Source organism: Xenopus tropicalis, chromosome 2 (assembly GCF_000004195.4).
Source record: "Xenopus tropicalis strain Nigerian chromosome 2, UCB_Xtro_10.0, whole genome shotgun sequence".
Lineage (NCBI taxonomy): Eukaryota > Metazoa > Chordata > Amphibia > Anura > Pipidae > Xenopus > Xenopus tropicalis.
The window spans coordinates 15,664,573-15,952,930 of record NC_030678.2 but is presented as its reverse complement, the minus strand read 5'-3'; the positions used below and the strand labels follow the sequence as shown (position 1 = coordinate 15,952,930).

The 288,358-nt window shown below is 43.6% G+C and overlaps 1 protein-coding gene across 9 annotated transcripts; it reads right to left on the bottom strand.

The window, feature by feature from the left end:
- Nucleotides 1-74,668: 74,668 nt before the first annotated feature.
- Nucleotides 74,669-253,762, bottom strand: tiam1 (T cell lymphoma invasion and metastasis). 9 transcript variants are annotated; one of them, XM_002938441.5, is made up of 29 exons: nt 253,356-253,762; nt 207,535-207,573; nt 170,713-170,750; nt 128,143-128,229; nt 125,564-126,532; nt 119,538-119,988; nt 117,409-117,581; nt 112,969-113,193; nt 112,686-112,871; nt 109,162-109,308; nt 108,819-108,893; nt 108,394-108,564; nt 107,699-107,803; nt 107,113-107,194; nt 106,464-106,550; nt 104,824-105,027; nt 98,535-98,626; nt 88,315-88,494; nt 86,825-86,893; nt 86,295-86,420; nt 85,533-85,641; nt 84,799-84,978; nt 83,352-83,470; nt 82,646-82,754; nt 80,833-80,891; nt 80,650-80,752; nt 80,010-80,097; nt 79,395-79,567; nt 74,669-77,852 (listed from the first exon to the last, which is right to left on the bottom strand). In XM_002938441.5, the coding sequence occupies exons 5-29, from the start codon at nt 126,518-126,520 to the stop codon at nt 77,350-77,352; spliced, it is 4,773 nt and encodes a 1,590-aa protein (XP_002938487.1). In that variant the 5' UTR covers nt 126,521-126,532; nt 128,143-128,229; nt 170,713-170,750; nt 207,535-207,573; nt 253,356-253,762; the 3' UTR covers nt 74,669-77,349. The 9 variants fall into 9 exon arrangements, with proteins under 9 accessions (XP_002938487.1, XP_031752433.1, XP_004912209.1 ...); XM_031896573.1 differs by having other exon boundaries at nt 79,422-79,567; XM_004912152.4 differs by having other exon boundaries at nt 125,564-126,529; nt 253,356-253,749.
- Nucleotides 253,763-288,358: the final 34,596 nt, after the last annotated feature.

The window sequence follows — 288,358 nt, the reverse complement described above, 5'->3', positions numbered from 1 at the left end:
TGCAACATGGCTCAGTAACACCTTCCCAGGGGACAAGAAACAAGGACAATAATCACACTTTTAATATTTCCATTAGTCAAAAATAAATGGGAAAATAAAAACTAAAGGCATAGTTGGGCAAAACCTGAACGAGTAAGTGAGGACACTTTGGATTACTATAATGTAAAGGCAAAGTTAATTACAGAGTGCACAAAGTTTTGCTTTGTTATAGTGGTCTAGGCCTCAGGGTGACTGTACTGGCTCCCCATTAATTCAGCCCTATACTCACCCTCAACCCAACTCTTCCCTTTGTGCTCCTGGGGCAACAACCTGCAGCTCTTACTTTAACTTGGTACTCAGGCCTTTTCTTTGATTCCAAGGCTGCCTCGCAGCTATCTAATTAATCCTTTTCTGCTGACATTTTAATAGAAGATATGCTTTTGATGGCAGCCTTAAACACATCCTATAAAGCTTATGGCACCCCACAATCTGTGAGCAACATGGTTCCTATAAGACCCACATAGGCAGTGATACCTGCCTGTATCAGAGGTGTCCTACAGTAAGCAAACTTCTTATTTAAATGGTAGGGCATTTTGATTGGCTCTGAGAACCATATGAATGCCCAGTGTCTCTCTTTTCCCTAGTTATTTCTTTAGTGAGAATATATCCAGAATAAACACATATTATTCAGGCCAGAAAACCCCAAGTGTAAGTGGTAACATTCAAGCAGATTTAAGTGGTAATGATAAAGTGCGCGCCTAAATTCCCAGAGCTTTAAAAGCTTTTGCTGTGATTAGATCCTTAATTCTTTGAAAATAAATCCAGGCAATATAGTGCATTTTATTAGTCATTTTTCTTAAAAGATATTTTTCGTAACTGTTCATGGCACGCAATATAAATACTCAGCGGCAGCAGTGTCTCTTTTCCTACCATTTGGCTCCAGTGTGAAACCTGATTGCACATTCGCTGATATTAACCACTGACTGGAAAATTCATGTTCATAACTATGAATCAGATGCCAGCAGCTTATTTGGCAGCAAATGTGGCTGAAAACAGGATAGACTTTATGTTTCTTGTGTGTGTTAAAGGAAAACTATACCCCCAAAACCATGTAGGTCTTACTAACGACCACCACCTGGGATTATAGGATTCCCAGTGTACACAAACACATACATGCACACATACATGCTAGGCCCCATCAGCCAATGAATGGGCAGAGTTATGTCTTTTACGCCCACACCACTTCCTGTTAGAGCTGCATTATTTCCTGTCAGGTGATCCCTGAAGAAGCTCAAAGACCATCTCAAAATGGCTGCTCAAGGGAAAAGATGTAAATCAATATTTACTGATATATATATATATTCCCATTTGGCCAGATTTTTTATTAGACAAATGAATATGATGTTGGTTAAGTATTCATCCTAGGGAGGAGTCCCAAGCCGGACTTGGATTTCTTACTATTGAGTGCTATTCTGATACCTACTGGGAGCTGCTATCTTGCTCCCTTCCCATTGTTCTGCTGATCGGCTGCTGGGGGGGGGGGGATATCACTCCAACTTGCAGCGCAGCAGTAAAGTGTGACTGAGTCTGAGCTTTCAGAAGGAGCCAGCACAGAACTGCTTTCAGCTAACCTATTGTTTCTCCTACTCCCATGTAACTGGAGGAGTCCCAAGCCGGACTTGGATTTCTTACTATTGAGTGCTATTCTGATACCTACTGGGAGCTGCTATCTTGCTCCCTTCCCATTGTTCTGCTGATCGGCTGCTGGGGGGGGGGGGGATATCACTCCAACTTGCAGCGCAGCAGTAAAGTGTGACTGAGTCTGAGCTTTCAGAAGGAGCCAGCGCAGAACTGCTTTCAGCTAACCTATTGTTTCTCCTACTCCCATGTAACTGGAGGAGTCCCAAGCCGGACTTGGATTTCTTACTATTGAGTGCTATTCTGATACCTACTGGGAGCTGCTATCTTACTCCCTTCCCATTGTTCTGCTGATCGGCTGCTGGAAGGGTGGGGGGGATATCACTCCAACTTGCAGCGCAGCAGTAAAGTGTGACTGAAGTTTATCAGAGCACAGGTCACATGGCTGTGGCACCCTGGGAAATGAAGAATATGGCTAGCCCCATGGGAAAAACAGATTACAATGCAGGATTCTGCTGGAGAAGCTCTATTAACTGATGAGTTTTGAAAAAAAATGTTTTCCCATGACAGCATTCCTTTAACTTTATGTGTTGGGATTAAAGATTTAGCGGTTGCTGCTTTGTGTCCCATAAATTCAAATAATAGCATTTAGCAGCACAAATTAAAGGCTTTGTCTTGCAGAAAGTTTTATATGACACTGTTTTCTATTGCAAAGAGCTAGTTAACATTTAAACTCCCTAAATTATAAAACACCAGTTACATTGCCATGCCCTAAGTGTTATAAATACAGAGTACATTATTAAACAGATCTGCCCTTCCTAGATCTTTCTTTGTCGTCATTTTATTGAGCGGCGCTATTGCTTCTTGAGAGATAGGAACATTCCAGTGAATATATGCATATAATGATCTATATTTGTTTTATGTATTTGCTCTGGTTGGTTGGTTTGATAGCTGCCAGTCTTGCACCTTTCTCTTTTAGGTTACTCGGACTGGGTGATGGGCAGCACTGCCATAGACCAGCACAGTTGATGGCATGTAGTCTTTCCAGGGTACCTGCTTTGGCATCTGAGGGGCATCTCAACATGTTCTGTTCATGTAAAGTGCCGTTTACATTTAGTAGCTTGTTTCTCAACAAGGTTAACATCACACTTTTCTCTGGAAAAGAGGCGCTTGCGATGGGACATTAGAGGGGATTATAGGCAGATGGGAGGGGGTTCTTTTTTCCCATAAAAACGATCAAGTCACCAGAGGCCCCCCTTTTAGATTAGAGGAACAGAGCTTCCATTTGAAGCGTAGGGGGTTCCTCACGGTGAGAGCAGTGAGGTTGGGGAATGCCCTTCCTAGTGATGGGGTAATGGCAGATTCTGTTAATGCCTATAAGAGGGGCCTGGGTGAGTTTTTGAACAAGCATTGTATCCAAGGCTATTGTGACACTAATATCTACAGTTAGTATTAGTGGTTGTATATATAGTTTATGTATGTGAGTGTATAGATTGGTAAGTATAGGTTGGCCAAAGCTACTACACAAGTTGCCCCACCAACTTATGAATCTAAGAACAAGTCTGGGTCCAACCAGCCCAAAACATTTCTGCCTGTTCCATGGGCTCCTCTATACTGTGACCTTGCTCTAAAGAGAAATATCTCCTAGCCGTCAATACCTGCAACATTTGCACCAGGTTACACAATCATAACACAATGTTTGCCAAGTATTCTTGGCAGGTTACGAAAGGAGAAAGAAGCATCTTATCATTACAGATGTTACTGTTATTACCATATGGAGTTATATAAATAGTCTGTGGATTGGCTCAGTGTTTGAGGATGAAATATCAAGTTATATTATCTCTAATTTAGAGCATAATGTTCACCACTGTTACAAATTATAAATGGGACAATGTGCCCTCACACTTATTACATTCCCCCCATTAGGGCTCTGGTACACGGGGAGATTAGTCGCCCGCGGCAAAACTCCCTGCTCGCGGGCGACTAATCTCCCCGAGTTGCCTTCCCCCTGCCATCCCACCGGCGAACATGTAAGTCGCCGGCGAGATGGCAGACGCGGCGGGGCGATTTCGGGAAATCGCCGAAAAAGCCTCGCGAGTCTTTTTCGGCAATTTGCGCGAAATCGTGCCGCCGCGTCTGCCTTCCCGCCGGCGACTTACATGTTCGCCGGTGGGATGGCAGGGGGAAGGCAACTCGGGGAGATTAGTCGCCCGCGAGCAGGGAGTTTTGCCGCGGGTGACTAATCTCCCCGTGTACCAGAGCCCTTAGGGCCATTTTTATTATAGTGTGTTTACTAACATTACTGATTATGTTGCCCTTAGTAACCAATCAGATCTTTGCTTTTGTTTTCTAAATTGTAGGTGACTGTTCAATTCTAATTGCTTTGGGCAACGTCACCGTTGATGCTGACTTGCACACTATAATAAATATGCCCCATACTGTGCAGGCATACTGCTGGACAGACACAAGGCTGGAGAAAGGTGCTGTTGATCTTTGAGGTGGCTACTAGGCTTAAAGCCTTAGAATGAAGCATGTAGTGATGTACAGAGATTAAGGAAAGGGGCTGAAGAGAAAGAGAACTGATGAAGAGCTGGGGATGGGTGGGAGAGCAGGTATTATCTATCCTTTCCTTGTTTTTTTCTCAGAAATGAATGATGGCCATGGTAAAGTCATACAGGGCAAATGGTTGGGTGAGCAGGAGGGTCCACTAAAAACCTGGGCCCACCGGAAGTTTTCCTGGTATCCCAGTGGGCCAGTCCAGCACTGATTGTGCACCCTATGAGCAGCCCAGTTACAGCTTTAGGCTAAGGATCCATGGAGCGGTTCAGTCACCCGTGATACATCTCTGCTATTGCAGGCAACTAACCACTCCAAAATGGCTTTCCTCCTGTAGGTAACGTTGTGCAACTTCGGAAAATGAAGTGATGTTAAGGGCTTTCCACTGGCGACTCCTATTGTTGCCGGTGGAAAGCCATTTCGGAGTGGTTAGTCGCCTGAGATAGCAGAGATCTCTCGAGGGCAACCCTTATGCAGGGGACATTTGTGATTATCTATTGGATTGATTGTGTATTGGTTGTGTACACTGATGCTATTGTTTTAATAAATTCTTATCATGTTACTGTGTTGGATAGCAGTGAAGACAGGCCATTCTGAGTAGTAGGTGACCTTGCTATTTGGGGTTTAACTTGCCAACACCACACTTTAATTTCCCTGGCCACTCAAATGATGCACAAAACTCTTGTTTCAGTAGTGTGGGCCTAATTGTTGTGATCATCTCCCCTTCCCCATGTGGCCCTGGCCTCAGGCACAGGAAGAGGTTCAGAGAGTTACTTTTGGTTCTTTTCATTGAACAGCATGGAGGTTTTGATGTTACTACTGAGAAATACTCTGCGACGTTTAGAGCCAAGAAGCAATCACTGTTTGTGGTATCACTTCTGCTTGTTATGAACTCAGGCACACGATTCCTTTGTTCCTACACAACATCGGAATTCAGGATCCCTTCCAGAGTTATCAGCCTCAACACCGCATAATTAATGTTTAAAAAAAAAACAGCAACAGTAGCAAAGATTCCTTTCATCTTTCTATTCCTGCCTTTTAATTTAGTTCATCTCACCACCTGGGAATATAGAATATTAAATTCTTACTTTCATTGCAATGTTTCACGAGGCAGAACAATCAGATCAATACGTGCAAATAAAACATATCTTTGGAGTATTCAGCTCGAGGGCTGACTTCTGAGAATGGGAAATGTCCATAATTTAATTGCTGATAATGTTTTCTGATGCTCCTTATGTGCACTCCAGACTGTATTTTATTGAGCCTTTTCTTTTATCATTGTTAAATACCCCAGCTGCGAAAACTCAGTAGCTTTAGACGTATTTATACTCGACACTGTATATCATGACCTGGATAATTGAGAATCTTCACAGACACTGTTATTCATAGTTTTGTGCACAGGAATATATTCAGACCAAAGCTCTCAGCAGATATACTTTACAGTCCTTCCCTTTGGCATGAAATAGACAGCAGATATGACACAGTAGAAGTCATTTATAAACACAATACAGAGCAGTGCTGCTCAGAGTTTTGGGGTTCACTGTATGGTTAAGACCCCCTGAAGATTACAGATGTCTAAAAACATTTTCATATCATTCTGACATAGTTTCAAGAATATCCAAGACAATTAAGAAGCGTTGGGGCAAAGATCCCCTTAGCTGGCATTAAAACCTCCATGATGTACTGCAGAAGAAGCAACTCAATTCAATGTTTACCTTACCTGATCTTCAGTCCCAAAGTCCTAATGGGCCAGTTCAAACGTTTAGGAATCAATTGTAAAGAAATCCAGGAAAACAGAAAGCTGCTGACTACCTCTGAAGCCCACCAACCAGAGAAATATCTCATGGCTCTTCTCTGCTCACTAACTTCATTCTTTGAAATGAGCGTCACACGACTTTCTTCTGCTGACTAACTTAAAGGAATACTGTCATGGGAAAACATTTCTTTTCCAAAACCCATCAGTTAATAGAGCTTCTCCAGCAGAATCCTGCATTGTAATCTGATTTTTTTTATACTTAATTTTGACATTAGCCATATTCTTCATTTCCCAGGGTACCACAGCCATGTGATAAACTTTAGTCACACTTTATTGCTGTGCTGCAAGTTGGGGTGATATCTAGTGAGCAAATGTTTTGGCAGGCATGGAATCGCAGCGAATTTCCGCATTTTGCCATTGGCTAATTGTTTTCCGAAACTTCAGCAAAAATTTGCCACCGGAAAATCTGTCGTGCAAGTCTGGTGTGCTTATTGATGTAACTGGCTTTGGTACCCTGGAACTACTGTGGGAACCCTGGAACTACCTACTGTGGGAACCCTGAAACTACTCTGGGACCCCTGAAACTACTGTGGTAACCCTGGAACTACTGTGGGAACCCTGAAACTACTGTGGGACCCCTGGAACTACTGTGGGACCCTGAAACTACTGTGTGAACCCTGGAGCTACTGTGGAAACCATGGAACTACTGTGAAAATCTTGGAGCTACTGTGGGAGCCTTGAAACTACTTTGGGAACCCCGCAACAACTGTGGGAACCCAGAGCTACTGTGGGAACCCTAGAACTACTGTGGGAACTCTGGAGCTACTTTGGAAACCATGTAACTACTGTGGAAATCTTGGAGCTACTGTGGAAATCCTGGAGCTACTGTGGGAACCCTGGAACTACTGGGGGAACCCTGGAACTACTGGGGGAATGCTGGAGCTACTGTGGGACCCCTAGAACTACTGTGGAAACCCTGGAGTTACTGTGGGAATCCCAGAGCTACTGTGGGAATTCCGAAGCTACTGTGGGAACCCTGGAACTACTGTGGGAATCCTAGAACTACTGTGAGAACCCTGGAGCTACTGTGGGAACCCTGGAACTACTGTGCCTTACATTTACTAAAAAGTCTGAACTGAAAAGGTCCAGGTTGCAGAATCCATTGTTTTTCCAAACCATATTATTATTTAAAAATCATGACAAGGCTGCATATTTATTAACTGATATATATATTGCACAGTTGCTTGAAATTATGTTTACTTAAGTTGTGTTTGGGTGGAGTTCTCCTTTAAAGTTTAAACTGAAAAAGGATCAACTTAGGAACTTTAAAAAAAATTCTTGATGGATTCTTACAGAATCTTAAATATTTTCTGCTATTATAAGTAATGTGGCTGTGAGAGTTTGTGGAACATTATTCACAGTACGTCACAATCTGCCGAGACAGTGAGCTGTTAACTAATCTCTTGGCACTGCAGATAAAGTGGAACGATTTTACCGGGGACACTGTCACAAAGAATACATTTCCATTCTTTTTCTTTGACTACATGCATAGACAGCTCCGTATCTGTATTTAGAAGCCCCGCTGGCTGCTTTGATACCCGCCACAAGTCTTGTGGAGATAATGCAAAACTCCAGATGGATTTGTAGTTAAAAAAAGGCCAGAGAACGAGAGATAAAAAGAATGTGCTAATTCCAACACGGCTAAGGAGCCTGCCTTAAGTATAGTCTTAATCACAAAGTAAAGAACACATTGACAGAACTGATGGCTTACTGCCACACAGCAAAAGGGATTGTTCAAACTCAGCACAATGTGGATTTATATGGAAAATATCCTATTTTTAAGCAAAGTTTAAGTACAGGTATGGGACCCATTATCCAGAATGCTCGAGACCAAGGGTATTCCGGATAAGGGGTCTTTCCGTAATTTGGATCTCAGTACCTTAAGTCTACTAAAAAATCAATAAAACATTAATTAAACCCAATAGGATTGTTTTGCATCCAATAAGGATTAATTATATCTTAGTTGGGATCAATTAAAAGGTTCTGTTTTATTTCTACATAGAAAAAGGAAATCAGTTTGAAAATTTTGAATTATTTGATTAAAATGGAGTCTATGGGAGACGGGCATTCCGTAATTCGGAGCTTTCTGGATAACGGGTTTCCGGATAAGGGGTCCGATACCTGTACTGCATTAAGACTAAAGGTGCCTATACATGTTAAGGTCCGCTGGCTTGGCGAGGTCGCCAAGCGAGCGGATCTTCTCCCGATATCGCCCACCCGGCGGCAATGGCACAGTTGGTTCGGGGACCTCATCAACAAGCCGATGCGGCCCCCGATCCGACTGAGTCTTTTAACCTGCCCATATGGCTGTCGTTTCTGCCCCTAAATAGCCTGATAAGCTGCCAAATTGGTCCAAGGGACCGATATCGGCAGCTACAATCGGCCTGTGTATGGCCACCTTTACTACTTGTCTTTCCCAAAGTGGACTTTAGAAGTAGTAGTCAGCACAACACCTTGTATTTAATTTGTAGCAGTGCAGGTTCCCCAATGGCCACTTTCCATCGGCATATCCATGTACAAAACGATCCAGAACAGCACCTCTTGTCTTTTAAATAATTTTAATTTAAAAGACAAGAGGTGCTGTTCTGGATCGTTTTTTTCCCAAAGTGGACACCAAATGTGGCCTTACAGACCGTGGTCAATTCAGCATCTCCTAGTGACTGTGGGCCATGGACATACAGTTGCACACATATAATACAGCGTAATCATTGAAGAATAACATTACGATGGTTCAGCTCTAAACTTAGCAGCATGAATCCACTTAACCAAGTATTCTTTGGTTGGATTATAGCACAATAATGAAATCATACAAAGAAGTCAAATGAGCCCTTTAGCAGCTTAGGGGCCAGTAGTTCTACAGCTCAACAGCACTATTATATGGAATTATTTAATAAAATCTGATTATTAATCTTCAGTATGCAAAACAAGGCTACATTTTCCAGATACAATGTACAACTGGAGGATCTAAATATCCCAGTATACAGTTGGTTGAAACAAAGCTATATCTATCAGTCACAATATATGCCACTGGAGGAAGGAAGGACATAATATGTGGAGGAAACCAGGCTACATCCACCAAACACATTATGGCTCTAGAGAAAACTAGGCTAGATACACCATAGTCAATATGATGTATCCACCAATCACAATGTGATACTGAAGGAAGCAAGGCCACACCCACTACACACAATATAATTCTGGATGAAACAAGGTTAAATACACCAGACTCAATATGAAGGAAAAGGAAATAAGACTATATCGACCAATCACAATATGACACTGAAGGAAACAAAGCTAGATCCACCAGACACATCATGGCTCCAGAGAAAACTAGCCTAGATACAGCAAAGTCATTATGATGTTGGAGCAAGCAAGACTATATCCACCAATCACAATATGATACTGAAGGAAGCAAGGCTAGATCCACCAAACACATCATGGCTCTAGAGATTGGTTCTTTACTATGTTGCTGTGTTTGTAATGTAAAATAACCTGGTACTGTACCTTATAGGCAAGTCCCTGGGCACATCTACTGTGGGTTTAATATAAGAAAGAGAAACTGCTTTCATTAATGATGAATATTAAATAAATCAAATTAGCAAGTAATTGAGTTATAAAATACAATTGGTAAATATAATAAATTAACTTAAATGTACAATTAAACATACAATAAGTAAAAATGATATTTATTTAGATCAATAGCTATTAAAGTACAAAATAACTGCATATTACCAAATGTTTTTTTATTTTATCTCACTACATGTATTAGTATGTGTGTTTATGTGTGTAAGTGTGGAAATGTGGTAGCACTATGTAAACACTAGTTAATTAAAATCAAATAATTAAATGGTGCCATTAGAGAACATTAGTGACATTAGTGAAAAAACAGCTGGAATCCTTTACTAATGACATTACACCAGATGCATCACATGGTAGATTTACTAAGCCTTTGACTTTTCTAATTTTTTTTATTTTAAAAAAAACTCCTTTCCTCGAATCTCTGACATTTGTCAAAAAATCTGAAATGAAAAATCACGTGCGAGAAAAGTCGCAGAAAAGTCGACTTGAAAACTGCAGCTTTTTCGAATTGTCACACAAAAACCAGTGTCAAAAATGCGAAAACCTCTAAAGTTTCAAAGCAAAGAAAGATCTTCTAGCGAAGAGACATCTGCCATTGACTTCTACATGATCTCGACAAGTTGTTTTTTTGGCGAATTGTCAGATTCAGAATTGTCACAGTATTGTCACATAGTAAATCTCGGAAAAGTCGCAACTTTCTTTCGGGCAAAAAAATCTGACCATTAGTAAATGGCCTCCATATTGATGAAACCACCGCTCTTATTAACCCCCTATAGATAATAAACAATACTAGAATGCCTTGATCTTATTGCCTCCATAGACTTGTCATGATCACACCTGGCAATCCCACCTTTTTTAGGAAAAACTACAGATATTTCTACCTCTTTCCTCTACCCATACTGTAAAGTTGGCCATACACGCTATGATCCGCTTGCTTGGCGAGGTCACCAAGCGAGTGGATCTTCTCCCGATATCCCCACCTACGGGTGGGCGATATCGGGCCAAACGTTCAAATTAGAACGATGGGTATAGGCGTCCGTCGGTTCAGACACTGCATCAATGAGCCGATGCAGTCCGATCCAACTAAAAATCAAACCTGCCCGATCGAGATCTGCTCAATTTCAGGCCAGATTTTGGTCGGGCAGGCCCGTCGTTAGTGCCCATACACGGCCCGATAAGAATTGGCCCGTGTATGGACACCTTTATTGTTAACACCATTGGCACCAAGTGCCTTCATTTATACTGATTACGCCAATTAAATACTGGACAAGATGGCAGCCTTAATGTGACCAGAAGAAGTCTTTAGCAGGAGAATGCAGAAAAGGGAAGACTTTCTAAAGACTAGGCAAGCACCAACTCCATCAAATAAGACAAATGCAGCTTTAAAGAATAACAAAAAGGTATAATCACTTGGGGGGTGCCGAAATGCCAAGCCCTGATGGTGATAATGATTGCTTACATGAGGCCGGTGCTCCTGTTTACTGAAAACTGCACTGACTTGGGGTACTTCTATAGGAGCACTGTCTTCTTTTTTCTGGATTCATTACAGTCCAGCCGGGGTGCACATGTGCCATGGATCCAAGAAATGGAACAAAATTGCAACATGGCGCTTCTATAGGTAAGCTACTATAATCACTGGGGAGCCAATCAATTTGAATTATACCTTTTCTTCTCTTTTAAAAATGAAAGTTTTTTCTATATATAGAAAAAATAATTTTCTGATTTATATTCAGTTTCTACTACCATTAAAAAAATAAAGTCTCCATTTAAAAGAAATGGAGTACATGGGTCACTCCTTCATTGCAGTATACTCCAGCTATACTCCAAAGCAGGTTATGGTAAGACATAAGATTATTTACTGTTGTCTCCACAAGTTGTTGCACTAAAACTCCCATCACTTTCCGGCCGCCTTTGGCTGTTAATGGGGGTTCCAGGAAGACTAATGTTAACAAGATCTGAACAGCTGCAGGTTTACTGGGTTAAAGCAAGCTGCCTCTGGAGCCACGCAAACAGCGGACACGCATTCTCCCCTTAGTATTCTCCCAACTGCCATCCTCCACGTCCTCCTTTTATCTCTCTTTAATAAGTCAAAACTTACATCAATAAAACCGCGACGATTACAAGCAAATATCAACTGACACGTTATCACTTCTTTTGTGCCTGTGTTCAGAACACATCCAGCAACACTGTAATAAAATGCCTTTCAAAAAACGCAGTTGTCAGAAACAAATCTTAAAAAAACACAATAATGCCACTGACCAGAGTAGCATTTGCTGAAGACAAGTCTTGACTTCAAAAGGCCACACTGATACAGGAACAGGCACAGAATGAAAAAGAAAGAGGTGGCATTTCATATAAAGGCTTCTCCCTGCCAATGGCGAATGCAATACCGCCTATGAAAGGGCATACATCTTTGGTGGAAATAATCTACTAACATGAAACGGCTATCAGCTCTCTGATGTGCACGGCTACAGAGACACCATAGATGCTAGGGAATTTTTAAAGTACTTATTATTCATATTATGGATATGTTGTTGTAGCCTGGCCTAAAAAGGATGCAGATACAGAGGACCCATGTTGCTTTCTTAGATTTATTTAGGGTTTGCACCAAAATCTGAAGGCAAAAGAGTTTGGATTTAAATGGAGTCTTGTTAGATTAATATAAAACAAATGTTATGGTTCATTGTTGTAATTATTGTTAAAGAAAACTGGTCGTAAAGATCAGGCTGTTGAACCAGACAAATATAAGAACAGAATGTGCCCACAAAATGTATGGTCTCCTTGTAATGTGTCCGTCCATTAGTCCCACGGCACAGTTGGTGGGACACCATAGAGCAGGGATTCCGAACCTTTTTTCGGAATGTAAAAAGTGTAGGTGAGCCACACAAGCATAAAAGTTCTCTGGGGGTGCCAAATAAGGGCTGTGATTGGCTATTTGGTAGCCCCATGGGGACTGCTGGCCTGCAGGAGGCTCTGCTTGGAGTAAAACTGTGTCTCTGGGCTTCCAAAACTTGTCTCCAAGCCAGAAATGTTAAAATGGCAGCAACTGTGAGGCCACTGGGAGCAACATCAAAGGGGGTGGTGAGCAGCATGTTGCCCCCGAGTCACTGGTTGGAATTCACAGCCATAGAGTATCAGCCAATGTATGTCCTACTTTTTCTGGATAAGTTTCTTTCTTAACCTCACACACCCAGATCTCACACCCAGATTCATTTATTTTTATTTAAGATGTTATATAAGACTGTTATTATCAAGGCAAGCAGAATGCACACAATAAGCTACAATTCAATTGGTCATACGCGTCAAATAAATAGAAGATACATTTATAGTTTATTCTTTAGAAATCTGAATCTATTGTAGAACTTACATCTGTGGTTGTTTTTGGTACTTTTTGACTTCATATCCCTGCATGGAGATCCCTTCTTTGGTCAGCCACCCCCCTGCTTGTAACAGGGTAACAGTTGTACAAAAACATTGATGTATCAGCCATTCAACCACAGCTCCAAGAATATCTTGGATACTGGATTTGTTATTATACCAAATCTCACCCTAATTTCCCCAACCAGTGGCCCAGGGGCAACATGTTGCTCCCCAACCCCTTGGATGTTGCTCTCAGTGCCCCCAAACCAGGGAGTTATTTTTGAATTCCTGACTTGGGGGCAAGTTTTGGTTGAATAAAAACAAGATTTCCTACCAAATAAAGCCCCTGTAAGCTGATAGGGTGCATAGAGGCCCCTAATAGCCAATCTTAGCCCTTATTGGCTCCTCCATGAACTTTTATGGTGCTTGTGTTGCTCTCCAAGTCTTTTTATATTTGACTGTGGCTCACGAGTAAGAAAGGTTGGGGACCCCTTATCTAGATCAAATAGTTTTTCTCCCCCAATCTCACCTAATTTACCTTAAACTGGGCTTTGAGGTTCATAAGGGATCAAATAGGGGCACATCTACTAAAATTCTAACTTTCCTAATTATATTTATTTTTAAAAATTCAAATAAACTCCGCGAATGTCAGACATTTATAGAAAAAACTGAAATGAAAAAGTATGCGCAGGAGAAGTCACAGAAAATAGCACATTTTTTGATCTGTTGCATAAAAATTGCAACTTTTTATAATTGTTGCACATGGAACCAGTGCCAAAAATCAGGAAATATTGTGGGAGTAAACGACAGAACTCTGCCTGTTCATTGGCTGATGGGGCCTAGCAGTATGTGTGCCTTGGCTTGTTTGTGTGCACTGTGAATCCTATGATCCCAGGGGGCGGCCCTTAATTCTTAAAAATGGCAATTTTCTATTTAGGATTACCCAATGGCACATGCTAATAAAAAAGTATATTTTTATGAAAATGGTTTATTTAGATGAAGCAGGGTTTTCCATATGTTTATATTTTTATAGAGACCTACATTGTTTGGGGGTATAGTTTTCCTTTAACTTCATACAAGGTGGCCATAAATAAAACACGTCATTGTGTTTTTCAGCCCTATTTCCTTCTCATTTATATTCCAGAAATGAATAGGGCACTTGGAAAGAAATATTCGGAACCTTTGCTTCTAGGTCTGAAGGCAAATAATGAAAGGCAGCGGTCTGAAACTGCACTAAATGCATATCTGTAATCCTATTTCTGCCTTCTTAAAGCAATTTCCACAACATAAAAACCACCCGCCGAGACCTTGTGAACCACAGTATCAAGCTATTCACCAAGTGATCTCAATCCATTATTAAAAAAGATGTGAATTACTGGGGTATAGAAAACACGCTGGTCAACCAATAAACGTAAGCGCCTCAGCGTGACAGCCGGGCTCCTCGTAGCGCAGTTAATCCATCACGAGATATATATATAGGCAAAGTGCTGAATATTAGTTTTATAGCCTTACACCTCTGAAGGTGCATAAAGTTACTCAGTCTCAGTGAAATAAAGTTGTTTCCTTTATTTTTACTCATCATTGTTTCTAGGTATAATATATATTACACAGAGAACAACTAACCCTTTCCCTGCCAAATGACACAGCATCTGCATTGCTGGCAAGGACTTCATTATCAATGGGTGATTTGCAAACGCAGTAACAAGTGCGGTCGCCATTCAGTAAGGGTAATGGGATCAAACCAGGGTTGTTGCACTTCCATATGGTTGTGCTAATTGTGGCTATTGATGCTGAGCTGGCTATGACCCCGGCAACATCAGACTACAGTTCCTTTAGCTTCTTTCATGAGGATTATAACAAAATAGGAGGACTATGGTAGGCCACCCAGCTGGATACAATGAAAACAATTCAATACGAGGGCACAGCCAATCCTGTGTGCAGAACATTCTGCTAGATATATATATATTTTAGATATGGGTACAGTTGCCAAATTGTTTAATTGATAACTTGTGACATAATAATTTAGAGCAGGGCTGTCCAATCGGAGGCCCGCAGGTGGATATGGCCCTCCAAAGGATTTTTATGGCCCCCCAGTCTGCTCATAGGTGACATAAAAAAACTAAGTAGGCTAAGTAATCTTTATCAGAAAGGTCTATGTAAATACAGCCATAAGCACTCACAGAAATGCTGCACTGAGTTCTCTGTCAAAAGATTAGTTGTGTCTGTTTTCCTGTGCCACACTGAGACACACAGCTCTCTGCTCTCTCCTGCTCCCCCCTCCCTCAAGAATGCTGAGAACTCACCCCCCTTCTGGATCTGAGCCAATCAGCAGGAAGCTGACTCATAGTCTAGCTAACTGAGCATGAACACCGGTCTTGGTCTTGGTGCAGGAGCGAGGCATTATGGGAACTTTCTTTACAGAGCTCAGTGTTTTTTTCCAATGACGCTTCTGATCATCTGAATGGGAGAAATATGGGGAGACTTAGGGGCACTATTGAGAGAACTGAAGGTATGCCTGCAGCTTGGGATTAACTCTTTATTAGCCTTTCCTTCTCCTTTAATTAAATCCGGCCCTCAAACATGTTATATAAGAAAAACTCAGCCCATTACATTTAATAAGTTGGAGAGCACTGATATAGAGGATAAGGTGAAATGGACATTCGTTCCCAAACACTCTGCATTCTCTAAAGTCTAAACATACCATAAAGAATAACTAAATGTTTTCCCCAAAAAGCTTATGTATGAGTTGCGCCCCTAACATTTAGGTTGTAAGCTCTTGTTAGCTGGACCCTTTCATTTACCTAAAGGGGTTGTTCACCTTAAAATTAATGTTTAGTATCATGTAGACATTGATATTCTAAGATCATTTGCAATTGGTCTTCATGTTTAGGATGGTATTTCACCAGCAATCTTGTTGCTTATTTACCCTAGCAACCAGGCAGTGGTATGATCAAGAAATGGGAATATGAGTAGGGGAGAGACTGAATGATAAATAATAAAGAGTAACAATAAAATTGTAGCCTCACGGAGTGTTTCTTGGCTGCTGGGGTCAGTGACCCACATTTGAAAGCTGGAAAGAGGCAGAAGAGAAAGGCAAATAATTAAAAAAAACTAAATAAATGTAGGGACCCATAGGGTTAACATGTCCCTATGCAACTTCCTTAGTTTGTGCTGTTACTGGGCAAAGACCCATGTATCAGTTTATAGTTTTGCACATGTGCCTTATTGGTTTACAGGGAGACCACTCCCTTTGCACTCCAATATAGTGCTTAGCAGGGGGTGGGTCTGCCTCTTTGGCTGCATCTGCTGACCCAGGTGGAAGTTCCACTGAGCCTGGGATCAACAGGGCCCCAGTAAAGTGAGTAACATAGAGGCAACATCTAACTCTAGTGAAGTCGGGGAACATGGAACAAGCTAATGAGGAATAGTAAGTGTCAGGATACTTTATAAAAGCACTTTCTAGGAAAGTGAGATAGTGAGATTAGCTAGAAAGAGCAGTTTCGGCTCCAACCAGGAGAGATTAGCTGGGAGTACTCTTCCCTACAGGCACTGTTGCCTTAGAGCAGGACATGGTTAAGACGCAGGTATCAGGTCAGTTCCTATCCCTGATCCATAGTCAGCTGTGAGGGATCCTTGGCTGCTAAGGGACACCCTGAGGATACAAATACTTGCCTGGGCTACTCTCCACAGGGAGGCTGTGCTGGTTGGTGGTCCTTACTTTCCCCACCCTCGGCTGAGATGGGCTACACTGGTGAACACCATATTTTTCTACCTTCTGTGCAATTGCCAGACATCTCCTCTGTGTGAGTGGATCTTTGTCTTGGACAATAAACAAGTTACGTTCTGGTTTACCACAAAGAACCTTCTGGCCCCCATTATTGTTACATTGCGCTGCACACAGCTACAGTGAGTTGTAGTTGCACTACACCCTAGCTCCGTTGGTCACTTCCACATAGCGAAGGCCCATCCTGAAGGATTGAGTCACATGTGTCACATGCTCTAAAACCTACACTAGCCATGAATTGACTGATTTACAGCCAAATAGGGGTTACATAAACTACAGTATATATAATAATGAAAACCAATTGCAAAGTTGCTAAGAATAGACTATTTTATAACATGCTTTAAAGGGAAACCAATCAAGACTGAAACTGAAGCAATGCCATCCCCAAGCTATAGTCCCTCAATCTCCTGGCCATAGTCTGTATAGCATAGAGCAAGTCAGATTGCTGCCTGCTTTTTTCTATAGAAGCATGACAGAGGCCATCTTTCTAATTCAATACTTAGTAATCAGACTATGCATTTGGGGCAAAAGTCTGGCAAGTCTGCAAAATATTGTAACCATATTCCATTTATTTATTCTTAGCACCTTGCCTTGATGCCTCTATCTATATTATGTTGCATTAGACCTACATGATGTTTAGTGCCCAGCAACTCAATAATCTCTGTATTATGTCAATGATCCATAAGTTCCATGGAGTTTCTTACATCCTATTTTTCTGTTGAGCAAAGTGAAAAGTGATTGGCCCCTTGGAAAGGAATTATGACCAAATGAGCAGCCGACATGATGCGGAACGCTTGAGCAAATTGCGAGACTGCACTTGTGTTACTATCATACAGTAAATTATAGTGGTAATGAGCAGCGAGAGGCAGGCAGCATTTGCATGTTTAGTGCGCTCTAATTGCCCTGAACAGCAAACGAGAGATTCACTTACTGTGGAACTGATTTGGAGACTATTACCCAAGCAGCCCGTGTTGTGTTTCTCTGGTTGAAAATGAGTTTCCAATGCTCAGGAGGGTAAGAAGAGGATTAGGGAAAGACTTTGCTTTCTGAAATTTGCAATTATATCACTTAATGAAATCAAGGAATCTTTATAAACATCGGTAAATAAAATACCTGATGCTGTTTTGTTAGAAGCGCCAAATGTAAGTAGATAAACCTGTTACATGATATGTGCATTGGCCTGTATAGAAGCCTGGGACCTCCTTGCCATGCAGGGGAAGAATAACCCATTAATAACCCGCTAATTCCAAATGCATGAGCTGTGTCACTTTACTTTGTTACTTTTAACAATGTAAATGGTTAAAAGCCGGAGATAGCACAGTTTGTTACTGTACCAGTCAGGATATTCCTTTACACAAAGTTACCATTGTACTGAATGAAGAAAGGGCCACTACATGACAAGAGGTGTTGATCTGTCTCTCGGCAGAATCTTAAAATTGAAACCTGTTGACATGTACATGTTGGCAAGGAGCAGCTGGATCACATGACCCAGTAGCAAACACAAGCTACGGCCTAGGAATGGGCATTTGTTCTGTATTGTGGCCTTTTGCGGATCCAAGCAATGCTCTGCCCACATTCTGTAGCAATTTAAAGCCAATAGCAGCTTTGAATTGTGCACAGGGATTCTAGCCACACTTCCATACAAGGTAGCCCATTCAAGAAAAAAAGAGTTGTGTAAAGTACACAATGGGGCTTGATCAGTTTTAAGGTTGAGCCCCTAGAGGGATCCATTACCAAGATACATAAGACAGCTAGAATGGGCAAGAAGGGTCCTAACTTTCATAAGGGGAATGTAGGGGGAAAATAGATGCACTCGCCCTACTAGTATATTGAGTTTGCTGTTGTGTAACTGAATGCTGAGTCTACAGTAGCCTCTTTTGATTCTGAAGAAATGAGTAAAGGTGCCCATACACCTTAAGATCCGCTCGCTTGGCGACATGTCGCCAAGCGAGCGGATCTTCTCCCGATATCCCCACCTACGAGTGGGCGATATCAGGAGAATCCAGGGTAATTCGGTCATTTGGCCTCAGGGCCAAACGATCTAATTATAATGACGGGCATAGGCAAAGTCAGTCCGGGGACCACATCAACAAGCTGATGCGGTCCCCGATCCGACTAGATTTTCTAACCTGCCCGATCGAGATCTGGACGATTTCAGGCCAGATATCGGTCGGGCAGGCCCATCGGTAGTCCCCATACACGGGCCGCTTAGCTGCCAGATCGGTCTAAGGCAGGGGTAGGGAACCTTGGCTCTCCAGCTGTTATGGAACTACCAGTCCCACAATGCATTGCAGGAGTCTGACAGCCACAGTCATGGTTAATTAAGGAAAATGCTTGCTGGGATTTGTAGTTTTATCACAGCTGGAGAGCCAAGGTTCCCTACCCCTGGTCTAAGGGACTGATATCGGCAACTAGAATCGGGCCGTGTATGGGGACCGTAAGGTCTTAGAGACTTGATAGAGCTTTAATTGATAGGAGTACTCTATAATAGGTGGTTTACACCTTTCATTGGTCTTTTGGCACAGAGATCAGAGATTATATTGGTTGGCTGGCCACTGTGTATAAATATTTCCCTGAATACATAGCGCCTTCTGAATGCAGTGTGTGAAGGCAGGTAATCAGGTATAAATGAATAAAATGAGCCAATTGTGCTACAAAGCCACCGCCTGGCCCTGCTTACTCTATAGATGTGACAAATTTAGCATTTTCCATCCGTTCAATAATTTAAGAAGCCATAAACCTGCCTGATATTTTATGGAGATTGATGGAGACTCCCCATCCCCATATATCACTCACGTTGCTTACATTAATGCCACACACAGGGAACACATAATAGTGGGGTGACTATTTCATCTATAGATAAAAAAGATATTTAATGTGACGTTTATTCTTCAGACTGGACATAGATCATACCCTAACCTCTTGGAAAATGTCTTGTCGTAAGATTATCATTTAATCCCTTAAAGATCCAGCTGTAACTTCTCAGCCTAAATCTGGTTTAGTCGGCAATAGAAACACATACTGCTACTTCTGTGATTTATGGTCAAATTATCAGTAGCACTGAACACAAAGATCCTGTATTGCATTACATATTATTAGTGTTTTAGTAGCTTAGACTCCCGCAGCAGTTTACAGAGCAGGGGGATACAAGTACAAGACCTAACAGTTTGGACATATAAATAATGGCATCTTTGTATAGTGCTAAAAGACTGTAGGGTAAGGGCCAAACACAAAAGAACTGAGTGAAGTGGAATGAGTTGTAAGGTGGAGATGATTTGGGCAGTTATAGAGGTCCTTCCAATTTAGATATAGGTAGTAAAGGTGGTCATACACGGGCCGATTGTAGCTGCCGATATTGGTCCCTTGGACTGATTTGGCAGCTTATCGGCCTGGGTAGGGGGCAGGAACGATACACACGTGTATGGGCACCTTAAGTGTGTAGTAAAAATCAGGAAAGCAGTAATTAGTGTTGGAGTAAAGCCAATTATACACATGCCAACTAGTAAGCTCTCCAACCTTGAGGGCAGGCCACCATACATGAAACTTTGTTTGTGTTATAAAAGGCAGGCAGATTGTTAAAGGCTTAGATTGGAAGCTTGAATGTAGAAGTGGGATTTAAGTTACTCTTTAAAGGCCTGAGAATTCAAGAATGGATATGCTTAATGGAACAGAGAAGGGTATTCCAAAGGATATGTGCAGCCATGAATAGTGTGTAGAGCAGTGATCCCCAACCAGTGGCTCAGGGGCAACATGTTGCTCCCCAACCCCTTGGGTGTTGCTCCCAGTGGCCTCAAAGCAGGTGCTTATTTTTGAATTCCTGGCTTTTGGGCAAGTTTTGGTTGCATAAAAAAACAGGTGTACTGCTAAACAGAGCCTCATGTAGGCTGTCAGTCCATATAGGGGATACCAAATAGCCAATAACAGTTATCATTGGTACCCCCAGGAACATGTTTTATGGTTGTGTTGCTCTCCAAATCTTTTTACATATGAATGTTGCTCACGGGTAAAAAAGGTTGGGGATCCCTGGTGTAGAGGAAACAACGAGGAGGAGCCCATGTTACATCTAGGGGTATATTTTGTAATTGATACGTTAATGTAGATTTTAGGAGGTCTAAGTTGCCTCTTTCATAGCAATCCCACCTGGTGCACAGACTCGGGGAGACGGCATTCCCCCAGCGAGGCAGAAGGAACTGGCACACAAAGTAATGCAAGTGGGGGATAATCCCCTTGTGTTTATTACGTCACACAAAGTAACCACAACATTTTGGTGGTGTGCCCCTTCGTCAGGTGTTCAGGGGGGCTGTGTTGGTTCTGTTATAATATCATTCATGGGACACATTAGAAATCCAAGGGAAATATCACATACAAAGCCACCCACACACTGTTGTGACTAGAGGGCTCTTACTGAGCATAATGTTCCATTTGTCTTATATAAACAACAAACACCGGGAATGAGTTAACCCCTGAGATTGTCTCTTTAAATCAAGATGAAATATTTTGCTGGGAATCTATAAATACTCATCGGTCTGGGGACACTAACACGCCTCTGGCGCAGCACTGACTGTTTACTAACAGCAGGTAAACAACAATATTTGAATTATGTCATTCCCTTCCAGCTCGTCAATCTCCCCGGAAAGGACTGAGAATAAATCGTGATCATGGGGGAGGACTTGTCGTCTTTCTCCCTGCAATGTTGATGGAAAAATAAAAGGTTTGTCAGGCAAAAGGCAACACAATGAAATGCTGTCAGGCCGCAAGGAAATGTAGGATTAATGGAAGAGAACATCCAAACCTAGAGTCTAACTTCCAAACTTGTACAAAGCACATGCAAGAATACATATTTCTGTGTGTCCTGCAGTGTCGGAGTGGGATGACTGGGCTCCCCCAAAAACCTTAGACCATAGCCCCACTCTCCAAAGCAATTTTTTCTCCTTTCCTCAATAACAGTAATAAATGGCACTAAATTTGCCCAGGAGCAGTAACCCATAGCTACCAATCAGGAGGTAGAATTTTCTGGTCACCTGTTTAAACAAGAGCCTCCTCTTGGTTGCTTTGGATTACTGCTCCAAGGAAAACTTAGGGTCTTTTTTTTATTTATGGGGGAAAATCTCTTTATTCTCCTAACTGTTTGTCTTTGCATACAATAATGTATTCTCACCTCTCTTTGGCTCCTTTTTTCCCATACAGAAATAGAGAATGACCATAAAAAAGGACCATACCATTAGAAGCAGGAGGGCCCACTGTCACCTGGGGCCACCGGGAGTTTACCAGTGGTTGGACACTGTTGTCCTGTATTAATGGGGGTATAAACAGAAGCACAAACACAAAGCCCCACATGTCGGCTTCTAGACTGTCAAACAAGAGGTGCCATTTTGAGTTCACAGACACAGAGGGCATTGTGGATATTGACAGAGCCCAGAGGAATATGGGGTGGGGGTTGTTGGAGCACTCCAAGGCTGGTTACATAATAGTGGAAGGGCTACTGATCTGGACAAGATTGCTACAACCACACACAAAAAATTTCAATCAATAAACATTCTCCAATGATCATAAAAGCCAAAACCTATCAAGGTAAACTCAACACTATTTGCCCCCCAGCCATTTTATAGGCTGCTATAAACCCTACCGAGGTTTGCAACCAATTTCTGTGACTAATACTGGACTTCAGGTTAGGGGGGTAGAGTGTGATGTCATGTGGGGGCAGAGCTATGATGTAAGGGGTGGGGAAATTGGCAGGCTGGGCGGGGTTATATAGGCGAAACAGAGTTGGGCCCATAGTTACAAACGGTGACGAGTAGTGGAGAAGGTCAGGAATGGATATATAGGCCATTGCAAATGTACCTGCAAGTACATTGCCTCTTAATTTGTAATACCAGTGTCGGCCATAGCTGGTGACATACCAGACATGCTGGCCAAACACCGACCAGGTGGCAAACCTAACCCTACCTGGCTGCATTTTATTTTTGGTATTTTGACAGCTGGATTTTAGAAATGTATGTCTTTTTAGTCTTTCTTAAGCCTCCAGCTTCCCCATACTTCCTGGCTGCCCTCCTGCAGTATTATAATCCTGACAAGGATATAATAGGGGTGTGGCCTAATGGCAGTGGGTTGGTCTTATGTAATGGAATGCATATTCAGCAATATCTTCTTCTCTATATAACTCCGTGCTCATGTCTTTCTTCTGAATCTGATAACAACGAAGCACAAAGCCCTTATATTTAAACATCATGCCCCTTTCTTTATCCCTGTTGGAATGGGTATAATAAGGGGAAGCTATCTCAACTCTTTTAGTCTTATTAAATAAATTAAGCACTAAACAATAATTGATTCCCTCTTACCATGTCCCAGCTTGCAGTTTCAGCCTTGCTTAAACCTCCATTATTCCCAATTATACAGGTCAAAGACATTCATATTACATCCATAACCTTCCTTTAGTGTTATAAGTATTATTATTCTGTGTAGAGTCTACACAAGTTTTAAGGTTAAACTATTCACATAAGTCCCTGCCACAGTGGAGCTTATAATCCAATTTCCCTACCAAAATAACAGACACTCACCAGCTAGGGTTGGTTTTCCTAGAACTTATGAGGCCGTCAAGGGACATTGCACAATAGTGCACAGGTATAAGGTTCATTCAGCTGTTCACATTACTAATCAACCATGCAACATTGGGTTTAACAACTTAATCTTGGGACCCACAGATTTTATATGACTAATGGCTCACCCAAGGCAAACAATATGGCTGCTGGCCCTAACTGATATACGCAGAGCAGGAGTGTTCCATGCACAGTAAGCTATGCCCTCACACTTTATTCCCTGTTTATGAGGAGATTATTGGAAGCTAAACCTTTCTTATAGGATAAATTTTCCATTTAACCTTGCTGCTGCCTCTTACACCTCTCTGACACAGGAGCACCCATAAGCAATCTTTAGCTAGGGAATGGGTGCCAAGTAATTGCGGCAATCGGATGAATCTGTTAGAGGCAGCTGGCACAGACCTTCATCAGCTTTCAAAGTGACGTATTGACACAGATAAAAATGAAGGAGGCCAGGAGTGATTGCAGAGATTTGGGTTTGTGACGTGCCAGGAAATTAGATACTGCCGCCGTATTTTCTTCCATTCTCAATGCAAACTATTCTTCTTGAGCCTCTGACACCCTACTGATATAAATGTTTAGTTGCCAAGAAGAAGGCGTTATTAGTCAGTGCCAGAAATGGACAGAAATGCACAATGGGATTAGATCTTTCTATGAATGAAATATAGGATGCAAATCATAGAGAGAACTCCCTATACCCACAAGCAATGGGAATGGGACCGTATTTCATTAAACAGGGCACAATATCCTTAATCATATTGGTTGCTATTTACAGCAGTTTCCTACAATATCTACATTAGTCACAATTATTATCCCCAGTATACCACTGGGCAAACTTATATCATTGGGTAGGGGTTATTTTCAGTGCACACGCATATTAAAGGGGCATTTGGTATGTATGTTTGTATGTATGTATAACGTTATGTATAATGCGCCACAAGGGTACACAGCGCTGTACAATCTTACAATATACACAATTACACACAGGGAGGACAAGTGTCATAATAAATAAATACAGGTATGGGACCCATTATCCAAAATGCTCGGGACCAAGGGTATTCCGGATAAGGGGTCTTTCTGTAATTTGGATCTCCATACCTTAAGTCTGCTAAATAATCAATAAAACATTAATTAAACCCAATAGGATTGTTTTACATCCAATAAGGGGTAATTATATCTTAGTTGGGATCAAGTACAGGTACTGTTTTATTATTACAGAGAAAAGGGAATCATTTAACCATTAAATAAACCCAATAGGGTTGTTCTGCCCCCAATAAGGGGTAATTATATCTTAGTTGGGATCAAGTACAGGTACTGTTTTATTATTACAGAGAAAGGGGAATCATTTAACCATAAAATAAACCCAATAGGGCTGTTCTGCCCCCAATAAGGGGTAATTATATCTTAGTTGGGATCAAGTACAGGTACTGTTTTATTATTACAGAGAAAGGGGAATCATTTAACCATAAAATAAACCCAATAGGGCTGTTCTGCCCCCAATAAGGGGTAATTATATCTTAGTTGGGATCAAGTACAGGTACTGTTTTATTATTACAGAGAAAGGGGAATCATTTAACCATGAAATAAACCCAATAGGGCTGTTCTGCCCCCAATAAGGGGTAATTATATCTTAGTTGGGATCAAGTACAGGTACTGTTTTATTATTACAGAGAAAAGGGAATCATTTAACTATTAAATAAACCCAATAGGGCTGTTCTGCCCCCAATAAGGGGTAATTATATCTTAGTTGGGATCAAGTACAGGTACTGTTTTATTATTACAGAGAAAAGGGAATCATTTAACCATTAAATAAACCCAATAGGGCTGTTCTGCCCCCAATAAGGGTTATTTATATTTTATTTGGGATCAAGTACAAGGTACTGTTTTGTTACTACAGAGAAAAAGAAAATCAGTTTTAAAATTCTGAATTATTAGATTAAAATGGAGTCTATGGGAGACAGGCTTTCCGTAATTTGGAGCTTTCTGGATAACTGGTTTCTGGATAAGGGATCCCATACCTGTACAATAAATATATATAAATACACAGGGAGTAAGTGCCATGTGGTATGAGACAGTAGGAAGGAGGTCCCTGCCCCATAGAGCTTACAATCTGAGCGTATGTGTTTCATGTAGGGCTTGTATTGAAAACAGTAGAGCAGATTTATCAAAATGTGAGTTTAGAGCTTAATACATTAAAAACTCACCCACATTCTATTGATCTGCCCCATAGTCTTCTTCTTAAAATTACTTTCAGTGTAGACATCAGCCAACCTTCTTGATTCTTCAAAACTACTGGCAGAGGAGAGGGTAGTTAATCAAATTAAGCTTTCCAATTAAACTACCTGCATAATTGTCCCCTCCTTAATTAAAAAGCTGTAGCACAGACAGCAAGGAAGGGGTTTGTTTATACATATGGTGGCTGAATGTGAGGTTTAGCTCATTTGGCAAGTCGGGGAAGAGCCCAGGACATGGCCACACAGGCCATCTTTTTTCATTGGGGCCCTACTTGGGGTTTGTAGGACATTACAAATTTACCAGTAAGAACATTGCTGGTATATTTGTAATACCAGTGCTGACCCTAGCTGGTTACTGGCTAGGTGGTGAAATACCAGCAAGGTAGCAATACAAGGGGTCTAAGTGACTATTGGCCAAATTAATGGATGCCCCTGGGGAGGTAATTTCTGCCCACAGACTTTAGCATCTTCAAAGAGAGTCAGTGCCTTGTTTACTAACAGTGTTTAGTGCAAAAAAAATGGCACAATTTTCCTGGTTTTTCCATGGTTCTTTTCCCCAGAATACCATTGTCTCCCAATGTCCCTGCAAAAGTGTGCAACGCTATATACATACATGAGCACCTAATATTGACTCAAGGTCCATCCAGGCAGGGCATGGGATTTGTAGGAGCAAAAAATAAAATAATAGGCAGGCACAATATTGCTATTGTGCCGTGGTGAGCTCTGTCTTGAACCTCATTTTCATTAAAAAAAAGCACCACATCTGCATTAGCCATAAAAAACATAGATATAATGCACGGGGTTTGCAAAAGCTTTTGTGCCCAGCACCTCATTGACTAAAATCTATTTAGGTATCCAAAACATAATCAGTACCTGAAGAGTTCCATATATACAAATTCATTTACTACACATCATAAAGAGCCTTCTGATAGTAAATAGTACCAATAGTAAAGCACAAGAGTAATGATGTCTCGCTGGGCTTTATCCAGGTTATGAGCAACCCTGTGCACCAGTAAATCTCTTCTGTAATACAGGACCTGTAATTCACTGGTACAAAATAAATTCTCTTTGACAAAGATAAAAGTCGATAAACATCTCTCCCTAAACCTCTGACACAAAATATATTTAGTGCTTGCGCTTTGTTCCGGAGGTCGATGGATCAGAGGGGGCTTTGCTGCTTTCCTCCCTAAGCTGATTCTGCTCAAGCTTAATGAACATATGGCCTGTTAATATTGCACTGCTATAGTTTAATGCTGTTTTCTCCAAGTAAATCCCACCACATAATACAGGATAAGACTTAATATAGTGGAGCACCCAGGAGAATATAAAAGCACAGGCCAGATAGAGTTAAGATGTTCAAAAGAAAACATATATGTGTATGTAGGTATCATCAATAAAGATCAAAGGACACACTGCATGTCAATGGCAAGTTCAGCTCGGATAAATGGCTGCACACTGAGGGTCAGTCTAAGGCAGTGATCCCCAACCAGTGGCTCGGGGGCAACATGTTGCTCCCCAACCCCTTGGATGTTGCTCTCAGTGCCCCCAAACCAGGTAGTTATTTTTGAATTCCTGACTTGGGGGCAAGTTTTGGTTGAATAAAAACAAGATTTCCTACCAAATAAAGCCCCTGTACGCTGATAGTGTGCATAGAGGCCCCTAATAGCCAATCTTAGGCCTTATTTGGCACCTCCATGAACTTTTATGGTGCTTGTGCTTCTCCCTGTTTCTTTTTTAGGTTTGACTGTGATTCACAAGTAAGAAAGTTTGGGGACCCCTGCTACTTGTACAGGGTGAGGTAGGGTTGAGTTGTATGGCTGGGTTGTATCTAAAGAAGAGTGTTCTCTTGCTTTCCATGAAGCTGAATGGGTCGGGGTGAAGGTTTAAGTTGCACCAAGGAGCTGAATGGAAGCAGGTGGGACCCATACCCAGATCTGATGAGAAAAGTTCTATTAGCAACCCTGCAGGATTGTTGTAGGATAGCTTAGGCTAGACCGGGTTCTGCCAAATGCCAGAGGGGCTGCCGTAAGATGCCATGGACAGTCACTATTTATTGGGCTGGGGGGGGGCAGTTTGGGCCTCTGTGTACTTGAAATGCCAGGGCCTATTTTGAATCCGAGTCCAGGCCTGGGATAGATGGTATCCAAAAGAAACCTTAACAGTTTAATACTGTATTAATGGTAGGAGTTTCAATATGAATTCAGTCCCATAGCTTAATAGACTAAAACATCAGTTCCATGTGTTCTTTATCAGCTAAAAAAACTGGATTTATGTGTTATACTTTTGGCCGAGTTATTTAATCTGGGAAGCCTTCCAAATAAATAGGTGTCTTCTTTGGCTGATATTCCATGTGATTATGCAATGACTCCGTATTAAGAAGTTCTATTTTAGCATTTGTTTTGTAACAGGTCTGGAGAGTTGTGAAATATGTCCCTGTTCCACAAATAGCAAACCCCATATTTATTATTAATTGCAGCTACTATAATAATAACATATATATATATACATATGCCAGTGTATGGCAAACTCTGAATATATGAGACCAAGGGCTGCACTTATGGCATGTAAGATGGCAGCCTGCCAAAAATTCCGAACTTATGCAATGCTAACATTTTTACTTTGGCCTCAGGATGAATACAATTAGAATGTTTACATTTAAACAACCTGCCCAACTGTCTCTATTGGAGTGAGAAACTTCTGAGATAATGGAAGAGCACCACAGTGATGCCTGTGCAATAGGTACAGATCACAGTTTAGTCCAGCCATCGAAAAAAATGGTGTTTATAGGATTAGATAGATTAACAAGAACCAGTTGTTAAGCCATGGGCAAATGCACTTTAGATAAGTAGGGCAGTGTAAAGGTGAGATTTACACGGCAAGATTTGCTCATTTGGTGAGGTCGGCAAACAAGCAAATCTTTCCCCTGATATGCCCAACTTGGGTTGGTGATATCATGCCTAGGGCCAAAGGATCCCATTGCAATGAATGGCATAGGAAAAGTTGGAGTAAGGACCACATCAATGAGCAATTTTTGGCCAGATACCAGTCAGGGAGTCTTAAGGACCTGACTTGGCAGCTGAAATCTGCCTGTGTATGGCCACCATTACTCTAAGGGGTAGAGGAAGCAACTAACACCAAGTCCCAGGGCCTGATGTGGCATCATGAGCTCAAGACCTTCACCACCTTTCACCATAGAAGACAAAAAGTGAAAACAAAGGTGAAGAAGATAATGGACACTGTGTCATGGAAAAGTTATATATGTATATGAATGGTAAGGGGTGTCTATAAACTCTGTATGTGCATTTTTGCGTGCTAAAACATGTTCCCAAGACCAGCTTCCAGTTATACCAGTGGCTGGTCAAAGATCTAAGCCTCTCCTGGAATGTTATATTCTCATCAGCTCTCCCACCTTCAGTCTGATTTGAAGAGCTCCATGGAGCATATGAGGGCCATTACTCAATGAAAAGCTGAAAATCATATGTAAATCTACAGAACCTTAGAATGTTCTATGATGCTTTTACCAATATTTTGCTATACTGCACCAGTTGGTCAAACTCAAGGTGCATTCACTGACGAATTATATAGTTAAACAAAAAAAGTTGTACAAAGTCTGTCCCAGGGTGTCTCATGAAAATGTCCGTGTACTTGTTGAGTTCAGCTTAGGGAGGAGCTCAATAGGAGGGCAAACTATTCAAATAGCGAAAGAATAATGCTGTTTATAATAGCTTGCCTTTCAATGAAAAAAAACCCCAAAAGGTCCTCCTTTAGGAATGATAAAGTTCAAAGCATTCAGATGTCCGTGGACAGGCTTGGTGATTATACGGTCACTGTTCTGAGGGAAGAGCACATAAAGCCTAAAGCACTTATTAGCGAAGGCGTTTCTGTACCGCCATTGCTCAGATGTCACCGCTCGCTATTCTTACTGATAAACAGCTTGATAAGTGCAGTCAAGGGCTCTCAGTTTCATGTCACTCCATCTGTCCTTCTCTGGGCTTCTCTCAAGTCTCTCACTTTGAATATATCAATTACTCCACGGGCTCATTTCCCTCCAGATATTTCAAATAAAATCTCAATTATAATATTCTATGGACTTGCAAAGCCATCTTTCTCAGCCCGCCATGCGTCTCCCCCAACAGTGTCGCATCCCCCGTAAATGAATTAAGGAGAAATAATTGCAGCACACCGCAATTAACTTGTTGCCTGACTTCATTTTAAATTGACTTTAAAAATGGGATAGAAGAATAAAGGCAAATAAAATATGCACTGTCGGTTTAACAAATGCCTAACGAGATATTTATGTTACTGAGGAATACAGGAATATCTCAAGAGCACATTTATAACTATGTATAATGAGGCGGGTCTGGGTATATTATTTGCACATGGAGAAGAAGTACAGTGCAGAGATGAGAAATACTTACGGTTCCCTATACTTTAGAACAGGGATCCCCAACCTTTATTACTCGTGAGCCACAGTCAAATGTAAAAAGACTTGGGGAGCAACACAAGCACCATAAAAGTTAATGGAGGAGCCAAATAAGGGCTGTGATTGGCTATTAGGCAGCCTCTATGCACACTAGGGGGCTTTATTTGGTAGGAAATCTTGTTTTTATTAGACCAAAATTTGCCTCCAAGTCAGGAATTCAAAAATAACTCCCTGGTTTGGGGGCACTGAGAGCAACACCCAAGGGGTTGGGGAGCAACGTGTTGCTCACGAGCCACTGGTTGGGGATCACTGCTTTAGAAAGTCCTGTAAAGTGTAAATGCCACCTCCGGGCTGGATAATTTTACCAAGTCGGGGGAAACATTTTCCCTTTCTGGGTTCAAGTTCCCTGGTAGTTTCGCTGTTGGCCAAGGATGCCCCTAGTTTTTAAACGGGGATTAACCATGTGGTTCTGTTCTTTTAGACCACACTTACTGGAGGAGGTGGGTGGTTTTGAAGTGCTTGAGATAGAGAGGCACATTAGCTCTACCTCTACTGGCTGTAAATAATGTCCTGCTGGGCTAAATACTGACCAATTAGAATATATCATCTGGGGGGACAGGGGGCCTGGGCCATGGGGTCTGCTTCTTTTATTGTCACATATAAATCCCCACTCCCGGCTGGTTCTTAGGTTTATACACAAGTGGACGAGGTGAAGATTTCACTGCGGGGGACTGGTCCAATTGCCATCTTTGAGTCAGGAAGGAATTTTTCCCCTTCTGTGGCAAATTAGAGAGGCTTTAGAAGGGGTTTTTTGCATTACTCTGGATCAATAAGCAGTTAGGCAGGTTATATATAGGCTTAAGGTTGAACTTGAAGTGTCTTTTTTCAAAATAACTTACTATGTTACTATGACCCGGCACAGAGCAGTTACGCCACTGGACTGGCGCCCAATTATTATTGAGAGCAATGGGGTGGCAGAAGTTACCTCCTGCTATAATAAGATGAGTCTCAATGTAGCAAGGAGGGCCGGGGCCAGGCAGCTAGTTAGTAGTCGTGGGGACTATGAAATCCTGGACTGAGCAGTCAGTTTAGAAGTCAGGCAAGGACAGTCCCACAGACACAGCAGAATGTCATTGTCATGCAGAGTGCCATTGCTTCATTATCTTCCTGGCTCGCGCAAGACATATTGATCCCCTGACAGCTCTGTGACAGATGAACAATAAATGCACAAACAATGCCCACAGGTCCTTTCCCTTCTGCAGGAATCTTGGGAGAAAGACTCACACCATTGAAACCTTGGGGAAGTCCCAATCCCGGGGGATCCCTGGGGCGTATGGGGGAGCTGTGATCCATTTGGGTGGGAATCCGAGTGAGCCTGTGTCCTGCTCTGCTTCTGCTGCCTCTAATAGAATCTGTTCCTTATGCTCCGTATATTTCCATATTTCACAAGTGCCGGTTATATCATTTGTTCAGCTCTGTAATTCTGAGTAATGATTTATGAAACTGTATTTACCCAGATGAAAGCAGCATTTATCTTTGTTTTTCCTGTTATTGTTCACCTACATTAACTAATGTGATTGTTTCCGAAGGTTCAGAGAAGGACACGGCTGCAACCGGAATAAATACAGAACAGATTGTACCCCAAAACAGCCGCTGGCCCTGTGGCCACTTCCATCACAGGGGGGCAACTGCCCAGTCACATGTAGAGAATATACTAGGAGAAACCCTGTGTATGAATAAAAAAAATGGATTTATGGCCCTTACACACTGTACATCTACCTATATGTATGCATATATTGCATTTATGTACATTCTTACTGCTATTTAATGCATATGTGAGTTTAACATGCATTTCTCCATTTATTATATCAGCACAAAATGACAGAATAGAATGGAATCAGTAAACTCTTGTGCTTAAAATCAAATTCACATCTCAAATGCATATTAAAAAAGAAAAAAAGCAATCGAGAATTATTAACAATTATTTTCTGTCATGTGGGTACTATTTATATATTTATATATTGATAAGACCATGCACATACTAGAAGGTCGGGGGGTCTGTGATTATTCCAGGGCCCAAAACTAGGGGTAGGCACAAGAGGCCCATTTCTAGGGTGCAATGGGAGGGATGAGGGCATAGTTTCCCCTTTAAAAAGAGGAATGTTCCTGCTGCGCTGAATGCATTGTTGCTTTGCTCCAAGTTCCTGGGAGATCAGAAGTGGAGCAGGTCCATGGGGAACCAGTGGCAAAACTGGGGCCTTTGTGGTGAGTGATGGGTTTGGGGTAATTGTGCTGTTTGGGGTCAGTAGTGGGAGGGTGGGCAAGTAAAGGGGGTGGCAGTACCTCATGTCCCAGCTCTGTATTAAGTTCAATGTGGAATCCAGGGGTGCTTCTGCCATAAGGGGTGTTCAGAAACTCACCTCAGGCAGCAGCGTCCCTCAGGCTACCAAAGGGGTGGCACTAGGTGCCAAAAAACCCTTGGTGGAATCCAATCCCAGGCAGTGGATGTTTTTAATCAATAAACATAAGGGGAGTCAAATTATCAATACAGGGCAGATTTGCCTGTAGGCATTAACCCATGACCCATGGCAACCAATCAAATTGTTGTATTCATTGTTCTACCTGCAGCTGGCTGAAAAAAGCCAATCAGTGATTGGTTGCTATGGTTTACTACCCAGGGGCAAATTTGCCCAGTACTGATAAATGAGCCCCAAGGGGTTATCTAGTGCCGGGTAGGGTGCAAAGTACAAGAAAGTTGGCACAATTGCCTTGTTACATAGTTACATAGTTACATAGGGTTGAAAAAAGACCAGTGTCCATCAAGTTTAACCCATCCAAGTAAACCCAGCACACCTAACCCACACCTACCAATCTATACACTCACATACATAAACTATAAATACAACCAGTAATACTAACTGTAGATATTAGTATCACAATAGCCTTGGATATTCTGCTTGTTCAAGAACTCACCCAGGCCCCTCTTATAGGCATTAACAGAATCTGCCATTACCACATCACTAGGAAGGGCATTCCCCAACCTCACTGCCCTCACCGTGAGGAACCCCCTACACTGCTTCAAATGGAAGCTCCGTTCCTCTAATCTATAGGGGGGACCTCTGGTGCGCTGATTGTTTTTATGGGAAAAAAGAACATCCCCCAACTGCCTATAATCCCCTCTAATGTACTTGTACAGAGTAATCATGTCCCCTCGCAAGCGCCTCTTTTCCAGAGAAAACAACCCCAACCTCGACAGTCTCACCTCATAGTTTAACCCTTCCATCCCCTTAACCAGTGAGAAATAGCCGCTCAAATCAGAGAGCAGAGATCTGCAATCCCTCCTATAAATATAGCGCTGCCTGGGATATGTCTTATGTGATGCAGGTACAGACTCCTGCGGTGTGTGCAAAGTGCACTTAGAGAATGTCTGATGCTGAATAACATGTTTACGAGATAGAGGACTCAGTGCAGTGTTTCTGTGAGTGCTTATGGCTGTATTTACATAGACCTTTCTGATAAAGCTTACTTAGTTTTTACCTTTCCTTCCCCTTTAAGCATTTGGCCACAATTCAAGCACAAAATCACAAAAATATATATAACTTTTGAAATGATTTATTCTTATTTCTGGCCTTTGCTCTTCTGATAACTCTCAGTCCATAATCACAAAGGAGAGTGAATAGAGCTGCAGGGCCGGGTGGCCGATCCAAATCCCACATTTCACCAGGAAACCCAACATGACAGATGTCAGTACCATTAAAGGTTCCCGCTCATTGGCTGGCACTAGCGCGCTTCTCTTCCATGTCATTCCCTATGAATTAGTTATGTGCAGGGAATGATTAAAGAATAAGCGTGCGCATTTCAGCCTAATCTAATCTCCTCTCCTAATGAAAGCCTCAGACTTAATCCACTTTGAAGGGACACGAAGTGTTGGATTTATACGCAGATAGATTTCACTAATTCACTCGCCTCATTTCATCCCGAGTCCAACGCTGTCTGCGGATTCTCATGACAGTATCCCAAGGGGCCCTGTTATTTACTCATAGGTTTAATAAAACTAAGGGGTTTTTTTGCCACAGGGCACAAGTCACGCCACAAGAGCTCGGCCATTGGAATGTACCTAACCATCTGGAAATGTCCAATAGGACTTAAAGAAGAAGGAAACTGCCCCCAGTGCCTAGTTGCTGAGCTGCTACACAGGACTGGTGCTCCTCTTCTTAAAAACCATACCAGGCCAGGGTAGCACCCCTGGATATCTATAGTAGTAGTATAAAGCTGAGGTTTATATCATATATAAGCTATTTTTAGGAGTAACACAGGGGCTAGCCCATGTATATTGTGCAGTAATACCCAGTGGGGCAAAAGCAGTAGTAGGTACACAGGTAATGTCCCAAAGTGTTGAATATGCCCATTTTTTGCACTTTGCACACTGTGTTCCGCTGGTGTCTGCACTAGTTCTGGAGCACAGAGACCAGCCACTTCCCATCGTGTTGGTGAGGGGTGGGGCATGTAGGCATTCTTGGGCCCCTTATTGCTCTAGCACAGGGATCCCCAACCTTTTTTGCTTGTGAATCACACTTGTGAGTAAAAAGTGTTGGTGAGCCACACAAGCATGAATAAAGTACTTTGGGGATGCCAAATAAGGGCTGTGATTGGCTATTTGGTAGCCCCATGTGACTGCTGGCCTGCAGGAGGCTCTGATTGGAGTAAAACTGTGTCTCTGGGCTTCCAAAACTTGTCTCCAAGCCAGAAATGTAAAAATGGCACCTACTGTGAGGCCACTGGGAGCAACATCAAAGGGGTTAGTGAGGAACACGTTGCCCGCGAGCCACTGGTTGGGATCACTGCTCTAGAACCTGCATCGGGCATAAGTAAATGACCCCTTTGCTTCTTTAGAAAGATATTGAATATTTGTCCAGTAGTCGAATTTCTAAATCCCTGTCCCACTGGATAAAGAAGCCATTAATGATACCAATTCAGATGGGCGTTTGATTAGTTCCAGTGTATGGGTGCCCCCTTTTTATCTATTTCTTCTCCGAAAATGACTTTTCCCTTGAGCAGAAGCTGAATGAGAGTAAGTTCCAGTCTTTCTGTTCCGTCACAAAAGCAACTTAAACACATAATTGTTTCAGTAAATGCCGCTGCCCGTGACAGATGGCGCCTGTGGGGTTGGCAGACCAGTTTAGCCAGTATTGTGTTCTACCTGAGAGCAATTTGGCATTAGCTGTGCTATTGTTCCCTCGGCTCCTGGCACGCGCATGAATACCTTAAATATCAAGGATGCGGAACCCAGAAAGCGAGAGTCAGACTTAAGTAGGTTAGAATAACCTGCCGCGACTATGATACCCTTGTGGGGGGGGGGGGTTATATTTAAAGATATAAAAACCCATAAAAGTTTTGAATATCCTGTAGAAAATATCCTTATAAAAGCTGCTCGGTGATGTAATAATCAGTATCGAGTATCATGTGTGTCATGGGATTCATTAATCCTTGTGTAGAAAAAATGTCCCCCTGGGAGTTTAATGACCTATCTAATAACGGGCCCAGACTGGGCTTATGGTTGCCACCTCGCCAGTATTTTACTGCCAGCACCCCCTAACTTGTGCAGCTGAGTGACGTGCAGGGAAAAGTGGGGGATGGAACCTACGCACCCCCCATAAATTGTCCCATGAATACAGTGTCTCCTGCCACAGCTCTATAATCTAAGGCAGGGTGCAAAGCTCAATCACATGGTGAATTCCATCCATCCTTACACTTTGCGTCCTGCCTGGCACATCGGAAGTGACTCCTATGGTCATGGAACTCCTCTGTATTTCCTTATAGCTGTTCCACACTTCTGCCAATTATACTGATTATCAAAAGAGAAGAAATTGTGAGTGAGAAGAAATTCTATAGAAAATGTTTTTCAAGAAGAAGTATATGTACTGAATTCATTTAAATGGAAAGATATCGCTTGTAAACGCAACTCACGGGGTATGCATGAATAGGGAGATGCCATCAACTGTAGCCCAACTATAAGCACTACTCCAAACCTCTGATCTCATTATATTCCAAATATGCTCACTGTCCTAGATAAAGCTAAGTAACTGCAAAACCACGGACTGTAGATGAAAATTTACAAATTCAGACAATGGTCCCCTTAGTGAGCCATAGTGAGCCAATCCCTGCCTCGATGGGTCGCCCTATTGGGGGTCTTATATCTTTGTGCACTTTTGGTACAGGATAGTCAACACATAAATACTCAGTTTTTTCATCAGAGAGTTGCCTAACTGCCTCCCTGATATCATCTGGCCTATCCAAAATAACAATGCAACCCCCCTTGTCAGCACTGCGTATAACAATGGAGGGGTCAGACCTAAATTTCTTAACAACATTTCTCTCTGAGATAGTTAAATTATCCTTAAACTTTTCTGCGCTCACCAACTGCTGCTGCTGAAGTTGCTGTAGGTGCTAAAAGCCTCTCTAAGCCAGATGACATTTCAATAGGGAATGATATCCCTTCCATTATATTTTATTGTAAGCTATATCACGGCAAGCACAATGTTCTGGGGCTCCTGGCTCCCTTCCACAGGTGCTGGATCCCCCCCTACACATTGTGCTTGCCGCAGTATAACTTACAATAAAATATAATGGAAGGGATGTCATAACCCATGTTGCTGTGCTTGACTCTAATATATTGCATGTGGTTTCTGGGTAGAGCATAGAGGGCATTAATCCTGGGCCTCCAGTTACAAAGCCCCTCCACCATCCATGGTCAATACAGGTACGGCAGAGAGCACATAAACCCTGAGACCCCTATCACAAATGACCCCCCTCCCTCGTCAATACAGATACGGTATAGAGGACATTAACCCTGGTCCTACAATCACAAAGGACCCACCCTGGTCAATACAGGTACGGCAGAGAGGGAATTGGGCCCCCAGTCAGAAAGTTCCCCCCTTGTCAGTATCGGTAAGGCAGACATGGCAATAACCCTGGGCCTCCAGTAACAATGACCCCTATCCCTTGTCAATACAGGTTCGATGTGGATGACCAATAGGCTCAAAAAGGCTTCCATTTTTTCAAATTGCCCCATTTTTGTTCCATTTAGCCTTATATAGCAGTTCACCAATATCTGCAAGGTTACAAATAAAAAGAAAGCTCAACATCCCAGCTGAGATCCCCTGGGCCACTGGGCACTTGGGCAGGAGGTTGGGCAAGCGGGGCCCCTGGGGAGTATAGGTGCCATGGCAAGGGCCTTTTGGGATGAGGTGTCCCTTGGAGCAGCATCCCTGGTGGCCCCTGCACCCCCCAGTCCAACCTTAATAAAATATGTTGATAAAGAACCGTTCTGTAGTAGAGGGCACATTGGGCTGGCCGTTATCTATTTGCTCATTTAATTCCTACTGCTCAAGAAATTAGCTGAACCCAACAGAGCGATTATTATATTGATTTGGTGTATGCCCAAAATAAATATCCCATTCACGTCTACAAAGTATCCACATAGTAATTAATCTTACCCTTTAATATCCATTAAACAAGGAACCCGATTACAATGGCTGACCTTAAAGTGACGGCGCGTCTGTTTGATGGACTGCGTATTGCTTCCCGGGACGCTGTGTGAGGAACATTACGCCGGGTATGAGAATAATGTATTTGCATAAGAGCTCACCAAATGTAATTTGAAGTGGAGAAACCAAAAAAATATTGACATTATGGAATTAAGCTTTCCGTTAACCTGAGTAAAGGCATGAAAGAGAAAAGAAAATTGGGATTTGTTCAGTTAATGGGAACATCAGTATCAATGACATTAGAATAATTGAATTTGCTCCCGACTTTCAAGTAGGAATAGGAAGCGTCTACGTTTCTCATTGAAGTCAACGTCCAGCCGTACGGCGCGGCCTGCGCAGAATAAACACATTGGATACGGATACCTTTTGGCCGTGGGAGACATAAAGAGATTTACACAGAATTTCTCTGTCCAAGTAATTCATCTGTTTCCTTCCATGTCCTGTAGAAACCTACGTAACATAAATTAAAGGTATAATTCAGATTATGTGATAAGTAGGGACTGGTTTCTATCTAATTTTCCTCATTGCTGGGCCAGGCTGGGCAGGCACCCTAGGCTGGTCACCACGCCCCCCCACTCAAACCACACCCCTCTTCTGCTACCCATAGTTTCGGTCCTGGTTTTCCTTAATGGGGAACTCTGGGTTCTGAACCAAAGTTTGCTAAAGAGCCCCACACAACACAGAAACCCCTAATATACCTATCACTGTAATCTGTTCCTTCAAAAAGTAGGAATAAATACCATTTTATATGCTGAAATCCAGCTGCAAAACAGTTCTTCTCTTTCTGCATCATTTGAAATCCTGGCAGGGGAGGAGGGACTAAAACACTGATGTTACACATTGTAACAACTTCTCTGCAGCTTACAGACAGCATGCAGGAACTACATTACCCACAATGCATTGCACTGTGATGTCCCTTTCCTTATTGACATCACGTGTGCAAGGAATTGTGGGAGGATGCAGGCTGAAGGCAGGCTGAGGACAGGCGACTACTGTTACAGTTTATTTGAGTCGCAAAGTAGTCAGCCAGACCAGCAGGGGAACAGGGGGCGGGGCTTAGGGAACTGCTCCAAACCATATTATTACATTAACAATCATGCAAAGGCTGCATATTGTTTAATTAATGTATATTGCACAGTTGCTTGAAATTATGTTTACTTTTCAAAAAGTGTTTGGGTGGAGTTCCCCTTTAAAGTTAACTTTTAGTATGTTATAGAATGTGCTATTCCATTTTTTTAATTATTTGCATTCTTCTAATTCTTTCAAGCTGAGGTAGAGGTTACTGTAAAGCTCCAATATTGTTGTCTTTGCTTCTTTTTATTCCTTATCTTTCCCTTTTCCATCAGGATCCAACTTGATCAAAGTTTTCTGTGATTTGTTTTTCTTGCCTGCTATCAAATTTACATAAAAACCTTTTTTTGATTTTAAAAATGTCAAAAATTCTAATTCTAATTCCTGAATTTAAAAAATGGGAGCATATTGTTTGCAATTTTCTTTGAATTTAGTAAAAAAAAACAAACGCAATCATGTTTTATTCGCCATTGCAATTTACAGATATTTCACTTCAGTCCAACAGTCACTAGTTGGTGGGGCTGTAGAGGTAGGGTAGGACTGGGGGGCATAGGGCCCACCCCCTGTAGGGACCCTCGCCAGCTGTGTTACCCACATCCCCTGCAGGGGCCCTCGCCGGCTGTGTTACCCACATCCCCTGCAGGGGCCCCCATTGACCCTGTCACTCACATCCCCTGCAGGGGCCCCCTCCACCTGCCCGACAACCTCTCCCAGGCTCCGACTGGGGGGTGAAGGCTCCTGCCCCAGGGGCCCTGGAAGTGACCTGCCGCCTGCGTCCCCTAACCCCCCCCCACAGGGGCCCCCCCTAACCCCCCACAGGGTCCCCCACCCCACGTCCTCCCCTGAGCGCGCATAAATTTAATGAGTCAGGGGAGGAGCAGTTGGGTAGGGGGAGGTCGGGTCTGGGACGCCGGGGCCCAGTAGGGCCGAGGCCCATCGGGATTTTTCCTGGTGTCCCGCAGCCCAGTCCGACCCTGTCCTCTCCTGTGCACGCGTAAGTGAAACGTGTCAAGGGAGGACATCAGCAGCCAGGGGAAGCGACAACAGGGATCGGGTCAGGGCCACCGGGGCCAACCGGGTTTTTTCCCAGTCCGACCCTGTGTAGAGGACAAACATTCCTGCACTTATACAAGTACCTGAAACCAGACTTTGACTAGAAAAACTCATTATATTAGTAAATCAAATAGTAAATCATATAGTCCAAAATGGAAGATACAGCACCCAAATCTGCGTCTGGTATTTTGAAGAGAGTCTCTTTTTAACTCCATGAAATGGTTGTTTACAACTGGGTGGATTTGTTAGCATTCAATGAGTATTTGCCGAGTACTAAATAAACCTTCTCTGGAGTGTTTGCTCTTTGGAAAAGGGAGGTGCCCACACATTTGGCACTGAAATGTTGTGTAAATGAAAGGACATGATGGAATACCCATACTTACCCGTATCCGCTTGTAGCAACGGTCATTCCTGGTCACCCAGGCGTTCCAACAATGGCTTGTGCGACACTGGGCTCCTATCAATGGGATTTGCCTCACACCTTAATCCGAAGTTAAAGAAAGCTGCTTCACCGTAACAAAAGGGCAACACAATAGCACAATAGCACATTCATCTTCCCCAGGCAGCAGGGAAAGATCAAGGGGGACAAGGAAAGGGCCAGGCAGGCCCGGGCTGGCAATCAGTGCATTCTGGCAAATGCCAAAGGGGCTGCTGTAAGGTGCCATAGACACTCACTATTTATTGGGCTGGGGGGGCTGTGTACATAGAAAGCCAGGGCCTGTTTTGAATTGCAGTCCAGGCACGAGGCCAGGAGAAACTTGGCCTTAAATATGAAACAAATATACAGAATGGGAAGTAACAGAATCTGCTTTCATCTGAAGACAGAAGAAAGAAGGTGAGCACAAATCAACTAAAGTTGATGAAGGGTACAAAACTGCTACTATAGGCACCATCTCTCCCTACTATACCTGCTATCCCACAGCCCCAGTCCCTTCCCAGAGGCTATTATCCCCCCACTGCTACTATAGGCACCATCTCTCCCTACTATACCTGCTATCCCACAGCCCCAGTCCCTTCCCAGAGGCTATTATCCCCCCCACTGCTACTATAGGCACCATCTCTCCCTACTATACCTGCTATCCCACAGCCCCAGTCCCTTCCCAGAGGCTATTATCCCACTGCTACTATAGGCACCATCTCTCCCTACTATACCTGCTATCCCACAGCCCCAGTCCCTTCCCAGAGGCTATTATCCCTCCACTGCTACTATAGGCACCATCTCTCCCTACTATACCTGCTATCCCACAGCCCCAGTCCCTTCCCAGAGGCTATTATCCCACTGCTACTATAGGCACCATCTCTCCCTACTATACCTGCTATCCCACAGCCCCAGTCCCTTCCCAGAGGCTATTATCCCCCCACTGCTACTATAGGCACCATCTCTCCCTACTATACCTGCTATCCCACAGCCCCAGTCCCTTCCCAGAGGCTATTATCCCCCCACTGCTACTATAGGCACCATCTCTCCCTACTATACCTGCTATCCCACAGCCCCAGTCCCTTCCCAGAGGCTATTATCCCCCCACTGCTACTATAGGCACCATCTCTCCCTACTATACCTGCTATCCCACAGCCCCAGTCCGTTCCCAGAGGCTATTATCCCCCCACTGCTACTATAGGCACCATCTCTCCCTACTATACCTGCTATCCCACAGCCACAGTCCCTTCCCAGAGGCTATTATCCCCCCACTGCTACTATAGACACCATCTCTCCCTACTATACCTGCTATCCCACATCCCCAATCCCTTCCCAGAGGCTATTATCCCCCCCACTGCTACTATAGGCACCATCTCTCCCTACTATACCTGCTATCCCACAGCCCCAATCCCTTCCCAGAGGCTATTATCCCCCCCACTGCTACTATAGGCACCATCTCTCCCTACTATACCTGCTATCCCACAGCCCCAGTCCCTTCCCAGAGGCTATTATCCCCCCACTGCTACTATAGGCACCATCTCTCCCTACTATACCTGCTATCCCACAGCCCCAGTCCCTTCCCAGAGGCTATTATCCCACTGCTACTATAGGCACCATCTCTCCCTACTATACCTGCTATCCCACAGCCCCAGTCCCTTCCCAGAGGCTATTATCCCCCACTGCTACTATAGGCACCATCTCTCCCTACTATACCTGCTATCCCACAGCCCCAGTCCCTTCCCAGAGGCTATTATCCCCCCACTGCTACTATAGGCACCATCTCTCCTTACTATACCTGCTATCCACAGCCCCAGTCCCTTCCCAGAGGCTATTATCCCACTGCTACTATAGGCACCATCTCTCCCTACTATACCTGCTATCCCACAGCCCCAGTCCCTTCCCAGAGGCTATTATCCCCCCACTGCTACTATAGGCACCATCTCTCCCTACTATACCTGCTATCCCACAGCCCCAGTCCCTTCCCAGAGGCTATTATCCCCCCACTGCTACTATAGGCACCATCTCTCCCTACTATACCTGCTATCCCACAGCCCCAGTCCCTTCCCAGAGGCTATTATCCCCCCACTGCTACTATAGGCACCATCTCTCCCTACTATACCTGCTATCCCACAGCCCCAGTCCCTTCCCAGAGGCTATTATCCCACTGCTACTATAGGCACCATCTCTCCCTACTATACCTGCTATCCCACAGCCCCAGTCCCTTCCCAGAGGCAATTATCCCACTGCTACTATAGGCACCATCTCTCCCTACTATACCTGTATCCCACAGACAAAGCCTGTTCTTGTTATCTTCTTAGCCTATGGGAAATCAGAGGAGGATCATTTGAGAACATGGAAAAAAGTGCCTGCCATATTTAGGTCACTGGTCTAGTAACCCATAGCAACCAATCATCAGTTTTTACAGATAAATTGCAAATTTAGTGTCCTCCTGCTGCAAAAAACAGACGAATATAGGTCATAAGTGGCACGGCAACAGTACCTTTGAAACAAATGTATTCAGATTAACAATATAAAGTCTGGCCTTGGTATGTTTCCATTGCTACAGATGAACCCTCCCTACATTCCTAACAAGGTTCACACATTGACTATACAGGTTGTTTGTAAAGAAATCCAGTTGCAGGCAGTTTCTGTATATTTTCATAAAAACCAGTTTGGAAACATTTCCTCGCACCTGATATTTCATTTAAAGCTTTAGGTAATTCTCTGATCACTGAACACTTTCTCTATATATGTCTATATATTATTTACTTGGCTATATATATATACTTGGAGGTATGGGTTTAGTTGTGTATTTCTGGTGGACAAACAAGTCCCATCAGGGAACACATGAAGAAGAATAACATTGTCTGTCCATTTCCAGCAGTAAGTGATTCACTCAGCCAATCAGTGAGTCCGATTTCAAGTTTTGCTGAATTCCTTCTACGTTTAAACAATGCACTGGAAGAGCCTAACGGACACATATTTGTCTCTCTTTCCTGCCTATAAACATTACAATGGGACAATGTCATCACAATGATAAAAATGTCTGTCATTTTAATGAAACCAGCCGGCATTTCACATATTTGTTATGGCTGAGATTAACTGCGCCCATTCGTTCCGAGAGATCAAATGAAATATTTACATAGGTAAATGCACATCTCTCTAGGGTTTATTTGCCATCATTGGGGCTAATCCGCAGGTACCAGAAGCAGATTATCAGATCAGTATCAGATCTTTGCTTTCATTCATTTAACTCTTAAGGTCCCCATACACGGGCCGATAGTAGCTGCTGATATTGGTCCCTTGGACCGATTCGGCTGCTTATTGGCCTGTGTAGGGGCAGAAACGCGGGGCCTTGCCGACCGATATCTGGCCTGAAATTGGCCAAATATCGATCGGCCAGGTTAGAAAATTCAGTCAGATCGGGGACCACAACGGCTCATTGATGAGGTCCCCGAACCGACTGCCCCATTGACGCCAATATAATTACCTACACGCTCCCCAATATCGCCCACCCGCTCACTTGGCAATCTCGCCAAGCCAGCGGATCTCAACGTGTATGGGGGCCTTTAGTCGTGGTTCAAAACTAATTGCTGATTGGGTGCTATGGGAAATGGTGCAATGGCTATTAGCCCCTTTGCTTCTTCTACCCAGTGCCAGTTCTGCAGTAGGTCAATCTATCTCCAGTCCTACTATGCCCAGATCATGTTGTTGCAGTCCATATTGCACTCTTAGGGCCATGGCCAACCAGCAGCAGGAAACTTCCCACAATTTTTGAAAAACAAAGCAACACATTTGCCTTCCCACCAGCGATTCACTTTAATGCGGATGGGAAGGCATTTGGGGAGATCAGTAGCTGAGATTTAACTCCCCATGGGCCATTAGCCTAAGGCCTCCTGCAGGAAACTGTGCGACTCCGGAAAATAAAGTGACACAAATGCCTTTCCACTGGTGATTCATTTTATTGCAACTAATCTCCCATAGACCATTGCTCTAAATCAGTGATCCCCAACCAGTGGCTCGGGGCAACATGTTGCTCCCCAACCCCTTGGATGTTGCTCTCAGTGCCCCCAAACCAGGGAGTTATTTTTGAATTCCTGGCTTGGGGGCAAGTTTTGGTTGAATAAAAACAAGATTTCCTACCAAATAAAGTCCCCTGTAAGCTGATAGGGTGCATAGAGGCCCCTAATAGCCAATCACAGCCCTTATTTGGCTCCTCCATGAACTTTTATGGTGCTTGTGTTGCTTTCCAAGTCTTTTTACATTTGACTGTAAGAAAGGTTGGGGACCCCTGCCCTAAATATTCTGTAACTTGCTTTATTGTCTCTGTGATTACTTGGAGCCTGTTGACTTTGCTATTGCCACAATAATAATAACCATTAATGGAACTGATTTTGTTCATATTAAGGGGCTGTTACTTTGGAAGCACCGTAAGTGATAGGTTGGTGGAGTCTTTATGCTGTTTGAGTGTGACCTTGAGATTCCCTGCAATTTCTTTCTGTAACCCACAGTGGATATGTCATTATACAGTATCTATACTGAAAGTTGGGTCCCAAGGTGGAATTCCTCACTTAATTGGGGTCCCATTAAAAATAAGTTAAGAAACCCTGTCCTATTCTGCCTCAGTCCGAAAGTCTGCTATTTGGGGAGAAGACTACCCCCAGTATTATACCTGTGTATACCCATGATGTCTAGTAAGTAGTCTGTAGACCTCAGAACATGTAGGTGGGACAGGTCTGTATAGGGATCATGATTCCTCTGTGGACTCTGTGACCTGTAAGCACTACTCTATCATTGCAGAGCACTAATCTGCAAACACAGCTATTTCTACTTTCATGATCGACACCCGTGTAAACCAACAGGGACTGGGGTTGTTGACATTTGGATTGGTCAGAAGGATCTTGTTTACTTTTTTATATGAGACTGGTTTTCTCTTACTTGAGCTTCTGAGACGCTTGTTTATCTATGCCATGCGAGGCTGGCTGAATGATGGGGACGCACAAAGCTTAACCCCGGTTCCTTTGAGGAGGCAGAGACATTGATGAAAAGGCAAATGAGTGACTTTGACAGGAACCCTTTGTCTTGGTTAGCCATAAGCAAACATCAATAATCCAACTGTAATTATTGTAACTTTACTCGGCAACAGTCTCTAGAAATGACCGTCAATGACGGTAATTGTTTATTTCTCTATATTCTGCTTGGGCTCTTTGCCATGCCACCTCCTTGCCTCCATGACAACATGGCTGCCCCACCAAAAGCAGGACACCATAGTGCTACATCCCTGTGCTGCAATGTTTGCTTTAATGGAACTTGAAATCCAACTTCAGATTAAGTTTGTGTCTAGACTGGTCTGTATGTGATTGGTTTTGCTTATTCTAGTCAATGATTTAATTAACATTAACAAGGTGGGCACCTTGCAATTACCCCTCTGTCAGGGTGGCAGCAGCTCCAGGGTTTCCTGGACTGAGCAGGGGCAGAGGCACTTGGCTTGATGTTGCTCCCAGTGGCCTCACAGTAGGTGCCATTTTTACATTTCTGGCTTGGAGACAAGTTTTGGAAGCCCAGAGACACAGTTTTACTCCAAGCAGAGCCTCCTGCAGGCCAGCAGTCACATGGGACTACCAAATAGCCAATCACAGCCCTTATTTGGCATCCCCAATAAACTTTACTCATGCTTGTGTGGCCCCTAACACTCAGGGGTGTGCCAAGCCAACCTAGCACCCCCCTCCCAGTCTTGCATCCTAGTCTCTTCTACCTACCCCTAGTTCCAGCCCTGACAACACTTGGCAGGTTGGGGATCCCTGTTGTAATTGGTTCTGATCTTGTTACCCAGCATACCTTACTAATACTGATTGACTCACATTGTTCCTGACCTCCACACCTTGATGCCTATTGGGATCTCTGCCTGGTTACCATTGCTGAACCTGGACTACTTGCCCCATCTGACCATCCTTCTATTTATCCCTATGCTACCACCACTTGCCCCCCTGGCTCCTCTCCATTACACCTCTCCCTGTGCCCTTCCTCAGGCAATGGTGTTAATGTGGGTTCTAATGGCCGCTTGATCTTCTAGTAAGCCACTTCTTTTAGCTCCTTGGTAATGTTGGGCAGCAGGATTTAGTTCTCAAATGCTCACGGGATTTCCCAGAGTATTTTCCCACTTAGTGACTCTAGATTGTGTTATACATATTATCATTAAAACTGAGGGTGAATACATTCAATTGCTTAACCTTGTAGATTGTAAGCTCTTTTGGGCAGGGCCCTCTTCACCTCTTGTATCGGTTATTGATTGCTTTATATGTTACTCTGTATGTCCAATGTATGAAACCCACTTATTGTACAGCGCTGCGGGATATGTTGGCGCTTTATAAATAAATGTTAATAATAATAACCCTGGAAATCTCATATTGGGGAAAACGAAACTTCAGCCCTTAACATAAACGTCACTTGCAATAATCCTACTGGGAATCTAATGTCGGGCAGTTTTATCAGCGGCAGATAATGAAACAGTGATTTAATCCCATTGCATTGGCGCTGCCAGAATTCCGAATTCCTCTAAACCTTCCTCCGTGTCACATTTGGAACGAAACCGACCTAAATTGTGTTCTGTGGTTTAATCAGCTCCAGCGTTAGTGAGTCTCCGATGCACCACAATAAAAATGACCAATGGGAGACTCTGATAAATATGACCTTATGTAGCCTAGTTAAGCGGCAATGGGGGGATCAATAAAGAACGTTAATGTTCATCGGGGGAGTTGTGTCGGCCGTGTAGCGGCGCGTAGGGACTGGGAATCGGGGCTTTGGATCATATTTTATTGAATGCTCTCTAACATGTAACATTTGGATGCAGGAGAGTGTAATTAAATGCTGAGACGGAATATTTAACTCTTTAGCCCTGAGGAGTAGATTTATTCATTTCAAACAACACAAAAAGAATGAAAAAAATACGTTTGAAGAAATGCAGATTTGAAGTTTAAAGTCCAAGTAAACCCTACATTTTCCTACCATGTATATAAGTTGGGCACATCTCCCCCACCCAAACCACATCATTTGTACCTCCGTTTGCCAGTGCCATCACATTTTCCTAAAACAAATAGCAGCTCTCACCTGGCTGCCATTTTCCCTCTGACATCATCAGTAACATTTATATCTGCAAACAGCACATGTGTGCATTGCATGCAGGCTTACACAGGCAGAATCTACTTTGATAGATAGTCCTGCTTAGATTGAGCACTGTAATGGTTAAACTGAGCTCAGGAGAGGAGGTTAGGAGAAAAAAAACATGTTTCGCTGCACAGCAAGAGCAGAGTTTCTATGGAAATCAGCAGTGCCATCTCTTCATTGGCTGCTAGACTGGAGGGTGTGTTTAGTAACCTGAGCTGAGAAGAACTGAGCATGCCCAGTAAACCAAGAGCCAAAGTCAACTCCCAAGGGGGGCCGAGTGGGTTACAGGAGGAGTAGGAATCCTAAGTGATTAAGGGGATACTGCCTTACTATTAACCTCTGAACAACCGGAGTGGCAGTACAAAAGGTGCTTTAAATCTACTGTTTCCCTTGTTTTTATAAACTTGATGTGTTTAATGAATTTGTCGGGGGGCACAAAAAGACATTTATAGCCCCAAGTAAACTCCACTCATGGAGTTGCAAACGCACTTGCACGTGATTCATTCGCAACATTGGGGGTCATTCATCAACCCTGGACAAATTTGCCTGTGGGCAGTAACCCATGGCAACCAATCAAATTGTAGCAATCAAAATTCTACCTGCAGCTAGCTGAAAATAAACACTTGCTGATTGGTTGCTATGGGTTACTGCCCATGTGCAAATTTGCCCGGTGCTGATTAATGAGCCCCAATGGTGCTTAGTTCAACCATATGGAAGTACAAGGAGTGCGCTTGGACACAAGTACATTTAATGAATAGCTTTAAAGGAGAAGGACAGTTTAAATCACTGGGGGGGGGGGAAATGTTAGGCACCCCCAGTGATTGTAATCACTTACCTGAAACCCCCGGCCCTGTTACGAGAAAACTGCCCCGGCCCGGGGTATATCTGAAGAACTTTTCAGCTCAATCTAACTTTCTCTTCTGGAATCTGGATTCGACTTTTATTCTACCACACATGCCCCAGATGGAACGGAACAAAAAGAAGACGGAACAATCGGAAGATGATGGCGGTGAGGATGTTCTGCAGCTGTACCCTTGGCCGGACTATCAGGTAAGGAAATTGAATGACTGCCTAACATTTTGCCCCCCCACCCCCTGCCGCAAGTGATTTAAACTTTAGTTCTCCTTTAATAAGTGCAACAAGTTCATGATTTGGCCAAATCCAAGTGCCTGGAAAACCGAATCTGAACCCATTAAAATCACATGACTTTATGATTTTCCCCGCCCCTTCCTAGCCTGCATATTAGGATCTGCTTTGGGGTTCATGGTGCACTGATTGCCCTTCAGCATTATGTTAAATCAGCCCCTATTGGTTCAATCAATCAGTCAATGTGATTAGTTGCTACTGGCAGTTTTGCATCTCTCATCCCCACTGATATGTTCCCTCTATGGTCTAATTTCATTCTCTGTTTCAGTAAACTTTGCGCTAAACAAGCGCAGGAATACGGAGAGTGCAAGCAATAGACCTTCCCCGGCCAACCCGTTGCTCCTGGCAATAGATATCAACCACGGCTGGTTTCTACACGTCACCTGAAGTTTCTGTGTTTACAGAAAGAAAGTAAATTGTCGGTAAATATTGTTGTGGATATTTATGGTGCTGCAGGTAAATACCATTCTATGAGCACAATGCGCCATGTCCCTCTCTTTCTCTCTCACACGTCTATTTCACTTCCATTGGAGGTACCACAAGTCTGCACTGGATTGCTCCCTGGTACTAGCACACTGCATGCTGGTTAAATCACACTGCATGCTGGGAAGTACACTGGCATGCAGTGCAGACTGGGACAACAATTACAGTGTCCTATCTGGGCTCATAGCATCCCCCACTCTCTATAGAGGGATTATTACAGATGGAGCAAAGTTTGTTTTAAAGGAGAAATACACCCAATCACTTTAGCTTTTTGCCCCGCCCCCTGTTCCCCTGCTGATCTGGCTGACTACTTTGAGACTCAAAACAGTAGTCGCCTGTGCTCAGCCTGCCTTCAGCCTGCATCCTCCCAATCCCACAATCCCCTGCTGCACACGCGATATCATATCAATAAGGAAAGGAATATCCCAGTGCAATGCATTGTGGGTTATGTAATTCCTGCATGCTGTCTGTAAGCTGTGGAGAAGTTGTAACAGTTTGTAGTGTTCAGTAGTAATCAGTGTTTTAGTCCCTCCTCCCCTGCCAGGATTTCAAATGATGCAGAAAGAGAAGAACTGTTTAGCAGTTGGATTTCAGCATATAAAAATGGGATTTATTCCTACTTTTTGAAGCAACAGATTACATTATGTTAGGGGTTTCTGTGTTGTTTACGCTAGGTATGTGACTAGCAGGGACCACAAATCACAGGCCCCCAGTAAAATCTAAGCACTTGGACTGGGCAGATTTCATTCACTACGCTACAGCAATACACAAGCTTCAAAATGTTCCAGTTGTTTGATGAGCAGATCAAAATTGGTGGGCAATATTTATGGGCAGATATTGTAAGAATAAAGTGGCGGGGATATGCCCATGTGTTTGGCAGTATCACCCATAATGCACCTCGCCAAATTTAGCTAATGATCTGCCCATTCAGCAGACAACTGCCGCCGCTGCCACACAGGTAAAATAGAGGCACGAGAAAATTATATATGAATTTTACAGAGTGAAACTCAATTTGTTTCCAAGCAGAGAGGGTTTTTGTTCTGCTCAGTAAATAATCAGCTTCCTGTAAATCTTGGCCTGCTTATATGACAGGCAATAAAAGAGCACAAATAATGCTACAAACTGCCCCGCCATTCTGGGAGTGAGCAAATCATGGCTGAGTATTAACTCTATATATACCGGCCTTGCAGCAACAGATCCCATTCTACTGTTTAAGCTCAGTGCTATGAACATGTATGCATAAATAGATATATAGATATACAGGTATAGGACCCATTATCCAGAATGCTCGGGACCAAGGGAATTCCGGATAAGGGGTCTTTCCGTAATTTGGATCTCAATACCTTAAGTCTACTAAAAAATCAATAAACCATTAATTAATTGTTTTGCATCCAATAAGGATTAATTATATCTTAGTTGGAATCAATTACAAGGTTCTGTTTTATTATTACAGAGAAAAAGGAAATCAGTTTTAAAATTCTGAATTATTTGCTTAAAATGGAGTCTATGGGAGACGGGCATTCCGTAATTCGGAGCTTTCTGGATAACGGGTTTCCGGATAAGGGGTCCGATACATGTATACAGTATAAGTGATTATAGCTCTTTAATCAATTAAGCATTCAATGTGGGTTATAGGCCCATTCAGCACAAATGTGTAACAGCACAAAGAAGACCCAGATGCGGTTGAGGGTTCAAGAGTATAAAGGACCAATCGGGCTGGACCAATAGAAAATTTCATAATATGCTTGGCAAACAGATCACCTCATCCAAAGATATATTGGCCTTAAGAAAAGATTTTGCTGCTGGACCCAGTTATATATTGTTACACTGCAAGGCTGGTCCCACAAATGAGAGAGCAAAAACCCCTAAGCTTAACTTAACTGCCGCCCCGAGCCCACTGAGCACGTGCAGTGCCACTGATACTCACAAAATGGCCTAACAAGATCCAAGATGGGGAGCTCTTGGGCACAATTTATATAAATACACTATTTTAGCCATATTTGTTTTACAGGTTTAGTTCTCCTTCCTTTCAGTATACAAGACTATCATGGGAATCACATGATCAGTAAACTGCACTAGCGAGTTCCTGAAAGTCAAACAGCAAAACAGACCATAAAATAAGAGGCTGAAAGGGCAGTAATTCCTCCTTCTGTGTCGGCCAGTGAGATACTATGGGGAAGTGCCAGGTGTTTGTTTTTAAACTGGGAACCAGTAAAAGCTTCCTGCTGATTGGTTGCTAGGGGTTTCTGGGCAAACTTAGGGGCTGATTTACTTACCCACGAACGGGTCGAATGGAGTCCGATTGCGTTTTTTTCGTAATGATCGGTACTTTGCGATTTTTTCGGATTCTGTACGAATTTTTCGGATCCAATACGATTTTTGCGTAAAAACGCGAGTTTTCCTATCCATTACGAAAGTTGCGTAAAAAGTTGCGCATTTTGCGTAGCGTTAAAACTTACGCGAAAAGTTGCGCATTTTTCGCGTAAGTTTTAACGCTACGCAAAATGCGCAACTTTTTACGCAACTTTCGTAATGGATACGAAAAACTCGCGTTTTTACGCAAAAATCGTATTGGTAACGAAAAATTCGTACAGAATCCGGAAAAATCGCAAAACATACGAAAAAGTCGCAAAATGTTCGTTTTCAAGTCGGAACTTTTCCAATTCGGGTCGGATTTGTGGGTTAGTAAATCAGCCCCTTAGTGTCTTTTATTACAAAACCCCATTTGAGTCATAAAAGCTGTAGTCGCGCTTACGGGGAATGAAGGGATATTAGTAACTTCCAGTGCCGCGATCAGATAAAGGCTAAAAAATGAGTGAAAATGAAGCAACTTCTATATCCTTATATTGGTATAATTGTAACTGTTGTACATGTGTAGGATCTATTATCCACAAATTCATTATCCAGAAGGTAATAAAATACAGGAATGATATTTGCCATAGATTCCTATTCTTATTTTTTCACTTATTTCTTTTTCACCTGTATTAATAAACCGGTACCTTTCACTTGGAGGTAACAAAGCTATCATAAACTGTTGGTTGGGTTGTAAAACACTACAATGTAAACTCTCTCGTACTGTGAGGCTGGTCCCCCAGGAAGGCGCTGGTGTAGGGGTGAGGGGGCTCATCCTGTAGGTGAGATTTAGGGAGAATGTCCATTTGCTCTTCTACATACAGTATACTTGAAAGCCCAGCTTGAAGGCTAATTAGGGTGAGATTTGGAAAGAATGTCCACTTGTTCTCCGAGATACACCTGCGAGCCCAAATTAAAGATCAGCAAGGATGAGATTTGGGCAGAATGGCAATTTGTTCTTCTAGATGTACCTGAAAGAAGGTCAGTAATGGTGGGTACCAGTGAGATTTGGGAGAATTTGGTAATTTGTTCTCCTTCATGTAACTGCTCATTTACTCTTCTAGATACAAATGAAAACCCAGCTAGAAGGCCAGTTAGAGTGAGATTTGGGAGAATGGTAATTTGTTCTTCTAGATGTACCTGAAAGGCAAGTTCGAAGGTCAGTAAGGGGTGAAATTGGGGAGAATGCCCATTTGCTCTTCTAGATACACCTGAACATCTTCATGAAGAGAATGTCCATTTACTTTCCTAGATACACCTGAACATCTCTAGATGGAGGGAATGTCCATTTACTTTCCTAGATACATCTGAAAGCCCAGCTTTGAGGCCAGTTAGGGTGAGATTTGGTGAGAACACTTATTATCTGCCCTTGGTATGAATGGCTGATACAGCACAGCAATGCTTTCCTCTATCTGTAACCCTGTCAGGAACTAAAGGGGGCCACTGACAAAAGGGTGGAACTCCAACCCCTCTCCTAAAGGAACGGAAATAAAGATGAAAAACGAGGGGGATTGGAAGGAGAAGGGGGTAAGTTGGACTGGTGGATCTCATATAATAATTCTGGATTTGTACCTCCTTGTGGTGTGGGAGCTTGATGAAGCAGTTTGTAACAGGGCTACCTGTGGCTGGCAGACACCCATTATAGTCAGATGGCCTTCACTGTAAGAAGCAGGCCTTTTCGCCAAGTTGTGATGAACAAAGGCACACTTTATTGGTGACAGACTGGGCACTGGTTGCTGACATTTAGCTACACAAGGCACTATACTTTTGCACATTGTCTGTGTTCCTCACACTCACAAAACGTTCCTCTCCTGAAGCCTCCAGGCCCCCTGGCATGTAGGGATACACAGGCAAAGTGCCATTAGCTGTACAGGAGGTCTCCTCTCACTGTAACCCTCCCCCCATCTCTCTGTGGTGGTCTCACATACTGTGCCCAAGTTTCACTCTGGGTTCTCCTCCAACCTACACCTGAAAGCTTGAATTCCCTATCCCTAGTCGCCTCTGGGGCTCTACCCTAAATTACTTACTGCTCATTGGAACAACAGACTGTCCTTTCTCGCTAGTTGACCACTCTAGGGAGTGAACTCACACCGCACTGCTAACCACTTACTAGCCCTGAAGGAGTCAGTCTCCCAGTTTGTATGGCCATGTCATTCTTGGTCCTACCTTAAGGTGGTTCTAAGCCAAAAGAGAAAGTGCACAGTTGATACACCTTCTTATATAGCCTACTGCCTGGGGTTTGTCGCCACCTGCTGGCTGAACCTGTGCATTACCCAACTATTTACAAAACTAAAATAAATTATTCTATTATTATTAACATTTATTTATAAAGCGCCAACATATCCCGCAGCGCTGTACAATAAGTGGGTTACATACATTGGACATACAGAGTAACATATAAAGCAATCAATAACCGATACAAGAGGTGAAGGGAGCCCTGCCCAAAAGAGCTTACAATGTTTTATTTACCTCTTTACAAATATTTTCAGTTCATATTCTGAGTGTCTATGTAGCTTCCATGTCAAATTGGGTTGTCCAAAAGGGTTGTGTCTGGACTTTTCTTTATCTGGGGCAGATTCTGCCACCTACTGCAATGGTTATTAGTATTCTCGTGATATACACATGGTATGTTCAGACTGGTATTTTCACGTGGACTTTTTCAGAATGTTTGTACCATGGGTGCATCATATATAGGCATTATCTCTGTGTATATATAGGCATTATCTCTGTGTATATACAGGTCCTTTTCAAAAAATTAGCATATTGTGATAAAGTTCATTATTTTCTGTAATGTACTGATAAACATTAGACTTTCATATATTTTAGATTCATTACACACAACTGAAGTAGTTCAAGCCTTTTCTTGTTTTAATATTGATGATTGTGGCATACAGCTCATGAAAACCCCAAATTCCTATCTCAAAAAATTAGCATATCATGAAAAGGTTCTCTAAACGAGCTATTAACCTAATCATCTGAATCAACAAATTAACTCTAAAAACCTGCAAAAGATTCCTGAGGCTTTTAAAAACTCCCAGCCTGGTTCATTACTCAAAACCGCAATCATGGGTAAGACTGCCGACCTGACTGCTGTCCAGAAGGCCATCATTGACACCCTCAAGCAAGAGGGTAAGACACAAAAAGAAATTTCTGAACAAATAGGCTGTTCCCAGAGTGCTGTATCAAGGCACCTCAGTGGGAAGTCTGTGGGAAGGAAAAAGTGTGGCAGAAAATGCTGCACAACGAGAAGAGGTGACTGGGCCCTGAGGAAGATTGTGGAGAAGGACCGATTCCTGACCTTGGGGGACCTGCGGAAGCAGTGGACTGAGTCTGGAGTAGAAACATCCAGAGCCACCGTGTACAGGCGCGTGCAGGAAATGGGCTACAGGTGCCGCATTCCCCAGGTCAAGCCACTTTTGAACCAGAAACAGCGGCAGAAGCGCCTGACCTGGGCTACAGAGAAGCAGCACTGGACTGTTGCTCAGTGGTCCAAAGTATGTCATTCGGAAATCAAGGTGCCAGAGTCTGGAGGAAGACTGGGGAGAGGGAAATGCCAAAATGCCTGAAGTCCAGTGTCAAGTACCCACAGTCAGTGATGGTCTGGGGCGCCATGTCAGCTGCTGGTGTTGGTCCACTGAGTTTTATCAAGGGCAGGGTCAATGCAGCTAGCTATCAGGAGATTTTGGAGCACTTCATGCTTCCATCTGCTGAAAAGCTTTATGGAGATGAAGATTTCATTTTTCAGCACGACCTGGTACCTGCTCACAGTGCCAAAACCACTGGTAAATGTCTATGAAGATTTTCATTCATCCAGGTCATGGTATATCTAGTATAAATAAATTTGAAGCAACTGGACTTGTTTAGTAATCATTGAAGATGTTTCACTACTCATCCGAGCAGCTTCTTCAGTTCAACTGACTGGTATGGGAAGTCCTCAGCATATATACTCTTCCACTAATCCAATCACAATGGCACTATGTAACTCTTCAGAAAGGTGACATCTGAAACTCACAGAGGTGTGAATGCTGTGGAGTTACTTTGAAAGGATTACCAAAGTATCATGCAACTCTTCAAACAGGTGTTACTTGTTAGAGTTGCATGAATGGATGTGTGAAGAGTTCTGAAACTGCCGGGGTACAGATGTTAGAACAGCATTGTATGTAGCAGACAGATGGTGTCGAAGTCCCCCGCCTCTGTTAAGGGATGGTTTCTCCACTTTGACATGAATGGCCTCTTTTACACCTCTTTCAAACCAGCGGTCTTCTTTGTCCAAAATTTGGACATTGCTATTTTCAAAGGAGTGTCCCTTGTCTTTTAGGTGTAGAAAGACAGCAGAGTCCTGGCCTGTAGTGTTCGCCCTCCTATGCTGAGCCATTCGCTTAGAGAGCAGTTGCTTTGTCTCACCAATGTAAAGGTCTGTGCACTCCTCGCTACACTGGACTGCGTATACAACATTGCTTTGTTTTTCCTTTGGTGTTGGATCCTTTGGGTGTACAAGTTTTTGTCTCAGTGTGTTGCCAGGTTTGAAAAACACAGGGATGTGGTGTTTGTTGAAAATTCTCCTGAGTTTCTCCGACACTCCTGCTACATATGGGATGACTATATTGCGTCTTCTCTCTGCCTCAGGACGGTTATTCCTTTTGGTGTTCCTGTTGGGCTCAGTTGCTCTTGTTTTGACAAAGGCCCAGTCTGGGTAGCCACAAGCTTTCAGTGCTCCTCTGAGATGTTTACATTCCTTGTCCTTGGACTCTGTATCAGTTGTTACACTTTCCGCCCTGTGGTGTAGAGTTCTAATGACACCCAGTTTGTGTTCCAGCGGATGGTGGGAATCGAACAACAGATATTGATCCGTGTGAGTGGGTTTCCTGTATACTTCTGTTTTCAAGATACCCCCCTCTTGAATGGATATCAAACAGTCCAAAAAAGCAAGTTTGTTCTCATGGACATCCTCCCTTGTGAACTTGATGTTGTTGTCCACTGAGTTAATGTGTTCTGAAAAGGCCGCCACTTCGTTGGATCTGATTTTAACCCATGTGTCATCTACATACCTGAACCAGTGACTTGGTGTAGTTCCATTGAATGTGAGTAGGGCCTTCCTTTCCACTTCTTCCATATACAAGTTTGCTACAATGGGAGAAACTGGTGAACCCATTGCACAGCCATGTTTTTGCCTGTAAAATTGGTCCTTGTATTTGAAGTATGTGGTGTTCAGGCACAAATCTAACAATAAACATACTTGGTTGGGACTGAGTTTCGTTCTGCTGTTGAGGGTGTTATCTCAACAGCAGAAGTAACTCCACAGCATTCACACCTCTGTGAGTTTCAGATGTCACCTTTCTGAAGAGTTACATAGTGCCATTGTGATTGGATTAGTGGAAGAGTATATATGCTGAGGACTTCCCATACCAGTCAGTTGAACTGAAGAAGCTGCTCGGATGAGTAGTGAAACGTCTTCAATGATTACTAAACAAGTCCAGTTGCTTCAAATTTATTTATACTAGATACACTGGTAAATGGTTTACTGACCATGGTATTACTGTGCTCAATTGGCCTGCCAACTCTCCTGACCTGAACCCCATAGAGAATCTGTGGGATATTGTGAAGAGAAAGTTGAGAGACACAAGACCCAACACTCTGGATGAGCTTAAGGCCGCTATTGAAGCATCCTGGGCCTCCATAACACCTGAGCAGTGCCACAGGCTGATTGCCTCCATGCCACGCCACATTGAAGCAGTCATTTCTGCAAAAGGATTCCCGACCAAGTAGTGAATGCATAACTGAACATAATTATTTGAAGGTTGACTTTTTTTGTATTAAAAACACTTTTCTTTTATTGGTCGGATGAAATATGCTAATTTTTTGAGATAGGAATTTTGGGTTTTCATGAGCTGTATGCCACAATCATCAATATTAAAACAAGAAAAGGCTTGAACTACTTCAGTTGTGTGTAATGAATCTAAAATATATGAAAGTCTAATGTTTATCAGTACATTACAGAAAATAATGAACTTTATCACAATATGCTAATTTTTTGAAAAGGACCTGTATAGGCATTATCTCTGTATATATAGTTATTATCTCTCTATATATAGGCATTATCTCTGTATATATAGTTATTATCTCTGTATATATAGCTATTATCTCTGTATATATAGGCATTATCTCTGTATATATAGTTATTATCTCTCTATATATAGCTATTATCTCTCTATATATAGCTATTATCTCTGTATATATAGGCATTATCTCTGTATATATAGTTATTATCTCTCTATATATAGCTATTATCTCTGTATATATAGGCATTATCTCTGTATATATAGGCATTATCTCTGTATATATAGCTATTATCTCTCTATATATAGGCATTATCTCTGTATATATAGGCATTATCTCTGTATATATAGCTATTATCTCTCTATATATAGGCATTATCTCTCTATATATAGGCATTATCTCTGTGTATATATAGGCATTATCTCTGTATATATAGCTATTATCTCTCTATATATAGGCATTATCTCTGTATATATAGCTATTATCTCTCTATATATAGGCATTATCTCTGTATATATAGCTATTATCTCTCTATATATAGGCATTATCTCTCTATATATAGGCATTATCTCTGTGTATATATAGGCATTATCTCTGTATATATAGCTATTATCTCTCTATATATAGGCATTATCTCTGTATATATAGCTATTATCTCTCTATATATAGGCATTATCTCTGTATATATAGCTATTATCTCTGTATATATAGGCATTATCTCTGTATATATAGCTATTATCTCTCTATATATAGGCATTATCTCTGTATATATAGCTATTATCTCTGTATATATAGGCATTATCTCTGTATATATAGCTATTATCTCTCTATATATAGGCATTATCTCTGTATATATAGGCATTATCTCTGTATATATAGCATTATGTAAAATATGTCAACGCTATAGAAACAAATGATAATAACAATAAATGTATTGCTATATATATATATATATATATATATATATATATATTGTTTGTATTAGTGCTACTGTTTGTTTGGATGCTGCTCTTCTTGTTCCAATTCCTTATTACTATAGCTCAAACCAGATCCCCATGTTGTGGGATTTATATAACTGGGCTGAGCTTGCACTAATCTGTGCTTTGGCTTTATATGATCTTATTACAGGATTTCTAACCACACTAATATCTCTGTTTTGGGTTTGGGTTATATAGTTAAACATGTGGCTGTACTCACTTTCTTTGGGTGCATAGATTTGCTCATTGCTGCCGAGCCCCCTACAGATATTACTATGGGGAATGTACTGTTTTGTATGATTTCAAACACTGTATTTGTGTTATACCCTGTCACTTAGCCGAGCCCTCGATGGATGGAAAGGTGATGTAGCTGAACAGAGATTCCTAACCAGGGAATGGAGGTTTATTGAACTAAGAGCCATAACTAAGGTGATGTTGCTTTAAGGACTGTCCATCTTCACTGGTACTGTGGGTCTATCTTAACCCCAACCTTCTAATACTGTACTGGGTGGAGCCCAAAGAGGAGGAAAAGCATGGGTATAAGTTACTATTTCTGCCCCTGGAGCTTCCTGCACAGTAGGGCAATTGTAACTCCTTATATTGCGTACAATACATCTTTTAGGGAAGATTACCCTCGGTTAATGTAGTTATACAATAAAGAGGCCATGTACAAGAGGGAAGGCGGCATACAATGTGCAAAAAACACATATTGCACTTTTGCATCCTGCAGGTCTGTGAGCAACAATCTGGACTCAGAGACATGGGGCTGCCTCAATGAATACAGCAATGCCCACGATTGGCAGCACTGTATTCATGGGGGGGCACCAGGGGGGGCACAACCCTTTCCCACCCACTGACTTGTGCATCAATCAGGCAAATTAAGGAGCAGAGGCAGAGCTGTGGCTCTGTACTTACTACCTGGCAGAAAGCAAAGGGTTGGCCTGTATCCGCCGGCACTGACTCTGCACCCCTTAGCGCTCTTGCACTTCTACCCTGGGTCTAAGAGTATGACCCCATAGTGACTGCCAGCTGATAAGGGCAATTACTTTTTTGCCTCCTGCTCTTGCCCATCTCATACCCACTGCTCCTCTGTTCGCCCAGTAAAGGTCATGTTTCTCTTTTGTATGTCTGTATCCGGCCTTCTATTGCCCAGCACTGCCGAATGTGTTGGATTTTTATATCACATATAAAAACAGTTCATCAAACCAAATGTTTTACTTGCTCAACTTCACTTTCTAGTTTAATTTCCCTTTTTGGTCAGATTTTATATTTCCTATTCATATTTTCTGTTTAAGCATTTGTGTGTTGGTTCCTATACTGACAGACTTCCCCGCAGAGGTTATACCCTGAGCCTTATCGGCTCTGTAAGTGCAACTGTGCTGCCTTTATGGACTCTCTCTTGGCTCCTGTTATATAAAGCTTTTTATTAGCAGAATCTGAGTGCCCTACCTCTCCCATAGGGGCAATGTGTAAATGGCTTTACAAGCTTCTCTCCATTGCGCACCCATCGCTCCCCACCTGCAATTACAGTTCCTATGCACAATATACCCTTTTGTTTTTGTAGCTCTGTAATTACAGGCAGAGAGACAGAACATATTTTCAGTATGTATTATTTTGCACTAGTGGGGGAAGCAAGAAACATTTTAACCATGAAAAATACTGTCAATTAGATATCAGGTACTGGAAATAGGTATGTATTGTGTATTTGTTAGGTGAGGCTGCCCCCTACTGGTCCTAGAGTGCAACTACACAGTGATACCATCAGGCCTCCTTAGCTGGTTAGGAAAAGGAAGAGAAATATAATATATAATAACATGGAAAATCCAGTCACCAGACCCAAGCTCAGCAGCAACAGCAGCAGCAGCGGATTCTCTCACTTAGCTGATATTATATGCTTAATATTATTAACACTTAATTATAAAGTGCCAACATACTATGCTGTACTGTATATTAGAAAATGGTTATTGATCAAATGTACAGATTTCATACAAACACTGACAGACTCATTAGAGCTTGCGGTAATGTTGGAAATGTGTATTTAATTTTTCACGGCGTAATAAATCTGCCCCACGCGCTTGTTTTTGTGGAACGAATTAGGTCCATTAATTAACTATTTAGACGAGGGTGGGGTTTAAGCAACAGTAAAGAGGATATTTACAGGGGCACCCAGAGGAGGGCCATTGGGCTGAATTTTTTTGTTTTATGTATTAAGTGCGATTTGATCAGTAGGTGGCAGCAAAGCCTACGATAGGGCCTTGGTTAGAACGGCTAACTGCTAGTAAGCAGGGCCAAAGGGTCACACTATATAAGGGGTTGGAGAGGGAAGAAGGGTGGAAGGAGTAGGAATAGCCAGGGAAGTGTGGGGCAAGTGTAAGGGAGGGTTGTGCCAGTTGTTTATGGCTGAGGAACAGCTGCAATAACGTTTGGTTCATGGCAAAGTGTGGCCAACGGGTTCTGTGCACAGGAAAGGCCCATAACAACTTCATCCTAAGCCTCATTCATCAACTCAATTTCATTGGCTTACAAGGAAGGTCCCTTTCTCCATCATCCTGGGTCTGATGGGCACAGACCCTCACAAGGCATTGTGGGATTCGTAGTCATCCGTCTGAACGGATGGGGGGAAGTGTGCAGGGAGTCATCCGTCTGAACGGGTGGGGGGAAGTGTGCAGGGAGTCATCCGTCTGAACGGGTGGGGGGAAGTGTGCAGGGAGTCATCCATCTGAACGGGTGGGGGGAAGTGTGCAGGGAGTCATCCGTCTGAACGGGTGGGGGGAAGTGTGCAGGGAGTCATCCGTCTGAATGGGTGGGGGGGAAGTGTGCAGGGAGTCATCCGTCTGAACGGGTGGGGGGAAGTGTGCAGGGAGTCATCCGTCTGAACGGGTGGGGGGAAGTGTGCAGGGAGTCATCCGTCTGAACGGGTGGGGGGAAGTGTGCAGGGAGTCATCCGTCTGAACGGGTGGGGGGAAGTGTGCAGGGAGTCATCCGTCTGAACGGGTGGGGGGAAGTGTGCAGGGAGTCATCCGTCTGAACGGGTGGGGGGAAGTGTGCAGGGAGTCATCCGTCTGAACGGGTGGGGGGAAGTGTGCAGGGAGTCATCCGTCTGAACGGGTGGGGGGAAGTGTGCAGGGAGTCATCCGTCTGAACGGGTGGGGGGAAGTGTGCAGGGAGTCATCCGTCTGAACGGGTGGGGGGAAGTGTGCAGGGAGTCATCCGTCTGAACGGGTGGGGGGAAGTGTGCAGGGAGTCATCCGTCTGAACGGGTGGGGGGAAGTGTGCAGGGAGTCATCCGTCTGAATGGGTGGGGGGGAAGTGTGCAGGGAGTCATCCGTCTGAACGGGTGGGGGGAAGTGTGCAGGGAGTCATCCGTCTGAACGGGTGGGGGGAAGTGTGCAGGGAGTCATCCGTCTGAATGGGTGGGGGGAAGTGTGCAGGGAGTCATCCGTCTGAATGGGTGGGGGGGAAGTGTGCAGGGAGTCATCCGTCTGAATGGGTGGGGGGGAAGTGTGCAGGGAGTCATCCGTCTGAATGGGTGGGGGGAAGTGTGCAGGGAGTCATCCGTCTGAATGGGTGGGGGGGAAGTGTGCAGGGAGTCATCCGTCTGAATGGGTGGGGGGAAGTGTGCAGGGAGTCATCCGTCTGAATGGGTGGGGGGGAAGTGTGCAGGGAGTCATCCGTCTGAATGGGTGGGGGGGAAGTGTGCAGGGAGTCATCCGTCTGAATGGGTGGGGGGGAAGTGTGCAGGGAGTCATCCGTCTGAACGGGTGGGGGGGGAGTGTGCAGGGAGTCATCCGTCTGAATGGGTGGGGGGAAGAGTGCAGGGAGTCAGGACAAGGTATAGCAAGAGACAGACAGCACTGCTTTATGGCAATTACATGAATGAAATAACTGAAATCACTGTAATAGTTTAATTCCTGGAATTATTGGAAGGTTTCATAGAATGACATGTTTGTTTGTTTATTGGGCAACGTTTTATATGTGGGTGGCTTCCTTGCCTGCAATCAATTGTTGCTAATGCTAGGGTTGTAGGTTCTAAGGGAAGGGGGAGCTCCTTCCTCCTCTGTCTCTTACCCCATGGCACTAGAAAGAAAATATAAACCCTTGCAACAAATAAATATGAAAATTGCTCTTCTAAACACTTTTGCATTTGACATAAATTGTTTTTATTTTTTATTTTTGAAAATATTGGCAGTTTTTACTCTGGTTATACAATGAATTTGATAAAATAGCACCACCTGCTGGTCATTATGCCCGACTGAACACAGTCAGCAGAAAATTAATTGGTTATGTTGTTCTGCTCAGAAAATATAGTCGGAAGGGCCATCTTTATGCAGGTTTCTGCCCTATAGAGGCGCAGGGGTACAGGGGGAATGTCACAAGGAGCTCAGAGTCTCCATAGAGCTTTACAATGAAATGAGAGGCTACTAGATGGGGCATTCACTATATAACATGGCAGCTGAGGAGCTGACAATCTGACCCACAGAAGAAGATTATAAATGAAATAATGTCAGTTCTGCCCCTTTATAGGAAAACATATTTTTGAATGAAAACAAGAGTATTGTGGTGCAGTGTGTTGGACAAGTAACATCTTGAATTTTTATAATTCATGTTAAAATGCTAATTGTGCCTACATAGCAGATTGTGATTTCCCCTTTGTTATGTTAATGACCCCTAACGAGATGAAGCAATGCAGAAAGCTTACTTCTTGTAATGCAATGGTTGCTAAGAAAACCAGAAAACCCATCTCCCATAGACCCCATTTTAATCAAACAATTCAGAATTTTAAAACTGAATTCCTTTTTCTCTGTAATAATAAAACAGTACCTGTACTTGATCCCAACTAAGATATAATTACCCCTTATTGGGGGCAGAACAGTCCTATTGGGTTTATTTAATGGTTAAATGATTCCTTTTTCTCTGTAATAATAAAACAGTACCTGTACTTGATCCCAACTAAGATATAATTACCCCTTATTGGGGGCAGAACAGCCCTATTGGGTTTATTTAATGGTTAAATGATTCCTTTTTCTCTGTAATAATAAAACAGTACCTGTACTTGATCCCAACTAAGATATAATTACCCCTTATTGGGGGCAGAACAGCCCTATTGGGTTTATTTAATGGTTAAATGATTCCCTTTTCTCTGTAATAATAAAACAGTACCTGTACTTGATCCCAACTAAGATATAATTACCCCTTATTGGGGGCAGAACAGCCCTATTGGGTTTATTTCATGGTTAAATGATTCCCTTTTCACTGTAATAATAAAACAGTACCTGTACTTGATCCCAAAAACTTAAGTTATGGAGATCCAAATTACAGAAAGACCCCTTATCCGGAATACCCTTGGTCCCGAGTATTCTGGATAACGGGTCCTATTAGTATTAGGAATTCAACTCCTCTGCTCCTAGTAAGACCCCAGAACTCATGGAGGTTCATTTATAAACACTAGGCAAATTTGCAAATGGGCGGTAACCCATGGCAACCAATCAAAAGTGTACTTTCATTGTTCAACCAGCAGGTGGCTGGAAAAAACCCAGGGACCAATTGGTTGCTTTGAGTTACTGTCTACGGCCAAATTTGCCCAGTGTTGTAAATGACGCCCATGGTCTCTGCCGATACAGGCTTTAAAGGAAACGTAACCCTGCAAAACAAACAAATGTAAAACTACTTAGAGCGCTATTATGAGGGCTATTTTTTTTCTAGTTTTCAAGATTTACTGTTTTTACACTGCTAATATAATAAATGTGAAACAACAGCGCCACCTGCTGGTCACTTCAGCGACATTTCTTTTCACATTCATTTTCAGCCAAGTGTCACCCAAAATGACCAGGAGGTGGCGCTGTTGTTTCACATTTATTATATCAACAGTTTCAAAATTGCCGCTATCGTGAAAACTAGTAAAATATATTTGATGTCAATTGCAGAAGGGTTCAATAGAGTGATCTGAGCAATTTCCATTCATTGTTTTGAGGTTTGACGTGTCCTTTATTAACGCTTTGCCTTAAATACGGCTGTAATTCTGCTTTTATTCCCGGGACTGGAGGAAGGGAAGCGGTTAACCGATTGCTTTTTCCTCAGATGACAGGCGCATTATGGCCGTAAGCAGAGAGAGAGGTAAATGAGTACGTGCTTTGAATTCTGCTCAATTAGCGGCACTTTTTGTTCTCTGTAGCACGAGGCACAGGCGCCGCTGGTATTGGGATCACGGAGCGTCAGGATTAATAAGAAGCAATTAAACACAGAACATAAAGTACAAATTTGTTTAATTTCAGCCCATATTCATCCTTCGGGGCCACATTTGCATAGTGACAATGAGAAACAAGAGATAGAAGAACAGAAGCGCTAACAGCGGGGGCGGGGCATAGCACCCATATACCCATAGCACCCAATACAGGGCACCCAGGTACTCCCATCACTTCATGCCTCTTGCACTAAGATTGCTGGGTGATTTACACTTTGCCGGGGTCGGACTGGGTGAGCAAGGCCCACTGGTGCCCCCACACCCCCGCTGCGGCCCCCATGCCAACCCCTCCCCCACCCCTCATACATACAACTTATAATCACTTTTGCTACGGGGGAAGCCAGGTGGGGATTGGGTCTGGGTCGGCAGGGCCCTCTGGGTTTTTTCCCGGTGTCCCGCTAGCCCAGGCAGTTCCTGCACTTTGCTGAAAGTACCATGGACACAAGGGGGCAACAAAGGGGTGCTACAGTTAAGGGGGTTCTTCACCTTCAGGTTAACTTTTAGTGTAAGAATGGTCTATTCTTAGCAAGTTTCCAATTGGTCTTCATTTTTTATTTGTTATAGTTTTTGAGTTATTTGCCTTCCTCTTCTGACGCTTTCAAGCTTTCAAATGGGGGTCACTGACCCCCCCTGAGGGGCATAGGGGCACAGATATTTAAAATCCAGCCCTGGCTGCATACTGGTTGCTAGGGTGCAATTTACCATAGCTACCAGGCAGTAGTGTGAATGAGAGACTGGGAAAGATAACTATGATGGCACAGTTAGAGCTGTATGTAATGGCACAGTAACGTCAGTATGGCACAATGAGGGCACAGTGACACAGAGTGTAACGGCACAGTAACGGCAGTACGGCACAATGAGGGCACAGTGACACAGAGAGTAACGGCACAGTAACGTCAGTACGGCACAATGAGGGCACAGTGACACAGAGTGTAACGGCACAGTAACGTCAGTACGGCACAATGAGGGCACAGTGACACAGAGTGTAACGGCACAGTAACGTCAGTACGGCACAATGAGGGCACAGTGACACAGAGTGTAACGGCACAGTAACGTCAGTACGGCACAATGAGGGCACAGTGACACAGAGTGTAACGGCACAGTAACGTCAGTACGGCACAATGACGGCACAGTGACACAGAGTGTAACGGCACAGTAACGTCAGTACGGCACAATGACGGCACAGTGACACAGAGTGTAACGGCACAGTAACGTCAGTACGGCACAATGACGGCACAGTGACACAGAGTGTAACGGCACAGTAACTTCAGTACGGCACAATGAGGGCACAGTGACACAGAGTGTAACGGCACAGTAACGGCAGTACGGCACAATGAGGGCACAGTGACACAGAGTGTAACGGCACAGTAACGGCAGTACGGCACAATGAGGGCACAGTGACACAGAGTGTAACGGCACAGTAACGGCAGTACGGCACAATGAGGGCACAGTGACACAGAGTGTAACGGCACAGTAACGGCAGTACGGCACAATGAGGGCACAGTGACACAGAGTGTAACGGCACAGTAACGGCAGTACGGCACAATGAGGGCACAGTGACACAGTGTAACGGCACAGTAACGGCAGTACGGCACAATGAGGGCACAGTGACACAGAGAGTAACGGCACAGTAACGTCAGTACGGCACAATGAGGGCACAGTGACACAGAGTGTAACGGCACAGTAACGGCAGTACGGCACAATGAGGGCACAGTGACACAGAGTGTAACGGCACAGTAACGGCAGTACGGCACAATGAGGGCACAGTGACACAGAGTGTAACGGCACAGTAACGGCAGTACGGCACAATGAGGGCACAGTGACACAGAGTGTAACGGCACAGTAACGTCAGTACGGCACAATGAGGGCACAGTGACACAGAGTGTAACGGCACAGTAACGTCAGTACGGCACAATGAGGGCACAGTGACACAGAGTGTAACGGCACAGTAACGTCAGTACGGCACAATGAGGGCACAGTGACACAGAGTGTAACGGCACAGTAACGTCAGTACGGCACAATGACGGCACAGTGACACGGAGTGTAACGGCACAGTAACGTCAGTACGGCACAATGACGGCACAGTGACACGGAGTGTAACGGCACAGTAACGTCAGTACGGCACAATGACGGCACAGTGACACAGAGTGTAACGGCACAGTAACGTCAGTACGGCACAATGACGGCACAGTGACACAGAGTGTAACGGCACAGTAACGTCAGTACGGCACAATGAGGGCACAGTGACACAGAGTGTAACGGCACAGTAACGTCAGTATGGCACAATGAGGGCACAGTGACACAGAGTGTAACGGCACAGTAACGTCAGTACGGCACAATGAGGGCACAGTGACACAGAGTGTAACGGCACAGTAACGTCAGTACGGCACAATGAGGGCACAGTGACACAGAGTGTAACGGCACAGTAACGTCAGTACGGCACAATGAGGGCACAGTGACACAGAGTGTAACGGCACAGTAACGTCAGTATGGCACAATGACGGCACAGTGACTGTAGTATATAATGGCACAATAATTCCAACACATCAGTCTCTTGCAGCAAGATTAATACCCTCTGTGCCCCTATAAACACCTTGCAGCAGAGAAAAAAACACTGGGTTCCTTCACCTACAGGCAATCATGTTACACGGAGCTATAATGTTATCATCCCAACGTATAATAACATGATGATTAATTCCCAGTTGCCAAACCCCCCCACCCAATAGAATGTTTTCCTTCTATTATATAAAAAGAAACATATTCCAGTTCCATTCCCCTAGCAGGTTCGTCTGAGCTGGGAAGGAGCCATTGGGCCTTTCCCTATTGATATTGCTGAGTCCTGCCTGGTGCTTCTGCTTTGCTCGTTCCCTTCTTCTTTGTTATATTCTTCCTTTTCCTTCCTTTTCTCCTTAGGACCCCCCTAAACTTTGGGTTACATTGAAACTTTAGCCAGAGCCCCTATAGCTCCAGTTCCCCATGCTAGTTGCAGGGTTTGCTTCCCCTTTAGTTGCATTTCTTACACCCCCATATAGGATCTATATCACCAGTGTAGTTGGCGCAAATCTCTCTGACTGTCTCTAAATTTGGCAACGCCCACCCTGAAGGTTCCCATATTCTTATTGCTCCTTCAGGGCACTAACCACATATTTCAACCCATATTCTGGTGGATTAATCTCCCAAAGTACTAACCTCCCCGTTGTCTGGGGAACCAATGCCGCACACTATTAGCCCCGCTATCTTGTGATTCTTGCCAGCAGCGTAACTACCTGGCGCCTATTACCCTAGCCAGGGTCAGACTGGGGGCTGCAGGGCCTACAGAGGTAGTCCTCCCAGGGGCCCCCACACCTTCCAAGGATCCACCGCTGCGGCCCCCACATATATTTATATAGTATTTATGTGCCACACACATAAGAGTGGACGGGGAGGGGGCGGCGGCTAAGCACCTGTGCATGCTGGGTCCTTCTAAAGAAGTTCTTGCAGGGGGGGCCCAGCACATTCTCTGAACTCCACTGCACACATTCAGATGTAAATGTCACTGATGATGTCAGAGGGAAAATGGCCGCCGAGTGAAAGCTGCTCTTCGATTTAGGAATATGTGAATATGTGCTGGCAAACAGGGAGGATACACAGAACAAATGATGCTATTTGGGCGGGGGGAGCTGTGCCCAACTTTTATACATGGTAGGAAAATGTAGACTTTACATAGTTACATAGGGTTGAAAAAAGACCATCAAGGTCAACCCTTCCAAGTAAACCCAGCATACTCAAACCTATACTTACCAATCTATACACTCACATACATAAACATGTCCTTTAATAAATGGCATCACCAATAATCACAACATTTGCACCCATTTTAGCGTGACCACTAAATGTCCCGTGACTGCACTTGTGGCTGTAAATGACCCCTGGAGACTCATCCCATCCCTTTTACACACCCCGGGATCAGCTGACACCAGCGAGCCAATTAGCACTCCCGGTCCTGCGCCTGCATTATCCTGGCAGGTTCCATCTCACTCTCTCTATGGGGGACTAACCCAGAAGCCCCTATGCTCTATAGAGGTACAGCCCCAGCTCTGTTAGTGTCTCTTTAATGGAGGACTTAAAAATAGGAAGCCATTTGCCTGTGTCATTGTGGTGAGAAGCCCGATGGCATCACGAGCGCCTGTTTTCCGCTTATTAAACCCCGTGCCTTCAAGCTGCTCCGCTGACACTTGGTGCTGCAAGGCATTTAATGGGTGCTTCTCCGCTATGGAGCAGCTTCTCGGTGCTATGGAAATAGCCTCTCCGCCTGACAGATGGAGCTAAGTTTGGCAGCAATGAGGGGAAAAAAGTCACTTTTATCCAACATGGAATGCAGGGATCGGATAACAGAGTCAATTTCCATGGTTTTTATACGGGGCGAGCTCATTATCCGTAGAGAGAAGCTGTCTCGCTTGTTCCAGTGATGGGAAAATTACAGAGCGCAGCGCTCGAACCTTAGCGCCAGTAGAGACATTAAACGGAAGAGAATAGTATTTAGCGAGCAACATGCCGTCTCCTAACGTCTCTCCCTGCTAAATGGCACATTCACTGGGAAATGGGAGACAATGGCTGACAGAAAGTATCAGTTTGTGGCATATAATGCGGGACGGGGCCGAGAGGGAGGAGAGCGGAGCTGCGTCTGTTGGCAGAGCCGTCGGTGTCACGCAGGGCAAATATGGGGGGGCGGATCCGCTTGGCACTTGGGTGAGGCCAAATATTGAGATTATAATCATGTGATGAGTGATCAAAGCCATGTGACTTGTGTTCTAAAAAACTTCAGTCTCTCTTTATTGCTATGCTGCAAGGTGGAGTGATATCAGCCCCCCTCCCTTTTCCCCCCTAGCAGCCTATAAGGTAATAAGCCTGGGAAGGTAACAAGAAAACAGCTCCCTGACACCTGCATTGCTAAAAATGCTCCCATGCCCCACTTAGTGGTAGATATAAGAATAGCACTCAATAGTAAAACACCCAAGTCAAGTCATGGCTTCTCCAGTCACAGTAGGAGAAACAATAGCCTATCTGAAAGCAGTTGCATTATAAAGTACTGGCTCTTTCTAAGAAGCAAAGGATCAGGCACAATGCACTGAGATGGCGCCTACACACCAATATTACAGCTAAAAAAATACATTTATTGGTTCAAGAATACATATTTAAGAAGTGCAATGAATTATTTGCAATTTGCATAGTGTAATTTAGTAATAAAAACTATTCCATAAAAATCATAACAGAATCTGTTGGAGTGTGTCCCCTGGGGAACTGCCCCCACACTAACTCTCCTTGGTGGAGCACAAAGCTGTTCTTACTAGCCCACATTGTCTGCCTCTCCGAGAGAGTTACAGTATAACAGGACTGACCTGGCACTGTCTTTACCTCATACATGGGGTCCCTTAACCCTGACCACCAAAGCTTTCCTTACATATCTTCTTGCTGAAGCCCCCTCCCCGGCAGTATCCACCCCAGCACTAGGTTAGAGGACCATGTGTTCCATCACCTTATATAGACTAGGAAACAGGAAGTACACTCACTACCCCTGGGCCTTTGGGAACACATCCCTCCCCTGGGCACAGATACCCTTCCTCACTTAGTTTAGTTACTTTACTTAGTTCCTCACTTAGCTTAGTTAACTCATTCACTTCTCATACTCATGTTGCAACAGCAACCAATCCCCTGCTGTAAAAGTGTTCCTCTTGCTCTGGCAGTTGATGGAAACACAATACATTGCCGATACATAAGAATTGGGCTAAGGCAATAATATATACATTTTTGGCCTTCTTTTTGGTGATGGGCTATAGACAACAGTCTGTGCTACATGCCGAGGATGTAATAGAGGGGGCGGGACCCTGCAACTGATTTAAGAGAGGGCGGGACCCTGCAACTGATGGAAGGACAATGAATCTATGGGGACCAGTGAAACCTCCAAAATATTGTTGTGGTAGTGGTCATCTTGCCAGGCTTACTGGATCCATAGGAAGCATCTCCTTCTACCCTGTTTGGAGTTACTCAATAGTTAGGATGACAGAGGCCACACCAACATAGTGCTTTATGGGTCTTGGCTAGGGTTAAATGTGGCCCCTACATAGAAACCCCGCTTGGCAGCTTCTTCAGGAGGCACTCCATGTGCATCTTATAGACGTGACCCATTTAACAAGCACTCTCTTTCCATGGAGTATACCTGGAGTAAAGTCTAGCCGAAGACGTTGCTCATAAATGGCAATTGTTTTCTTTCTATAGCACAAGAGGCAGACAAAATACATTTCTAGCTCCTTCCTTATATGAGGCCATTAAAGAGTTTCAGTCCAATTTACTGCTTGACTTAATAATCTTTATAATCTGCTTTTAGCATCGCCTGCCAAATTCTGGCATTAGCTCATTGTACACAGGCCTACAGTAATGGTTGGGGGGCCCGGCCTGAAAGCAAGGAAATGTAAACCCTCCAAACAAATTGATGTAACCTTGCGTTTGGGGGCGCTTCAGTTTTTGCACCCGTAATATAACAAACAGCTCCAGTAAGAGAGCAGAGAAGAGTCATCTGAGGTTTCTCTGGTCGGTTCTAAGCATGAAAAACACCACAAGACTTTACTCTGCTCACTGACTTATTTTTCTGCCAATTGTGGACAGTCGGCAGAACTGAAACAGTGTAAACACTAGAAAAGAACATTTTTTAGCCAAAGCAAATGCACTGTGGCTGCTGTATTCCATAGTGTTTCTCTGGAAGTTCTGGGGTACCAGTGCGGGTCTGGTTTATTCTATTGAATGACTGTGGGGTGCAGTCCTGCTCTCCTGACTGAGATCCCAGGGGTGGAAACGCCATTAGTCCGGCAGCAGAGGGAGCTCTAGGGCACCACCGACTTTCCGACTCCATTGTCTATTTTGATTATAAAAATATAGTGAATTAATTGTTTTTTTCAAGAACAAAAATGGCCCAAAATAGCCCTTTGCCGGAACCTTCCGCTCCCTGACTAAACGCTCAGTGGCAGAGAACTTGGCAATAACAGACATCGTTATTTTTAGCCCTATTCGCAGCTCCCTGACCTCCAGAGGTGACTTGTGATTGGAGGAACAGCTTTAATTCATAGGCTATAACATAAGGAATATGCATGAATACATCTGCAATCTGTAATCTCCCTCGGCGGCCCAATTATAACCTATTAGAGCAAAGAATTGACCGACCTTCAGGGATTCCACCAGGAACTGAAAAGCATTTATATTTGTGTCAAATAAATGTAAAGAAAACAATTCATAAGCTTTCTGTGCAGTCGGTGCTATAGCAGCTACTTACACTCATACTCCCAGAGGGAATCAGGCGAGGGCTCCGGCCTACTCAGGGGCTACTCACAGGTTACTCACAGGTTACTCAGAGGTTACTCAGAGGCTGTAGCAGAGAACATACAAATGAGGGATATGAGTGGAACAAGGACTAGAACATATATAGCAACTATGCCAATTTTATATGTTATGCCCCAAAAAACAGAGCTGGATTAAGCTAGTATCTTCCTGTAACTGCCCACATATGCATTCCAGGGCCAGCTTAAGGGTGAAGACACACTGAGCTACTTAGTAGCAGCTACTTTTTCACAGCTATTAAATGCCAGAAAATCCCCTGCCATAGAGAATACTGAGAATTGCCTCTGCTAAAACACATGTAAAGACAATTATCAGTAAATGATCAGCATTGTCTGTTTTAGTAGCCACGACAAGTAGCTGCTACTAGTAACTCTGTGTGTCTTCACCCTGAGATGTAATGCTCCACAAAGTTCTCCAAGGGTTTAAAAAAAAAAAAAAAATAGCTATACCCCCAAACAATGTAAGTCTCTATAAAAATATATTGCATAAACAGCTCATATATAAAACCCTGCTTCACCTAAATAAAAATATACTTTTTTAGTAGTATGTGCCATTGGGTAAATCTAATGCTAGGCCCCATCAGCCAATTAATGGAGTTCTGCCTTTTGCTCCCACACTACTTCCTGTTACAGTTAGAGCTGTCACTTCCTGTCAGCTGATCTCTGAGGGAGCACACAGCCCATCACTAAATGGCGGCTCAAGGGAAAGGCTGTAAAAGGGCAATATTTACGGATATATATATTCCAGTTTGTGAGATTCTTTAATAGGTCACTTAACATAATATAAACTATCTATTCTGGGGTATAGATCACACACATTTAATGCCCCAAACTAAAGACAGTGCTAACCTCTAAATACACCTAACAAAGATCATTGAGTAGAGTACAGGGAAACTCATGTGACGGTTCTGGGGCTTGGACTTCACTGTTATCATTGCCTGTTATTCAGAGGATTCTGGATCAGATGGAGCCATACTGGTGGGGCCGGAGCCATCGGGCTTGTTCTGAAACAGATGTGGGTCAGTGCTACGTTCCTACCCGGGTTGCTGGGACCATGGGCTTCAGAATGTCCCGAGGATTCAAAATGTGTGGCCACTAAACATCGAGGCCTCCATACCTGGCGCTAGTGTCCCTAATGGATGGACTTGCTTAGCAGTATGGGGCCCATATCTGTGTGTGAGGGTTTTCTGCTTCCTTTCTGGGGAATAAAACGTCATGGCTCGAACTGTACATATAAAAACAAGACGCAGGGCAAGGTCAGTGCTCGTTTATCAGATTATTTGTCCTCTGGTTTTTAAAATATATATTCTGCCCTCTCTGTAATGTATAATGTAACATTCTCCTCTCCCTACACCACTTGTAAATAGATTCCGGCCAGCGCCCCCAGCGACCAGAGCACAGGGCTGGGATTAAAATGTAATTAAACTACTTTCTTCTCACCTCGCTCTCCTACTCGTCTCACAGGCCTGGCTACTCGGGTCAGTCAGCAACCAATTAGCAGCTTTGAATCCAATGTTGTATTAAAAAAACTCAACTAGACCAAAAGTCATAGGAAAGAATTAAAGATGACCGTCTTGGAACATTCCCTAAATTGAATTGGATTCCAGTTTGATCCCATTTTCTTCTCATCCTTAGCATTGTTCCTCCATCTTCTCCAGGAAAGCCAACCAACATAACTGGGTCACAGGTCTCCAATCACACAATGACCAAGCGGCTCTATGAATTATACATTACGCAGTGTCTGACACTTGGGAACATTATAATTACTCAGCAGTATGAATAAACTTTATTGTCCCTGTAGCAGCAGTAGAAGAATTCAGCCGGGAGGCCAATCTGGCCAGTATTTGCTTATGTGATGCCCCGACACCCACAGAACTACAGTGCAGTGATTGTTGTATCAGTGTGTCAGGAATTCTGTAACCTCACTCTGCAGCACAACCTATAGACAGTTAGGGGAGATTTGGGGTGAGTGCTTATTTGTGCCCTGGGTACCCCTGGAACTATAGCAGGGTGACTGTTACCCCAATGTTTCTATATATCTGTAACCTTGTTATGGGCTAAGGGGGCCCAGCATGAAGGCCAGTTAGGGGGGGGATTTGGGGTGAGTGCTTATTTGTGCCCTGGGTACCCCTGGAACTATAGCAGGGTGACTGTTACCCCAATGTTTCTATATATCTGTAACCTTGTTATGGGCTAAGGGGGCCCAGCCTGAAGGCCAGTTTTGGGGGGATTTGGGGTGAGTGCTTATTTATGCCCTGGGTACCCCTGGAACTAAACTTACAGTTACCCCAGTGAGCAGTGCTAATTCAACAAACCACACGGTGGACAAAATCAGCCAGATCCATGTTTGTTTCTCCAGCAGTTGTTGATAATGTAAGGGAAGCGTGGACATCCATCTGCAGAACATATCTACAGTCAGATGTTTTGTTCAGCCTGGTCTGTATCTGAACACGCCCAATCAGATTTCAACTGACAGATCATTTCACATGGGCCAATCAACTATTACTGTATGGGCACTTCAATGGTTCATGCATTTTGACAGCCCCAGTTTTCTCTTAGACGACAGCAGCAAATTAAAACACCTTGTGCAGCCACTGCCCTAAAGATCTCTGTAATTACAAAGATCAACCAGCAATAAACCTAGGCCCCAAGGAAAATGTTCTTGTTGCCAAGTACAGGATGAAATGACCTGGTTTATCAATACAACCACTGGGTTTCCATGTTAGGCACATTTCTCCTTTAGGACGTACAGTAGTGGAAATCACTCAGACATCGTTGGACATATTGGATTTACAGACGCATTCAATCAGCCAATGATGGAGGCGGCTACTTTTCTTTAATATTTTATTGTTTGACAGGCATTTACAACTTTTCATTCATTGAACTAAAAACATAAAAATAGACCTTCTCTCAGCTTATAAAAGAAATATATAAGAACATGTGACATAGACATGTCATGACAATATGTACAGGGTGCGGTACCTTTAAAAGCACCAGACTTTCCAGTTTTTCACAATTGACCATATTCTGCTTCGCTACAGTACACGACAAGACTGCTTATCTCAGGCTATCGAGTAGGTCATACACACGTGAACTGCAGGTGCCAAATGACAATAGAGTTACAAAGGATAAAATAGATATCATTTTTTTCATTTTATTTTTCTCCAAAAAAAAAAAAGAAAAAGCTTTGTGCATGGACTGCAATATTCACTGTCACGCCAACCAAAATCAGATGGACTGGGAATCAAAGCAGCAAAGAACAAGAGCAAAGTAACAGTTGGTGTTGCCACTTACACATCACAATGGAACCTTAGCTAGAAAGTCGCCCTGTGACCCAGCCGGGGCCGCCTATACAGCGGCTGCTCCTCCCCCCGGGGCAATGAGCGGGTTCAGAGGTGCTTCCGTCAACATGAAGTTCTCAAGGCGAATGAATTGCACAATAGTTATTCTCTGTATCCATGTGAGAGCGGAAAAACATGATCGTACAGAATTTGCGTTGGCTTTAAACAAGGATATCAGTGGCACCCCTGCCCAGCTGCCAACTCCCATGAAGTTTTAGCTTGTCGGCAGCCGGGAAGCCACAGGCTGAAGGCCCCTTGTTGGGGAGGATTCCAAACAAAACTGGTCCAAAGGGGAAAAAATTTGGAAGATGTCAACAAGCCTGCACTTTAAATGTACCAAGTGCAAGGAATGGACTTAATGTATGGTTGGTAGCAGGGCTGTCCAATAAAGGCCACCGCTGGGCCTCTACAAAGGGACAGTGAGCCGTCCAATAAAGGCCACCGCTAGGCCTCCAAAAAGGGACAGTGAGCCGTCCAATAAAGGCCACAGCTGGGCCTCCAAAAAGGGACAGTGAGCCGTCCAATAAAGGCCACCGCTGGGCCTCCAAAAAGGGACAGTGAGTCGTCCAATAAAGGCCACAGCTGGGCCTCCAAAAAGGGACAGTGAGCCGTCCAATAAAGGCCACAGCTGGGCCTCCAAAAAGGGACAGTGAGCCGCCCAATAAAGGCCACCACTAGGCCTCCATAAAGGGACAGTGAGTTGTCTAATAAAGGCCACAGCTGGGCCTCCAAAAAGGGACAGTGAGCCGTCCAATAAAGGCCACAGCTGGGCCTCCAAAAAGGGACAGTGAGCCGCCCAATAAAGGCCACCACTAGGCCTCCATAAAGGGACAGTGAGCCGTCCAATAAAGGCCACAGCTGGGCCTCCAAAAAGGGACAGTGAGCCGCCCAATAAAGGCCACCACTAGGCCTCCATAAAGGGATAGTGAGTTGTCTAATAAAGGCCACCGCTGGGCCTCCAAAAAGGGACAGTGAGTTGTCTAATAAAGGCCACCGCTGGGCCTCCAAAAAGGGACAGTGAGCCGTCCAATAAAGGCCACCGGTGGGCCTCCAAAAAGGGACAGTGAGCCGTCCAATAAAGGCCACCACTGGGCCTCTAAAAAGGGACAGAGGGTCATCTCATTACCCTTAAACAATTATATTTTCAATATATATCATTCTGAACTGTGGTCCAGATGAATGTGTTGCTGTCCACTTCCATGGGAGTTATTCTTCAAACCACACCTCTATGGCTGACATTATTAAAAAGATACTCTGGCCCGAATGAGGCCCCTGGTCTGTTAGTTGGCCAGCCCTGCGTAATGTATACATGGAGGAATGACTTATAAAATGGGGATATGGGTTGTGTTGACCTGTGCATGTTTCTTTATTAAATATATATATTTATATAATATGCATACAAAACTACTGTGTCCTATCTCCTATGAAAGACTAGATTTCTTTATCCTGTAACTTTACAATGTAAAATGCCCCCGGCTCCCTGGTGTCCCTGAATGTAAAAGGTATAAATACAAAAAAGATATATATATTTTTTCTTTTTTTCTTTTTTTCAAGTGTTTCCTCTGGGTCTCTAGTAAAGAGTTTGGCATCGTTAGAATTTGTTTTCAAATGTAAAAACGTATGCGCCGCAAACATAACCATTAAATAACCAGCAAATATAGCAAAAAATAAAAAGGAGAAATCAGAAGAATAGCTTTACAACATAAAAGCCTATCCCTGGAACACTCGCCAAATACAAAGCTACGGGCTGACACCGAGGGATGGGGGAACACTGCATTCTCAGGAACGAGTGAAAGGCAGCAGAAACCAAGAACGGAGTCACAGATCACAACGGATATTCCCTTTCGCTCCTTGTGCTCATTGGCCAGAGTCGGGGAGCACCATACTCCCACCCAACGTTTACCCCCTTTTGGCATTAGCCATTCTCTCCAAACCCTGATTGCTTTACAAATAAATAAGATTAGCAAGCCCTTCTGTATTACAGATGGGCGGGGGGGGGGGGGGGATTGTGGGCTTGTTTGTTGAGAATTGCAGTTGCCGTAACCCGGATATGTGGCCTCTGGGCCGTTTTAGCTGCCAATGTTGTGCGTGCAAGTGTGCATTCTAAAGGATCACTTCCCACAGTGCAGCGGAACTATTCTGATAAAGGGCAAGTTGAACACTTCCACTAGATCTCGGTGTTGAGTTTCCTGACAGGTACAAAGTCTTCCCGTTTCACCCATATGACCTCGTCCGTGTTGCTCTCGATGCTGCCGTTCATTCCGGAAAAGGCGGTCTGTTTCTTCAGCTGAGCCATACGGGAGGCGTGCGTATTCATTGTGTTCTGGACTTTGGTTCCCATTGGGTTGCTAGAAAGAGAGGTGGCCTCCAGTTGCTCGCTCAGATCCTTTTCCATGGAACCCCCCTTTATGGACTCACAGTACTCATCGTCACTGCTCAGTATGTCGGTCTCCTTCACGTCGTCCTGCTCTTCGTACTGCGCCAGGTCAAACTGCTCTTCCACCCAGCGATCCGTGTCGCCGCTGTTCGACGACTGCTGGGGCGGCGAAGGCTCCGTCTCCTGGTCGGAATCTTTCTCGGGGTCGTTTGAGAAGATGCTGTCCGAGTCGATGGTGAAACGGTTTCTCACGAGACGCCTTCGCCGGGCGAGGGACCTGCTGGGCGCTGAAACTGAAGAGAAAAGGGCGAGTGAGCAATGCAAAATGGCCGACCTCAGGCAGAATACGCAGAAAAGAGAGTTTTACATTTACTTGTCAGCGACAAATCGTGGCTGTTTAATGATGTGGTACTAAATAGAGATCTGCGCGAAAATTGGGGTGAGTCACTGCTTCGTGACATGGCACCGGGGTGGGTGGGTGCAGCCTGACGCAACTGTGCGTTCTCTCTTAAAGGGAAACTACACTACAGGGGAAGGCCATATTGTTCTGGTTTCTATCTGTACATGCTATGGTAACATCTAGGGAGTAATCGTGGCTCTGTTCATCTGGCCATGCTCCCAGTGACTTCATAAACACCAACCATTTCCCTGCAAGCTACTAGTAAGGGTAGTGTAACCCAACAGGAAGTCTATGGGAGGCAATAAGGAACTTGTGACCTATCGGCATTAGATACAGGCAATGATATAAGGCTTTATAGATGCTGTTGAACTACTCACAGCCCCACTCAAGTAGCTTGGAGAATGCAGTGTATGCAGGGGAGAATGCAGTGTATCTTAGGCAACGTATTCCTGTAGTATTCCAGTAATACAGCATCCCATCTATACCTACAGAGATTCTTGTTCTTTGGACCAGCCCCTTACTATGATGTCATCAGACACGTGACCATTACAAGGTGCTTTGGTGCCTGCTGTGTACTGAGTGTAAGCTTTTGTGCCAAAACACAGTGGGCTCACTAAGGGAAGGCTAAAAGTATCACAAAGTTATGGGGGCCACATTTTGAGACCTTTACTCATATCATATGGCTGGCGTTCAAGGTGCAAGAGTGAGCACTCACACTTAAGATGGATATAATAAAGCATAATATGACTGGTGCACTGGCATACAAAGGGTGCGGGGGGCATCAGCACCATCCTGGGAATAAATTATTGCATTTCAAATCAGGGTTCCTGAAGTGGAACTTGCCTGCAGAATCCAATGTACACGGTGCTGCCATGGAATGCTACCGACTGTCCCCTCATACTCATAGGGGCAACGAACACATAATTCCCATTGGCGCACAGGGGGTTATTATGAGGGTAATAGAACAAAATCTGCATTAGCTCAAATCCTATAGCTACTAATTAGCAGGTAGCATTAACTGAAACCCATTTGAAACTAAATATCCTTTGGGTTTCTACTCCCTGATATTATTATAGGCCTACTAACTAGCTATTGGTTTGTAGCCTTGATCAGTGGCACCACCGGGCATGAAGTCATCATACTGAGCCAGACACATTCAGTACCAGCACTAATCTGCATGATATCCCTTATGGGTGGAGTAAATGAATGGGCAATACCACAGGCAGAGAGGAAAGTGCAATAGGCTTTAATAAATGTAAATAAATAAATACACTGTGCACGCATCTATCTTCTGAAGGAAACGTTCTCTGATCCGAGCAGAGCTGAGGAGTCTCTAGTGAGCGCACACATCACGTGTGTTCGTTATGGACAGGGCTCAGTTCTGAGCTTTCCTGTGAGGAGGAGTCGCTATTAGGAAGCACACGTACTGCTCTACCTGCTCGGTTCATGGTGGGACGGGCACCTTTCAATGCGCACAGCCTCTTCCCTCCAAACGGGACGTATTGCTGGGAGTTGGGTAGGCTTTCGGTTTTCAGCAGCTGCCGCCGGTGCTTGTCACGCAGAATGGAGTGCACGGCCCTCAGGAACTCCTTCTTACGGCCTGGGTTACTGTGGGGCACAGACAGGGTAAGAATGGTGGTAAATTCCAACAAATAACAAATTTAATGAGCGGTACATTGTGCAATGTCTTTAGATCCAAGTGTAACCCATTGAGTTTTTGGCGTGCAAGTGAGATGATAATATACAGACACTTTGGCCAAATCGCGGAGGACACAGACCATGTGTGACCAGCTACAGCCATATCTAGATAAGATAAGGCTCCTCCCCTGAAAGATAATAAAGATAAGGCTCCGCTCCCCTCAAATGGCAGGGTATCAGTAACAGAGGCTAATAGTAATGGACCAATCCGCGGCGCACACACACATTCTGTAATGCTTTTAATCCATGTATTGTGGGGAGAGGGTATTAGGGCAGTAAATCCAACCATTATTAGACCCATATTTCGCTGCCCCCCCCATGATACCCCCCTGCAGAAAACAATCAGGCTTACCTGCAGCACAAGTGGAAGGCTCTCTCTGGTCGTCCCTCGGACTCTGACTTCACATGAACAATCTCACAGACAGAGTTGGTTTCGGCATCTTAACAGCGAAAGACAGAAAACATAATGATGTCTGATTAGCCGAGCAGGATACAAATTAGTATGGAGATTGGAGAAATGCATATAATAAGGGGTGACAGTCTCCTCTAAAGGCGTGAAGAATTGGATGTGAGCATGTGACCAAGTAGCGCCGGGATTCATGACTTACAGAGAAGGCTCCTTTAAAGGTCCATGTACACCATTAGTACAGCAGGATCACATGGAGTTAGGGTATCTCTCTGTATAGGCAACTTGGGGAGTTTGGCCCTGCTATGGAAAGTGCCATGTTGGCTGGCCATGTTATCCCATGTCTAGGGATGGCAATAAAAAAAAGGCTGTGGCCACCCAACAAGCCAATCACTGCTAAGGCAATATGTGCCACTAACACCCTAATAGGAAGTTGGGCAGATAAAGCAAACACTAATAGTATTCCCCATAGGCATGCATTGGCTACTTAATTAAATCAGAACGACTAATTGCAATACTGCGACGTTAAGGGAGGAAAAAAAATAACTAAATTAGCACAGTTTAACCTAGTAACCAAAACCTTTACCTGATGTCGTCATGGTTCGAACTTGCAAAGCCTCGGTAGGAATCATGTGACGGAAGCGAAACGGATCCCGATCTTCAAACATGGACGCTCGATGGGAGCCACCCTAGCATTACATCTGAGAGTTAGAATAGGGGCAGCGATGGGGTCGATTCCCCCCCAAACAGCCTGAGGCCATGGACTTACCAGCTTCTTCTTCTGCTTGGAGCTGTCCTTGTAAACCAGCACTACGGCAGTCTTAAAGACTAGGGATCGAGAGAAGGAGGGGTCACTCACACCAGATACACAGGCTTTTTGTATACAGTTTATATAAACATTAATGTGCATTTATTTGTGCCTCTTTTCTCTCACAAAGAACTAGTTTATGGCGGATGTTCTACCTATCGTTATAACTCAGTCACAAATCCTCTGAAACTTGCTGTTTCCATCACTGAAGTACCTGGTGCCCCCAGCAATATTAGTGAGGGATTAAGGTGTATATGTTATATATAATTACACTCACTAACATGATATTGCTGAACACTATAATGTCCTTTTTTATTGACAAAAACGTTTTAATAAAACCAGGCCTCTCGTACAAACAGGGCCCTGAACATCTGGAACACTTGCAGTGCCTCACATGACAGGAAGCACCTCACAAAACAGGAAACACATCAAAAAATACTCAGTGTTTCCACATAGCAACAGTCAGGTGACATAGGGCTGTCTCAAGTGACTAAGAAGCATCGGTTGCTAGGCGCCCAATGTGACACAACACAGGCCTAGGCCCAGGGCCCTGTTGGAAGCCAGGACTAAATTGAGTTTGCCAGTTGCCTTGCTCACTCACATTAGGCTTTGGTTTGCAAGGAATGACTTCAATATTGCAAACAACTGTAGGGCAGGGCTTATTAACACCGCCACCATCGCCTATAGCAACAAATCAGATCTTTGCTTTTGATTTCAAACTTTTGCCAACTGTTCATTGCTGACTGGTTGCTGTGGGAAACATTACCAATTATATTTATCTTGCATCTATGGAATTTCACCATATTGCTCCACAATGGCACCAACATCTGACTTTCCCTACATTTGTTTTTTTTAACATGTGGTGCCCCACCTTTCTATAGGTTCTGATCAAGTCGCTCCAGCCATAGAATGGGAGCTTAAGTGGGGGTGGGAGGAAGGCCCTCTTTCTTTCTTTACATTAAAGCAGTGATCCCCAACCAGTGATCCCCAACCAGTGACCCGGGGGCAACATGTTGCTCCCCAACCCCTTGGATGTTGCTCTCAGTGCCCCCAAACCAGGGAGTTATTTTTGAATTCCTGACTTGGGGGCAAGTTTTGTCTGAATAAAAACAAGATTTACTACCAAATAAAGCCCCTGTAAGCTGATAGGGTGCATAGAGGCCCCTAATAGCCAATCTTAGCCCTTATTTGGCTCCTCCATGAACTTTTATGGTGCTTGTGTTGCTCTCCAAGTCTTTTTACATTTGACTGTGGCTCACGAGTAAGAAAGGTTGGGGATCCCTGCATTAAAGGGTCACTGTTGTATACAATATTCCCTTTAAAATGGAGGAAATTCAATAGCAGAGGTTTGCAATAAAGCATTTTATTCTACTGGCTGTGCCCCCGGTACCCTCACTAACTTCTTGTAGGTAAATTGCATAACAAGAGGACTATGGGTAGTGGGAAAAGTGCAGCCCCCCTGACGTAACTGTTCCATAGGAAAGGCTAAAACCGAATGCTGAGCCTTTATTACTTTCCTAGATGCTACAGGAAACAGAGGAGAATAAACATACATTCACCCACTAAATGGAAAGTGTCATTTTAAAGCTAGTTCTGATTTTGAATCATAAACTCATCAGCGACACCATAAATTGGAATTTCCACCGCAGTCAATCATTAAACAGAGGAGCAGAACCATAAAAGCCCGAGTGCGGAAGGCTAATAAAGCGGCCATTGTGTGTGCCAGTCCTGGGAAGGGATGCGCTTATTATGGGAAATGAGCTTGTTAACCTACCAAATGTTGCCAGTTCGGGGTCCTTTTTCCACTTTCCCAGCGATGCAGGTGGATTAAGCCAAGTGACTGTGTTGTGTAAAAGCAGGTCCCCCATGGACAAGTCTGCCACCTGCGCGAGAACAAAGGCAGCCGCAATCAGCGAGGCACTGACGCGCAAATTACAGCCTTTCCACTCAATCCCCCCCTCTTGCAAACCCTTGCTAAGGGCAACAGGGTTGTACATTTATAGCTACAAACCCAGGGCTCCCTGCCTGCACTGGAAATATTAACCCCAATGCTACTAACATAGCAAGAACGATTTACCCAAACATTCAAAGGATTTGTAAGGAGAATTAAAGAGGGTAAATGTTTATATATAAACTAAAAAGTAGCGCTCTCTTTCTCCCTATGGCTGTGTATATTACTTATAAGGATGGACCACAGGAGCTGCCACACTGCATTGGTTAAAAGGGAAAACCAAGCTTAATTATAACCCCCCATGGGGCCATTAACTGACCCAGGCTGCTCTTCTGAGCAATCAAACATGTCGTCCCCTCTGATCAGAGCAATTTGGCCGTCGTCATGAGTGGGACTGAAATCAAAGTGACCCAGTTCTCACCATGACTGCGGCCAAGTGATAGATGCAATACATACAATAAGAATAAGGTTACCTGGGCTAATTCCTACATATTCCCAATAGTAAAGGCACAAATATAGCAGTATTTACCTCTTTTACTTCCCCGCTCTGTTCCGATATAAGCTGATCAAACACTGCTCCGTATTCCTCGTGAATTTTCTGCATCTCGTTGATGTGGCTGGCCACTTTGTTCATGGTTTTAATAGCCACTGGGGAATACAAACAAACAAAGAATTACAACTCTGCACAAACAAGATATCTCATATATAGCAGCCATTTGGCACTATAGCAGTATAGGGGGGGGCTTTAGTTTAAACAGCAGGAAATATTATCCACCACGTTCTGCTTGTTTTGATTCCTAAATATTCTAAACTGCCTGTATCTCAAGGTCATTTATTCTTGCAAAATAAAATTGCAGGCAGTGGTTCCAACCGCAGCTGCCACCGTAGTATCAGCATTCTGCCAGCTATGATGGTATTAAGTGGCCATTAATAAACATGAATGCTATGAAGGTGGAACGTCTGTCTCCTTTGTGAGCGCCTGAATCTCTGTGGGCTTCTGGGACTGAGTAATTAGTGACATCCACTGCACGTGACCTTGAGGTTATTAGATGCTCGTAATTGAAAAACACACTGGGGGGTTATTTGTTGTCCTTGGGCAGAGCAGGATCACAAGACCTAATGACCATGAACCTCGTATTGGGGAGGAGGGACACAGTAACAGAACTTAGATAAAGCCATCTTTGCATCATTTTCCCTGTCGGCCTCCCAGCACCAATGTACAGTAAGTACAGGCATCCATTTATTTGGGGGTCCACCTGCTAGTATGGTGATATACATTATTATTATTATTAACATTTATTTATAAAGCGCCAACATATTCCGCAGCGCTGTACAATAAGTGGGTTTCATACATGGGACATACAGAGTAACATATAAAGCAATCAATAACCGATACAAGAGGTGAAGGGAACCCTGCCCAAAAGAGCTTACAATCTACAAGGAGAAAGGGTTGAGACACAAGGTGTGGGAATGGGCATGACCAAAGTTGTGAGAGGTGTGGCACAGGGTATTGCTAAACTAGATAAGGGTAAGCACCAGTGCCTGCCCTAGCTTATTGGTCCACAAAGATTTCCTTTTCTTCCTAGGATTAGGGTTTGTTTGTTTTTGTTTTTTTTTTTACTGGCATTAGACTCTTTGAAGCACCCTTTTCCAGATTCAGTTCGGCCAGGCACTTGGATTCAAATTCAGGCAAAATCCTAAACTGAATCCTAGATACCGTACATCTCTAATTTCATATACTTGAAGCCACAATCTACTCATTTGAGCAATTTGTGCCCTACTCCGTGATTTAGAAGTGGACCCCTAATTTACAGAAATGTAAGACAGAATAATATGTGAGCTTGTGTGTGTAATGAACACAGCTTTGGGCAGTGTGTGGAGCTTTGCGTATATAGGTTTTTGGGTAATAGAACTCATCCACAGGATATTATTTACATACACCAAGGTGACGGATAGTGGACATATTTGCTGCTCACCATCAAGATGGTAATGTTCTTCGCTCTCAGCGTCAGTCAAGGAATAGAGCTCTTTGAGCAGCAGCGGGTATTTAAGGATGCGTTGGATTGGCTTAATCAGGTAGGACTCCAGCGTGGAGGAGTGCTGCTGCTTGGGATTCTGAGCATCAAGGAACGCTTTGAAGTTTGAGTCGGTCTTGGCTGCAAGAGAAACAGACGAGTGAATTATCTCAATTTCCAATTCCTCGGATTGGCATTTATAATGCCGCCTGTATTATTTAAGAGCTATTAGGCTTATTATGCTTGGCTAAAATCTATTCAAAGTGTTGACATTCTATGGGCTTCTCTCTGCAGAGATGGCGTGTAGATCCTGCTTGCAGCTACCCCCCTAGTCCTGCCCCTAGTCCTGCCCAGGCAGTTAGCACAGCAGGAGCCAGCGCTTTCCTTAAGCCATTAATAGGCATCTGGCACGTCCGATTTCTATCCACTGAGCTCTGGCTTCCTGCAACTGATCCGAGACCTCACAGGTACAGTCAATATGTCACCACACAATAGAATGGGAGGGAAACATTTAGACGTAACCTACCAAGGTTTCACATAATGGAAAAAAATGGGGGCGAATAATGGGCAATTTTAAGACAGAGTTTTTTTTTCTTAGTATCAAATATAAACCCTACTAATTCATTAATTGTTCGTTCATCTGCACCGGTAAGCCAGCCCCCCTTTCCAACAACTCTTGTACAGGTATTTCTTACCTTTGACTAATACTTTTGGGACTTTTGTATGACTGGCGCAGAAGGCACTGTACAGCTTGAAGCGGTCGGCATAATACAGAAAGGATCCGCCCAGAGAAAACAACACTTTCTGCAAAGCAAAATGCAAATTCAGGTCATTCTACCAACAATTAGGCTGCCACGCACCGGAAAAGGTGCCAATCACAGAACCATGAACAATATTACACACGTAGCCCTATCAGCAAGGGCAAAGGGCCTCAAACATTAAAAAACTATAACCCAATAATAAGGTTGATCCTTGGCCTATTTCCTCCTATCCACCAAGACACACAGGCAGGTTCTGATAAAATTGGCTCAAGTGTGAATGAATGTGATAGGGAGTGTAAGCTCCGCTGGTGCAGGGACTGATGGGTTTGATGTATAATCTCTGTAAACACAGCAGAATATGTCGGTGCTATATAAATGATAGTAATTAATAATAATAATAATCACACAAGCAAACACATTAATGGCAAGCATGGCTGCTGCTATTAAAGAGGCCCGGGCCGGTGCATTTGCACTGCAGCATGAAGCGGTCTCTTCCACTCAAAGGGCAGTGAGACATGAAAGCAACGCTTGGCACCCAAGCCGTAATGAGCTGCAATCTTCCATCTAACCTATACTCAGGAGCATGGGCGTAATAAGCCGTGCTTAATTCCCTATGACAGATTCCCCTTAGTATCCAGGCAGAAAGAGAAGCCAGAAGCCTTGACTTTACAAAACAGAGAAACCTCTCGTCTATACCTTGAATTGTTCGACTTTTTCCAGCTTTTCCAGGTCCGGAACCAGTCTCACCCCATCTTCCAGGGTTTTAAGGAACTCGACCTGAAATTCTACCATCTCCGTGAGGTTCCCAAAGAGCACGTCGAGCTAAAGGAATGATACCATACAAATATATCTATAATAAGGTGCTTAGAATGCTCACAGAACCCACAATTCCTCAATATATTTGCTTTTTCTCCTACATTATCCTGTTCCTCTGCACTCGGATCCCTCCACAAAATGCTCTTTTGATTTTTAATTGCGACGCTAAAATAAACAGAAGCTGCCGACTTGGACAACTGTCAAAGCCAATTTAGTGAAAATACATTTACTGCTCTTTTAATTAAGCCCCATAAAGGATCAGCAATGCAATCAGTATTTTGTCTATTGGCTCTGGACTCTAAGCAAGCGGCTGCGGGGAACAAAGGGTTACCAGGCATGCAGGGCTTTTTTTTTTTTCATTTATGACAACGGCAAAAGGCATTGGGATCTGTGAGCAGAAATAACTGTACCTCGTCCTGGGTGAGAAACGGCTCCTTCTGCAGAGGTTTCAGATAGCGTTCCATCAGACAGTTTAAATCCTATCCGGATACAGAAAGACAATTAGTTCTGCAGAAGGGAAAGCTCTGGGTACAGAATGGGACAGATATCTAGATACAGAAGGGGGAAAGCTCTGGGTACAGAATGGGACAGATATCTAGATACAGAAGGGGGAAAGCTCTAGACACAGAAGGGGACACATCTAGATACAGAAGGGGACACATATCTAGATACAGAAGGGGACACATATCTAGATACAGAAGGGGACACATATCTAGATACAGAAGGGGACACATATCTAGATACAGAAGGGGGAAAGCTCTGGAAGGGGACAGATATCTAGACACAGAAGGGGAAAGCTCGGGACACAGAAGGGGAAAGCTCGGGACACAGAAGGGGAAAGCTCGGGACACAGAAGGGGAAAGCTCGGGACACAGAAGGGGAAAGCTCGGGACACAGAAGGGGAAAGCTCGGGACACAGAAGAGGAAAGCTCGGGACACAGAAGGGGAAAGCTCTGGACACAGAAGAGGAAAGCTCTGGACACAGAAGGGGAAAGCTCGGGACACAGAAGAGGAAAGCTCGGGACACAGAAGAGGAAAGCTCTGGACACAGAAGAGGAAAGCTCTGGACACAGAAGAGGAAAGCTCTGGACACAGAAGAGGAAAGCTCTGGACACAGAAGAGGAAAGCTCTGGACACAGAGGGAGGCAATGCACCCTAGGAATCACAAGAGCGCCTATCCCAAGGAGACACAGAGGCAAACACAGAAAGACAATTAGTTCTGCAGAAGGGAAAGCTCTGGGTACAGAATGGGACAGATATCTAGATACAGAAGGGGGAAAGCTCTGGGTACAGAATGGGACAGATATCTAGATACAGAAGGGGGAAAGCTCTAGACACAGAAGGGGACACATCTAGATACAGAAGGGGACACATATCTAGATACAGAAGGGGACACATATCTAGATACAGAAGGGGACACATATCTAGATACAGAAGGGGACACATATCTAGATACAGAAGGGGGAAAGCTCTGGAAGGGGACAGATATCTAGACACAGAAGGGGAAAGCTCGGGACACAGAAGGGGAAAGCTCGGGACACAGAAGGGGAAAGCTCGGGACACAGAAGGGGAAAGCTCGGGACACAGAAGAGGAAAGCTCGGGACACAGAAGAGGAAAGCTCGGGACACAGAAGAGGAAAGCTCTGGACACAGAAGAGGAAAGCTCTGGACACAGAAGAGGAAAGCTCTGGACACAGAAGAGGAAAGCTCTGGACACAGAAGAGGAAAGCTCTGGACACAGAAGAGGAAAGCTCTGGACACAGAAGAGGAAAGCTCTGGACACAGAAGAGGAAAGCTCTGGACACAGAAGAGGAAAGCTCTGGACACAGAGGGAGGCAATGCACCCTAGGAATCACAAGAGCGCCTATCCCAAGGAGACACAGAGGCAAACACTAAGTACCTTGACATAGGTGCGTTCGGTCTCCAGGAGCTCGCATATGACCTTGCGCAGTTTATCGGCGTCTGTCAGCTGTCTCATGGTGGCGAGGGCTGGCCCGGCGAATTCGGACGGAGACAGGCAGGAGTCGGGAGAATTCATTTCATGTGGACTGCGACGCAAGGCAGCGACCTGCTCGGTGCTCTGGAAGGAGATTGATGTTACATAAGAAGGGAGCGCCGATGTGCTTGTCACTTTTCAACAGCCGAGCTCGCAGATATGCGAACGGCAAAACAAGTGGGGGGGGGGGGAATAATAACACCCATATAGAAAAGTCGTGACTAATCCTTTTATACACAGGTTTGTGTGTACTGTATAATTATATATATGCACAAGCGGGTGTATTTGTATTGCATACCCCCACTTGGGTATGTGTGTGCGGGGGGGTCTCGAAATACACAGGTTTCATAAAAAATAAAGGAGAGAATGGAATACATTATAATGGCATAGCTACAGAATTAGGGACAGGAAAGCGAGTGTCAGAGGCAGAAATGATATACACTTTATATATATATATATATATACCAGCAGTGGCAAACGTGTTACTGGGCCCCCACAGCAAGTTTAAATTAGGAGCCCAAAATATTGGTACATTGATCTATTCTACCAAGACCAATCAGTGATTACATTTTTACAGCCAGCCGTAGGTTTAACACTGAAAGCAGAATGCTAATTGGTTGCTATGGGTTACTGCCCAGGTGCAAATTTGCACATTTTATGTTTATGAATGATCTGGAAGTCGTAGTCGTTTTTGGCTATTGCTATAACACAAGTGCACTGCCAGGCTAACATCAATGGAGACAATATTATCCTATAAATGCTGCATCTTTGTGGTTCTGCTAAAGCCCCAAGCTCTGAAGGTGCCCCCCAGTTGCAGGACCCACTCACAATATTCACATTAGTGCTGATGATTTCAGACGACCCCTAATCTTATCTTCCCAACAGCAGCCCGGAGCACACTGAGCATGTGCAGTGCCACTGACACACAAAAGATGGCCTCAATAGACCCAAGAGGGGGGCTGCAGTGGAAAACTTTAGAGTCCTGGATCATTACTGTTATAAGGCCAGGGTCAGACTGGGGGCTGCCAACCCATGGGCCCCAACTGTGCCCTGACTCCCCCCCCCCGAGCGTGCGTAAATAAAACTTACCTTCAGCACGTCTAAGGAGGGAGACGTGGCCCCCCCAGCGGGGATCAGGTATGGGCCGACGGGGGCCATCTGGTTCTTTCCCCAATGCCCTAATGGCCTAGTCCTACCCTGTATAGGGCTGCTGAAAAGCCCCAGCATTTCTGGGGCTTTAGTTCTCCTTTAATACATATATTAAGAGCACTGCAAAACAGGTCTTTCAATCTCAACAACATTCCTCTTCAGTTTCCAAGAGACAATTACTAGGCTTGTGCTCTTATCTGCCCCCACAGATGTCTAAATGGAGTCAACGTCAGACTGATGGATGGAGCCGGTGCACCTAACAACCCCATATGGCAACCATTCCCCCTCCTTCATCCAGACGACGTGGGGCTTGTTAGGAGCCCCTGCCTTTATATTCTATGCTCTTCAGGATACCAGAACTGCGTGTAGGCACTACGTAACCTAGCAACCAGATTGCTGTGGAACAGAACCGCCGGTACCACACATCAACTGGAAGTGACAGATGTACTGCTACAAAATCCACTTTCCCACTTTTGGATTTAGTTTTTTTTTAAGGACCAAAAAAAGCTGTTTTCACACTGACTGACAACCTCGCGCTTGGCATTCTAGATTATAATATCCATGGCAATCACAGGGATTGAACTGCGTTGGTGAGAAACTTGGCTTTTACGCACTGTAGCTTAGCGGTGCCCTTAGGAACCCAGCAGCCGGGGCAACAAGGATGAACACAAATGCTGAATAAGAGAAACCATACATGTATGTGGCATTCTCTGGGTTTAATCCAACCTGGGCAACTACGGGAAACATAGGGTGGTATAACAAGGACAAGTGGGGGGCACATAGGGATAGGGATAGTATAACAAGGGCAAGTAATGGGGCACATAGGGATAGGGATGGTATAATAAGGGCAAGTAATTGGGCACATAGGGATAGGCATGGTATAATAAGGGCAACAGGGTGAAACATAGGGATGGTATAACAAGGGCAAGTAATGGGGCACATAGGGATAGGGATGGTATAATAAGGGCAACAGGGTGAAACATAGGGATGGTATAACAAGGGCAAGTAGGGGGAACACATGGGGATAGTATAGCAAGAGCAAGTAGGGGGGCATATAGAGATGGTATAACAAGGGCAAGTGGGGGAAACATGGGGACAGTATAACAAGGGCAAGTAGGGGGGCACATAGGGATGGTATAACAAGGGCAAGTAGGAAAGAACGGCTATCTATTTTGTCAAATGCTCTAAATGACTCTATTGCTATTGACAGTTGGGTTCCATGATGGCAAACTATCCTGTGACATGCATGGCACCCACCTATCACTATGCACATAGGGACAATATGGCCAAAATGTACCCCCACTGTGCATTAGTCCCTCCAATTTGGGCCAAATTCCCCCCCCCCCCCCCCCCCCCCGCACTCATGGCATTACTCTGAGCGGCTCCATCAGACCAAGGCTAAGGAACATGCTACAGGCGAGAGGCTTATATTTACTGCTTGGCCTGAACGCTCTGAGTATTAGCCTTTTTGTTCAGCAGTACAAGCTGCCATACTGTTTGCCTCCGGTGTAACACAACCCAGTCATGTTCCGATGGGTCTTTGGAGAGTGAATAGAATTAGTAAGAACAGCACATTGATTAGAACATACAGAAATGCTAGAAATGTATTTGGCCCAGAATAAGCAACACCCCAATACTTTGCGATATTTAAAGGAGAATACATGGAAAAGAAAGTTTAAACTCTAACTGTGCACTGACTGCCTCCCACCTACCCCACAGCTAAGTGTTTACACAATGGGAGGGAGAGTGGGAGTAAATCCCCCCCCCTGTGTATAATTAACTCCTCCTTATTTAATACGTCTGACAGCACAGACAGCATGGGAGAGCGGGACTATTCCATTATAAGGAGGGGGGTAATTTTTAAGATTTCTAGTACATGAATATCTGTATCCACTTTATTATAGCTGGGTTTTTTCTAAGAATCCTGAAAAGAAAACCCCAGAGAAACCACATAATATCTAGCAGGATGGCTATTATACTACGTAGTTATTATTTATACCTTTTATATTTGTCTAGTGGAAATATTATGGGCTGACTATTTTTTTTTCCTTTTTGAACCCCCACCCCAGATAAAAGTTTTAGAATTGTCTAAGGTGCTATTGTTTCATAGTGTGGCTGGCCACAAGCTTTACTATCCCCTCCCCTAGCCCTCCTATTGTGTTAGTGTCATAATTCTGGGAAAATAAAATCTGAATTATTGCTACAATCTCGATCATGGCTGCCCAACTGAAGGCCCAGGGGCCGGGTGTAGCCCTCCAAAAGAACTGTATGGCTCCCATGCTATTAAGGAGCTCAACCGACCTCCCCTTGCCCATGCACTATAGTAATTAGTCACTACATGGGACTAGTTGGGCAGTGTTGGTCTGAATGATTAATGCAGATGGTAATACAACTAAATACTGTTCCATTTTAAACTGTTGGGCACGGGCCTGTGCTCTTCATACAGACGTATAGGACTCGGGACATTAAAAAAAAAGGCAGCAATAATGACAGGAGCCAAACTCATGTACAGGAAAGCAAAATGCTGAAATGTGCAGAAAAGAAGCCGACAAACCTGACTCAGCCTGGGAAAGAAGAAAACAGAAAGAGTTCTCTTACTACAATGTGGGTAAACTGTGGCTATATGGGCGAGAGCCTGTGGCTATATGGGCAAGAGCCTGTGGCTATATGGGCGAGAGCCTGGGACTATACGGGCGAGAGCCTGTGGCTATATGGGCGAGAGCCTGGGACTATATGGGCGAGAGCCTGTGGCTATATGGGCGAGAGCCTGGGACTATACGGGCGAGAGCCTGTGGCTATATGGGCGAGAGCCTGTGGCTATATGGGCGAGAGCCTGTGGCTATATGGGCGAGAGCCTGGGACTATACGGGCGAGAGCCTGTGGCTATATGGGCGAGCCACCAGAGCCTGTGGCAGTTACTGTATGCAATCCCTGGGAGTGCTGGGAGTTATAGTTCAAAACAGCTGAAAACCTTCCATATACTGGCAGAAGCACCTGGCACAGACACACCATTTCCTGCTGAGATGAATGAGTACAATGTTTAAAAAGAAGCTATTATGGGATGCTCTCAGGAAATGAGCTGGGCCAAACTGGGTGGGTCCATGTACAAAGCTGGTCAATGAAGTGGCTCTGTAACTGATCCGGCTCATTCACAAAACCTTCCGGCGGTCTCTGCATTCAGCCCCAGTGTGACTGTCACGCTAATCCTCTGTGATCCATACAGCTGGGGGCGCATTACACAGTGCAGTGATATGTACTTTATAGGTAGGCTGTGGGCTGGGGGGGGGGGGGGGTGAGAGCCTTCAGTTGTTCTTTCACTCCTGGAGGGGACTCACAGCCTTTAGTTTTAAATAAACAATAAAGTGAATATAGTGAGAGAGGGGAGCAGCCGGCTATGGCACAGAGGGACAGTATAACCATTAGCAGCACACAGAGCAGTGGGTGTCTATGGCAAGCTGTTGTACAGAGAGACCCTACAGCAGCCTCACGTGGGCACCGAATGGGGCGTATTCCCTATTCCCCGCTTATGCCTGAAACATGCCGACGCAATGTACCCCGTGCCTTAGTGACTCTCAAAGAATAAAAGAATGAATGAAATCCTTGGTTGTTATTAGCTCTTAGGTACTGAATTGGGGCATTAGGCGGGCAAGTAAATGCTAACTGGCATCGGAAATTTGATCGGAAAAATACATTCGGATAAAAGGCAACGCTAAAGCCGGTTAGACATGCCAGTCACTGCACTCTGGTCATTTAGTGGGGTTCTTTATGAACCCCAAAACCCTATAACAAGGGAAAAGAAAACCCAAAGGCCTATGTATCCATCATTCATAACCCCCCATAAATGATAATTAACGTGATGCTTCAAAGAGTTGGAACTGACCCAAGGGAGTGGCAATAGGGGGCTAATCAGCCCAATCACAAAGAATCCTCCAATTCGGAATATAACATATCAGTCAAACTACAACTCTCAGCATCCTCAGTCGTTTTCCCATAAGTACCTAGCAATAGACCGTGCAAAGCCCGACGGCTACATTTCATATGATAATTAAACAAGCTACTGAGAATGCTCAGACAGAAGTGTAAAAATATAACAGAATTTTTTGTAACAAGTCAGCCATGGAACATACGGAAACAAGGGGGGAAAAAAGTTATTTACAGAATTTTGCATTTCAAGATACCGTTATTTTAACCCTTTCAGCTGACAAAGGAATAGAAAATACACCAGGGAGCTTGGAGGGGAAGGGGGGGTTGCAATTGTCGCCCTCAACAGATGCAGGGGGTTCAGAACAAATATCCCTAAACAGTATGCCCAGGGTATCTATCCAAATAGAAAGGGGGTTAGAGGAGCCCCCCATAGAAGCACCAGTGTTACCTGGAGGTTTAGTGGGAATCCATTGGCGCAGCAGCGTGGCAATGAGCCCGGCTGGCTCCCTGTAGGGTCTGTGCGGCTCGGGGAAGGTGCGGCAGGCAAGATGGAACTTGATGTAGCCTGCAGCGGCACTCTGCTAATTGAGGGTTACGCACACAGGAACATTCTTCCATTCATGCAGCTCAAGCTATTAATGCTTCCAAGGGTTTCTAAAGAGCACGAGCGGAATTGCCTCTTATTCTCCCAAAAGAATTGTTTGGAGAAAAAAAAAAGGCCGTATTTATCCAAGTGGAAGCAGCCGGGTGATTGCTTGTCAGAGAAGCGCGCAGCCCCCCTGAGTGTGTGCCATTACTGCTGCCTCCCAACAGCCCCCAGGGGCCCAGCCGCACAGCAATGTATTATTAACTTAGTGCACACAAAGGGCAGCGCTGCGCAGCCCATACACAACGCAATGCTCTGCACTGGGCACCTTGATTCATCTTGCAGCCGTGTAGGCACATACACCGAGTGCTTCACTCCCCTTCCCTCCTACAGCTGCTGCGCTGCAGCCAATAGGGAACAAAGGGACCATCTGAGAAGCAGGCTTTCCATTTGGGAGAACAGTTGCCGCTAACTCCGAGCCAAAAAGATAAGGCTCCGAGGCATAAAGTGAATACATTGTATCCAGCGCCGTGATGCACAGGATCTGGAAGGAGCTGCCCGAAAGCCTGGAACCTGGCCTGGTCAGGAAAAACGATTACGCTGGCATTGCCGCACTGCACTTATAACCCACAAGTGATGCAGATAATTGTAGTTGGAGGAACCCAGATTGGACATACCTGCATACTAAGGCAGGGCAATATACAGGAGCGGAACAGCAGGGCACAAGATGGCCAACAGCAGGGCACAAGTTGGCCAACAGCAGGGCACAAGATGGCCAACAGCAGGGCACAAGATGGCCAACAGCAGGGCACAAGATGGCCAACAGCAGGGCACAAGATGGCCAACAGCAGGGCACAAGATGGCCAACAGCAGGGCACTAGATGGCCAACAGCAGGGCACTAGATGGCCAACAGCAGGGCACTAGATGGCCAACAGCAGGGCACAAGATGGCCAACACCAGGGCACAAGATGGCCAACACCAGGGCACAAGATGGCCAACACCAGGGCTGTACAACCAGAAAGCATAAAAATGCTTTGGTTTTTATCTCAGGTTGGAGATGATCTTCACTGACAACGGCACCAGCCCAAAGTAGTTGCCCCACTATATCAGTTACCCTTATATATCAGAGCCCCACTATATCAGTTACCCCTATATATCAGAGCCCCACTATATCAGTTACCCCTATATATCAGAGCCCCACTATATCAGTTACCCCTATATATCAGAGCCCCACTATATCAGTTACCCCTATATATATCAGAGCCCCACTATATCAGTTACCCTTATATATCAGAGCCCCACTATATCACTTACCCCTATATATCAGAGCCCCACTATATCAGTTACCCCTATATATCAGAGCCCCACTATATCAGTTACCCCTATATATCAGAGCCCCACTATATCAGTTACCCCTATATATCAGAGCCCCACTATATCAGTTACCCCTATATATCAGAGCCCCACTATATCAGTTACCCCTATATATCAGAGCCCCACTATATCAGTTACCCCTATATATCAGAGCCCCACTATATCAGTTACCCCTATATATCAGAGCCCCACTATATCAGTTACCCCTATATATCAGAGCCCCACTATATCAGTTACCCCTATATATCAGAGCCCCACTATATCAGTTACCCCTATATATCAGAGCCCCACTATATCAGTTACCCCTATATATCAGAGCCCCACTATATCAGTTACCCCTATATATCAGCATCCAAAGTACCTCTGCTTTTATTACTCCCCCTGGAAGAACTCCCAGCATCCCTAGCTGTGAGTCTGGTGTTTGCCCAGGGGCTGTAACAATAACTGAGGCCTTTCGGGGGGTATGAGAATAGGGCCAATAGGGGGTGCCCCACAGCCATGGCACTGCCCACTTCCCATTTACTTACAGTGTGATGTTAGAGACGGCAGTTCATTTCTGGAGCTGTCTCTCCCCCGCGCCTCTCAGCCCTGACTGTCTCTCTAGCAATGAGAACAAGTGGAGGTTTCCTTTCTCTTTAACAAGCAGGAAGCAGAGACGGACAGCTTTTTCCTTCCTCCCCCCCCAGTGATAACCTTTTATATAAAGGGTCTTTGCTCTTCCCATGCACCCCCTATCTCACAGCCCCATATCAAACGCATATAAACAACACGCAGCACCATATGCTGCACTCTCAGTTCCCAGCCATGTATCTGCCCCGGGGGGGGGCGCTCTAGTAACCCCATCTTATCCGGGAACATTCCGCTAAGCTGCAATTTCTTCCTTTTCAGGCATGTGAAAGAGCAGGCAGCGCAGCGGCGGCGGCAGCCATAATCAAGGGGCTCTCAAGCGCTTTTTTTCACATTAGTAATTAAATCAGCTCTCTGCAGCTTAATCCTCGCCTATTAAAGTATAAATTACGAGTAATTAGCTGTTCTAGAGGTGCCCTGTGCCTCACTGCACCCAGGGCTCTTTCATTTGGAAGGGGAAGATGTCAGAATAAATTAAATAGAACTTTTAACCAACTCAGCTGGCAGAACCCCAATCCCCGGCCAAGTGATATGAATAAGGACCCCTCCATACCATGCACGCCCCCCCCCCCCCCCCAAACTGCTTCTTTTATGGAGGCTTCTAGCTAAACCAGGTGATATAACTAACAGATCAGGCATTTAATAGGGGAAAATATACAAAAATTGGATTAGGGGTTTCTTTTGCCTTTGTTTTGTGTACTTACTGCCTTGTCCAGCTCAGGGTGGCACAGTGGTTGCATTACTGCCATTTGGCACTATGGGATCTTGGCTTCATTTCCAATCACTGCACTTCAATCTGTTTGCCCCCCCCCCCGGTTCCCCCCACACCCCAAAACTATACAGGCAGGTTCACTGGCTCCTGATGAAACTGACCTAACTGCAAGCGTGACCTTAGATTGCAAGCTTCGCTGGGGCAAGGGCTAATGCGGATAATGTATAATCTCTGTATAACGCTGCGTATAATAATGATTTATCTGTTATTAAGCTTGAACACTGTCACTCAAAGCAGTCACTGTTGTTCTGCCAACAAAGACAAAATTGAACAGTGCCCTCTGGTGACCGATTCATTACAAAAATGGCAAACTTGGAACTGAGCATCTCTCCATCCACAGGGTACCACACATTGAAACAAAACTATATCGCTTTTCAAATCCATAACTTCCCAGTGTATCTTTATTTATTTGCACACAAAAAAATATATATTTGGCATTTCGATGAAGACTTGTGGGAGAAACACAATAATTCACCTAAAATCCAACCAGTGATCCCCAACGGGTGACTCGGGAGAAACATGTTGCCCCCAACCCCTTGGATGTTGCTCCCAGTGGCCCCAAAGCAGGGGCTTTTTTTAAATTCCTACTTGGGGGCAAGTTTTGGTTGCATAAGAAACTGGTTTACCACCAAACAGAGCCTCCTGTAGGCTGCCAGTCCACATAGTGCCTACCAAATATCCAATCACAGCCCATATTTGGCACCCCTAAGACTTTTTGATGCTGGTGTTGCTCCCCAACTCTTTTTACATTTGAATGTGGCTCACAAGTTAAAAAGGTTGGGGATCCCTGGGTTAAAGGGACAGTATACACCCCTTTTTAAAAAGTGTAGGGCTTGTGCCAAACTTACTTTTTGCCTATCGTTTTAAATACAAAATATCTATGGTTTCTGTTATTTCTGGCTCCAAACGTGAATACAAAGCCTTTTTCTTTTTAGTACTAAATCAGCAGATCATTAAGGGAGCTGATACAACCAATAACCAGTCCACTCAGAAGCCCCCCGGTAATGAGCTACTCAAAAGCCGCTGCTTAGAGAAAAGAGGTGTTTGTTTGTTCAATAGGTTTGGTCAATAGATCGGGAGCTCTGAGCAAATTGCCATGCTTCATATTAGTACTTTATAATGCCAAAAACATATATAAATATGGATTTTTAAATTAAAACAATATGCAGAATGTACATTCAACACAAGTCCTATTTATTGTGCGAATTTGTAGCAAAAGGTGTGTTTAGGTGTGTACTGTCCCTTTAACGAAACTCCCAAAGCATTAGATGTGAGTGGGCCGAGAGCACTGAGCAGCCCAGTGGAGACAAAGCGCTGACCTGCCGCACCCATACGACCCCCCCAGCTGGCCCACCTTACACACACTTTAGCAGCCGTATCAGACATTACAAATACAGAAGGCATTTTGACAATTTTGCTTTAGAATAAAATCCCATAAAAGGGCAATAACCATAGTTACAAAAAATCCACCCGGTAACAACATCTAAACTCCACCTTGCACAGGATACTAGCCACCCTCTCTCATGTTCTTCCAGCTTTAATTATCAGCTTTTATAATGATCTCACCCAATTACTAAGAGGCGCCGCCTTGCAAAGCAGCACCAAGCCCAAATCAGCACGGACCCAGCACAGAACAGAATCTCTTCACCCAGATTAAGCACAAAAAAGAAGCAAAAACACAAAAAACTTACTTTATTAATGGAATCCGCCTCTTCGGGCGCGTCCAGCTGCACTTCTATCTCCTCCGGGGCTGTCTCGCTGCAGCTGTCTGTCTCGCTGCAATCTGTGGGGATAAAGGGGCTGTTAGCAGCCAGCTGATAGGGGAGGCACACATTAAGGCAATGAGGCTACCAACCCCGCAGAGCACTAGCCCAGGCTAAAGGAATCATCACTGATCCCTATTCACAGGTGCTCACCTAAACGGGCCAAGCATTAACCTCTTCATGCCCACACTTAATCCAGGTACAGGTATGGGACCTGTTATCCAGAATGCTCAGGACCTGGAGTTTTCCGGACAAGTAATCTTTCCGTAATTTGGATCTCTACATAAGTCTGCTAAAAATTATTTGAATATTGAATAAACCGAATAGGGCTGTTCTGCCCCCAATAAGGGGTAATTATATCTTAATTGGGATCAAGTACAGGTACTGTTTTATTATTACAGAGAAAAGGGAATCATTTAACCATTAAATAAACCCAATAGGGCTGTTCTGCCCCCAATAAGGGGTAATTATATCTTAGTTGGGATCAAGTACAGGTACTGTTTTATTATTACAGAGAAAAGGGAATCAACTAACCATTAAATAAACCCAATAGGGCTGTTCTGCCCCCAATAAAGGGTAATTATATCTTAGTTGGGATCAAGTACAGGTACTGTTTTATTATTACAGAGAAAAGGGAATCATTTAACCATTAAATAAACCCAATAGGGCTGTTCTGCCCCCAATAAAGGGTAATTATATCTTAGTTGGGATCAAGTACAGGTACTGTTTTATTATTACAGAGAAAAGGGAATCATTTAACCATTAAATAAACCCAATAAGGGGTAATTATATCTTAGTTGGGATCAAGTACAGGTACTGTTTTATTATTACAGAGAAAAGGGAATAATTTAACCATTAAATAAACCCAATAGGGCTGTTCTGCCCCCAATAAAGGGTAATTATATCTTAGTTGGGATCAAGTACAGGTACTGTTTTATTATTACAGAGAAAAGGGAATCATTTAACCATTAAATAAACCCAATAGGGCTGTTCTGCCCCAATAAGGGGTAATTATATCTTAGTTGGGATCAAGTATAGGTACTGTTTTATTATTACAGAGAAAAGGGAATCATTTAACCATTAAATAAACCCAATAGGGCTGTTCTGCCCCCAATAAGGGGTAATTATATCTTAGTTGGGATCAAGTACAGGTACTGTTTTATTATTACAGGGAAAAAGTAAATCATTTTTAAAAATTAGAATTATTTGCTTATAATGGAGAAGATGGCCTTTCCGTAATTCAGAACTTTCTGGATAACGGGTTTCCAGATAAGGGATCCTACACCTGTATATTTATCAGAGATGGGGGCCTGTCGCTGTCTGAAGGTATAGTTACCTTCTCCCTAAGGCTCTTAAGGGGCTGCAGGTTGCCAGTGGCTACTGGGACTTTATTCACATGATTACACTGGTTCCTGTGCCATACTAGCCATACTGAGTGCCTATGTGATCATTGCTAATTAGCCGTGCCGGGTCATGGATTCCATGCATGTCTGTTTAGGGACAGTTTATCAGAACAACTTGTTTACTCATATCCGAGTACAGTCAGTCTTAGAACTGGTGCCAAAAGAGCACAGAGTTGCAATGCTGCCCCAAGCAAAAGCCTTATAAAATGATTAGGGGAGCACTAAGCAGAAGTGGTGCAAGGATATCTCAAAAATAGATGCCTGGCAGCATGTTTCCCCCACTGACCCATATAAAGGAGATGTACGGTTGCCCTACGCCTGACCATTGTTACATGAATGATTCTCAATACTCGTAGGGAACTAAAAATAGGTTCCATTGTTTTCAGTAGGGAAAACCACATTATCCACAAAGTGTAGAAAAGCCTGCCCTATAGGAAGTGATTTGGAAAATCTGTATCCTGCTGCAATTATCTACAAGGTTATATGCATGGCTTCCCTTGAGGGGCCTATAACTGATCTAGAACCCCCCCGACATATCCCATTACATTGTCCTAGGGGACAGTACATGAGAGGTGGGAATAGGTGGGTAACTGTAAGCTCTGTGCCCAAATTAGTCACATTATTCCCTGCTGGAATATAGTCTGTGGAAACCCCCACAGAGATCAAAGAAATCTGCTTTTAGTCCTTAACCCTGCAGCCCTCTGGCAACTCTACTATTCCCAGACTGCAGCCTTGTGCCTTTATATGGGCACAGAACCCTCAGTGACTGCTAATATCCTTATCATTTACAGTAGGGGGTACATTATCCCTTATAATACATGAGTGATACTCAGAGTTCCCTGTATAACTCAGCCTGCAGCCTTGTGCCTTTATATGGGCACAGAACCCCTCAGTGACTGCTAATATCCTTATCATTTACAGTAGGGGGTACATTATCCCTTATAATACATGAGTGATACTCAGAGTTCCCTGTATAACTCAGCCTGCAGCCTTGTGCCTTTATATGGGCACAGAACCCCTCAGTGGCTGCTAATATCCTTATCATTTACAGTAGGGGGTACATTATCCCTTATAATACATGAGTGATACTCAGAGTTCCCTGTATAACTCAGCCTGCAGCCTTGTGCCTTTATATGGGCACAGAACCCCTCAGTGACTGCTAATATCCTTATCATTTACAGTAGGGGGTACATTATCCCTTATAATACATGAGTGATACTCAGAGTTCCCTGTATAACTCAGCCTGCAGCCTTGTGCCTTTATATGGGCACAGAACCCCTCAGTGACTGCTAATATCCTTATCATTTACAGTAGGGGGTACATTATCCCTTATAATACATGAGTGATACTCAGAGTTCCCTGTATAACTCAGCCTGCAGCCTTGTGCCTTTATATGGGCACAGAACCCCTCAGTGACTGCTAATATCCTTATCATTTACAGTAGGGGGTACATTATCCCTTATAATACATGAGTGATACTCAGAGTTCCCTGTATAACTCAGCCTGCAGCCTTGTGCCTTTATATGGGCACAGAACCCCTCAGTGACTGCTAATATCCTTATCATTTACAGTAGGGGGTACATTATCCCTTATAATACATGAGTGATACTCAGAGTTCCCTGTATAACTCAGCCTGCAGCCTTGTGCCTTTATATGGGCACAGAACCCCTCAGTGACTGCTAATATCCTTATGTATTATAAGGGATAATGTACCCCCTACTGTAAATGATAAGGATATTAGCAGTCACTGAGGGGTTCTGTGCCCATATAAAGGCACAAGGCTGCAGGCTGAGTTATACAGGGAACTCTGAGTATCACTCATGTATTATAAGGGATAATGTACCCCCTACTGTAAATGATGAGTGATACTCAGAGTTCCCTGTATAACTCAGCCTGCAGCCTTGTGCCTTTATATGGGCACAGAACCCCTCAGTGACTTCTAATATCCTTATCATTTACAGTAGGGGGTTACTACTGAGAGAATGGGAGTGATTCCATGACAGTGGAATTTAACCTTTAAAGAAATGAGTTTCCCCACTGCAAACAAAGATTAGGACCCTGACAGATAGAAATATGATCACTTGAAAGGGATGGAATCTAGTTGTTAAGACATGTACAGTCACATATGGTAGGAATGTAACCCCCCCCCCCCCCAGCACATAGGGGCTGCAGGCTCAGAGGAACGAGGGTTTTCTACATTAACAATTAAGGAACAAACATTACCAAACTGGGAAATACATTTCATTTAGTCAGGTTTGGTAATGGTATAGACTTAATTGCAGCTAATAAAGGGGAAGGTATAACAGCAAGTAAATATATTACAATAAATGTGTGTATTGGTGTAAAAATAATTAGTGAGAACTGTGGGTGGGTGAAAGCGACAAAACATATAATTACCTATTTTTGCTTTGAAGCCGAGATGTGTTTATTAATAATTATTAACATTCCGATGGATTTAGATAATAGGATGGATTCCAGGTACACAGAGTCTATTATGGGTCTACTCACAGAATGTTCCTAATGGCTGTGACACACTGTTACCCATAAAGCTGATCCCCCCCATTGTAAGCAGCAGTCCTGCCCTGCTTTATGGCTGAGATTCTAGCTATCTGTATAACAGAGCATTCTGTCACAGTGGCACAGATCCTATCTGATCCCCCCCATTGTAAGCAGCAGTCCTGCCCTGCTTTATGGCTGAGATTCTAGCTATCTGTATAACAGAGCATTCTGTCACAGTGGCACAGATCCTATCTGATCCCCCCATTGTAAGCAGCAGTCCTGCCCTGCTTTATGGCTGAGATTCTAGCTATCTGTATAACAGAGCATTCTGTCACAGTGGCACAGATCCTATCTGATCCCCCCCCATTGTAAGCAGCAGTCCTGCCCTGCTTTATGGCTGAGATTCTAGCTATCTGTATAACAGAGCATTCTGTCACAGTGGCACAGATCCTATCTGATCCCCCATTGTAAGCAGCAGTCCTGCCCTGCTTTATGGCTGAGATTCTAGCTATCTGTATAACAGAGCATTCTGTCACAATGGCACAGATCCTATCTGATCCCCCCATTGTAAGCAGCAGTCCTGCCCTGCTTTATGGCTGAGATTCTAGCTATCTGTATAACAGAGCATTCTGTCACAGTGGCACAGATCCTATCTGATCCCCCCATTGTAAGCAGCAGTCCTGCCCTGTGTTGCCCAGTACAGCCACCTGGAATTCTAGAACTGACTCACTTAATAGTGCTAAAGGATAAGTTGTTTTGTTTGTTGTCTCAGAAAATGTGGTCCAGATGGTGATGAGCTTTTAAAAAGCACCAGTATCCCTTTAAATACCATAGTGACTGAGGTAAGAAAAATCTGCAAGGCAAGGAAATCAACTCCACAGCAGAGCTAAAAAGTGTCACCGGATCTGTTCTTTTTTTTTTGCAACAGAAGCGCAGAGAGCTGATTATAGGTGCATAGGGCCTTGGCCATCCCCGACAGCTGAAACACACAGAGCCACAGTGACCCCTGCTGGCCCATTGATGCGCAGCAGCCAGTTAAGACAGTACAGACATCGGGGGCATCACTGTAGCATTATGATTCTATAATCCCTCACCACACTGTTGTTGGGGTCCATTTGGGTTAACAGAACCCATCTCTATCGATTATAGTTTCCTTAAATGGATACTGTCATGATTTATTTCTAAAATACACTGTTTACCAGGGGTCCTCAAACTTCTTAAGCAAGGGGCCATATCATGGCCCCTCAGACTGTTGGGGAGCCGGAACACTATCACCACCCCCGCGTTACAATGTGGCCCACTCCTGCATTCCCTTCCAGCTCCTGGGCTAGTGAGCTGTCCGTGAGGACAGTAAGCGGCAGTCGGCAGTGACTGTCCTGTGGGGAGATAAAGCACAAAGGTAGCGCTGGCCATGGCACTGCCCCTGCATTGTGCCTGAGTCTGAGCTTTCAGCCAGCGCTACCCATTAGAACTGCTTTCAGCTAACCTATTGTTTCTCCTACTCCCATGTAACTGGAGGAGTCCCAAGCCGGACTTGGATTTCTTACTATTGAGTGCTATTCTGATACCTACTGGGAGCTGCTATCTTGCTCCCTTCCCATTGTTCTGCTGATCGGCTGCTGGGGGTGAGGGGGGGGGGGATATCACTCCAACTTGCAGCGCAGCAGTAAAGTGAGACTGAAGTTTATCAGAGCACAGGTCACATGGCTGTGGCACCCTGGGAAATGAAGAATATGGCTAGCCCCATGGGAAAAACAGATTACAATGCAGGATTCTGCTGGAGAAGCTCTATTAACTGGTTCATTTTGAAATAAACCTGTTTTCCCATGACAGTATTCCTTTAAACTTTATCACCACCCCCCATCCCTTTTGTAAACAGAGCCGAACCTGCACTCACTTCCTGTCTGTTTACATGAAGCTCTTCCTGTCTCCCGCACTTCCTGTCCCTTACAGCCCACCATGTTCTGATTTATTGGCTGCTCCTGGCAGCTTCCTGTGTTGGCAGAATGCCGGACCTGCACGCAGCCTGGTGGGGCCCTGGGGCCAACAATGCCAGTGCATGGAAATAGCATTAACAGGGTGGGTTTATGGCTACAGAGTTCTACAGAAGTGAAATGGGGGAGAACAAAAGTTCCCTTGTGGGTCTCGGAGCTCTGACAAGAACCTTCTAGGTGTCAGATCAATATCCTCAGACAGTTGCAGATCTATCCCAGAGAGACACTGTGCCACCATCTCACTCACTGGGTGGATCAGAGGAAGATGGGAGGGGCTGAATGTCCTACCAGCCAATCATAGCGTTCATTTGATTTGCTTACCTCGATTGCTCAGCAGGAGAAAGTCATTGCAGTCTGTGTCTGAGCGCCGGGGCAGGGCTTCTAACGGACAGTCTCCTGCGTCTGGGCACGTGCGCACAGTCAGGTACAAGGACGACTTGCACAGGATATTCTTTAGCACAGAAGAATTCAGCTCACGGGCTGGCTTGGCGTTTATCTCCATCACTTCATCTCCCACCTTCAGGCCTGAAAATACAAAGCAGGAGAGAAATGGGTAACATTCAGCAGCTACAGGCTCTGCTCCCGGGAGCAACGAGGCGACAGGTTCCAAAGTGCCCAGAAAACAAATAAAAACCCTGGAAACGTCAGCGCATTTGCAATTTACAATTTTTTCTTGTATTCAAGATATTAGTAGTTATAACACAGATAATAAAATGAATATGATACAACAGTGCCACCTGCTGGTCATTTGGTCAGAAAATTATGTTTGTGAGAATCGTGAGGGGAAATGTCAGACGACGGTTCTTGGGGTCCCAGTGGGGATGTTCACTGGTCGGTACCAGTTGCCTTGTGGCTGATTGGCTGCCAGTGACTAGGAGGCAGGGGACATAGCAAAGGAAGACTGGAGTATATGTTTATGTGCTAACATGTACGGCAGCTCTATGCTCTGTATTTATCTATAGGGTGCAGGTAAAGAGACATAGAAGAGCCATAGCTTCCCTGATCTCTCTCTCTACTGTCAGCTGTCATCTCTCTGTTCTCTGACCCACCCGTCGCTGTATGGAGCTGCCTGGAGCAAAGGGGCAGAGCAAGAGGGTGTAAGGAACAGGCAGGGGGTGAATTGGTACATAGCAGCCAATAGAAAGAAGAAGAAGGAGGCAGAGACCAGTTGTTAGCTTAAACATGCAGTCGCTAAGGGCAGACGTGCACTGCTGGGGGGATTCAGTGATCCTTCATCCCCATACACTGTGTGTGTGCGACTACTGAATACTAGCAAGAGAAATACACAGGACAGTCGTCAGGAATAAGGGACTTTTAAAGGGATGGTTCACCTTTAATTTAACTTATAATATGTTATAGAATTGCCAATTCTAAGCAAGTTTTTAATTGGTCTCCATTTATTACATTTTATAGTTTTTTTTGTTTTTTTTAATTATTTGCCTCTCTCTTCTGTCTCTTTCCAGCTTTCAAATGGGGGTCACTGACCCCGGCAGCCAAAAACTATCCCTCTGTGAGGCTACAATTTTATTTTTTATTACTTATCTTTCTATTCAACCCCTCTATTATTCATATATCAGTCACTCTCTCAAATCACTCGCTGGTTACTAAGGTAACCTAGACCCTAGCAACCAGGTTACTACTGAAATTCCAACCTGGAGAGCTGCGGAACAAAAAGTGACATAGTTTATACCTACCGATAATAAAAAGTGAAGACCAATTGCAAATTGTCTCAGAATAGCACTCTCTACATCATGCTAAAATTTAATTCAAAGGGGAACAACCCATTTAACAGCCAGGAACCTGTATGCACCCTTTATGGATTCATCTTGTAGCAGGTGCTGACTGTTAGGGGCAAATTATACACATATATAATCACTCCATAAATGAAGTGCGACCAGGGGGTCCCTTACAGGTAATTAATTTCTATATATCGTACAACATGCCACTGCAAGTGGAGTTACCTTTCTTATATGCCAAGCCCGACTCCTTAACGTTATTGACATAAAGGTGATGCCTTCCATCTTCCTCCACTGAAGAGAGAGCAAATCCTACACCAAGGAAACAAAGGAAGAAAGAGTTAAACCCTGCGGTCAGTAAGAGCTACAAGTTTAGTTAAAAGCTACAAGTAACCAGTAACCATCTTGGGTTCCCTTAAGATGTGATAATCATGAAAAATCATTGCTATCACTGGTTTTAAGCAATTTCCATAGACCTGGATAGAAAGAAATGGCAAATACATTTTCCAGTATGGCCAGTGTACCATGAGCCGATGTGGCCTGTAATGAAGCACATGAAAAAGTGACAGAATAGCCACTAGATGGCGCCAAAGACCTTATTTTGTGAATTTCAGAGTTCTATTAGTAAGGCCAGGCCACATGTATTCCTTCAGGTTCCTGGGATGTGCTCGCCCTTTAGGATGAGATGCCTGTGTAGCACAAGGCACTAGGAGTGCATGAGTTTTTCTGTATATAGCAGCATTGTCTGGGGGAGGGGTAAGTATTTCAAAAGACACATTGCTATTGATAATGAAAGCTGTGATTCAGGTGAAACAAGTAATAGCAATGCTGCTGCCCATATTAAAGTGAATAGAAAATGGCGGGGGTAACGTACCGAAGCTTTCCGACGCACCGCCTCCCTTCTCCAGCTGAATGTGCTTCGTGACTTTGGGGCAGATTTCAATTTCTTTATATAGCTGAAAAGATAAAACATCCGTTTATTCATTTTGGCAGGAATCTCCCAACTTCTGGGACTTCTGAAATATACTGCCTAATGGCACTATCCAGAAATGGAAGCTAAAGGGCAAGTAAAGAGCCTGATAACCCTGCACTTAATTGGCTATGCAGATGCTGCTGACGTATGCCTCTACTTGTACAATGTACAGCTCTACGTCAGGATTAGTTAGCACCCTACTCATGGGACTCCCACCCACCAGGTGCCACAGTGCTACGCTGCGTTTCTAACTCTGCCATGACAGTTGGCAGTACTAGCACTGCATATGGTACCAACGTGGGCTGCATGGAAGCCTGCCCGGGGGAGCACAGGTTGGGCACAGTTGCTTAAGACAATAATGACCAACTCATGTCTCCTACGCCAGACTAGGTCTTGGAAGCTCAGCCTTTGCCCTGTATAGTCCAAGGCTCTAAAGCTCCTGTGCCTCTCGCTTAAATCCATGTGTAATAAGGGACAGGTGACTTACCAGCTCATAGATCTCCTCTTCAGGTTTGGGGATGTAGATCTGCGTCTGGTTGTCCATCAGGAATTTCAGTCGGAGATAATAAGATGTGTAATCCAACTGATGAGTCTGCAGCAAAGCAAAAAGGGGGATTCAATCAATGCCAAGATGGGGAATGTTAAATCACATATTATTCCCATAACTAATTCCTTATTTCCCCTTTAACTGACAGGGCCACTTGTCAAAATACCTGGAACTGAGGCTGCAAAAGGCCCCGTAGCTTAGAACCCTTATCACTTAGTACAAACCTGCAATTGTACTGAACCTTTAGTTATCAGTGAGCTTTCAGCCCCATAAAATAATCCCAATAGTTTCTCTGTTTATAGAGTACCATGTGCTGCCCCCCTGTGGCTGATAGGAGCTTCTGATCTGATAGTTAGTTGGCCTACACAAATACACTGAAAAGGACAGTGATGATGAAATTGCTAAAATGCAAGAGTTGGTATGGGATAAGCCAGTTTGCTCAGAACTATGGCAGCCGCCTGAAGCCCAAGGATTAGAGACTGTGAGTCAAAATAGGAACTGGTATTCAAGCAAACACACAGAGGCCTCCCCCAGCCCAATAAATAGTGAGTGACTATGGCACCTTACAGCAGCCCCTCTGGCATTTGCCAGAACTCACAGATTGCGGCCTTATACTGCGTAACACTGTTTCTTACCTTACATATAATCTCCAAGGCATCCTTTGCCATGTCATCGGGATGTATGACTATAAGCACAGGCTGGTCGTTGGGCAGGCAAACCCAGGATGGAGTCAGGTAGTCATGGACCCAGATGTCGGTGTCGGGATTGTGAGGATGGACAGTGCTCAGTGCTACCTCCTTTTCCTTCTGTACAAATAAAGGCACAAAGAGCACATCAGAGAATTCGGGGGGGACTGCACGGCATTACTGCTCATTGGTAAGATGGCAACAGTAACTGTATATAAACTATACCCAGCCATAGGCCTTTCAGTTGCTGTAGTACAACTTTAGCTGAAGGGCCACAGGTCTGCAGGTCTGACTCAATGGGGGGGCCACTAGAAGCCAGGAAATAACCCATATAAATGCATATTAATGCGCCTCCTTCTGTCTGATCCCATTACCTTCTCTTCTGACATGGTCTCATCAAAAATGCCTTCCAGGGACTTCTTGACTGATTCAGAGCCGTCACTGAACACCTTCAAAAAATGAAAAATTTTTATCCTCAGGGTTTCATTCCAGTACAGGTGAAATACACGCAAAAATGTGCAATAAATATGTACCCCCAGGAGGGGGGCTTAAAAACAAAACATAACCTTCTCTCCAGTGCCTTATACACTATTTCATCACTACCCCAAGGCTTCATAGACTTTACTAAATAGCTTATACGCTCCCCACCTATGGAACACTAACCCAACAGTAACAATGCAAGTCCCATTCAAAAGTAACCAATAGAATGGAAAATACCTGGGTAACACTTGTCCTTCCCTGTTTCTTCTTAGATGATGTGTCCAGCCCCCATAGAGAAGAAAACCGACTCCTCCTCTTGCTGGCAGATCTGGACATGGCTTGTGTCCGCCTTCTTACCCCGGACTCTCCTGTGCGTGCAGCCACCTGTAACAAACATGGCATCCATTTGCTCGGCTATTCTAATTATAACTGCAAGAGGGAGAATCTGCTTAAAGTGTAGGTGATCTTGGATGGGTTTGTGGAGCATTTCTCCTCTTACCATGTAGGTGCAGGAAAATGTTTATTTCCCCCCACTAGGTGGCGCTGTCTAATAAAGGTTCACAGAAGCCTTTATTAGCAATGGTATTATTGATAGTGCACAAAAGTTCCCATGGGGGATCTTGCCGTACATTCAAATAACACATAAAAGCAACAAAGGAAGGAGTATATATGAAGCTATAAACCACACATATTTATATAAATGAAACTGGTATATAAATCAATACAAATGCAAATGCTACCAGGGGGAAAAAATGCTCCCATACTGGCATTTAGCAACACAACTCAGTTCTAGGATTTTTGGAAAGAAAGAAAACACAGAGGTCGGGAATAGAACTATTTTATATTACAGCTTTTACTGCTCAGAGAAACAAGGATACTCCTAGGTCAGAGATGGGTTGTTATTATAATGCATTATTACTCATAAAATCAATCAAAAATAATAATAAAACTTCTTATCAGTCTAGAACTTAGATTCTACTAGAAATGTGCTCACAGGAGGCAGGTTAGATTAGATTGATCAGTATGGCAGCTCCCCTTAGCGCTTTTCTAAACACTTTTGCAATTTACATTCATTATGTTCCCTCCCCTAGTTTTCATGATGTTAGCGATTTTAAGATCAATATAACAAATGGGAAACCACAGCGCCACCTGCAGTTCATTTCGGTCACAGTCAACAGAAAATGACGTTTGTGAGCACTGGGGTCATTAGTTGTCAGGAAATGACAGATTTTAAAATCTCTTCCTATTTCCCTCATTTCATGAATGTAGCTTTGTGCCACGTTCCAGGTGCCCCAATATAAATCCGCCCAATAAGGCCGTGGCACGGAAGGCAACTGATTTTCTGCCCGTGTCCCCCACCCCTTTCCGTGTGTGTGCGGATCTGGTTGGAGGGAATGAAGGCAGAGAGCCTAATGCGGCCTGTTCTATAGAATTCCATGCTAATGGCTTTCATGTGGAAGGAAACAGAAGGCAGATTGACGGTGGGAGTTAAGCTGGCAATTTAACCGCTGTGTACTCAAACACCTGCTGTTCCTGGCAAGCGCTCTGCACTAGTAAAGGGAAAGTTAAATAATCACAACTTACAAGACAAACCAAAAGTAAAAGGTAAAAGCCTGCAGCATCTCCATAGAGCATTGGTTTAATTCCGTTAGCACAAATGGCAAAACCCTCTGTTGCTCAGGAGACACCTTTCTGTAAGACACGGTGCCTGGATTGGGGCTTATTTATCAACACTGGGCAAATTTGCCTGTGGGCAGTAACCCTTGACAACCAATCAAATTGTTGCATTCATAGTTCTACCTGTAGCTGGCTCAAAAAAAAGCCAATCACTGGTTGCTATAGGTTACTGCCCACAGGTAAGTTTGCCCAGTGTTGATAAATGAGCCCCATTGACTCACCATTCCCCTAAATGTTTAGCATTGGGGTATTTCCTCTACTTATACCCAATCTGCCCAGTTCTGGAACCCCCAGTAAGGGTAGTTTTGGTTGTTTAATTAGAGCAGCTTCCTCTGGCAGGGAGACACACTGTGCTCATATTAATGCTGTCCCCGCGGCACATCGACTGGCGGCACAACTGTAGCACGTCTGTCATACAGCCTGCGCTTTACTGCCAATGCAGCACTTACACGGGCAGGCAACAATTAGGGAAACGAGTATTCTGCTAACCAAGGGCTAAAAATATAACAATATGAAGACAGTTTATGTACTGCTTAAAATTCCTCCACCGGCAACAGAGAATTTATCTGTCTAAAAAATGTTTGATGAGAGAGAAGGAGAGGGAGAGGAAAAGTGGGTAAGAGACAGAGGAAGAGAGAATTCACAGGGACAGAAGGAGAGAAAGAGAGAATCACGGGACAGAAGGAGAGAAAGAGAGAATCACTGGGACAGAAGGAGAGACAGAGAGAATCACAGGGACAGAAGGAGAGAAAGAGAGAATCACAGGGACAGAAGGAGAGACAGAGAGAATCACTGGGACAGAAGGAGAGAAAGAGAGAATCACAGGGACAGAAGGAGAGAAAGAGAGAATCACAGGGACAGAAGGAGAGAAAGAGAGAATCACAGGGACAGAAGGAGAGACAGAGAGAATCACAGGGACAGAAGGAGAGAAAGAGAGAATCACTGGGACAGAAGGAGAGACAGAGAGAATCACTGGGACAGAAGGAGAGACAGAGAGAATCACAGGGACAGAAGGAGAGACAGAGAGAATCACTGGGACAGAAGGAGAGAAAGAGAGAATCACAGGGACAGAAGGAGAGACAGAGAGAATCACTGGAACAGAAGGAGAGAAAGAGAATCACTGGGACAGAAAGAGAGAAAGAGAATCACAGGGATAGAAAGAGAGACAGAGAATCACAGGGACAGAAGGAGAGAAAGAGAGAATCACGGGACAGAAAGAGAGACAGAGAGAATCACAGGGACAGAAAGAGAGACAGAGAGAATCACAGGGACAGAAGGAGAGACAGAGAGAATCACAGGGACAGAAGGAGAGAAAGAGAGAATCACTGGGACAGAAGGAGAGAAAGAGAGAATCACAGGGATAGAAAGAGAGACAGAGAATCACAGGGACAGAAGGAGAGAAAGAGAGAATCACGGGACAGAAAGAGAGACAGAGAGAATCACAGGGACAGAAGGAGAGAAAGAGAGAATCACTGGGACAGAAGGAGAGACAGACAAGAAGATAATCACAGGGAAAGAAGGATAGAAAGGGAGAATCACAGGGACAGAAGGAGAGACAGAGGAGGATAAAATGTCAGGGACAGAAAAAGAGACAGATGAGAAGAGAATGACAGGGAAAAGGGAGAGACAGAGGAGGATGCCAGACAGGGAGAGAATCAGAGGAGAGGGAGACAGAAAGGGGGTAGAGAGAGAAAGAGAAAAGGACTGAGGGGTAAAAGAGAAAGAGTGCTAGAGGATAGAGTACGGGATAAGAGAGAGAGATAGGCTGGTAGAAAGAAAAAAGGGGAAGAGAGAAAGGGAGAAAAGATGAAAAGAGTGAGGAAGAGAGAAGGGGAGAAGAAGGGAGACAAAGGAGAGAAAAGAAAGTTGAGTTGGGAGTGTCAACGAGAGAACAAAGAAAAAGACAGACTATCAGCTCAAATAATGGGGTGAAAGTGAGATGATGCGCAGGTTATTGTAACCAATTTACATGATATGCTTGGTATCCTAGGAGAGATGTTAGCAACCTGAGGCACATAAACACTACAGTTCTCACTTATCTCTGGGATAGAGAGAATAGGGCAAATGGGGTAAATGTTCCTTACCAGAGCATGGAAGGAGGAGACAGAAAAGATCCCCAGGCGGCCCATGGCTACTTTGGTGGGCCGGCTGGCAAAAGCAAGAAGGCGTTTGGGGTTTGGCAGCTCTCCCCCCTGCAGGCTGGAGAGATAGCAGCGGTACCGGAATAGGTCCATCTGGAACTGCTCGAGGTTCTGCTCCCAGACAAAGATCTGCAGGAAGAAATACAATGGGGGGAGTTAGCCCTTATATTGGGCGATACTGAGGGCTATAAGCATGGCACGGCCCAATACGTGGGGCCACTGTTACCTGATCCAGGATGGTTTTCTTCTTTTTAGCGTCGGTAACAGAGGAAATTTGCATTTCTCCCATTTTTTTCATCTTTTCGTCCATGTCGATCTTCTGCTCAAGTTTCTTTATTTCCGACTTTAAAAGTTTGACGGTGTCCTCTTTGTGGTGCTGCCTCGCGACGGTGGTGGCGCAGGCTGAATGGATGGCTGTGATCCAGTTCTCTAGTTCCGTCTGGCTGGTTGTCTACATGGGGACACATAAAGTCTGTGAGCAGAGGCACCAAGCACCTTCTGACCATACGGGCACACTGTGCTCCAGTTCTGCCGACCAATCACATGCTCTGTTTCAAGCGGCAGCCCAGCAAATGCAACCTGCTGATTGGTAATCATGGCCGGAAAGAGGTTCCCCATGGCCATGTCAACCATCTTGCTGTGTGCCATTATACCAAAGGGTAGCTTATACAGAAAGGGATAGTTTAATATTTAATGTTTAATATTTTAATATGATGTAGGCATGATATGCCAAGACAATTCAAAAACTACCACCAAAAAACGAAGACCAATTGCAAATAATTTCAGTTTTTTGTTCAAGAGTAGTTTGGGATTTCAGCAGCTGGCTGGTTGCTAGGCTTCAGTTTAGCAAAGCAACCAGGCAGTGATGTGAATGGCTTGAAAATAAACAGGAGAGGGTCTGAATAGAGAGATAAGTAATAACAAGTAAAGTTTTTTCAGCTGCTGGGGTCAGTGACCCCCTTCTGAAAGATGCAAAAACTATAAAGAAAGGAAAATGAAGACTGATTTAAAAGTGAACCACTCTCAGGGCCGGAACTAGGGTTAGGCAGAAGAGGCAGCTGCCTAGGGCACAACGATTGGGGGGCGCCAGGCAGCAGCCTCTTCTGCCTACCCCTAGTACAGTTTGCGTTGCGCCGCTTCGTATCGTAAAACACACGGGGGGGGGGGGGGGGGGGGGGGGAGGCGTTGTAGCGGTGCAGAGGCAAGGTAGCCGTCCGGGTTGCCTAGGGCGCCTGGTCGCCTCTTCCCCCCCCCTGCCCACCCTTATAAGTATTCTGGATAATAGATCCCCTGTACAATAGTAATATGTTCTATAAGATTCTGCAGAGCAATAAGCAGCAGAGTGCTAAGTCTTCCTTTAAAAAGGTGTAAGTATTCAAGGAATGTATGTTGTGCCTGTGAAGGGGAACCTTTAGCTCACGTTGTAGGGCGTGCTGCTCCACTTACAGGAACGGGCCCAAAAGCCTCCACGTCACTTTGGAATTTAGAGATGAACGCCACCCAAAAACTGTTCTGTGCATCATGAAAGGACATGTCATTCTACCGTCCCAATATACATTCATGAAATATTTCCCATTTGTAAATATATATATATATATATGCTATTAAAATCAGTGTCTGCCTGGCTGCTGATATCCTCTGCTCTGCTGCTTCTGACTCCTGAAACACTGAGACTTAGAGAAAAGTAGGGGATAAAACTAAACACTGCTTTCCATGGCAACTACATTTACAAATGACTTATTTATTGAATATGTTTGATAAATACATATAGCCTAAACTTATATTTTGGGTGCAGTTCCCATTAAGGAGAGCGGATACCCTATGAGTAGTTGTAGCGGTGCCTTGGTATCAGTTTGGGTTATGTAAGTAGGAAACCTCTCCCCATTATATTAGAAATGTGGTACAGAACATTCCGGCACCGCGGGTTCTAACTACATGCGAGGAATGGCTCGGGAATTCCAGGTATTGTTACTAGGCCACGGCAGCAGGATGAGAAGTTGACGGGCCACATTCCGAGTGGCAAGTGCTTAATGGGCGCTAAGTTGTGCTCCTGGGCGTCAAGTGGATGTTTGAGAAGGGAGGCCGCTGTGTCCCACAAATGAAGAGCTGAACATAAAAAAGGTGCATTCCATCTCCACTCGCTAATATTTACACAAGGAGCGGGACCACCATGACTTATAGGGAGAGCCATGGGCTCAGGTTACACAGCCGCCGGCACACTGGGGAGGTGCTGGATCAAACTGCAGCCCCACACTAACTGGCGGCTATGCTTCCCATGAAGCATTAATGGCAACTAACATGCCCATATGTCTTTAACACAAAGTTTTGTACCAGCAATAGAGGTATTAAAGGGGTGGTTCACCTTTCAGTTAACTTTTTGTATGTTATAGAATGTCCTATTTCTTAGCAACTTTTCAACTGGTCTTCATCGTTCATTCAAAGTTTTCAAATTATTTGTGTTTGTCAGATGGGGGTCACTGACTCCGGCAGCCAAAAACCGATTGCTCTCCGAGGCTACAATGTTGTTGTTATTGTTACCGTTTACTACTCATTCTTCTATTCAGAACCTCTCCTATTCATTTCCTAGGTTCTTTTTTTATTCCCTGCCTGGCTGCTAGGTTAAACTAGGGCCGAGCAACCAGAAAGATGCTAAAAAATTCCACACTGGAGAGCTGCTGAATGAAAAGCTGAATAATCAGAAAAACACAAAACATTTTTTCAAATAATATTAGAATATGAATGTCTACATCATACCAAAAGTTAAGCATTGTGGACCACCAACTTTAAGAGAAGGGGTATAAATATCCCTGTTGCAGGTCTTTCCCTAATTTCTATAAAGGTTTTGCTTGCACACAAGCCAACTTGCCCTACTACTTGCCCTGATCTGTGGCCTGTATAACCCAGAATAGATGTCAGGGGCAGGGAAGCAATCCGACTGCCACAAGTCTCCTTAAAAGTGTTACAATGGCCAAAATGGCCCGACCTTAGTTTGGAATAAACAGCCATTGTCTTTTTGCTTCACTGGCCTGAACCATAGAGATATTACAAAGCTATGAAAATATAAGCATTTCTCTATATTAAGCACAAATTGGCAGTAAATGTGAGGGTATATGGCCAGGAGCTGCCTTAGAAATTATAGGACCCCATAGTTATCAGGGCCCAATCCCCAGGGGCTCTGTGCTACTGGGCAATGTAGTAACAGATACAATGCCTGGTCCAGACCAGGAACCCATTGCAACCAATCGGATGTTTGGTTTCATTTATTAGACATATAAATGACACCTGTCGGTAGATTGTTATGGGTCACTAGGCCTCCAGCAAACATTGAACCTGTTATCTGATTTGCCCATAGCTCTCTGCGAGTTGGGCAACGGGAAGTGATTCATGGCTGGCCATAAGCCCAACGTTAAATCGCTTTTCTAAACTTCTGCGTGATTTTTTCTCCTCCAAAGACCGATTGCGCAGGAAACCTTCAGAGAACCCGACTGACAGTTGCCATGGAAACACTGAATCACTTTGGCTCGATCGTTAGAATGCGCCAATCGTCCTCAGTGGAACGGGCATGTTAATTCCTTGTGCGGGCAGCCTTTTTCCTTCTGGGCCACAGAGTTTTAGGACGAGCTCCATCCAGGAGGCATATGGCACAAAGTACGAAATTTAGCGGCGTCAGGGCGAATCCTTGTTGATGGCTATTGGCATTTTTGATTTGTCAGCTGTTCAACAGGCAGAGGAACCCCCCTAGGCCTTGACTAAATATTACTGGGAGGGGATGCGGGTATTGCTGATATTATTATAAAGGCTTTACAGATATCAAGGGGCTCCAGGTTCAGGCAAGGATACATTTAAAGAGACAGAACAAATACACTGAAGGAACAACCTGGAAATATAAGGGCAGAAATCTGACAGTAACTTGGAATATCTCCTTGCAGTAAAGGAAGGTCGGCCAATCACGTACTGTGCAACATTCTGCAACTTATTAACCCCTTTATGCACCAATGATACATGGTAACACTTCTACTTTCCAGCCGGATCTACATCATTTTCTACCTTACTTCTTTGTTAAGTTTTACTTCTCCTTTTAGCTTTTTAGCACAACCTAGAAAGGCCATAATCACCTTCTCTGTCCTCGTGGCTCAGTTTTGGTGGAGACAGCACTGCCTTTGTATATACCTCTAGGAAATCCCAGGGGGATTCTATAAACCGTTTATTTTGGAGACGTTTCTTTGGAGAGAGCCAACCCTACGTCTATACAAACATTTACCTCTAGGAAAATTCCAGAAATATTCTAGGAAATATGGAACTTACTCAAAAACTAATCACATTTCCCACCTTACTTTTTTTCCTCTCTTTTCATCCTTTCCATCCACCTTTCTTGGAGGGATAGTACCTCTGTATACTGTACATATAGTATCTCTGTACTACAGTATTACTATAACAGTGCTTAACTTGGCAAAATAAACGTTAATAAACAATTCTTTGACCCCAGAGCAGCGGGAAAGGAAGGTCAACTCAGCAGTATGAGATAGGAGAATAATACAATGATTGAGAAGCAATGCTGTACCCCCCTCCTCTGTAGACCTGAAGGGCAAGAGACAGCTGGAAGAGCGGATGGGGCGTATTAAGGGGCATATTTAGACACATGTAGAACACATGGAAGAGCGCTAACCTGAAAAAGGAAGGCGTCCCCAAGAGAGTTGCTCAGGCAGAAGACAAAGTCTTTCTTTGGGTGCTCGGGCACGGCCTGCACAATGCTGTTCTCCACCCACACGGCGTGCTTGGGGATACTGTTGTTGTCGATTCCAGATCGACCGTCCGTCTCATAAAAGAACAACGTGCAGCCTGCAAAGGGAAAAGCATAAAATGGCAAGTGAGTAATGGATTCCCATTGATTGCCTGCGTCTGGACAAAGGGTGAAGAGAAAAAAAAGGCATTCAAAAGGGAAAGTAAAAGTTATTTTCCATTTATAGAATCTTTAAAGGCTGTCTAAGAATACTTGTCAAATAACACACAAAAGATAAAAAAATAAACTACAACCTTCATTATGTTATGGGAATGTTAGCTAAAGCTGGCCATACACACCGACATTATCGTACGATATTCGGTGCGTGTATGGTGGATTGGCGAGGCGAGCAATACTGCAAAAGCCTTGGATATCGTCTCACCGATTGGACGGGACAGAATTTTTGATCAGGCGCCGATGAAGGAGTCCAAACAAAAGCAAGCATTTAGGGCTGAACTGTCAGATAGGGGTAAAATTCTGATTGTTTCTACCTCCATATCTAAGGATTCAGCCCTGAACATTAGTGGAGGACACAAGCACCAATGGTTGCAGGAAAGATCATAACTGTAATGTGTATGGGCCACCTTAAGAAAGGGCAGGTGGTAATGCTCCCCCTCCATCCACTTCATTTACAGTAAAGTCCTGTGTCAACAACGCTGTTATTTACCAGCAAAAGGGATGACACAGAACTAGTGAAACACCAGTGGGAGTTTTGCTGAGTGAAGACTCAATGGTCCAGTCCAAAGCAATGATATCATTCTGCACCCCACGCTAACCCCTCGCTCCACTTACAGCTCCCTTGCCTCTCTACATCTGTTCTTGTATTCACAACCCGGCGTGAACTCTTGCAGATAGATATTGTTTCTATACAGTGATGCCAGGAGTCACGCCAAACTAAAGACAGGAATCTCGCTGTCCCCGGAGGTGCCTATTTGGCTCTCGTTCTTATTAACGCAGTAAGAGCCATAAGAACTCCTCCAGTGAGGAAGATGAAGGGGATTGTCACCAAAAAGCAAGAGGATAGGGGCCCGTGCAGACACACGTTGGCGTACCCAGTGGGCTGTGCCACATCTTCTCTGGGACCTGGCTCCACTTGCCCTGAATGTCTCTTCATCTTTGCTTTTAATGCAACCTATCCCTCCCCAGTTGTTGTCAGGCTACAACTTCCAGAATCTGCCAATAACCAGGGGCATCTGTACATCAAAGCAACTGCTTGTTAACTCCTTCCCCTCCCAGCCACTCCAGCTTTTCCACCTGGGTCCTGGTGTGCAGCAGAGGCAGTTATTTTGCCCTTTAATGCTATATTTCATACAGTAAGGTTGTCACTTGCCTGGAGCTTACTGATTCTTTACATCATTCCATAAGAGTGGGGGCGTTCTTGGGCCCAGAGAAACTGTGTTGCTGGGCAAGGAGGAACACAGAGATATTTTTGTCTGCAGCTAATTATGCAGCTTATACCCTACAAACTGTACTCTCTGTAGCCACTGGCTATGTGTTAGCAACCCCCGGCAGGCTAAATTACAACCGATCCTCCTTGGCTGCTACATGAAGGATTTATCCTGCACGGGGCATACAAATCCCGCAGGATTGCTTGTAAAAGCCGATACAGCAATTAGTCTCCTTTGGGTCTACAAACATCTGATGGGGCTCAAACTGACCCACACGGGAGACTAATGCTGTCTTGTGACTGGCAGGCCCGGACTGGCACTCTATGGATTCTGGCAAATGCCAGAGGGGCTGCTATAAGATGCCATAGACAGTCACTATTTATTGGGCTGCTGGGGGGCTGTTTGGGCCTCTGTGTACTGGGAATGCCAGGGCTTATTTTGAATGCCAGTCTGGGCCTGGTGACCGGGCACTCTGGGGGCTGGTGTATAACAGACTCTTTGTAGGCAGATACTGCACCCACTCCCACCTGTTCAGCTGGGGATCCACGACTGCACACAGGTCCCCAGGTCTGAATTAGAAAGTAGACCTATACTGTAAATTATGGTTATAACCCCAGGTGTACAAACCTTTTAAGGAGACCCAGTACTGTTTCCATTTTCTGCGCGTGGCGGGTTCCACTTTCTTGTTCTTTTTGTGCACCAGAAAGTTCTTGACTGCTAGAGCCCCAGCTTTGCGCACCGTCCCCTGGGCGGCAGTCAGGAGAATATCTGACTGGCCAGGGGAACTTAAAGTGCCACTGCTTTGTTCATCGCTAAGTGCCGAACTGGCTTCTTCCAAGTTCTCCCTACTGGCCCTGCTCATCTCCAGCTCCCGGCGGAAGTTCTCGTAGACGCCCTGACGCAGAACATCTCCGGTCGAGCTGCTGCCGCTGTCGCTCCCGATGAACACTCGGCTGGCCGTGGGAGAGTAACTGGATGTGGTAATGTTTGATCTTCTGGATATAATGTCTGTATCAGTGGTGGCAGCCTCTATGCCGCTGTCAGTGAATTCGCTGCCTTCCCCTCCTGTATTTACATCCTACAAAACAAAATAAAGAGAGTAACTAATAAGAGTAGCAACTAATACATCAGTTATAGAGAGTAAAACATCACTTGGAACAGACAAGCAACTTGTTATTGAGTCCCATTGGCCAAATCCAGCCATTCATGGCCCAATCCTAAGGGCCGTACATGGTAAAGGTGCATTTGCAGTATAAGTTACCCTTACATTGAATGTTAAATGAGTGATTCTATATCCTCATTTATCATTTCTGTAACATTTTTGTAACATGAAACTTTAATACAATATATTGTTTTATTATTACAGAGAAAAAGGAAATCATTTTCTAAAATCAGAATTGTTTGCTTATAATGGAGTCTATGGGACATGGCCTTCCTGTAATTTGGAACTTTTTGGATAATGAGTTTCTGGATAATGGATCCCATACCTGTAGTAACAAGTTACAAAAATAAAAAGTCTTAAGGCTGTGGCACATGGGGCGTATTCTCTGACGACATTTTCCAGCTGGTGTAGAATTGCCCAAAACGGACACTTAAGGGCTCTGGCACACAGGGAGATTAGTCGCCCGCGACAAATCTCCCTGTTCACGGGCAACTAATCTCCCCGAAATTCCATTCCACCAGCGAAATTGTAAATCGCCGGTGGGATGGCATACGCGGCGGCTCGATTTCAGTGAAATCGCGGAAGTTGCCTTGAGAGGAAAAGGGTGAAGACACATGGAGCTACTTATTAGCAGCTACTAGTCACGGCTACAAAACACCAGAAAATACCCGACAATACTGAGAATTGTCACTGCTAAAACACACGTAGAGACAATTATCAGTAAATGACCAGCATTGTCTATTTTAGTAGCCGTAACAAGTAGCTGCTACTAGTAGCTCCATGAGTCTTCACCCTAAAGTCAGTCCAGCAGATGAAAACATATAAACAATAAAAAATAAAGAATACCATGTAAAGGTAAACTTTCCCTTTAATAAATACAAACAGTATCACTCCGGACTATTGACTTATTAGCTATTATTCATGGCCGTATTATTTACACACTAATTAAGGGCGGGGGAGGCTTTGGCAGAAGCGCTGCATTTAGTCAGGGATCAGCCAGGCTATGTCTCCAGCCAATAAGGAGAGGTGCCTGTTGTCCAAGCCAAACGCGGGATCTTCACTTCTTACTGTAAAGCAGTTGCATAATGAGGCTGAGGGGTGGCCAACACCCACACACAGGTGCAGATCATAAAGGCTCTGGGTCCCAGGAAACCTTCAGAACAACATTTGGCCCCCTGGCCAGGAGTGTGACGACTTGATATGCAGATGCCGTGGTACCAAATCCAACTCTTGTTTTCAAGTCTATATTATTAACCAATATTTGGCTTCAAGGTTTTCCTTGTGTGTAGAGAGTAGTACAGTCCATTGGGCCGGTGGGTGCTACATGTTCTGCTAAATACCCCCAGTGGGTTATAAAAGGGCTGGCACTGGGTGAAACGAATGCACTGACCATGGCTTTGTTGTTTGTCAAAAGTCAACTCCAAGTTTGGATAGCCATCTATTTATAACCACTAGGGGAGCTGTTGCTGTGGTGGCCTATGGGCAATGTCTCAGCTCTATTGCTGTTCCCCCTGAGGAACAAATAAAACAAGAACGTTCTTTGCACAGAAAAGTTATGATGTCAGGGGTGAATGTTTATTTGCAGCAGTGCCAAAAAGCACACTGGAGATGAGAAATACTATCACACAGGAACACAGAATGTAACTGGTATGTAATAGTCCTTCTACTTTTTCAGTTAAAATGATTCATTTGCCACAGAGCTGTCACATTTCTGGTGTTTCTGTCTTGTCTGTAGCTTATAGGGTGTGGAACTGGCAAAAGTCTGGGTCCCACTGGGCCCCCTATGAGCCCCAACCCTCCCAGCAGTTGCTTGCTGTGTATGTGCCCATCCATTGCTGGGTTCCTGTATATACCCCTGCCATCAGTCAAGCACAGGCAGTGCATACGGCCAACCACAGAGGCAGTGCCCAAGACAAATCCTACAGGCAGTGCCCAAGAGAAATCCTACAGGCAGTGCCCAAGAGAAATCCTACAGGCAGTGCCCAAGAGAAAGCCCAAGGGTAGTGCCCAAGAGAAATCCTACAGGCAGTGCCCAAGAGAAAGCCCAAGGGTAGTGCCCAAGAGAAAGCCCAAGGGTAGTGCCCAAGAGAAATCCTACAAGCAGTGCCCAAGAGAAAGCCCAAGGGTAGTGCCCAAGAGAAAACCCTATTGGGCCATACTGGCACAGAACAAGCCTGTGGGTGGAGCCTGATAACGCACATAATGTAGTTGTGTTTCCTTGTGTTCCCTAGCCTTGCTATATATGAGAATACAACAGCCCAGTTTTATAGATTTGTCCCAAGTCTGTTACCCTGGGTGCTACAAGGAAAGCCATTTGCTTTCTCCGAGGGTCCCTGAAGCCCTTGAGATTCCTTGCTTCTCAGGCATGAGAGTAATGGAGCTTTGTGCACACAATCAGAGATCACATTTCATTCACGGCTGTGTACATTGCCATAGGCTGAGTGAAGGGAAAAACACTGGGGGCAGATTTAATAAACATTCTACTGGGGTAAGCTGGACACGTTCCTTCTCGGGGGGGGGGGGGGGGCTGAATCATGAAACCCCGCATGCAATTTGCCCCTGGGATTAACCATTCAGGTGTTAGTGCCAAGCATCACTGAGTACTAACACCCATCTGAATTGTTAATGTATTTATGCATTGTCAATAAAGTATGTCCCCAAGAAGGGAATGAGCAGGGCTAGGCAGGGTGTAGGATTCACAATGTATATTTTGGTTCCAGAGGACCTGTGACTGGTTCCATGGGTTTAGCAGGGCACCATTTGCTCAGCTTCACACCCCGACTCTCCTGGGAGTCTTTGTAAATATCTTCCACAAACACTGAGCTTAAGCAACATGTAGATGGCTATAGCAGCTGCCTCCTGCTTCTGAACCTCCATACTTGCTAGCTCCTATACACTCCCTTCAACCCTGGCTGCTGGGAAATGTAGTTTTTGCAGTGGCCGGTGAGGCTCCAGGCCCATGGGTAAAATCAAGCTCTGGCAAATTCTTTGAGGTCCCTTCTGTGTCCTAGTTCCTTCCTCTACCTGAAATCCTCTGTTGCCCCATTACTGAATCAACCCAAGGAACTCAAACCTCAGCTATGAAGAGGAACATCCCATTTATACCCCAATCTAGGCAGCACTGCAGGCAGTTTGTTATTCCGGGGGTATATGCACAAAGATGTTAAGGGCGACTTACCCACAAGTACATTATTACCGATATCCCAAGCAGCTTCATAGTCATATTCTCCAATACCTTGTGGGACATCCTCCATTGCTAGGGCCATTACCCCCAGGACTGATAACAGTGACTGCAAGGTCCATGGGACAGGGGATAGTTGCAGGAAAAGTGAAAGTGGGTGGGGCTAGCCAGCAATTGTCTCAGCTGCCCAGCACCAAAAGGGCCAATTTGTCACATTTGGAGTCATCTTCTGTGGCTGTTCAGAAGTAAGCATTAATGTGCCCACTTGGCTCTTAATATTTTAGCCCCCTGCAGTCACTTGGTTTCTTGTTCCACCAACACCAGAGGACTACTTTGAGTGCTTGGGGGGATAATATGCAGGGAGATATTTATGGCAGATGGGGTGAAACATCTCTAGGAAGCCTCACGCATTTTGCCTTGTACCCAAAAATCCCAAGCTGTGGCCCCCAAGCTGCAGCTAAACTGCATCCGTTTGCTGTCAGTTGCAGTTCAACACCAGCTGGAACATATCCAACTTATCTGGGGGGAATAACTGAGGGCAGACACTGAAAGGTTTCTACTTAATTCCCTATGTGTAAATAGAGAGGTCACTCAAACACATAAAGGTCCCATCCATCCCTGCAAATATTTGCTCGTTCACGCTTTTCAGCTGTTTCGCTGTAACACACAGAAGGGAATAAGCCCATTCTTTTTCTTTTTTTCCAGCCCAAATTTAGCCTTGTTCTCCCCCCCCCTCCTTGCCATCGGCAATAAAACTGAGAGATCAGTATGGGATTCCATGGAGATCCTTTCTTAAGAACAATTGTGAAAATAAATTCCTTGGTTGGGGTTAATCATTGTTATGAAACGCCTCGGGGCCCCAAGGACCCCCTTGATGTAGGCCGATTCTCAGGGGAGTGCCGGTACTAACACAAATATGAACTTTTCACGGCACCAGAAGGATCTTGATTAATAATGACTCCTGTCTGGCCCTCGCGCTGAACCCGGGCCCCTTCACTTGTGCAAATGTTAGAATGATTTTTGCCCAAAGTATCTGTTTTCTGAATACAAACAGAAAGTTAAAAATATAAAATAGAAACCGCTTAAGGGGGGGGGGGGTCTAACATGGGCTGGTGGTGGGTAAATCTTTTTACTATATCAATAGTTATATACGGTTAGATGTATATGAATAACAGTTTTGTATTTACTGTATGGAGGTTTATTACATATGGGTGACTCCAAAATCAGCCAGGTTGTTCAATAATCAGATTATTGGCCTCACTGTTTGGGCATGTGGGGCACCTCTGGGGGCGGGGACTGTTTCACTGACCCCCTGCAATATGACAGGCGAGTCAAAAGTAAACTTTTATCTGGTTAGGCATCAGCAGATGAGGAGGCTTCCTCTAGTTATGATCATTGGAGCAATACAGCAATAATATTCATGGTCACAATGGGCCTTTTAGGCACTCGGTGGGGCTCATTTATCAACACTGGGCAAATTTACCCGTGAGCAGCAACCTAATTTGTGATTGGCTTTTTGAGTCAGCTGCAGGGAGAACAAAGAACGCAACTGTTTGATTGGTTGCCATGTCTATAAATGAGCCCCAGTGGCGCGATGACTGCCCCAAATTAAATCAGCATTAGGAACAAAGGACTGGTCACACCCAAAAAGCATTAGTACAAACACATCACTTACACAAGGACCAATCCCATTGACCCAAATACACCCAGGAATTGAAGGCGCCCATACACCTTCAGATCTTCTCCCGATATCCCCCACGTACAGGTGGGCAAAATCGGGAGAATCCAGGCTAATTCGATCGAATTATAACGACTGGTATAGGCAAAGTCGGTCCGGGGGACTGAATCAATGAGCCAATGCGGTCCCCGATCCGACTAAATTTTTTAACCTGCACAATCGATATCTGGCCGATTTCAGGCCAGATATCGGTTGGGCAGGCCCGTCGTTAGTGCCCCTACACGGGCCGATTAGCTGCCGAATCGTTCTAAGGGACCGATATCGGCCACTAGAATCGGCCCATGTATGGGAACCTTAAGAGTACTGTGTGTTTTTCACCTGGCTGGTCAATGTCCTCCCCACATGCTCTGAGTAGTCAACTCTGAAGCAAGTAAATGTTGGGACCCACACAAATTCCTGTTGCGCCTTCATTTCAAATAGTCTATGGCCAGCTCTACTAGTCACATGATTTCTTTGAAGGCAATGTCCATGATTTCCATGAACTAATACCATCTAACATATATACTGCAAACCTAACCATACTGGTAAACCCCAGCCGCCAGAAGAGATTTCATGGGAACAGTTAAGCTTACCTGAGTTGTCTTTGCTCTTCGGCCATGCATGCTGTTGGTATGGCTCAGTTTTAGGTTTGCAGCACCTTCAGAAAGGCAATGGGACTTCCGGCATGGCAGAGTGCTATAATTGCTGTAAGGTGGAGTCTCTTCGGCAGAAGTGGGGTCCATTTTGTAATTCTCCGATTCTGGTGAGTGGGACACTAAGTTCCGGCAGTAGACCATAAATTTACTCCTAGGTGCACCATTAACAGACGCGTGTGGGTTAATTTGTGGGTACAAGTCTGTCAAGGAATTGGCACGTTGGCTGGAATTCAGTTTGGCGTTATTACCTGCCTCGGCTATTATGGTCTCCTCACAATCTTTCTCCTCAGTTGAGCATAAAATTTCCTCCGTGCTTGTTAAGTGTTCTTGGCTCAGATCAGAAAGGGAAAACTCCAAGCTGTCCTCTCTCCATATATCCGCTGATTTAGAACGCTTTTTCTTAAAACTGGCTGCATCCAAGAGGTTTGGCCCATTTGTGGTGTAGATCTGAGATCTCCCGTTTCCATCTTGGAAATAAGAGTGGTCTTCACCATAAAGTCTACTTTCTTCACAGTCCTGCATGCTCTGCATGGAGGCCGCGGTGAGAACAGTGCTGCTGTTTAGACTCGGGGTGACGGAAGAATCCGTATGGTAAGAAACGGGTCTCAGACCCATATCTACCCAGTCCCGGCTGTCAAAGTCGTCCAGGTTGGCATCTTGAGAGTACGGCTCCATACCATTTTCTGCTAAAGACTGGGGGATGCTGGGGGTGCTGCTTGACCGGTTACTGACTTCGGAATTCCGATGTACTGGTTTCCCTGATGAAGCATGACGGGTCCTGCGAGAATTCTTATTGGAAATACGGAGTGAGCGAGATGTGTGCTTCCGACCCAAAGTGCCGTGCTCTTTCCCATACAAAGCTTGTTCTACATTTTGGCTTTCGGCGTTTCCCATGTTTTTGACCTTCTAGAAGAAAAGAAAGAATAATGCAAGTCATCTATTTATATTGAAATTGCCTATTACCAACCTAGGCAACCATTAATACACATCTTGTCTTTCTAATCAGGCCCTTTGCATGATTGTTAGGGTAAGTGAGGAGCAACCACATAACTAATTCTGAGCTGTGGAGCGCCAGAACCAAAAACAAATACAATATTATATATATATATATATATATATATATATATATATATATATATATATATATATATATATATATATATATATATATATATCCACCTTTAGAAAGCACTCACGGTTTTATTTACACAAAAACGTCTACGCGTTTTGATCCATATAGGATCGTCATCAGGATCCTATATGGATCGAAACGCGTAGACGTTTTTGTGTAAATAAATATTTTCTTTTTTTTCCCAAATACCGTGAATGCTTTCTAAAGGTGGATATGTTAAGTTGTGGCTAGCACCCGGTTTATGTTTTTTATTTTGGTGAGTGCCGATTTTGGGACTATATATATATATATATATATATATATATATATATATATATATATATATATATATATATATATATATATATATGCCGTTATTCCCTCATACTAAAACAATGCTTCTTAACCTGTTTTCTAAGGTGGACCCATGCCCTTTGCATCGTTGTTAGCTTAAGTGAGGCCTAGCAACCAAATAACTTATTCTGAGCTGTGGAGCTCCAGAACCAAAAAACAATAAACACAATATATACATATATGCTGTTATTCCCCCATACTAAAACAATGTTTCATAACCTGTTTTTCAAGGTGGACCTAAATTAAGTCAATTTACCAGTTAAAATTGTTTAAGAACCAGCCTGTGCCTTATAAAAATTCACATTTTACACAAGGGACACCCACTCTAAACAGCACTGGGTAACAGTTATAGAATCCCTGTACTAGAAGATAAATTAAAACGGAGCTGTGCTTTTACGAAGATATCTGCATCTCTACATTTCTTCCTTGCTGGAATGACAATGAGCAAAGCAATGACATGAACAGGCTAAAAGTGGAATGCGTTGGGAGGGAGCATATGGATCCACCTACAGGCAAAATATTGCTTTAATGCTACTTCTTAACAAGAAGCAAATGGAAGAAAGATGGTTTTCCCTTGAAAATGGAGTCTGGCTTCAATTAAGGAGTTCTTACAATCAGAATGGCCATTACATTGGCTCTATCTTACCCTAATATGATGTTGCCTTGGGGTGTATTTTAGCTATGACAATGCCTTATGGAAACCAGTCCCTGACACAGATTCAGAACTTGCCCAGGGGAAGACAAGTACAGCAACGTTGCACTTCTCCCTCAGCACCGAGTAAAAGAATACAATTTGCTATTGTTGATGCTAAAAAAAAAAAAAAGTCCAGATAGGAAAAACTTCTGCACATAAGCAGTGGGGTTTAATATAGAAATGGCTCTCTCTTGCTTGGAACTATCAACACAAGGGATGCGCAGAACTTACCCTTTACAGCATGAAAAATAAAAGGATGAATATTACTAAAGGGATTAGATACAATTACTGTCCGACTGCAAGAAGAACAGAGCTTATTATGGGCTAAAATTGTTGCTTTTCTGTGAATTCCCTTACCTGGAGCAAAATAAAAGGTTGTCTAGCATCACTCAGACTTCCGCAGATCCCGATACTTCATTTCGAGTCTGGCTCGCAGGAAGGGTTCTGCAAAATGAAATGAACTGGAGTTAGACATATAATGCCTTTGCCATATATCCGAATAGGTCTGTATGCACAGACAATACATGATTTTGCCTGATAACCTGGTACCAAAAAGAGCATCTTTCTATCCAAAAATGTAGGTTATTACATCATTTATACTAGTTTTTCCACTTGGCTGACCCAAAAAATGCAGTGTTATATATGTGTGTGTATAAAATCATTCCATAAACCTTGGTTCAAGGTATCCTGGGCACAAGCAAGGTGAGCTTAATGAAATAGGGGTTGGGGTAAAGGTGAATCAGGCTGTGGTCTCTATTAGCCAGGGGTGTGGCTAAAAGTGACTGATTCTTATTTTGGAATTTTAATGCTGTCAATCACCCTTTAGTATGCTATAAAATATTCCTATGTTTAATTAACTGGTCTTCATTTTTTTTTTTTTTTTCTTTATTTGTCGGATTCTTTCCAGGGGTCACTGACCCCAGAAAAAAACCAAACCAGAACTCTTGATCTGTGAGGCTACAACTGTTTTATTGTTACTCTTTATTACAGGTATGGGACCAGCTATCCAGAATGCTCGGGACCTGGGGTTTTCCTGATAAGGGGTCTTTCCATAATTTGGATCTCCATAATCTAAGTCTGGATTGTTTTGCCTTCATTAAGGATACAAGGTTCTGTTTTATCATTACAGAGAAAAATTAAAATTATTTGCTTATAATGGAGTCTATGGGAAACAGCCTTTCCGTATTTCGAAACTTTCTGGATAACAGGTTTCCAGATAAGGGATCCCATACCTGTACTTATCATGCAAGTCAAGGACTATCCTCTTCATCATTAAATTTGTAATTCAATACACTATCTGGTTGTTAAGGTCCCCATACACAGGCCGGTTGTAGCTGCCGATATCAGTCCCTTTGACCGATTCGGCAGTTTATCAGCCCTTGTAAGGGCAGAAACAACAGCCATACCCGACCGATATCTGACCTAGAATTGGCCAGATATCGATCAGGCAGGTTAAAAGATTCAGTCGGATTGGGTCCGCAACAGCTAGTTGATGCAGTCCCCGAACCGACTGCCCCATTGCCACCATTATAATTAGCCTACATGTTCCCCGATATCACCAAGCGAGCAAATCTTCACGTGTATGGGCACCTGTAGGCTAAACCAATCTTAATCTCCAACCAATCTTTTAATCTCAACATCTTCCTAGAAAGTTCATTTTGTTCATGTCTAAAGAGCACCCCACCATGCCCCCAGGTGGAAGAGGAACAAATAAACAACAAGTCAAGGTGCCTAAATGTGTCCAGAAAAAGCCTCTTGAGGTTGTAAAGAGATACAAGGCGAAAAGCCAGCCAGAGCATCCTCCCTCCTGCCCCAGATTGTGCCCTACTTACCAACCAGTCATTTAACCGCCCCTGCCATAGTGCCAATAACATAGGCAGGTGTGAGTATAGAGCAGTGGTATAAATAAAAGCAAGAGTGCAATGTTCTGGAGAGCAGATTGCTCATGTAAAAATAGAACAGTGGTGGGAGGCAGTTCCGACAAGCCTTTATCTACTCCCTGCAAGCGGTGAGGGGAAAATAGCTGCCAACGTGTGCCCCCGATCCTAGCTCGGGGCAGAATGGCGTATTGACATTATAGCTGAGATTGGCCCCGGGGAAGTAGGGCAAGATAACAGCAAAGGTGGCTTATATCACAGGGGATAGTGGCAAGTAAGTAACAATGCCCTGCTGTGTTCTACTCCCATTACTGGGGCTGCAATCAGATTTATTATTAATATGCCAAGATAGTAACGTAATGCTATACAGACACCTGGAGACATGGCTTCTTAAAGGGACAATGAGCAATTATGGATTGTAACAAAAGACTGTGTGCCCAAGCCTTATCCTGCCCAATAAAACATGGGTAATTCCATTTCAGATGACTAGTTGAGGGCTAAGTCCAAAGGTGAGTTTAGCATTTTGGTAAAATGCCTTCTATATCAAGTATATTCTCCTGTATGGCCAGTTTAAAGGTCAAGTAGAGTGAGAGTTAAGCATGAGAACTTACTTGCTGTCCTAGATATACCTGGAATTTAATATTATAAAAATACTTTATAATCACCTGTTACACGGGAGGAATGCCAGGTATTTTAGGAAGGGTTAATTCCCAAAGTATAGATATTCCTGGAACTATTACTGAATAGCTGATACAGTGATGTTTACATGTCAGTAACCGTATCATCTAAGGGGTCCCCCAGCCAGATAATGGGTCTCAAAAGGGGACTGATCCAGAAAAGTCTAGAAAGCACTGGACTATTGTATACAGTAGATGGCAGGAAAGTAGGAAAACAAAAGTGCAGGCATACTTATCTGAATCAAGTAAAATATGTGGAAAAATAGCTATAAATTTGGTACATTTTCCTGTTATCAAAGCAGACGGGTGCGGAATATGAAAAAGTAGTGAGAGAAGGGTCGAGATTGATGAAATCAGCTTTGCCAGGGGATAAGGTGCATCTGTTTATAAGAATATAGTTTACAGCATCTTCAGAATTGCTGAGCCAAAGGAATAGGGAATGGTACCACAAGTTTAATTATACACAGGTATCGGACCTGCTATCCAGAATGCTCAAAACCTGGGGTTTTCCGGATAAAGGGTCTTTCTGCGATTTGGATCTCCATACCTCAAGTCTACTGAAAAAATCATTTAAACATGAATTAAACCCAATAGGATTGTTTTGCCTCCAATAAGGATTAATGATGTATTAGTTGGGATCAAGTACAGGTACTGTTTTATTATTACAGAGAAAAGGGAATCATTTAACCATTAAATAAACCCAATAGGACTGTTCTGCCCCCAATAAGGGGTAATTATACCTTAGTTGGGATCAAGTACAGGTACTGTTTTATTATTACAGAGAAACGGGAATCATTTAACCATTAAATAAACCCAATAGGGCTGTTCTGCCCCCAATAAGGGGTAATTATATCTTAGTTGGGATCAAGTACAGGTTCTGTTTTATTATTACAGAGAAAAGGGAATCATTTAACCATTAAATAAACCCAATAGGACTGTTCTGCCCCAATAAGGGGTAATTATATCTTAGTTGGGATCAAGTACTGTTTTATTATTACAGATAAAAGGGGAAATCTTTTTTTAAGATTGAATTATTTGATTAAAATGGAGTCTATGGGATAATGGGGTAATGGAGCTTTCTGGATAATGGGTTTCCAAATAACAGATCCCATACCTGTACAGTGTAGATATGGTTGCAAAAATGGAAGTAAAACTCAGATATATTGATGTGATGTGACACAAATAATATGAATTGTCAGTGCCGCTAGCTATTGCCTCCCTTATGTGAAACTAAGTGCATTACATGGAGCAGATGTTTAAAATCAGCTATGAGCTATCAACAGAGCTATGTGGGATCTGTTCCAAGAGCCCAACGGGCTCCCGTACAGCAAGAGGGGTTCTAGGCAAATCAGAAATGAGAGAGTTCATGGCACTCACTTTCCCAAGCTGCCCGATATTCCCTAGAAAAGACATCACAATGGGTGCGGAGCTGCACCGGCTGCTGTTCCCCCGCCAGATTACGGAAGGGAGGATTTCATGGGCCATAATTCATTTTTACAATTTAAGTGACAGCAATATTTTTCTGTTTAGTGACTCAGGATTCTGTGGAGGGAAAAAAAAGCCTGACTGGGTGTAACGTGAAATGAAACCTAAGCTGTTTTATCCCGAAAAAGACACAGAAAAAGATGAAAAGCAGGTTGCAGTCTTATCAGATTGGCCTTATGGTCAAAAAGGATAAAGTGCAAAAGGATTGGAGGGTATTACGAGTTAGAGAACCAGATGTAATTCCTATTGCCTGCACTGTGGGTTCAGGCTCACAAGGCAGACATAGCTTGAGCTTACCTAGGTACTACCTACCCAAGGCAATAAATGTACAGGATACAATGTATAGGACCAATTGTCTAGATTGCGCGGACCTGGGGTTTTTCAGGTTTTCTGTCATTTGGATCTGCATACCTTAAGTCTACTAATAATAATTTAAACATTAAATAAACCCAATATTCTTTTGGCTCCAATAAGGATTAATTATATCTTAGTTGGGATCAAGTACAGGTACTGTTTTATTATTGCAGAGATAAGGGGATCATTTAACCATTAAATAAACCCAATAGGGCTGTTCTGCCCCCAATAAGGGGTAATTATATCTTAGTTGGGATCAAGTACAGGTACTGTTTTATTATTACAGAAAAAAGGGAATCATTTAACCATTAAATAAACCCAATAGGGCTGTTCTGCCCCCAATAAGGGGTAATTATATCTTAGTTGGGATCAAGTACAGGTACTGTTTTATTATTGCAGAGATAAGGGAATCATTTAACCATTAAATAAACCCAATAGGACTGTTCTGCCCCGAATAAGGGGTAATTATATCTTAGTTGGGATCAAGTACAGGTATTGTTTTATTATTACAGAGAAAAGGGAATCATTTAACCATTAAATAAACCCAATAGGGCTGTTCTGCCCCCAATAAGGGGTAATTATATCTTAGTTGGGATCAAGTACAGGTACTGTTTTATTATTACAGAAAAAAGGGAATCATTTAACCATTAAATAAACCCAATAGGGCTGTTCTGCCCCAATAAGGGGTAATTATATCTTAGTTGGGATCAAGTACAGGTACTGTTTTATTATTACAGAGAAAAGGGAATCATTTAACCATTAAATAAACCCAATAGGGCTGTTCTGCCCCCAATAAGGGGTAATTATATCTTAGTTGGGATCAAAACAAGTATCTGTTTTATTATTACGGAGAAAAAGTAAACTTTCCAGATAATGAGTTTCTGGATATCGAATCCCATACCTGGACTATTAGGGCTGTGACAGACGGGGAGATTAGTTGCCCCAGACAAATCTCCTTTGTCGCAGGTGACTAATCTCCCCGAAATGCCATCCCACTGGTGAGAACTTTCCTTTCAAAGTTGCCTTGAGAGGAAAGTTCGGGCGACTTAGGCAAATCGCGCCGCCGCGTATGCCTTCCCACCGGCGATTTACATTCTCGCTGGTGGGATGGCATTTCGGGGAGATTAGTCGCGCCGACTAATCTCCCCGTCTGTCACAGCCCTTGAACTAAAGAAGAGGATTAATCTGGTTTCTCTTAATCAGAACATGGGTTTCTTTTCCAGGGGATCCAGACTAAACTTTGGAATCAGCTTTGAAACAAAGAAATTGGTTTATAATCAGTTAGATACAGTTGGATTCAGGTCAGATACCCAACCATTACTTAGATAAATAGGTATCGCCATGGTCAAAAACCTTCAAAGCCCAGTACTGAGTGTTTTAGGTTATAGCTCCTTCTGTTGTTCTGCCAACATTCTGTTATGAATAACATCAATTTCATTATAGGAGTACAGAGCAGTGAGCCAAAAAACAACCCAGGTCTGCATGGATACATGACTAGTATTCCCAATAGTCCCGTGTCTACAGCTTCATTGAAACAATGGGACAAGATCCAAGAAATCTCTGGACACCAGGATAAAAGATTGCGTGGGAAAGATCCGAGAAAAATGGAACAGTAACTTTCAGATTCCAGAGCAGAAATGTCTTGGTGAGAGCCGAGCCCACCATACGACAGTTACAGTGTTGAAGTTATTACGAGGTCGTGTATCCCACCAACAATAACTCACAGACATTGGCAGGGATTATGCATAGTCCGTACAGCAGACAAGAACCAAGTCCAAGACTGGAGTGAATAAAAGCAGATTATTAAACTTAAGGTCGCCCATACACGGGCACATTCGGGCCCTTAAAACTAATCCGGCAGCTTATCTACCTGTGTATGGGGCCCTTCAATAGGCCTACCCAACCGACATCTGGCCAAAAATCTGATGTTGATGCAACCTCTGTATTTCCACTCTGGCACCCTGTATTTCCATTGATGTAACCAGACTGCTTGGCCCTAGGGCCAAAGATCGGATTAGCCCAATCTTACCCAACGAGCGGATCGTATAATGTATGGCCAGCTTTAGCCTTCCGCAGAAGAACCTGTAGGTTGCCATGAAGCGAAGTCTTCGGTTGATCCCCAAGACTGTGGCTTTATCACCTGACTAAAGCAGGTAACAAATGGGGCACTTTGCAGGTCAGGGAAGGGCCATACAACAATCAGATAAATAATATTAGATTTGGCAACACTCCTCTGATTAGCACTAAATATGCAAGCATGGGCAAATGATCCATTATAGGTGCAACTGCACAAAAGTGTGACCAATCAAATGGTGCAAAGCAAAAAAAATTCTGATTGTTCATAATAATCCGTTATTTAGAGATGAAATTCTCAGCCTCCTGAGTGGGTTTATTGGGAGGGAAAAACCTAAGGCACTGGGTGGGCAGAGGCCAATTTATACCAGATTGGGATTGGAATATTGGGTACTGCTACAACGGTACTGAACGAGGATGCTGCCAAAAAACAAATATATTACTTTATTGGTATTTTATCTGAAATGTACAATGAGAGAAATAAGGGGAGAAAGGTCTCTGGTAGGAGTTAAAGTTGCCAGTGCCGGTGCTGGAATACTGTAATTAGGTGAGCAATGGAACAACAAGATGCTAGCTGTTAATTCCATGTCGGCAGGGGGTCCATTGAGCAGAAAATTCTTTCATCCTAGAAAAGGTTCCCATATTGGCAGGATCAGAGCAGCAGGACAATTAGATACAGTCCTTGTTCAGTTAAGACAGTTATAAAGGAATTAAACCTTTAGAGTGGAGTTCAAAAGCCTCACTGGGTGGGACTGGGCGGCCATGGAAGCATGCGTGGCCGGCTACTGCAACTGGGGTTTGGGCAAAGGATGAAAAGTTTATTCAGATTTCAAAGACAAGCATAGGGAGGGGGCACATTCACATCATGACAAATTATATATTGTCACTTTATTTCCTCTTGGTGTGAACGGAACACTCCCTACCTGTATTTGTATTTCTACCTATGAGTGGGTGCTGCCATAATGCTTAGCCGAGGCATTCCCCACAGACACCAATACAATGGCACCATCGAGGTTAAACACATTACTCCCAATGTTAAATGCACATAATAAGCCGTGATATTCTGGCCGCCTATTTAGGGAAAATAAAGGGAAGACAAATGCGGCCTAGGGTCACAACTGTCATTTAGGCTTTTACATTTCAGTTATGCAAAGTTTAAACCGGATGCAAATTCCTCCGCTGACACGGATTCTTTATCATCTCCAGGAGATCTCAGATGTTGGAGAGGGATAAGCAAATCATTCAGAAACTTTCCCATAACTGCCTCACTGTCCAGCGAGCAAAGGTGCCAATCACCCACTAGTGAGCACAACTCCCTGCTTCCTAACACAGCCCAACCTAGGGTGGCTCAGTACTGCTCAATACCTTACTACACAGCAAGTCCCACCCAACCATGCTCCTTAGCCACTAGGTCGCACCTCCAGTTCCCAAATCAAACTGCCCCCCAAACTGTATACCTATAATGCATATATGGTATTGTATAAGGCAGTGCTGCCCAACTGGAGGCCTATGGGCCAGCATTGGTTTTTTAAAGTATTTTCATGACCCCCCCCCCCGTCTTCTCAAAGGCTCCACAGACTTAATCAGTTCAACTGTATCTGGCCCCTCCAGCATTGTGTGTGAGATATAATTGGCCCACTACATGTAATAAGTTGAACAGCAGTGGTATAAGGGATGTGGGAGAAGATAAAGAAGAATCTGCCCAGCCAGTAAACAATGGAAGTTTAGGCAAAGCTGAAGCAAAAAAGCAAAAGAGGCAAATGTCCGTATTTCTAAAAATAATATAAATATAAAAGCTGGAAAAATAACACTATATACATTGTCTGACCTGGTACTGATCTCAAAATAGATCCAACAATTACCAGCTGAGAAGGGGTTAATGCCAGTCATTTAGAGCAAAGGCCATGAAATAGGGGGGTCCCAGCTAACCAGCAAGCATTATGCGTTGGAAAAAGCCATGTTAAACGCTATCATTTATCGTAATTACCTATGTTAATGAGACAAGGGAAGAGAATAAAGCACCTGCTGTTTATCCTGTTATAAAGTTCAGCACCTCCTTCCCCTGTCCAGTAGGCCGGGGGGGTATCTAATTTTTCTGTCAAGAGTCTTGGTAATTGATATCTTGCCCAATGACAGGGTGAAGAGGAGCCGGGCGATGAGTCCCTAGAGGATACAGCTGGGCCCGAGAGCGAGTGGGCCGCAGGAAGGTGGGAGTGACAGGAACACCAGGCTGGGGTCTCACGCGTGTGACAGGTGTGAGTGCATGTGTGGGTGACAGCAAGTGCCCGTCATACCCCCAGGGGGCCGGATACTCTGTAATCAGGAGATGTTTATAGCCTGCACTAATTACACCCGGCACCTAATGTGCTTCTGGGAAATACCAGGGAAAATGCAATATTTACTGTAAAAGCTCTTGCCCGCATACCCATGGCAGATACACGGAATACAGATAATACCCATCAGTCATGCAGAGTTCAGATTTGCAGCACAGATTAAAAGGAAATCTATATACAGCAAGTGTATATACACAGGAGTTAAACTGCAACCAATCAGGCCTTTGCTTTCATTCTTCAACTAGTAGCAGACTGTTGAAAACTAATTGCTGATTGGCAACTACTTGTAAATCAGCCCCACAATGAGGTTTTAATGCTTTTATATATACACCCCAATGGGGTTTTAACAAGGGATGCACCGAATCCACTATTTTGGGATTCGGCCAAACCCTGAATCCTTCGTGAAAGATTTGGCCGAATACCGAACCGAATCCTAATCTGCATATGGAGAGCAGCGCGGCGAAACATTTTCAACTTCCGTGTTTATGTGACAAAAAGTCACGTGGTTTTAACTATTTGGATTTGCCCGTGCTGAAAAAGGCAGAATCTTGGCAGAATCCCAAACCAAATCCTGGATTTGGTACAACCCTAGTTTTAATGCTTATACAGGTATGGGGCCTGCTATTCAGAATACCTGGGACCTGGGGTTTTCCAGATACAGGGTCTTTTCACAATTTGGATCTCCATACCTTAAGTCTACTAAAAAATCTTTTAAAACTAAGTTTAAACCCAATAGGATTGTTCTGCCCCCCAATAAGGGGTAATTATATCTTAGTTGGGATCAAGTACAGGTACTGTTTTATTATTACAGGGAAAAGGGAATCATTTAACCATGAAATAAACCCAATAGGGCTGTTCTGCCCCAATAAGGGGTAATTATATCTTAGTTGGGATCAAGTACAGGTACTGTTTTATTATTACAGGGAAAAGGGAATCATTTAACCATGAAATAAACCCAATAGGGCTGTTCTGTCCCAATAAGGGGTAATTATATCTTAGTTGGGATCAAGTACAGGTACTGTTTTATTATTACAGAGAAAAGGGAATCATTTAACCATTAAATAAACCCAATAAGGCTGTTCTGCCCCCAATAAGGGGTAATTATATCTTAGTTGGGATCAAGTACAGGCACTGTTTTATTATTACAGAGAAAAGGGAATCATTTAACCATTAAATAAACCCAATAGGGCTGTTCTGCCCCCAATAAGGGGTAATTATATCTTAGTTGGGATCAAGTACAGGTACTGTTTTATTATTACAGAGAAAAGGGAATCATTTAACCATTAAATAAACCCAATAGGGCTGTTCTGCCCCCAATAAGGGGTAATTATATCTTAGTTGGGATCAAGTACAGGTACTGTTTTATTATTACCGAGAAAAGGGAATCATTTAACCATTAAATAAACCCAATAGGACTGTTCTGCCCCCAATAAGGGGTAATTATATCTTAGTCGGGATCAAGTACAGGTACTGTTTTATTATTACAGAGTAAAGGAAATCATTTTTTAAAAATTGCAATTATGTGCTTATAAGGGAGTCTATGGGAGATGGCCTTCCTCTAATTCAGAGATTTCTGGATAACAGATCCCATACCCTATCCTGCATTAGCCTTTTTGGCTAAGGGCAAACGGGACAGATTTCTACAGCTTGGTTCTTTTTTTATGACATCATGTGATGAACGGAAAAAAAAATCTGCCTCTGCATTTCTATTTCTGCCATTCTGATGATCACTACTGACTTGAAGTTAATGCTTTTCGATAAGAAAATGCGAGCGATATTGTATGCGGAGACATCCATCCGAAGGAAAATATTTACACAGAACCATTAATTCAATTACATTCGGCCTGCATCAACACGGGAAATCATTAATGGTTTAAAGCAGTGCTGTCCAACTGGCGGCCCGCGGGCCGCATGCGGCCCGCGACCCCCCTCTGTGTGGCCCCCCACCTGTCTGGCTGCTTTGATGGCTTACTCTTGTGTAAGCTTTAAATGGTATCAGTACTGTGATTAACTGGCCCCCTGCATGGTTCTCACCTCAGATTCAGGCTGTAATCAGGCTGTATTGTTTAAATATGTAATCCCCTGTGTTGTTCACACCTTTTAATCTCTGCATTGTTCCCCCCCTGCAGTGTTCACACCTCAGGCTCAGGCTGTAATCACCCCCATTGTTCCCCTGTTCACACCTCAGGAGCAGTAGAAACCCACAAATAATCCCTGCACACTGCAAAAAGAACATATACTGAGGTGGTACTGCAATTAAAAAGTTTTTTAATATATAGTTATTGTGCAGACTGTAGGAGCAATGCCAGCATTGTGTCACTGTAGGCTGCCTGTGTGTGCCATACACACAGGCATCATAGGGCAAGCAGAGTATGGCACACACAGGCAGGGCAGGGAAGGCAGAGTATGGCACACACAGGCAGGGTAGGGAAGGCAGAGTATGGCACACACAGGCAGGGTAGGGAAGGCAGAGTATGGCACACACAGGCCAAGTATGGCACAAACCAGCCAAGAATGGCAAACACAGTGAAAGTATGGCACATGCAGGCAGGGTAGGGAAGGCAGAGTATGGCACACACAGGCAGGGTAGGGCAGGCAGAATATGGCACACACAGGCCAAGTATGGCACAAACCAGCCAAGTATGGCACGCAGGCAGGGTAGGGCAGGCAGAGTATGGCACACACAGCCAGGGTAGGGAAGGCAGAGTATGGCAAGTTTTTGCTGTACTACAACCATTAATATGGGTATGGTCATGTGATAACATGGGTGTGTTCAAGTGGGTGCAGTTTCAAAAAGGGGAGTAGTGAAAACTGGCTTCCATTATCGGCCCTCCACCACGTAGGTCGGAAAAATTCCGGCCCTCGGTACCACAGAAGTTGGACAGCACTGGTTTAAAGGAATCCGTGACATTTGCTCTGTGGTATCCGAAATATTGCGGTACTCTTAAATCCGCGAGCAAACCACCTTTAAACATTTATGGATTTTACGCTTGACAGGCAAAGGCATTTATACCTAATTAATGTCTCACTCATAGGCATTAAGGTGAGTGATGTGCCTGGCTCACACTTGGCACTGAGGAAGCCTGTTTTGTACAGCATATTAGTTCAAAGACTGGGCTAGGCAAAGGGGGAGGGGTTTAAAGGATGTGGGTGTGGACAGCCTTGGACAAATGGAGTGGTACGCTGCACCAGTACTCATAAACTTTATGGGGAATCCTAGAAATGTTTTAATATAAAAGCCAGAGGTTCCACCTACACAGGCCTTTTAAAGAAGCTAAGGATCTGAAATGATATTATAAGTTCTGAAATGCACCGCTCCTTTTGGAAGGCGTACAAAAAAAACAAATGTTCCCCATAATCGATATCATCCTTTGTGCATTGATTCTTTTAGTTTGGGGTTCATTATTCCCCCCGGAGAGTGAGCGCCAACCTCTCATGCAGTATGAGTATAACTGATAATTACTGGGGGAAGGCATATTGTGCCCAATGGGAAACTGACCAATAAACAGGTCCAATATATGTTCATGTCTTAGAATAATTTTGGCGTGGGGTGCAGGGATGCAATCAAGGTGGAAGCCACTGTCAACCGATGGGGGGAAACAGTACTGGTAATAACACAGCAGTTGATAGGGAAGAAATATATATATATATATAGGTTATGACTAGTTAGTGATTCAGATTAAAACAGGGAAGCAAGATTACACACTATTCTATTTCTCAACAACAAAGCATCAAACCAGTCTAATTTTGGCAAAACCTCAGTGAATCATGCACACGATGAATCCTTTGTCATTAGACTGGAGAAAAGAACCCAAAGATCTGAATTCTTATGGATTTCCAGGGGGGGTCTTTCAGATAAGCTCCAAGGAACCCAATTATAAAGGGCCACCATACTTTAATATCTTAATATAATGTTTTTATTTCATTAATGGAAATATCAGCAGCTTGCTGTACATTTATTTTGCTTTATTTCCTTAACATTCTATAAAGGCGCGTTTCAGGCTAAGTTTGCAGTCCTAGGCTTGCTTAAGCAGTCACTATTATTCTGATTGGTTTGCCACATAATTCAATATCAATTCCCATAGGCCTATTATTGTGTTATAACATCATTGGAAGAAGTCATAAGGGGCATGACACTGTGGCAGTCGTAAATGGCACTCCCCCAGCCAGGGGGGCTGTATAGAGAGTTACCAGAAATCTAAAGTAGCCTATGTGTTGGATAAATAGAACTCTTAGTACTTAGGGTTGTAACTATACATTATAGAAATCTAAGTGACATGGAATAATAAAACTAAGCAAATAAGAGCAACTGGCCACCCTGGTTAAGCCAAAATAGGGAGAGGCATAGAAGCAACTCTCAGGACCCTTCCAATTCCAGCGCTAGTATAAATATGATGGCACTGGATGCACCATAAAAAAGATCAAGAAAGTATATTGCACACAGAATGCAGGTCAGGGCAGATTCCTCCTGTTCATTACATCAAAAAAATGGGTGTGCACACCCCTAAAACTAAGTGCACTGATGTAATAGATGGGCATCTACCCTTGGCCTGAAGCCATAGTGTTACAATACCTGCTTAATTACTAGAAATTACTCACCCGTCATTACACTGGGCCTCAGAAACTCACACAAAAAGGAAGATGGAACAACTCACAAAAAACAAACACAAAAAAATACCCTGCTATTCGTAATTTGTAAGGGAGAATAATTTAGTGAAGACCAGTTAGGGCAAGATTTGGGGAGAACATTTCATTCATCTCACAGATATTCAGAACCTCACGCCTGACCAAAATTATTGACTGCCAAAAACGTTTAATAAGGCTAATAGAAGATGTAGCTTTTTGACCACCAGCGCCATCCAGCTGAAACCAACAGAGGTCAAAATGCTCCTCACAGATGGACCTTCACTAAAAATCCTTTACTTGAGTGGACACCCAACTGTTATCACTGCCTGAGCTTCAGACACAGCGTTTCCCATACATTAATATAGAAAGGGGTGAAAGGCAGGGGCATTTTGATGAAAATACCACATCACTAAAGGCGGCCCCAGTAGAGGCCACCCTGTCCTGTATGTCTGCTTTTTGCATATGTTGCACTGAGGCTTATAGAAGAGGGAGGTGTCTGCCTCGCCCCAGCTACATTATCTACAAAAAAAAACAAAACAAAAAAAAACTAAAATATAATTTGGCACACTGCCCTTATAACATGAGCCATTAAACCATTTAAGGGATATGGTTTGTCTGTTACCACTTGTCTGTTTGTGCAATTTAAGGAGACTCGCCTATGACATGTAATCTAGGTTCTAATTCACTTGGAAAGGTTCCGGTGCTAGGGACAACTCATGTTGCTCCGACTTGGCAGGCAGGAATCCCATTTGGCCTTGCACCATCCCCTTATTGCAACTGACAGTGAGCACAACATCATTTTTCTCCCATACGCATCTAATGTGGAAAACTCTGAGCAGTTTGAGTAAAAAGAAGGATCTGGACAAAGTCCTAGTAGATAGAGGTTAGAGATTTCACATGAACACGGGTTCCAGGGGTGGGAAAAGCAAGGGAGGTCTGATGCACGACAATCTCATGAAAATTATATATTTTATTTAAAAAATAAAGCCGTTTTCTCATTGTTTTTTTAGAACATTAGTACAACTAAATTAGCAATGCTGAACAAGCAAAACCAGGTCTGAACTGGCATTAAAATAGGCCCAGGCATTTCAGGTACACAGAGGTCCAAACAGCCCCCCAGCCCAATAAATAGTGAGTGTCTATGGCATCTTACAGCAGCCCCTCTGGCATTTGCCTGAACCCACAGATTGCCAGTCCGGGCCTGAGCAAGATTGTAGTCTTTCCAATTCTATATTTACTTCAGGGCTGCCCAGCTGATGGTCAAATCTATGGTATAGTTACGGCCCCTTAACCTGAATGAGGGCTCCATAAACTTCTCTTCCATTATTATTTGAATGTAATTCAGCACTCAATTCGGTCCCTATGCCAGCTGCCTTTGCCCTTTCTTTTCCGGTCTATTCTACAATGTAATATTATCCTGTGTTTCCCCTTCTCTGGTATTAAGTTCTATTGTGCCTTGTGTTTACTGATTCTGTGCCGTCACTAGCAGAAAAAAAATAATAATAAAGGAATCTCTGCAGTGGATGCCCATATTGCTATCCACCCATGGCCCAGCGTGCAGTGACAAGCAGCCACTAACCTGTTCCGCCAGTCTGATCTCTTAAGAAAAACAAAAGTTTTCCGTAACCAAGAAACCAAGTCAGCAATGAGCTGGGATCTCCTTTAATAACCCCCAGGCTGCACTGTTCATTGCCACACTGAGCAGGGGAGTGGAAGAGCTTTCTCTGCAGAGCACACAGCTCTCCAACTTTTGCCTTCCTATTCTCCCACTATCCGACCTGCAAATTACAATGCCAAGTGCCAAGCTGGAAGGGCATAGCAAAGAATTACATATCTGAAAACACATGCAAAAGTAAACCTAATAAGACCAATTGCATGGTTATCATTTTGTTTCTGATATAGACAGTAGGGTAGTTTTCAGGAGACAATGAAGGCCACATAAAGTCATATCAGACCACAGGCAGGGCTGGTTGTGGGATGCCAGATTCTGAGGGTGTAGTCCCACCGCAGAAATCAGCACGAATGCCAGCGATTATATAACAATGCACAGGGCTGTGCATATGGTGGAGGCCACTCAGGTGTGCCACCTTCATCTTTCACAACCGCGTTCCACCTTACTGGAAGATTTGGTGCCAGTACAATAAGTGCCGAACTGCCAGCGGGAGCATTTGTCAGTCCTTGGACATGAGCATTTAGTTGATAGTCAGCAGGGGTTGGACCGTGCAAAGAGCTCTATCTGGCTTGTGATCTGCTGAACAGGCAACAGGAATGCTCAGTGCCTCCCAAGCTATATGCACGCACACTTACACCTCTTCCCCTGTAGCCACGAAACCTGTCAGCTCAACATAACATGAAAAGCCCAAGTCGTGGGAATAGATTTGGCTTGCATGGGAACAGGGTATCATTTGACTAACCTGCACCCTCCCCTGTTCCTGTCTGTAGCAAAGCATAAATCCCAGCCTCCTTCTCCTTCCATAACAATGAAAGGTTACCCTATATAGTATATATGGAAGTGGCGCTGAGTGGGCTTGGGCATTCTGATTGCAGCAGTTCTCTGCCATTAACATTAGAATTAATTAAGATCGGGTACCTTAGGCAGTCACATCACTGCAGTGTATGGGTAGTTGAATGTGGCCTGCCACCCAGCTGCAACCCGTCTGAGGCCCAAATGGTGGGTTCAGATAAGGAGCACCAATGGCGCACCATGTACCAAGTTCTTTGTGCATAGTGCACAGCAAAAACTGCAGGCAAGTCAATGGGCCCCAAATAGTGTACATTTGCCTAAAGTGTAATTCAGTAACATGGGCAACACTTACCCAAGTCCTAAACCTATGACAACCAATCAGCAGATATTAAAAGCCTGCAATGATAGCAGACAGCCAACTGTTACATTTTTTGGAAAACAAGGATAAAATTACAGCATTCAGAGTAGTGTATATAAAGCCTAATTTAAAGTCAATATTTTGGTTACTGTATACCTGGCATAAAGCTCTGCAAGGGTGTATCTGGGGGTTCAGCTGCTAGACAGCCAATGTACTAATTAGAAGGACTATGAAACTGAAAGGCTTTATGACTTTGCGGAGATATCCAGGCATCTGAAGAAAAACATTACTATTCCCCCATGCCCTGTCAGTCGTGTTTGGGAAAGGCTCGGCTTCTTGCTGGTGTTACAATTCACACCTATTGGATAGAAACGTGCCGGTGCCGCGGAATTTATGTAGCGTGACCGCACCGGATTTTGTTACAGAACAAATATCGTTCTATTTCTGTCTTTTAATTTTTTTGATGCCTGTGTTACACTGTGGGGCTTATGAAAGAAACGGAGACTGGGTAATCTTAATTTGCTGGGGAAATTGCCTGATTTTAGCTCACTTTCGAGTCAATTTCCTGTTAGCAAATGGTCGTGGTCCAGTGGCTATGTTCTCCTTGGGAAGAATGAGATAGTTCTTATTTTTATCTTGAAGCACTGGAGCTATGATATAAACTAGAGCCAGGGCACTATAGGAGAGAAGGCCTGGATCAGTTTGTGGCCCTCCAGCTTTTGTACAATTCCCACCATACACTGGATGAAGGTTTTTGGGGAAATGTTAGGAGTTGGTTGGAGAAGTTGCACATTACTGGTCCAGGATATTTTAACCCTGTTATTGCTTCTTTTAACCTCCCTGGCTTAAGGTGCCCACACATGTTGATCTGTAAGGTACTCCGGCTGATAGACCAGTTAGCCAAAAGGACATATACTGTACAAGAAGTCACCTGAATGATCAGAACAGGAGGCCAAACTGTCCAATCAAATCTGTGCATGTATGGCCAGCTTTAATCCCAGTCAGGGCAAATATCCCCATATGACACAAGTTTAATATGGTAACCAGTAAGGTTTAGTATTTTAGTTATCCGTGTGTAATAAGCCTAATAATCTGTGTTTTGGTTTCCTCATTTCAAAGGACTTTGTGTTACTGAATGAAAGGGGGTTAAAGGATCTGTTCCTGCTCATAGCCTGCTGTAATTAGAGAATCATGGAGTGCCTGCAGTCCCATCTAAGCAGTTAAAGGGCAGTTGTTAGAGGTATGTGAAATTTCAGGCAGGAAATGGGATGCAAGGAGCCACGGCCATTACTGGGAGAAAGCCAACCCAGCACAGAACTATGTTCCTTTTATGGACACTAGTGATACTACCAGGCAAGGAGTAATTATGGTATATATATGCCAGCAACAACCTGGGGGGGAGAAACAACTTTTGGCTTTCCTTGTCCTTTAAAATGACAGATAAGTTTACGTGCAATCAATGCAGCCCAGCAAGACAGAAACCCATTGTTATACAAAGGGCTTGTGCCCAGCCCCCCAAACATACCACCCCACACATCCCCGTACCTTTGAGCACATTATTTGTCTCAGCTAAGGCCTTCTTCACATCCCATAATAATATCTATATCTATATTATGTACAATAATAATAATATATAAGTATAAGGTTTAAATGTAATGGCCAAACACCATGACTGTGCACCCCCAGCTCATCAGATAACAGGTTACAAGGGAGAGCAGCAGTTGGTTTGGCAAGCTTATGGAAACCATGCCCAAAGATGTATTTTACAAGTCTGTGGTTTGTTTAGTATATAAAAAGGAACTCCACCATTTCTAATAAAAGAGTCCTCACACACCCCAGACACAGAGTGACACGCACTGACTAATGTGGAGGGGGGTTCTGCTTCGTGGTTTATGGAAAGATCTTTCAATGGATAATTTCCTTCAGGTGTCAGTTCTGGCATCCATGCCAAGCCAACCCATGCTTCCTTAGCCAGATATCAACAGCATTTGTATAAATCTGCTAGTAATAAGATTATAGTACTGATAGGCCTTGCCTGGCCTCAGGATCACATCCTAAACCTTAGCTCCACTCACACTCTTCTCCAATGAACCCCCATAATGTTAAATAGCATATCCACTAATAAATGTAATAAACCCCCAAATAAAATACATTAAGGAACACATTCCAATGGTTATTTGTCAAATGCTAGCGACAGCAATATGTGGCTGTGTATTGGCTAAGTCACGCACTAGGAATGCACCTTTACAGGTCACAGGTTGTGCGGCAGCCAGAGGCAGATATTTGTATCGGTGATAGACATGAGGCCTCGGAAGTTAAGGCCGTGCCCCAAACTCACATTCCATATACCGCCCCCAGCCCCCAACCAGATATCAGCTGTCACTAAATAAAAAGAGAGCATCTGCAATTTCTTTGTATTCTGCTATCTTTGTAGTTGCCAACTTCTGAAGATAGTTTCAGGGGCATTTGTTTCCATTTCCATGCATCATACCCCAGTCACCCCAAAAAGGGGTATAATGTGCCACGGTTACAGTGTTGGAGGGGTAGTTTACCTTTAGGTTAACTTTTAGAACAGTATAGAAGGCCTATGCTCAGCCTTCTATATACTACTTATATTACTTATCTTTCTATTCAGGTCCTTTCCTATTTATATGCTAGTCTCTCATTCAAACCACTGACTGGCTGCTAGGCTAATTTGGACCCTAGCAACCAGAAAGCTGATGCAATTCAAAACTGGAGAGCTACTGAAAAAAGGTTAAATAATTAAAAAAAAAAAAAAAATGAATACCAGTTCCAAATTGCCTCAGAATATCACCCTCATCATTATATTGAAAGTTTATTTAAAGGTGATGAAGTCAGACTAAAGACAATCTGCAGAAGCGTTCATGGCTAAATCCTTTTCACCACGCATTTCAGGCCTGTGAGTATTAGTTGGGAAAAGACCAGAACTAAATACTAAAAGCAGCCATTGTCTAATAGGACCTCGGTGACACAGAACTAGGCGTTAGGCATAGAAGAACCCCATGTAGGAACACGTCCCTGTTTGTGAGTGTGCTTTTCCTTACTCTTGATATAGACAGTGCTCTAGGGAAAGGCTGCTCTCTGTTGTACCCAGAGCGGTCACAATGAAGCACAAAGTGCTTAGCAATACTCTCCCTATTATGCTTAATGGTTTGGTATTGCATGGAGAAGAATGCAGCACAGGTCGGGCGCCCCTGGGAATAATACCTGCAGGTCACATACAGACATGGGTCACAATTCCAATGTTTACAGTGTTCCAGGTTGGTTTATCATATGCTTATTAGGCAGCCATTAACCCTGCTTTTCCAGCATTCCCAGTTGTAACTGTTGCCATCTTTGTTCTGTTTCTACGGTTTCCAATTATCCCCAACACTGAATGCTTGCCTTGCCATCTTCCATTTGTTGATAGGTGCAACAGGGGCCCAGACTCATACGCAGAACACACGCCATCCCTTATTTACACAACATAGCTCAGAGACAATTACATCTCAGTAATGGCAGCTCCGGGCATACAAATCCCAGTTATGGTGTTGTGGGAACAGTACCGGTGCCATTAACTGCTCAGGCACCAAGTGCTTGGATTGGAGCCAATCAAATTATACTTACCTGGCTTCCCTTAAGAATATCCAAACATAGCTGTGTTGTTGTTGTTAAAGGAGTCAATGTTTATCGATGATCACGTTTAAAGGGATTTATGTTGTCCTTACTATGTGTAAATATTTGTGACCAATTATCAATGTTATTGCTGTTATCAATGTTTATATCTAATCAAATGTTTTTTAATAAAGAATACATTTTTAAAATACATTTAGTCCTTCCAGACTCGTAAGTCAGCAGTTTATTGGCCCCGCCGACAGGCCTGCCTGGCTAATATCTGGCCAATATCAATATCAATTGAGCAGGTTTGATTTTCCTGTCCAAGAGGGGCCTGCAGTCTCGTTAGACCTCATAAATGTGCCAATGCAGTGCACACAAACAAGCCATGGCACACATACATGCTAGGCCCATTAGCCAATGAATGGACAGAGTTTTGCCTTTTACTCTCACACTACTTCCTGTTACAGTTAGAGCTGCATTACTTCCTGTCAGCTGATCTCTGAGGGAGCACACAGCCCATCACTAAATGGCGGCTCAAGGGAAAGGATGTACAAGGGCAATATTTACTGATATATATTCCAGTTTGACTAAATTCTTTAATAGTTCAATAACATTAAGAGCTATGAGCACTTTTGACCACTGCTGTGCTCCTTTAGAAACAATGATCAAAATGTTTACGTTCTACTGTTTAGGGAGTGAAATTTGTCTGCACCAATAAAATCATCCACCATTAACTTGCCCTTTACTACCATTAGACTACATGTGCCGTTTTTCAGCAGTTGGCGGGAAGAGGATTCCCTTGGCAGCGCTCGTTTGTGAGCCACTTCCTGGTGCGGCCTTGCAGAGAATCATAAAAGTAATTAATGTTTAGCCGATTCTGCTTGTTCATTAGCGCTCCATTAACTACTGCTTTGCAGATCATTTAGAGGGACATAAAAGAGGAGCGTGGCTCTCCTAGCCTGAGGGAATATAGTCCCGGGCTATTTTATCTGTGTATGTGACTGGCAAGGTGTCCCCAGCCCTGTTCTGCTCACAGAGCCCTGTCCCAATTCACAGCTCAATGCTGAGCAACAGGGTTTGTTGTGAGCACAACCCCAGAGGTGCCTGTAGCTATGTAACCATCCCTTACCCCCCAGGGCATATCCATTACCATACGGCTGGGGGAGGCCATTTTGCATAGAGTTCTGAGAGCAGTAACATCTAATAGTCACAATAGTCCAAGGAAAGGGGGGGGGGGGGGCAATGAATTCATTCAAGTGATACAAACCTTCCCCCCCATCAGTTACATTTTTCCTAGTCTAGTGCTCATTATAGGAAATAAATGTACCAGCCCACGAGTCCGGGAGGGAAAGTAATACCCCCACCAGAATGTGGGTGGTCAAATAATGCATCGAGTGGATCTGGCCTTGTACAGTTGTACCTTCCAATTAACTTTTAGTATGATGCAGAGCAGGGATCCTCAACCTTTTTTTACCTGTGAGCAACATTTCAATGAAAAAAGGGTGGGGAGCAACACAAGCACAAAATCTTTCCAAGTAGGTGACCAATAAGGATTTAGATTGGTCAATTAGTAGCCCAATGTGGACTTGTAGACTACTAGAGGTACTGTTTAGCAGTACAGATGGCCTTTATGCCTCCGAAACATGCCTCCAAATAAGAAATTCAAAAATGGGCACCAACTTTGAGGCCACTGGGAGCAACATCAAAGGGGTTGGGGAGCAACATGTTGCTCAGGAGCCACTGGTCGGGGATCCCTGATGTAGAGAGTGCTATTCTAAGACAATTTGCAATTGGTCTTTTTTATTATTTGAGGTTTTTAAGTTATTTACAGCTCTCCAGTTTGGAATTTCAGCAGCTATCTGGTTGATAGGGTCCAGTTTAACCTAGCAACCAGGCAGTCATTTAAAACAAAAACAGTGATATGAATAAAGGAGGGCACAAATAGATAAGTAATAAAAAGTAACAATAACAATAAAATTGTAGCCTCACACAGCAATAGTTTTTTGGCTGCTGGGGTCAGTGACCCCCATTTGGAAGCTGGAAATAGTCAGAAGAACAAGGCAAATCATTCAAAAACAATACAAAATGAAGACCAGTTTAAAAGTTACTAAGAATAGGCCATTCTATAATATACTTAAAGATCTTTAGGCCTGTGCTAGGGACGCCTGGGAAAAGTAAGTAAGGTGCAGAGCCTGGAGAAAAATAGCTTAAGCAATTTTTTCTCCAGCAAAGGAATAATACTGAAGGATTTGCCTTTGCCTTGGGCAGAGGGGGGTTCATAAAAGTGCAAGTATTCCCAAACTGTAGCTAAAGTGGAGGTAAAGTCATACTGGGGGCTTGGGGCGGGAGGGGGAAACGGATACCACACACATTGTGTAATCTTTATAAATCCATGTTATTAACAATAATAATAAACTGCAGCCTTCCAGCTGCGCTGAACTGCAGATGTGAAAGGACAGGTATGTTATCCAACCCCCCCTCTATTCCACCCCCTCCCCATGCACTGAGCATATAGTCTCTATGTTTTTATAAAGGGAAAGTGTTTCCTCTCTTCCTGCAGTCAGTGACCCGAGACACCAGCACACAGGATACTCACTGGAAAGATACACATGACTAAGCTACACACTACAGGTATGAGACCTGTTATCCAGAATGCTCGGGACCTGGGGTTTTCCGGATAAGAGATCCGTAATTTGGATCTCCATAACTTTTATTGAATAAACCCAATAGGACTGTTTTGCCTCCAATAAGGATTAATTATATCTTAGTTGGGATCAAGTACAGGTACTGTTTTATTATTACAGAGAAAAGGGAATCATTTAACCATTAAATAAACCCAATAGGGCTGTTCTGCCCCCAATAAGGGGTAATTATATCTTAGTTGGGATCAAGTACAGGTACTGTTTTATTATTACAGAGAAAAGGGAATCATTTAACCATTAAATAAACCCAATAGGGCTGTTCTGCCCCCAATAAGGGGTAATTATATCTTAGTTGGGATCAAGTACAGGTACTGTTTTATTACTACAGAGAAAAGGGAATCATTTAACCATTAAATAAACCCAATAGGGCTGTTCTGCCCCCAATAAGGGGTAATTATATCTTAGTTGGGATCAAGTACAGGTACTGTTTTATTATTATAGAGAAAAGGGAATCATTTAACCATTAAATAAACCCAATAGGACAGTTCTGCCCCCAATAAGGGGTAATTATATCTTAGTTGGGATCAAGTACAAGGTTCTGTTTTATTACTACAGAGAAAAAGGAAATCACTTTTAAAAAATTAGAATTATTTGCTTATAATGGAGTCTGTGGGAGACGGCCTTTCTGCAATTCGGAACTTGCTGGATAGTAGGTTTCCGGATAAGGGATCCCATACCTCTACTAACATACAAACTACTAGAAAGACAACATTGTCCTTTATCCAAACTGTGTTCCTCTCTGATTGTATCAACGTTATAAAATGAAGCAGCAGGGAAACATATACCCAAACTGACACCACACAAGCAGTCTGCCTGGCAACAGAAAGGGAATATTAAGTTCTATTCATTACAGTGATGTAAGTCAGACACGGGTGATTCACCAGTTTCAGGTAGAGACCATGCATTCACCACAGAATGATAAGAACCTACATTATACCCAAGGGAAGCAGCTGCACTGAATCCAAATGAATATCCTATTTCAATGTTAGAAGGAACTCTACAAATATGAGAGTGGGAAAAAAAAAGACGTCATTTTAAAAAAACTCATATTTTGACACCGGTATTTTCTGAAAACACAGCAATTCTTCCATGCAGCTTCACCCTCTAACCTTAGCAGGAAAATATTTGCTTCGACCTTTGGGTGGAAATGTAGAGAATTTAGGTTTGCACATAGCGTGATAAAAAGATAAATACAGGAGGTCGAGTTATTCCCAGGTGTCTCTTTAGTACATAAGGACAATAATAACAGCCGTCAATCCCATAAGCGCTACGGAACGCAGGTTGCAATCATTTGACCTGTAAAGTGATACAGCCCTGTTTGTTATGCTCCGAAACCAGAGCTCTGAGTTGGGTCACTGCACTTATTTCTGAGTTATGAAGGGTGCCGAACAGCAAGCAGAGTGAATGCCTTCCCGGAACACAAAGGGTTACAGTGGCCTTCCTGTTAATAATAAAGGATTGTCTCTGCCAAACAAAAGATAATCAGTGATACTCCTCTTAACATGCCCTGACAGAGGAGAGGGTGATTAAAGAAATCAAAGGTAAATAAGACGATACATCCCTGTAGACTTTAAAGGGGAACTCCACCTAAAAACTGGGTTTTGCAGAAAGAAAGAAAATGTCATTTCAAGCAATTTTATAAAAGTTATAGACTGTTTGTCCGTGCTCGTGACTTTGACTCCTGAAACAATTGTTGCAACCAGATCTGGAGCAGAACGAACTCCTGTTGTGTTTTTTTATTAGTGCAACAGACAGAAAGAGAAACTAACAATGCTTTGTAAAAGGCTGTGGGTCTTAACCTTGGGTCCCAGGGTTTTGCAGAACTACAACAGCAGCATGTCTTGCCCCTTGATTCCTAGATGAAGGCAGTAGGAAGGTGTAGTAGTAAAACATCTGGGCACCCAAGGTTAAGAATCAATAGGTATAAGGTCTCAGAACCCTGCAACACTGAGTTTGAGGTAGCAGTGTAAAAAGTGCCAAAAAATTGGTGCAAAGTCCTAAGCCTCTCCCTTGAATACAGTGCTACCTGAATTTGGTATTCATGGGTGGAAGTACATTAGCCTTCCCTTTGAATGATCTTCTAGCTTCATTCGGCAGCCCTGTATTCAAGAGAGAGAGTACATGGGCCTTCCTTCTGAATGCTCCTCTAGCTTCATTCGGCAGCCCTGTATTCATGAGAGGGAGTGCATGGGCCTTCCTTCTGAATGCTCCACTAGCTTCATTCGGCAGCCCTGTATTCATGAGAGGGAGTACATGGCCTTCCTTCTGTATGCTCCCCTAGTTTGCACCATATTTAGATACACAAACATGGAAGCTGCAGTGGGTACAAGGTGCTTTGTAGCCCCATTCCTATGACAAACACTAAGTACAGAATGCTGAAAAGCACCACTACTATCACCTCCTATGTAAGTGAATGGGAGCCGGCAGCACAGGACTCAGGTTTTTCCACTTCCCTATGCAAGAATGAATGTTCGTCAGTTTTTCCCAAACTACTTGTAGCTGCACTACATATCTGTTTCAGACACACATACAATAGTTGTGACCATATTATCATGTAAGTTTCAGGAGGTGCGATAGGAAATGTTCACAGATTCAACAGATCCGTTGTTTGCATTTGAGTTTGTTGCCAAGCTCCATGTCGTGTATTTATGTACAGTGGCAAAGCCGTAGAAGGGAAAGTGAATTAATTATCATTAACCCTGAAACCAATGTCATAGAGGCCGCACTAGGACAAAGGGATACACTCGTCCGGCTTCCGTGCTTGGATGGGGGTGAGAGGAAAGGAACATTAAAGCGCCACCAGGCAGGGGTTGCTAAGGAGACATCCCAGAAATCCAAGGCTGTGTGGTGCCATAGATCCATGTTATTGATAGATAAGATACTAATGCCCCTTTTATGGCTACAATTAAGAAGCCTATGGTCTGGAAGCTGATCTGGGGAAGTCCCAGTATTACAGGGCAGCATGTCCCCCCCTATAAATCTCAGATTTACTCCTTTATCATGCGCTGGACTGTAATGAAGAGATGGTGTTTGGAGTATAGAAGCAAATCCTCATGGAAAGATAAAAACCTAACACGTCATTCCTTGCACTTCACAAGACTGAATGATTTAATATTTTCTGTACAGCACTGCAGCATACGTTAGTGCTATATAAGTAAAGAATGACCATACAGCATTTTCCTTAAATCAAATATAAAGCATATCCTTGGCAATACTCCTAATGCTTCCCTAAGACAGACTTCTATACCCTATGGGTGATAAATTGTAACATGGGTATAGCTTTGACCTGGCCTAACAACCCATATCTGCCCTATACATAAGTAGAGTTCTAGAGTCGGAACTATTACATACACATAAACAGGCAGGGTTCTGAAGTCTGTGCACACGCACACTACTAAGCATGCCGGTTTCTAAACTCTATGGCACAACACAAGTAGCAAGCATGGATAATTATCAACCCGACGGTAATACAAACACAGCAAGCTTTCATGGTTCTAGATCCTATGGTACCGCAAAAACAGTAAACTTGTGGTTCTAAACCCTGTAGTAAACATACAATAAGTACGGTAGCAGGTTTCTAGGCTCTACGCACAGAAGCAGATAGACCCCCATGGAACTACATGTAAGGGTTAAGGGTATCATTTATATTGTGCATTTCGCCTGGGGGACTCAAAGCACTTTACAGCAAGCAAGGCAGCCATTACAGGTGCACTAAGTATGCTGGGACACCAGGAGATTAAGTTACTTTTTCATGGTCACAAGGAGTTGCCGCGGGGAATTGAACCTGGGTGTCTACCATGAGATCCCACATATAAGCAGAGTTGTAGCTCTTTTATATGACAAAAGAGCTAGAACCAGCTGCACAGTAAATAAGCAGAGCCCCTACAGGCCCAATGCAACCTACAGTCATCGCTACCAGTTTATCTCTTTAATCACTGATCTGTATGAAGCATACATTGTACAGGGTTGTGCCAATACTTGCGCACCCAAAGAACTCAGAGAACCAACCCCTTCAGCTCTGCAAGTATGTCAGTAACCCAGTAGTACTCAAGCTCCATCCCCATGGGTATGTTACGGTTACAGACACTAAAAGTCTCGGGGGTTCTGGAGAGGACAAGTCCGGTCCCTTTTATGTTCTGACTTTGCTGTAACACCTCATTTCCTACCAGGCAATAGATCAATGCACATTTGGCCCTGGCAGGGTTGTAGGTCACACATTCACTGGAAAAGGGCATCGCACAGATAAAACAGGCTCTGATCTTCACTCCAACAGCTTTTGAGGCAGGGATAGAAAATCCATGGAGAGCAGAGAGGAGACAAGGTGACACCGGGAGAAAGATTAGCAAATGCCTTACAGATGTAAGAATATTCGTCCAGCTGCTGCTTTATTTCCGGTATTACTAGTAGTTTCACAATTACCCCTTTAATGCAACAGCCGATGACACAGAGACACAAAGCATTTCTCTGCTATCTGAGTGTCCCATTGCACAAGCTGTACTGACCCTGCTGGTTCTACTACTGACCTTGCCGGTTCTACAGAACTTACTGTGACCCAGCTGTACTAACCATGCCGGTTCTACACAACTTACTGTGACCCAACTGTACTGACCCTGCCGGTTCTACACAACTTACTGTGATTCGCCTGTACTAAACCCTGCTGGTTCTACACAACTTACTGTGACCCAGCTGTACCGACCATCCCGGATCTACACAACTTACTGTGACCCAGCTGTACTGACCCTGCCGGTTCTGCACAACTTACTGTGACCCAGCTGTACTGACCCTGCCGGTTCTGCACAACTTACTGTGACCCAGCTGTACTGACCCTGCCGGTTCTACCCAACTTACTGTGACCCAGCTGTACTGACCCTGCCGGTTCTACACAACTTACTGTGACCCAGCTGTACTGACCCTGCCGGTTCTACCCAACTTACTGTGACCCAACTGTACTGACCCTGCCGGTTCTGCACAACTTACTGTGACCCAGCTGTACTGACCCTGCCGGTTCTGCACAACTTACTGTGACCCAGCTGTACTGACCCTGCCGGTTCTGCACAACTTACTGTGACCCAGCTGTACTGACCCTGCCGGTTCTGCACAACTTACTGTGACCCAGCTGTACTGACCCTGCCGGTTCTACCCAATTTACTGTGACCCAGCTGTACTGACCCTGCCGGTTCTACCCAACTTACTGTGACCCAGCTGTACTGACCCTGTTGGTACTACAGAATTTACTGGGACCCAGCCATACTGACCCTGCCAGTTCTACAGAACTTACTGGGACCCGAATGCTTTATCAGTAACACAGTAGTTTGCTATAGTCGCACAGGCAATTGCACCACAACTATCAATGTACTTTCCTTTTCCTAAAAGGATCCCTTTATTCCGAATGTAAACACATCCAGCGCTACAAACGTAACCTGAGTTATTATAAAGGGAGCCTAAGAGGCTGAAACAATATTGTTACTTATGTAGTTATTTCAGTCTGACATCAAGGGGGGGTGCAGGAAAATACAGAGTATTATCTTATACATAGTGTGGTTACGAAACACAGAACTTTCTTTTTCTGTAATTGACCGGCAAAGTGGAAATTATGAGTTTAAAGCTAAAAACGGCACCACTGACGATCCCAAATAAACATGAGCCTGTCCTGATCGGGTTACAGGAAAATACCCTCCAACGTTCCACTTTAATTCAGAATGAAAAACGTATTGTGCAGGGGGTTGTGCTCAGATTTCAGCAGCCCCTGTGTTAGTAGCAAGGGAAGGACAAGCAATGTGGCGCTGCGGAGACTTCAGCACTGTGTTTCCTACTCCCTATATATAGGGGAATACTGGAGGCAATATAACCCTACTCCCTATATATAGGGGAATACTGGAGGCAATATAACCCTACTGCCTATATATAGGGGAATACTGGAGGGAATATAACCCTACTGCCTATATATAGGGGAATACTGGAGGCAATATAACCCTACTCCCTATATATAGGGGAATACTGGAGGGAATATAACCCTACTGCCTATATATAGGGGATACTGGAGGGAATATAACCCTACTGCCTATATATAGGGGAATACTGGAGGGAATATAACCCTACTGCCTATATATAGGGGAATACTGGAGGCAATATAACCCTACTGCCTATATATAAGGGAATACTGGAGGCAATATAACCCTACTGCCTATATATAGGGGAATACTGGAGGCAATATAACCCTACTGCCTATATATAGGGGAATACTGGAGGCAATATAACCCTACTGCCTATATAAAGGGGATACTGGAGGCAATATAACCCTACTGCCTATACATAGGGTAATCCTGGAGGCAATATAACCCTACTGCCTATATATAGGGGAATACTGGAGGCAATATAACCCTGCTGCCTATATAAAGGGGATACTGGAGGCAATACAACCCTGCTGCCTATACATAGGGAAAGACTGAAAGCAATATAACCCTACTGCCTATATAAAGGGGAAGACTGGAGGCAATATACCTAAATCTGAAGCACATGTAAAGAGGAACAGTAGCGCTTTGCAGAGATTACAAATCCTCCACATCAAACCCTGCCCCAGTGGAGCTTACACTCTATTAGAAGGAAAAATACCCTACTATTAGGTGGGACATTGGATACAGATATGTGAGGGCATTTCTGTGCATAAAGCGGAATAATGGAAGGGAAAACAAAAGTGGAACTGTAGGTTTTTCGGCAAAGCCTTGTACAATATTATGTGTACATGATCAATAAACTTCTATAGCTGGTTGTTACACTACAACTCCCAGCATGCTGATACTTCTCCTTGTAACCAAACTCTCTACTGTCATTCACAGCATAAATCAAATAAAATGCTCCATTCTATAAGACAAAAGACACAAGCAGCCTTTAGAGCAAAGGTAAGTTTTTTCCCTTTTTCTCCCCCCCATTCTGCTGGATTTTCTAAATTTCCTCCAAAAAGTGAGGCTAAAGAGAAAGGCAGGCTTACCCATTGTGCTGCTTGCACGCTTTTCCTCGCTCGCTCACACATGCTGTAACTCCACACTCACTGCACTAATGAGAAACCTTTCACAAGTCACTGAATGGATTGCTGGCTGCCAGTGCCGTGGGTGGATCTCTAACTTTCAAGTGAAGACGAGACAGGCCATTTGGGCGTGTTGGTTTTTTTTTTTTTTTTTCAACTCCCTTCTTCCTTTTATTCTGTTTGCCTGCCCTTCTGCCATTTAGTCACACACATAACAACTGTGGCTTGTGGGAACCTGTGCCCTGCCATCCCGCTGTGGGGTGGGGGGCTGACCCCCTGCTAGCTTTATCTAATTGTCTAGGGGATGTCCCAGCTGGGTGACAGAAAATTAGCAAGTTTAAGGAAAGCAGTGCAGGTAGCTGGAGCACGAAACAAAAGGGGCTTTCTAGTCATTTGCAATGACCCCTCCAGCCCCCGACAAAGAATTTAGGATGGTAGAAAACTCAGTAAAGTGCCTGGGAGATGTCCTTTACAAGATTAGGTTATTAAATTAGGCATTTTGGTGTCAGTCTATTAGAATGTTCTCCTATTGTTGACCTCTGTTTAAACAAACCCCCTGTCCCCCTAAAGAGGTAAATAAGTTTAACCTCCTTAATTTTGCCTTATATGAACAGATGGACATTCAATCACTGTATCTTTGTATTGAAGCATATGGTCGGGAGATGCCGCACTGCGTCCTTTACTGTCAGAGAAACAAAGTGACATTGCTGAATATTTAGCTGCGCTTATAACACAAGTCTAGATTGTTTTTTGTGTACAGATAATAGGTGGGAGCGGCCATACTGCTTCTCACATGTTGTTGGGCACACAAATCAAGAGGAAGAGGCGGCCTATGGCATTTCCCATTATGGCATTTTCGGTCAAATTCCATTTTAAGTGATCGCCCAGTGGTCACTCTGGTTGGTGAAGGGGCTCTTTCACGGAGGGAAGGTCGGCCAATAACAATGAAAAACAAATGACCCAGCCAATCCTCTATCTCCACATGTGGCCAGCTTCATCTCCAGTCTCACACGTTACTTTCTACTAAAGGAGAATAAAAAGAAGACAAAGACTACTAATGCATTTTCCCTTTAATCTGTTTATGCGTGTCTTAACCCCTTCCAAGCCATACCCCCTGTACAGCAGATAAACAGGGGTTGTTTTGATGTCTTTGTTCTATCAAATAATGACACTCTAGGGCTCATTTACAAAGCGCAACCTTAGATGCACCAAGTTTGCTGCAATCATTGCACAAACGCAGCACGCAAAGTGAACACATTTGGAGCACAGACCTGCAGCCCCCCTCACTAATAAAGTGCTGACTGCTTTAGCCAGCCCTGTATTGGAGAAGGGGCCATGGGACGTATGGGCACTAAGGCAGCCTGTAAGGTTAGGGCTTGGCTGTGCTTTCCAAGGCTGCTATACTTAACAAGAGCTGGAGTTTTAATCCGGTGGTCATTGCAGAATCCAAGATACCCCAGGGTACAAGCAGTAAACCCCCTAGTGCACTGCCACACATGGCAGATTCTTAGCCTGCCCCCTACACTCCAAAAAGCTTATTGATGTGCCTGCAACCAGAGCCATGGCGTAGGCCTGGGTGAAAACACGGAGCAGATTTGGGCACAGAACTACACACACATGCAATTTGGTGCTGAAATCTACTCTATGTATCTGGCCAAGCTTGGATCAGGTGAAGTTCTAGCTAGAATTATTGTCTTGTATGTGGGTTGAATGGCTGCACCTTCATCGCCCTCTGGAGATATTGGCAATGGTGCTAGTGTCTATTTGCCAACTATACAGCAATTTCACACCTTTTGGTACACACAATTTAATAGCTTAGTGGGCCACACCAAATTGGCCTTGCCAGTAGTTTGTCATAACATATGGAAATTCGGACTGCCACCTGACCAAGTCAGCTGACAAACGCCTACAATGACCTGATCTTGCACTGATCACAAGAACTTACTATTAGGCAACTAAAAGAACAGAAAAAGAGAATGGCACCACACCACTAAAAATGATGGACACCACGGTGCCCCTAAAAATTTAATGTACCATTGTTCTCTTTCTACCTACTGCTGCCATGTCTGGCCCTACTACAACCAGGCCCCAGGGCAGTCGACCCTCTCTGCAGCTCTGTTTACACCACTCAATTGTTATGTTGTTCAGTAACCACTACACAAATACCTGCTCCAAAGTGCAGATACAGAGAGCACCTCCTATCCCCCATTGGAATAGTGTATAAATATGCTGTAGAAATCCCTTCATTAACATATCAATAATGTTATCTCCCAACAAAGGGCAATGGAAGCAGTTGATGAAGATTAAGGGAGAATTAAAGCCCTACAAACAACTGCTATACGCATAATATATAAACCTTCTGCTTTATATTAGCTGGACACATAGTAGCCCTACAGCGGGGAAGATAGCCTCTGCCCCTCTTTGGATAAGAAGATAAACAGATTTATGTAGTTAGAGGGTGCCAAGTTTCTGCATTTTAGGCCCTACAGGTCTGGGCTACTAAAAAACACAGCAGAATAAATGCCCATAATGGAATCATGTGCTGTTGCCCAGTCTCAGATTTGCCTATAACCGGCCTTCCCCATTTGCTGGTAGAAATAATGATACAGTTTCGGAAACTTTCAAAAACATATGTCTCAAGTTTACGAGATGGGCTTTGGTTGTTTATTAGTTATATTTTTCCACTTGACAGTTGGAAGGGAGGGTCTGCTAACAGTAACAGAAAAAAAAAATCAATAAATAACTAGGAGACTTGTAATAGTTTAGGGGGCGTAGAAAGTAAAGATAGACAACCAGTGACTATTACGGAGTTATAAAATACCCTCCCATTTAACAGCTCTATAGGGAGTCAGGTAGTGGCCACTGAAAAAGGGGTATCTCCTGCTGTGAGGAAGGCTAGGGGGTCAGCCCCTAGGGCAGAGAGATCTAACAACTAAATGCATTGGTGCAAATAATGGAGACACTGCACCGTCAGCTCCAAAGGTTCAAAATGCAAAGAGATTATTAAAATAGCAATTATATTTGCCTATTTACACCCAAGAGGCAGTTCCAATCAGCAGCAGGGAGAAGGTAAATTCAAGGGATACCCCCGTATTGACTAACTGAAGCCCAATCTGCCATTATCAACAGCAGCGCCAACATTACTCTGATAAAGAAGCCATTTTCATATGTACAATGCTTACCACATGCAGGTTACCACATCAGTGCTTCATTTATTTAATGCAATCATTAAATGTAATTAATGGTCAACTAATGCCAAGGACATCTGGGCTTAATGTTTGTCCTTAATAGAGCTGCTGTATCGGGTCCCATAGACAGCAGCCACATGGCCCTCTCTTCGAGGCATCAGGGCTGCTGCCTATGGCAACTGATGCAGCTCAGAAGCTGATATTGACCTTACTACCTGGCCAGTGGCATATCTATGTGTCCTTCTGGGCACTGATTTGGCATAGAATGGCAGCCAGACGGCAGGGACATTGTCCTACATCCAATGTGTTCACAGGATTTTAGAAACAAGTTTTTGGGCTGTACATTCCACTCTTTGAATACACAGGAGGGTGGGGCACATAATGAGCACTGAGAGCAAACACTGAGCAGCGCAAATAGTCCAATAGTGAAAACCTACATCACAGATGTGTGCTGGGAAGGTTCTTGCCGGCTTGGCACCACCGCACCCACCACTACTTGCCACTAACAGGCATTCTGCTCTTTTGCTTTTTTTATTTTATTTGTATTTGTTCTTAAGAATATTTATTTTTCCACAGTACAGAGCCTTCCATGTCTGTATATTTTAATCATGGCTGCCATATTGCTTGCCTCAGCTGAGGCATTTTTCCTGATGAGAGATTTTCCCTGTGTCTTTGCCAGTAAAAGCCAGTTTCACAAGAAACACTTGCCCTGATGTTTCCCAGTTGCACCCCTGGAAATATTAGGGGTACATTTACAATACAGAAGTGAAGAGAAAAGCTGCAGTCAGCCATTATTTTGCACTTTTGCCACAGGCCTCTGTGCTCCACGTTGCAGTGCAGGGACCTGTCACTCGCCCCTAGAATATACCGCTGGCTTTTGTACCCCTAGGGTACCTCTCCTATGCCCCAGGGTAATGTAAGTGACACCTATTGTAAATTGAGTTATGTGCTGACGTAGGGCCAGTGCTGCCAAACATCAGAGGCCACAGCACAGAGATACCTTTGCAGAGTTGCCATTTGCTCTTGCTGACGGTACTAAAAATACCATGGGGGCTTGAAACTCACCAAAGCTGAAATAGATAGGGCCAAGCTGGGCAACCTAGTCACCCAAGTTACTCAAAGCCTAAGGGACTGTTAATGTTAATGATAGCCATATGGCAGCTCCCCTTGTACTTACTAACACAAATACACATTAAAAATGTACCAGGTACACAGCAGGCTCATACAGCACACTGTCCAATGTGACATTAACATTAAGAATACTATGTCTGTTTAATACCAAGCATTACAGAGCATCACCGGACAAGGCCTGGTCAGACAAAAGAATGTTTAACCATTTCTGTGCCACTGTGTTAAACAAAGTGTGACCAAATTTTGATTTTATACATACGCTGATAGAGATGCATTTCTGTGAAACAGTTAATTGCTGTAACGATCCTGAGCAACGTGTAGGCGGCAGCCATTGTTTATATATAGAACTGATGGACTTTCACCAACTGTAAACGTTATTTATACTAATGTACAGAGCCAGCTATTTCCATTGTTCTGCCAAGTGCCTATATGTGTATAAAAGTTTAATGTATATAATACCGCGGATTCTGACACAAAGGACAGTGCCCATTAATTCATATATCTGTAATAAGGGTCGCGAGTGCAAGCACTTAGTGGCGTGTCAGTGCTTCATATGTGACGCAGGCACAAATACACATATACCAGCCAAGGTGCTGCCTGAAACATCGCTCCCTCAGAATCAAGGCGTTTGTTTGGCTGATGCAACAAACACCAAATTCTTCATTATAGATTTGGCTCCATACCAAACCAAAGCCAAACCGTAATATGCTGAGGGTGAAAAATATGTGACCTTCTGCAGTCTGGTATTTGAAAGTCACATGACTTTTAGGCAAGACCATGACAGAAATGCAGTTCTATTGGGTTTTGACCCCACACAACACAAGGGTTGGCCAATTCTGTCATTTTCAATTGATTAGGCTACCTTTGCCCTGTCCTTGCAGCCCCCCAACCATAGTTTAAAAAATACCATTGGCCATGCTCCTCTCTCAGCACAAGAGAGAGGTCAAAACTCAAACAGGAAGTGACAAAGCTAACATCCTGTGAGTGCAAGACAGCATGTAACCTGGATGGGATTTAGCCTGTATGGCCAGCTAATCAAAGGCGCCTTTTACAGGCAAATAAATGGGATGGGGGGGGGGGGGCAGCAGTAATTTGATTAGGCTACACTTAGCTGCTCAGTGGGAAAATGGCTGCCCTGAACCACTGAACAATACTGTAACAGAGTCAAGTTTATGAAGTGGCACTCTCTTGATACCAGTACACTGTGCAATGGGTTTCAGTCAGCTGATATGTTGGATTGCTATTGCAATTTTCCTCTAATGCAGTCCCTTCATCAGTCGCTCTCGCGTGCCATCACCCTTGGGTAAGGTAGAACGTTCCCAGACAAGGCAACAATATTAGATAATCTGTGAGACAATGCAAATTGCAGCAGCAGGTCCAAACATGCAGTCTGCGTGGCTTCAGTGCACATCCATTTCCCCAGCGTAGGGAGACTGCAATCTCTGTTATGAGCCGCGTTGCAGAATAAGCAGCAGTCACTTGCATTAACTGTTACTCTTTGTGGGGGGGGGGGGGTCTCCCCATATAACACAGTGTCACAGCGCAGACGTTATAGGAAGGAAGAGAGTGGTAAAGGTACAACAAATTCAACTGCTGGCTGTGCAGGTGGCGCAGCAGCCCCAGACTGGCAAACTCTGCCAAATGCCAGAGGGGCTGCTGTAAGATGCCATAGACAGTCACTATTTATTGGGCTGGGGGGCTGTTTGTGCCTCTGGGTACTGGGAATGCCAGAGGGGCTGCTGTAAGATGCCATAGACAGTCACTATTTATTGGCCCTGATTAGGGCTGCTTGGGCCTCTGTGTACCTGAAATGCCAGGGCCTATTGGGTATACCAGTCCAGGCCTACGATAGGGAAGGTTTAAACATAAAATGTGCACTCACGGTGCCGATTGTCCCATGGTACCTCAAAAAGATACTGTAACCAGAAATGAAACCTTACTTTTACATCTATCAACATCTGTCCTTGCACGCTATTTATACATTTTGCCTCATCCCCCATGTTCTTCTATGAGGGAGCTGCCATATTTGTGCAGCAGTAGTTCGTTAGCATTAGGAGCTATAATTGACAAGATGCAATCATGTTGGCAAAACAGTCCGGATTAGGAACTTTAGGTAAAAATTGCTTACAAAAGCAGAGCTATCAGCGTGACCTACAGGTAAATTTAGGGACGCACCAAATCCAGGATTCAGCCTTTTTCAGCACGATTAGGATTCCTTGGTATTCGGCCAAATCTGTTGCAAAAGATTCAAGGTTTTGACGGATCATAAGACTGTGGATTCAGTGCATCCCTAACATTCATATTTTGAAATGTGTTCTTTTTAGTGTCAGTATCACTTTAAATGTGAGCCCAACAGGGGGGGCTTATACCTCAGGGGAAGGATATTGGCACATTGTAAACTTCACATGCGTCATATGCATTGTGACATTGCACAGTGCCTCCTAATACTTTTGATAGACGTGCAGCATTTCTATTAAATTAACTCCTTAGTAGTAACCATGGGCAACCAATCAGACTAATCCTAGTACAGTTGAACAAGACTTTATAACGTAGAACCCAGGATAGGCGAGTGTGCAGTACAACATGCACAACTGAAAATTACAGCGTAAAATGACTGGATTTACCATGCTTATTTGAGAGAGCTAATTCAATGGAATGCCAGGCCAGGTACTTTCTCTTTAAGCTGCCGCGACCATATATGGCTGCATTTATTTAACCTGTCAGTAACCAGAGCACTCAGCATCTCGTTAAGAATAACGAAGTTTACTTTAGCCGTGACCTGGGCCATGGCGGGAATATCCATCTTACATCAGGGGCTGGCGTGCAACCTGCCAGCATGTATACATTCAGAGCTCTCTATTTACACACTCAATGGAGGGCACTTTGCCAAATAAGGTGAGTGTGCTTCACAAACAGACATCGGAGGGATGTGCTGGATAAAATCAAAACAAATTACATTATTTCCCAATTTAACTTTTAGGGTTGGCACTGTGTGTTCCCCCATAGTCAAGCCCTTGACTGCCAACACTGTGGCAGCTGAGCAGTTTTTAGATTTTTCCATTAGAATATCATAGCTCTTCTACTTTCAACATCCCACATGAATTAAGAAATGGGCATACAAGTGCTAGTTGTGGCATATGACCTATGGGACCTCTGAGGGCAGGTGGCTACCCTGTTGCATTTATAGTAATTATATGTTTTTGAATGTGGGAGGGTAGAACTCAGGACCCCTGAGCTGCATAACAGGTGTGAGCCACCCAGTACTCATAATAACACTCTAGTGAGGGTACAAGCTATCCATCAGTACAATATATAGGCAAACCCACGGGTTGTCCCTGCTATACATTTACATCCATGTTCATCTGACTGCGGCCACAATGGTAACAGATCAGACCCTATAGACTGTTAAAGGAAAACTATACCCCCAGAACGAATACTTAACCAACAATTTATATTATGTTAAGTGACCTATTAATGAATCTCACCAAACTGGATTATATATATATAATATATATAGTAAATATTGCCCTTTTACATTGTTTCCCTAGGGCCACCATTTTGTGATGGTCTATGTGATCCTTGAGAGATCAGCTGATAGGAAATAATGCAGCTCTAACTGTAACAGGAAGTAGTGTGGAAGAAAAAGGCAGAACTCTGTCAATTAATTGGCTGATGGGGCCTAGGCATGTATGTGTGCCTTGTTTGTTATGCCCTTAATTCTTAATTCTAAAATTATACAATCATCTCTTAATATTTCCTTTAAATACAAAAGGAGAACACAAACGGACAACATAATGGGCCCATTAAACTTTTTGATTTCTATTGACATCAGAAAGGGTTAAACACTATCTAGACACACATTCTGTTTATTTATGGGAGATATTTATCTACATGAACATGACATTCAGTCACTTGACAAGACCTTTGATTGCTTTGACAAGAAAACCCGCTGCGTGTAACAATAACACTGCCAAGTAACCCATCATCTCTTTATTTTTCCTTTCATAACAGCGTAGGAGTTATGAGATCTGATACCCACCCCCCAATAAGATGTGGGGTTCATTATCTCTAGTTCTATCTGTCACATAAAAGCACATCATACTTTGCTGACACAAAAACCTTTATTACAAAGTAGAGTGAGTAACACTATGGCACTTCAAGTGATGCACTGTCCTATACCTTCTACTAAACTTCTCCACCCAGGCCCAACCTGACGCAAGGCTGGAACGAGACATAACAACCAATATCCAATGACGTCAAAGATAACTGGGCTCTCCAGTAGCTATATCACCAGCAAAGAAGGGGTGCCTGGATAACATCTCAAGTAGGATGGAGACATCTTAGCAGTTGAGCCTAATCGACTCCTGTAGGAAGTATATCAGCTTAAACCCACCTGACCCTAAGGTTTCAAGCCAACATTTCTGGTCCTTCAGCAGATTTGACTTCTGCTACCTGTTCCTTTCTATGCAACACTGCAGCACCCCAATGACATAAGGGGCTTCTCGGCCAGTTGGACCTGCATTATTGGGGTGCTATAGGCCCAACAAAAACAACAATTTGGGGAAAAGAAGCCAAAAAAACAAAGAGGTATCATCAGGATATTGGTTACAAGGATGGCACTCCGCTAAAATACTGGACTGCGCTAGAATTTGTGTCAGTATCCCTTTAAGGCACTCACTTGGAACTGTTGATATCCTTAGTCACAGTATCTAACGAGCTTTCCTACCCCTGTGAAACTAGATCATCCAATCCCGCTGGTCACCTAGCAACGCATGGTTTGTTCTGCATTTTTACACAAAAAAATGCCAGAACAAAATGTGTTCCTTTTGTGTTGAAGAGCAACATGCTATTTCAGGATATCACCGGCTCTAATTTTATAGCACTCGCCAAATTCTTATTTATTAACCAGCTCTCAGCTGGATAAACCTACGCTTCTTAGTTCTAAGGTGTTGGAGCTAAGGTGTACAAACAAGTGACCGGCAGGTAATATACTAAAAAATACCCAAATATACTAGCTGTTACTGGACTTCAACACCCAACAAATGGTGGCCAAACTCCACTTATTGGGCAAGGTGTCCAAATGAGCAGTTCTTCTATATGTCCAATATAGTCACTGGTGGTGTGCTAAATAGGTCAGTCTGACCAGTTGTTAGAGGATAACATCAAGGGCCCAAAGCTGTATTCACATGACTGGATATCAAACCCGCCCAATAGATATCTAGATGGTGTTTGTACATTTATCAGTTGGACATGCCTTCATATTGGCTCCATATGTGGACCCATAAGCTGGCAATGCCCTCTAGAGTGGCCAGCTGAGCAGCTAATATCGGCCCATAAAGATGTTTTGAGATTATGGGAGTTTCGTTCCACTGACTGCTACAGATGGTGATGCCCCTCCTGCAGGGTAATGAGTGAGCAGACTCTTCTACATGATATTGGCTTGCATGGATTCCACTGACAGCAGCCAATCAGTAATGAGCTGGCCAAGCACATAAGCAGGAACCAGCTCCTTATGCTGAAACCACTGCCTTATAATTTTCCTTTTGCATTAAAAAAAAGTTACACCTCAGTTTACAATAATACTTTTCCATGGAAGGAGGGGGTGTCAGTAAATAAAGCTTAAAGGGGAACTCTGGCTTCTAAACCAAAATTTGTTAAAGAGCCCCACACGACACAGAAACCCCAAATATACATATCACTGTAATTGGTTCCTTTAAAAAGTATAAAAAATACCATTTTTATATGCTGAAATTCAGCTGCAAAACAGTTCTTTTCTTGCTGCATCATTTGAAATCCTGGCAGGGGAGGAGGGACTAAAACATTGATGTTACATATTGTTAACAACTTCCCCACAGCTTACAGACAGCCTGCAGGAACTACATAACCCACAATTCATTGCACTGTGATGTTTTTTTCCTTATTGACATCACATGTGCAGGGAATTGTGGGATTGGGAGGATGCAGGGGCTGAGGACAGGCGACTACTGTTACATTTTATTTAAGTGTCAAAGTAGTCAGCCAGATCAGCAGGGGAACTTAGGGGCTTAGGGAACTGTTCCAAACCATATTATTACAGTAAAATCATGAAAAGGCTGCATACTTTTTAACTGATGCATATTGCAAAGTTGCATAAAACTATGTTTACTTTTTAAAAAGCTTAAGTTGTGTTTGGGTGGAGTTCCCATTTAATAATAAACTAGAGAAGGGTTACCATTAAAGGCCCACTAAACCTATATGAGGTGAATATAAAACTTTATGTGTATTGTGTGATTGCTATGAAGATGCTACAGGCGGCTGTGGCCAGCCATAAATTGCTCCACGTGGAGTGATGCCAAAGCCTTCTCATAGCCTGAATAAACAGTATAACCCTATGCCCAGGCTTGGTTTCATCCAGCCCCCCAGACCATCCTTCATAGACCCCATTCTGTTCCTCCACACCCCCTGCCAGCCACTGCCAGAGGTATAAATAAGGGTTGCTCCTTTATTCTTGCAAGTGCAGCTGTCTAAAACAAATGTATGGGTACTGTGGCCAATTAATGTAATGATGCTTTAATGTAACACATTAATGGGGTTATGTAATAAAAGATGCAAAGTTTGCTCAGGAGCAGCAACCCATTGCAACAAATCAGCAGGAAGCATTTACTGGTCTCCTGTTTAAAATCAAACATCTTATTGGTTGTTATTGGTTGCCTTTTATTACATATGGGGGTAAGGGTCTATTAAAACCAGGATAGAACTTTAGGCCTTTATATCACAGGGAGGCACTTTGTTCAGGATCATGTGGAGTAGGTGGGTTGTATTGGAGGATGACAGCAATGGAAACCAGAGAGACAGTGGGGCTTATAACATAAACAGCGTATTGCTGTTGGACATGGGAAGTAATTCAGCATGCATAGGCATTAATACAAACACAATAAAGTTGTATGAATAATCTTTGCCATATACAGGTCATACCAGCTTTAGGCAGATGGTGCTACCTTACCAAGGGCACATCAGGCTGCTGGGTCACAGCGATGACAGCAATAGGACTTACTCACCTGTCTGACAATATGACTTGCTGCGCTTGCTAATTATTCTGTCTCGTTGTGTAACTGCATTTTCTCACACCCATCCCACTGGCTTGTTTTGTTCTCTCTTTTTTTTATGCCTCCATGTTCCTATCAGACGTACAGCATCCCAGAGTATCGTCGATGTGCACGATATAAATCATCAATAAATCAACAAGACTAATGCATGGGACAAGTCTTTCTCATAATGCACAGTTCAATCTATTTGACTCAGATTACTGCACCATTAGTAGGTATCATTATGCCCTATAGAGCCGACATAGACAAGCAGATGATGGTGTTCATGTACAACTCCCAGCACTCTGCAAGCAGCCAAATATACTGGACCGCCCACTGGACAGTTCTACTTTATATAAGTAAGTGGGCTGCTTTGTCCAGGCCCAAACAGTACTATAGTTACCTTAGCCATATTGCTTTGGCAGGGTCACATGACATATTCAGCTTTTCATAATAAACTTTAAATGTGCATTTTGCATTTTAAAGATCTACAAAATAACTGATATTTTATGCAATATGTCCTATTACATGCATTGCAGCCGTTGGCGGTTGAGCTGCTATATGTTCCCAAAACAAACTACAGGCAAATGGATATTATTCATGCAAGGAAAAGACTATATTGCTATAAATAATAGATATTTCTGGAAGCATTTACATGCAGGAGGAATATATATCCCACAGATCCCTCCTACACATCAGTGATTTTAACACCATTCCCCCTGCTCTGTTATTCCTACACTGCCTCAGCTCTCATCACTCTCAACACGTTTCTTTGAGATTTGTACATTAACGCAAGGTAAGAATCTAGTGAAAGCACTGCCTGTCTCTATGGCACTCCTGCCCATTAAACAGGTATGGTATTCCTTATCAGGAACCCCTATGGCAAGAAATATCCAACAACTCAAATATACTCTGTGACTGCCTAGTTATACCAAGGGCAAGGAAAAGATTCAATAAGGATGGTTATTTTGGAGACAGTTACGAGGGCATAGATCCAGGGTAGTAAAGCAGCCCAATAAATAAAGGACATGATTATAAATGTGACCATACACGTGCCACAAGAGCTTATACTCAACCAATTGGGCAGAACTGACAGGGAGTGTATGCGGGGATACACACAGAGCCGTGGAAGTTATTATTGGTACACTTATGGCCAACTTGAACCTAATCCATTGTGGCACTGTAGCTGTAAATCCATACCACAGAATTGCCCAAAATGTAGAAAAGTAGACAAGAAAATACCTAACTTGAACCTGTTTGTGGCTGTAGCCCACTTTAACCCCCCAGCCCCAGTGCAATGTTTCCCCTAATAGTGGTACAGGCTTGATAGTGCCAGTCCTTGATCCCAGTTACAAAGGTCTCTTTGTAGAATAAAAGATACTATGGCACTTGCAAAAGTGTAAAGGTGAATTATTTTTTTGAAAAATTGTAAATTTTTTTATTTTTATTTTTTTAATTCTCATTTTCACTTTTGCAAACCGAAGTGCCACAGCATCTTTCATTCTATATGTTTTGTTACCCCTGGCAAGGGTCCTAGCCGCTTGAACACCCATCCAACAAGGGTAAACTAAGGTGGTTGTTGCTCTCTTGACTGTACAAAGGTCACTTTATGACATCCAATGGGGCAATTTATGGGCTGCCTGGATCTAAGGCCTATGGTATTCATTGTATTTTTTGTGCCAGCATTTTTACACTGATTTGGTCTCTCCTCAGCTTTGCATTGACCGAATAGAGACAGAAGATTTGTCCATTAATAGGCAGATTACAGACAGTCACTGCACACACATATAATAAGTGAACTGGCGAATCAGTATTTTCTGTGCCAGACATAACCCTAAGGTAAGGAAAATTGAGAGAGGGAGGAAAACACTGGCAAAAGTATCCATATTTTCTGACATATTAGGATATTTAATGGTTATTTAAAGAAACAGGTAATGGTAAGGTTGTACTTACATGTCCAGAGATGCCACGCAATGTGCACAGGGCAGGATCTGCAAAGAGCAGGGAGCAATGAATATTTCAGCACAACACACATGTGATTAAACATTAAATAGCACCATGCTCGGTGCTTTAATACAAGTGCCACTCAGCTTTAGTGGAACTGGCACAGTAGGTCAGCAAATTGGATCTACCTAGAAACAGCGGTGTCACCGATCTACTCTAGGAAGGAAATAGATACAAGTCGGCCATTAAAGGTAAAATAAACCATGTTCATAAGCAGAGTTCAAACACTTTTATTTATACTGGCAGGCCGTAGCTGTGCATTGGTGCTAGGTGCAAGGAGAATGTATGGGTGCAGGTTATTCCTATAGTAATATGAGCAGGTTCCCCCCCCAGCCCAGCGTCCCATACCAACCAGTCAGCAGCTGCTTTTATTACTCCAGTAAATTCTAACTGCTGATTGGTTGCTATAAATCCCTAAACTGAGTAATTTAGTCATGTATCTATCTCAACTCCCCCAAGCCTCTGCCTTCAACCACCAAATTAAGCAGCTTACTCTTATTACCATCTTTATCATCCTTTATGTTTGTAAAGATTTTTTTCTCAGGGGAACCAGATCTGCTACAGGCAGCTCACAAATGAGATTATAGATTACTACTGGTATAAGATCCATTATCCAGAAAGCTCCAAGGCCATTTCCCATAAAATTCTGAATTTCAAAAATGATTTACCCTTTTTTCTGTAAATATAAAACAGTACCTGTACTTGATCCCAACTAAAATATAATTACTCCTTATTGGGGGCAGAACAGCCCTATTGGGTTTATTTCATGGTTAAATGATTCCCTTTTCTCTGTAATAATAAAACAGTACCTGTACTTGATCCCAACTAAGAAATAATTACCCCTTATTGGGGGCAGAACAGCCCTATTGGGTTTATTTAATGGTTAAATGATTCCCTTTTCTCTGTAATAATAAAACAGTACCTGTACTTGATCCCAACTAAGATATAATTACCCCTTATTGGGGGCAGAACAGCCCTATTGGGTTTATTTAATGGTTAAATGATTCCCTTTTCTCTGTAATAATAAAACAGTACCTGTACTTGATCCCAACTAAAATATAATTAATCCTTATTGGGGGCAGAACAGCCCTATTGGGTTTATTTAATGGTTAAATGATTCCCTTTTCTCTGTAATAATAAAACAGTACCTGTACTTGATCCCAACTAAGATATAATTACCCCTTATTGGGGGCAGAACAGCCCTATTGGGTTTATTTCAAGGTTAAATGATTCCCTTTTCTCTGTAATAATAAAACAGTACCTGTACTTGATCCCAACTAAAATATAATTAATCCTTATTGGAGGCAAAATAATCCTATTGGGTTTAGTTAATGTTTGAATGATTTTTTTTAGTAGACTTAAGCTATGGAGAGCCAAAGTACAGAAAGACCCCTTTTCTGGAAAACTCCAGGTCCCGAGCATTCTGGGTAATAGGTCCTATAGCTGTATAAATTGTATAAACAGAGTTACTGTACTACAGGGGGATCATAGAGACTAACCATTAAAGGAACAGTAACACTAAAAAATGAAAGAGCTTTAAAGTAATAAAAATATAATGCACTGTTGCCCTGCACTGGTAACACTGGTGTGTTTGCTACAGTAACACTACTATAATTTATATAATAAGCTGCTGTGTAGCCACAGGGGCAGCCATTCAAGCTGGAAAAAAGGAGAAAAGGCACAGGTTACATAGCAGATAACAGATAAGCTCTGTAGAATACAATGGTGTTTTATCTGTTATCTGCGATGTACCTGTGCCTTTTCTCCTTTGAATGGCTGCCTCCATGACTACATAGCAGCTTATTTATATAAATTATAGTAGACTTTCTGAAGTAAACACACAACTTTTACCAGTGCAGGGCAGCAGCACATTATATTTTAGTTACTATTATACACTTTCATTTTTTGGTGTTACTGTTCCTTTAAGAACATGGATGCAGGGATAATCAGTAATATCGAAACAGGGTTAAACAGAACCTAAAGCAGCATGACAGGTACACAAAGGAAAATGCTCTGTGCATACAAAGAACTGTTTCCCCATTCACAAAATACATTTCCCCTTTATCTGCAATACAGGTTACACTACTCCCCTGACATCTTTTCCCTGGGGCCCTGACCAGAGCTTAAAAATTGCTTTTGTGAACCAGGCTACAAACACAGGGGAGCCATTTACATCCTGAGAGGTTGGATCTATTTGCCCATTTGATAAAGAGTCCTTTCAAGCAACACGCATCCATCCTGGGTTCCAAGAGAGAACCGGTTATGGGAAAAAAGGTATTTCGATCGGAAGGCACGGATTAAAAGGGGTTGTTCACCTTAAAATTGACTTTTGCTATGATGTAGACAATTTGCAATTGTTTTAATTTTTTGTGGTTTGTTCAGTTATTTAGCTTTTTGTTCAGCAGCTCTCCAGTTGGGAATTTCAACAGCTATTTGTTTGCTCGGGTCTTGTTTTCCTTAGCAACCATGCATCGGATTGAATGAGAGACTGGAATATGATTAGCAGAGAAGCTGAATATAAATATACGGAATAAAAAGTAACGATAAAATTGTAAGCTCACAAAGCAAAAGTTTTCTCGCTGCTGGGGTCAGTGACCTCCATTTGTAAGCTGGAAAGAGGTACAAGAGGAAGGCAAATAGTTCAAAAACTACAAAAAAAAAAAAAATAATGAAGACCAATTGCAAAGTTGCTAGAAATAGGGCACTCCGTAACTTTTTTTTAACTAAAAGTTAACTGAAAGGTGAAGCCCCCCACTACAACTAGCATTTTTATTATGGAATGAAGGAAGGGTTTTTTTCTTTATTCTTTGCCAAAGTGATCCCGTGGCTTTCCAACTGGGGCTGGTCTACAAGCCCAACATCCTAAGGGTGAAGACACACAGAGCTACTTGTAACGGCTACGAAACCCCAGAAAATACCCTGCCATAGACAATACTGAGAATTGCCTCTGATAAAACACATGTAGAGACAATTATCAGCAAATAATCAGCATTGTCTGTTTTAGTAGCAGTGACAAGTAGCTGCTACTAGTAGCTCTGTGTGTCTTCACCCTAAGGGCTCTGGCACACGGGGGAGATTAGTCGCCCGCGATTAACTCCCTGTTCGCGGGCGACTAATCTCCCCGAGTTGCCTACCCCTGCCATCCCACCGGCGAACATGTAAGTCGCAGGCGGGATGGCAGACGCGGCGGGGCGATTTCCGGAAATCGCCGAAAAAGACTCGCGAGTCTTTTTCGGCGATTTGCGCGAAACAGGTAGTTAATCGCGGGCGACTAATCTCCCCCGTGTGCCAGAGCCCTAAAAGCCAATGGCTGGGAGCTGCAGTTCAGCAAGAGGTGGAAGAAGAGGAAGATGAGTGGGAAAAGGCCACAGAATAGAAATAACCATACTAGACAGCTAACATGTAGCAGGGGTGCAGGAGAATACATGTAGCCTATAGCACGTGTGTACTGTGTAGGTGTCTGGCACTATAAGCATGACTTGGCATGCCAACGTACAGCAAACTGATACCGCGCTGAGATCACTCCAGGGGGTGGTTCAAGTATTTTCATATATAGTGCAACTACCCTGACAGCCTGGGGCAGCCGAAACTGATACCTACTCCCAACCTGCTAGTGATTTATACCCTTACCTTGAGATATGCAGATACACATCAGTCTAGAATTCCCACACAGCCTCACCTGGAATCCATAAATTTAGAATGTCCCCAACGGGCAAAAAATAAATGCCCCCTATCTCTGGGGCTACATTTCTACCGAAAGGGGCATGGAATAGGAGGGCTGCCAATCCAGGCAGCAAAAGGTATAACCTTCATGGATAATTAATGGCATTAATTGTGTGCTTAGACCATTTACTTCTTAAAAGGAACAGCAACACCAAAAAGATGAAATTGTGTTTTCAAATAATTGAAACATAATAAAGTGTATAAACATAACAAAGTATATATAGAATATAGTTTACATGAACAAAGCTGCTGTGTAGCCATGGTGGCAGCCATAAAAAAATTACAAAGTATTAGAGGCACAGGTTGCATGGCAGATAACAGATGTAGAATGCAATAAGTTGTGTTTTTGCTTCAGAAAGACTATAGTAGCATTTGTGAAACAAACACACAATTGTACCAGTGCAGGACAACACTACATTATATTTTAATGACTTTAAAATGTTTTTTTGGTGTTACTGTTCCTTTAACTATATTTATGGATAGTGTGTGTTTTCATTGATGCAACAGCACAGAATATCTGCCACCATTAGATGGCACTGTTCTACTAAAATCTACAGGAAATAAGCGATGACCTCATCCAGCAATGTCTAGGGGAAACAACATGGCAGCTCCCACCCCGTAGGTATAAACACAAATACTTACAGTAGGATTGCTCTGTGCACACTATAATCTGGATTACAGAGTAGAAATAGCACCTGTAAAGGTTATATTTTCCCTTTAAAGAGCCAAATGGGTGTTTATTTTGTTTCTGCAGCCAGAGGAGAGAAGGTGTCAGATACCACAGGTCTCATTTCCTTGTCACACTGCTCATTCTATGAATAAAATAGCTGCCTTTGCACCATGTTACACTATTTTGGTACAGGTATGGGATCCATTATCCAGAAACCCATTATCCAGAAAGTTACGAATTACAGAAAGTCCACCCCCATAGACTCCATTATAAGCAAATAATTCTAATTTTTAAAAATGATTTCCTTTTTCATAATAATAATAATAATAATAATAATAATAATAATAATAATAATAATAATAATAATAATAATAATAATAATAATAATAATAATAAAACAGTACCTGTACTTGATCCCAACTAAGATATAATTACCCCTTATTGGGGGCAGAACAGCCCTATTGGGTTTATTTCATGGTTAAATGATTCCCTTTTCTCTGTAATAATAAAACAGTACCTGTACTTGATCCCAACTAAGATATAATTACCCCTTATTGGGGGCAGAACAGCCCTATTGGGTTTATTTCATGGTTAAATGATTCCCTTTTCTCTGTAATAATAAAACAGTACCTGTACTTGATCCCAACTAAGATATAATTACCCCTTATTGGGGGCAGAACAGCCCTATTGGGTTTATTTCATGGTTAAATGATTCCCTTTTCTCTGTAATAATAAAACAGTACCTGTACTTGATCCCAACTAAGATATAATTACCCCTTATTGGGGGCAGAACAGCCCTATTGGGTTTATTTCATGGTTAAATGATTCCCTTTTCTCTGTAATAATAAAACAGTACCTGTACTTGATCCCAACTAAGATATAATTACCCCTTATTGGGGGCAGAACAGCCCTATTGGGTTTATTTCATGGTTAAATGATTCCCTTTTCTCTGTAATAATAAAACAGTATCTGTACTTGATCCCAACTAAGATATAATTACCCCCTATTGGAGACAAAACAATCCTATTGGGTTAATTTAATATTTAAATTATTTTTTAGCAGACTTAAGTTATGGAGATCCAAATTGCAGAAAGATCCCTTATCCAAAAAAACCCAGGTCTCAAGCATTCTGGATAACAGGTCTGTACTCTCTACAGACTAGGAGATATCCTGAGGAGTTCACATAACATATCATGGTCCCAGGACTGGTATGTGAATCTCCCTGTACATCTCCCAGAAAGATTATAACCCAACAGGAGGGCTATGGGAGCTGATAATGAACCTTATAGCTTTCTATCATGAGACCAGGGCAGCTAAAGCCAGGCTAGAACTGCAAGCTGAGACTGTAACACATTCACATGGATGGAAGCAAAAGGAAAACTAAGGGAACGTTCAATATGGTGAATATTAGGTAAACTGCAAACAGATTATATTTTCCTGTTTCCTGATTGCTTTCTGTTTTTTTTTACCCGCCCAGTAACAGCCACAGATTGAACAGGGTCGAGGCTGACGCTGAGTTCCAAAGCCAATTGGCTGCGGGTATCTGTAAGCGCTAAATAATGCACGTGTTCCAGTAACCTTGTGCCGCCGCCGCAGTTCAACCACAGACCGTGCAGTTTTTCCATGGCTCAGCAGCGAATGAGCGTTCCTCCCAAACTCCTGTGCGGGGCTTTCATGCATGCAGAGAACAAGCGGTCGGCGCAGTTTCACAAGGTTCATTCGCTCGCTCTACATCTGTCGAGAACTCCTCAGGGCTATTAAGAGTTATCAAGAGCCTCGAGAGCAGTCAACAACCGGCAGATGAATATGCAGTCGTTCTTAATGGGGCTTCAAAAGTTTTGCTGCGGAGCTTAGGAAACGCTCCATGATTTGTAAAGAGGTTTAGAAATACTTGTACTTGGGTTCCGACTGCGACCCTGTAAGTGAATACATCCTGCCCATATATGATAGTAGTTGCCAAATCAGCCCCTGAATCGCCAGCTTATTGGCCCGGGGGCCTGAACAGTTCTGGGGCTCAGGCAAAGGCCTTTTCCCTTTATGGCCATGGAAGCCTGCAGTGATTTTTTATATCCTTATATTTTACAACAGGGGGAGCATATACACAATGTGACAGGGACTTGGGTTCAACCAATTCCCATACAAGAGACCACGTCAGACAGGTGAGGCAGCTATAAATATCTGCAGCTCTTGTCTTAAAGTCAGGCACTACTTTCGGCTTTCCAATCAATCATTGGTCAATGTTGTTTATACAGTTTATTGTTAAAGGGAAACTAAACCCAGTGTCAGACTGGAGTGCCAAGGGCCAACCAGAAAACAAACCTTAGATCTTGGGCCCACTCTGATCATTCACTAGTCTCTTAATTACTTATTTTTACATACTATTATCTATCCTTTCCCCCATTTCTTCTGTTTCTTCTCATATAGAATTGAGTAATGGCCATGGTATAGGCATACAGGGCAAATGGTAGGGTGAGTGTTCCTGGTATCCTGGGGGGCCAGTCTGACACTGACAAGCAATGTAGGTCTTTATAAAAAAAAAAAACAACATATCACATAAACAAGCTCATATGTAGAACCCTGCCTCATCTAAATTTTTCTAAAAATATACTTATTTAGTAGTATGTGCTATTGGGTAATCCTAAATAGAAAATTGCCATTTTAAAAATTAAGGGCCGCCCCCTGGGATCATAGGATTCACAGTGCACACAAACAAGCCAAGGCACACTTACATGCTAGGCCCCATCAGCCAATGAATGGGCAGAGTTTTGCCTTTTGCTCCCACACTATTTCCTGTTACAGTTAGAGCTGCATCACTTCCTGTCAGCTGATCTCTGAGGGGGCACACAGCCCATCACTAAATGGCGGCTCAAGGGAAAGGATGTAAAAGGGCAATATTTACGGATATATATTCCAGTTTGGCAAGATTCTTTAATAGGTCACTTAACATAATACAAACTGTCTGTTGGTTAAATATTCATTCTGGGGGTATAGTGTTCCTTTAAACTCGGAAAATGGATGAACACAATAGCCATATCCAATTCTGCACAATAAGAAGGGAATACACGCTGCACCCACAGACAGACAATCTGCCCTCTGCCGCACAGTAACCACGGCCGCCCTGATTGGGTAATGCAACCTGCTATAATAGCTGGAATGATCTGGAACAACAGTGTATTTATATATATTAGCAATATCAAAAATGTGAGATTCAGTAGGGTCTGGAACAGACAAAAGTTTGGCTCTTAGTACTACAGCCTTAGTGGGGTTGCTGAGAGGCACATTGCTAAAAGCAGCCCGATCAACATTCCTTCGGGGCATGTCCTGCTATGATTACGCATTTACTGGGGCCTGTCAGGACTGACGCGGCACAAATGCATTATGAATGAATGTTGTGAACACATTATATACATAAATATGTATTCTGGTTGATGCAGTTAGTTAAAAATAAATGTGAGAAATGCACATCAAAGCACATAGAAGGTACCATAGCCCTGTCTGTATATAAACATCTGAGTACCACCCATGGGTACAGTAGCCTTGCCTATATACACACACCCTCGGTTACAGTAGCCTTGCCTATATACACACACCCTCGGGTACTGTAGCCTTGCCTATATACACACACCCTCGGGTACTGTAGCCTTGCCTATATACACACACCCTCGGGTACTGTAGCCTTGCCTATATACACACACCCTCGGGTACTGTAGCCTTGCCTATATACACACACCCTCGGGTACTGTAGCCTTGCCTATATACACACACCCTCGGGTACAGTAGCCTTGCCTATATACACACACCCTCGGGTACTGTAGCCTTGCCTATATACACACACACAACTTTGGGTACTGTAGCCTTGACCTTATATATAATATACACCCAAGGGTATAGTAGTCTGCCTATATACATAGTTTTGTATACATTTTGCCTGCAGTAGTCTGCCTATATACTGTACATACATTTGGGTACTGGAGAACCCATATACAAACCCATGAATACTATAACAATGCCTATATACATACAGCCATGAGCACTGTAGCCATGACCTTATACAAAATTGCATGTAGGTAACCATGGGTGGGTACATGCCCATATATGTACCCATGTGTATTGCAGCCTTGCCCATATACATACCTATGAGGACTGTGGCCTTCACCATAAACACAGGGATTACAACAGGGCTACACAGCAGAAAGTTCCAACCTATCAAAGGCAAATAGGGGCTGCTGGGAGTTGTAGTATAAAAACATCTATGGCATTTACATAGCAGGACTGAATGACTGTTTAGCCTACACCCCACCAAGGCTGCATAGGGCAATAAGCCTATAAAACAAACGCATTCTATACATGTACCCTCACCCTGGGACCCAAAATGCTGTTGCCTAGCAACCAGTAATACACCAATGGTGTGAGAGCACATGTGTAAGTGCAAACAGCTTTATGATGCTCTTAGAAGCAAAAGGCCCCAGGGGGTCCCAATGTTTACGTTAATGCCTGTAAATGCAGCAGAAGATCCAAGGACTCTAGGAACAGAAAGATTAATGATCCTGAGGCTCAGACGGCCACAGTAATGATTGTTATTTATACTATATTTATATAGCCCTATTTGTATTTATATAGCCCTACTCGTATTTATATAGCCCTACTTGTATCTGCAGCAGCGTGTACTGTGTAGTCTAAAGGTGGCCATACACGCACCGATATTATCGTACGAAACCTCGTTTCGTACGATAATCGGTGCGTGTATGGCATGTCAGCGAGCCGACCGATATCGCAGGAAGCTGCTGAAATCGGTCGGCTCGCCGATCGGCCAAGTTAGAAAATTTTGATCGGGCGCCATAGAAGGCGCCTGACCAAAATTCTCCCTTCAGAGCTGAATCGGCAGAAGGAGGTAGAAATCCTATTGTTTCTACCTCCTTACCTGCCGATTCAGCCCTGAATGGTGTGTGGCGGATCTGACGATGTTTCGTGCGACCGACGGTCGTACGAAACATCGTGAGATCGCCACGTGTATGGCCAGCTTTAGTCTAAGCAAATTGGCTACAGACTCCTCTATCCCTGACAGTGCCCTAAGGCTCTACCTGGCAGGATGGCGGTAGTACCTGGCAGGATGGCGGTAGTACCTGGCAGGATGGCGGTAGTACCTGGCAGGATGGCGGTAGTACCTGGCAGGATGGCGGTAGTACCTGGCAGGATGGCGGTAGTACCTGGCAGGATGGCGGTAGTACCACCAACATCATTGTTACTTAGCCGCTAAGCAAATTAAAGTACATGAGAAACCAGAATCCGAGAGAAATGTGGATGATGTATGCCAATATAGTGGCTGTATTAGGGACATTAACCTGTGCTTTATTTATTCTACAATAAATGGAGGGCTGGCATTCTGACATCCAGGGCATACATCATCCAGCATAGAATAAACCTCTCTATAAACCTGCCTGGCCTTACGGGTCATGTAGGGTCTTCCCAGGACTGGGCCTACCTCTCCCCTTCCCATCTAGTGCCGTATCTCAGGTTCTTACAGTGTTCTGACTTGAGTGTGAAACATTCTTCCCCAGCAGTAGCAGTAGTAATGCCAGTTCCTATACAAGGCTACTAAGGCTTATGGACAGCTGGGCTACAGAGAAAGTACTATCTGGTGGTCTGGACATTGTCAGAATTGTGTATATAGCCTGCTTGCCTGTCATATGGCTCTATAACAGGGGGTGTATTCACCATGAAATGTAGCTTGATTATTTCATCTGTCAGGCAGGCCAAGGAACCAGTGGAGATAATGTGCCCTGTTGGGTGGCTTACACTACGGTGATTGATGAGGCGCCATCCTGTCCTACACGGCTATTTACCCATAAGTGCCGGCTAACCCACAATAAAATCTGCGGAGATAAGGAAGCAATGTACAGCGGTGCCAATATTGATCTGTTATGGCTTCTGTACAACCCCTATAAAATGGAATGACCCAGAGTAAATCTGCTTTGGCATTTAATGTGTCGGTGACTGGTTACACACGGTGCATTGCTAATGATCTAGATATTGATCCGGGGAGTTCCTAGAACCTGGTACAGACAGGTAGAACACTGATGAGAAGGAATTAAAATGGACTTTGGAACCCTTTTCCTATAAGCACCATGATAAAGTGGATGGGCATCATACGGACGGGACCAGGTACTTAAAATTACTATTTAAATTAGTGGGGGGTCATTTCTAAAGTTCATGCAGAGAAAAAAAAATTCGCAAATGGTTGTTTTGTGCATATTCTCCCCTAAATGTTTACATTTTGCACTACTGTACCCATCTTTCTTTTTCTGCAAATTGGACACAAAAACTGCAAATGTGATTGCGGTTTGCATGAGCAGGCCCTCTTTGCGTGTTTATTGTGACGCAGAGTGTGCGCATAAATATTTGCAAATATACCATATCTAAAAAGCTATCGTGCTGTGAATAAAAAAATCAATTATGTTTGCACATTAAATACACCAGTCTTATCCAGCTTTTAAAATATAAACATGGCGGGACGAATATGTTCACTGTGCAAATAATTCAGAGCTGCGTGAATTTTACAAATGACCCCCAGTATGTTTGGATAGAAATTTCGATCTGTTCAGTGGGAGCTGGGAGTTGCTGCTTACACCTAGAATGTATTACAACTCACTCAATTTACTCAAACTACCCCAGAGCATGCTGGGAAGGCAGATAGAAGGAATAGTGATTCTTAGGCTTATTGCTTGCCACTTGTTCCATTAGTTTAAATGGAGCACCATTTGCCCCCTGCCTCCCCAGCTTTATTACATCAAAGCACCAGCATTGCTGTTTGCTAGGAAAAGTAAGTTGGCCAAAATACACCCCCAGAGTTGGTTAAGTGAGCAATAGGCCTTATATCCAAACGGGCACCATTTATACTTGCATTGGACATATCTAATTAATCAATACGCATGGCATTCGCAGAGCAGATACATCGGCAGGCCTTCAGAACAGCAGCAACATGCTTGCACAATGTTCCCAGAATCCAATAAATCCCCATTCAGCAGTTCCCGTGTGTTATTATATTATAATAGCGCTGTGTGTGTCTGGGTGCGGAGTCACCCATCACTCAGCAATCGCACAAAGGTCTTCGCAGCAGAGAAGCTGCTTATAATTCACATATCCATCATCAAAGGAAAAAGCCTCTCCAGCAGAATCCATCTTGTTATAAAGAGTTATATATCACTTGTTTAGTCTTGTCCTCTAACTACACAGTTCTGCCATATGCACCGGCCCCCCCATACTACACTGGGGAAGGGGGTTAAAAAGCAAAGTACCTGCTCCTATGATAATCTTAATCTTTGTTTTAAAATAGAAAAAATGGTCCTGGCATTTTAGCATTTTAAAAGTAGGGCAAAATTCCACTGGCAAGGTCTTTCTTGGGGTGCCAAGAGGAGCGATGGTGGGCTAAGCTGGGATAAGACAGAAATCAGCCAGTGGCAAAATATGACAGTAAAGCAAGATGGTGACAGTGTGGCCCAGCCTATGGCACCCCCACCAACAGCTTAAAAGCCATATGATGAACAGTCATGGGTGGTCCCCTAACTGTGGGACTGGTCCCTCTATGGTGGCCTGGAGCAATGGAATGGGCACTAATACAAACAAAGATGTTGTAGTTCCCCTTAAAGCAGTTATCAGGATTAAACTACAAAACTTTGTGCCTTGCAAAAAGCAGCAATGATGATAGGGGTCGCTGATAAAGTTGGTAAAGAACACAATATGGGAGAATGAAAGCCTTAAGGTGGCCACACACGTGGCGATCTGACGATCTTTTGCGCGACCATCGGTTGCACAAGAGATCGTCAGATCCGCCACTAACCTTCAGGGCTGAAACAGGCAGGATTTCTACCTCCTTCTGACGATTCAGCCCTGAAGGCATATTTTGCTCAGGCGCCTTCTTTGGTGCCCGATCAAAATCTTTTAACCTGGCCGATCAGCGAGTTGACCGATATCAGCAGCTTCCTGCGATATCGGTCGACTCGCCGACTTGCCATACACATACCGAATATCGTACGAAACGAGGTTCCGTACGATATTATCAGTGTGTGTATGGCCAGCTTTAGTAGTTTGCAGTGTTGGACTGGGCCACATAGGGTACAGCATGGAACTGGACATTCACAAACTGAAATGTACAAAATGTGCAAAATGCTATAGGATTTATATAGGCTTAGGGTGGAAAGAAAGGGTTGCTGGGAATAATCCTTAAATGGGGCCCATTAGGGTCTGGGCCCAATGGGAGATGTGGTACTGTGGCAGGATAGCCCGGGCCTGGCAGCTATGAAACTTGAATGACGCACAGATACCGGATTGATATGATTGATTTATTGACTTGTTAGATTTTGGGCAAGTCTGAATCAACCTGAACCTGTGGTGCCAGGCAGATTCCATCTACAGTAGAACCAGTATAGCATCTTCCTGTTATATAACTAATGATCCATATAAATAAAGCTGCACAGAGTAAGCTGTGCTAATACAGTATGTTACAGAATAATTAAAGAACCATAAAACCGATAAATTAAGAATGTTTTCCCTTTACTATAAAATTACATTTTGGGGGCATATTTTTCACTGAACCCTTTTGTCGCAGCAGAGAAAGGTGTTGTTTGGGGCGATGGTTACTTTGAAGTTACTTTGGATCGTATTTCGGTTATAGTTTCATTCTAAATGTCAAATGGTGTCCCAAAACTGCCCTCATTCACACGACACTGAACAGAAATGCCTTTAGCCAGGCAGGGAAATGTCTTGATTTAATTTGGGCTGAAAGCTGCTCAAGGTGAAAATGTTACATTTTTCCCAAGCGAAAGAGGTGGGGGGGCTACAGAGAGGCCAGTTACAGAAATTCATATACTCTGGCACGGGCTTGGGTTCCGCTGAGAGGGCAGGCTTAGCCCACAATGGTGCCATACCATCAATGCATCCCATTACTGCCCTCAATATTCCCACACTGACAGCAAATGAACCCAGTGGGAAAGCAAGGGAAGCAGCACCGGTTGCCCTGTATGGGCCATTGTCCCCCTAAAACAAGCATTTTCAGGCAACAGTGGCAATATTCTCATGCGTGGTTAACCTTTAATTTAACTTCTAGTATGTTACGGAATGGCCATTTCTAAGCAACTTTTCAATTGGCCTTCATTATTTATTTCTTATAGTTTTTGAATTTTTTGCCTTCTTATTTGCAGCTTTCAAATGGGGGTCACTGACCCCAGCAGGCAAAAAACTATTGCTCTGTGAGGCTCCAGTTTTATTGTTATTGTTACTTTATTATAACTTATTTTTCTGTTCAGGTTCTCTCCTATTCATATATCAGTCACTCATTCAAACCACTCCCTGGTTGCTAAGGTATTTCAGATCCTAGCAACCAGATCGCTGTTGAAACACTAAAGTGGAATTAAAAAAACTGCAAATAATAAAAATGAAGACCAATTGCAAATTGTTTCAGTATATTACTCTCTACGTCAGGGATCCCCAACCTTTTATACCCGTGAGCCATATTTAAATAGAAAAAGTGTTGGGGAGCAACACAAGCATGAAAAAGGTTCCTGGGGGTGCCAGTAAGAGCTATAAGTAGCTACTTGATAACCCCTATGTGGACTGGCAGCCTACAGAAGGCTCTGTTTGGCATTATACTTGGTTTTTATGCAACCAAAACTTGCCTCCTTACCAGAAATTCAAAAATAAGCAGCTGCTTTGAGGCCACTGGGAGCAACATCCAAGGGGTTGGGGAGCAACATGTTGCCTGGAGCCACTGGTTGGGGATCACTGGTCTACGTGATACTAAAAGTTAACGCAAAGGTCAACAACCCCTTTAAGCTACACAGATCTTTCCAGGGCTGCTGAACAACTTACAATTTGACCTACAAACTGTAAGTAGAAATCTGCCCCCTACTGTAATTTGTGTTCCACAGCATCTGAGAAGGTGCAACTGATTCTAGCTTGCAGTGTGACCTCCTTTGTTCCTTAGCCACCTTGCCAAAATCTTTCTTATCACTTGTCAAAGTGATCCGGTGCCGTTTTGGCTACATGGAGTCCGGGCATAGCAAACAAGGGGCACAGTCTGCTGTAATAGCAGGACCAAGAAAGCAAAAAGTATCTGCACACTCAAAACCAATAAGTAAAAAAAATACATTTATTCAATACAAAAAACACATCATAAGAAGTATAGGGCTTACTTGTTATGATGTGTTTTTTGTATTGAATACATTTCTTTTTTTACTTATTGGTTTTGAGTGTGCAGATACTTTTTGCTTTCTTGGATTTTTTTTGAGTAACTAAATGGGTTTCTCCAGTGTTTTTGCACCTCCATTGTTTACTACAATAGAAGGTGTGCGCTCTCACATAGTGCTACAGTAATAGCAGGACCAGGCTATCACATATGGCCAAACATGGAGACACCAAGGCATAGCTAAAGCAAGCACAACCTCCCAAGTTTGCTCGTAGCCTGTGCAAAGAGAAACCATGAAACTATTCCCCTGTCCTGAGATCAATTCTGCAGGAACAGCCTCCTAAGTTTGCTCCCAATGGGTGACTATGAATGGGTGCTTTGGCACGGGTCCCAATATTCTTGCATAGCAGCATCATATTCTGAATATTCATAGTGTCGGTGAGTCAGTCGTGCCACAATCGTGATACCATTGGCACGTTATTCCCTCCAATAAGCGAGCGTGGGTGCGCATTCCGCATACGCATTAAGCCATACTAACAGATGTCTATCCCTTTTATTGGCAGGTAGAACGCAGGCAAAATGATGTATTACATTCCCTGTAGGTAGAGAGATTATGGGGGTCCCATACATTTCTGCATCTGCTTAATGGGCTTTGGCATATAATGTATAAGAAGCCCGGTTGAAATCAATTAGAATCCCGTACCCCCCAGCATGACGGGGCTTTACAACAGGGCATTAATCAGCAATGATACAGCAGAACTGATAGCACGAGCACAATGTACAGTAACCAGTGCCAACTGTTCCAGAGCGTGAAACGACCGCTCCACGTAAGCGCCCATCCTGCCACATGTAAGCGCCCATCCTGCCACAATCTGTTCATCTTATTATCTTATCAAAGAAGTAGTTAACCCCAAAATGCAATTAATGGGGGAACTCCGGCATACAAACCAAAATTTGTTAAAGAGCCCCACACAGCACATAAACCCCTAATATTCCTGTCACTGTAATCTGTTCCTTCAGAAAGTATAAATAAATACCATTTTTATATGCTGAAATCCAGCTGCAAAACAGTCCTTCTGTTTCTGTATCGATTGAAATCCTGGCAGGGGAGGAGGGACTAAAACATTGATGTTACAAATTGTAACAACTTCTCCACAGCTTACAGACAGCATGCAGGAACTACATAACCCACAATGCATTGCACTGTGATGTTCCATTCCTTATTGACATCATGTGTGCAGCAGGGAATTGTGGGATTGGGAGGATGCAGGCTGAAGGCAGGCTGAGGGCAGTCAGCTACTGTTATATTTTTTTAGTCACAAAGTAGTCAACCAGATCAACAGGGGAACAGGGGGCGGGGCTTAGGGAACTGTGCCAAACCATAATATTACATTAAGCATCATGAAAAGGCTGCATATTTTTTAATTAATTTATATTGCAAAGTTGCTAGAAATTATGTTTACTTTTTTAAAAAAGTAATGTTTGGGTGGAGTTCCCCTTTAAGGTCATTTGCACCCTTGTTTCTCCACTATCTTACTCTAGGAAAAGAGTGGCGCCAGGGCAATAACAATGAAAGTGTATGTAAGGCAATTGAGCTGGCATTAAATCACATTCTATCATAACGTGTGTCATTGCTCTTAGGGAATAATTAGTCATTTATTTAAGATAAACAACATGGCCCCTTTGGAATCATGTTGGAACAGGTGTACATTGCTCCTTTAAAGAGCTAGTTCACCTTTAAATTAACTTTTAGTATGTTATAGAATGTTCTATTCCTGGCAACTTTGCAACTGATCTTCATTATTTCGTTTTTATAGTTTTCAAACGATTTGCCTTTCACTACTACATTTTTCCAGCTTTCAAATGAGGGTCACTGGCCCCAACAGCCAAAAACAATTGCTCTGTGTGCTTCTGAATGTATTAATATTGTTACTTTTTATTACTCATCTTAGTATTCAGTACTATTCCTACTATTAAGTAGGAAGTGATAACGGAAGAGGAATCAGAAAAGGTCTAAAAAGAAAGGAAGGCAACAAAAAATAAGAACAATAGAGTTGAAACTTCACAGAGGATCTGTTGTATTTGCAGTGTCTTTACAGAGCATGTGTGGGTTTGAAGGTCTTGCTGGCAGTTATGTGGGTATATTTAGCTCGGGTAGGCATCACTTGATGAAGCCACGTGCACTTTATATACACACACTGGTTACATAACCCTTATTTAATTGCTCTACTCAACAAATAATAACAGATCCGCCAGCAGAAACATCTCTGGGGTATTACATATAATGTCAACACATCCAGGATCCGCGTGGGAACAGGACAGGCATGCTTAACCACAGAGCAGGCCTGATTTCTATGTACAGGTATGTGGACCCGTTATTTGGAAACCCATTATCCAGAAAGTTCCAAATTACAATAAGGCCATCTCCCACAGACTCCATTATAAGCCAATAATTTTGATTTTTGAAAATGATTTTCTTTTTCTCTGTAATAATAAAACAGTACCTGTACTTGATCCCAACTAAGATATAATTACCCCTTATTGGGGGCAGAACAGTCCTATTGGGTTTATTTAATGGTTAAATGATTCCCTTTTCTCTGTAATAATAAAACAGTACCTGTACTTGATCCCAACTAAGATATAATTACCCCTTATTGGGGGCAGAACAGTCCTATTGGGTTTATTTCATGGTTAAATGATTCCCTTTTCTCTGTAATAATAAAACAGTACCTGTACTTGATCCCAACTAAGATATAATTACCCCATATTTGGGGCAAAACAAGCCTTTTAGGTTTATTCAATATTTAAATGATTTTTAGCAGACTTAAGGTATGGAGATCCAAATTACAGAAAGATCCCTTATCTGGAAAACCCCAATTCCCGAGCATTCTGGATAACAGGTCCCATACCTGTACTGCTTATCTAGACCTGACACCAGGGGTTAATAGATCAGTCGGGGTAAATATATAAACTGCTGCTTCTTTGTATAATAAAAGAAAATAGAATTCTAAGCAAATTTCCAATATATATTAAATTTCAAAATGAATGCTCTTGTCCCAATTGCCAATACTACTCAATGTAAAGCGCCCTATTGGCACACACTGACAGCTGGATCTCTGATTGGCTTCAGCCTGAAGAACATTCCATGAAGGATATTTTGGAAAACTAACACAATTCATGAGGGGTCTCTGTACAAATGTGCCGTTGGTGTGTAGCCCCTTCCCTGGTACATTGATGCAACAATAAAAGCAACAGGGGTCGGTAGGTGGGATCTTGGCATGACTTGGATTGGGCTGTAAGTTGCTCCACCACAAGCCACTGGACGGACTACATTTTGGGGCATATTTATTGTAGTGTCTAAGCCAACATCAACAGTATGTTGGCCATACCAACCAATCAGAAATTAGATTTGAACGGTCACCAACAAGTAAAGGGGGTCATATACTGTAAGATTCACTCGTTTGGAGAGATCACCAAGCGAGCGGATCACCTCCCTAGGGCCAAACATTCGAATTAGAACTGCGGGTATAGGTGCCATCAGATTCGACTGAAAAATCAAATCTGCCCGATTCTAGGCAAGATGTCGGAGAGGAACGTCGTTCATGCCCATCCAGGTGCAGATAAGCTGCCAAATTGGTCTAAAGGACCAATATCGGCATCTAAAATCGGCCTGTGTATGGCCAACTTTTGAAATCAAAAGCAAAAATCTAATTGGTTGCTATAGGCAATGATGTTGGCTTATACACTATAATAAAAATGCCCCTTCGTTTTGACGGTATCACTTACTGAAAAGGAAAAGTGTGATTGGCTGATGTCTCCTATTGGCTTATGGATGGGGAGTATGCCCAACTGGGAATCACAATGTAACTTTGCCCATCCATCAGTGTTAAATTTAAAATTGCTGTGAGCCGGGGACTTGACAAAGGTGCTCTAGGCCCTTCTAAACAGGGGTGGAAGGTGGCGTGGGCTCTCTAGGGAATGTGGCTGGCAGTTGGTACAACAGCAGCGCAGTTCTCTGGTTGGTGGAAACAAGGTCATGGTGTAAGTTAGAGGGAGGGGGTATGGAATATAAACATGTGTACGTCTGTTTAGCCGTGAAGGAATTCATCACAAGGCAACAAACACACATGCACTAAGGACACACTAAGTGCAGATACGGGGTGGGGAGCATTGCTGCGCTAAGCAGCTGTCAGACCGCATTCCAGTGGGACAGAGCTACAGTAGGTCACGCCGGCGCATGGCTGATCCCTGCAGCATCACAATAAAAACCGCCATTAAGCGCAACATTATAACGTCACTTTTGTTGAGCTGCTGACATTTAACATCCCAATGCCACCACGTGAGCTGGTATTTATATCTTGTATTCACTGTATCCAGGACAGAAGTGCAAGCTCACTGGGAAAGAAAACACTTTAATCATTGTGCTATTTAGTTACTGCTTAGCAATATTCCTATTGCAGAACTTTCCCACCCTTCAATAAATGTCTTTTTAACTCTTTCCTTGAAGAACCAGTGACCAGATAGATGTGTTGTCTCCTTTAATCTCTCCAACCTTATCCCATAATCCACTTTACTTATTCCCACAGCCCTCCTGTCATTTACTAAAATCATAACCACGCAACAATCAAGATGGTGCAACAATGTAGCAATTTACAAGGAAATATCAACATCAACAACTGGCACTGGGAGGAGTAGTTAAGCCACAAGACATCACAAGACTGTGATGGGCCAATGTAAAAACTCCCCTGTCGATTATAGTTCATTCACATCTGAGGGCCCTCCAGCTGCCCAGATCACTGGCTTAGGCAATGTTTCTTTCAACCAAAACCTCGAGCCCAGGTCTTCTACACAGGGCAATTAGGGGCTATTAGGCCAAAAGCATGCTAGGTCTAACCAAATGAGAGCAGGTGACCCAAGTACTTGCCCAATGACCACCTTTGAAGAAGGCAAATTGGAGAGGCTCCAGTTGGGCATTTTTGCCTTCCTATTCATCAGCTGGCAGTTTGGTAGGTTTCTTTTAGATCCAAATGTTGAACTTGATGGATGTGTGATCCAGCCAAGTTAACCAAACGAGTGGATCTTTGCCCAACATAGTTATCAAAGTGGAGGGCCACCATCAAAAGGCTGCGCTATCAGCCAGAAACCCCCACCCACAGTCTGATGGGTGCTCAACCACTGGCATTTTCTGCCCAGCTCCAATTCTGATCCAATTTGATACTAATTGGAAAGAAGAGCTTTTTGGTCATATACATAAAATGGGTGTTTTATTCTTCAGGCAAGAAATCACTGTTCTAAAACCATTTGCCAAATTTTAAGCCAATCCAACAAAAAAGAAGGAATTTGGAGTGGTTAAATCACAGTAATCACCAGTTTTTTTCCTTCATGACCAATGGCAACTAATGGTACCCAGTGGCAAATGATTTGCTTGCCTGCAGCTTATACCTACATGGAAGGGCAGAAAAGCAGCTAACTGCCCGCCCCCTTGCCGTGCCACACTCTTAAGTCAAAAATAGGCACAAGACAAGCAGCTCCGCACCGTGGGGTTAATTTGCACTCTACTTATAGAAGGTGTTTCTTCACTCCATTATTTATTGGTGTAGCCCCCCCACACTGCCCTATTTATTACATTAGAAAGTGCAAGGAAGGAATTCAGGCAGAATTAAGCGCAATCATGTGTGCTGCTGCTGCTGCGGAACGCTCTGCTTTATGCAACAAAGCACTCCTGAAGCATGCCCATTAACTCCTTGGGCTCCAGGGCTGATCAGATTTAAGGGCCACACACACCCACTCGTCTCACAATAGATGGACGCAAGGTGCGCGAGCACAAATGCATAGATGCACCAACAAACTTCATACACTTTTTAAGAGATCTGTGATTAGAAACCCCCTCCAAACAAAGGGTTAAATCTTTTAATTCTGTATTTATTCCACTGTGGAGGCAAAGTCCTTCTGGCACCCAGCGACTTAGAACAGTGATTTACAAATGGCTCTAACCCAGCTAACGCTGTTGATTAGGAGAAGCCAGGGTGAAGTTGTACAATATGGAAAAGTCCGAAGCAGGGTCTGTTAGTTGCACTACGTCTGCTACAAGAACTATGTCGTTATGCCCTTCCATACTTGACTGCAATTAAATTATACTAATTCTAAAAAGTGTCTTGTCAATTACCAAATGCCAGTAAGATTAACCCCATATAGCACAGGAACAGGCTGGGGCAGAGTTATAGGTCTGGGGACATTAAAACAAAAGGCTGGGTGCACATCATTTACGTAGATATTGTACCTGCACCCAACACCCCTGGACACTACAGGCTGCACTCACAATAGAAATACATTGTGCAATAGAGAGAGCTATAAGCCTTCATACACAAGTCCCATAGCTAGTGTTTAGTAATACAGGTACAGCTTTTATCCATAGCAAGGGGTCCCTGGGGTGCCGGAGGGGCAGATCCAATGCCCAAATCTGTGTGCAGTTATAGGAAACAGGTGTGTTAGTGACTGCTCCAAGCCAGCCAGCCCTGAGCAATAGTTCTATCCCTTACCTGGGGAAGCTGAGCAGAGATCATTCTATCCTCCGTTGCGATGCTGCTGTCTCTGCACACACTTAGCCAAGCACATAGCCTCTCTCTAGCCGAGCGCTGCCTCCTATCCCCCTGCCCCTCAGCTCCCTGTGTCACAGGGATAAAGAAAAGGCTGCTGTTGGCTCCATTCCGAGCTCAGTAAACAGAGACTATAGAGAGTGCTGCCTGCCCGGCTCTCCTCCCCTCACCTCCTAGGGAATAGTAGAGACAGGTATCGCTTTTCACTCGGCACAGAGGGGGAGGGAGCTTTTGTGCTGGGCAAATCCAGAAAGAAAGCATGAAAAGCCCTGTTCCCTGTGTTACTGGCCACCCGCAACTGAAGGGAAACAAAGAAACCCTCTCTGGAATATGGCAGAGGCATGTATTAAAGTTTCCAGTATAGGAAACTACATGCTGAACTACAACTCCCACTGCCAGTTTGTAGCCACAAGTGCAAATGATGTCTGTGGAGCCTTAAAGTTTATATAAGCTGTGTAGTATACAGGGAAATGAATGCATCTGAAAGGCAGCATTCTCTTAAACATAAGGGACCTGACGGGGGCCACAGTTACCATGCCCTAAAGCAGGCCTTGGCTGGCCAGAGGAACCCGCACAGACTGAGACCAAGGGATCACTGGGTGACTTTGGGGCAAATCTTCTGCTATGTATAAATGAGAACATATATACCACAAGGCGGCTTGCGTATCCTCTTCAGCAAACATGCGGCTGAGATAAAATACACACAAATATTTTGAATCCGAAACTGCACTTCATTTGTAAATGACCCTTTATGGGTGCTTGGGTAAACTTAGCCTTTAATATCTGGCTGTTGGTTAAACGACCCCTTATGGGTATTTGGGTAAACTTAGCCTTTAATATCTGGCTGTTGGTTAAACGAACCCTTATGGGTATTTGGGTAAACTTAGCCTTTAATATCTGGCTGTAGGTTAAAGGACCCCTTACGGGTGTTTGGGTAAACTTAGCCTTTAATATCTGGCACATACATAAATATATATTTGTCAATTTCTATAGACACTGAAAAAATGGTGATATATGAGAAGAGAAGGGGTGCAGGGATGAGAGAGGCTAATCAGTAAGGCTATAGCAGATTGAAGAGGAGCCAAAGCTGCTGTACACAAGTTATACACACAGCGCTGCCTGTAAAGCCAAAGAGAGAGAATAACCATCACTTCACCTACGGAGGGTGGAGACCTTGTGATACCTCCAATGGCTGATGGCGAGGGACAACACTGGCAGCATTTAGGCCAACACAAGCCCTTTATTCCTACTCATGGGCCTGAAGAAGGGCTCTGTGTTGCCCTGAAAGCTTGTAGTGTACTCCCCCTTCAGTTGGCCGTTAAAGGTACCCTGTATGTCCTTCATGATGACAACATTGTTCCAGTATCTCCTCCCCCGGCCTGTGATTAACTGCTCATGGACCACGAAATGAGTAAGGCGATAGAGATGTTGCTTCAATAAAGTAGAATGTTTTTAATCTATATTTTATGGTGACCTCGTGTTGTTTTGGTTGCCCTTTTCCTCCTTTTTTGATGTTGTGGGATATGGTTTTCCTGTGCCTCTTGCTCAGAGTGTGGAACCACGTTCTACCTTTGGTGAGCTGAGAAATATTTTTGGGTTGGTACATGGCTATATTTGTTTTCTCACTTATAAGGAAATAGCCTCTATTTGCCATTCTAGCACACACATTCCTCTTGTGAGATCAGATGGAAGAACAGAATCAGATAGAAATGGGACATCCTCACCACCTGGTATGGGCACCGCTAGGAGGGTCAGTACCCAGACGGAAGTTCTAGTCTATGCCTAGCACGTGCCCACAGATGGCATAGCAACGCAAAGAGCTGGAGAAGCACCATCTATTGTTTTTTTACATAGCAAAAAGGCCCCTAATCTAGAATGAGTGGAAGCTGCCACATAGCTTGATCTGCTGAGATTAAAGAAATATCACACACCAATAAACCAATGCATCCAGCCACACCCAGACAAAATCCACAGCTAAATAGAGAACTTCCTCACTATCCAATAGGGACACAACGAATGCCGGATTCAAATCGGGATTCGCCAAGATTCAACCTTTTTTGGCAGGATTTGGATCTGGACGAATTCAAGTCCCTGGCTGAACCGAATCCTTGAAATCACATGACTTTTGGTCACTTGGAACATGGAAGTAAAAAAAAAAAAAATTGAGTGTTCTGTTTAACCCTTCAGTCGCCTAATTTATATATGCACATTAGGATTGCGATTGAGACCAGTATTCGTCCAAATCTTTAACAAAGGGTTTAGGGTTGAGCTGAACACCAAAATTGTGTATTCGGTGCATCCCTACTATCCAACCATTTGTTTTGGATAGGAAGTACAAATGCTCAAAGCAGAAATCTCCAAAAGCAACAGAATTGTCATGCCCGGGTCATCCCTGGACAGAGACTAGGCAGACACTTGTACAAGCTCTGAAGCAAAGGGCTTATTAACACTGGTTTTGGTCTTTAAAAGTCACCATGGGCACATTAGACAGGGTCACAGTGGGCAACCTTGTCACCTGTCTGGCCATAGCAAAAAAATGTTATCATTACATATGTAGGATATTTCCAGTACTCCTGAAGTCCAGGAAAACATTACATGTAAAAACCCTCAAGAACCATTAAGGGCCAAGTAAGTTTCAGAAATAATGTTGTCTTTGAGAACTACAGCATTGTATGAAATCTCTTATTAATATTCTTTTAACGTTCCCCCTACCTACCAAGTCAGACTCAGCGGATTATGATTTCCAGGATGAGTCTGTTATCCTTATATTGAATAGTGGGGGAGCAATCAGCTTAACATCAATCAGCTGGGACTGAGCCTGAATGTATTATCATAGCAAGTTATGTTGTAAGACTATCACATTGCAAAACGCTCTAAAATTAACAGGAAAAGGGGCCAGGCTATAAGTGAACTCTTTACAGACCCTAGGGGGAATGCTGTCAGGGGAAAGAATATAATGTATATCATCCTTTTAACCCTTCCAATAACTCACACAATGGAATGACCGTCATTGTGAATAACTGATACAATGTAAATAGAGAACCATGGGAAAATCCATCGTTAAAAGCAAATATAATAGTGAAAAACAAATATATCATCATTTACTCTTATTTTCCTCAGAACTTAAAACACAACCACCCTCCCTAGGAAATGATGAAATTATATTTCGTCACTTTACTATATTCCCGCAATGCGGTTTTAACAATTTGGGGAAGTCATTTTATTTTTAATACACTGTCCCCTCCACGCTTGCTTCAGCATTGTTTGGTGGTTTCCACAGTAACGTCACAATGTGCTTGGCTGCCACTAGAGGGAGCTGTTAACTAAATCTGGTTCATTATCTTTTATTTGTATTTATTTTTTTTTTTTGTTAAGTAAACAAAAACAGAGAACATGGTGAGAACACTGTGTCCCAGCAGTCGCCAATCTTACTGATCACTAGGACCCCATTAAAGAGCTTGGGGATTAGCACAAAATAAACACAAAAATAGCACAAAGGTTATAGTATGGTATGATGTAGAAAAGGGTATTCTAAAACAATTTGTAGTTGGTCTTTGCAACAATAACAATACCTGCTACACAGCATGTTAGGCTATGGGCACAAGGGGATGTCCGATCTGCTCAGCCCACTCCTGCGTTGGCCGGGGTGCAAACACACGGAGCAGATTTCAGCACAAAAATGCATTTTTACATTATTCTGACCCAAATCAGTTCTGCTTGTCGGTACCAGCTGGTGGAGAATACGCCCTTTGTGCCATAGGCCTTTATGAAGTCACAACAGAATGCCAATGACAACACAAAGCGACCCCCTGCAATGGTTACAAACAGGAAAGGGAGCTGCCACTGCCCACCAATCATATTTCATACTGGCATGCCTATGCTTAAGGAACCATATCACAACTGCATTATGGTCAAACATGAGAGAAGGAAAGGTAATTAATCAGATTCTCCTTCCAGGAAGACAATAATCACACGATTGATGTAGAACACAGGTGAGGGATACTTGCCCTTTAACAAGTATAATGGATTAGGAATTCCATCCAACCTCCAGAACAGAGAGCACTTGGCTAAAGCATCTCAAACCCTGCAGAACTTGAGCATTGTCTCTCTGACCTTAATGTGCAGCGCTCAGTGGAGCAAGGCATATGCACAGATCAGCAGCCCCGGGCAATGACTGTCAGAGAGCCATGTTTAAATGCCAGGCAAGCCAGTCTTAAGTGGACCACGGAAAAACAACAAGATGAATAGTGGATTTATTCAGAAAAAAATGCACTGCTTAGTTTTGCCCCCACAGGGCTGTCTCTGCCAATACAGAGTTGCTGGGGATTCTGGGAGCTGTAGTCTACCAATAGCCTGAAGGACTGCTGTGTTTGTTTGTATTTCCATGCCCGTTCCATTTGACTTGGCACATGATAATTATATGATTATAATGGCACACTATAGATAACATCAGGTACAAAGCCAAGTACAAAGGCAAGAAGAATAAATAAAGGAGAGGGAATAAACAGGTTGCACGGGAAAAGGCCAAGTCAGGACAAAGTGCCATAGACACACTGTGACTCAAGTGCCCAATGACTCCAAATGTTTTGCCTCTTGGCAGCTCAGGTCTGGTTCTGCCCACTGCCACTGGTTGTGTATGGCACAGGTTATTAGACACCCAAGGCATGCTGGGAAATATCTAGCACCCAGGGGGGTCTTATATCAAAATAGAACCTTCTGCTTAGTGGTTCACCTTCAGGTATACTATTAGTATGGTAACGAATGGCTTATTCTTAGCAACTTTTCAATTGGTCTTAACACTTTTTTCATTATTTCCTTCTTCTTTTAAATCTTTGCAGCTTTTTTAGGGGGTCACTGACCCCAGAAGTCAAAAACTATTGCTCTGTGAGGCTACAGTTTTATTGTTATTGTTGCTTTTTATTACTTAGCTTTTTATTTAGTCCCTCCTCTATTCATATTCCTGTCTCTCTTTCATCACCTTCACCATTGGTTCCTCAAGTCTAGTGAGCCATGGCTGCTATCTAGCTACTAGCAATGTAATAACAGATAGAGACTTAAATATCCCTTCTGTCTATTTATTATATCCCTATTTTCTGTTCTGCTCAGCTACCATTTTCCTTTACCAGAGCCAAGATCAGAGGGGTGCTCCAGTCAGGGGCCCTCTGGTACAGAGAGGCACCTAGGGACATGGAGGTGCAATTTGCGGGCCAGGGAGTATGCAGGGCTTGCCTAACAGCAGGGGCCCCAATTACACTGGAATGAGGGGAATACAAAGTGCGCTAAAAGCATGCTAATTTGCTCCAGGTTTTTCACTTTATCCATTGTTATAAATGAGCCCTTATGAATCCAGTATAAAAGAGCCTCTTTTCCCCCAATTGTTGCCTTTGTCTCAGGCTTACTGATGAGGAAGAGTTCAATATACAGGGGGGTTTAAGTGAAACTGTTCTCTCTTGTCTTAAAAGGTAGAAAGGTTTTTGTAGGAACTTCAGTAAAACACTAACAATTCTGCCAATTTCTTTTCAATCTATATAGTTTAATTGTATCACTGCCTTCCCAATCTAAAGGCCGATGTATTTATCCAGCGATCTTATCTCTGTGCTGCCTGCTGACCTCTATCACCAATAGTCATTTCTAATCCCCCTTTTTTACCAATTGCCTTTCATCTTGCCCAAAATGAGAGGCACCAATCAAAACATAACCTCCTCAACTTAATCCCCCTCTGCCCAAACTAATGAGGAGCATACTAGAGAGATTAAACTAAGCCTCCGTCCCACACATCAGCTAATTAACGGCGAGGCCAATTTAGACACGGCCAGTGGGAATGTAATAAAAAAAAATAAAAAAAAAAGAATTTCGATATGTTACATTAAAGTTAATATGTTGGTCTATTCTGAACAGCTTTTCAGTTGGTCTTCAGGTTCTATTATTCACTCATATTTCCTGTAAATTCAAATACAGTTTAATTGGTATTCTTAGCCTACTTTTGCTTGGTTTCTAGGGTTAGCGGGACCCTAGCTACCAGAGAAAGCTGTTTAAACATCAAACTGGAGACCAGCAAAATAAAAACATTGATAACTGAATCGCTGTGGTCTCCTAGGGTAGAACCAAAAAGCTTCTCTTCTCTAGCAGTTGCCTCCCATTGTCTTAGGCAGTGGTAATGGCATACGGGACGTTTTCTTGCCTATCTTCTTGTCGTCCCTGGTTTCTCCCTTGTTTTCTTCCCACTGGCTAACATGCCAATAGCTGGTGGAGAAAATTAAAGGAGAAAGAAAGCTACTGAGGCAGTTTATTGCCAATAGATTAATAGTGCAAGCTAGAACTCTATATTTATTCTGCAGAATGCTTTACCATACTTGAATAAACAGCCCTAGAAGCTCTCTCTGTTTAAGATAGCGGCTGCCATTTTGGCTTGGTTTGACTTTACTTCCTCCTCAGATTAAAGCAGAGAGAGAAGGTGGGGAGGAGGGAGAAAGAAGGGGAAGAGAAGAGCAAACTGAGCAGGCTTGTGCCGTGCACTGAAGGATTTTTCTGAGAGCAGGAAGTCTGACACAGAAGATCATGTGTACAAAATAGAAGGAAAGAAATGTAGTGTTTCTTTTAACGGAGGACTCAGAGCAGAGAAGTTCTGTAGGTGTTTATGGCTGTATTTACTTCGTTTTTACCTTTCCTTCTCCTTTAAATGGAAACTACGTCTTCAAACCAAAAATTGTTTAAGAGCCCCACACAACACACAAACCCTTAATATACCTATCACTGTAATCTGTTCCTTCAAACTGTATGCATAAATACCATTTGTATATGCTGAAATCCAGCTGCAAAACAGTTCTTCTCTTTGGCAGGGGAGGAGGGACTAAAAAAATTTGATATTGCACATTGTAACAACTTCTCCACAGCTTACAGACAGCATGCAGGAACTACATAACCCACAATGCATTGCACTGTGATGTTCCTTTCCTTATTGACATCACGTGTGCAGGGAATTGTGGGATTGTGAGGATGAGGCTGAGGACAGGCGACTACGGTTACATTTTATTTGAGTCCCAAAGTAGTCAGCCAGATCAGCAGGGGAACAGGGGGCGGGGCTTGGGGACTGTTCCAAACCATATTATCACATTATCTATCATTTGAAATTATAACAGTTCAATTGCATCTGATTTGTGTCACAGTTCAAGCACAATGCTGATATGTCCGTCCCATCGCCACCTCATGACTAGTATTGCCACTTTTTTTGCATTTAATACCAGCCTTTAGGTTGGGGGCCAGGCAGTGATGTCACTTGGGGGCCAGGCAGTGATGTCACTTGGGGACCAGGCAGTGATGTCACTTGGGGACCAGGCAGTGATGTCACTTGGGGGCCAGGCAATGGGTGAATGGGATAGGTAAATGGGGGCAGGGTGGGCAAGGAAATGAGCAGGACAGAGGCTAGCCTCTACATCAGTGCTGTCCTACTGGCAGGGGAGGAGGAGGCATATGGCTTTAAGGGTGTGTCCTAATGGCATAATATAAGTCTTTCACATATGAATCAAGGGTGATATCCCTACATCAACCATTTGGGGTTTTTGCTGTGCTACCACCATTAATGTGGTTATGGTCTTAAAAGCTCTTGTAATAACATGGGTACGGTTTAAAAAAAAAAAGGGGGGAGTGGTCAAAACTGGCTTCCATTATCGGCCCTCCACCATGTAGGCCAGAAAAAGTCCGGCCCTCAGTACCACAGAAGTTGGACAGCACCGCCCTACATAAAAGGGGTTGATCCGCCATAGAGAGAGAGTCAGGGAAGGGAGGGATTAGAGGTAGAGTTGCCATCCTTATGTATTTACTGACCGACATATTGCCGCTAAATGTGTAATATTGGCATCAGCCCTAGCTGACTATTTGCCGGCTGGGCCAGTCAAGTACCGGCTGCATGGCAACCTTTGTTGTGACTGCAATTACCTGTGTAATCATGGGGCATAATGCTGTACTGCAGGTAAAAAAAAAAAGACAATTGTGTCCGAAATTGCACTTTGCACACTGCGGTGGGGTGAATGAATCCAAACCCGAGAGTGATGGTTTTTGTTAAGAGATGCTAGCAATAAGGAGCAGCATTTTCCAAGGGAAGCAGCTTCTCTTGGGCAGCCGGAAAGTTTCTAAATACATATCTGCCCCCTTACCGGTGCTACTTTTATTCACCGTGATTATTAAGCAGTGGGGAAGGGAGCTGTTTTTTCCTTTTGCAGCGGACCAATAATAATAAATTTTAAAAAAGCCAGCGTGTGAGTAAATTACAGGCCCCCGATTCCCATCATGCCCCGGCAGAGCTTTTTATCCAGAAATAAGGCTGGTGAGTAATGCCGCAGATTGAAGTGAGTGGGCATTCTCCTATAGAATTCACTGAATCACCCGCCAGCTGCGCTCCCTGCACCCCTTGCTAATAATCCGGGAGTTTGTAAACATGTGAAGGCGCGTGTTACTTGCCCACAAAACAAAAACTGGCACGGGATGTCACGGTGGGAATACAAATCGGAGGAACAAAAGAAAAAGGGGCAAAGAGACTAAATAAGAGCAGCTTATGGATGAAAGGACCTGTAATACCATAGTATGGATAGACAGAAGTACAATCAGGGATTACAAGATTCATTTATGTTGTAAGTGGTTAATAGGGACAGTGACCCTAGCAACTAAATAGTTCAGATTTTAAAATGGAAAGCTGACAAAAAAAAGCTATATGAAACCCATGGAACAATCACATAACATTCCACCGCCAACATCTGCCCATTCATTATTAGTACAGATATGGGATCCCTTATCCGGAAACCCGTTATCCAGAAAGCTCCGAATTATGGAAAGTCTGTCTCCCATAGACTCCATTTTACTCAAATAATTCAGAATTTTAAAATTAATTTCCTTTTTCTCTGTAGTAATAAATCAGTAACTGTAATTGATCCCAACTAAGATATAAATAATCCTTTTTAGATGCAAAACAATCCTATTGGGTTTAATTAATGTTTCATTGATTTTTTTAGTAGACTTAAGGTATGGAGATCCAAATTACGGAAAGACCCCTTATCCGGAATACCCTTGCTCCCGAGCATTCTGGATAATGGGTCCTATACCTGTAAATTCATTATGTTCATTTTTGAGTGAAACACACTGGCATGGGTTAAATTGGCACAGGGAGTCTTAATTACTTGCACATTTCAGCCTATGGCACAAATGGGGTCGACCACCATGCTTCACCAGCAGAGATTGGCAGAGATGAAAAAGCCTGAAACTGCCCATTCGTCACCATGTGCGCCGTGGAACAGAATTGCCGGTGCTTTGCTAAGGAATGTGCCAATGGGCAATTCTGGATCTTTTCTCCAAGGCCAAATCATTCTGTGTGCCGCAGGCCTAATGGTCTATATTCATATCAGCAGAAACAGTGATTTAAGGTATGGTCTGTGTTTCAGAAAAAGCTTCCATACACTGGGCTGCCACCTTTCTTCAGCTTGTGGGGGTAGGTAACACCACAGAGGGCAGTAAAAGGGAGAATCAGGTGAGGGCTGGGGGGAGTTTAGGGAGAGGTAGATCTGGAATAATTTAGGGAGAGGTACATTTATAATATGACCCCCTGGCCCCAGCTGGTGATTTACCGGCTAGGCTAATGAAATATTGGCCAGGTGGCTACTATATTCATATGGGACCTTCAGCTTATGCCCATCCAGTACACAGCCCCATGGGATCCTTGCCTGACAATATTTTACAGCTTTCTTGATTGATATCTGAGCAAGCCCTGATCAGACATCAATGGAGGAGACCATCATTTTGGCTCCACACATTTTAGTCATGAGTGGCCAAGTGGGCAGCCAGACATGCTAGCTGCTAAAGCAATAGAGTGTTCTAAGGTGTTCAGATGACCAGAGCTGTGTTTGGCATATGTAGATACAGGTGACTGCCCTGGGCCCCACAGGGAGGTGGGGGTAGGTAGGAAAGGCAGGTATAGCAGGTACAGCAAGGCAAGATGGTGACAGTACAAAGCTCAGGCCTGTGATTCAAAATAGGCCCTGGCATGTTAGTTACACAGAGGCCCAAACTGCCCCCACCAGCCCAATAAATAGTGACTGTCTATAGCAGTGATCCCCAACCAGTGACCCGGGGACAACATGTTGCTCCCCAACCCCTTGGATGTTGCTCTCAGTGCCCCAAACCAGGGAGTTATTTTTGATTCCTGACAAGTTTTGGTTGAATAAAAACAAAATTTCCTACCAAATAAAGCCCCCTGTAAGCTGATAGTGTGCATAGAGGCCCCTAATAGCCAATCTTAGCCCTTATTTGGCTCCTCCATGAACTTTTATGGTGCTTGTGTTGCTCCCCAAGTCTTTTTACATTTGACTGTGGCTCACGAGTAAAGCTGCCCACACACGGGCAGATCCGCTCGCTTGGCGATGTCGCCAAGCGAGCGGATCTTCAACCTACAGGTGGGCGATATCGGGTAACATGTAGGTGAATTTGATCATTTGGCCCAGGGGCCAAACGATCGACATCTAATGGCAGCAATGGGGCAGTCGGTTCGGGGACCGCATTAATGAGCCAATGCGGTCCCCGATCCGACTGAATTTTCTAACCTGGCCGATCGATATCTGGCCCCTCGTTTCTGCCTCTACACGGGCCGATAAGCTGCCGAATCGGTCCAAGGGACCGATATCGGCAGCTACTATCGGCCCGTGTAAGGGGACCTTAAGAAAGGTTGGGGACCCCTGGTCTATGGCATCTTACAGCAGCCCCTCTGGCATTTGCCTGAACCCACAGATTGCCAGTCCCGGCCTGACAGTAATGCTTGAGATCAATATTAACTGCACCAGTCTTTGCACATAGGAAACCTCATTATTCTTAGCACTTTCCATAAAACCATTAACCAGCGACGCTCCGGCTGATTGGCCTGCAGATGTTTTAGCAGGGGGATAGCGTGAAACATAAATGTATCCAACACCCACGCAGCAACACAGGGCTCGTTATAAGCGCCGCTTGTTCATACAACACCTTTTCCATCAGACTCCCCCCCACACCCCAAACTGCGTGAGATGCTTCATAAATCTATCGGAAAAGAAATGATGTTTATGAGACCGTTTTTTTTCTGCCTTACCATGACTGCTTTGTGTCTACAGGAGACCGTTAAACTTTCCATTGCCGAGCAGGAACGTAGCAGGGTGCAAGAAGCGGCTCTTTGTGAGTTGCTCATACAGGGCGTACTGTGCGGCCATAAAACACAGGGTGATGAAAAGTCACTGTGTTCGGAGAAGGTGTAACAACATGTCTATTTATGTACCCCACCACCCACCGCCCCTTAACCAGTACAAGGGGAGGGTTAAAAATAGAAAAAATGGATTAAAAAAGAGAGTAAGTCTTTGGCTTGCTGGGAGAATTGGCCCCGGAGAGAGAGGGAATGTTTGAGCGCCGGCTCTGCCACCGAGGGGAATTCATTCTATTCTTGTTAAGTGCAGGTGTGCCCAATTCCCCACTATTTCTGCACAGGAAACCTCTCTGTTTGGATAAATCCTTAGCACATAATAAAGCTCTCATTGGAGACACAGGCAAGGCAGCAGCCCCAGTCCAATTACACACAGAGCGCTACATTTACTCAGCAGCCGTTAAACCCCCCAAAGGATTCTGTACATTGTAGCTCTATCTTGCCAGCGGCCTGGTTAAACTCACATATGGGGCAGTGTTGGCATAAGAGACCATGAAGCAGACTCTTAAGGTGGCCATATACCGCAAGAGTCACCCTTTGGCAACGTCTGCAAGCGAGCGGATCTTCCCCCAATTTGCCAACCTATGGGTGGGCAATATCAGGCTAATTCAATTCAAATTAAAATGGCAGGCATAGGCACCATTGGTTCGGGGACCGTATCAACGAGCTCATGTGGTCCCCGATCCAACAGAAAAATCAAACCTGCCCAATTGAGATCTGCCCGATTTCAGTCAGGGATGCCTGTCGCTGTTTACATAGTTACATAGGGTTGAAAAAAAGACCACAGTCCATCAAGTTCAACCCTTAAGGTCCCCATACACGCCGGCCCAGATTTGCGGAGAGGCCGCAAAGGCCCGGGCCTAGGGCGGCACAAATTTGGGGGCGGCATGCCGCCCCGCCGCACCGCAATCTAAAGCTTTTTCGCCCATACGGAGCAGTGGGGACCTCTCCCCAACTGCTCCGTATGCGAATGCTTACACGCTGTATCGATCGCGCATGCGTGCGGGGAATGCCGATCGTGCGTTTGCGCATGCGTGGGGGTGCCGATGGTGCGTTTGCGCATGCGCGGAGCAAGACTGACTGGGGCGGCCTTGGGGCGGCGGGATTACAAATCCGGCCCTGCATACACGGGCCGATTATAGCTGCCAATATCAGTCCCTTAGACCGATACGGCAGCTAATCAGCTCATGTATGAGCACTACCGACGGGCCTGCCCGACCTATATCTGGCCTGAAATCGGGCAGATTTCAATTGGGCAGGTTAGAAAATCTAGTCGGATAGGGGACTGCATTGGCTCATTGATGCAGTCCCCGAACCGACTGCCCCATTGTCTAAAGGACCGGTATAGGCAGCTGAAATTGGCCCGTGTATGGCCACATTTACACGTAACCTATTATTCGGGAGTCATCCACGTTTATAACCTTTTCAGGGGCGGAGCAGGGGGCATGGATGAGGATTAACAAGACTTGGCTGGGCATAATCTACTGCCACTTATGGCACCCATTTCCAATTATCTGAGATTCAGTTTGTCCAAACAGCCCCCAGACTGGCATACATGTCCATAAGAATGGGCATTCTGGTCAAAATTGCCCAAACTGCCCGGCCAAAATTGGGCATGCATATGCAGTTTAGAAAAGGTACAAGATATCCACTTGAGACAGAGGAATTAATTGGGTAGAAATTAGGATATACCTATGTAACGAGCCATCCTGCACAGCCTTCTAATCAGTAACCTCTGTCGAACTATAACTCTCCTCTGACAATGTTCCTTACACAGCTGAGTTCGGATTAATCTTCCCAGCGACTCCAGATTCTGGATACATATTGGGAAGGATTCATGCAAACAGGGGCCAAATGATCGGAGGTAACCTCTGCTCGTCTCACTGCCTCTGGCTTGAGTTTATTAATACAATCAGAGCCACGTCCGGAACAACTGTCACATTAAGTCTGCATCGCTGGCGAGCAAGATGTTCTAGGAAGCAACAACAAGAACCTGTTCCAATATCGGAGCAGATCTGACCTCACGTAACAAGAACCCACGGACGGACTCACAGGGGTAAATCTGCCTCTTCCTCGGGCTGCACCGCTGTGTACTGGTCCGACAATTACAGGCATTTGCGCAAATGCCAGATACATTATGTCCCAAACTCAGCTGGTATCCAAGGCAACGTCATCTGTTCAACAATCAGACTTAAAAGCAACACTTTGGTGCTCAAAAAAGCACTTTCCTTGCAAGATGTGTATCAGCAGGAAGACAAGACTTGTCATCAGCAATGATCAGCTGCGGTCCAATTTCTCATACACTTCTTAGAAGTACTGGGCAGGTTCTGCCTGCTAAATGTATACAAGTTTCATAAATGACATATTTAATAACTGCCATGGAGCTGCTTCATGTGTTTTATCTTTCAGCCCATTAAAGGAGAACTAAAGCTCAACTAAAAATTAGGCAGAAAATACTGCACATTACGTTTTTGGGTTCTGTACCGGCCCAAGGCCCCCACAGCCATTTAACAGGATAGATCTATGCCTCTGAAGATGCCCCCAGTAGCTCCCTATCTTCTCTTCTGCTTCGGTCACTTACCTGAGCTTAGGGACCGACTCTAAATATACCATGTATATAAATTACAAAATTCATGATGCAAAGCTGATGAGTAATTAATTCAGATTGACATCTCATGGCAGGATCAAAACCAAAACATTCTGAATCAGAACTTTTAATGATAAAGTTCATCTAATATTGAGGCAAGGAAGGTTGCAACCAGACAGCCATAGAACAAAGAAGGAAAAAATGAAACTGCCAGTCTGTAACATCTTTATAAAATCAAGAGGAAAATCATTCTAAATTGCTCTCATTAGACATATGTGAAGAGGAAATAAATAAAAAGGAATGTAAACCCTCAAAACAAATATAATGCGGTTCAGGGTGCTCTTCTAAGCACAGATTTCAATTAACATTCTCTTTTTTACTAGTTTTCGAAAGTTCTTACACTGCTAATATAATGGATTTGAGACAACATCGCCACCTGCTGTTCTATTCGACCGACTGGTTACAGTTGGCTGAAAAGCTCAGATAACTCTTCTCTGCTTATTTCATTTTCTATCTCAGAAACAGTATCCAGCTAAATTCCATATGCACCCAGGTAACATAACGAACAGATATTTTCTAATTGATTGCAGAGAATAAAGCTTTGTGGATTTGGATTTCTCCATAACCCGGTAATGCTGTTGGCTCAGCTAATTTGCTGAAATGTATTGGGCTGGGCCTGCCTTCTGCAACTGCTTCTTACAAAGCATCATGGGAACATCCCAAATAACATCTCCATCTTGGATGTGAATGCGGCAGTTATGGATTCCCTACAAACTAAAATCACAACAGTCTTAAAACTTTTGAAATTCATTCCTCTTCATTCCTCATATATCATTAATAAACAGAAACTGCATTCCGCATAAAATCCCTCACCAGTGCTAAGCTGTATTACTGTCTTGCCTTCATCATAAAGTGGAAACAGAGGGGGAATTTATATTAAATATATATATATATATATATATATATATATATATATATATATATATATATATATATATATAGATATGAGACATATATATAGATATATATATATATATATATATATATAGATAGATAGATAGATGATAGATAGATAGATAGATAGAGAGAGAGATCGCAGGTCTAGGTGAAAAAAAACTAAATATTGTGCAAAAATCGACGTTCCAGGGCACCTTTCTCAAGTTAGGGACTACTTGATGGTAGTACAGTCACAGACATCCAATCACAATGGTTCCATTGATCCATTGACACCTAACTGAACAATAATGAATTGTGATTGGATGTGTGTGACTGTACTACCCTCAAGGGTTTAAATGCCGGGGAATTCCCTACCAGTCATTTGAACTGAAGAAGCCGCTCGGATGAGTGGTGAAATGTTTTCAAGAAAAACTCAGAAAAGTCCAGTTGTTTTAGACTTAAATAAAATATCATGACCTGGATGAATGAGAATCTTCATAGACATTTGCATTAATATTCCTGCAGTGCACATATGCCGCATACTTGCTGGTTGTCATTGGTGGAAATTTGTGTTAGTACATTACACTCCCTGGAATGCATTTATATACACTCAAGTTTCTTCCCAATACAGTAACCCTTATCAACCAATCACCTCTATCATGCAGAATTTTATACATGAAACAAATTTTATACATAAAATCACCAAAAACTGGTAATTTAAAGAGGCTGAAAGTGGTGACACCTGTAAAGTGTGTGCCTGATGAAGAACAGAGACAGTGCCGGTTCCGTGGGTTTTTATACCTGACCTGACTAGGCGATTCTACAAATCAGAGACATTATTAAAAAGCTTATAAGTAAATAATTACCTACCCATAACGTGATCTCCATGAGATTCTGCAGTCACACCACCTAGGTGACAGAAGAAGAAATTAGTATTATGGCCATAACAAAGAACATAGTAGCTTTTGACCTCCCCCTTTTTTTTGTTATAGTTACACAGGAGCAGTGGCCAGCTCCATGTTGTAGCTCCCACCCTTCCCAGCTACAGTCAGATTATCCCAGCGGAGCCAATAAAAGGGGGTTTGGGGGTTTTATCGAAGTTGCAGGTAAAACTTTGTCCCTGTGAAAAATATATAATAAAGCATTAGAATTCTTAGTGAATCAGATAAAAGGGAGTGTAGGACAGGCCAGACCGGGGGTGAGTGAGTGTAGGACAGGCCAGACCGGGGGTGAGTGAGTGTAGGACAGGCCAGACCGGGGGTGAGTGAGTGTAGGACAGGCCAGACCGGGGGTGAGTGAGTGTAGGACAGGCCAGACCAGGGGTGAGTGAGTGTAGGACAGGCCAGACCGGGGGTGAGTGAGTGTAGGACAGGCCAGACCAGGGGTGAGTGAGTGTAGGACAGGCCAGACCGGGGGTGAGTGAGTGTAGGACTGGCCAGACCGGGGGTGAGTGAGTGTAGGACTGGCCAGACCAGGGGTGAGTGAGTGTAGGACAGGCCAGACCGGGGGTGAGTGAGTGTAGGACAGGCCAGACCGGGGCTGAGTGAGTGTAGGACAGGCCAGACCGGGGGTGAGCGAGTGTAGGACAGGCCAGACCGGGGGTGACTGTGTAGTAGTAGTTGCCCAGCTTGTATATATTGCAATATATGGACAAACATTCCCTGTTTTGTTTAAAAGGGGAGGGCATATCTGGGTAGCTTTATGCACATAATGTCTTAAATTATATACACATATACATACAAGTCCTTTCAGTGTCTGCACTTAAATGCAAAAATTCACTTAGCAGGTTGCACAGTCAAAAACAATGTATAAAAAATTATTATCAGACCAGCACACCCTTATTAAAAAAGGCATAACATTTTAATAAGGGTGTGCTGGTCTTGATGAAAAATGAAAAAACAACAAATACTTAGTTTTTTATTGATGGCACAGAGTCTGGCTCCACCCACTCGGTGCAGCATGGAAGTTAATTCACAAAACTTTTTTTCCCCACAGTGCAAGGTATTGTACTGTATACTAATATTTATTGCACCCACATATATAGCTATGCCGCTATAATACAGTAAAGAGAAATTAAATTATATATCCAGTAATAAACGGCATTTAATGATGTCACATATCTCGCTGAATTATGTTTATTATAAGAAATAATTTACCCGTCTTTTAAAAGAAGACACCTTGCTTGGGGCCTGGGGCCCAGACTAACATTTAATATCCTTCTAATTGACAGCAGATTGCCCCAGACTGTATATAGGAATAAATTCATTTCTATCTTGCACTCAGTACAGTCAGCATTACTGCACAGCTACACATGCCAGTATCATTACTCACAATCCCCATTGTAGGCCCATCTGGTACTCAAGATTTTAATGGGCAATAATTATGCTCAATTGAGGCATCTCTCATATCTCAGGTCGGCCCTAGAATCTCGCATGATAAGTAACGTGTTGACAAGCAACATGGGGTGCAATTACATCCACTGGGACCCTGTAATCAGCAACGTTCTGCAGAACAATAAGAATTAACATGAGCAAAAAACTCTTCCCAAATCATTTGCACTCAGGCAAGGCATGTTCTGAAGAGGCAATGAGTAACTGACCTAGATTTCTTTGGCCACGTTCCTAAAATGAGTATAATTAAAAATAAACCCTGTAAATGTATCCAATGGAAGTATAACATTGGCATTAGCTTAACAGTCTGCTGTATGTATGTATGTATGTATGTAGATAGATGATATATAGATAGATAGACCAATAGACAGACAGACAAAAGGGTAGACAGATACAAAGATAGACAGACAAAAGGGATAGACAGATACAAAGATAGACAGACAGAGGGATAGAGAGATGATTAGATAGATAGACAGACAGAGGGATAGAGAGATGATTAGATAGATAGATAGATAGATAGATAGATAGATAGATAGATAGATAGATAGATGATAGATAGATATGTACATAGACAGATACAAAGATAGACAGACAGAGGGATTGAGAGATGGATGGATGGATAGATAGATGATAGATAGATGATAGATAGACAGACAGACGCATAGACAGACAGACAAAGGGATAGATAGATTGATAGATAGATAATTGATTATAAACAGACAGACAGATGCCTACATACACACATACTTACAAAGATATACAGATACATAGACAGATAGATAAACAGGTAGGCAGACAGGTAAATAGACAGACATATGGATAAATAGGTAGATACACTGACAGACAGACACAGAAGATACATAGTTAGATACATAGATAGATGGATGGATCAATAGATAAAACAGACAGAAGGGAGGGAGGAGTGGGGTTTCTTACTTTACTTTCTACTTCAGATAAGGGAAAATATAACTATAGCTAAAAGTGAGCATATATATATATATATATATATATATATATATATATATATATATATATATATATATATATATATACACATATATTCTCTGTATACCTGAAGTTTTAGATATGGGTGGAAGCTTCCATGTTGATTCTTTTAGATGGTACAAGAACATAGTTTAATGTGGGCACAGATTATTGCCATAGGGCAGACAAGGCTGTTTAGCCACAACTCCTGGGTAAAAATCTCTACCATTTTACTCTAGAAGCTGACAGTGGGATGTGTGTTTGCCCATGGTACCCAGGGGGAGAATCAAGTTAGAATGATATAAGGTTCTCACTACCATTGGGCTTATGGCATGAGAAATAAGCCTGTTCCACCCGCACTGCCTGCCGCTGGCATGAGTACCAACCCCTGTCAATAGCAACATGTTCAAAAGCTCTGAAAGCATCTTGCTTCTTGACTAAGCATCTAGCTTAGTTTCTTAGTGGGTTAACTTCCCCTTTAATATAAGGGGCGGGGGGGGGAAGCAAAAAGTTAAAACGGAAAGGCATTATGATTCCGGGAGATGCCAGATAAACAGAGAGCGTGCTGCTCAGATAAGGAGACAAAAGGAGGATTGTGATAAGCAGCCCTCACAGCTGCAGATTCATTTCATTTCATTTTGTGCTTCTTTTAACCTTAATGGGCAACAATCGCATCATTCTGGGGGGACATTGCTGCTCCTCGGCTTTCATTTTCCTACCCCGGTCACTTATGCACGGCCCCGCACTAACCCTCATTAATACTCCTACACTCATCACATTGATTAAAGAGATAAATGCGCCCTGTGTCTCGCTGCTGGGGAGGTACCGCAGGAAACCATGGGTTACTGGCCCAATTATAGAACAGAACAGCTTGAATCAGAACTCCAGCTGTGAGGGGCTGCCCCATTGTCCCTTCTTGTTTTCATCTCCACCGCTGCCCTATCATTTGACGTCACTGCTGTGCCAACATGTCAGAGATGCTTTACATCAGGCTGTAATTTTGCAGGATCTACAATATTCCAAGGTGGGGTTTAAAGAAAAAAAAAATCATGTTGACATCACAAACCCTATAAAGATTAATAAAAAAAAGTAACTTTTTGACTGCTAGCATGGGCTTGGAAACCCATTAAGATGTTTTCCACTGTCCTGGGTGAGGCACATCATTAGAGGCTTGCAGGGTGATGGAGGATACAGTTACACCCCCATAAATGGCATCTGAGCAGCAGGTCATACTCTTGGGTACAGGTATTGGACCCCCTTATCCGGAAACCCATTATCCGGAAAGGTCCGAATTATGGAAGGGCCATCTCCCATAGACTCCATTTTAATCAAATAATTCACATTTTTAAATCTGTAGTAATAAAACAGAAACTTGTACTGGATCCCAATTAAGATATAATGGCCCCTTATTGGGGGCAGAACAGCCCTATTGGGTTTATTTCATGGTTAAATGATTCCCTTTTCTCTGTAATAATAAAACAGTACCTGTATTTGATCCCAACTAAGATATAATTACCCCTTATTGGGGGCAGAACAGCCCTATTGGGTTTATTTAATGGTTAAATGATTCCCTTTTCTCTGTAATAATAAAACAGTACCTGTACTTGATCCCAACTAAGATATAATTACCCCTTATTGGGGCAGAACAGCCCTATTGGGTTTATTTAATGGTTAAATGATTCCCTTTTCTCTGTAATAATAAAACAGTACCTGTACTTGATCCCAACTAAGATATAATTACCCCTTATTGGGGGCAGAACAGCCCTATTGGGTTTATTTAATGGTTAAATAATTCCCTTTTCTCTGTAATAATAAAACAGTACCTGTACTTGATCCCAACTAAGATATAATTACCCCTTATTGGGGGCAGAACAGCCCTATTGGGTTTATTTAATGGTTAAATGATTCCCTTTTCTCTGTAATAATAAAACAGTACCTGTACTTGATCCCAACTAAGATATAATTAATCCTTATTGGAGCCAAAACAATCCTTTTGGGTTTAATTACTGTTTAATTATTTTAGTAGACTGAAGGTAGGAGATCCGAATTACAGAAAGACCCCTCATCCGGAAAACCCCAGGTCCCAAGCATTCTGGATAATGGGTCCCATACCTGTACTCCCTTTCTCTTACCAATGACCAAGTAACTCTACTCTCTAATTAAATCTACTAAAGGAATAATGGGCCCCACCTTAAACTATAAGGAGTTCCAAGAACTGTGAAAAAAAATATGCTTTTTGGTGTTATGGGACTTAAAAGGGTTGTTCACCTTTAAATTAACTTTTAGTTTAATCCTTGTTTTTTATTATTTTTGTTTTTTGAATGATTTCGTTTTTTTGATCAGCGGCTCTTTAGAATAGAATTTCAGCAGATTTCGGGTTGCTAGGGTCCAAATTACCCTAGCAACCTGGCAGTGGTGGTGTGAATAAGAGGCTGGAATTTGGGCCTGAATAGAAAGATAAGGAATAAAAAGATTATGAAATTGTAGACTGGCAGAACAATAGATTTTGACTGAAAGATGAACAACCCCTTAATACGAGACAGTTGGGTTGAGTTTTGGGGTAAATATGAAGTTCTAGATATTTGTGGGACGTAGCACTACAGAGCCCAGATAGACTAAACTCCACTGCAGTATGGTGTCAGTTTGCTCTTTAATACCAGTCAATGAAGATGGAAAACCCAAAATAACATTAATCTGAATAAAAAATATAATTCTAAACCACTTTCCATTCATGAAAAAATGTCACCAAGGTTCTAAAGTTATTTATTTGTAGATGAAATTGTAATTAAAAGCCGTCCCTTTCTGCACTGCTGGTTCCCCCTCTTGAAACAATGAAGCAGAAATCAGTGTTGCATGGTTCTTCCCAGGGCTGCTAAATCCTCTGGCTTCCGCTACATTGTTCCAAAGGCACCGGGGCAGAGAGTGGAAAGGGACAGGCAGACACGGCTTTCAGTTGCAATTATACTTACATGTAACTTTAAAACCATTAAAAATCTTAATTAAATTGGAAATCGCTTCGAATTACAATTTCATTCATTAGGCAAAATGTTATTTTTGGGTTGACATCCTGTTTAAGGACAGACAGACGCTAGGTCATGCATTCGCTTCCCGACTGTCTGTACCCTCTGCGTTAGTCTCTATGGCCTCTCACGGTCCCAAGGAGGCAGACAGGTAAGTTTCAGGATTTTTTTTTGAACTTAGAAATGGCCCAGCAGGCCTCAGTTGTGTGGAATTTGGGGGGTACTCGATTGGCTGTGTGAGAGGTAGAGAAAAGCAAAATTTCTCTACTGCTTACCACTGGAATAAAATGTCCCTTTGTTCCTCAGAGTCCCACTATACCCAACCCCATAGAGAGAGTTCAGGACTGCTATCTCCATGGTTAGCCCTCCACCATGCATCCTAGCTCTAACCCCAGCTCTAACCCCCTCTCTTAGCCTATCTATTAGCTTATCTCCAACCTTAAATAAAGGTGGCCATACACAGGCAGATTTCAGTTGCCAAATCTTCAGACCAATTCTGCAGCTTATCTGCCCGTGTATGGGCACCCCCGACGGGCCTACCTGACCAACATCTTGCCTAAAATTGGCCAGATCTCAATAGGGCAGGTTAGAGTTTCTGTCAGATCGGAGACCACATTGTTCATTGATGTGGTCCTCTTTCCAACAGTGCCTATGCCTGCTGAATATCACCCACCTTAGGTGGACATATCCAGAGAAGATTTGATTGCCAAGCGAGCAGATCACAGTGTATATAGCGACCTTAAGTCAACCCTTAGTAAGTCCTACCCTTAGTAAGTCCTACCCTTAGTAAGTCCTACCCTTAGTAAGTCCTACCCTTAGTAAGTCCTACCCTTAGTAAGTCCTACCCTTAGTAAGTCCTACCCTAAGCAGGACCAAACCCTAGGTTAGAGTTTCTGTCAGATCGGAGACCTCCCACTGAATATCGCCCACCTTAGGTGGACATATCCAGAGAAGATTTGATTGCCAAGCAAGCAGATCACAGTGTATATAGCGACCTTAAGTCCAACCCTAAAGTAAGTCCAACCCTAGGTAGGTCCAACCCTAAATCCAAATAATGAGCAAGTGAGGGGGTGGGTAGGGGTCGGGAGGGGCAACGTTCAGTGTGACATAAGTGTGAGCCTAAAGCAATGTGCCAAACGCAAAAAAAAAAAAAAAAAAAGCAGATTAAGTCTCCCAAATGACGGAGGAGGACAACGCATGTAGTCAGAGGGCTGAAAGTAGATGATGGAAGGTGCTTGGAGGACGGCTGATAATGGAGGTAGGACCCCTGAGCCCTGCCAACTGACTGACAATTACAGGGAGGGAGTGCAGTAAAAGCTGCATGTGTGACCATGTAGTTCCCACACAATGTCCTAATGTGTACCTGTCAAAACCCACCCCCATAGTCGGCTGAATAGGCATCAGCTGCCATATTTAAGCTCTGTAACCCTTGTTTGTTAATGTAACTTAAGAATGTTTTTAAATGATTGTAAAACACCTTATAAATAAATGGCGATGATGAGATTTGTTGTATCAGTTTTCAAACTCTTCACCAACAGAACTGTGACCCCACAATGTGACCACTAGATGGCCCTATAGAAGCGGTATCACCTTTATAGGCATTGTTGGGAATTTAAAGGAACAGTAACACCAAAAAATGAAAGAGCTTTAAAGTAATAAAAATATAATGCACTGTTGCCCTGCCCTGGTAACACTGGTGTGTTTGCTACAGTAACACTACTATAATTTATATAATAAGCTGCTGTGTAGCCATGGGGGCAGCCATTCAAGCTGGAAAAAAGGAGAAAAGGCACAGGTTACATAGCAGATAACAGATAAGTTCTGTAGAATACAATAGTGTTTTATCTGTTATCTGCTATGTGCCTGTGCCTTTCCTCATTTGAATGGCTGCCTCCATGGCTACACAGCAGCTTATTTATATAAATTATAGTAGACTTTCTGAAGTAAACACACAACTTTTACCAGTGCAGGGCAGCAGCACATTATATTTTAGTTACTTTTATACACTTTCATTTTTTGGTGTTACTGTTCCTTTAAAGAAAAGGAAAAGGTTTGTAGGTAACACTACTGCATATACTTTTATAGCCTTCATTCGTACTGAAAAATAAAACAAATAAATCAGATTTGTATTAGAGAACAAATGAACACCGGTGCTGTATCCTTTCAGTCAATAAACAAGAAATGAACGTTTAAAGGTCACTGTCACTTTAAATGAGTTATTCTCAAACTTTGAGGACGCTGCCGACCACTACCTGCTGGAAAACAGAGGCGAAATTGCCCCAGTCTGCGCTCCTAATGTTACTGAATATAAAGCACTCTTCTGACACACAAGTAGCAATGGCAGGTGGCACTTACTGCCAAAATGCCTGCTTGTCACTGCTCGCTGTACATCTGACTTGTAGCTCTATGTTTAATAGTATCAGGAGCAGTGACAGCCAGACAGGGGCACAAGCAGGCAGCAGTTAGGAGTCAGAATGGACAAAGAGACTAAAAAGAAACATAATTAAAAATAAGACTAATAATAAAACTGAATGCTCACAGTTGATATGATTTTTTTTTTGGCTGCTGGAGACAGTGACCCCCAACAACCAGATAGCACTGGATGGAAACAGGGTTGCCAGCCGGCCATAGATTCTCTAGCCTTATCGGTAAAGCATCATCTACAGCCCAACCTCTCCTCCCCTATCTAATCTATTTCCCAGCCAAACCTTGCCTTTAAATTCTCCATCCCCAATCAACCCATCACAGACCCCCCTATTCCCCACCCTATGTCCCACTTTCTGCCCCCATGATGTTGCCAAATCTTAGGAAAGGTGCCAAGCCAAGTTCAGAACGGCCAAAACAGAAAAATTATAGAAACCAATTAGGCAGTTCCATCCACAATACTACATGTTAAAATAAATGTGAACTTCCCCTTTAACAGCTACAAATCATGTTTATATATATATTTAACTGTCTGTCTGATTGTATCTGTTTAAACTAAATATGTGCCAGCATTTTTAAGTAAAAACATCCCAGCAAATCTAAAAAAGCCTCTTCCATGAGCGCCATGCAGCACATTATAATATATATATATATATATATATATATATATATATATATATATATATATATATATATATATATATATATATATATACATACATATACACATACACACACACACAGTTATTTTAGACAGCAGTTGTAAAGAGGAGCCAGACATGCTGCAGAACTTGTTATTGCTCCTGTTTCCGCTATCGGCTTTATTTCTCCACATCTCCCCTGTTCCCACATCAATTACATTTAATAAAACGTTCTGCTGCAGGATCCCTACTTGGCACAAAGTGCGGAACATACAGCAGCCATTCGCCGCGCTCTCACATACAGACAAATGGCCCAGAGAAATAAAGCAATGAGACAGGTAGGCCGTAAGGGGCTCGTCCCTCTCATGGTGCCAGGAGGGAAACGGGCACGGGGCAAATCAATGCACTGAATAGCCGAGTCTCACTGGAACAACCCACAGGCCTCTCTCATGGGTTCTAGCTTTTAACTATATCAATGGCCAACAATAACTTGGATATTTCATCAAACCAAGGTCTGAATTATTGGCAAAACCTGAGCATCCAATGATCATGGCCAGCAGCACGTTTTGTAGTTCAGCAACACAGCCTGTGCTTCCAACCAGTCAGTAGCCAATATGTATGCCCAAGCTGCCTACTGACCCACGTTTTCAACCGGATCTTATATGCAGCCAACTTAGAAAGAAGGTATTGGCCAAGGAAATTGCTACTGAACCTTTAACAACTGTATCAAAGTTGCTCAGTGTGCATCCCTTTCATTGCTTTGTAAATGAGCCCTAATGTGTAATGTTTACTAACACAGAGGAAATTATGGGGGGGATTATTTACTGTATTACTGAATAAAATCAAGCAGCGTGAATACCCCTACCCTCATACACAAAGGGGCATGAATACAGCGTGCAGACAATAGGGGGAGGAATAATGATGGGCGGTTGGTATAAACGGATGTACAGACGGATTCAAGGTTACTGACCCTTTTAACTAGACATGTTAGAAACCCATCTCAGCCGCCAAATAACCCACTATCTCTTGTGCCATCACTGGCCCTCCATTAAAAAAGCTACTGCTATTGAGCCTGGAAACTCAAGATACCCTGAGATAATGGGATTTACTGCTCAAGGGAATAATGTCACCATGAGTAGGTTTTACTGACGTGCCCCAATACCCTACACTCCGGAACTGAACCCCACACATGCGCTTAGTCCTAAAAGAGCAGGAGAAGGAGGGATTCTCAGATGAAATCTGGGGCGAGTGCTTATTTGTGCCCTGGGTACCCTGGAACTATAGCAGGGTGACTGTTACCCCAATGTTTCTATATATCTGTAACCTTGTTATGGGCTAAGGGGGCCCAGCCTGAAGGCCAGTTAGGGGGGGATTTGGGTGAGTGCTTATTTGTGCCCTGGGTACCCCTGGAACTATAGCAGGGTGACTGTTACCCCAATGTTTCTATATATCTGTAACCTTGTTATGGGCTAAGGGGGCCCAGCCTGAAGGCCAGTTAGGGAGAGACTTGGGGGCCTTATTTGCTATCACATTTTCTTTTATCTGTAACCTTGTTAAGAGTTTTAACCCAAGAAACTAAACCTCTGATTTAAGCAGCAAAGCCTTACTAGAAGCTGGGAAAATATAACAGATTACTTTGCAAAAAACACATGATCAGTATTATAAATCACCAGCTAGAAAATGCATTTATCCACTATAGAGAAGTGAAGCCAATACATATGCAATAAACAGATCGCTGGGCTATTGTAAGTACAGCACAGCCGCACAACGGGCATGATGAGATTTTATTATAATGGAAACGCTGCAGTGTAATTATGACACAGTGCATGCCCCACGAGTGCCCTGAATGATAAATAGCAATATTACAGCATGATAAAGTCACATATTATTCACCTGGCGGAGAACCTATTAATAATATGCCATTCAGAAGTGAATTCATTATATATACACTGCTATTCAGTTTTACAAGCAGAACAGTTCCCTATTACTCAGTATTATTAATCCCCACATTTAAAAGGCAAGCAATGCCTCTAGTACAATGTGCCCCTAATTATAGAGCGCTTGGTAACATTTTAAATGAAAACTGAGAATTGTATTAAATATAGTTATATTATTATTAACCACTTTTATAGTATATTTCATTGCCCAACTGGAGGTTCGGATTTTCTGTTTATATAGTACAGGTACAGGACCTGTTATCCAATGCATGGGACCTGGGGCTTTCCGGAATTTGGATCTCCGCACCTTAAGGGCCATGGAAGATGGGGAGATTAGTCGCCCGCAACAAATCTCCCTTGTCGCGGGTGACTAATCTCCCGGTCTGCCACGGCCCTAAGTCTACTAAAAAAATCATTTAAACCCAATAGGATTGTTTTGCCTCCAATAAGGATTAATTATATCTTAAAATCAAGTACAGGTATCGGAGTTTTGAATTAATCCTTATTGGATGCAAAACAATCCTATTGGGGTTAATTAATGTTTTATCGATTTTTTAGCAGACTTAAGGTATGGAGATCCAAATTACGGAAAGACCCCTTATCTGGAATACCCTTGGTACCTGTACAAGGTTCTGTTTTATTATTACAGAGAAAAAGGAAATCATTTTTAAAAATTAGAATTATTTGCTTATAATGAGTCTATGGGAGATGGCCTTTCCATAATTCGGAACTTTCTGGATAATAGGTTTACAGATAAGGGGTCCTATACCTGTGTAACTGTCAATGCCAAGTTAGGTAAGACAGTCCCATCCCGTTAAAGCAGCGGTTCCTAAACCATCTGGGCTGAAGGCTAGCTAGGGTCAGTTTTTGGTAGAATGCCCATTTGCCATTTAGTCCAGCCTAAAGAATATGGGTGAGATTTGGGGTGAAAGTTTATTTGCTACCCTAGATATTCCTGGAATTATGGCTGACTGAGTGATACTCCAATGTTTTCCTATATCTGTAACCATGGTTTAAGGGGTCCTGACCAAACATTAGACCTCCGAAGGCAGCTTGACCTGAAAAGTCTGGCAACTGCTGCCCTAAAGAGATGGGGTTCAATGGAAAGTGAAGAGTTTGGATCCTTTCTAAGTACAGGTATGGGATCCCTTATCCGGAAACCCGTTATCCAGAATGCTCCGAATTACGGAAAGCCTGTCTCCCATAGACTCCATTTTAATCAAATAATTTAGAATTTTAAAACTGGTTTCCTTTTTCTCTGTAGAAATTAAACAGTAACTTGTACTTGATCCCAACTAAGATATAAATAATCCTTATTGGGGGCAGAACAGCCCTATTGGGTTTATTTAATGGTTAAATGATTCCCTTTTCTCTGTAATAATAAAACAGTACCTGTACTTGATCCCAACTAAGATATAAATAATCCTTATTGGATGCAAACCAATCCTATTGGGTTTAATCAATGTTTTGTTGATTTTTTAGTAGACTTAAGGTATGGAGTTCCAAATTACGGAAAGACCCCTTATCCGGAATACCCTTGGTCCCGAGCATTCTGGATAACGGGTCCTCCTGCACATTATTTCTGAGGTATATTCGGTTGCAGTGTTAGCCATTCATTTGGCTGCAGTTTACAGAATGCAGGAGAGTGGGGGTGTTTTGATCGAGCTAAGGGGGGGGGGGGTTAATGTAGGGTATCTTCTGAAATATTTAAGTAAATTAATATTCCTGGGCCTGATTGTCCCAATTTTTAATAATTTAATATTCAAGCTTTAGGAGGGAAGACACGGCATAAATGTGAAGCAGTGGAGCTTAAAATTACTTTGGGCCAGTTCCGTCCCTGATATTGGCTCAAACCAATGGAACAGTTTTAATGTGCCAAGTACCTATATGGCCATTTATAGACGGTCTGTTCAGTGCAATTGCGAATAGGTGAGATATCACAGAGGACTGGCCAATGTACAGACACCTTTGAGTGGCCAACAAGTCTGCACTCTATTATGGCCCACAAGCACAATCCCTAGGAATAAAAGCACAAGCTATAGGTGGGTCGGATCCCGTTACCTAGTATGGGAAGTGATTCGTAGCTGTTGGTAATTAAGATTCTATAGCAAATAAATGCAGTGACAGATTAAAGAACCATTACAATATTCTTTTATCATTTCCATGCTTTTATCAGAAACCTTTAACCGGTTGGGCTGTCAAAATAAATTCCCAGGAATTGGGGAGTTTAATTTGGATAATAATCAGATGTAACAGAAGGATGAAAGGAAACCCAGCAACTTTTTATAGCTCTTTTTCTCAGCTGCATTGAACATTTTGTTCTTAGCAGGGAGAATAGGCAGCTAAAAATGAACATTTGGGCAATAAACACAGGGCAGATTATAAAGTGGACACTGCCATAGCCGCCAGTCTATTGTTAGCAGCTGGCACTTTGCCAGGGGCCAGGAGCCCTTTTCCCATTCCTACACCTACTCACCAATAACTAGCAGGGATAAGAACTTTCCCACTAACAGATGGCGCTGGACAGATCACAGTACAGGATATCACTTTGGGGAGATATTTCTTATTACACACTACGAGCAGACAATTCATCAGAGAATGACCCCCACCTCTTCCCCATCTGCCTTATCCTCTATTTAATAACTTCCAAATTAATACACTCAACTCAAATTCCTATGATACAGTAAACCTACTAATCAGAAAGGGTTAAAGTTAATATGACAAGTGGTATGATAACTGATTGGTCTTTGGAGGCAGCTTTGGAAGGGGGGGGGGGGGAAGAAAATAAAAATCTTCATTCCAAACAAACTAGAAAAAGTCATTTTTACTAACAAAGCTTTTATCCAGCTGCTCCGCATCCATTGCAGAACCTATATAACATGTTGCTAAGGGAAGCAGATATACAAAGTTGCTATAGGCAGCTTGTTTTCCCTTAAAACAAATGGGAAACGTGCATTTTGGAAGAGCCTATAGAAAGCAACATGGCAGCTGCCACTCGTTTGAATTAATGCAAAACCTGACACCTGATAAACCTGACACAAATCTTATAAATAGGGTACATTTACCCTTTTATCTGCACTGTGTAAAAGACAAGCCCTAACTCTTCTGGGATAGCAATGAAGACCAAGAACATAGTGGAACTGGGTTGAAAAGTTTGCTCAAGTGCCTCATACTGCACTTATTTCACTAGGACTGTGTAACCCTATTTCAAGGATGAGGCTTGTTGGCCAACTCATTGGCCCGAATAGAGACCTAAGGGTGAAGACACACTGAGCTACTAGTAACAGCTATTTTTCATGGCTACTAAACTCCAGAAAATCCCCTGCCATAGACAATACTGAGAATTGCTTCTGCTAAAACACACGTAGAGATAGTAAATGATCGGCACTGTCTCTTTTAGTAGCCACGACAAGTAGCTGCTACTAGTAGCTCTGTGTGTCTTCACCCTAACGGCAAAACACACGGGGCGAATAGTTGCCGCAACTGTGTTAATTAAAAGTAGCGGTGACAAATTGCCCCGTGTGTCTTCGCCCTAAAACAGGATTTTTAAAAACTTAACAGGCCAATAAGGGCATTTAGGCCAAAGGGGACTGAGCTGACTCTCTCCAGACTGGATACCTGGGAGAGGGCAGCAGGCTATGGACAACATGGCCACGCATTACCATACCTTTCCCAGTGACTTGAATGGCCTGTAGCAGGAGGGGGTAATGGGGTTTTGCCCTGTAACGGAAACACATAAACCCTGTACATGCCATAAGGCTAAAGAAGGAAGCCCATGAATGACAACAAGATCCTTAAAGGAACAGTGACACCACAAAATAAAAGAGCTTTAAAGTAATAAAAATATAATGTACTGTTGCCCTGCACTGGTAAAACTGGTGTGTTTGCTACAGTAACACTACTATAATTTATATAATAAGCTGCTGTGTAGCCACGGGGGCAGCCATTCAAGCTGGAAAAAAGGAGAAAAGGCACAGGTTACATAGCAGATAACAGATAAGTTCTGTAGAATACAATAGTGTTTTATCTGTTATCTGCTATGTGCCTGTGCCTTTTCTCCTTTGAATGGCTGCCTCCATGGCTACATAGCAGCTTATTTATATAAATTATAGTAGGCTTTCTGAAGTAAACACACAACTTTTACCAGTGCAGGGCAGCAGCACATTATAGTTTAGTTACTTTTACACACTTTCATTTTTTGGTGTTACTGTTCCTTTAAAGAGAGTAGTTTATAATACAGAGTGAGTCCAATGGCTAACACTTGTGCCTATGACACAGTGCGGCTCCCCGAGGATGAGGGCTCAGCGGGTATCACTCAAAAAAAGCTTCCCTTAAGTTCCCATAAGTTCCCTTCCCATAAGTCAGCTGTGGGGGAAGGCGTTTCAGTTCTCTCAAAAAGACCAAAATGGCCAAGTTCCATAAACCTATGGTCTATACAGCATCACATGTAGGTCAAGAGTTGGGCAGGCCCTATACACATTTACCTATTAACAAGGTTATAGCTATATGGAAGCATGCAGTATAAGGCATACTAATGTTCGGGGGGCTTCCAGGGGTACATAGTGTACTACAGGTCACAGCCAGTTACTGGCCTCCAGCTGGGTCCCCCCAAACTTAGAACTATGGGGGAACTTGGCCGAGCAATTTAGTGACTGAGAGACTGCGATGCTAACACATGTACTAAGCACAACTCTGAAGTTACGTACATAGTAGCCCTCTATGCTGGGCACATGGTGGCATCATAGGATCTCATCAGCACTTACATAGGGCCAATGAAGTTGGCAATAATATCATGACATACAGGTGACTGCAGAAGTAAAGGCATTAGGAGCTTTCAATATAAAGAGACTGTACTCATCTCACAGAATTGCTAGTACAGGTATAGGACCCGTTATCCAGAATGCTCGGGACCAAGGGTATTCCAGATAGGGGTCTTTCTGTAATTTGGATCTCCATACCTAAAGTCTACTAAAAAAATCAATAAAACATTAATTAACCATAATAGGATTGTTTTGCATCCAATAAGGATTAATTATATCTTAGTTGGGAACAATTACAAGGTATTGTTTTATTATTACAGAGAAAAAGGAAATCAGTTTTAGAATTCTGAATTATTTGATTAAAATGGAGTCTATGGGAGACAGGCTTTCCGTAATTCGGAGCTTTCTGGATAACGGGTTTCCGGATAAGGGGTCCGATACCTGTATATATAAAGACTATACATGAATATTAATTCTTATTTGTATGCACCAAGCCCTATAAAGCAATAATGAGCGCACTCTGGCTATCATTACCTCTGCAGCTGCATTTATTAGCGCAGAGACAGCCAGGCTGCAGCCCCGAGCTGATACAGAACTACAACTCCCAGCATGGCCCAAAAGCTTTAGGCTTAATATTTCATTCAAATACAAATTATATCTGGATATAATTAGCCTGGTACGCTACAGAAAGCTACTAAAATGCACACAATCTGCATGAAATTCTCTTTCACATAGATATAATTAATTTTTTTTTATAACAGAAGATACAGAGATCTCATCCGGACTCTGTATGTCAGTAAGCCCTGTCCCCTGGGCACATATTATTAGCTGAGTCAATAAATCTTTAGGTTCAATTAAAAAAATAATAATAATAATAATAACAAATAAATAACTTGGCAAGTCATCTTGGTAAACAGTTGGTCCTGGCTATTTCTGCTATAATTTGCTATTCTGGCTTTATTATCCAGCCTGATGCAGATTCATCATCGGGGGCTGCAGCTAGCAACAGAGCTACCTCCTAGTATTAATACCCAGAGAGTACTAAGTACTAAGCATACTATACCTCACAGGATTAATACCCAGAGAGTACTAAGTACTAAGCATACTGTACCTCCCAGGATTAATACCCAGAGAGTACTAAGTACTAAGCATACTGCACCTCCCAGGATTAATACCCAGAGAGTACTAAGTACTAAGCATACTGTACCTCCCAGGATTAATACCCAGAGAGTACTAAGTACTAAGCATACTGTACCTCCCAGGATTAATACCCAGAGAGTACCAAGTACTAAGCATGCTGTACCTCCCAGGATTAATACCCAGAGAGTACCAAGTACTAAGCATGCTGTACCTCCCAGGATTAATACCCAGAGAGTACCAAGTACTAAGCATGCTGTACCTCCCAGGATTAATACCCAGAGAGTACCAAGTACTAAGCATGCTGTACCTCCCAGGATAAATACCTAGAGAGTACAGAGTACTAAGCATACTGTACCTCCCAGGATTAATACCCAGAGAGTACCAAGTACTAAGCATACTGTACCTCCCAGGATTAATACCCAGAGAGTACTAAGTACTAAGCATGCTGTACCTCCCAGGATTAATACCCAGAGAGTACCAAGTACTAAGCATGCTGTACCTCCCAGGATTAATACCCAGAGAGTACTAAGTACTAAGCATGCTGTACCTCCCAGGATTAATACCCAGAGAGTACAGAGTACTAAGCATACTGTACCTCCCAGGATTAATACCCAGAGAGTACCAAGTACTAAGCATACTGTACCTCCCAGGATTAATACCCAGAGAGTACCAAGTACTAAGCATGCTGTACCTCCCAGGATAAATACCTAGAGAGTACAGAGTACTAAGCATGCTGTACTGAGTAGCAGAGTATGCAACATTAGGAGCAGCACAGCATCCCCAAAACAGGCAGAAATAGGCAAGGCTAGCATGCAGAAGGCTTACACAGAGCTGCAAAATTGGAATAGGCCCCCCTATTAAAAGTAATATTCACATTTTATTAGACTATGTAGTAATTGAAATTCTGCGCACACACATAAAGAAAGTCCATAGTGCACCCCTAAAGCTACTGTCAGGCAAAAACTTTCTGTAACCCCTCCACTTCCACCGCTTTGTGGGGGGGGGACTCCTAGAATTAACAAAATATTGGTTTATATATAATTGGCTATAGGAGAACATTTCCCTTTATACAGCATGATCATGGAGACCCACTCTAAACACCACAGAGACCCAGTTTTGGGTCCTGACCCATAGGGTAAGAATCCCTTAGCAACAAGCATATTTACGAAAGGTTAAATCTCCAGCACCATTTGCTTTGGGCTTTTTCAAAATCACTATTTCATTATGAGGAACATACTGATTAAACCACATGTCTTTTGTATGTTGTGTACTACAACTCCCTGTATCTCAGCCTACTGATAGCTAGCTGACGAGCAACTGCAGGGCTGCTACATTCATATGAATAACCAGAAAACAAGGAATGCAAAAGAAAAGACACCTGCTTCCAAACTGCACACACCATCTCACATTCTAAATTCTCCTGCAGTTTGAGGACTTTATACCCCCTAATGTAAACTGTATGGAGATCACCAATCAATCATTTAACCATGAAATAAACCCAATAGGATTGTTCTGCCCCCAATAAGGGGTAATTATATCTTAGTTGGGATCAAGTACAGGTACTGTTTTATTATTACAGAGAAAAGGGAATCATTTAACCATTAAATAAACCCAATAGGGCTGTTCTGCCCCCAATAAGGGGTAATTATATCTTAGTTGGGATCAAGTACAGGTACTGTTTTATTATTACAGAGAAAAGGGAATCATTTAACCATTAAATAAACCCAATAGGACTGTTCTGCCCCCAATAAGGGGTAATTATATCTTAGTTGGGATCAAGTACAGGTACTGTTTTATTATTCCAGAGAAAAGGGAATCATTTAAACATTAAATAAACCCAATAGGGCTGTTCTGCCCCAATAAGGGGTAATTATATCTTAGTTGGGATCAAGTACAGGTACTGTTTTATTATTACAGCGAAAAGGGAATCATTTAACCATTAAATAAACCCAATAGGGCTGTTCTGCCCCCAATAAGGGGTAATTATATCTTAGTTGGGATCAAGTACAGGTACTGTTTTATTATTACAGAGAGAAGGGAATCATTTAACCATTAAATAAACCCAATAGGGCTGTTCTGCCCCCAATAAGGGGTAATTATATCTTAGTTGGGATCAAGTCAGGTACTGTTTTATTATTACAGAGAAAAGGGAATCATTTAACCATTAAATAAACCCAATAGGATTGTTCTGCCCCCAATAAGGGGTAATTATATCTTAGTTGGGCTCAAGTACAGGTACTGTACTTGATCCAAATCATTTTAAAAAAATAGAATTATTAGCTTATAATGGAGTCTATGGGAGATGGCCTTTCCGTAATTCGGAACTTTCTGGATAATGGGTTTCCGGATAAGGGATCCTATACCTGTACTAAAAGTTAATTTAAAGGTGAACAACGTCCGCAGTACAAATATAAATGTATTTAGGCCTGCGCACAGAAATTCTCATGCACTGCACATAGAGAGATCGCTGGCCGCAGTTCTTACGACAGAGAAAGCTCAACGCTGCGAGAACGTTTACTCCCACGGCCAATGAAGCACAATAGAAGCCAGGCAACGTGCGTCTATCAAGCCCTTGACCCGAGAGAACACAAAGTCCTACGCACACACAGGGAAGGGGTTAATACATTACAAGCAGCGAGTGAATGGAGGAGATGCTACACTACGTAGCAACAGCGTTATTATCAAGCGCCAGATCTCTGATCATTCTCAAGCAGCCCTTCTGCAAACAAAAGCCTTAGAGATGTAAATCAGCCAATGGATTTCAGGAGTGGAGGGGCATTTAAAAAGCAATGAATTGGATAATTGCCTGGCCACTTGCTCTGTAATAAAGACCCTAATAGGCACGGGGGCTGAGACACTACTTCCTGACAGTCGTGTAATAATTATAATTGCTTTCAGTACTATAATTATAGAAATCAGTTCATATACCGTTATATTGCCTATGAATACAGAAAGGCACCTGGATATGCCCCACCCAGATGTATTGGAACTACAATTCCCAGAAGCATTCAGATATGGGTCTGTTGCTGAATGCTAAAAACAGGGGGAAAAAATAAATAGGAACACATTCAAAAAATGCATTTGTAGCCTATACATTTGGTATTTGATATCATTGTTCCAATTTCATCTGGAAGGACTGTATGTTCCAGGATTTTATATTATATATATTACGGAAAGGCGATCTCCCATAGATTCCATTTTAAGCAAATAGCTCACATTTTTAAAAATGGTTTCCTTTTTCCCTGTAATAATAAGACTGTACTTTGTACAGGTATAGGACCCGTTATCCAGAATGCTCGGGACCAAGGGTATTCCAGATAAGGGGTCTTTCCGTAATTTGGAACTCCATACCTTAAGTCTACTAAAAAATCAACAAAACATTAGTTAAACCCAATAGGATTGTTTTGCATCCAATAAGGATTATTTATATCTTAGTTGGGATCAATTACAAGTTACTGTTTAATTTCTACAGAGAAAAAAGGAAACCAGTTTTAAAATTCTAAATGATTTGATTAAAATGGAGTCTATGGGAGATGGGCTTTCCGTAATTCGGAGCTTTCTGGATAATGGGTTTCCGGATAAGGGATCCCATACCTGTACTTGATCCCAACTAAGATATAATTACCCCTTATTGGGGGCAGAACAGCCCTATTGGGTTTATTTAATGGTTAAATGATTCCCTTTTCTCTGTAATAATAAAACAGTACCTGTACTTGATCCCAACTAAGATATAATTACCCCTTATTGGGGGCAGAACAGCCCTATTGGGTTTATTTAATGGTTAAATGATTCCCTTTTCTCTGTAATAATAAAACAGTACCTGTACTTGATCCCAACTAAGATATAATTACCCCTTATTGGGGGCAGAACAGCCCTATTGGGTTTATTTAATGGTTAAATGATTCCCTTTTCTCTGTAATAATAAAACAGTACCTGTATTTGATCCCAACTAAGATATAATTAATCCTTATTGGAGCCAAAACAATCCTACTGGGTTTAATTACGGTTTAAATAATTTAATTAGCTGACTTAAGGTAGGAGATCCGAATTATCTGGATAACCCCAGGTCCCAAGCATTCTGGATAACGGGTCCCATACCTGTATTCAGAAAGCTGCAAATTACAGAACGGTCCTCTCTCATAGACTCCCTTATAAGCAAATAATTCAATATTTTTTATTCTCTGTAATAAGAAAGCACCTTGTACTTTATCCCAACTAAGATATAATCCATACTTATTGAGGCAAAACAATCCTATTGGGTGTAATTAGTATTTAGATGATTTTTAGTACACTGGAGAATGGAGATGATCTCCAGGTCAGGAGTATTCTGGATAACAGGTTCCATTCCTGTGTATATTATATTAAAATATAAAAATGCAAAATGTATTTTTCATATATTATATATATATATATATATATATATATATATATATATATATATATATATATATATATATATATATATATATTTATTTATTTGCATTGTGTATTCTGGGGATGATACAACAAGGAGAAGACGCAGACACAAAGAGGCTAAATATTCCGGAGGCTCCTTTATCCCCCACAGAGCACTGTTTGCACCCAGCTGCACGCCCCGCTCATACTGCAAGTTATTACATGCTAATTTCCTTCTCATACAGGGCACGATTTAAACGAAGGTGGTCATGGCAACCCATCAGAAATGTGAAATTAAGTTGCATCTGTCTGATTTAAAATTAATTTGATGAGAAAAAGTACTCGTTCTGGCGAGCGCAGAAAGTCGGCATTCCAAAGCAAATTACCTACAAATGACTAGTAACAGCAATGAAACCTAAAAACTGTAATCACTATGGACAGCCACTGTGTGACCGGAGAGGAAAATATATATATATTTATTATTTATTTGTTGTTTTGCCTTTATCATTGCTGCTACGCCAGCCGCCCCAAATTCTCTGTTCTGAATCACAAAAGCACATTTAGTAAGTCAGGTTGCTGCATGGGGAAAGCAGGACAGGACCTGTGGCCAATGTGGCCTGAATGCTCTGTTATAAAGATAGTTATAATGTCAGCCAGCCAAAAACACAATAGAACTGCAGTTGGAGATGTTTCTCACAGAGTGGTGCCAGTTGGGTTTGTGCAGCTCTCCCCAAGCAATGGCTGCTTAGTGTGTTTGGCCACATATGTTGGGCTAGGTTTTCAGTTTTGTTTTTACCAGCCACCATCCAGCCAGATTATGCACTAGGAGGGACAAAGTCTTTTTATGGCCCCACCTATGCTCCTTGCACCTCTGCGCCACCTATGCTCCTTGCACCTCTGCGCCACCTATGCTCCTTGCACCTCTGCGCCACCTATGCTCCTTGCACCTCTGCGCCACCTATGCTCCTTGCACCTCTGCGCCACCTATGCTCCTTGCACCTCTGCGCCACCTATGCTCCTTGCACCTCTGCGCCACCTATGCTCCTTGCACCTCTGCGCCACCTATGCTCCTTGCTCCTCTGTGCCACCTATGCTCCTTGCACCTCTGTGCCACCATACTCCTTGCTCCTCTGTGCCACCATACTCCTTGCTCCTCTGTGCCACCTATGCTCCTTGCTCCTCTGTGCCACCTATGCTCCTTGCTCCTCTGTGCCACCTATGCTCCTTGCTCCTCTGTGCCACCTATGCTCCTTGCTCCTCTGTGCCACCTATGCTCCTTGCTCCTCTGTGCCACCTATGCTCCTTGCTCCTCTGTGCCACCTATGCTCCTTGCCCCTCTGTGCCACCTATGCTCATTGCTTCTAACAAAGGAATAGGTGACAGTTTTAAAGAGGGAAGATTCTGCTGGGAGTCACATTTAGCCTTAACCCAAGCTCTACTGTTTATGTGCTGGAACACTGAGCGATCTATTGGATTATGCACAAAGTGATTTACTGATGAATAAAGTGAGAGCAAACACGTAGGAAAGACAGTATCTCATGAAGTGCCCTGGCTTTCAGACAGTACCACTAATTCCTCTGGGGAAGAGACCAGACTGGCCCTTAAAGGTGGATCTATAAGGCCATCTGTTTCAATTACGCCACCACCAACCTCCCGACCCTTATCCAAGAGTTACAACATCATTTAACAGCGTATTTGCCGGGGGAAGGTGCATTTGAAGGTTACGCATCCCCAGCCGCACAGACAGGTCAATACAAAGGAACTGGATACCAGTGTAAAGCCCATGAATTGTCACTCTGTGAGAGAATTCAGCTAATAATTAAAATCAGTTTTTGGAGCCTCCATCTGTATTTCTGATTAAGAAATTAAATTAACAAGGAAAAAAGGTAAGTTAGCAAGTTAGATCTGTATTGAGCTTGTGGGCCGGCTTGACTGGGAAACTGGTCTGGTACAGGGGGTCGCCAGTTAACGGGTGGGTAAAAAAAGTGAGTTAACGTTTCATTCCCTGTCGCTGTGACTTTTTAAAAAGTGTGTCTTCGCCCTATCAGTAGTCGACTGTCCTCAGGCTGCATTCAGCCTGCATCCTCCCAGTCCCACAATTCCCTGCACACGTGATGTCAATAAGGAAAGGAACATCCCAGTGCAATGCATTGTGGGTTAAGTATTTCCTGCATGCTGTGTGTAGGCTGTGAAGAAGTTGTTACAATTTGTATCGTCAGTGTTTTAGTCCCTTCTCCCCTGCCAGCATTTCAATGATGCAGAAAGAGAAGAACTGTTTTGTTTTGCAGCTGGATTTCAGCATATAAAATGTTATTTATTTATGCTTTTTGAAGGAACAGATTACAGTTATAGGGATATTGGGCATTTCTGTGTTGTGTGGGGCTCTAACAAATTTTTGTTTGGAAGTCAGCATTGCCCTTTTAAGTGAATTGCTCTCCTGTTACTCCCAGAATGCTTTAACATCTGCTAAGATGCTGGGAGATGAGCACCATATATTTTTTTTTTTTATTGTGGCTAAAACAGGATGATCAATTTAAAGCACATCCAGGGTCGGACTGGGGGGTCGCATCCCCCACTGCACCCCCTAACCCACCCGCAGGAGCCCCCGCTGCACCTCCTAACCCCCCGCCCGATGTCCTCCGCTGAGCCTCCCTAACCCCCCGCCCGATGTCCTCCGCTGCGCACACATAAGTTTAACGCGTCAGGGGAGGAACACTGTTGGCCGGAGGAGCGCCGGCAAGGGTCGGGTCTGGGCTGCTGGCGCTCAGTCCGACCCTGAGCATATCGATAAATGACCGATAGATCTGAATGATATTGAAGAGGCACTTTCAGCCCTTTACGCCACTTGAATGATGAGAATCAGTGCCGGGGTAGGAGTGACACTCAAAAAATAGTCCTGAACCTCATGGCAATTACAGCTCCATTTACAGTGATCATTCTCCTGTAACTAGTCATTATTTGTAATTAATAGAGCCACTTCTTTACAAGCTCGTATGAAAATCCCTCTCCTCTAACACTAGCAGGGGGCATCAATCAACTGCCAAAGTTTCTCAGACAGGCCACTAGGCCCATTTGGCCACTGCCATAAACCCAAGTCAGTGATTTTCCTATGACAAACCCAGATTAGATGCAGTGCTGGGATGGGGGGGGGGGGGGGGGAGAACATTTTGACTCACTAAAGTGTTAATGTATCACATAGAAGAAAGCCCTTCAGAACAGAGAAGCAGCTAAAAGCGCATTTAGCACCAGCAGTAATTAAACCCTGCCAGCCTCACATTGCCGGAGCCTCGGCGGCGACCAGCCTCGCTTTAATGTATATCTGTTACTTTGCCGCCTGAGAATGTGTCACGTTGCTGAATCAATATTTAATGCACGTGGAGGCTGCTGTAGCTCCTTCTCAGTTTCAGACCTTGGTTTTCACTAAATAAAGATGTATGCTTCCTTCTCCAATACATCCTCGTTAAATAATAAACATAGGCAACCAATTAGAAGTAAATGTGACCATAACCCTGTACGTTCTATTGGCAAACAAGCAGTATTTGGATACCTTGGTCACTCAAGTGCTGGGCTGCTCTGAGGGCCCTGACAGACGAGGAGACTAGCAGTCCCACGATTAGCCTCTAGGGCGGCGACTAATCTCCTCCAAATGCTTTCCCACCAGCAATAATGTAAATAACCAGCGGGAAACCATACAAGTAGCTTTAGCTTTCTGCAGTCACCTCACATGGAAACCTCAGCAACTTTGTAAAAAACAAGGGCCTTAATTGTTGGCATAAGAAGGGGTCCATGCAAAGAACTGGCCCCCTTTAAGTGCAAAAATTCAATTTTTTTTAAACTGAAGAAAAAAGTTATGTTCTCTGGACAAGGGATGTGGCAATTGCAGGCTGGAGGGGGGGGGGTGAGGTGGCATGGGAGGCAAAGTTGCCTCTGCTATTAGTTAAATACCAAACCATTTACAAATAGTGGGCTAAGTGAATTTGCAACCAATCAGCAATTGGTTTTGATCAGTCTACTACCAGTTAGATAATAAAAGCAAAGATCTAATTGGCTGCTACTGGCAACTGCACTGGAACAGTGGGGGCTGTAGGCATCTAATCGCCTGTGTCAAGGGCCCCAAAGTCTGTTGAATTTCTAGCAACATAGACAGGCCTGGACTGGGATTCAAAATATACCCTGGCAAGTACACAGAGGTCCAAACAGCCCCCCTACAGCGCAATAAATAGTGAGTGTCTATGGCACCTTACATCAATCCCTCGTTCTCTGCCTCAGTGGAGTTTGGGGGGCACCAAATAGGTGGCACCTATCACTATAGAAAGAAGAAACAAAGGGATCCCGAGGAAAACGCTACAAAATCTGTTTTGTATTTTTCCAAAGCTTTGTCCTGACCCAGTCAAACCAGTCAGACCGGGTTGTACCATGAACAATAATAGGTCATTTACTGGGCTCAGGTAGCGTCTTCCAACACAAACAGCCAGCGCAGCTGCAGCACAAAGCACAATGTATCTGTCTATGGTTCAACCGCGGGGAATACAATTAGCAAAACATGAGGTACAAGGTGATCAATAACAAGAAAATTGTAAAACAAATGCCAGCATCAGGGGTTCCCAGAGAAGTCGCCCAGCCACAAGCCTGAGTTTGCTTTGGTATAGTTAGAGCAAGGTCGGCTGGGTTGGGTGGCAGACAGACAGTTCTACCTCTTAACGCTTAATTGTTAGAAAATTAGTCAAAATTTAAAAATATAAGCTTGCCCAATAAGAAAGACTATAGCTCTAATCAATCTTTCCAACATTTTCAGCGGTTTGCAAGCTATTTGCAAATGAATTTGTTATTCAAAGCAGAACCTTAAAACCATGCAGCATTAGTCAGGCTTCATGGTACAATGTTTTAGAAGTCAGAACCACTAAGGGTACAGAGTGGATCATCCGCTTTCCTGCTCCAGCAGTTTTTACCCAGGCGGATCAACTGTCAGACACTCCTTCCTTTAGCTCCATTGACAGGAATGGCGTCAGCCTATGGGAAGCTACATAAAGCACATATCAGAAACGTAATGTGAAAGTATAGCTCCATGCAGGCGTAAGCTACTGATTGGGCAGCTTATCTGCCTATGTATGGGGACCTCCGACAGGCCAACCCAGCCTATATCTGGCCAAAAATCAGCCACATGTCAATCAAGCAGGTTTGATTTGCTGTTGGATCAGAGACCATATCAGCTTGTTGATGTGGTGCTCATCCTGTCATTGTGTAAGGATATCACTCTACTTAGGTATATTGGGGAAAGATCTGCTCATTTGGTGGGATGGCAAGCTTTCCTCTAAAGAGGACCATATGCTGATGGATCTTTTCCCGATATTGCCACCTTGAGGTGGGGGATATGGAATAGATCCAATCATTTGGCCCAAGGGCCACATAATAAGTCACATTTGCAAGATGTAGGCTTTTAGCGATTTTTAAACCTGGTAGATCTACATCAGCCCAATTTTGGGTCAGATATCAGTCAGACAGGTCTGTCGGAGGGCCTTATGCATGGGCCAATAAGCTGCAGAAACGGCAGTTTACGCCTACATAAAGCTTCATTCGCTTATTTCCCGTGTATGGCTACCATAACAGAAAGGAACAGACAGACACAGCTTTTAATTACATGTACAAATAACTGTAAAACCACTGAAATGCACAATTAATATATACTGTTTAGAATTTCCTATAAAGTGCAGCACAAATGTGTCTGTGCTATATAAATATAAGGAAATAAATTGGGCAACATTTTATTTTTGGGTTTACATCCATCTCCTATACCAGAACCACCGACGAGGTTGGAAACAACAGGATTATAGAATGTACCATTATTGGGGGATGTCGCTTTGTCGCTCCCATTCCATTCACTCCATGCAAGCACATTGCAGCCAGAGATACAGCAGGTTAATATATTTCACACAATGTTTATCTTGGAGGGGCACATCTGTTCTTCAGGAGTATTCTTTAATACTTTTATTTCCCTTCAGCCTAAGATAGAAAATAAATCTCCTATATATTAATCTTAAATATGACCCCTCACCTCTCCCAGATTGACATAAATAGCTCTGACACACAATTTGGAATAGCTTCTAGATATGAATCCTTTCTGCAATTAGCTATTCCCAAGGTGGCAAAATATATGGCTTTTTAATAAATAATACGTGCGCTTTGTAATTGAAGGCATTTTTCTGTGCAAATACACTTATTCATAGAGAAATAAATGCCGAACAGTAGAAGGTCGTTAAAGGTTTACTACATCTACTTTTTAATTATAACTATGTACAGGTATGGGCTCCCTTATCTGGAAACCCATTATCCAGAAAGTTCCAAATTATGATGGCCCTCTCCCATAAATAATTCTAAATTTTAAAAATGGTTGCCTTTTTCTCTGTAATAATAAAACAGTGCCTGTACTTGATCCCAACTAAGGTATAATTACCCCTTATTGGGGGCAGAACAGCCCTATTGGGTTTATTTCATGGTTAAATGATTCCCTTTTCTCTGTAATAATAAAACAGTACCTGTACTTGATCCCAACTAAGATATAATTACCCCTTATTGGGGCAGAACAGCCCTATTGGGTTTATTTAATGGTTAAATGATTTCCCTTTTCTCTGTAATAATAAAACAGTACCTGTACCTGATCCCAACTAAGATATAATTACCCCTTATTGGGGCAGAACAGTCCTATTGGGTTTATTTCATGGTTAAATGATTCCCTTTTCTCTGTAATAATAAAACAGTACCTGTACTTGATCCCAACTAAGATATAATTACCCCTTATTGGGGGCAGAACAGCCCTATTGGGTTTATTTAATGGTTAAATGATTCCCTTTTCTCTGTAATAATAAAACAGTACCTGTACTTGATCCCAACTAAGATATAATTACCCCTTATTGGGGGCAGAACAGCCCTATTGGGTTTATTTCATGGTTAAATGATTCCCTTTTCCCTGTAATAATAAAACAGTACCTGTACTTGATCCCAACTAAAATATAATTAATCCTTATCGGAGGCAAAACAATCCTGTTGGGTTTAAATTATGTTTAAATGATTTTCTAGTAGTCTTAAGGTATGGAGATCCAAATTACGGAAAGATCCCTTATCCGGAAAGCCCCAGGTCCCGAGCATTCTGGATAACAGGTCCCATACCTGTATGACATAGACATTGATATTCTGAGACAGTTTGCATTTGGTTTTCATTTTTTATTTTTTGAGGTTTTTCAGTAATTTTGCTTTTTGTTCAGCAGCTTTCTGGTTGCTAGGGTCTGAATTACAGAAAGACCCCTTATCCAGAAAAGCCTGGGTCCCAAGCATTCTGGATAACGGGCCCCATACCTGTACCTATAAAACTTGCAGTACATACATTTTGCTGCTAATGCAGACCTCAAACAAGACAACAAAACAGCATGATCTTGAAACAAGAAGCAAACATTTTCACATGGGAAATGAGACCCACGCCCTGTTAAGAAGTAAGAAGGAAGAATATGGTCGATAATCTGGAGATATTTCTCAAAGCAAGGTTACACCCTGTAGGTGCCACAACACAATGAGGAAATACAAATGTGTACATTCTGCCAGCTGCTCTTCCGGGGAGTGCAGATTTATAGCCCAGTCACCTGAATACATATAATTATACAATTCAGACTCTACGGAACCTATTTGCCTTGTAAATATTAACCTGCAGGGGTCCGCTCAGCACCTGCAATGGTTATACACACTTTTCTTTTAGCCACAATTCCTGGAAAACTATTATTTTAATACCCCACCCCACCGAACAACTTGCTCACATAGGGGTCTGGTTTCACCTTAAAGGAATACTGTCATGGGAAAATGTTTTTTTTCCAAAACCCATCAGTTAATAGAGCGTCTCCAGCAGAATCCTGCATTGTAATCTGTTTTTCCCATGGGGCTAGCCATATTCTTCATTTCCCAGGGTGCCACAGTCATGAGACCTGTGATCTGATAAACTTCAGTCACACTTTACTGCTGCGCTGCAAGTTGGAGTGATACCACCCCCCCTTCCCAGCAGCCGATCAGCAGAACAATGGGAAGGGAGCAAGATAGCAGCTCCCAGTAGGTATCAGAATAGCACTTAATAGTAAAAAATCCAAGTCCGACTTGGGACTCCTCCAGTTACATGGGAGTAGGAGAAACAATAGGTTAGCTGAAAGCAGTTATAATGTGTAGCGCTGGCTGAAAGCTCAGACTCAGGCACAATGCACTGAGATGGCGCCTACACACCAATATTACAGCTACAAATACATTTGTTGGTTCAAGAATAAAATTTTAAAATGGTAGAGTAAATGATTTGCTGTGTAAACAGTGTAATTTAGAAATAAAAAGTACCCCCATAAAAAACCTTTAAATATGGCCACCCGCCAGTACATATTAGTGATTAGCTGTATCATTTAGTAGCCTGCCTCTTTTTTCCCTGTATAGGAAAGTTGCTACAATATAATTTCCCTTTATTATTTAAAAAAAAAAAAATACAGTTTTTAGCTGGATATTGCCTTAATTTCCAGCTGATAGTGCAGCGGAGCTAAAGGGCCACATATGCACATAGTGCAAGGCTGCAATTTCCCAGGACACATTTGTGCTGCGTTGCAAACACAGATGCATTTTAAATGAGTTGTAGTTTAATATAAAAGCCATAAGAGCTGATTTACAAGAGTGCAGCAGCTCCCTAACTGAATGCAACCCAAAACTAACCTTGATTTTTTGTGCTATACAGCAAATTTACAGATAAATACAGTTAGAAAGTGCTGCAGCATCATTGTATAGGTCTGGCACAGATCCCACCATCTCTGGAACCTCCTCTCTCTGCCTCCTATTTCCTCTCTATTATGCCCTGTGTATCACTCTCAGCTTCCTGAATCACCTGTCAGTAGAGCCAAAGTAACTTCCCAGCAACCCCCCCCCCCCCCCAACAATTAAAGGCAAAGCTGCCCACAAGTGACAACAGGCACACAAAGAAGAGAAATCATATATGATATTGGCTGCCTGTGATTCACATCACTGTTGCCAATAAGAATTCAATGTTTATAATAAAGACGCCCTGAAGGCTCTCAACACCCACCTTATTTCTCTTTAACGACAGCGGCCATTTAAACTTGAAAGGCAACACGCACAATAACATTATACATGCAAATAAAAGACTACAGATCATATTGGGATACAGCTCGTATGGCCATGGCTTACTTTGATCCAATAAATAACAATACCAACTGCAAGTAACTCGCAAAAAATTGTAGATGTGGGGTACTTACAAAGTGTGCAGTGAACACAGTTGGGTAAAGAGGTGGAATCCTACATGGGTCGAGGACACAGAACATGAAAGGCTATAGGGTACCAGCAGGAAAAAGACCCGGTTCCCAACCAGAAGCCGATCTTTTGGTACCTTGCAATCACCTTGATAATCTTGATTAAGATGTAAAACTTCACAATATGTGAGCACTATATTAAAGTACTGAGGCAAAGTTGTACTCCTTTAGGACCAAAACCAAGTCTAGTAGGGTAGTGGGTCTCTATGGGTAATGACATAAACCAGAGGGGCTGCCCATCTAGACCTGCACAGGTCTCTAAACGTCAGACCAGCAGCTTTACACATTAACGAAGCGGCAAAATTCTATGAAGCACATAGATTGGTGACATATCAGGGATTCCAAACTTTGGTGCTAGAAGATTCAGAGGTTGGCCCTATTTAACAGGGGCCCAACACAGGCTGCATTGGCCTCAGGCCCCGCTACCAACAATGGATGGATGGATGGATGGATTTGCACCAAGTTTTAGAGTTAGGCCATAAGAAAGAAAGCAGAGATACACAAGGTATCAGCAATGAAATCTCCAGTCCCCATTGTGTGTCTGTCAGTGCTAGAGCCAATTGTACAAAATGGAAATCTCTCCGGAATCACTGATCCTTTGCAAATAGTTCCTGGGGGTCACAAGGGAAATCACATGCAAGAGAGTTGGCTACGCCATGCAGAGCGGTAATAGATGAAATAACATTTCTTCTATATGCTTTGTTCCGTGGGTGTGTGTTCCACTTAAGTGTTCATTCCAGCTGAAAGCCAGCACAGTCTCCGAGCCGGTAGCCCGTTGTTTGCACACCATCCATAAAATCCCGTGTAGATCATTTGCACATGCAGGACCCTTTAATAACACGAGACTTCTCTGAGTGCCTGTGGTGGTCACCCATAGAGAATACACCTCAATTTTTCAATTCAATTCCATGATTTGTCGTGTGTGTCCCCCCATAGGCCTAAAGAAGATATGGGAAAACACTGGTTTCACAGCCATTCAGCCATAGTTCCAGGAATATCTAGGGCACCCTCTTGGCACAACGTCACTGCTGCAATATGTCACTGACCAGGACTACTGCACATACAGCTGTATACAGATCTGGTTATCAGGTTCAATCCTCCATTGAAAAGATTTCCATTTGGCTTCTACCTGATCGAGGCGAGACTGCTCCCAAAAATAAATCCCTTCTGACTCCATAATAGAAATCTGGACCAGCACCACAGGATTATAGGTATTAATACTTGCAACCTTGTATTTTCTCACTGGATAAAAAAAAAACCCGTGCAACCCCTTCTGCTTTGGAACTATCTATTATAGCCGCCGGTGCCACGGCTTCAGAAAGGGAATCCACAACTTCAAAGCCCTCGCTGCAAAAGGACTTTATTTTACCTGAAGATGAATTCTTCTTTTATCTATGTCTTCTTATATTTCTCAAGTCTTAAAGGGTGTCTCCTCTCTGAAAAGATCTATTGGTAAATTAGCAAGCCAACTTTTTGTTGCGTGCCTAGTGGAATAGTTCAGCAACTTCCATATTCAGCATCAGGCACTTAGTATAGGGCTCTCTATAATTCATTATGTTCTTACAATGCAGTGTTCATGGCATCTATAGCCTAAGGCAGGGATACTATTCTTAGAGCTGTCTTAAAGGGAACCACCATAGAGCGACAGCCATAGGGAGGCAGAGGGAAGGATAGCAGAGCAAGATGATGACAGTAGGGCAACACAGATAGAAAGCAGGACCATTGCCCACTTACTGTATATCACTGCAGATGTTATTGTGCTATAATCCCCAGCATACACCTTGAGCCAATGGTTGGACTCTTAAACTGTGTATAAGTAATGGGACCCAGGAGTCTCACCACAATTAAATACAGCCCATCTAAAGGAATAAAGCCCAGATTATGTTATATGGCTATCACCTGGCTAATACTACCCCTGACCCATACTTGAGGTGGCCATACAGTAAGATCTGCTCGATATCTTCTCCCAATATTCCCACCAAGAGATGTCGGTTTGGAGGACGTCAACGAGCCGATGCGGTCCCTTATCCGAAAAATCAAACCTGCCCAATTTCAGGCCTATCATTCCTGCCCATACACGGGCAGATAAGCTGCCAAATCAGCCTAAAGGACTGATATCGGCAGCCAGAATTGGACCGTGTATGGCCTTAGAGAAGTTCATGGAGCATATTCCATTTAGGAACAGACCAGCCCCAACACTTGAGTATATACACCCAAATAATAATTAAATCTGCACGCGTTTCCCCACTTTTACTATATAAGCAGCAGATTCGGTACATATACCCATACATGCTCAGTATAACTGATCTTTAGTGGGTTTAATTCACTGATGTTATTGTACCACGTGCAGCAATGATATGATGAATGATACAAACAGCAGTTCATTGGATGAATATCATTATCTGTGCTGCACTACGAGTGCTGTTGCTATGCTCTGGTTAGAACAGCAATGTGTTCTGCATGTTAAAGGAAAGATTCCTTAACTGGTACCGTTATCCAGTAGGATGGCGACCGCTGCCACACCGGGTACATGGTGCTTTATGAGGCTGCTGCAGTTTAACAGGCTGCTTTCAGTAAATATATTAGCTATTTACTGTGCCCACAGATTTATGTACGCCTGCCGGTGCAGGGAGGTTCTGAGACCCACATATAACATAACTATTCTCCGAGAACATATTGCGAATTATGGTACCTTTTTCTCTTTTACTGTCCTTCTGGGTAAGAGCAGAACTTCTCCTTCAGACAATTTTTGTTCCAAATAACAAAGGGTGACAGTGAGATGCACAGAAGTCCTAAAGGTGGCCATACACAGGCCGATTCTAGCTGCCAATATCAGTTCCTTGGGCCAATTCGGCAGCTTATTGGCCCGTGTAGGGGGCACAAATGATGGGCTTCCTGACCGACATCTGGCCTGAAATCGGCCAGATATAGATCGGGGAGGTTAAAAAATTTAGTGGACTGCACCGGCTCGTTGATGGGCGTTAATGTCACGATCAGACAGACAAACATTAATTGGGTATTTCCCACACTCTGCCCAGGCTGTGCTTTCAGTAAGAAACTGCAATAATAATGTCTGACCTGGGGAGATAAAATATTCCCACGATACAGGTAATATTATGATCACCCCCAAAGCACTAACACAGAACAAAGTACCAAGGTATTCAAAATTTTTCTTTCACAATCAGCAAAAATGCCTTACTAAAGCTAAAGATGTGAAGAAAGATTTCCAGAGCACCATGATGTGTATAACCTGTGCATTTGTATTGCCATGGAACCACTCAGTAACCAGGGGGGACACAATGCTCTATATAATAGATACAATTTGGTGAGTCATGCAGCAGAAGTGACATCACTGAGCGCTGATTATAACTGATGACATCACTAAGCACTGTTTATAAGGTTATACGTAACAGGATATTGATGGATCTTGTGTAATATATGGATACAAGCAAGCAATACAATGCCACAATCAGTAACTGGAAACATATGATATGCAGGGCGTGAAATCATGAAATTAGCTTTACATGCGGCTCGCATCTCCTCTGATTGGTGCGCCACTTTAGAGTGGATAATGATGCTCGTTAGCATGATGATGAAGTGTTCCAATTGCTGGATCTATAACAATGCAGCAGATGGGAAGCACCTATAAACACTGGATTTCTTACTGTAGACCCCCCCCCCCACACACACACACACACACTCACAGGATCCAGAGCAGGAAAAGCCATTACCAAAGCACGTGTGTCTGAAGCACAGCAGCACATGACTTCTGCTACATTGTTTCAACAGGCAGAACCAGCTGTGCAGAATGGGACAGACACTGCTTTCATTTCCAATTACATTTACAAACCAGTGAAACTACAATGAGTTCTCACTCTCATTGGGCATACACCCCCAAATGTAATAAAAGGCACTAAGTTTGCACAGGTGCAGTAACTCATAGCAATCAATAAGATGCTTTAAAACAGGTGACCAGTAAATGCTACCTGCTGATTGGTTGCTATGGGTTACTGTTCCTGGGCAAACTTAAGTGGCTTTTATTACATAATCCCCATAGTGTTTATATGAAAGGACGCTGATTTTGCAGAGGATTTGGTTATTTTCCTTATTCTTTATAGCCTAATTTACAGTGTTCAGTTTATTTTGCAGCAAGTCCATCCAAAATTCCTTTTGTATTTACATTTGATGCTGTTTTGTCGCCTACATGACTGGTCAATGTAAGGAACAGTAGGTTTATATATGAAATGTAGCAATAACATTGAATGGCTTTCTCTGATATGGACAGCAGAGGGCAGTGTTTCAGTGCAGTGGACATTGGCTGTTTGCACTGATGACAACACAGGGCACCATAACCTTTGCCAAATATACTTTAAACTGGCCAAACACGCTCAGATTTTAGTCTTCTTCCAATGAACATTTGGATATCGATCGTACATTTAAATGAAACAATCTAAAACCAACATGTTCTGAACATAAAATAATTGGCAGACAATTGTATGAAAGTGATGTCCCACAAATGCACTGTAGGTCCCCCAAGAAAATTGTCAGATACACAAAACATGCAAAGATTATCCGAACAAAATTTTCTAACTTGTCCGATCGACTAAAAGACCAATCACATTGATAATTCGGAGCCCACATGCGGTCCAAAAATCGTAAAAAAATAGGATAGGCTTTTTCTTATAAGCAATATAAACACCTTACAGATACGGCACGCTTCCCCTTTATTATTGCAAAATGCCAATTACAGGTATTAACCGCATTGTATTCATCATAACGACAGCAGCCTTATGGTCATGGCACAGAACCTGCCTCTTGGCATAGGAAACCTCTATGTTGTGAATGTTCATCCCTTGTGCCCCCCTCCCCTAAGAGCACACACTTTAAGCTGCCAATGTACATAACCTTTGACTGTTTAATACTGTAATATACCATTTTGTCCCCCCTTTGTTTCTAATCTACATCAGATTAACCAAATCAATAAGATTAGAGGGAAAGAAACGACAGACAGATCCTTGATTAGAGAGATTAAATTGAAGGACCCTCATTGTCTGATCTGGGGCCCCCCTGCTGTGTAACACACACCAGCCAGTCACGCTGAGACACAATAACGCAGGTTACTGGAGATGATTATCCTACGAATGCTGTCAGGAAACTGGGACAGCGCCAGTACACAATGGCAGGATCATCACGGCTGATCCCAAATAAAACACTATATCCATTAAGTCCCTGCAAATTGTCCCAATTGCCATTTGGTTTTCTATTTTTTCCATTGACTTGTATTGTGCATTTTATCTATATATAATTCTCTTTTTGTAATATTATATAATCCTAGCAAGCCACAAAGAGCCAGCGATACACAGACTGGGTCTAAATAACCTCTTTATCAGGAGGCTTCTCCCTCGGCAGCTTCTACAGGGGCCAATGGATAAACAGTGGTTTTTTGCCACTTTATTACCATTGGGGCAGTTTCCCTCTCCACCCAGTGAACTGTACCCTATCTCCACCCTCAGGATACCCCCTCCACCTTCAGCAGTTAAAAACTGCCAATATCTTGAAAACTAGAAAAACGGGTAATGTAAGGGCTGTCCCCGGGCCATCCCACTGGGCATACTCGGCGCCACGATTTCCCCAAAATAACAAAAGTTTCTTCTCAAGGCAAGGGAGATTTGTCGCGGGCAACTAGTCACCCCGTGTGCCACAGCCCTAAGTTGCAGAACTCCAACATACAATGAGCACCGGATAAGATCCTCAACCCTATCACTATCACCACTTAGCCTCCCATTTAGGCTGCATCTGTGTTAGTGAACCAGCAGTTCCGGCTGCATAGTTGGCCACATAGACATAAAAGAGTCATTTGCACATCTCTTCCCATTATTGCTTTTCTTTTTGTTGTTGAGAGAATGCTAAGTGTTCCACCTTAATTACACACAGTCGACAATTTTACAGTTATTTGTACATGTACTTGCTATTCTATTTGCTCTGCTGGTTCTGACTTTCGAAACAATATAGCAGAAGCCAGCTGGTTAGCAGAAGCATACTAGGCTGACTTTTGGCTGCATTGTTTTAAGAAACAGAACTAACAATTCATAAACAAGCACAGCTTTAAATAGCGAGTTAACACCCCTCCTAGTCTTTGTGTTAAAGAGGAGGCAAAGCCTTTTTTTGGCAGAAGGCATTCACATGCTTCATGTAAACTGCAAAACTACTTAGAATTACAACTTCTTTCATTAGGCAAAAAAAACAGTTGTTGGGCGAGTTTCCTACCCTGATAGATTGTAAGCTCTACGTGACTTTCTCTAATTTTGTCATTGCACATGTGTATTATTTTTAGTTACTGCTGTTCCCGCTCTCCTTACTATTAGTGCAGACAGAATTACAGAAATGTAATGTTACACACACACACATATATACATATACACACACAAGGCACAATATGCCCCATATGCTAACGGTAAAGAAGCAGGTATGGCAGGCAGTGTATGATAGATATCTTTCTGTAAGTTCTACAGAACAAGCCCAAAGGCAGAGAAGAGAACACAAGCCCTGTCACTTGCTATTTGCACTCGCTTTAGTCCAATTACTCTCACATGTTGCCCAGTATTTCTGTAGGTCAGAACAAAACACTGCGGAATATTTGCTCTACAGTGATTAATGTGAAGGGCAGATGTAACACACACATATATAAGAACTGTACTGTAAGTACTCTGTTTATAAGAGGAAAGCAAAGCCTTGGTCCTTAAAAGCATCTACTTAAACTCTATACCTGATAATTACAATGTTCCATTAATTCAAGGGTCCCCAGCTAGGGGCCCATTGGGCTGATGTGCCCCCCACCCTCCAGAGATTTTTATTGCTCCCAGACTGCTCAAGAACTCCATTGATCCCTTTTAATGGCATCATCATTGAATTATAATGTGTCTTCACTGTACATAAACTGGACCACAATATGGAAAAAGTTGGCTGTAAATGCAGAAAATGATTGCCCGCTCGCTCTTGCCTTTTAGGGTAAGGTCCCACGAGTCGGATTGTCAGCCTGCGTATAAGTTGTGGCTGCACCCAAAGCCGTTGTGTCAGTCCAGGTGCAAAGGGGCCATAAGCCATCTGACAATCAGCCACATGTGGCATTAGCCTAATACCTAGAACTCAACTGTAATTGTATTTATTTATATTTGTTACTCTATTGATTCCTCTTAGTTATTGTTATTGAATTGTTTAATGTACACCGATATGTATACAAGTAAATACAGATTATACTTTTACCTGAAACTGCCCCCTGGGTGATATGCACATATTACTATTCCTGGGACTAAAGTTGTTCATACAGGTGAGCAATACAGGGCCAAACGATCAGATCACAAGAAAGGTGTGTAGGACAAAGACCGCCAACAAATATCAATGCACAGATGCAGTCCTTGATCTAATGGCAAAACCAAGCCGGCCAATTGATACCTGGCCAAAATTGGTCAGACAGCGCTGCTGGATGGCACCATAAGGACTCTGGCACATGGGGAGATTAGTCGCCCGTGACAAAACTCCCTGTTCGCGGGCAACTAATCTCCCCGAGTTGCCATGACCCGCCATCCCACTGGCGAACATGTAAGTCGCCGGCGGGATGGCACACGCGGCGGCGCGATTTCCCGAAATCGCTGAAAAAGACTCGCAAGAGTCTTAAAGAGCCAATAAGCCGCCAACTTAGTCTGGAAGGGCCAGCCCTTGGCCTGTGTATGACAACCTTTAAGGTTTCCATTTCATCAACCTATTGGTCTCTGGATAGGGCCCACCAATGAGCCTGCCCGCAGGTTTAAAAATCCCACCAGACAAGGAGAGCATTAATGCGTTAATGATGCCTTTGACTGAAGGGTACTGTAGGCCCCACTGGATGATCCAATCGTTTCCCTTAGGGCCAAAGATCAGATCCACCATATGTGTGCGGTAACATCATCCCAAATGCGCCACACAGCACAGATAAAGCAACAATCACAGTATAGGTATGGGATCCGTTATCCGGAAACCCATTATCCAGAAAGCTCCGAATTACGGAAAGCCTGTCTCCCATAGACTCCATTTTAATCAAATAATTCCGATTTTTAAAATGTATTACCTTTTTCTCTGTAATAATAAAACTGTACCTTGTATTTGATAGGTATAATTCATCCTTATCGGATGCAAAACAAGCCTATTGGGTTTAATTGATGTTTTATTGATTTTTTAGTAGACTTATGGTATGGAGATCCAAATTATGGAAAGACCCCTTATCCGGAATACCCTTGGTCCCGAGCATTCTGGATAATGGGTCCTATACCTGTACTAAATTCTGCAGGGAGTCTTAAAGAAGACACAAAGCCAAAAATAAAACTTTGCCTAACAAAAGAAATTGTAATTGTTTCCTATATACATTCATTCTATGTTTTAAATAATTGCTATTTGTAAGCAAGGGTACTAGGGAAAGTTCTCTGCTCCGTGGGTTTAAGGTTTGATACAATGTAGCAGCAGCCAGCCTATAGACAGCCCTGGGAAGAAAAAGGCACGGCTGACTTCTGCTACATTGTTTCACAAGACAGAACCAGCAGTGCAGAAAAAATACTTTAAACTGCATATAACTTTAAAAGCACTGAACAGATTTAGTAAATGTACACTGGAATTTTGCTTAGAAATACATTTTCTTTCTTTATGCACGGTTTTATTTTTAGGTTTACATCCCCTTTAAAGATTCCCTGACGAGCCTTCTCAATAAAGGAACAAAACAATCCGGCACACGGCTTGCCCAGACAAGAGCTTAACAGCTTGAGTTAACCCTTCACCTGCCAAAGAGGTAGTCAATGTGCTTAGCTCAGCAGCCCAACGTATTGCATCCTATCAGCACACCCACAGCTATGTATGGGGGGGGGTAAGAAATAACTCCAGATTGTGCTCAATGGTCTCTTGATTAGGGGAAGCACTTAGTGGATAAGGGAGGGTGATTAGCTGCGCCTCCCTGCTATTCAGGCACCAATCAGTGCATTAGGGCTGCTGTACCTTATAAATGAGCTAACTGGGGGCAAAGTCATTTGTCAAATAGGATTGTAACTGGATATGAGACAGAGGGGGATCCTGTACGACATACAGAGATTAGCTCCCAAATGAGGGTCAGGCCGCATCATGGTGTCTGATGGGAGCAGACAGGGGATATACTGACTATATCATGCCCTTCCCCCAACACAAATTCCTCTTTATTTTGTGCAGATTTGGCTAAGAACTAGGATGAGGGGTTTAACCTTCAGACCTTTAGCCAGACCTTCAATATGGATTTCCTTCCAAGCTGTGGGTTAGTCACCCAACCCGGCATCAATGCAAGCCCCAGCCCTGCGCTACATAGGAAACTATTACACTGACGTGTCCCGCACATTTCTCTCACTCATACAGAAGAAATACCCATACGGACTGGCACTGGGCTCATATAGCCCCATACGGGCTGGCACTGGGCTCATATAGCCCCATACGGGCTGGCACTGGGCTCATATAGCCCCATACGGACTGGCACTGGGCCCATATAGCCCCATACGGGCTGGCACTGGGCCCATATAGCCCCATACGGGCTGGCACTGGGCCCATATAGCCCCATACGGACTGGCACTGGGCCCATATAGCCCCATACGGACTGGCACTGGGCCAATATAGCCCCATACGGACTGGCACTGGGCCCATATAGCCCCATACGGACTGGCACTGGGCCCATTTAGCCCCATACGGACTGGCACAGGGCCCATTTAGCCCCATACGGACTGGCACAGGGCCCATTTAGCCCCATAAGGACTGGCACAGGGCCCATATAGCCCCATAAGGACTGGCACAGGGCCCATATAGCCCCATAAGGACTGGCACAGGGCCCATATAGCCCCATAAGGACTGGCACAGGGCTCATATATGAATGACGGTTGATATCCCCACAGTAAGGACCAAGCATTTGGGTTTTTGCTGTACTACCAACATTGTGATAAAATGGGTGTGGTTTGAAGTGGGTGTTGCTTAAAAAAGGGGAGTGGTCAAAACTGGCTTCCATTAGCGGCCCTCCACCATGTATGCTAGAGAAATTTCGGCCCTCTGTACCGCAGAAGTTGGACAGCACTGATATAGACTATATACTAGAACAGGATAAAGTGCATTTTGTACATTCAGTAAAACACAAGTTGTCTAGGGTTTAATAAAATAATATTAAAAAACAATACTAATCCCTGAATATTCTTATCTTGCACTTATAAAGCAGCAATACTATCCCACAGTGCTGTAGAGTAAATGGGCGTACCCACTGAATATACAGATCACATTACAAAAATACAACAGATAACCATCCACAACATGTGCTATACGGAGTACTGAATAACAAGACCTCAATTAAATCATTAAAATGTTCCCTGGGATATTTCTTTCAAACACAGAAACTCTTTTTTGCAGCTTTTATTCCTCCTTCTATTTTTACAAGATGTTTAGGCAGATTGTGGGTGGATTTGGGCAGGGAGTGTAGCTATGCTATTTTTCTCTTATTTGGGCTTCATTTAATGATGATCGGGTCCACAAATTGTCTATCTGGGCCAACCCTAACCTTCCCTCTTCCAAGCGGCCTGATTTGCTGCAATTACTTATATACCTGTGGCCAACCACCTTTTTCTGTTTGACACCGGAGGCAAGTATATCAATTAAATGTGGCAGAGGGGGTTGAGCCAGCAAAGTACATATGGCTAGGGAAAAGTTATTAATGGCACGGGTGGGAAGAGTCCTGGGCCCACTACCTGCCAAAAGTTGGTCCGATCTATACACTACTAGCTCCATTCTATTTAGTTGACGGGGCCCACTGGTCCAGGGGCTCAAGCAGGCAGTGTTTCCTTGGTGGTAAGGGTGGTCCTGCCAACTGAGAATTAAAGAAAAAGAGCATAACTTTTCTGAGCTCAAAATGCTTTTTTTCAGACCCCCCTGCAGCGAATCACATAATTACCTCTTCTTGCAGATCCCCCTCCTGCCCCACCAGGTCTATTCCCACCACGCCAGGTCTATTCCCACCACGCCAGGTCTATGCCCACCACGCCAGGTCTATGCCCACCACGCCAGGTCTATGCCCACCACGCCAGGTCTATGCCCACCACGCCAGGTCTATGCCCACCACGCCAGGTCTATGCCCACCACTGGTAGTTTATGGCTCACCTTTCAGCAACACAATGATACCACACAAAGATTATTAAGTTGTAAAAATTAAGTTTTGTTCTACTAACACGGGACAAATTTCCAGGCAGCTGCAGGAAGGACAATTAAAGAAAAAGGTAATGGGTTGCCATGGGTTCCAGCACTAATGCAAACTTACTTAGTGTTAGTAAATGGGCCCAACTGCGAGGAATAAAATGCCTATACCCTGCGGCAACACACAAAAATAAATTTGTGCACAATCTGCTCGGAAACAGAAAATAAAATATGTTTCTAAACATATATTTCCCCTTTTAAAATAGAAATAGCAGCATCTGCAAGAAGCATGCTGGGAACTGATCCTTATTAAAGGGATATTCTACTATATTTAAACTAAAAACGATCACCCATGCAAACTGCTGCTTTATGAAAAGTATCCTAAGGAAAAAAAAAATAAACATTTCCCTCCCATAGCACGGTGGTAGAAACTTGCCGTCGGTGTGCGCAGATGTGACCGTAAGACACTGTGGCCTTGCCAGGAAAGCGCACGAGGAGGAGCACTGTTTATAAACACAGGAACCACATAAAATAAACCCTTCAGGCACAGGTTCCCATCAGCAGTTCTACTAGCACTTTGCATTCCAGAGGCGTCCCCGGCGTAATACAGCAGGGCAGGACGTTTATTAGATGTTTAGGAGCCAGGCCACCCGTGCACTCTCAGAGATATTTTAGGAGCCATAGGAGGAGCTTGAACATTTACATACATTATAACTGACTCCAAAAAACGAGCAGCCTGGAGGAGCGTTTTAGGCTCCATAGATCTCAGACAGATATGCCTAGCTCTGCGCTACACGGATCAATATGTCAATTCATTTAAAACCTAAGTGATGAGAACTGATGGCTTGTACTCTGGAATTTGTTTTCATTCTCAGCGATTATTACACACAGAACCATGTAAAACTGATATCTGGGGTGGTGCAGAGCTTGGTGCAACACAGACTTTTTGCTGCTCCTTTCTTTCATTGTAGGACAGTCTGGTTTTTAATTCTTCAGTTGTTTTTGAACTCCCAGCACCCAGTGACATCCAAGTGGTCCAGTAACACATTAAAAGAAGCGGCTTGGACATATAAAAGTTATATGCTGTTTTATAGGCTATTATCCCCCCCACTGCTACTATAGGCACCATCTCTCCCTACTATACCTGCTATCCCACAGCCCCAGTCCCTTCCCAGAGGCTATTATCCCCCCACTGCTACTATAGGCACCACCTCTCCCTACTATACCTGCTATCCCACAGCCCCAGTCCCTTCCCAGAGGCTATTATCCCCCCACTGCTACTATAGGCACCATCTCTCCCTACTATACCTGCTATCCCACAGCCACGGTCCCTTCCCAGAGGCTATTATCCCCCCACTGCTACTATAGGCACCATCTCTACCTACTATACCTGCTATCCCACAGCCCCAGTCCCTTCCCAGAGGCTATTATCCCACTGCTACTATAGGCACCATCTCTCCCTACTATACCTGCTATCCCACAGCCCCAGTCCCTTCCCAGAGGCTATTATCCCACTGCTACTATAGGCACCATCTCTCCCTACTATACCTGCTATCCCACAGCCCCAGTCCCTTCCCAGAGGCTATTATCCCACTGCTACTATAGGCACCATCTCTCCCTACTATACCTGCTATCCCACAGCCCCAGTCCCTTCCCAGAGGCTATTATCCCCCCACTGCTACTATAGGCACCATCTCTCCCTACTATACCTGCTATCCCACAGCCCCAGTCCCTTCCCAGAGGCTATTATCCCCCCACTGCTACTATAGGCACCATCTCTCCCTACTATACCTGCTATCCCACAGCCCCAGTCCCTTCCCAGAGGCTATTATCCCCCCACTGCTACTATAGGCACAATCTCTCCCTACTATACCTGCTATCCCACAGCCCCAGTCCCTTCCCAGAGGCTATTATCCCCCCACTGCTACTATAGGCACCATCTCTCCCTACTATACCTGCTATCCCACAGCCCCAGTCCCTTTCCAGAGGCTATTATCCCACTGCTACTATAGGCACCATCTCTCCCTACTATACCTGCTATCCCACAGCCCCAGTCCCTTCCCAGAGGCTATTATCCCACTGCTACTATAGGCACCATCTCTCCCTACTATACCTGCTATCCCACAGCCACAGTCCCTTCCCAGAGGCTATTATCCCCCCTCTGCTACTATAGGCACCATCTCTCCCTACTATACCTGCTATCCCACAGCCCCAGTCCCTTCCCAGAGGCTATTATCCCACTGCTACTATAGGCACCATCTCTCCCTACTATACCTGCTATCCCACAGCCACAGTCCCTTCCCAGAGGCTATTATCCCCCCTCTGCTACTATAGGCACCATCTCTCCCTACTATACCTGCTATCCCACAGCCCCAGTCCCTTCCCAGAGGCTATTATCCCCCCACTGTTACTATAGGCACCATCTCTCCATACTATACCTGCTATCCCACAGCCCCAGTCCCTTTCCAGAGGCTATTATCCCCCCACTGCTACTATAGGCACCATCTCTCCCTACTATACCTGCTATCCTACAGCCACAGTCCCTTTCCAGAGGCTATTATCCCCACTACACCGCATACACAGTTGAAGAGCGAACTCAAGTTTCTAAATATCCTCAGGATATACAAGGCTAAAGTTAGCCGTACACGTTACTATCCACTCGTTTGGTGAGGTCAACCATAGGCAGCTTAAATCTGCCCGTGTATGGCCACCCTAAAGCTGGCCATACACGTGGCGATCTCACGATGTTTCGTACGACCGTCGGTCGCACGAAACATCGTCAGATCCGCCACACACCATTCAGGGCTGAATCGGCAGGTAAGGAGGTAGAAACAATAGGATTTCTACCTCCTTCTGCCGATTCAGCTCTGAAGGGAGAATTTTGGTCAGGCGCCTTCTATGGCGCCCGATCAAAATTTTCTAACTTGGCCGATCGGCGAGCCGACCGATTTCAGCAGCTTCCTGCGATATCGGTCGGCTCGCTGACATGCCATACACGCACCGATTATCGTACGAAACGAGGTTTCGTACGATAATATCGGTGCGTGTATGGCCACCTTTAGGGCTGTCAGTCCTGTTTAAATACATATCTGCCTGAACCTAAGGACCAAAACAGAGCATGGGGATATCAACATCAATGCTAACAGAGCATGGGATAACTTCGTATTTTCTTATTTATTAAACCTATTGTTATAAATCCTCCTGCTGAGCTCTACAACACAAGTCTATTCTTCAGCCACAGATAAGACTATACATATCAAGCACTATAAACGTATAAAACATGGGTTAAAGGATTGTGTACATGGAGAAAGGACTGACAGGGCAATATAACACCCACAGGAGCAGTATACAAGAGAAACTCAGAAGAGTGAATAGAATTTTGGCAACAATGTAGCACAGTGGATAAGTCATACAGAATCACAACACTGGGTGGGCTCACAAATCAAATCACCCAGGAGCAATAATACTCTATGAGCTAAACCACACACTGGACACCCCAAATCCCCCAGACTGCCTATTCTTGGTGTCAACGTTACTTTGGCTCCTTAGGAGGGGGGACAGATCTAAGGATTTGGGAGAAGTAACTAAAACAAGATAATCCTACACATGCGCATTGCAGGGACTGCTTTTTGGAGGACAGTTCATCTTGCAGTGTCCCCTTGGCATTAACCCTTCTGCTGACATGGAAGGAAATAAATGCACACTGCAGTGTCTGACAGGCTCCAGTTACACACAGCCATCCTACAGGGGATATTCCCCAAATAGTGTACTGAACTACAGCTCCCAGGATGCATGGCAAGTACAGGAACAGCTGATCTAAAGCTGGAAGAAGGTCCCATTATGCAATATAGGGGCACATTCTAATATATATACACACACACACACAAGACTCTCATGGAACTGGCCCTTTGCTTAAACGCTACAGAAGAGGATAGGACCCCAGACCAAACTGTAGCCCCCCCAGATAAGGCTAAACTATAACTCCCAGCATGCATGGAGGGAAATAAGGATCAGTACTTCGGTATCAGCTGGGGGAGAGAAGATGAAGCATCTTGCTGATATAAGGATTCTGCCCCACAACTGCAGAGTAGGGACAGACATACAAGCAGACAGACAATAAATGTGCGATAGACACAGAGGTAATAATGCTAAATTATGAATGATAGGATAGATAGAACTGAAAGACTAATAGAAAGAGATATATGGATATATGAGAGAGAGGCAGACAGAATGATATACATACAGACAGGCAATACAGACAGCCAATGAATGCAGTGCTACCTGCTTGAGAACACGACTGCCCCCCACTGCACCCCAGTAGCCCAGAGCCCCGGTACAATAGCCAATACAAGTGCATGCCTATGGGCACAGGGCACAAGCCATTTGAATGAGGCAGAATGCCAGCACACCGGCTAGGTGCATACCTTCACAGCCCTGACTCTCACGGTTCCTACCTGCATGAATGTGTCTCCCACAGGCCTACGCTGTGAGCTCCTGTCGCCCCAGAGATACACAGACCGGGCACGGTGCGATCCCAGCCGAGAGGTTAAACCCAAGCTCTGCCAACTACTGCTGCTCCTGCCACACTGCTTACCGCAAGAGCGGCGGGCTGGGCGGAGCTACAGTAAGCATCAGGCACTCATTGGATAGGTTATTTGCCAATCATGCCTGCTGTCTGTCCAATGCGCTTCGGAGAAGGGCGGTTCCTAGCGCACAAAGAGCTCTGAGCCGGGAAACCTGGACGATCATCGGTGACGTATCGGTGGGCAGGCTGTCTGGTTCGGCCAAAAATGAATTGTACGATATATAGATATAAATGCCCATGTGTCATTTACACCGTTGTCTGCAGAGGTCGCGCCTCAGCGTTGTAGTTCATTTGCAATCTGCAGTGGTTTGGGATAACTTTAGCGCGCTGTACAAAGCTGTGCTGTGATTGGTCGGCTGGTTTGGTGGGCGTGCCCACAGGTGCTGCGGGTTATAAATCCAGCGGCTTCGGTGACAGGCTGCCGCGCTTTGATTGGCATTGAGGCTTTATATGGGCAAGGGACGCTGGGAAAGGCTCCATGGGGCTGGGCCAATAGCAACGTCTTGGCCTGAGCGGTTCGTTCTCTACTCACCGCTATTTAGGTTCTAATGGGGATCCCTTACTTGGTCTTTTTAGTTAGCCACCTTGCTAGTCTGTCTGTTTCTATCTGGTTGCTAGGGACTGGGAGGGGGTGTTCCTAGTTTGGGCTTCAGTCACTGGCTCCAAATCATTCACATTGGCTTTGTCTTGTGTTAAATAATACTTTGTGTCACAAGTGTCATGTCATAGAGTAATTAGGGAAGCAACTTAAGGAGTTACACACTTTGGGCTCCAGAAACCCCAAGTCACCCCCTTTTCTTGAATGTATGTTGGATGCAGCCTTAAGGAGGCCATACATGTAGCGGTCACACGAAACATCGTTCCCTCCGTCAGGGCTTAATGGTCAGATATGGAGGTAGAAACAATAGAAATTCTACCTCTACCTGCCGATTCAGCCCTGAATGTAAAGTTTGCTTGGGCGCCTTCAATGCAATCAAAATCTTTTAACCTGCCCGATCGACAAGTCAACCGATATGCACAGCCGTCTGCGATATCAATACCATAGATAACGGTTGCATTTGGCAGAACTAAAACATAAGCAGGTGTGGTCAGGGTGTGAATTAATTGTTGCCAAAAACCCTATGGTGGGTTTACATCTGTGATATTTTGCCTCCCAATCTGAGAGCAAAAAGGCAGTATCGGACTAAAGGTGGCCATACACGCTAAGATAGCGAGCGGATCTTCTCCCGTTATCCCCACCTAAGGGTGGGTGATAGGCTAATTTGGTCGTTTGGCCCTGGGGCCAAACGATCGAATTAGAATGATGGGTATAGGCACCTTCGATTCGGGGACCGCATCAACGAGCCGATGCAGTCCCCAATCCGACTAAATTTTTAAACCTGCACGATCAAGATCTGCCCGATTTAAGGCCAGATGTCGGTCAGGCAAGCCCGCCGTTAGTGCCCCTACGCGGGCCAACAAGCTGCCAAATCAGTCTTAGGGACCAATATCAGCAGGTAGAATCGGCCCGTGTAAAGGCCACCTTAATTGTAGGGCACTTGGCTGGACTGTAGGTCGCCCAGTTGATAGTTTATATGGTAGCCCCAGAATTATTGTCAGGGGCATTTTCGGTCCAGCCTGGTACCTAGTAGAACCCTTTAAAATGAACAGCTGAGGGATGGCAGTTGTCGCAGAGCATTCACAGTCGGGAAGATGGTAGTGATAACATCTTTATATCAGAATTTATCAGTATGTGACCCTTTTTGAAGCTTATAACTTGGGGTGCTGCACATGTCCCTGGTTTCAGTGGCCTGCCATGCAAATCACCAACTAGGGCTGAAGCCATTATTTCAAATGTACTACCAATGTACTTGCTCATAAACTGCGAGAGTGCTTGTGATTCCCTGCCCATCCATCTTCTCCCTGATCCATTCTGCTACCCAACCAGCCCATTTCTCAATCAGCCTGTTCTCAACCCCACCCATGTGACCTCACTACCTCTGCCCCCTTCCCACAAGCCGGCAATGCTGAGAAGAAAAAGTGGCAACACTAGTATCTAACGCTAATATCTGCCACCTTTTCTGGGAAAAAAAGATAGACCTTTCTATATTTTTAACCTTCTTCCCTATTAATTACATTGACAGCAAGCATCATTTTTTACGAGCCAGGCTGGTAAGCCTTATGCCAAGCCTACTGATGATTGGATAGCAGAGGCGTATACCCCCACATTAGCTCCAGATTTAGACACAAGTGATTGGTGACAGGTTTAAAAAGAGGGTTTTAAAAAAAAAACAGAAGTGCCACATTTCTTCTTTATATATTGGCACCCAAACTGCCCCCCTGAAGGTGCCATGCTAGGTACCTTGGGTGCTTTTATAGAAAACACCACCCTGCATTTAAATGTAAACAATACCACACTGATGAATTCATCATCCCAGTCTGTGGACATACATTTCCAAAGAAATATAAAGCAGACATTCCCATTTGGGCTGTAATCCATATGGCAACTGATGTGTTTTGGCAGGAAGGAAATAGATGTACATCATATCATTTCAAAAGCAAAGCAAGCAAATCCGTTTATATCATTTTAAATACATGCATATTCTATATATAACATGCATGTATTTAAAATATATATATGTGTATGTGTTACTTTTCCATTTACAGCATTCACATAAGCTCCTTATAAGCACACACAGTATGACTGCGTAATCAGCAGGTTATTAAGATGATTTAGTGACTCGCTTGTATACTGCACATTATGTAGGAATTCTTAGCAGAGCAAGTCATGTTGAACTAATCTAATCTGTATGAGGAAGGGACCTGGACTTGGGTTTGCAAATGCTATCAATGCAGTGGTTTTATACTGGGCGCTGTATAATATGATTGCATAGGGGAACAAATCGACAGTGGCAGAAGGACTGGGAGCATGGGCTTGTAAAGAAACATTTCCAGATCCACTGAAATGTGAGGGGTAGATTTCAGTAGAGGGACCAACTGGTTTCCTAATGGTTTATATTGGTCTGACAATCAAAGTGGGCATGGAAAGCAAAGTAAAGCTTGAGTAAAGCAGGGCATACCCATGTAGATTTTTTAAAGATCTTTTCATTATTGTACAGGTATGGGATCCCTTATATGAAAACCGATTATCCAGAAAGTTCCGAATCACGGAAAGGCCATCTCCCATAGACTCCATTATAAGCAAATAATTCTAATTTTTAAAAATTACCTTCCTTTTCTCTGCAATAATAAAACAGTACCTGTACTTGATCCCAACTAAGATATAATTACCCCTTATTGGGGCAGAACAGCCCTATTGGGTTTATTTAATGGTTAAATGATTCCCTTTTCTCTGTAATAATAAAACAGTACCTGTACTTGATCCCAACTAAGATATAATTACCCCTTATTGGGGCAGAACAGCCCTATTGGGTTTATTTAATGGTTAAATGATTCCCTTTTCTCTGTAATAATAAAACAGTACCTGTACTTGATCCCAGCTAAGATATAATTACCCCTTATTGGGGGCAGAACAGCCCTATTGGGTTTATTTAATGGTTAAATGATTCCCTTTTCTCTGTAATAATAAAACAGTACCTGTACTTGATCCCAACTAAGATATAATTACCCCTTATTGGGGGCAGAACAGCCCTATTGGGTTTATTTAATGGTTAAATGATTCCCTTTTCTCTGTAATAATAAAACAGTACCTGTACTTGATCCCAACTAAGATATAATTACCCCTTATTGGGGCAGAACAGCCCTATTGGGTTTATTTAATGGTTAAATGATTCCCTTTTCTCTGTAATAATAAAACAGTACCTGTACTTGATCCCAGCTAAGATATAATTACCCCTTATTGGGGGCAGAACAGCCCTATTGGGTTTATTTAATGGTTAAATGATTCCCTTTTCTCTGTAATAATAAAACAGTACCTGTACTTGATCCCAACTAAGATATAATTACCCCTTATTGGGGGCAGAACAGCCCTATTGGGTTTATTTAATGGTTAAATGATTCCCTTTTCTCTGTAATAATAAAACAGTACCTGTACTTGATCCCAACTAAGATATAATTACCCCTTATTGGAGGCAAAACAAGCCTATTGGGTTTATTTAATGTTTAAATAATTTTTTAGCAGACTTAAGGTATGAAGATCCAAATTCCGGAAAGATCCCTTATCTGGAAAAGCCTAGGTCCCAAGCATTATGGATAACAGGTCCCATACCTGTACAACCACACTTATTTAAAAAAAAATAGTTTAAAAGTCCGATTTGTTCATCAACAAAGGCAACCATTTCAAGCGACACTGTCTAGTCGAAGCTAGGAAAACCAGTAGGAAGCTGCCTGGTTGGTCCTGGAAACTATCGGACAATAAATTCAAACCTGCCCGATCAATTATCTAACTCAGTGCTGTCCAACTTCTGCTGTGCCGAGGGCCGGAGTTTCTCTAGCATGCATGGTGGAGGGCCGCTAATGGAAGCCAGTTTTGACCAGTCCCCATTTTTAAACCACACCCACTTTATCACAGTGGTGGTAGTGCAGCAAAAGCCATACTCTACCTGCCCTATGCTACCTGTCTGTACCATACTCTCCCTACCCTATGCAGCCTGTGTGCTCCATACTCTACCTGCCCTATGCTGCCTGTCTGTACCATACCCTCCCTGCCCTTTGCTGCCTATGTGCCATACTCTGCCTACCCTATGCTGCCTGTGTGTGCCATACCCTCCCTGCCCTATGCTGCCTATGTGTGCCATACCCTCCCTGTCCTATGCTGCCTGTGTGTGCCATACTCTCCCTGCCCTATGCTGTCTATGTGCCATACCCTCCCTGCCCTATGCTGCCTATGTGTGCCATACACACAGGCAGCATAGGCCAGGCAGTACATACAATGTCTGAGGTGTGAACAATGTGGGTGATTACAGCCTGAGTCTGAGGTGTGAACACTGCAGGGGGTGAACAGTGCAGGGATTAAAAGGTGTGAATAACACAGGGGATTACATGTTTAAACAATACAGCCTGATTACACCTGAATCTGAGGTGAGAACCATGCAGGGGGCCAGTTAAGGCTGATGCCACACGTGGCGTAGGGCTGATTTTTTTCGGCAAGCGGAAAAACGCTTGCCGAAAATTCAGCCCCACGCCTGCTACTTGTGCCTGCACCCGAATGAATGGAATACGCTTGGGTGCAGGCACATGTAGCCGATATACGCATTAAAACGCGAGACTTTGCATTCTCTCGCGTTTTCATGCGTTTATCGGCTACATGTGCCTGCACCCGAGCGTATCCCATTCATTCGGGTGCAGGCACAAGTAGCAGGCGTAGGGCTGAATTTTCGCCAAGCGTTTTTTCGCTTGCCGAAAATTTCAGCCCTACGCCTCGTGTGGCATCAGCCTAATCTCAGTACTGATACCATGTAAAGTTTACAGAAAGGTAAGGCATCAAAGCAGCCATATAGGTGGGGGGCCACACAGAGGGGGGTCGTGGGCTGCCAGTTGGACAGCACTGATCTAACTGATGTTCGATGAAAGATCGCTAGATGCATGATCGCTAGGGGCACACTAACCTTATGATAATTGTACGGTTTTGTCACACACTGAACACACAGAAATTGGTTGTGAAGTTGAGAAAAATAGCTATTTATATGGCCAGCTTTAGTTTATGGGGCAATGTCATGTTTTTAACTGTAAAGCTGCACTCTTTAGACTAGCAGTCTCCCCCTCCAAAATGGAGGATAGGTAAGGGTGGGGGGCACAAATTGCCCCAAGGTGCTCCAGTCTATTCAGAACATAATGTCTCCACTTTTTACATATATAAGGATATTAGAAGTCACAAGAGGGATTTCCATAGCCATATAAAGGCAGAAGGATGCAGGTCAAGTGCTTTTAGAATGGAACGTCATGGTCATGGTAACTTTTTATTCCCTCACTAAGCCCCCTTCAATGGTTTGTACAATCTTCAGATTTGGATAATAAGAATAACTTGTTATTAATAAACACTTATTCATACAGCGCCAACATATTTCACAATCATATTGATTACAGGTAAAAATACAACCTATTCAATCATGGAGCTTACAATCTAGGTAAACAGTAGAGGACTGGACCTATATACAGCCCTTGGTGGTTCTCACACTTACACTTGAATTGTGGGGGGAATCTCTATGGCAATTAGCATGCAAATATTGCACACAGCACGTGGTTCGATATTGAGTTGTCATATTTTTAGGAACGACCTCCAGTAAACTCTCTCTAACTCAAAATATCTACGCTGCCGAGAAGCACGTGTATTCAGAACCCCTATTAAGGTAATCTATAGCAAAGCAGAGCATCTGTTGCTGAAAACACACATTTCCATAAACACCCACACACAGTACTTTTTCTGGCTGTACAGAACATTCTCATCCATTCCCCATAATTACCTCAACCCACTGCCTGCAAATGCTCTGCCCATCTCTATTGTAATACATCTGCTCTCTCTACACCTACAAGCCCTTGCCTTATATAATGTTTTGTCTTATTTAATGCAATCTGTTCTCCGGGATAGAAATACTGTACTTCAGCGTGATTTAAGGCAGGGTTATTATGCTTTACAAAATGCCTTACCTTCATATTACTCTGAATTGTGGTGAAGAGCTTTAAGTGAGGATTTATGCAAGGTTTTTGTTCAGAATTGTGTTGGCTCCTGCAATGTCATTTAGTATGATTTAGGTTTAAAATGAATTAACAACAGTTATTAATATTGAATTTTAATGGAAAATCCAGTGGTGGCAATATATGGGTAGATAAAAGCTACCAACCTGGCCCTCCAGAACAAAGCAGTAGTTTATTGGTCCTTTCTCAGGGACTGCCTGACCAAAATCTATTAGGCACATTACAAAATCCCATCAGATGAGGGCCACTGATGCATTTATCTCACCATTGACCTCCATTATGATCCAGTCACTGGGGCCAGCCTTGCCAAGCTTCACAGATCTTACCATGTATGTCCACCTATCACTTCAAAATTGCCAAAGGTGCGGGCTGCATTCAGGATGAGGAAAAATGAGTGTTATCAAAGGAATTGCCCAAAGCAAGTGGTCTGACCTCCACACTGGGAGGGAGCCAGAGTTGGACTGGGCCCCCGGGGCACAAAGAAAAAAACAGGTAGACCCCAATCCGCCAATCTCCTTCCCCTGAAGTGCTGAAAGTAAGTTTCACTTGTACACAATTGGGTGAAGGGGTCGGACAGGTGGTGGGGGCGGTGTGAAGGCCACTGCAGGGGCCCATTGGGGGGTGCAGTGGTCCCTGAAGCAGTAGCTCCGGTGGTCCCTGCATCCCCCCAGTCCAAACCTGAAGGGAGCTCTTAAAACAGGCAGCCATCTTGGGGCACATGCATGCTCATACTAACTTCCCAAGCCCTTTGTTCTGTGTCTTATTATGTGTTTGCTAAAAAAGCCATTGTAGCTTTAAATGTTTATACTGTCAACCAGTAAACAGCTTGCTGCTGAGACATTAATCCATGTTGTAAAAATGTAATTTTCCAGCATGGGGAGGAAGCTCCTATTGCAACAAAACCCTCTCATTAGTGGTAGGGTGCCACGTGCCAAATCTGTTTTCTTTTTGCAACAGTTCTGGTCATATGGCTGCTTTCCAGTCAACTGGCTCTGACCGAGTTACAGTGTTATATAAAGTCATTCCCCCGGCCAATGTCCCTGACTCAGCACCTCCCTTTTGTCCTTGCTCCGACGTGGCTTCTGTACCCTCCTGCCTATTGGCTCTCATACAGCTTTGCAAATTTCTCAGGTATTTTGCCTTCCAAAGTGCCTACACTGTGCTTAACAACTCTCCCGAGTGTCACTAGTTAGAGGTGAAACAGAATGGGAAGAGGACTGCATGTCCCATCTGTTAATCTAATGGAAACGCTTTTCTCGTGAAATAATATACTGTAAGATGAACGGCAGAATCAAGACCCATTAAAAACTGGGAGTTGCTTCTTCTGCTCTTGGTCTGGGGCATCAGCTCCCAGATTGCCCTGGTATAGAGGTGACTACACCTATATCAGTGAAGGTTCTTTTTCTTAACTTCAACATTTATCATAGCCATATACACCCAAATATGAGCCTTTTTAGATTTTTTAGGTTCAAGCCTCTATTTCAGTGGTTCTCAACCTTCCTAATGCCGTGACCCTTTAATACAGTTCCTCATGTTGTGGTGACCTCCAACCATAAAATTATTCCTAAGACCATCGGAAATATGTGTTTTCCAATGGTCTTAGGCGACCCCCGTTAAAGGGTCGTTCGACCCCTAAAGGGGTCCCGACCCACAGGTTGAGAACCACTGCTCTATTTGATGTCCAACATGTTTTTTTCAAGCTTGCCCCTAGGCTATTATAAGGTTATATCTATACACATCTTGTCATGTGATCTTGCTTTAGTGTTCCACTAGTAACCTGATCGGCAAGCAACTTAGCATCTATTATTATTCTTGGTTATTAATTTTCAGGCTGACACATAATCATTGCTTTGGGCCCACAGTTGGATAACTTCTGATCTCATAGACTTCAGAGCATATGGGGGCCAGAAAAGAGAGAGAAATGTGGTAGCATGCTGCCGCAGTTTTTTGGTCACGCCCACCTTTTAAAGTGACACCCATTTTTAAAGTGTGCATTTTTGCATATTTAACAGACAATTTATCCCTCTGCAGGCATCCATTCCTATGTGCGTATCTACACTCAGTAAAGGATTAGCACTCGTAAATTGTTTTCACATTCCATCAATACGTCATTTAGCTTTAAAAAGCTATAACTGAACGTATCATAAAGAAGGAGGGTACTGACAATCTGGAACAATAGGCAACCTGAAAGCAAAGGTTCCTAGTCTCCCCAGCATGTTCTAGAATGGGCTGCTGGTATTGCCATCATTAGTTATTATACAGAGTGTGCAGGGAACATAGACACCCCACTGACATTATACAGTGAGAGCAGCAGGTACTGGCACCCCTGACACATTATACAATGACTGGCACCTCAAGAAATTCTCACTATGAGAGGCACTGAGTAATGAAACTCCAACCATATTATTTAATGGCTGCAGGTATCACTGGCACCCCAAAAACACTGTAGAGGGAAAGGCAATAGATAATGGTAAAGCAAGCACACTTTATTGTGAGAGGTATTAGGTACTGGCACATTTAGCATATTATACAGTGAGAGGCAGATTGACAAACCAAGTGCATTATATACACTAAGAAGCAGTGGCTTACCAGTACCAGGCCCGGACTGGTAATCTGTAAATTCTGGCAAATGCCAGAAGGGCTGCTGTAAAATGCATGGGCAGTCACTAGTTAGAGAAATGTCAGGGCCTATTTTGAATCCCAGTCCGGGCCTGACCAGCACCCCATTTATCCAGGTACAGTCTGAGATTTAAGATAGGCCCTGGCATTTCAAGTGCCCACAGGCCCCATTAATATTGCCTATCTATGGCATCTTACAGCAGCCCCTTTGGCATTTGCTAGAATATACAGATTAGACCTGCATCTATTTAGTCAGCCTATTCAGCTCCCCTTCCAGATTTAGCAACAAGTGTCCTGGCAAAACATTTTTTTCTATAAGCTCCCGAGGGCTGTTCCCCTAAAGCTGCCACCCTAGGTATGGGCCATTGGGTGCCTACATATTAAATAATAAGAATAGTATTCTCAAGACTACAGGTGTTTCTATTTATTCTGTGACTCAATGCTGCTCCATACTAGGGCTGTCACTCCAGCTTTGAACAATACAGCGTACAGAAAAGTTTGGGGATGGGGACAAAAAACAAACGTTTAATGCTCTACCATTTCCCAACAACAACAACCAACAAAGTAGATGAAGATCACTATTTGGTCATTGCACTGACAGTACCAGAGGCTGTGGAGGACCCACTTGCTTTGATGGGCCTGATTCCTTTTACCTCCCCACATAAAGTGTTCCAGATGCCAAGAGGTCCCATTGATATTGTCCAAACTGGGCCCCATAAGGGCTGAAGCCCGTCTATTATGCTTTGACAGAACATATTTGATCCCAGATTCGTATGCTGCCTTGAAGAGCCCCTGATCCCTCTAAGTTTAGCTCGGCCATGGTGTCTTTGCAGCTTCTCCTCTCAGCCGTGAAGGAAATCCCCAGAGGGAAAAGTATATTATGTAAAGTTATTCCTTCAACTGTGCTCCAAACTTTTAGTGGCTTTTCGGCCTTAACCCATGAAAGCAAAGGAATTATTAAACCTCTGTGCATTGTTTTATCGTATTTCTCTGGCATGAATAGAATCTTGACCCCAGGGCGCTGTCTTTACTTTATTAAAAACAGAAAAAGGGAACAGAGAAAGAACAAGGAAATGGGTTAGTGCTGCTTTTAACCAAGTTCAAGTGCACTCAAATGGAAACATCGCCCTCATTTTTGTCTAAAATAGTTACTTAAATCTAAAAACACATTGGGGGGTTCAGTTACAATAGGCAATTTTGCCCTAGTGCAGTGCCTCTTAGCAACCAGGGAACAGCTTTGAACAGTCTTTTGCAAGTTTCAGACTGAAAGCAAACGTCTGATTGGTTGCTAAGGGATATTGCCTGGTGCAATATTAGCTAGTGTTTGTACATGAGCTCTATGTGTAAGAACCCAGAATCCCTCCCAAGGGCTCTCAGTACAAGTGAGGGAATACAGGGGTATGGGGGATAGCTCTCAGTACAAGTGAGGGAATACAGGGGTAGGGGGGATAGCTCTCAGTACAAGTGAGGGAATACAGGGGTATGGGGGATAGCTCTCAGTACAAGTGAGGGAAAACAGGGGTAGGGGAGGTAGCTCTCAGTACAAGTGAGGGAATACAGGGGTATGGGGGATAGCTCTCAGTACAAGTGAGGGAATACAGGGGTAGGGGGGATAGCTCTCAGTACAAGTGAGGGAATACAGTGGTAGGGGGGATAGCTCTCAGTACAAGTGAGGGAATACAGGGGTAGGGGGGATAGCTCTCAGTACAAGTGAGGGAATACAGGGGTAGGGGAGATAGCTCTCAGTACAAGTGAGGGAATACAGGGGTAGGGGGATAGCTCTCAGTACAAGTGAGGGAATACAGGGGTATGGGGGATAGCTCTCAGTACAAGTGAGGGAATACAGGGGTAGGGGGGATAGCTCTCAGTACAAGTGAGGGAATACAGGGGTAGGGGAGATAGCTCTCAGTACAAGTGAGGGAATACAGGGGTATGGGGGATAGCTCTCAGTACAAGTGAGGGAATACAGGGGTATGGGGGATAGCTCTCAGTACAAGTGAGGGAATACAGGGGTAGGGGGGATAGCTCTCAGTACAAGTGAGGGAATACAGGGGTAGGGGAGATAGCTCTCAGTACAAGTGAGGGAATACAGGGGTAGGGGGGATAGCTCTCAGTACAAGTGAGGGAATACAGGGGTAGGGGAGATAGCTCTCAGTACAAGTGAGGGAATACAGGGGTAGGGGAGATAGCTCTCAGTACAAGTGAGGGAATACAGGGGTAGGGGGATAACTCTCAGTACAAGTGAGGGAATACAGGGGTAGGGGGGATAGCTCTCAGTACAAGTGAGGGAATACAGGGGTAGGGAGATAACTCTCAGTACAAGTGAGGGAATACAGGGGTAGGGGAGATAGCTCTCAGTACAAGTGAGGGAATACAGGGGTAGGGAGATAACTCTCAGTACAAGTGAGGGAATACAGGGGTAGGGGAGATAGCTCTCAGTACAAGTGAGGGAATACAGGGGTAGGGAGATAACTCTCAGTACAAGTGAGGGAATACAGGGGTAGGGGGGATAGCTCTCAGTACAAGTGAGGGAATACAGGGGTATGGGAGATAGCTCTCAGTACAAGTGAGGGAATACAGGGGTATGGGAGATAGCTCTCAGTACAAGTGAGGGAATACAGGGGTATGGGAGATAGCTCTCAGTACAAGTGAGGGAATACAGGGGTAGGGGAGATAGCTCTCAGTACAAGTGAGGGAATACAGGGGTAGGGGAGATAGCTCTCAGTACAAGTGAGGGAATACAGGGGTATGGGAGATAGCTCTCAGTACAAGTGAGGGAATACAGGGGTATGGGAGATAGCTCTCAGTACAAGTGAGGGAATACAGGGGTAGGGGAGATAGCTCTCAGTACAAGTGAGGGAATACAGGGGTATGGGAGATAGCTCTCAGTACAAGTGAGGGAATACAGGGGTAAGGGGGATAGCTCTCAGTACAAGTGAGGGAATACAGGGGTAGGGGAGATAGCACTCAGTACAAGTGAGGGAATACAGGGGTATGGGAGATAGCTCTCAGTACAAGTGAGGGAATACAGGGGTATGGGAGATAGCTCTCAGTACAAGTGAGGGAATACAGGGGTATGGGAGATAGCTCTCAGTACAAGTGAGGGAATACAGGGGTATGGGAGATAGCTCTCAGTACAAGTGAGGGAATACAGGGGTAGGGGAGATAGCTCTCAGTACAAGTGAGGGAATACAGGGGTAGGGGAGATAGCTCTCAGTACAAGTGAGGGAATACAGGGGTAGGGGAGATAGCTCTCAGTACAAGTGAGGGAATACAGGGGTAGGGGAGATAGCACTCAGTACAAGTGAGGGAATACAGGGGTTGGGGGGATAGCTCTCAGTACAAGTGAGGGAATACAGGGGTAGGGGGGATAGCTCTCAGTACAAGTGAGGGAATACAGGGGTATGGGAGATAGCTCTCAGTACAAGTGAGGGAATACAGGGGTAGGGGAGATAGCTCTCAGTACAAGTGAGGGAATACAGGGGTATGGGAGATAGCTCTCAGTACAAGTGAGGGAATACAGGGGTAGGGGAGATAGCTCTCAGTACAAGTGAGGGAATACAGGGGTATGGGGAGATAGCTCTCAGTACAAGTGAGGGAATACAGGGGTATGGGAGATAGCTCTCAGTACAAGTGAGGGAATACAGGGGTATGGGAGATAGCTCTCAGTACAAGTGAGGGAATACAGGGGTAGGGGAGATAGCTCTCAGTACAAGTGAGGGAATACAGGGGTATGGGAGATAGCTCTCAGTACAAGTGAGGGAATACAGGGGTAGGGGAGATAGCTCTCAGTACAAGTGAGGGAATTTCAGGGGTATGGGAGATAGCTCTCAGTACAAGTGAGGGAATACAGGGGTATGGGGAGATAGCTCTCAGTACAAGTGAGGGAATACAGGGGTATGGGGAGATAGCTCTCAGTACAAGTGAGGGAATACAGGGGTAGGGGAGATAGCTCTCAGTACAAGTGAGAGAATACAGGGGTAGGGGAGATAGCTCTCAGTACAAGTGAGGGAATACAGGGGTAGGGGAGATAGCTCTCAGTACAAGTGAGGGAATACAGGGGTATGGGGAGATAGCTCTCAGTACAAGTGACGGAATACAGGGGTATGGGAGATAACTCTCAGTACAAGTGAGGGAATACAGGGGTAGGGGAGATAGCTCTCAGTACAAGTGAGGGAATACAGGGGTAGGGGAGATAGCTCTCAGTACAAGTGAGGGAATACAGGGGTAGGGAGGATAGCTCTCAGTACAAGTGAGGGAATACAGGGGTAGGGGAGATAGCTCTCAGTACAAGTGAGGGAATACAGGGGTAGGGGAGATAGCTCTCAGTACAAGTGAGGGAATACAGGGGTATGGGAGATAGCTCTCAGTACAAGTGAGGGAATACAGGGGTATGGGAGATAGGTCTCAGTACAAGTGAGGGAATACAGGGGTATGGGAGATAGGTCTCAGTACAAGTGAGGGAATACAGGGGTAGGGGAGATAGGTCTCAGTACAAGTGAGGGAATACAGGGGTAGGGGAGATAGGTCTCAGTACAAGTGAGGGAATACAGGGGTAGGGGAGATAGCTCTCAGTACAAGTGAGGGAATACAGGGGTAGGGGAGATAGCTCTCAGTACAAGTGAGGGAATACAGGGGTAGGGGGGATAGCTCTCAGTACAAGTGAGGGAATACAGGGGTAGGGGAGATAGCTCTCAGTACAAGTGAGGGAATACAGGGGTAGGGGAGATAGCTCTCAGTACAAGTGAGGGAATACAGGGGTAGGGGAGATAGCTCTCAGTACAAGTGAGGGAATACAGGGGTAGGGGAGATAGCTCTCAGTACAAGTGAGGGAATACAGGGGTAGGGGAGATAGCTCTCAGTACAAGTGAGGGAATACAGGGGTAGGGGGGATAGCTCTCAGTACAAGTGAGGGAATACAGGGGTAGGGGAGATAGCTCTCAGTACAAGTGAGGGAATACAGGGTTATGGGAGATAGCTCTCAGTACAAGTGAGGGAATACAGGGGTATGGGAGATAGCTCTCAGTACAAGTGAGGGAATACAGGGTTATGGGAGATAGCTCTCAGTACAAGTGAGGGAATACAGGGGTAGGGGAGATAGCTCTCAGTACAAGTGAGGGAATACAGGGTTATGGGAGATAGCTCTTAGTACAAGTTGCCCCAGGGACTGGTCCGATTGCCATCTTGGAGTCAGGAAGGAATTTTTTCCCCTCTGCGGCAAATTAGAGAGGCTTCAGATGGGGTTTTTGCCTTCCTCTGGATCAACTAGCAGTTAGGCAGGTTGTATATAGGCATTATGGTTAAACGTGGTGGACATATGTCTTTTTTCATCCTAACTTAATATGTTACTAAATTTGTAAAAACGTGACCAAGCCATTGTTACATTACTCTTTTCTGTCGAGAGTTTCTTCAGTTATTCTTTATACACCAGTGTTTTCATACATCTGCAACTGCTATAAGGTAAGGGGACACTAACCCAGTGTTGGACCTCAAAGGGTAGCTTAAAGGAAACTGAACTTTGCACTGTGTGCTGTGTTTGTAAATGTTGTGGGATGTGATGGTAACTGAGGCAGTGTAGTAGGTCCCATTGATTTCTCGGTTTAAAGACACTTTTATTTCTTATCTGATGCTATTATAGGAGGTAACCTTTATTCACCTTTGAGTTAACGTTTAGTATGATCTAGAGAGTGAGACAATTTAAAAATTGATCTTAATTTTTCATTATTTTAGTTTTTTTTTATTTATTTTACTTTTTGTTCAGGAGCTCTTCAGTTTGGAGTTTTAGCAGCTATATAGTTGCTAGGGTCCAAACTACCTTAGCATATATGTATGTATGTATAACTTTATTTATAAAGCACCACAAGGGTACGCAGCGCTGTACAATCTTACAATATACACAATTACACACAGGGAGGACAAATGTTATAATAAATACAGTAAATAAGTATAAATACACAGGGAATAAGTGCCATGGGGTATGAGACACAGTAGGAAGGAGGTCCCTGCCCCGTAGAGCTTACAGACTAAGTAGATATGCATAGGAGAGGGCCTGAAAAGTAAGACCCTCGTTTGAAAGCAAATAATTAAAAATCTATTAAAAAAATAAATAATAAAAAGTTTATTGAAAAGTTTAGTAGATTTGGCTATTCTATAACATTCTAAAAGTTAACTAAGAGGTGAACCACCCTTTTTGTTATATTGCTCATATGTTATTACAGACAGATTCCTACTGCGCATTCTGCAGATAAGTAGCCAGTGTTGTGCTCGCCATTCTCCGTATTCCTGACTGGCATTCTCCATATTCCTGACTGGCGTTCTCCGTATTCCTGACTGGCGCGTACAATCCAGGTGCACCACTCAGCAGCTGCCTCTGGTTACAGCGAATGAGGTCATTTAGCTAATCGCAGCCCCTGTAATTATCCATCAGCCTTTGGGGCAAGACGCCAGGCAGCATTACAGCAGGGTTTGCTGAGCGATTTGTTAAAGTGGGGCCCACATGTTTTAATTACGCTGGATGTGACAAAGCTCAGAGCGGCACGGCACAGACGGATCACGAGTCTCTCCCAAACCTCAAAGCCTGGCTGTAACCGGGGTTATATTTAGAGCAGGTAGTTAATGCACTTTGGCACTTGTCAGCACTTCCCAATATTTGGTTGCATGTTGGGCTGGGGAGATGTAACTGGATCCCAACTGTGCTTCACATTCACACAAGGGGTCTTTCCGTAATTCGGATCTCCTACCTTAAGTCTGCTAAAATAATTATTTAACCATTAAATAAACCCAATAGGGCTGTTCTGCCCCCAATAAGGGGTAATTATATCTTAGTTGGGATCAAGTACAGGTACTGTTTTATTATTACAGAGAAAAGGGAATCATTTAACCATTAAATAAACCCAATAGGGCTGTTCTGCCCCAATAAGGGGTAATTATATCTTAGTTGGGATCAAGTACAGGTACTGTTTTATTATTACAGAGAAAAGGGAATCATTTAACCATTAAATAAACCCAATAGGGCTGTTCTGCCCCCAATAAGGGGTAATTATATCTTAGTTGGGATCAAGTACAAGTACTGTTTTATTATTACAGAGAAAAGGGAATCATTTTTATAAATGTGAAGTATTTGATTAAAATGGAGTCTATGGGAGATGGCCTTTCCATAATTCGGAACTTCCTGGATAATGGGTTTCCAGATAAGGGGTCCTATACCTGTATAAGATATATCTGTCTTACACAGGGTCTGATTGTGTGAGGCCCACTGGGGCTGTCACTCTAGGGGCCCCCGCCGCCCCCACACACACACACCCCACTCCTCCCCACGTGCACACACATATCTGATCCTTACCTAGGCACGATTGGAGGAAGGGGAGTCAGCGGGGGGAGTGCCGGTGGGGATCAGGTCTCAGGGCCCACTGGGTCCAACGCTGGTTTTACACAGCTCTATGAAAGAAATTAGAGAGCTGATAGGATCTGTCACACATAGGGTTGCCACCTTTCCATGGCAGTAGATCTAGACGGCGGGTGGGGACCCAACATCAGTGGGCGGGATGTGATGCCACGGGGGGAGGGGATGTGCTGTTACGGGGACGGAGCTATGACATGGTGATTGCCTGATCGTGTTGTCAGTTTTGGAGATTTCTGCCCAATTTCCTAAAATGGGAAAACCCGGCAGGCAGTTTTTACCCAGACAACCCTTCTGAAAACTGGATAGGTGGCAACCCTAGTCATGCCGCGGGGATCACCAGGGCCTGGGCCTGAATTTGTTCCAGCACAGTTATTCCCTTGTACTAATCACAAGAGAATACGCCTCTGTCTTTACTCACAGCCTAAACAGAGAGAATTTGAAAACAAGAAAACACAAATCATTGATAGTCAACCTGCAGCCCCCCCAATTGTCTTTATACTTGACCCTGGCATCTCCCAACAGCCTATCCCAAGGCTGGCACTTAAACAACTGTTGAAGGGGAAGGAGGTCGACCATCCCTGCTGCTAGAATTCTGACCCCGGGTATTAATCATTTCACGAGGCACGGTGCCAATGTGGCTGGCAAGCCCGTATTTTAAGTCCCATTAAGCTGATTTGTGGTGCAAGTAGGGACTGCTAAGAATATCCAGCCCACTGCTTTTGTAAGTGAATGACCCCATATACATAGAGTAAAAGCAGTTGTTGGGCCTTTAGTTGCACGGTACATGGCATAGCGAACTAACATTAGTATGAGAACAGTGACACCAGCTGGACTTGGCATTCAGCATCATGGTATAACTTGTGTGATGTTCCAAATACTGAGCAGATTGCTGGATAAAAATAACTGGGTTTCTAAGCTCCGGGCCCAGTTATGCCACTACCGCATGTCCCCCACACCATCCCTAACATTGGTACTTAAAAGGGAGAAAGTCATTTGAAAAAGCACTACATCTTACTGTGAAAATGAGGTTATAAATAAGGCTCCTGTCTAGGGCCCTATCAGTGCTCAAGGGCCCCACCAGAATGAAGAGATCCAGCAGAACAACTGTGGAAGGAGCTGCAGGGAGCATAGTGTTTTAGGGCGAAGACACACGGGGGGGGGGGGCATTGCTTGTGTGAGTTGTTTTATTTCCAGCACATTGTACCATGAAAGTAATTGATATTGGCATCCCAACCACGTTATACAGTAGGAGAAATTGGGTACTGACACCTAAAATACATTATACACATTGAAAAGCAGTGGGTACTGGCACCCAAAACACATTATATACAGTGAGAGGCAGTGGCTACTGACACCCGAAGCACATTATATACAGTGAAAGACAGTGCCTACTGGCACCATAAGCACATTATATACAGTGAGAAGCCGTGTATACTGGCACCCTATTCATGTTACATACAGGGAGCAGGTCCATACTGCGATTCAAATAGGTCCTGGCATTTCAAGTACACAGAGGCCCAAATAGCCCCCCTACTAGTGCAATACATAGTGACTGTCTATGGCATCTTACAGCAGCCCCCCTGTTAGCTAGTCATAATCCACAAATTATTATTATTAACATTTATTTATAAAGCACCAACATATTCCGCAGTGCTGTACAATAAGATTGCCAGTCTGGGCATGAGTTAGAGGCAGCAGGTACTGGTTCCTCAAGCAGATTACTTACAGTAAATAGTAACGCATACTGGCACCCGAAGTACATTATATACAGTGAGGGGCTGCAGGTACTGGTACCCCAAGTACATTATATACAGTGAGGGACAGCAGCTATAAACAGATTACAGTGTACTGTATATAAACAGTTTATATTTTCACTACAGATTCAGATGGGGGTCTGATATCATCACTTTGTCACACACCTTGTCACACTTTCTTATCCAGCTTTGTGGTTTATTTACTGCTATAGGTTCTAAATTGCAACATGGTGGATACTCTTAGCAACCAATCAGATATGTGTTGCACCATCTAAATTTCAGTAGTCAAAACTAATTGCTGTAATTGCGGTAAAAGACTGGTTCTCAAATCACTCACATAACACCCAGGATGTACCAAGTGCAACTTGTGCTACATTTACAAACAGGCACACTTTTAACACCTACATTGCTGGGCAGTTTGTGACTGGTGGTCACCCTTTTTTTTTATAATTCTGGGGGGAAACCCTGCATTCCAATTTGCCCTTATTTTTTGCTTTTTTTCATTTGTAAAGGAGGTTCATAGTATTTTAGAACCAGTATGCTGATGACTTACCTGGGGCATTTTTGTAAATGTGACTGTGCAATTAGGACTGGCATGTGGAGTGGTTTAATCCAATTGTACCAGTGACCTTTCCATAGGAAGGCATGCAGATACCCACAAGCCAGTTTCTTCATGGGTTTCAACTGAGGAATAATAGGAATTTGATACACAAAAGCAGGTCGAAAAGCACACTCAATCATCCGCCATCATTTAGCATCATTTAGGGGCCGATCAATGGTCTAGTGTTTCTAAATCCATTTATATCTCATGGAGAAGATGTCAGCTCTCAGATTCAAGGAGCTATTTAAGAAAGTATTGATTGGGCACAAGTTAGCTGTGCCATTCCTGCCATTATTCACATACGAGCAGCTTGTCTGGAGTGAAGCATTGACTAAGAACGGAAAAGAGATGCGTCTTTGAGGGAGTATTGTTGACTCAAATCTGTCAGCGGCAAATGCTTCTACAAGATAGCCACGAGCTGCTATGATTTCATTTTGAGTGGCAGTAGGAATCTGGCAGAAGCAAATAGAGTAAAGGCTGGGCTCTAGATTCATTTTCTACACTACAGTTGGTCATAGTGGGGAATTCTGTCACTCCTGCAGAACCTCTTGGGCCTTTGCCACTAATAGGACTTGCGTGGGACACCTTCTAACAACACGGTCAGGCTGTGACTATTAAAGCTTTCAGTTTACGTAGGGCCACTGTTTTATACAACGAAAAGTGTGAGCGTTAGAGTTTCTTACCACTGAATATCTTATTGTTCAGGTCACTTGGGAGAAGAAATACATGGAGGGAAAAGCTTCCAGCCCAGAGTGACATGACTCACATACGGGGTTATTCTGAGAGCAAAATACATAGAGATGGGTGGGAGATTCTTCATTATTGGTCATTCTTATATTTTCTCCATATTCATCGTTTTTATAAAACGTTCAACTCTGGTACAGTAGTCACTAATTTAATGTTAATAAGGGCTCATATACAATGCAAAGAAGAACACAATGGTTCTGCTGTTCATTTAGGGCTCTGGCACACGGGGAGATTAGTCGCCCGCGACAATAGCCTTTTTTAGTAGTATGTGCTATTGGGTAATCCTAAATAGAAAATCACCATTTAAAAATGAAGGGCAGGTGTCTGGGTGTCACCTTAGACCCACCAGTTGGGTATGTGACAAAGTGATCCTCTTCCATCTTTGGTCTTCGCAAATCTGGCTTTTCACTCAACTGGGCATGTGCCGGCCCCGGGACCTTGTCAAAGCGAGATGGGAGGAAGAGAAACCCCTGGCTGGCGCAGTTTCTTCCTAACAGGGGTCTCAGGTAAACAGTTACAATCACTGGTGGTGGGGGATGCCTAACATTGGGTACCCCCCCAGTGATTTAGCCTTTCCTTCTCCTTCAAATACAACATTGTTATCCTGTCTTTCAGAGCCCTCATTCTTCTGCCTCCTCTATATATCAGCTCTCATAACCCCATACATTCCCTCCCAGGCCTTGTGCTAAGCTCAGGACAACCTACTGACCATACAGTCCACCAAGTCGCGCATTTCACTGATCATACCCCGCCTCTGGTATGCTCTACCACCCTGCATCAGGAAAACTCCCACACTCACACTTTTCTCTAAGCTACTTAGAAGCCACCTATACTAGAAGAAGCACTTTGCTAGCCTTCATTCGTGTTTTTCAGGGCCAAAATCCGCTCCATGTGCCGCAATAGTTCCAGGTTCCGGCACAGGGAAAGGTTGATGCAAACAGTGAGAGAATCAGCCCCATTTTGCATTAGCCTAAAGGTGGCCATACACGGGCAGATTTTAACTGCCAATTCAGGTCCTTTCGACTGATTTGGCAGCTTATCTGCCCATGTATGGGCACCCCCAACGGGCCTCCACAACCGACATTGGGCCTAAAATTGGTCAGCTCTCATTCGGGTAGGTTTGATTCTCTGTTGGATCATTGATGTGGTCCCCGATCCGCCGCTGCCGCCGCCTATGCCCGCCATTGTAATTCAATGGTTTGGTCCTAGGGTGGCCATATTGGAAGAAGATCCACACACCAAATGATCGAATCTTCCAGTGTATAGCAACCTTATAGCAAAGTGATTGAGACAATGGAAACAAAGCTACCACTAAACATGCTTAAATATGGCCCACAATGCCTTGCATGCTACCTTACAGGTCTGGCTTCCTGACTTCAAGTACATTGTTTAAAGAGTCAGCACCAGCTGTGCAGAGAATACAAAGAGACATACTGTTTTCAGTAGCAAGGGCATTTACAAACTTTACTTTTTCATTTTTATTAATGTATATAAAGATTGCTTAGAGAAATGTTTTCTTTCATTATGTAATAAAATATATATAAATGTTTTTTGTCCGCCGGAATTCCCCTTTTAGTTTCTTTCTGTAGGAACCTGCCACTCACACTTGATGAAACCAGCAGTTCATATAATGAGTACAGTGCATATTGGCCGGCTTGTTATGCAGAATATAGCTGATAAATATAGTTTATAAGCCAAGAGACAGAGTAAAAGAAACTTGAATTAATTAATAGATCAATGTGTGAGCGCTTGTATTGCAGCCTGCCGCCTCACCAAACATAATTACCACGGAGAAAATCTCTAAGGAAGCACAATCTGACTTAGCCATCAATCCTATTAAAGATACACTGTTAACTCCTTGTTTTTCCCACAGTACCAACTATACACACATATATAGATAGATACAGCATTGGCTGGTAAACCAATCAGGTTTGCAAGCAAATAGCCAGTATATCCAAGCTCAGCACCATTGAAAACCCCTGTAAGGCTAAGGATCCACGGGGCGGTTCAGTCGACTGTGCTAGATCTCTGCTATTGCGGGCAACTAACCGCTCTGAAATGCCTTTCCATCTGTAACACTAGGTGACACCGGTGTAAAGTCCATCGCATTGCTTTGTTATTCTGAAGTTGCCTGCAGGAGGAAAGTTAGCGTGACTTCGGAATAATAAAGCGATGCAATGGCCTTTCCAGGGGAACGCACTGGATCAGACTGGGGGGTACAGAGCTAATGACTCAGGGGTCCCTGCACCCCCCCAATGGGCCCCCGCCTTCACACCCCCCGCAGTGGGCCTCACCACCTGTCCAAACCCCTCCCATAAGCATGTGTAAATTAAACTTAAGGCTAATGCCACACTTAGGGCCACATTTCCTAATCCACGAACGGTCCGAAGGCATCCGAATGTGTTTTTTTCGTAATGATCGGTATTTTTGCGACTTTTTCGTATTTTCCGCGACTTGTTCGTCGCAATCACGAAAAAATCGGATTGGTTTTTCCACCGTTTACAATCACTCAATACGAAAAAAACGCGACGCCGACGAAATTGTTGCGCAAAATACGATAATAAAAGTCGAGCCGGCGACGAAAAGACGGCGAAATTTTTGCCATTCGGGATTTGAATTTGTGGTTTGGTAAATCTGCCCCATAGCGCATGGTGTATATATTTTCAGAAAGCTGAAAAACGCTTGCAGAAAATATGTGCCATACGCTCTTACCTGTTCCTGCATCCAAATCAATGGAATACGCTCGGGTGCAGGCACATGTAGCCGGTATCCGCCAAAAACCGTGACACTTAATTTTTATGTGGATTTCAGCTACATGTGCCTGCACCCGAGCGTATTCCATTCATTCGGGTGCAGGCACAGGTAGGAGCATATGGCGCATATTTTTGGCTAGCGTTTTCCAGCTTGCCGAAAATATACGCCATACGCATGGTGTGGCATTAGCCTAACTTCAGCATGTCAAGGGAGAGAGACCAGCAGCTCAGGGGAGCACCCTGTGGGGACTGGGCCTGGGCCGCAGGGGCCCACCAGGTTTTTTCCCAGTGCCCGACCCTGGGTGGGGAGATGGGCAGGAGGTATGGGGAAATGGGCAGAGGTGGGCCTGTTCCTGTCAGGGGAATGGGATAGCTAGGCCGGTCAAATAGGCCCGGTGGCAACCCTAATGGGGGTGAGTGACAGCACTGGGTCTGCCACCTTAAAAGCAAAAAAGCCAATAAGTGCCCCTGGGTAGGGCCAAGGAGCCAGAGGCCTGATATTGTTATAATTGTTCTTTTAAGGTCCTCACCAGTCCCCCCCATGTGTGGTGTCTGCTCCCCTTACTGTTACACCACTGGCCCTAGGATTCCAATAAATGGTATGTTTATGTTTTGACATGTTCAGACTTTACTCTCCAATGAAAGGCAATATACAAAGTCCTCAGTGCCGGTGCCATAGATTCTATGTTTTCAGTCAGCTCTTGAGTGTCTGTTGCGTTTGTTTACACGGGAACACATGGCCCAGATCAAATGTGCTGCCCACTGGAACGGAAAGTGTTAAATACTATCAAAAACCTCTTGGGGCAATATTTGCCTGACTGCAGTCCCATACGTTCCCATTTTAATGTATAATATAAAATAAGGGATGAAATAGATTGCTAGTGTGGGCACCCCCCAAGCCCACAGATACAATAACAGTTTATTATAACAGAATCCAGCTCAGCCTGTCTGATTCAATTAATATCTTTTCAGCAAGGGCGCAGGTGCAGGAGAGAATCCCCCCTTAAATGTGGCGATAAAAACCTTCATTATCAAATATAGCAATTTCCCACTGGACTCCACCCTCCCCCACCCCCACCCATTAAATGACTATAATAATCAGAAAAAGAATGATATTAACATACATATAGCTGCATAAATATATATATATGATCTTATTCCAAGATTTGGAACTATTAGAATGTAGTTGGCAATGTGGGGGCATCTGCTGAACAGAACAATTAATACTGAAAGTGATTAATGGCTAGTATAACAATTTGTTCTGATTGCTTATTACAATAACAACATGTAAGTGGTGGGAATATTTCATCCTGGTGTCAGACATCCCAAATCCCCAATGTGCTCGTTAGGAACAAGCGAGCTACTAGTGCTTTTATCTTCAGCCTGCAGTGGAAGATAACTCGCTTGATAACTACTGATCTATAATGACATCTAAATTACCTGCCGTTATCTTTTTATTTAATTTTTTTTGTAACTTACAGCTTATTAATTCATGTTTCAATGACAAATGGAATCTATAATGCAATACTTAGGGGATCTGTGACAGAATGCTCTATTATACAGTTAATATCTCAGCCATAAAGCAGGGCAGGACTGCTGCTTTGTGAGAGAAAGGAAGGAAACTGATTCAAATCCCTTAAACTTTGTTGTTATATTATTATTATTATTATTCACATTTCAGAAGTCTTCCTGATTTAAGCCCCAATCTTCCTCATTAACAGGTCTGTAATTTGAACCCAAAACATAACTTACCCACTTTGTTGAAATGCATAGGATTATCACCCAAAGGCCTGTGATATAGTCCAAAGCAGTGAAGCAGGGAGTACTTCAGGGGTGGGGCAGAGACAGTGTGGGGGAGGGGCCAAGGGCCCACATCACTTTGAAATCAGATTGGCATCTCTAGGTTCTAGAGTCCGATGTAAATAAAGGCCAGTTGGGCCCAGGTGCTTGGGCATTATGGCCAAGGTACTGTTTATGAAGATCTCATGATACATGAAGCGCAAGAGCAAATTTATTAGCATAAGCAAATATCAAACAAAGGCAACAAGAGCTTTGATTCAGAGTGGCCCAGTAACCGCACTACCATGCCATAAAGCAAGGCACCCAGCTGGAGAGCAGAGGGAAGAGGAAGTCGTTAAGCAGATGCCATTGTGCCCCTTCAAATGCAACTTTCACTCATTGCTTCTCTGCTAATAGAAACTGCTCAGTTTCTATTAGCAGAAAAGCAATGAGTTAAAGTTGTCCCTGCGCATCGCGCCCATGGAGGGGGGGGGGGGGGGCAAGGGTGCAGGGCCAAGGTGGGTGGCTGGGTTGCCTAGGGTGCCCGGTCGGCTCTGCCTGCCCCTGTAGTTATGTACTCTGGCTTCTGCCCACACTGCAGCATCAAATAGGAAATTTAACCCCAAAATAAGTTTGGGGGGAACCAAGAATCTTCCCACCCTATTCCTCATGTTGGTGCAGGCAGACTGCACTGGCACAGGGTGCTGTATAATTAAAGGATAATATATATCAGGGATCCCCAACCTTTTATACCCGTGAGCCACATTTAAATGGAAAAAGTGTTGGGGAGCAACATAGGCAGGTTCCTGGGGGTGCCAATAAGAGCTATAAATGTCTATTTCATAGCCCCTATGTGGACTGGCAGCCTACAGAAGGCTCTGTTTGGCTTTACACTGGGTTTTATCCAACCAAAACTTGCCCCCTTACCAGAAATTCAAAAATAAGCAGCTGGTTTGGGGCACTGAGCAACATCCAAGGGGTTGGGGAGCAACATGTTGCCGCTGAGCCAATGGTTGGGGATCACTGATATATATATGGCTTCCTCCTTGACAGGTGTATGTTTGGACATACCCCTTACCCAGACTCCAAGCATTCTGGATAAAAGATCCTATACCTGTATTAGGTAGCATAAGTCCATTATTCTGTTAAAGGGAGGCTGCTATGAATGAGAGCTGACCCACACTTAATGTGGCCATACACGGGCCGATTGTAGATGCCGATATTGGTCCCTTTGACAGCTAATCGGCTCATGTAAGGGCACTAACAACGGGCCTGCCCGACTGATATCTGGCCTGAAAACGGGCAGATATCGATTGGGCAGGTTAAAAAATTTAGTCGGATCGGGGACTGCATTGGCTCATTGCAGGGTCGGACTGGGCCGCCGGGACACCGGGAAAAATCCCGGTGGGCCCCGGCCCTAGTGGGCCCCAGCGGCCCAGTCCGACCTTTGCCGGCGCTCCCCGCTACTGACTGTTCCTCCCCGACGCGTTCAATTTATACGCGCTCGGGGAGGACGTCAGGCGGGGGCCCTTCGGGGGGGTTAGGGGGGCCCTTGGGGGGGTTAGGGGACGCGGCTGGGGCACCTGCAGGGCCCCTGGGGCGGGAGCCCCGGTGGGCCCTGCACCCCCCAGTCCAACCCTGGCTCGTTGATCCGTTCTCCGAACTGACTGCGCCTAGGGCCCCAGGGCCAAACGACCAAATTAGCCTGGATTCACCCAATATCGCCCACCCGTAGGTGGGGTATAACGGGAGAAGATCCACTCGCTTGGCAGATAATGACATGAATGGCCACCTTTACTTGGGTGTCAGGGAGTAAAGGTTATTATCCACTAAGGGGATAGTTTATGAAAATTAGATATAAACATATAAACAATATTTCTATTCTTCCACTCAACCCATGTTTCTTCTGCCCTGGAGCCATGGAAAGTGAGAGGCTGAGCTCCCAGCATTGAGGGAACAGAACCAGATTTGGGGGGGGAGTTAAAAATGTTGGCGAGTTGTTCTGTGTTTCCCAGAGTTTCCCGTTCCCCATGTGAACCCCGCGCTCTCAGGGCTGCATTCCTGTGCGTGTCTCTCATGTGGGTCCCCCCCCCAGGGATGTCCTTGAAGACGCTTGGATGTGTAACCAGAGCTGCTGCACCTGTGCGCGGGGGGATAGAGTGACACTGAGTATGTACAGCCAAAGCCCTGCACTTCAGCGCCGACTTAAAGGGAATTCTTACTGCGTGATTTATTGCTTACGTCCGTGTTCCAAGTGGAACTGCCATGAAAAAGTACAGTTTGTATTGGCACATGTAAATATTACACTGAGTTAAAGGGCAACTAAGGCGACACATGTAACTCACAGCAAAGTGAGCTATGTTAGGCATCATTGCTATAGTTATGGGGCCCCACAGCTAAATCACTTTAGGGCCCTCTAAATTTTGGCATTGTTTTTCTTGAAATCAGTCAGTGCCCCTATAACTCCTGGGCAGTCGCTGGGTCTCCTTCCTTTATAGTTACACCCATTTCATTTAGGGCCACATGGAAGATGTGGGGGCCCAGCTAGACTATAAAAAAGAAAGGATACTCATGTACAGGTATGGGACCCCTTACCCAGAAACCCATTATCCAGAAAACTCTGAATTACGGGAAGGTGATCTCCCATAGACTGCACTTTAATCAAATAATTCAAATTTCAAAAAAATATTTCCCTTTTCTCTGTAATAATAAAACAGTGTCTTGTACTCAGGGTCGGACTGGGCCGCCATTGTTGGGCCGCCCAGACCCGACCCTTGCGGTGCTCCCCCTGCCCAACTGCTCCTGCCCTAACGCGTTAAATTCACATGCTCGGGGAAGAACGTCCGGTGGGGGGCCCTGCGAGGGGGGTTAGGGGGGCCCCTCCGGGGGAGGGAGGCTATGGGCATGGGCCATATGAGTGGGCTATGGGCACAGGCCCTTCACCCCCCAGTTTGACCCTGCTTGTACTTGATGCCAACTAAGATATAATTACCCCTTATTGGGGGCAGAACAGCCCTATTGGGTTTATTTAATGGTTAAATGATTCCCTTTTCTCTGTAATAATAAAACAGTACCTGTACTTGATCCCAACTAAGATATAATTACCCCTTATTGGGGGCAGAACAGCCCTATTGGGTTTATTTAATGGTTAAATGATTCCCTTTTCTCTGTAATAATAAAACAGTACCTGTACTTGATCCCAACTAAGATATAATTACCCCTTATTGGGGGCAGAACAGCCCTATTGGGTTTATTTAATGGTTAAATGATTCCCTTTTCTCTGTAATAATAAAACAGTACCTGTACTTGATCCCAACTAAGATATAATTACCCCTTATTGGGGGCAGAACAGCCCTATTGGGTTTATTTAATGGTTAAATGATTCCCTTTTCTCTGTAATAATAAAACAGTACCTGTACTTGATCCCAACTAAGATATAATTACCCCTTATTGGGGCAGAACAGCCCTATTGGGTTTATTTAATGGTTAAATGATTCCCTTTTCTCTGTAATAATAAAACAGTACCTGTACTTGATCCCAACTAAGATATAATTACCCCTTATTGGGGGCAGAACAGCCCTATTGGGTTTATTTAATGGTTAAATGATTCCCTTTTCTCTGTAATAATAAAACAGTACCTGTACTTGATCCCAGCTAAGATATAATTACCCCTTATTGGGGGCAGAACAGTCCTATTGGGTTTAATTAATGTTTTAATGATTTTTTAGTGGATTTAAGTTATTGAGATCCAAATAACAAGAAAACCCTTATCTGGAAAGCCCTAAGTCCCCGAGCATTCTGGATAACAGGTCCCATACCTGTACTACAATTAGTTGGCTATTGGTGCCACCATCAGAAATCCTTGGGTCCCATACTACTAGTAGCTGAACCCGCCCCCCCCTCCGCCAGGGAGCCATAGTTATTAGTCCACTGCCCTTTTTTCTGGCATCCTCTGCCAAGGAGAAAATTAGGGCCCCCAATAAAAAATTGGAAAACTTCTAGATCTGCAACAACCTACAGGGCGAACAACCAAACTCCATTCTGAGATACCCACGGTGTGTATTTAAAGTATAGACTTAATATTTCAGCTCATACTCCGGGTCCCTGTAGTTGGAGGTGCGCTGGTAGCTTGCAGCTATTGGAACGGAGCGGAGCAATATAAATCTACAGCAGCAGGCGCGCAGCATGGAGCGACTTTTATGCAGGCACAATATAAACAAATGAGCAGAACAATAAACATTGGGAGGTATTTACTGCCAGGCATAAATGCAGCTTTGGGTGAATGTGTTTAATCAGTGCTGGGGTATGGGGGGGGCATCTGTATCTGAAGTCATACAGAGCGAGGAACATGCATTTATATCTGGATAAACGGAACCTGGGGGCATTATCTGGGATAGAACAAATAAATTATGTGCATATCTAAAATATTGGTTATTCTGGGCTACAGTAGTAGTTACTGGGTCACACAGTAGGGGGCACTCATCTACAAAACCAAAGGCAAGAGGCTCTGTTCTGCACTATTTATAAAAAATGTCCATTGATCAGGACTTCTATCAGCCCCCCAATTCTTCTGGGTCTCCAGCAGCTGATGAGTCCACAGCTGAGTCCCTGCTAGTTCTTTCATCCGAGATCTTCAACCTCTGGCTCCATTGCCATTGCTGAACCAGAGATGGCCATAAACGGGCAGATTGCAGCAGCAGTTTATCTGCCTGTGTATGGGCAACCCCTGACGGGCCTACCCACCAAGGCCAGATCTCGATCAGGATCCATTGGATTGGGGACCTCACTGATGCGGTCCTTGGTCTGACTGTACCTATGCCCGCCCTAGGGCTAAACAATCAAATTAGCCCAATACTGCCCACTTTAGGTGGGCATATCTGGGGAAGATCCGCTCGTTTGGTGACCTCACCAAACGAGCGGATCTCAATGTGTTTGGCCAACTTAAGACTCTCAGCCTTCTAAGGTGCCCAGGGACAAACATAGTATTAGTTTATGTATAGTTTTGGCATGTTGGTACATCCATGGTGCTGTAGCTTCTGTAGTACTGCATTTATAGTTGGCATTGCCCGAGGCAAACCCACCCTCCCTGCCCCTCTACCAGGGCTGGAACAAGGGAGAAGCAGCAGAGGGATGTATCTAGGGCACAATTTGGAGCGGGCACTAGGACCCTATGCAAATGCCTGTTTTGCAGTTTCTAACTGCCCAGTGTTCACTGGCACTGCAGACAGGCAGTCGGGGAGACAAGTAGGTGGGGTAGGGGGCAGAAGCGAGCAAGTTGGCCAGAGTTGCAGTCCCCCTTGCCTAGACCACAATTACCATTTGCCCCGCTCTGTGCCAAGCCTACCTCTGAGCTCCGCCTTTTGATTTTACAGCAAGTATCCTGTAGTAGGCTGAGGGCTTCCTAACAATTAGGTGGTAAAAATATTTATTTATATACGCCTATGAGGGCCTCCCCTCCAAAGCTGCTGTCCTAGGCATGGGCCCTCGGGTGTCTATATGAAGAATGTGGCCTTGGTGCTACTATGTTAATATAGCACTTTTGTCATTTGTCATATAGGGCAGGACATGTTGCATTACAACTCCCAGCACCCTAGTTTAACAGTTTTCAGATTGCTTTTCTTAAGGGCATAGTTCTTGTCTGGCTAAAATGTGAGGGTTATATGTTCTAGTGCCACTTTGCCCATCATTGCGTCCCATCCCCACCTGTAGGTAACTAATGGCTGGGTATACACATGATTCATTCTCTTGTGCTATACACAGCTGGGGGTCAGCGGGTTTAGGATAAGCAAGGAAATCATTTTATCTTCGGTAGGTTTCCGGGTGACCCAGGCTGCTCGGCTTCCTATGCAGGGTACTGGGAGCCTGTGGCTGATGCACATTGATAAGGCAAACAGGGAAATGGCAACGGCTCAGGCCCCAGAGAGCATTCTGCTAATAAAGCACAGGAAACATAAAATGCTGAAAAAGGGAAACAATGGATAAAGAGGAAATGTGGCTGCAAGAAGGATAGAGAGTTATAAATCCATCAATGATTTTACCATTTGTGGCCAGCACCCAGTTTTTCCTATAGGGCAGCAAATAGAGCAGCGCCACCATCTGGTTTGCTTTGCAGATACAACTTTGCTGGCCAATATAAGGAATTGTTTGTAAATAATAACACTTTTTATTTTATTATTGATAAGGCCGTAATTGCCTGTGTTCTGCCCCATGGGTGTCTGGTGATTAATGGTAATTATGCCTTGTCCTTTAGGGTAATAGTACATGGGGCAATCCATAAAGTTTTGCTGCCCATACAGCTAGCTGGGGGCAGGACACTCAAAATCACCCACTGCTATTATACAGGTTATATGGTCTACACAGGCTTCATGGGGATATGCAGGCTGTATGGGGATATGCAGGCTGTATGGGGATATGCAGCAGCTGCCCAAGAATTATGGGAAAATGCTGCATTTTATCCACAAAAGGCTCCTCTGCATTCCCCTCTGACTGATGTGAGTGCACAAGGATTTCTGCTTAGTACCCAGATCACAAATACCCTGATCATGACACAGGATGGTGAGTAAATGGTATGGCCTATCTCAGGTATAAAGGGAATCAGCAGCACAGATGGGTCAGTAGGTTCCTAATTGTCATTACTTGGTACTATAATTGTGCTGGGTTGGTTCCCTGTTAGTGGGTTACTCTGGGCTTAAATACTTTATGTAACAGTGCCCTCTACTGGGCAATAGAGTCAACAAACCCCCTGTTTGTATTAATGTATTCTAATCTACTGTACAGCGCTGCGTACATAAGTAGCGCTTTATAAATAAAGATATACATAAAACAGAACAGGGAACGCTCACAGGAGACACAAGGGGCTCATTTACACCACCACAGTTCTTACCCACAATGCAGCGTTTTCTCTGAATTCCAAAATAATTGCAGGCACAGGCTAAACTGTGTCAGATGCAACTTTGCAAAGGCACTTATTGCAGCAAGGGGGCCTCATTACTATCCTGGGCAAAGTATAAAATAAGTGAAAATGTCCTTTCTTCCACCGTCAGTTTAGGGCAGTTATATAGCATGCAGGGGGCAATGCACAGAAACTCCAATACTTTCCATGTGGGTAAATAAACCCAGACAGGTGCCTTCCCTCAGGGCACCAGCGCAGCTGCGCAGGATACACAGATGTTATTATTGCCGCCCTGTCACACTGCATCATTAGCGAAGGTGAGAGATGGATATAATGCAGTTTGTGTCTGCTAAACAATAGGGGTGCAGAGCTACGGCTCATTTAAAATGGATTTGGGGGGATTTTGGGGACCCTGCAACCTTCTATTGTTTGTGCAATGGTGTGAAGGACATTTTCCACTATGATTTATATCCCATCCGCTTCCAACCAACTGCAGGCTGTTTGGGTAACGCATTTATTGCCCAAATTCACTTTGTCACCTTGATGATCCAAGGCACCCCAAGACCCTTTCTACTAATGTCAATTGGCTGCATTCATGGGGGGCAGTGGGTGATTGTAGGTAGCAGCTGGGGCAATTAAACCAACATGTTTCAAAGCCCTTTACCACCTCAGTCTGTTATTTTACCTTCAGCCACCAGGTGGCATTGCATGTCCTATTTGATTAATTCATTTAGCAACGTTCTTATATACACTGCTAATGCAGTGCTAATTAGACTTTGGAAAGGGTTAAATGGGCAGTGAAAAAATGTTTCGCCGCACGCGCCGATTTTTAACCCCTTCCGATCCTAATCAACGTTATGCTAATTAGGATTCAGATTCGGTTCGGGATTTGGCCAAATCCTGCTAGGTGGGTTTGGGGGTTCAGCCGGACCCAAAAAAGTAATAAATGCTGTCTGATGGTCACTGACCTTGGCAACACAAAAGCAGATCACCTTTGCAGGTTCAGTTTTATTATTTATTGATTTATTTTGTTTACTTTAATTGCTTATCTTTCTGCTTAAGCTCTAACTCTAAAATATTCATGCGTTGTTTGGCGCCAAGGATTAGCTGTCACTGCTCTTTTTGTGTCCGACATGATGCTTTTCATTCACTAATATCAGGAGGGTTGAGAGGCGGAAGGGGCATTGTATGTATGTATATCTTTATTTATCTTTATTTACAATACCCTTATAAACAACAATAAATCCAACCCGCGACGCCTGTTTTCTATATGTTTTCCATCACCTGACTTTATGCACTCTCCCCAGGACTTACTGATTTCTTCATGAACAAAGTGGAGTTTATCCGCGATCAGATTCCCCCCTCTACTAATACAAACCAGCTCCTCCTTCCTCAGCCCCCCTCTGCATGTCTTAACTCTTTTGGTCCCGTAACTGTCTCTGAAGTCTCCCGGCTTCTTTTGTCGGCTCCGCTCGCCCCTTGCTCTCTTGCCCCTATGCCTTCCTCTCTGCTCAAACACTGTGCTGCGGAACTTACTCCGGCTCTCACTCACATCTTCAACTCTTCTCTGACCTCTGGAAGTTTCCCCTCTACCTCCAAACTGGCCTGTGTCAAGCCTATCCTAAAAAAGGCCACGCTGGACCCGTCCTGTCTCTCTAACTACCGTCCTGTCTCGCTTCTACCGCTTGCCTCCAAAATCTTAGAGCGTATTGTCTTCTCCCATATTACTAACTTTCTTAACACCCATAATTTATTAGACCCGCTGCAATCTGGTTTTCGGCCTGCGCACTCTACTGAGACAGCCCTGTGCAGAGTTACAAACGATCTTCAGGTTGCCAAAGCCAGTGGTCACTTTTCTGTACTAATCCTCCTAGATCTATCGGCTGCGTTTGATACGGTTGACCACTCCCTCCTGATGCAAATTCTGCATTCGATTGGTCTCCGCAGTCAGGCTGCATCCTGGATCTCTTATCTCTCTAACCGTTCATTCACTGTATCCTATGCTAACAAAACCTCATCTCCAGTTCCTCTTAATGTGGGGGTACCTCAAGGCTCTGTACTTAATGTGGGGGTACCTCAAGGCTCTGTACTTAATGTGGGGGTACCTCAAGGCTCTGTACTTAATGTGGGGGTACCCCAAGGCTCTGTACTTAATGTGGGGGTACCTCAAGGCTCTGTACTTAATGTGGGGGTACCCCAAGGCTCTGTACTTAATGTGGGGGTACCTCAAGGCTCTGTACTTAATGTGGGGGTACCCCAAGGCTCTGTACTTAATGTGGGGGTACCTCAAGGCTCTGTACTTAATGTGGGGGTACCTCAAGGCTCTGTACTTAATGTGGGGGTACCTCAAGGCTCTGTACTTAATGTGGGGGTACCTCAAGGCTCTGTACTTAATGTGGGGGTACCCCAAGGCTCTGTACTTAATGTGGGGGTACCTCAAGGCTCTGTACTTAATGTGGGGGTACCCCAAGGCTCTGTACTTAATGTGGGGGTACCTCAAGGCTCTGTACTTAATGTGGGGGTACCCCAAGGCTCTGTACTTAATGTGGGGGTACCCTAAGGCTCTGTACTTAATGTGGGGGTACCTCAAGGCTCTGTACTTAATGTGGGGGTACCCCAAGGCTCTGTACTTGGGCCGTTGTTGTTCTCCCTCTACACGCTGTCTTTGGGAGATCTTATCCATTCATTCAGCTTTAAATATCATCTGTATGCTGATGATATCCAAATTTATTTGTCGACCCCTCTCTAACTGCCTCCTGGCTATCTCTAATTGGATGAACCAATGCCACCTCAAACTGAACCTAACAAAAACTGAACTAAAGATCTTTCCACCTAAGCCTGGTCCTATCCCTATCTCTATTGAAGGCACCCTCATCAACCCGGTCGATTTGGCGTGCTGTTTGGGGGTGATCTTTGACTGCAGTCTCTCCTTCTCTGACCACACTAACACCACTGTCAAAACCTGTCACTTTTTCTTACACAATATTGCCAAAATCTGTCCCCTTCTTTCTACTGTAACAGCTAGGCTGCTAATGCATGCCCTCATCCTATCCCGACTTGGCTACTGTAACCTGCTACTAACCGGCCTCCCTAACTCCCATCTCTCCCCTCTACAATCTATATTAAATACAGCTGCCAGAATTCTCCTCCTGCTAAAGTCCTTATCGTGGCTCCTATCAAACAAAGAATATCTTACAAACTCCTTCTCTTAACCTTCAAAGCCCCCCATTCCTCTGCTCCTCACTACATCTCGTCCCTTGTGTCTCCGTACATTCCTGGCCGACTCCTTCGTTCCTCGCAGAGCAATCGCTTGGTTGCGCCCCCACTACTACTGCTGTTTCCCACCTTAAACCTTTTTTTTTATCTATGGAAATAATTTTTTTCAACACTAATTTAATAAACATTACATATCATGTAAAGGTGAGCATTTTTTCATTTTTCAGGTGACAGTATGCCATTAATTACATACTATAAGGCAAGAGTATGGTTAAATATTATGAGAAAAAGAGGGTGATTAAAGGGGTTTTAGCAAGAAGATTATGTGGGAAATGAGGGAGAGAGGAAGGTGCCTGAGCAATGCAGAAATGCTGGGATGGGACCAAAAATGGGACCCCCCCCCCGATATCCCCACCTACGGGTGGGCGATATCGGGGAGCATTTAGGTAAAAAAAAAAATAATCCGATCATTTGGC

Coding starts and splice junctions, on each gene's coding strand:
- tiam1 (XM_002938441.5), bottom strand. CDS start 126,520: ATGGGAAACGCCGAAAGCCAAAATGTAGAACAAGCTTTGTATGGGAAA. Junction 107,804..108,393: donor CCTTGGAGATTATATGTAAG/GTAAGAAACAGT, acceptor GCTTTGCTGCAG/ACTCATCAGTTGGATTACAC. Junction 80,098..80,649: donor TCGAACCATGACGACATCAG/GTAAAGGTTTTG, acceptor TTCGCTGTTAAG/ATGCCGAAACCAACTCTGTC.